The following is a 268,813-nucleotide window of genomic DNA, read 5'->3' on the forward strand; positions in this document are numbered from 1 at the left end:
GCAGTGCTCACTGCAACTCATATTCTGAATAGAAGCCCCACGAAGAGGCTTGAGGAATTAACACCTGAGGAAGCATGGAGTGGTGTCAAGCCTAGTGTTAAGCATTTCAAAGTCTTCGGCTCACTGTGCTATAGGCATGTGCCTGAGCAAAATAGAAGGAAGTTGGATTCAAGAGCTCAAGCTATGATACTTGTAGGATATCATAGTACTGGAGCATATAAACTGTTTGACCCCTTGAACAAAAGAATTGTGATAAGCAATGATGTTACAGTGGATGAAGCTAACGAGTGGGACTGGAATAACAGTGTTGCAATACAAACTAGTGATACAGTGGAAGTTGAACTTGATGATAGTCAAATAGAAGAAGAGGATATGCAAGCTAATAATGAGCCACAGGAGATTGTTGAAGGCAACATAGCTGCACCCTTAAGAAGATCTTTAAGACAAACAACAATGCCAGCTAGATATCAGGACTATGATGTATTTCCTGACAGTGCAATTAATATTGATGGTGATCTGCAAAATCTAGTGTTATTAGCAGAAGCTGAACCTGTATCTCTTGAGGAAGCACTGGCTCACCCTCACTGGAAGGATGCTATGGATGAGGAATTGAGATCAATTCACAAGAACAAGACCTGGGAAATGGTAAATTTGCCAAGAAATAAGAAAGCTATAGAAGTGAAGTGGGTGTTCAAGACAAAGATTAAACCATCTGGTGAGATTGCAAAATACAAGGCAAGGCTAGTAGCAAAAGGATTTCTACAGAAACCTGGCCTCGATTTCAATGAAGTTTATGCACCTGTAGCCAGAATAGAAACTGTAAGAATAATAGTTGCTATTGCTAGTAGAAAGAAATGGACATTGAGCCAGCTAGATGTAAAATCTGCTTTCCTCAATGGTCCATTAGAAGAAGAAGTATACACCAAGCAACCACCTGGCTTTGTCAAGAAGGGCATGGAAGACAAGGTGATGAAGCTGAACAAAGCCTTATATGGCTTGAAACAGGCTCCACAAGCCTGGAACAGAAGGATTGATGGTTTCCTACAGAAGCTACAGTTTGTAAAATGTACTACAGAACATGGTGTATACATCAAACACTGTGGTACAGCTGGTGTGATAATACTTTGCCTATATGTAGATGATCTTCTGGTTACTGGTGATAGTGAACAAGAGATCAAAAGTTTTAAAATGAAGATGATGGAAGAGTTTGAGATGTCTGATATTGGCAGGCTTGGTTACTTCCTAGGTATGGAATTTGTGACATTTGAGATAGGCATATTTCTTCATCAAAAGAAATATGCAACAGACCTATTAAAGAGATTTAATATGCTTAATTGCAACCCTGCTGCCACCCCTTGTGAACCAGGGATTAAACTGACTGCTGGTACAGATACAGAGTTTGTTGACTCCACTTTATACAGACAACTCATTGGCTCTCTAAGGTATCTCTGCAACTCCAGACCAGACATTACCTTCAGTGTTGGTCTGGTAAGTAGATTTATGGAGAAACCTTGCAAAGATCACTTGCTGGCAGCAAAGAGAGTCCTCAGATATGTGAAAGGTACACTGGAATGTGGCATATTATTTCCTACTGCAACAGAAAACTCTGAAATTGAAGTCACTGGTTACACAGATGCAGATTGGAGTGGAGACATTGTGGATAGAAAGAGCACTTCAGGGTATATTTTCATGCTTGGTGATGCTCCCATATCTTGGTGTTCTAAGAAGCAAGAGGTGGTAGCATTGTCTAGTTGTGAAGCTGAGTATATCTCAGCTGCATTTGGTGCTAGTCAGGCTCTTTGGTTAAGCATGCTGCTCAAAGAATTGAATGTCAAGTGCTGTGAAATAATGAAGCTAAGAGTTGATAATAGATCTGCTATTGACTTGGCTAAACATCCAATAGCTCATGGACGTAGCAAGCACATAGAAGTCAAATATCACTTCCTTCGTGATCAAGTCAATAAAGGCAACTTAGCACTGGAATATTGCAGAAGTGAAGATCAGTTTGCTGATATATTAACCAAAGCAGTGAAGCTTAGAAGACTTGAAGAGATGAAGAACAAGACAGGAATGCTCATGTTAAGTAATTTGAATTAGGTGGTGTATTGTAGTGTAATTCAAATTAGGCATTTTACTTGTTTTAGTTAACTAATGTGTGGTTAATAATTGAAGTTAGCTACATAAATACCCATGTAAACCACGGTTAATAATAAGAGAGAGAGAAATCCAATTTCTGTTACAAAAACAGAATTCCAACAGTCCTAACCTTTGTGCAGCATTAACACTTTGCTTTCATATCTCTTTCTATTATAGCTATCTTCATGATGAATTTGAGCCACGCCTGGTGGTTCTGCATGCCAAGACAAGGTTTTGGAGGAGAGGCAGATCAAGGCTCGCTCCAATAACAACAACTACTTCAACTATGACCCTTTTAGCTAGAGGCCAGAGGCTCACTTCACTGCATAGAACCAATCTAGTTAGTCTTACCATGGTTTGTTTAGTCTTCTTAAAGAAACTTGCTAATTGAACCCCGATTTTGATAAGTACGCTTCAATCTTAAATACCCATTATATTCTTTCATTCATCTCTCTCGCATGTTCTTTTTTTAACTCATAGGTAGCAGTATTACCCCATGTGTATACATGGGTATCGTACTAGTAAATCAGTAAAAATATGTCAAATAAAAAAAATGATCTAACTATAACAATAGTCAAAGTGAGTCTAACTTTAAATATAATTGTTTTGATTATACTGATTATCTTAAATGATTTGTTTAACCTCATTTTTACCTTCCACAAGGACAACAACCATAAAATAAAACCGTACATAAAAAAATCACGTATTAAGTCATTCATTAATTTTTTCCTTCTCAGCATGATGACATGTTTGTAATAGTGTACTTTGGTCTCAAATATAAAAAATCTACTTTACACTAATTCAAAATTTTATTTAGTAGTATTTAAAGCATACCTACATTTAAAAAATAAGTAATTTTCTTAAATTATCATTTCTTGGACACATGATATAAAAACAAAAGAATTATTAAAAATAATTTCTCAATTAAATGAAGGATATAAAATTAGTTAAAATTTACTTATATTTAAGATCAAGATATAAAATATTGTTTTTACTTATGTTAGAAACAGAAGAAGAGAGTAATATTTTTAAGTAACACGAGCTTTCAATTTAAGGATTTTTGTTACTTTACGGGTACAAATGGGCAAGTCACTGTTAAAAAAGACAAAATTTTATGGATTTCATGTTATATTTAATAATTTTTTCTGATTATATAATTTTATAATTAGGAAAAATGTGTTGTATTCACTTCTCTCGTACTGTTTGGCAGCTTCAATGTGTAGAGGCAAGAAAACAGCATTAGAGGTGAGGCCCGAGTAAAATGGCCCAATGTAATGTGGGGTATTTGAAAAAAAAAGAATGAATGGGCCCAATTTAACTTAAGTAGCTTGACCTTACAAAAAAAAACTGATACGATGGAGTAAAATGGAAATGAAAAGGGAAAAAGGCGCGGTCATTGGCGCTAAAACAAAAAACATGGCTATTCGATTTTCCCTCCTTTCATTTCATATTATATAATTGTAATTCGCATTCAAACCCAGCGAGTGAGTGAGGGCATTGTTGTTTAGGTACAGAAAAATGGCTTCATCTCAGTCGAAGAAGAGAGTTGACGCTGTCGATTCTCGCGCTGCTTCCGTTCTCCTTCGCGCCAAAGATGGAAGTGCTTTTGCTCGATGGTTCGTTACTCCCTCTCAACTCTTTTATTCGATTAGTTTCAATTCATAAGTATTCTCCTATTAGGTTTTATATTTCCGATTGATTGATTGCGCTATGCTGTTTATGTTTTTTTTTTTTTTTTTATTTGCGATTCGATGACACTGAGAAGGGTATCTCACTTCAGCTTTGGTTATTTGTGTTTGCTGATGTGATTCTGTCGTTGCGTGTGTTTTCTTTGCAGCGACGACTGCAAGAAGAATGTGCCGGTTGCACTCATCGACATGCACAGTTGCAGCCTTGAAGCTAAAATTAAAATGAACCTAGGTATGTATAGATAATCGATTCTTCCATTTCTTCGGTTGCTTTGTCACTTCTTCTGATTTTGATTTCGTTTGATTGTTCAGATGCTCAAGTTGTGGAACAGGCTTCTGAAGCTAAGAAGCCAGAGAGGTGATTCCCCCCCGCTTCTACCTAATTTCCTCAATCTGTGTTTATAAACGTTTGGATTTGCTCTTGTTGACTTGTTTCTTTTTCAAAATCTGTAGGAAGAAGCCCAAATCCAAAGAGCCTATGGCAAAAAGGGCTAAAGTTGAGAAGGGAAAGAAAGTCAAGGATCCTAACATGCCTAAGCGTCCTCCCACAGCCTTCTTTGCCTTCTTGTAAGGATTATTTTGTTTGTTAATGATGCTGTGGTTTTGCTGGAGTGTCTGATTCAGGTAATAATCTGTTGCAGGGATGATTTTAGAAAATCTTTCAAGGAAGCTAATCCTGATTCTAAGGATGTTAAAAGGGTAAGCAAAACTTGTTGAAGTTTGTTTTTGCCCTTTTCGGTTTTCACAAGTGAATTTGAGTTTGTTGATTGGCTTATTTGTTATGGAATATAGGTTGGTAAAGAGGCTGGTGAGAAGTGGAGGTCTATGACTGATGAAGTAAGTTCACATTGTTGTGTTTTGGTTCAAGTGTTTCCTTAATTTATTAATTGTGTGATCTTGATCAACTGTCATGATGTCTTGATTCTTCAGGAGAAGAAGCCTTATTTGGATAAAGTTGCTGAACTTAAGGCAGAGTATGAGAAGGCTATGGAAAGCTATGAAGCTGGTCAAGATGAAGAAGTATGCTTATAGATATTATTTTTATTCTAAATGTGCTTTATAATGATGGTAATTCTTCCCTCGTTCTAAAGATGTTGCTTTTGGTTTAGGATCAAGCTGGGTCTGACAAGGAAGCTGCTGCAAAAGAAGTTGAAGAAGAGCTAACTGACGAGGAGTAATGGTGGCATTTTGGCACTCCTTAAACCCGATGACTACTATTTTAAGGGCCACATATTGCTTAGACAGACTAGGGTTGTAAATTTTGGAACATGTTCTAGTTGGAGTTAAATGCCGTTAAAATCCATGCGCAATATTTTATTTTTTTTGTAATGTACATGAATGGTAGTCACTTTGTTTTCTACAAGAGGCTTGTTGACCGGTGTGTTTCTGTGTTGATTATTGCTTGCATATATTTGAGCCTTTGAGGCAATTGGTAAATAGTCTGATGGCTACAGCGATGTTCATGAGATTGACATGTGCGTTGCATTCAGTACTAGGAGTTGCTCTGCTATGTTGGCTTGATTCACGCCACTCTTTTTTTGTTTTTTTGGATAAGATTCTTTTAAGGGTAGGGTGTACTCTCGGCACTGTGGTCAACCTTTGAAAGCAAGGTCCATGTGCTGGGGTTTTGCAGTGACATTTTTTTAGTGTGCCCACACAATAATATATAAAGCCGTTGAGACTATTCTAATATAGAATCTAAAGCACGTTATAAAATGAGTGCATATTTTATTAAAAACAATATTGAATTATAAAATTGAACTTAAGCATTGTGGTCGACCTTGAAAAGAAATATTCAAATGTGGTAGTGCGCCCCTATTCTATTTTGCTCATGTAACAATGGTCACAAGGCATGAGCATATCTAGTACTATGATAGGGTCAGCATCTCACTGACCCATACTCCCTTGTTTCTTGCATGGTTCTAAAGGTTTGCCACATAAGCACAAGTTGTGGGCGTAAGCAACCGGTCGAAAGATGTTGAATGGTCTAGTTTGTGGTATTTCACCACACAGCCTGTTTGCCCTGAAGTTTGCATGCTTTAGACCAGTTATCTGTGACAGGCTACTTGGTATTTGCCCTGTTAATCCGTTTATAGATACATCAAGCCATAGTAGTTTCAGCAACTGACCTAGACTTGAAGGGATGGTACCCAGTATGTGATTTCTTGAAATGTCCAGTCTCTCAAGATCTATCAAGTTTGAGATAGAAACTGGGATTGGACCTGATATGTTGTTGCTCCCCAAGTTTAGCACCTTCAAGCTTGAGCCTTCCACAAATTCAGGAATGTGACCTGAAATAAAATTGTTTGACACGTCTATAACCTCCAAAGAGCTGCTAGTCCTGTTATTTATGATTGTTGATAGTGAACCCACCAGCAGATTAGCATGCAAATCTATGGAAGACAGTTCTGTTGGCAATTTGATTTCAGAAATGTCAAACCTCAACTGGTTGTTTGAGAGCTTGACCTTTTGCAAGCTGGACATATTTGTGAAGAAATTTGAAATACCTTCAACCAGATAGTTATCTGATAGGTCAATGGAGCTCAAAGAGTCAGGTCTTGTGAAGTGTGGAAGATCTCCCTTCAATTTGCACCCAGCTAGATGGACATCTTTGAGTTGCTTGCTTCTGATCCAATCGGGTACAATTCCAAGGCTGAGATTATTATAAGACATGTCTATGCTCAAAAGGGCAGGGATACCCTTGGAAGGGATCACTGGTAAGGGATCTGAAAGACAATTCCTTGATACATTAAGGTACCAAAGGTTCTGTAATCTTGATATGGACAGTGGAATATTCCCTGTGAGCAGATTGCCACTGAGTTGAAGACTAGTCAGGGATTTCAGATTTCCAACCTGATCTGGAATGTTCCCTGTGAGCTTGTTATAGCTCAATGACAAGTCTAAAAGATTGACAAGGCCGAACAAGGAAACTGGAATTTTTCCGGTTAGAAGGTTAGAGGATAGGTCTAAATAAGTCAAATTTTTGAATTCCCCAAGAAAATCCGGGATGGTAGATGATAACAAATTGTAGCTGAGATCAAAGTATTGCAAATTAATAAGGGTTTTGAAACTAAGAGGGATAGGACCTGTGAGAGAATTCTTTGCTAAATTAAGTTGGGCAAGGTTTCTCAGAGCCCCAAGTGTTGGTGGGATCTGTCCTTTCAGATGGTTCCCACTCAATGAAAGGCTCTGAAGCAAAGGCAAACGACCTAAACTTGGAGGAATGCACCCTCCAAGGGAATTGTCTTCCAGAATTAGCTGGGTGAGGTGAGTTAAGTTTGAGAAACTATTAGGAATAGGTCCTGTGATATGCTTCATACCACTTATGACCATTACCTCCAAGAAATGCAAGTTGCCCAGAGAAGGAGAAAGAGTACCCTTCATGTAAGTTTCATCATCATCATCTCTCCCTGGCCTTTGAATCTGCAACACGTTTACACGTCCAGTGGATGGATTGCACTGAACCCCTTCCCACCCACCATCGCAGCAGTCTCTGCTAGTCCACGTGGACAGTGTTTCTGTTGTGTCCTGTGAAATGCTTGCTTTGAATCTGAGAAGAGAAGCTCTGTCTTCTTCTGAACAGATTGGTGTTGAAGAGGATGTTGTCTCTGCCACACTTCCGGAGAACTGAGGACTGAGAAGTGAAAATATGAGAACAAGATCCACAACCCATTTCCCAAGTTGCATTTTTGGAAGGTGGGTCTTGATCAGATTCACGGTGTTGCTGTGTGTGAAGTTGGGATCTGGCAAGACAAGAGGACTTTGTTAGGGTAAGCAAAGCAAAAGAAAATTTGAAAAGAAGATGAATTTAGGGAGAAAAAGGAAAAGGGTAGAAAAAGTACCACTCCGACATTGGTTTGGTTTAGTCTATTATTATTGATATTTCACGTAGACAGGAAGGTATAATGATGATGAAAAATGAGAGCAAGTGGTGTCTGAGAATTATAAGTGATAATTGGAGATCTGCATGCAGAATTGAGCAGTCTCTTATTTATAGTTAGAGAAGAAAAAAGCTTGTGAATGAAATGAAATGAAAGGGGATTTTATTTTAGGAGCCTTGGATCAATTTAAAGGACTTCACATGGAAAATTGTGACCGTTTGATGGATCACGAGGTTCCTTGGTGTATTTGAACGTTGGAGCGCACTAGATTCAAATTCTTTCCACTGTCGTCGTCCTTTTTATAAAATAATAATAAAAATTCACTTTCAACCTCAACCTCAACCTAGGCTTTGTAACACCTCCACAAGCTACATTATCATTTCCTCTTCTCTGTCTTGCAGAATTTAAACCACTTGATTTCACAAAACATACTACCCAACAATCTTTGTTTTTTTTTATAAAAAAAAATACTCTAAATTTAATAATAAAACTCTTGTCAACAATTTTTTATAATAATTTTAATTTTCAATAAATTTTAAGTAATAACAAAATATATTAAAAAATGTTTAACAGAAATTGAATGCGTTCCATAAAAAAAAAGAAAAAGAAATAGAATGCGTTAATCGTTTTTATCACTCATCTACTACACCGCTTTACTTGGATGATGAATGAGGCATGCACTAATGTTTTCATTACGACTGAGCCTTGATGTCATTTTCATCCAATCCAACAACACATTCGATTTGTTTTACGGCCTCTTTTAAGTCTTAACAAGGGATTGGTTCTTTTATTCTTTACTTGGAGTTTGTTTTTTCTTTGGATTTTTCTGGACTTTTATTTTTGTTGTACTTGAAGAAATTCAAAAAAAAGGATTTGAATTTTTTTAAATGAGAAAACATAACAGATAAAATACAATTATAACTTTTAATTAAAATAATAATAATAATAATAATTAAGCTTTTAATAATTCTGTAATTTATTATCTATATTGTTATACTTTAAATAATTTATTTTAATCAATAGTTATAATTAAATTAGAATTTATTGATAACATCGTCTAATCACATATTCACAAGTTTTTTTTTTAGAGGACACATATTCACAAGTTAAAAGTTTATTGATTTTTATAATGAATATTTTAAAAATCATAATCTTTTTATTGATTGATATTATATTTTTTTATCTTTCTAATATATAAAGATTAAACTCTTGTCTCATTTTTTTTATTGTGTTTATTATCACTCTTATTTTAAGAAAAAATAGTGGAAAAGTATAATAACTCTTATAAGAAGAAAGAGATAAATAAATAGTCAAATATATTATAAAATTAAACTCTAATATTTATAATTCATGTTTCACTTCTTAATTCATTTAGACTAAAGACACCTTACAATGATATCAATATTAAATTTATTAGAGTAAAACTTCTTGATCCTTGGATTGGCTTACATATAGCATATTCATGTTGCTATTGTAAAGCTTCAAAAATTAGTTCAAAGTAAAAGTTAAAAAAAATATTTTTTCTAAAAGTACGCTTGACATGTAAGAAATGGTAACCAAACATGTTAGTGGTAAGGTTATATAATTTGTAACTTACTAATATTAATAAAAATTAATAATCTCATCGTTGCTAATTTTGTTTTTCAATAATTTTCTGCAGTAGAAGTACTACTAATAGACTCTTTAATACACATTTATTATTAATTAAAAATCATTAAAAACTATGAGTAAAACTTAACTAATAAAAAAATATAATTCATAAAATTTTATAACTTTTAATAAATTTCAACTCATACTAAATAGTATTCCAAACAGTGTATTAAAAATATATATTACTGTCATTTATATCATGATGTGACAGAAAAAGGAATTATGTATACTATTTGGTGTGGATTCCTTTTCAATAAATAGTAATAGATGGAGCAACTATCACTATTTATTTTTCTGGAAGTAGGATGAATATTGAGTTTTCCCTATCAGTGAGCATGCTTAGCTTGCTTTCTTTACAGCAATGCAATCACCACTGTTTAGCATTTTAAAAAGCATTAAAATGGTCTATTTTTTTGTGGTTCCACATTTGGTCTTTCAATCCGGAATTTGTCACGCATTGACTATTATGTTTTTAATTATTATTATTAGTTTGGCTAATGCTCTCGCCGAGCAGCTTAGTGTATTTTTAGTTTTATTTTGTATAGTAAAAATTAATGGATGTTAGTTCAACTTGTATGATTAATCATGTTCAGATAATATGTATCTTTTACTAAAGATAATAACTTAAACAATAATTAAGATGAATTCATGTTTGAATATATTCGAAACTTGTAATTATGCAAAATCTTTACAAGTATCATTAGTCACGACTCGTTGTTAAAGATTTTAGCTTGCATATGAATACTTTTACCCACTACCTTTGGTGATTAAGAACTTTTTCTTTTTCCTTTTTTAAACATGTTAATGTTAATTTTTTTAGCCATTTATTTTCGGGATCTTAATTAGCATTCATCTCCTCTCATAGATATATTCATACTCACCACCGTAATGTTGAAGATGATATTCGTTCCGTGACGAGCTTTTAATATATTTTTGTTGTCAAGAGGGTTGTATGTGTGTCTTTTAATATAATTTTCATTTTCTTTAAAATATGCATTTTTTTTAATACCACTCTTCCCGAGTGTTGTTAGCACTTAACAGAGTCCCCACCTCTTGTTGAATTTTTAGTAAAGTTTGAAATCTAAATATCAATAATTGAATATAGAAGTAGTAAGTAACTATTAGAAATGAAGACAAATACTTGGATAGTGTTCTTTTTCTTTTCTTTTCCCGTCTTTTGATGCAGAGTATGTGCACGAATCATCTACCAAACCTTAATTACCCTGTCACTACACAAATATGAGTTATAATGATATAAATTATTTATACCCATGAAATAGGATTTTGCATGATCTAACAATCTCTTTCATTTTGTCAAACAAAAAAATTATCTTCCATTATGAAACAAACCTTAAGATGATATGTACGTAACATGTGGGATTGAGAGACTAAATTTAAACAACAACTCAGGTAACTTAGGGCGTTGTTTAGTTTCATGGTGGGAACAATTAAATTTAGATGTTTAGTTATTATTAAATAAATTTGATTTTTGTTTCAAAATCTCAATTTCATCAAAAGTGATAAAAAAATAACTATTTTGTTGGATTGATTTTTTTAAATTTTTTTATAGTAAACATGCTTTTAATATATAAACATCTAAATATAAGTAACTTTATTTGAAAACCAATTTTTATCGAAATCAATTTTACATGCGGTTTGACATCTTTCAAAATTGGATTCACAATGTTTGGTTTAACTGGTGCGGGTATTTTTTTTACCAACATAAGTAAACAGAAACAAAGATAGCAAATGAAATGATACAAATATTCTCCAGTAAAACAAAAAAAGAAGCAAAGATACTGAAAATCAAATTCATTAAAAATGTAAATGCTGATCTAAGCACGCACTTAATAATATAGACCCTCCATTTTGCGTAAAGCCATGTCTTGCGTTGCAACCATATACTAATTAACTTGCGTTTCCGAAAATGGATGAAGCACCTTTTACAGCCAAAATTGCCAGACAAGAGCAATTAGAGATACGATTCTTTGTCCACTTTCCTGTGCATTTAGTAAAACCAATTCCATGTTCAAAATGAGCAAGTGGTGGTTGGTTATGGTTAGGGTGGGGATGATTAATATATGAAATTGAAAACTAAAATCCGTATCTAATTTCAGCTAATGACTGCTTAATCACAATATTGAATTGTCTTATTAACCGTCTAATCACAAACACCATGGAGGCACTCAGTCACGTAGGTCCCCTCTGGCCAGTGGGAGTGATGTTTGATTTGGTGAATGAATGGTCAAGTTGTAGGCTAAAGCTTCACCAATTACCGATTGTTGTGTTTTTTTAAACATCCTAATTAAGACATTTTGTTATTCAATTAAACTTCGAGGTATTTCAACAAATTTCAATTAATTGAGTTATTTGACACTAATCTTTTATCTAAGTTTAGTCATATTAATTTAAAGATTTTCACTCCTCTCTCTCTAATGATGTATTTTTTTAATCAAATTCATATTTTTTTCACTAACTCAATATGTCTTGATAACTAAATTATACCAAATGAATAAATTTTAGATTTGATTTAGATTTTTTTTTACAAATAGTTATAAAAATTTATTTAAAAGAAACATTTTTTTTTCTGAATGAAAGCAACATTTTATTATTTTTACCAATTTTTGAACAAGTGTTTAAAAAAAACAATATCATTAAGAATAAATAATCATGTGGGTTACGGCTAGATTTGAGTGTGCGGGAGGTCAAGGTAACCTGCAGTATTATACATAGCTGATATTGTAATATTATATCATGTTTATTTTATATATCTTGATATAACCCTATTTACCTATTCGATAATAAAAACAAATGTTTCAATCTCAAAGACATAAATACATTTATTGAATCTCAATAAATCAATGTTTTTGAAAGCATAATATGATTAAATAATGATAGTATTAATACCATCGAAAGCATGAATGAACTTGCATACAATTATTTTAGTTTAATTAGTGATTTTAAATCTTTGTACTTTTTGTATATAAAAAAAATTACACTTTACGTACATTATAATTAAATTCATGTTAATTATCCACTTGGTGATGAGAGAGGCGAAAAGGCGTTATGGCATTAACAAGTGGCAGTGGATATGTTCATGTGCTGTAGTCTCTTCAAGTCTTGGGTGCGATATGTGACAATGAATGATATAGTTAGTAATAGCAGTGTTTGTTTTTTGTTTTGGGTTGGGTTATGTTTTTCCCGTAACTGATTGAAAATGGTGTTAGATTGCGCTGATTGCGCCATCAAAGACATTGGTCCATATGGGATGATTGTTGTTGAACTGAAATTTGGATTTTGGAGACTTTAAAGACAGACACCGTCCCAAATTTCTTAAAAGCTAAAATTATAGTCCAAACGGGTAAGGGGTCCTACACGTCATTCTCATCCACTCATTTACGTCGTTGGTTATAAAATGATGTTTGGAAATCTTGTCTAGAACAGACAGATTAGCTGCAGGTAGGGAACATGGGAAATAAGTTTAAGAACAAAAATATGATTTCTTATATTTCTGAGTTGTTTCAATTTCAAATGGTACTTGATAATGCCGTTGGTTTAGGTGTGTCTCCAGGTTCATTGATTTTATTTATTTGAATCTTTGACTCACTTCTTAAAACAGGTATTTTCATTTTTTAATAAATAATATTATATGAATCGATTTTATATTGTTATCCAATATGATTTTTTCATCTATAATAAGTTATTTGACTTTCATTATAATTATATTAAGTAAGGATAATTTTTAAGGAATTTAGTTTTGGAAATACGAAAATAATAATGTTAGATTTGGATAGCCAAGTTGTTTCTTGTTCAATGAATAGTAAATGTTTTATCTTTTGTTTTGTCTAAAATTCATGTATGAAAATCTTGTCTAAAACACGCACAAATGCATCAACCTTAATTGCCACATCCTCCATTAGTAGGTATATTATAATTGCACCAATAACATGCTTTCTGAATTGCAAAGGTAATTTCAGATTTTACTCTGAAATTGTTGGCAATGTAATTCCAAAGATGATGATGGTATTTACGCAGATGATCTGAGTCAACCTGACTTGTCACGTTTAGAGTCTTCATGATGAATGCATAAGTGAAGGCTTCTTCCTGGAGCTACTCAAATCTACATTCACATACAGCACATGAACAAAATAACGAACAAGAAATTACAGTACTCTGATTATATTTGAGAAAAAACTTTTTTTTTTCTCTTTAGTAAGATTATCTTTTTAAGTGAGCAAGAGTATAATCATTCTTAAGTTTTAACGAGTTAAGATTACTATACATTTTAAATTGAGCAAACAGTGAATATCCTCATATTCCTCACTGTAGAGATAAAATTGAAGAAAACTCAACTTGGCTAAATGTCTCGATGATTACTTATTAAAAAAAATAAAATGAATCAATTTTTTATATAAATTAAAATCAATTTATGTACTTTAATAATTTTAGAAGTTTTCTCGTTTACTTTCTTCAAAAGTTAAAGGGCAGTTTGGATTTAGAAAATATTTTATGTTTTCTTTTTTATTTAAAAATGTCATCCTATATTTTCACTTTATTTCTTGTTTTCAAAATTTTGTTCAATATATAATGAAACAGCTTTTTATTGTTTTTATTACTGCCTGTTTATATTTTCAATTTTCAGTTTTTCTTATGAAATTTTTTTAAAATAGGAAATAAAGTGAACAGAAGATGATGTTTTTGTCATTAAAAATGGAAATATAAAACATTTTTGAACAAAATGGCCCTTGTGGTTCACAAGTTGATTCATTTTTACTTTCTGTATACAAATGTTTATTGAACAGTTTATTATTATTTAATGATGATGAACTGATGATGATACTTTATATATATATATATATATATATATATATATATTATTCTTGCTATTTATATTTTAAAATTTGACTTACATTTAACAATACCGATAAAATACACCAGAAACTTGAGAGAAATTACCTTTCCGACTTAGAAGAATGCCCAGCACCAAACTCGCATTTAAACAGCAGTATGTTATCATCAATCTTCGATTTCCTGAGTTTTGCCACAAACTTGGCAGGTTCAGAATACAAAACCCGTGTGTCTACAAGCACATAATAAGAGATGCACATGCATGGATGATAGATTTGTGAACGCTACACATTTTTAAGATAAAACTAATCATTTACCCTTAAAAATTAATATCAAATCCAAACACGCAGAAATGCAACATCCTTAATTGCCGCATTCTCCATTAGTCAGATATATTACTATTGAATTAAAAAAAATATATATTACCAATAGAATTGCAGCAATGACATGCTTTCTGAATTCCAAAGATAATTTCAGATTTTCTTCTGAAGTTGTTTGCAATGTAATTCCTAATTAAGAGGACCCAAACGTCTGACAATATAAGCTCTCACTCAAAACCATGATGGTATTTACGCAGTTGATCTCACTCAAGCCATGGATGATAATAGATTTAGAGCCTTCATGATGAAGGCAAAAGTGAAGGCATCTTCCCGGAGCTTCTCAAATCTACATCCACAATGCATACAACATATGAAAGAAAAATTACAGTAGGCTTATATACTTGAGTTTTTTCTTTCTTTTAACTAAGAATATCTTTAAAGTTAGGAAGAGTATAATCATTCTTAAATAATCACACAAATTTAAACTATTACAAACCACATCAAATTTTAAAACAACGTTAAATTATCAAATTTTATATATTAAATTTAAGATCATGTTTTTTTGAGAGTAACCTCTTAATTCACACATAAACACAATGCTTCACATAATTTACCTTTATAATTTTCTTACTAATTTTAAAAGCTTTATTTTTATATTTTATCTTTAAATTTAATAAATATTTAATATAACCTTTAAGTAATTATTATCAAAGTGAATAAATTAACTATCCATGATAGTTTAGTTTAAAAACACAATATACCCTCCGTACATATCATATTTACACAATAAAATCATGTATCTTAAAAAAATATATAATAAAAGATTCCATTGTTAATAATATTTTTACACAACCATTTTAACTTATCACATTTTTTCTCTCCAAAGGGTGTCTTATTTTTTATTTATTTCAAACTACATTTTTTATAAAAAAAAAATGCTCATAATCCATATAAGAGAAACGTATTAATTTTTTAATTCAGAATACTATTTTAATTGATAAAAAAATATTGTGACATAGAACAATGTTTATCCAAGTCATAAACAAAAAGTTAAACTCTTCTTAGGATTTCTAATTTTTTTGGGTCTCCAGATTTCTAAATTTAATATTGTTAATAAAAAATGAGCAATGAAAAGTTGTCCTCTTAAACGGATTCACCCAATTCAACATGAATTAGTTTAAGATCTAATGTGACTCCAAATACCAAGGATCTAAGATAAAACGAAAATACTGTGGCGTATAGAAAATCATATTGCTAACCCGAATCCAGTTTAACACTAATTCAGACATTTTTTTGAAAGATAAGCAATTATACCAAATCCAAACACGCACAAATTCAACATCCTTAATTGTCACATCTTTCATTAGTAATTGCACCAATGACATGCTGAGATTTTATTCTGAAGTTGTTGGCAATGTAATTCCTGAGATGATGGTTTTTACGCAGTTGATCTGACTCAAGCCATGGATGCAACAATCGGTCTAAAGCCGACTAGTCATGTTTAGAGTCTTCATGATGTATGCATAAGTGAAGGCATCTTCCTGGGGCTTCTCAAATCTGCATCCACATACAACACATGAACATAAAAAATAAATTACAGTAGTCTGATTATATTTGAGAAAAAAAAATCTTTTACGTAACATTATCTTTTAAGTTATGCAAACACACACTTAATCATTTTGAATTTTGCCAGATCATATTAAATTAATAAAAATTGTTTTGATTCACATAATTTATCTTTATAATTTTCTTTTTCTTAGTTTTAAAAGTTTTATCTCTATAATTTATTTTTACCTTATAAAATAATTTTAACATTATTAACAATGAAATCTTCTATTATATTTTCTTTCTTTTAGGAAAAGTGATTTTAGCATTGTTCAATAACAATGATACTTTTTATTAATGTATATATATATATATATTTTAAAATTTGACTTCAATTTTAAAATACCGCAGAAAATACGAGAAATCTGAGGGTGAAAAATGTCCAGCACCAAGCTCGCATTTAAACAGCAGTATGTCTTCATATCCCTCAGTTTTGCCACAAACTTCGCAGGTTCAGAATAGAAAACCCGAGGGTCTACAGCATGCGCAAGCAGATAACATCATAATAATTAAGGTGCACATGTCACGTGTAAAATCAAAGTATATCTTTCCAACTAAATTATCAGTAATCACCACACAGAAAGAATGCCTTGGCTTTAAATATAAAGTTCAAAACAGGAACAGTTTCGTTACATGAATCACATGTGCCTACCATTTAATCCTTCTGTAACAAGAATGTTTGGATAATTCTGTGCCTTCGCCTGCATAAAATGAGGATTTAAAAAATTGATTCCTAAAACTCATTTCATACAGAAGAAAATAAAAAAATAATAGCCAATGAAAGAATACAAGGCATCAAGCACAGCAGCCATAAGGTTCTCACGTTATCAACGGGGGAATATGATTTCATGTAGAAGTAGAATTCCTCCTTTCTAGGATCATCCCATTCCTGCAGTAACACAAGAAAACAATCTCATGTAAAAATGAAAAACAAGAGAAATCATATCATAGACATTCTGTGGACTAGCTTGGATAATGAAATTCAAGAATTTTGATAGCACATATGAAGCCAAGACCTGCAGAATTATAATAATCTTTGAAGAATATTGATGGCTATATAATGCCTCTTATTACTATCAGTTTAAAAGGCAAATGAATGGTATGAGAATTAAAAAAAAAAAAGAAAAAGAACCTTCTTATTCATAATCTGAGACATTTTATGACAAATAATATGAAAAAGAAAGTTAAAACAATTTCCCTGGCTTAAGGTACCAGAAAAAAAAAAAAGTTAAAAACAGAAAAAACACACAGGGACTGAGGGACATCATGCAATGACCATGCATAAATCAAATTAGGAACACAGTATTTCAAAGATAAAAGTAAAAGCCAGGGTCCGGTTAAAGCCACAAAAAAATGGAAAAACGATAGGGTGCACAACATGGTTGAACAAGATTAGAGTATACTATTAAAAACAAATATGTAGAAGTAATTTCTCTAAACACATGGCTTGGCCAGACAAATTCATCCATTTTAGCAAGGAAACATTTCCAGCTAAAACACATTTCCAGAATCCAATTAACCTGTATTCAAACGTTTTCAGATATCCATATGGAAAGAGAGAATAAATGAAATAAAATTACCTCCCATTCTGAGGTAGTGAGAGGAATAGTTGGATCAAGCATTGTTGTCACAACATCCACAAAAGGTACCCCAGCAACAGCAGCCTTGCATAAATCTGGTCTCATATTAAGAACTGCACCAATTAGCAAACCACCAGCACTTCTTCCTTCGATGCAGTCTTTCCTTAGAACAGAATTTTTTTCAATCAAATACTCAGCACATGCAATAAAATCAGTGAAAGTGTTCTTTTTCTTCAACAGCTTTCCATTTTCATACCACTGCCTCCCCATTTCACCACCACCACTTATGAGCTATTGCATACATAAAACCCCAATCTAACAATGAAAGCCTTGCTGATTTGAAACTGGGATCTATGCATATCTGTTGACAATGTGAGGTCCACTAAATTATAAATTCTAGAAGAAATAGAAGAAGTTCAAAGGTGTAAAGACCAAAGGAACAAACAGGATAACAAATAGTGCCCACTGCTCATATACAAGGGGGAACATAAAAAGTAAACAGATAACTATATGCAATTCAGTACAAGTAGTAAGCATTAAATACTGATTGAGAAACAGCAGCAACTTTCATCCATCATCCAATACAAATCAAAGCATTGGATTCAGCATTGTTATTGTTGTATGCAATTCAATTTATATAAATTTCTATTCTTTTACCTCATACAATCCATATCCATAGAGTAATAATGGGTCTGATCCATCAAGTTTCACAAGATCTTTTCGGTAAACAATCAATATGGGAATCAAATAGTGCCCACTGCCTTTCAGTGACATAACGCGTTACAACAACAACAACAACAATAGAGGCATGATTACCTTAACTATTCCCATTAGTACCAAACACCTTTTCAGACCTAGATTTACATGTTCACCCGACTTATCACATGATTCATTTTATTAACAAATAAATATTATGATAAACATCAGATCCCTCTTACATCAGATGGAATTTGGAACTAGTTTGCACATTCCTAATACCATGAAATGAATATTACATCAGATCCGTCTTAAAAATGTTGAGTTAAACATCAATTTTGCCCCTTAAATTGACACTGAATTAATATGATCCCTAATATTATAGAAAAATAAATTTAGTTTCCAACTTTTGCAATTATCTATCTATTTGATCCGGGGAATTGGTGTTACTGGTCAATTTGGCTTCTTAAGTCTTAACATTACCAAATCAATCAATCAATTTAGTCCCCGAATTTGGCAACTTTAGTCCTTGAGAGTGAACCCTAGTGCAATGGTAAAATTGCACCTTGGTGAACCAGTTAGTCATGGATTCGAATCCAGAAATAGCATCTTTGCATACAAGGGTAAGGTTACGTACAGTGACCATCCCCCATACCCTCGCATACCGAGGAGCCTTTTTGCTCCAGGATACGTTAGTTTTGTTACTTTAATCCTTATTTCACAGTCATTAGGCAATTTGGTCCTTAACATTGTGGACCAATTTGACTTACGTATACCAAGTTAGGAACCAAATTGACTAATATGCACCAAAGTCAGAAACCAAAATGACTGATAGATGCCAACGTTAAGGATTAAAAGGATGGAATCTAATGTTAGGGACTGAAACGAATGATCATTGCCAATTTAAAGGACTGGAATTTCTTTTTTGTAATTTTAGTGTTTAGGGACTAGAATAAATGTTGATCATAATTTTAGGAACTAATTTGATGTATTATTCCAAAATATTGGTAGGTCAACCCTCATCATAGCTTTCTCCAAGACTTTCATTCCATTTTTCAAAACTTAAATTTTATGTCAAAATTCAAATTCTTTCTCCAAAACTTAGAATTTCATATGCTGTCTTTCAAAATCCGTCAAAGATCAGTAAATTCTTTGAGAAAAAACCAGAAGACAATAACAACTAAATATGAAATAGAATAGTCGCTTGTGAAATTATGGATGCCAGTCAGCAGAAAAAAATGAAGGAATTAATCCAGACAACATAAAACATTTTAGAAGCATGGGTCATGCATAGCATAGCAAAGGTAAAATTTATATGATACCATAAAGAAGCACTTCAAAAAAAGAGAATAGTAAGGCTTGCATATAAAACCAAGAAATTTCCGTCACAAATTATTAAGACAGAAGAAAGACCAGATGCAAAATTGAGACATTGTGGAAGTTTAACTGTCCATTTAACTTACTGAGTCAATCTTCTTCAAAACAGAAATGCCTGCCTTCATATTATCATCATATACTGAGGAAGGAGTCCTCAATGAGCTATACAAAAACCCTAAAATACTTGATGGAAACTCTGAACCTGAGGATTCTGCTGAGTATACAGGATCAACAAAACTAACTGCCTGACCACTTTCAAGGCTCCTTAGTGGTTCACTAATTGGTGGAAGGTGATAAACTATTATTTTTGGTAGACCATTTTCTCTCTCATATACTACTAGATGATCACTAAAAAGTTGTATCTCCTGAATTTTAACACTAAAGAAAATTCTATGTAAGTTTTGATGAAATAGAAAGACACAAGCTTCGAGAATTTCTCTTGTTTACATTTTATTCATTAATAATTTTAAATGTTGAGAGATGATAAGAATCATCACATAAATATATTGTGAGAGCAAATTAGTTCAATATAAACAGCAATGGAATCTAATATCGTGTCAATGAACAGCTCATCAAAGTTTATTTGAAAGGTGGCCTAAGACAGGTTTTTACATATCAAATAGTAATTAAGAGAACAAAGACCAGAGAGGCAGAGAAAGAAAATTGCATGAGCAGCAAACGATTACATACAAAGCATCTTAGAAAATATGCCTTCTATTAGAAATTTAGAATGCAGTCTTGACTATAACTAATATATGGCTTTTATTTAAAAATGAAACACTATACCTAGCATAAGAACAATTCATCGTGTTCTAGTAACCAAACCAAAAAGCTGGAAATCAGCGATAAATGACCGCATTGTTCAGAAAGCTTTTCACTGATATTTAATATACACTACCCAGTAGCTGACACATTCACAAGCCAAGTCATTATATAATTTATTCAAGATTATGGCCCAAAATAAACAAAACAACTGAGCAATGATACAGAGATTGTGTTACCTTTCCCTGTGAGGAATAAGAACTGTAGTTGAAGAGGTGTTATTGACAGCACAAGCTACAGCCTCAGAATTAAAAAACTGATCACTTCTCCTCTAAATAAAGAACTGACCTCCAATATGGCTGACAGTTGTGTCAATACCATCAACACTTGGTGTCAGAACTTTAAGACCCTCTTCAAGCTTAGAAACATCCAGATAGAAATTGAACCTTGTATTTTTACTCTCTGATGCAACAAACAAATATTTCTTACTCTCAAAAGCTTCAAGATCAAGAGAAAACATATCATCTTTTTCCACATAAAGACAAGTATCCTTTGATTGTTCTGTTCCCAGCACATGAAACCATGCCTGTATTACTTGAGATGTTAGCATAACAAGTAGACAATTAACAAGTGTAATAATGATTTAGAGATGTGACCAACAAAAAAAGGAAATTGATTATGGCACAAAATGTCAAAGTAAACATTGTAAATATATTCAAATACCATCTTGGAGCAAGGATTGGACAAACTTGTTTCAGATTTGAAAAAAACAACGATTTTGTGGTATGGTTCTTCTGATTTGTTGAGTTTTTAGCTCTGTTTTCTAAACTTATCTAGTTACTATAACTATTATTATTTTTATTTATTTTTTAAAACATTTTTTCCCTATTAAAGCACAAACAATTGAGCCCTTAATCAATCAGAACTTAGCGTCTAGCTATGAATTTAGCAGAAAACATTCAGTAACACTGCCAATTGAATCACAATGTCACACAGTAAACCATAAATCTCATATTCCTGTTTTCAGCATCTTTATCTGGCTAAACTTCAAATTCAATTTGGTCAATTTCGCTCCTAGTCAGATTGAAATTCAAAATGCCCATCCAATGGGAATGAGTTTGGAATTTGGTTGAGTTGGAGCTAAGATGGTCTAAATATGTGAGAATAAGACCAATAGAGGCTCCAGTTATAAGTGTCGATAAGATGTAGGATTGCTTAACAATTAAAGGTAAAGGTAGACCAAGAAAGATTGAGTGAAATCATTAACAGCTATCATGACTTAAATGGTCTTGCTGAAGAAGTGGGGGAAAGGTTTTGGTTGTTGCTGCCGCTGTTGAAAAAAGAAGTATCATTAGAACCAAATAGGTCAATAATGAGTCCAGAGGAGTATTTCCCACCTTGTCAGGCCTGAGAATCTCATCCATCATGACGTAAACTAGAGCATTGTCACCAGCCCATTCAAAGTATGATGTTACACCAACAAGAGGCTCTCCAATAGTAGCTTGAGTCTCAGCATCAATGACATACAGTATATATTTCATCTCCTTTGGTGTCTTCGGCGTATGCTACCAACTTGTTATTTGGGCTGACCTGAAAAGAAGTGAAGTTTGGAATAAAATAAAAGCAGGTCAGAACTTGGAAGTCAGGAAACAAGCCAGAAAAAAGTGAGAAAAAAATGCCATAATAATGATATGATCTAACCTTAAAGCCACCAATACTGTAGTATTGGTGCAGTATTGGTGATGTTGTGCCTTAACATTCACATCCAAAATAACATGCTCCGGAGGAGCTTCAGGTCCTGTGGGCATGATGTCATGCACATATGGCACCTTTTGGTTATCAGATATAAGGCGCCTGCAATATTGAACATACTCCTTCCCTTCCAAAGTTCTCTTATAATAGTAACAAGGCCCTTTGCGTAAAGGTGCAGAGACATCCTCCTCCTTAATCCTTCCTCTTATCTCAGCAAAAAGCTTTTATTCAAATTCCTTAGTTCCTAGAATTTTCAAAAAAAAAAATGAGTATAATTTTCGCTGATAATCTAAAGAGTGGGGGGTGGGTGTGGGGGGCTGGGGGTGGGTGTATATATATACAACAATAGTCTTTTGAATACAGTCGCTAGTCTCTACTATTAGTATAAATTTATTAGAAATAAAAAAACTCACAATGGGTCTTAAGGAGACCTACTGTGATTTTGTAGTTGTCAATCAATAGTAGCTCGCCTGTTGTTAGCACTCCTCAAGTTACCCTACACATCAACCTCCAGCTTGACAAGAAAGTAGAAACTATAGAAGGCCTGGGTGCATCTGATGGTGACGTAGTTTCTATAGCCATTAGGATCTACTGTCTGGGAGGCGTTTTGTCTTGTGCACGAATAAATTTAAGAAAACGTTTATAAATTTGCTACAAACTTAGAGCAAAGTAAGTACATTAGTTGTAATTAGTAATAGATAATCGCTAGGTCAGACTTGGTAATCATGTAGATGAGTGCATGCATTCAATTACTCAAATTAAGCCAACAATGCATTTTTTTTGCCACTGTAAGTTGTAGCCAAGGCTCTTAAGTAAATTAACACTTCCACAGTCTTTCTTACGGTGCGCTATACTTACATGCTCATGCGGATAGTATTTTCATAAGAACAAATAAAATTCAAAAGTGAGAAGAAAGAAAAATGGCGGTGAAAGCGAAAGAGGATAAGAAAAATAGGATTCGCACCGGACATAATGGAATCGGTGTACGCATTCTCCTCGTGGAGGTACGAGAGCACTTCGGGATCGGTGCGGGAATCGTCACGGAGCCAATAGTAGTTGCCGATTCTCACGTCGCCGAACATTTCCATCGCATGCTCTACCTTCTTCGCCACCGGAGGAGGCGGAGACTGAGACTGCGTTGACGGGTCCATCGGTGATGCGGAGGCGACGAGACGGCGGCGGCAGAAGGAAAGGGGACAGCGGAAGAGAGAAGACGGTAACGGTTAGGGGAATGCAGAAAATGCGAGCAAAGTTTAAGCGAAGATTTTGAAGTACCATTTGTTGTATTTTTCTTTATCGATCTTTATCTGTATTTATTTTTCTTGTACTTTTCTTTTTTAGTATTTTACTATTGTCTTGGAATCTGGAACGAGTGAAGTGTTGAGTTGAGTGTTTTCATACTTGTTTCTTTCTGTTCTTCTTTCTTCCTATATATGGATGGATAATTAATTGGATATGCTTCTTTGGGTGTTTTTTCAGTGCCGATGGAGTTGTAACACGTGCGTCCTCAATTACAAGTGCAATTTGTTCATTGAAATGAAATGTATAATTGTATATGGCTAGTAGAGGAAGCTCAACGGTATCTCTATCTTTCCAACTAAATATTTAATACGAAATGACATTTAGAACTCTCATTGTGCAAGATATTTTTTAAGTGATGCATTGGAATATGACTTCAACGGATTTTAAAACATATATAAATTGATTATAGATTTATATATGTTTTTATCTCTTAAGTTTAAAATGATCCTTTTTAGTCTCTCAAATTTAAATTTGTAATTTTATATTCCTTTCAAATTATTAAATATTTTTTTAGTCAATCTTGACTCTTTTCGGATGTTTTAATACACAATTTGTCACAATTTTTTTATGGCAAGAGGAAATAAAAATATATTTCACAAACTTAAAAGACTAAAAATACAAATTTAAATACGTATACTAAAAAAATAACCCACAAATTCAAGAGATTAAAAACATATTAAGTCTTGATTATTTACCAACATTTGTCTTGTTGCATCTTTTTTCCATGCCTTTTATTTGTATGAATTAATTAAAAAGTGTTTTTCTTAGAGAAAAATACTAGGCTTAATTTTATTTTTTGCTTCCAAAGTTTCATAATGTTGCGAATTTTATACTCCAAATTTTTTCCCGTGAATTTCGCTCTCTCGTAAAAAAATTCCATAATGGTTTATCTGTTTGAGAAAAAAAAAATACAAGTGATGAAGAAGAGTAAAATAAAAGTGTCTAATATTCTGATAAAAAAAAATATTTAATTATAAAGACAAATGAAGTAAATAGAAACAAAATTTTATCAAAATTCCGGCAATTTAAAAAAAAAAAACAGACGAAGTAAACAACAGGTTACATCACTATTTCATTAATAGAATTTGGATTTTTTTTTGTCCGTAAAAGAATTGGGACTTAAATTAAAAAGAAGACATTAACCAGGAATAAATTATGCAAATTCAAGGATTAATCGGTCAATAAAAGAGTAATCAATAGGATAGTTTTAAAACTCTAACTCACTCTGTGGGATTGAATGTGAATTTGTGATATAATTGGATTGGGTTAGATATTAAATTGAATATGCAGTTAATCTAACCTGATTCTCTTACCTAGTGAGTTTGGATGAGTGACCTGTTGACCCGAATCAAATTATACGATTTTTAAAATTATTCAAAATGATGTCATTTTGACATTAATTATAGAAACAAAGAAAGAAAAGTGAGACTTGAGTATGATTGTATGACTTCTTCACAAATCATAAAGGTCCTCGATTCTCAATTTTTGTCGATAACAATATTTCCTCCCACCACCATCACCTCTATCACATTGTTCATCCTTTGTTATTTTCATCTCTTTTTGTTTACGAGCTTATGAACTATGATGTTTTCTTATAAATATGTTGTTAACCATATATTTTTTTCTTTGAGTTCTCTTTTCGGTTGCACATTTCGCTTTATTTTTACAATGTAATTATTGATTTGATTATGATATTACTTGTTCAATGTATTGTATTTAAGGAGCATCCATGTTTAATTATTTGGATAAATAATCATTTTTTCGTTAAATGTGTAATTCGTCGACAAATTCATCTTGCAAGATAAAAATATAAAATTTAGTCTCCAAAAATGTAAAAAGTGCGACAAATATATCCGACCGTTAACTTTTATCTATCACCACTAATAAAATAGTTTACGTGATACAGAAGGACGAATTTGTCACTAAAATGATTGTCAACATGACTATGCTTACTAGATTGAATGAAAATGTCAATAAAATATTTTTTAACGTAAATGTCAATAATTTTTTGTTAGACAAAAAATGTCAATATTTTTTATTGGGAAAAAACGTCAGTGATTTGTTTTGGACCTAAATGTCAATACGTTTCATTTGATCAAAATGTCAATAAGTTATTATTATTTGACGAAAATATCAATATTTTTTTATTGGACCTAAATATTAATATGCTTTTATTGAAATTTCGTTTCATTTAAGGATAAATATATAATTTTAGGGTAAATTTTCATCATTTTTTATCATCACAGACATAAGATTATAATAATCACTTAAAAATATATTGGCAAACATAATTTAAAACAAACATAATAATAACAATAATATTAATTATCAATCATGATTTGTCTGTCGCAATAGAAATGATCCAAAATAAGCATTGTAATAGTGTATCAATTATTATAAAATTTTCTAAATTATAATAATTAGTCACAATTTACTATAAATAAAAACTAAATATATCTCATATTTCATTTATTCGAATCTTAACTATTTTATTAACGGAAAAAGTTAACGTCTGGATATATTTGTCACACTTTTTACACTTTTGAAAACTAATTTTATATTTTTATCTTTTGGGACGCATTTGTCAGCTGGGAAGATGAAAAACCAAGAAAATATTATATAATAAATATGTTCCTAGGTTGACAATTAGATAGGATCACGTTGACAATCATTCCAGTAACAAATTTGTCTCTATGTGCCACTATTTTATCAATGGTAAGAGATGGAAGTTAATGATTTGTTATATTTTTTCCATTTTCGGGGAGTAAATTTTATAGTATTTATCAATGAATTATATATTAAGAGACAAAAATGACTATTTATCATAATTATTTTAGGTACTTAAAATTATACTTTTGTTTATGAGTAATATTTTTTTTGAAGATTTTTTTTCAAGATAATATAAAATTTTAATATTTTTTTAATACATATCAAATTACACGGCTCAATTAATAATTTATTGGTTCGATAGTGACCCAATTTCTTCACCAAATCGGGTGAAGGGAATGATTTTTAAAACTTTGATCTGTACCAAAATCCCTATACTAATAAAGCAAAAGGCAGGTTCATACATGTATTTGTTAGTTTGTTGACTCCTTTCAACCTAACCCATCATCGTTCACACCCGTGGTTCTGGCTCTGTCCTATTTTCGGTTCCTCTCGTTACCCAAACAGAAACCATTTGTGGTGAACATGGATTTGGACCAGTGGATCTCGAAGGTCAAAGATGGCCAGCATCTTCTCGAAGACGAGCTTCAACTTCTCTGCGAATATGTACTCTTCTTTCTTCGATTCCTCGCTGTTACTCCAAAACCCTCTCTTGCCCAGCCTTTGTTTATTTTACCCCTTTTTTTGTTTATTAAATAGGAATCTGATTATGCATTTTGTTCCCATCGCATTTTCGATCCAAGCCTTTTGTTCTTCTCACGGTTTTCTCCCTTTTTCTTGGGATTTTATTGAGGAAACAAAATTCTTAATGCTCTCTTTGCTTCTTAACTTCGTATTGTGTCTAGAGATTTTTTTTTCTTTCACAGTTTTGCCCTTTGTCTTCCTTCATTCGGGATGGTGTTTTCTAAATTCAATTGCAACCTGTGCTCACTGAACAAATCATTATCTCATTATTAATTATTAAACATGAAGTAATTCAGTTACTTTTGTTTTAGTTCTAGTGATAGGTTCGTGTTTGTCATTTGTGCACCTTGGTGTTATTAAAATGTTTTATGCTAACTTGCATATTCTTTTATTTTAATTGAATCCGTAACAAACGTTTTATTTTTGAATTTTGCAATACCTCAGGTAAAAGAGATCCTTATTGAGGAGTCCAATGTGCAGCCTGTCAATAGTCCAGTGACTGTTTGTGGTGATATTCATGGTCAATTCCATGATCTAATGAAACTTTTCCAGACTGGGGGTCATGTGCCTGAAACAAATTATATTTTTATGGTATTTGCTACCCTTTTTTTTTCCTATTAACTTTGATGATTTAATATCTGTTTGGGAGTTCTATATTTTCCTAAATGCATTGCAGGGAGACTTTGTTGATCGAGGTTACAATAGTCTTGAAGTTTTCACCATCCTTTTACTTCTAAAAGCTAGGTATGCTCTTTTAATTCATGCTTGCATCTGTCTTGACTCTCGACTTGTTGTTGTTGTCTTTGCATGTATTATTAATAAGACTATCACTTGGAATTTGTCCTAGCTTTGCAGGAATTTAAGAAGAGTTTTGAGATTAATTTGGTTTATTCCCCACAGTCAGTGTGAAGGATTTTTACACTGTCAGCCAATTAGAAATTGTGCTTGATATGATTTTTTAAAACAATTATTATAAAAGTCAACTATCTCACCATAAATGACAATCCATGATTTGATGACAGGATAAAAAACATTTACACTGTCAGCGTATTCTAATTAACTTCTAAGTTTTAATATCAAAATGCTTATGATAATGATACTTTCAAACAGTCTTTCATTGCTAGCATATTTGACTTTGGACAACATCCATTTGCAAATGGTGCAATTTTGTGAATTATCACATCATTCATTCAGCATTAGTTTTAAATTGTTTACTTCTATTTAGTTTTTTCTATGGAGCCTGTCCTTCCCATACGAACTACAAATTCATTTATTCTTCACTTCTTGTACTCAACTTCAGCATAGGAGCAATGATTGTGGTGCAAAGTAGGAAGAAAAGAAGGGTAACAGTGGATTAGTGTCATTTAGGAAAGGATGAAAGGTATGAAATACGGATGACTCATGTTGGGAATCTGAATTGTAACCAACCAGCCGTCCAGCACACATGTTAAGTGGCATGGGGAGTACTAGGCTAGGGGTCAGTTATAAAGGAGGTTATAAATGAGGGAGAGGCAGGAAAATTTCAAGTAAGGGGTTTTGGAACGAAGGAAGCAAACCCTTGAAGTGCTAGCAGTGTTTCTACATTTATTTTATGCTTTCTGTTTTGTGAGTGCCATTTAAGTATCTAATAAGATTTTGCAATGGACATGCAATTTTTTATTTCTTCTCCTTGGAAGGAATAAAATTGATTTTTGAGACTTCCAAATATGTGCCAAGGCATTGTTTAAAGATATCCTAAGTCTCAACACCATCCACTCCCCCGAAAATGATTTGGCCTTGTGAAATTTGTCAAAAGCTCTTCATAGATGGCCAAACATTAACATATTAATTAATTGGCTATTCTCTAAACATTTCGTTTACAGCTTAGCATGGCACCCAAAAACTGGTTGTTTTCAACCTCCTAGTGGTTGTAAACTTGTATATTTCATTGATCATGTTTGAAGCTCAAATGCTAGATCTGATGCAATGATAGTATTTTTCTGCACTTCATCTGTTTCACCTCTGTCTTTCATTTGCTCTATAATTTTTGGCTTTTGCTGAAAACAACTACTGGTGTGATTCTTATAGTTTTTTTTTTTCCTTTGAAAATTTACATATCCTTTTATTTTTCTGTAATTTCTTAGATACCCAGCTAATATTACCCTTTTACGTGGAAATCATGAAAGTAGACAATTAACCCAGGTACGCTTATTGAATGGAATCATCACATGAATCATTCTGAACTTGTAGAATTTTATATTTTTTTATTCAAACAGATTGTGCAACTGAGGAGTGGTCTAAAAAATATTTCTAATCCTGTCAGTCTAGCATGCTAGTTATAATCTTATGAAATGTTAGTAGTGCAATTATGTGCCTCACTTTATTTCTTGCTAATTAGTAATTGCAGTGATGCCACCTTAAGTAATTTTTCAATATTGCTAGTATTGTTGAGTTCACTGAGGCAGGTTTATTTTCAGGGTCTAATAATTTCAGATGTCCAAAGAAAAGTTAACCAAGTCATTGACAATTTTAAATTTGGCCCTTTTGAAATTTTTAAGCATGAATTGGCTAAGCTAGAGGAGTTTCGTTGCTTTGAATTTTTTGAAGCTGTAATCAATGTTTCGGGATGGTTGTTTAGGTTGAAATTTTGAAATGGCTAGGAAAACTAATGTAGTTTTTGACTCATTAGGGATCTCATCTACCATGGATGTGAGACTGAAAAGTAAGGTCAGTAGTAGTCAGGTTGTGGTGCGGAATGCTAGATTTCATAATTCATAATGGAGATATGAATTGTGGTAATACTAAAACTAGAAATGCCCAAGTATCATACTGATTTATGTTAATTTTGTAATTTACTGTTTTGCTAGGTCTATGGATTTTATGATGAATGCCAGAGGAAGTATGGCAATGCCAATGCTTGGCGGTATTGTACAGATGTGTTTGACTACCTAACTCTTTCTGCAATTATTGATGGAACTGTAAATATCTTTCACTCCCTCCTCTTCAAGTATCTATCCCCCATGTGCCTCTGTGCATCTTGGTGGGTAGCTTACTGGATTTATTTTGACTTTTTATAGTTCTGTTTGAATGGTTCTTGTTCATAATTAAGTTTTATATATGTTATGTTTGACCCAGGTGCTTTGTGTTCATGGTGGCCTATCTCCTGACATTCGAACAATTGATCAGGTCCTCTAGCCTCCTTCTTAGTTGTTGGCCAAAAACAATATTTTTATAGCTTAGACTATCTTCTCGTACATGTGTATTTTGTTCAGGTGTCTGATTATATCTTCTCAATTAAGATTGTGTAATTTTCAACATTCACATTGCACCATGGTGTCATCCTTATAAATGCCCATCCATGCCCTGTCTGTTTGTGGATACATCATATGAACAGTCAAGTTATATATTTGTTTCCATGATGTGAAATGTCTCTTTAAATTAAGATTGATGGTTCCCCATGATTTTCCCCATGATTCTCATGCTATTTAGACTTTAGACAGAAAAATGAACAGCTGGACATGGACACTTGCATATTTCCTTTTCTTTATTTTTTACTGGTAACTTAATAATGTGGCCCTTTTTGTTCGACTTCAGAAAGCCTTCAATGCTTGCCATTTTGATATTTTGGGTAAATTACTTCTTAAATTTGTCAAACATGTTTGGAGCACAGAAATTACCTTTATCTTTTAATAATTACAGTAAACAAACACTTTGTTCTTAATTATTTGGATCATTTTTAAGTTAAATGAATTATTGTTTTCAGAGAGAGAATTATTTTCTATCTTGGTTATGGTTAAAAGTTAGAAATGAATTTTTTATTGCAGATAAGGGTCATTGATCGGAACTGTGAAATTCCTCATGAGGGTCCTTTCTGTGATCTAATGTGGAGTGATCCTGAAGATATTGAAACATGGGCAGTCAGTCCCCGTGGAGCAGGTTGGCTTTTTGGATCCAGGGTTACTTCAGAGGTAATATAATTTATTTGTTAATTGCTTTTAGATTTGAATATTATGCTTTAATCTTACCGGTGCATTCTTTTCATGCAGTTCAATCACATAAATAATCTGGATCTTGTTTGTCGAGCACACCAACTCGTTCAAGAAGGCCTTAAGTATATGTTCCAAGATAAAGGCCTTGTAACTGTATGTTTCTTATATGAATTACATAATTTTTCTGTTCCCTAAATTTTTAAAATATAATTTTGGGCTCTTGGATATTAAGTGATCGCCTTTGGAAATTTGCAGGTATGGTCTGCACCTAATTACTGTTACCGATGTGGAAATGTAGCTTCTATTCTGAGTTTCAATGAAAATATGGTGAGTCATCTGAAGCTTTTTGCTGTGTTTTAATCTATTTCCATGATAATGATGGTTTCTTCATTATTTGGTCTTGTGATATCATGGTGCTTTTCTTTTCCCTTGATGCATCAAATGGTACTTATTTCTTTAATGATTCTGTATGTGATGAGATGGAGAGCGCCTTGATGTCATGAGTGTTTTATACTGTGTTTGCCTCACTGTTTTATATGCTATCCAGTGCTAACTACTGAATTTACAGTATATCATGATGAAATTTCATCTTTTATCTTACCTGGCATTAAATTTTCAATCGAGTATTTTGCTAAATTAGATTTGATTTGATGGATGTGCCCAGGGATAGATTGTAAATGCAATCTTGGATGTCTCTCAATTTCACTCCAATTTAGCTAATTTTTGAATTAGCAAATGGATGGGGACTATTACAATATGCCTATTTGTTCTTAATGGGAGTTGCTTATGGGGCTCTTATGCAGGTTTACTAATAAGCAATTGACCTGATAATTGATATAAGAATTGTTGCTTATGTAAGCAATTGTTCCTAATAGTTTTGAAGATTTGTGAGACAGTTGTAGGATCTATTTTAAGTTTTTAAGGATTGCATCAGCAGAGCGAAAATTTGTTGTACTAGTAGTTCTTAAATCTCGTTATATATTGTGCCTTGGTGACTTGTTGGTCATGGGTTCGAATCCGGAAACAGCCTCTTTGCATATGCAAGGGCAAGGCTGCGTACAATATCCCTCCTCCATACCTTCGCATAGCGAAGAGTCTCTGGGCAATGGGGTACGAAGTTTTTTATATAGACAGAAAGTGACTTAAGCAACTTTGCCATGGTTGTACTGGTGAAGTTGTACTATCGGAGATGATCTTAGTAAATAACTTATAATTTCTCTGTGACAGGAAAGAGAAGTTAAATTTTTCACCGAAACAGAGGAGAACAATCAGATGAGAGGACCCAGGACAGGCGTTCCATATTTCTTATAAGTTGGTGCAAATTTTTGTTTGAATTTATTGTAAAATTATAGCAATACAGTAAATGCATTTATGAATTGGGCATTGATAATCGTGTATTGGTGCTTTACCTTTTAAAGGTTGATTTTATTGATCATAAGATTAGCAACCCAGTTAAAATTTTCACGGATAATTTAGTAGTTAAATTTTGATTGAAAAATATATATATTTTGCTTAATTATTACTACAAATTATCTTTATTTGAATAGAATTGTTAAAATTTCTTGGCATATTGTAAAAGTAATTTGAAATGTACTAATTGTGGGAATCAAACAAAATTTGATAATTGAAATAAATTTAAATGACACTTTACTCCAATATTTTAATGCATCTTTAGCTTATTTTCTAAATTACCAAAGAATTTTAGTTCAGTTGATTGGGTACGATATTATAAGTATTGTAAATTTTATGGTATTATGTTCAATTTTTATGAATTAAAAAAAAACTTATTTTGTAAACTTTTGTGCCCGACAAATTTTCTACTGCCGAGTTTTTTTTAATTTCTACGTGACGTCTGAAAAAAAAATTTGTAGGGAAGTGGTTCATTAACAACAATTAAAGGCTGATTCTGAATTCGAACTAATGATCAATCAGTAATCAAGACACAACTTTACTATCATGCTATTAGGGTTTGCCCTCATTTAACCACAATATGATTTATTTATTTTAATGTAACATTTGTATTGTCAATCTTGAGAGTAACATTTTGCTCGAATTAAGGTTTCTTTCTTTTTAAAGTTAGGAGTGTGCTTTAGAAGATAGAATACTTTTATTGATTAAAAAATTAACTGTTAAAATTTCAATAATTTCATGATTTAATATATATATATATATATTGTCTTTTATCCTTTGTTTGAAATGATTATTGAATACCAAAATCATATTTTGTTTGGAGCACAGAAATATAAATTAAAAATTATAGATTACCAATATTAAAATAAATATAAATTGTAAATATACTAAAAAACAGAAAAAGTTAAATATCATTGTAATCATTAAAAAATTATAAAAGAATTTATCAAAATCAAAAAATGCAATTATAACTAATAAAAATTAATAACCATAAAGCATAAATAAAATAATATTATAAAATGAAAACAAAAAGTTAAACAATATTTTATAGTTTTATAATATTAAATAAGTTTTTAAATACAATTTTTTAAAAAGGCTTATTTCATATTTAATAAATCTTCAAAAGATAAAATTGATGTGAAATGAATTATAAAAAAAAGTGATAATCAAGTTTTTGTTAAAATATTTTCATTAATTTCATTTTATGATATAATTATACAAATAACATATTTTTCCGATGTTCTTTTAAAAAATTTGAAACATTTTACTTTCTGTGAAATCAATATTCAGATTTCATTTTCTTATAACTACAACAATATAATTTATAAATTTTAAATCAAATACAAATTTTTATAATTTTTTTTATTAATAATCTTTATATAATTATACAACTATTTTATTCTGATTTTATAAATTTAATCATACTTAAAAAAAAAACCCTCAAATAACTTTTGTGACAATTATCACGTGTATGGCACGGACACTCCTTTTAGTTAGTAGCAAAAGCAAAAGGCAGTTTGATATGTAGTATGTGTTAGTTTGTTGACTCCTTTGAACCTAACGTAACCTGATCCGTGGCTCTGGCTCTGGCTCTGGCTCTGGCTCTGGCTCTGCCCTTTTTGGTTTTCTCTCGTTACCGAAACCAGAAGAACCATTTGTGGTGGACATGGATCTGGACCAGTGGATCTCCAAGGTCAAAGATGGCCAGCATCTTCTTGAAGACGAGCTTCAACTTCTCTGCGAATTTGTATCCTTCTCCTATTCCTCCAAAACCCTCTCATGCCCAGCCTTTTCTTTCTTTCTTTCTTTTAATTTTATTATAAAATCGGAATCTGATTATGCATTTTATTCCCATCGCCTTTTCGATCCCAGTCTGAATGCTCTCTTTGCTTCTTAACTTCGTATTGTGTCTACATATTTTTTTCTTTCACAGTTTTTTGCCCTTTGTCTTCATCCAGGATCGTAGTTTTTAAATTCAATTGCAACCTGTGCTCACTGAACAAATATTATCTCATTATTAATTATTAAATATGAAGTAATAATTCAGTTACTTTTGTTTTAGTTCTAGTGATAGCTTTGTCATTTGTGCATCTTGGTGTTATCAAAATATGTTTTATGCTGACTTGCATATTCTTTTATTTCTATTGAACCAATAACAAACGTTTTAGATTTTTGAAATATCTCAGGTAAAAGAGATCCTTATTGAGGAGTCCAATGTGCAGCCTGTCAATAGTCCAGTGACTGTTTGTGGTGATATTCATGGTCAATTCCATGATCTAATGAAACTTTTCCAGACTGGGGGTCATGTGCCTGAGACAAATTATATTTTTATGGTATTTGCTACACTTTTTTTTTCTCTATTAACTTCGATGATTTAATATCTGTTTTGGAGTTCTATATTTTCCTAAATGCATGGCAGGGAGACTTCGTTGATCGAGGTTACAATAGTCTTGAAGTTTTCACCATCCTTTTACTTCTTAAAGCTAGGTATGTTCTTTTAATGCATGCTTGCGTTGCATCTGTCTTGATTCTTGACTTGTTGGCTTTACATGTATTGTTAATAAGATTATCACTTGGAATTTGTCCTAGCTTTGGAGGCATTTAAGAAGAGTTTTAAGATTAATTTGGTTTGTATCCCATGGTATCAAAGTGTATAAGTTTGGTACACGGTCAGTGTGAAGATTTTTACACTGTCAGCCCATTAGAAATTGTGCTTGATATAACTTTAAAAGTAAGTATTATAAAAGTCAACAATCTTACAATAAATGCTTATGATACTTCCAAACAGTCTTTCATTGCTAGCATATTTGACTTTGGAAAGTTTACACCCATTTGCAGTGGTGCTTTTCTTTTTTTTCTTTTGAAAACTTACATATCCTTTTATTTTTCTGTAATTTCACAGATACCCAGCCAATATTACCCTTTTACGTGGAAATCATGAAAGCAGGCAATTAACTCAGGTAAGCTTTGTGAATGAAATCATTACATGAATCATTCTAAACTTGCAGAATTTTATATTTTTTTTATTCACACAGATTGTGCAACTGAGGAGGGGTCCAAAAATATTTCTAATCCTGTCAGTCTAGCATGCTAGTTATAATCTTATAAAGTGTTGGTAGTGTAATTATGTGCATGACTTTATTTTTTGCTTATGGCAGTGATGCCACCTTAAGTAATTTTTCAATATTGCTAGTATTGTTGAGTTCACTGAGGCAGGTTTATTTGCAGGGTCCTATAATTTCTGATGTCCAAAGAAAATTTGAACCAAGTCATTGGCAATTTTAAATATGGTCCTTTTGAAATTTTTAAGCATGAATTGGCTAAGGTAGAGGAGTTTAGTTGCTTTGAATTTTTGAAGTTGTAATCAATGTTTGGAGATGGTTGTTTAGGTTGAAATTTTGAAATGGCTAGGAAAACTAATGTAGTTTTTGACTCATTAGGGATCTCATCTTCCATGGATGTGAGATTCAAAAGTAAGGTAATATTAATTGTGGAAATACTAAAACCAGAAATGCAAAAGTATCATGCTGATTTATGTTAATTTTGTAATTTACTGTTTTGCTAGGTCTATGGATTTTATGATGAATGCCAGAGGAAGTATGGCAATGCCAATGCTTGGCGCTATTGTACAGATGTGTTTGACTATCTAACACTTTCTGCAATTATTGATGGAACTGTAAATATCTTTCACTCTCTCCTCTTCAAGTATCTATCCCCCATGTGCCTCTGTGCATCTTGGCGGGTAGCTTACTGGATTTATTTTGACTTTATATAGTTCTGTTTGAATGGTTCTTGTTCAAAATTAAGTTTTATATATGTTATGTTTGATCCAGGTGCTTTGTGTTCATGGTGGCCTTTCTCCTGACATTCGAACAATTGATCAGGTCCTCTAGCCTCCTTCTTAATTGTTGACCAAAAACAATATTTCTATAGCTTAGACTATCTCCTCGCACGTGTATTTTGTTCAGGTGTATAATTATATCTTCTCAATTAAGATTGTGCAGTTTTCAACATTCACATTGCACCATGGTGTCATCCTTATAAATGCCCATCCATGCCCTGTCTGTTTGTAGATACACCATATGAACAGTCAAGTTATATATTTGTTTCCATGATGTGAAATGTCTCTTTAAGTTACGATTGATTGTCCTTCTTCCCCATGATTCTCATGCTATTTAGACTTTAGACACAAAAATGAACAGCTGGAGGTGGACACTTGCATATTTCCTTTTCTTTATTTTTTACTGGTAACTTAATAATGTGGCCCTTTTTGTTTGACTTCAGAAAGCCTTCAATGCTTGCTGTTTTGATATTTTGTTTGAATTAGTTCTTAAATTTGTCAAACATGTTTGGAGCACAGAAATTACCTTTGTTTTTTAATAATCACAGTAAACAAACACTTTGTTCTTAATTTTTTGGATCATTTTTAAGTTAAATGAACTATTGTTTTTGTTAGTCTTCAGAGAGAGAATTATTTTCTATCTTGGTTATGGTTAAAAGTTGGAAATGAACTTTTTATTGCAGATAAGGGTCATTGATCGAAACTGTGAAATTCCTCATGAGGGTCCTTTCTGTGATCTTATGTGGAGTGATCCTGAAGATATTGAAACATGGGCAGTCAGTCCCCGAGGAGCAGGTTGGCTTTTTGGATCCAGGGTCACTTCGGAGGTAATGTAATTTATTTGTTAATTGCTTTTAGAATTCAATATGTTTTAATCTTACCATTGCATTCTTTTCATGCAGTTCAATCACATAAATAACCTTGATCTTGTTTGTCGAGCGCACCAACTCGTTCAGGAAGGCCTTAAGTATATGTTCCAAGATAAAGGCCTTGTAACTGTATGTTTTTTATATGAATTACAATAATCATTTTGTACCCTAAAGTTTTAAAATATAATTTTGGGCTTGTATAGATATGAAGTTGTCAATTCCCCTTTGGAAATTTGCAGGTATGGTCTGCACCTAATTACTGTTACCGATGTGGAAATGTAGCTTCTATTCTGAGTTTCAATGAAAATATGGTGAGTCAACTGAAACTTTTTGCTGTGTTTAAATCTATATCGATGATAATGATGATTTCTTCATCATTTGGTCTTGTGATATCATGGTGCTTTTCTTTTCCCTTGATGCATCAAATAGTACTTATTCTTTAACGATTCTGTATGTGATGAGATGGAGAGCGCAGTGATGGCATAAGTGTTGTATGCTTTGTGTTTGCTTCGCTGTTTTATATGCTATCCAGTGGTAACCACTGAATTCACAGTGAAATCATGATGAAATTTCATCTGCTATTTTACCTGGCACGAAATTTTCAATTGAGTATTTTGCCAAGTTTGCTCTGATTTGATGGGTGTGCTCAGGGATAAATAGTAAATGCAATCTTGTATGTCTCTCAATTGGACTCGAATGTAGCTAAGTTTGGAATTAGTAAATGGATGGGGCTATTAGCCTATTACAATATGCCTATTTATATTCATTTTTTTTCATTTAACTTTTCAATTATACTCTTATTACGTTTTACTTTTAAAAAAAAATCAAAGTCAATAAGCATATTCTGATATTCACATTTCTGTGTTTTCTCCCTTTGTGTATATGTTAAATAAATACTATTAACTTTTGTTTTAATAAGTGTTTGTTGGTTATACTTGACAATATAATGATATTCATAAAAGTCATGAATTATGTTATACTTATTTCTATGTAGTTAGAAAACGAGAATAAATTATTTCAATTTTATTAATATACATAAAAAACAAATTATTTTGCAATATACCAACTTCATTTGTTGTACTGTTGGAGATGATCTTAGTAAATAACTTATAATTTCTGTGACAGGAAAGAGAAGTTAAATTTTTCACCGAAACAGAGGAGAACAATCAGATGAGAGGACCCAGGACAGGCGTTCCATATTTCTTATAAGTTGGTGCAAATTTTTGTTTGAATTTATTGTAAAATTATAGCAATACAGTCATGTATTTATGCTTTGCCTTTTAAAGGTGGATTTTATGGTCACAAGATTATCAATCCAACGATATCTTAGCACTGGGTCGCACGGATAATTTTATATTTAAATTTTATTGAAAAAGATTTTTTTGTGCTGAATTATTACTACAAAATATCCTTATTTGAATAGAATGGTTGGAATGTCTTGGTATGTTTTTAAAATAATTTGCAATGTGTTAATAGTATGGGAATCATACAATTTTGATAATTAAAATTAATTTAAATTATACTTTACTCCAATAAAATGCGAATTCCGTTTTAGTGTGTTTTCTAAAACTTTTGTGCTGCCAAATTTTCTACTGTTGAGATAAAGTACAAATATACAAATTTGATCATTTCAACGTGACGTCTGAAAAGAAAATTTGTTGGAGGGTAGCTCATTAACGACACTTGAAATTGTGATTATTTAACATTTTTTGTATCCTCAAATTAAGTTTTTTTAGGAATGTAAAATATAATTTTCTATAGTTGTCGATTAATAAATAAACAGTTAAAATTTTAAGAATTTATTTATTTAATATACATCTGTATATATTTTACCACAATAATAGTTATATATTTTCTAAGGATAGTGGCTCATTAACGACCACCAACACGAATGAAAGGTAAAACCATATTTCTGTCGCACATTCTATTGATTTTGGGTATATTAAACTTGTATTTGTTTTCAAGAACCATAGTTCTCAAGCTCTACTCTAATCCCATTACATTGAAAATAGCCAAATTAAAATTTCACAGAAAATGAATTATGAAAACAAACACGTACGATTGACTTCTTACCTCGATCTATTGTCTTGTCTATAACAGTCTCTGACTATCAACCTGTCAGAGCCTTCTTAATCTATGCAAATGTATTATCAATCTCACATAGTAATGTATGCCAATACTACTTCATACGCATAGCACGATCTAATGACTATTACAAAATAATCTTTTATTTCTACAAAAAAGTGACTCAATGTACCTTCTAAGTTCTAAATATACACATGGCCCCAAGGATACATTAAGTGGAGTTTTGACTTCTAGTAGCTAACTAGCAATCTGGTCACAAGCTTCATCTTCCACGTTCAATTTTTCTTTCATCCCAACAGCCAAGTCTGATGCCCATTTCCTCTGATGGCTTCCACGGGCACAAATCAAACAAGCCAACTCTAGCAATTTTCTTGCATCTTTTATGCAAGCTATTTTATCATATTATATGCAGTCAATAGAGCTATACATTCCCCTTGCATTTATTATACAATGGCAGAATGTGAGAGGCATCTTTATATGGAAATATTTCAGCAGCATGGATGGATTCAAAATTTGGACCCTTAATTTTTCAGGACACTGGATTATCAGTAGTGACAATAGAAGGAATATTTTCTTGGGAATATGTCATACTATTCAAACAGGATGGTTTTGCTGCACCATAGTAAAAGTAAGCCATGACTTTTGACCATTCTTCTGCACTGCGAATGACTGAGAGACCACCAAATGGAAGTTAAGTAAAGTCAGAAGGAAAGGGACTAAGAAATGGAATATATATACATATATATATATATATATTTTTTTTTTGGGGGCGGGGGGGGGGGGGGGGGGAAGATAGACCAATCGCAGAATAAAATCTTGCCAGCTTTAGTAAAGATAATTTCTGGGAATACAGATACTTGAAGTGCAGCAACCAGTTCAGTCTCAACAACAGCATCAATTGCAACACTTTTTCACATGATATGCAGAAGGATGTGAAACAAAACAAAAAATTATCTCATGTTAAAGTAGCAGGAACCAAAGGCAATCTCTAATTCATCCCGAATTTTTTCATTCTCCTTTGGCCTAAAAATAAAAAATAAAATAAAAAACTTGTACTTTTATTTGATTGCTAATATATGCAGCACTACAACTTCATAAATATAATATTAAATGAGACCTAGCAGGATGAATAAATTAAATTAACTTAAAGTACTTTAGCCACATTCTGAGGTTATTTGAACAAAAAGGTTGAAAGTTTGAGAAAGCCCCCATCAGAGGCCCATTCCCAAAGATAAAAAGGAAAATGGTCCTGCTATTGAGTGTCTTGAAAACACTGACTAAAGAACTGATAAGTAGAAGGATTATATTAGAAATCACAGTGGGGATATATTGGACAACTTTCCTTCAAGCTACTTAAGAATACTCAAGCAACTGTGTACTTATGTAAAGATTACATGATATAGAAAATTTATAAGAGAGATTAAATGTAGAAGTAGAACAAACCTTTTATATCGATTGTGCACAAGAATAATCAAGGAGCTTATGTCTTTGAATACAGTCTCCTCCCATTCCGCAGTCTTGATGTCTTTGATAGGACGAATATAATTATCGCCCTGCCACACTATCAGTCAGGATCATACTCCTCCATGCAACAAGAGGGTAATGCTCTGGAAGCTTCTGCAGTTTTTTCTTCTTTTCCAGAGTCATAAGGTAAGGGTCATTTATATCAAACCGAGGTGGTGCCATCAGATTTGAGTATTCTTATTGATCTGCTGCTATCACCATCCTGTTTAAGGGAAATAGAAGAGTGTTGTCGAACTGTATCAGAAAGAATTCTAAACTTAGGCCTTAATTGAATAAATTTCTCTATAAGCACTTTATAAGAGAGAGAAGAAGGAAAGGGAAAATGAATTGACCTTCTGTCCTTCTCTCATAAGTTAACTATTATAGAAAATCTATCTACTAACTTGTTCAAAAGCTAAGGACTAAGGTACATAGGTTGATATTAGCTTATGGGAGAAGTCTTGCTATTTTGTTCTCCTATTAGTGGTTGTAAGAAAGTTGATATACTTGCCAGCTTTAAGGGAAGACACCATGGATTAGAGATGCTGGGTGAAATGATAGACAACATGGAATGTGGCAGCGCCATTTCTTCCTTCAAAAGAATGGAGAATGTTATAAAATATGATTATGAGGTAAGTTAAGCAATTTAAAAAATAGTAATTTTGGGGTTGTGAAAAACAAGGCCCAAGTTTCTTTCCCAGTGGAATTTCCGGGCCCATGTCGGTGCTTTTTAATATAACTCAATACTAAAAATAAAATAAAAAAGATCAAAACAAAAATTGAGAGAACGGAAAAAATAAGAGAAAAACCAAAACGCAACGATTTTTTTTCTCCGAAATTCTTACCAATTCGAGGTAGGTAGCAGCTGCAGCGTGTTCCAAATTCATACTCTATCCTTTCGTTGTTTAGTTTTGTTGGTGTTTATCTACTGAGGATGCGATTTTCTTGAGGCTTATAAAGTCGTGATTGAAACGGGCAAAAATTGGGGTTTCGGAATGAAATGACCAAAAGAATTTTTGGAATTTTAAATGCTTTGATTTGATTATGTTTTTACAGTATATGAATGTTGGTTGGTTTAATTGCGCATGCAGATTAAGGGGGAAAAGCCATGGAAGAGATGTCGGGTTTAGCAACAGCAATAAACTCTTCCAACATAGGATTTCAGGTACTATTTACTATGATTTTATTTTATTGTCTTATCAATCCTTTTCTTCTGGTTTTCATTCATGTAAATATAATTTGGGATGCTGTTTTCTGCAGCTATTGAAGAAGCATGGGTGGAAAGAAGGGACTGGTCTTGGAGTCTCTGAGCAGGTTTTCTTTTTTACTCCCTCTTTTTTCTCCTCCACTGAATGACGTATCTGCACTCAAAAACATTTTTTTAAATAGACCATTTTCATAGTCAAGGTAAAAAATGACATACTTTGTGTTAAAGAATAAACCTTAAAGTATGGAATATCCATCAATTTAATCTCTAATTTGATATATTGAACTAACGTTCAGGGACCGAGTTGAAGGGTTTTTTTTCTTCAGTTTTTGGGATACTTAGCAAAGTTAGCACGATTTCTAATACCTGGGCGATTACTTTTATATATTCTTTTACTTTAGGGATCATTAGAGAGAGAGTAATACTTCAAGAATGAAATTGAGGATCTTATTTGGGCATTAAACGATCTTAATTGGAAAGTTATGCTTGGTGGACAATTCTTTACTTAACACCTCATCACACTTTCATTGTTATGTTAGAGATTGTGACTTGTGAGGTTTATTTGCTTTACATTTTAAATTACTATGTTATACTTAAAACAGGATTCAAGATATAATAAATGATGGAATACTTGAGCATAATTGATGTTAGGATCAATTTAGGCTTGTTTTCTCATCCCAATTCCCAAAATAACTGTTAACCTCCTCTTTCAGTGCTACTCTCATCTGCATAATTGTAGTTTATTTTGATTTTGATTATAAAGTATGGGTATTTCGATCTTGTAATAATTCTGATGAATAAATTTGTTTTGGAAACAGGGTAGGTTAGAACCTGTGGAGACTCATGTAAAGAATAATAAACGAGGTTTGGGAGCAGATAAAGCGAAGAAAAAGGTTGTCAAAGCAAAACCTGATCAAAGCGATTCCTCTAAAGGGAACAATCAGCAGGTAATATTTTCTTTTGGATTTACTCTATTTCTTTGTTTCCATCGATGTAAAAATCAAATCATCTAAACAACTTTACAATGGTAGAAAGGACTTTGGCTTAAAGACATATCTAGAAGCATAACATAACCATGCAAATTGGTACCTTTTTTTCCTGTTTTGGAGTTGGAAGGTTATGATGGTCAGCGAAGGTTTTCTTATTTAAGGAATGCTGTTTGCCAAGTTTAATTGGTTGAAATAGATTGATTCTTCAAGTTCCTTGTTTTATTTTATTTTTTGAAAATTTGTTGGGGGAGTTTAAGAAAAAAACATGAAGGAATGCTAATGAAATGAGATTTATTCGAACAGGGTGGCAAGATTCGTGTAATACAGTGTAGAGAGTTGAGTCAGTGAAGCAAGATCATTTTGAACAGTTTTTTTTTGCTTTTTTTTTTTTTTTTTACCTTTTTGACATCAATACAAGTTACTGTGGAATCTTTACATTTTTATGTAACTCACCATTCTCTCTCCTTTTTTTTTTTACTGTAAATGATTTGCTGCTTATCATTAACTTCAAATAATTTCAGGATCATTTACCTCAAAAGAAAAGCAAAACACTTTCTAAACGGATGAGAAAGATGCAGGAATTTGAAAAGAAGATGCGAGAGAAGGAATTTGAGCGTGCTTTCTTCAGAGAGTTCTGGCCAGAAAATGTGTAAACGAGAATCAAATGATCCATATTGTGTCAGCATTTCCTCTTGCATTACTTTCGTAGTACTGGTGATGATTTCAGAAATTGTGCAAGGTGGATCTTCAGGGATATAGGAAATTGTGAAAGGCGTTTTGCAAACAGAAGGAATTCGAACACCTTTATGTGCAAATTTTCTTCACCTACTATTTCGTTTAGTGGGGGAAAACCTCGTTAACCTGGGTTCCCTAAACAATATATTATTTTTGGGCACCTTGGTAGAAATACTGTAGCTCTGCCGTACACATGTAAAGCCATGAACATTTTTTTAAGGAAGTGTCCAATTTGTTCCTGAAAAAAGCACTCAAGCTTATTTGATTCTTAAAGAAATAAAAATCACCAAATAATTTTTCAAGATTATAAATATGAAATACTTAAATCCGTCAGTTATTTTCTTTGTAATTTTAGTATAACATCAGTTCTTAAAAAATGGGTGTTAAATTATTCTCTTAAAAAAAGCATTAACGACCTCAATTGATCCTTGAAAATATTAAAAATTGTACAAGAAAGGTTAAAATGTCTCATTTATATTTTTGAGAAATATTTGTTGTTTTTTCATGAACTAAATGGGATACTTTTTTAGGATCAAATTATGGGTATTTACTCATTTTGTTTTTCATGAAGTAAATGGATGGAGTACCATTTAAGCAGAAATATCCTACTCTTTTCTCAATCTCGAAGCAGCAAAATTAGGTTATCTAGTGTATGGGCAGATCTTCATACGTAGGGTGGGAATAGGATTTCAAATGGAGATGTCAATTTTTTGACATGAGTTGGATTTGGCTGTGAGGTTTCTAGAAGGTACCATCATTCATCCGGAATGACCAAACAAGTGGATTTGGAAGGAGAATGTCTCGGGATTATATACGGCTGGAAACGGGTATAGGCTGCTCCTGTCAGACTAGATTAATGACAATCAGGATGGTGCATTTACAAAGTTGTGGAAGGTCAAGGTCCCCAGTAAAGTCACATTCTTTGCGTGGAGACTAATCAAGGATAAATTACCAACTAAAAGCAATTTGCACAAGAGGAATGTGAAAATACATGATCCTACTTGTCCATTTTGCAAAAATAAAGAGGATGCCGCACATCTCTTCTTTAGCTGCAGCAAAATCATACCGCTCTGGTGGGAATCATTAATGTGGACAAATACTTCAAAATCACTTCCAGCGAATCCTCGCATACACTTCCTCCAGTATGTGGTTGGAAATGGAAATCATACTAGTTCTCAAAATTGACAGTGCTGGTGGATTTCTCTGACATGGAGTATTTGGCAACATAGGAATAAGATTGTTTTTGTAGAGGAAAGGTTTAATGGTACTAAGATCTTGGAGGATGCCATATTCCTATGCTGGACTTGGCTAAAAAATTTGGTTAAAGGTTTTGATATGCCTTTTTATCATTGGTCCAGCAATATGAAAGAGGCCTTCATGGGATGAGGGGGGATATAAATAGGAGTGGGGGTAATAGTGTATTTAGCATACTGTAGGTACTATGGTATCTTAATTCACGTTGCTACATATGTATTAGGACTCCATAGTCTACCTAAAATGGACCCTCTGTAATCATTCAGTACAACTTATGCTGTTATATATATAATACAATTCAACTTTTGCTGATTAAAAAAAAAAAAGCTATTTGGACATGCCTAGAGTGAATTCTATTACATAAAAGATCATATTTACTAAATTTTGAAGAGTCGCTGTATAGTTCAAGGAAATGACATTGAAAATAAGCTTGTTTTGTTGGAATTCTCTTTAATCTTGTCAAAATTCACCGGTCATATTCCCATAACATAACTCATAAGGATTTTCTACACAGTAATTCCTTCTATTACATTAGATTTAGAAATCGGTACATGTTAATATGAAACCGCATGATGCCGTACAAAACTTCCAATCTAACTCGAGTTTAATATAAGGAGGAAGCATAGAAGAGGTAAGAGAATATACAAGTTTGCTGCCAAATACGAAAAGGATTCATACTTGAAGAATAGACAAAAGAAAGAATAACGAATGAATAATGTCAACCTTTGCCGGTATGAAATTATAATTGACTCGCGTAAGGCAATATCATTTTTTTTTCTTGGACTCATTTTTCTTGGATTCATGAACAGGCTTAACGAGCTGGACAGGAGCAGCTGGAATTCTGTCCCACCATTCTCTAATCCTCCTTATCCATCTATCACTGCTCTCTTTCCTATATGGCATCTCCCTTGTGTAAAACTCAACGAATACCACCAAAAATATGTATTTTGGAGGAACAAAAGCAAACACTGCTGCTAGGAATACAAGTAATAGTGCAACCTTCTCTGTAGCCTGCAGGCAAAATGTTAAACTTCAGAAAAACATTATTGAAGAAACTTGAAGTGACAAAATCCAAGGCTCCAACTATGCTTTAGTCATCATTTGGACAATGGCACTCAATAAGATTAAGATTAATAACTCAGAACCCACAAAGTCTTCTCTCTTGATATGTGGATTTCGTATGTTTATATTTTGGGAACTGTTTTCTATTTACATTTACCTTGTAACGTGGACCTATAGGAATAGATTTATGGAGTTTAAGGTGATGAATGACCATGAAGTTTGGGGTGGAAGGAGTTTTGATTTGTTAGCTCCGATGTTGGCACCAGTAATGCAGTAAAAAGCTGTGGCAATGTGTTTGTTATGCTGTTATTTGTGTTTTTGGAATTTGGTGTAGCAGAATACCATATCTCAAGGCAACTTGTGGTTGCCTTTCAATTTTTCAAAGATTGTTTCTTTAGCTTCTCTTTGGTACCCGGCCCACGGATTTTTAAGAAACTTTGCTGTGCAGAGGAATTGTAGTGCTATTTTGTCCTCACGAGCTGTTTAATTTTTCAGTGTTTATTTGCATTTGTTCAAATCAAAGCATTCCTTATCCTCCTACTCAGTGTCTTCCTAGAACTCCATTCCTCTATAAATTTTGTAGAATGAAAAAATTCCAACAGATAATCAAGTGCTTTTCATTTATGTTTAATAACATATCTACTTCATTCACAGTGAATTAATGAAATGCAGCACAAACCTCATTATATTACCCCACTGGTCCCCACAAGTTAATGTATGCATAGTAAAAGATGTTTTTGACCAACAACATGCACAACATTTTATTTTTTCTTTGTAGAAATAGAGCATGACTTGGATACTCACCTGTGGTAATATAGCAAGTAGAAGAGCTCTCAATTTTAGGAGAATAATATTTGCAGCTTGAATAAGCGATTCAAACTGTGTAATGGCCTCTTGTAATGTCAGCAGTTGTTCTACAGCATTTCGATTTGGGGGAGGAGTTACTATAAAGGCTTCTAATGGTCTTCCCTTTCTGAAATGCCTTCGCCAGAGCATGAGAATTGCCATAAACATAAAAATGGATGGCAGAAAGTACTGGATCCACCCCCTGTACATCAGTGTTAATCAACTGCTTTATTCATCCAATCCATGGAAGCCAGTTTTTAAACAATAATATCATTTATTAACAGTCATCAGTGTCTGATCCTGGTGGCAATCATTTTGTTCAATAAAACAAAAGTAACACAGCTTATTAAACCATTAATTCTAGCTTTTAGAATTGACATCCTCAACTTGTTGAAGTACAGATTGACAAAAGTATGAACTATGCAGAATGGTGCCAAAAACATGATGGATCTTTGAATGAAATGAGCTTAGAAACAAAAAAAAAACAAATAGTAAAGACAGGATCGGTGGTGATTTGATGTACACGAGCCTTGACAAAGAGTATCTCAAGCATTGTAGAGAAGGACGTGCAATACATGTCAAACAATATAAAAACTACTTTTTGGTCTTTTGTTTCTTTCCTTTTCTTTTTCTTGAATCTCTTAGACTGTGATCTTGTGTAATTTACAGTTATTTCTCAATAATCAATACATGTTGAAATTCAACACCGAGTACTGATGAACTTGAGTTTTGTCCATTTATATGTGTGGGGAAAATGCTAAGAAACTAAGGAAATCATTTTTGGGCACTTGGGCCTTACACGATATCTTAGGGATTGAGATTATAAGTGTATACTGTACCTCAAGTATTTTTACTTACTACAGTTAGGTGTTGTTAGTTTGTTAACTGTTGTTAGTTGTCAGATAGTCGGTTATGTTTATTAAATTTATACAAAATTGAGACTATAAGTGTATACTGTAGTATAAGAGATCAATTGGTTATGATTATTAAATTTATACAAAATTAGTGGGACAAGAGTAAGAACTAAGAACCAATATAAAAGCCTTTTAAATGTTCAACAACAACAACAACAACAACAACGCCTTATCCCACTAGGTGGGGTCGGCTACATGGATCAACTTCCTCCATAATGTTCTATCAAGTACCATACATGGATCAACGCCTTTTAAATGTTCAAAATTAAAGAAATTCATGTATAAATCAGAATGTGATAGGGTTGAGAATCAAAGACACCTATTAATGTGGAAAGTTTCTCAACAGCATAAAGTTTTGCTAAATGAGAGTGACACCAACATTTATGTGGAAAGCAACCAATTTGAAACAGCAGATATAAAATGAACCAACAGATATTAATGTGGGTCACCTAGATATCTGCTGATTTTACAATAAAACAATTACCTTACAATCATATAACAGGAGAGTAGCAAAAAGGCTGCTGATTTGTAAAAGTCTTTCCATGAGGCCAAAAGCTGTAGTTGGTTAGCAGATACAATGACTGGGAATAGTAGTTCCTACAAGGAGTTAAAAGAATTATCCATACCATATATATTAAAAATATATAGTCCTTTTATTTTTTTCCTCATCCTCTTGGGAAACCTTATAATTCATGTTTGAGAGGCCAAGTCATTCAATGGATATCCTAACCCAGCTTTCAGGTTCAAAATTGAAATGCATTTCAAGTATGAAGCAAAATATTTAGTGAGCAGAAGGAGCATTTGAAATATTATTAGTCACAGCATATTAGAACAATTTATTTTTTTACTTTCCTTTTTAATTAATACTCTTCCCCCATTTACTATAATTTCCATGATCAAAATGAATTAAGATTTAATCTTTCAAGAAAAAAGAGATTATGGAATGTAAATAATAGTGAACCTTCATTACTGCAACATTCGTATCAATTCCTTCAACCTTCACTTGGTCCACGGTTGCCTGCGCAGCTTCCGCTTTTCCAGTGTCCAGAAGGGACTTTTTCACTGCCACTTCCAAGGGATGTATCTCACCAACTCGGATATCACTGACAAAAGTTGCTTCCTCACAAATATCAGTCACCTTTTTTGATTTGTATCCAAGATAGAAAAGTGCCATAACTGCTACCGGAGACACTGCCGGTTGCCTTTTTGTATCTACAGTCGCAGGAATATCATGTTTACCAGAAACAACAGTCAAATTTGTTAAGCTATTTGACATGGTTTGCAAGATTATGTCTCCCCGCGGAAGAGTTTCAGCTAGGTTAAACGAAAGTAAAGTTTTATAGTGGGATGAAAAAAACTGGAAAGCTTCTCTGACTGCACGGTAGCGGAAAATGCCCAGAATAGCCCTGGCAAGCACTTCTGTTTTTTGTACCTCCTTAAGGTAGTATTTCCTGATAAACTTGTGTGCACGCAAGATCTCCAGACTAATGTCCAACCAATAGTCACGACGCAAGTTTGCTTTAAATTCAGGGAATTCAAAATAAACAGGCTCTGCTCTGTCAATACATTTTGAAAAATTCATAAAACTCGAAAGGGAAAGCAAGTGCAATATATATACAAGTCAGATAATATTTGTCAACAGATAACATACACAGAAGTTGACTTATACATCACAGCTTTATCAAAAAGGCGAGCACCGAGGGGTCCAGTTAGATCAGGCTTTATGACCTGTTTCATGTCTGTGCCCAGATCATATCGAACAGCTTTCTCATATACACCAACTCCCAGTGACTCAAAGTACAGAGCATAATTGGTGAGGGTCAACCGCCCTATAAAGGTCAGAAAATTGACATACTACTGAGTAAAGTGGAAAATATGTATGCATCATTAGTCAGCCTCCTGAAAATGGGTTCCTAGGCTGTTTGTTACTACATTGCTCAGGTGATCCACAACACTTTATTTCATTCCACATAATCCAATTTGCTGTATGCATTAACTTAGCTTCTAATTAGGGTCCTAAAAACACTTAACTAAGTTCCTAGACTTCCCTTGAGCAACAAATGCAGGAGATTATTTCATGCATTTTTTATGCAAACAAAATTTCTTTATAACTAACCAGCATAAAGGTTGCCCTTTAATTACAGCAAAGAAGCAACTAAAAAGGAATGTTCAAGAAATAACAAATATTTGAGTGCAGCCCTTGATGACCAATTGGGCTCCCAGTTGCTCAACGATTCCAGAAGGATAGTGTTAAATAGTGAGTACTCCATCTACAACCAAAAGCTTAATGTGATATTTAGCTTGCATGTGCATTTGTAGTGCAGCAAAAGGCTTGGTGAAACAGAAATTTAAGTTATACTCTGTAAATAACAATAAAAATAACAAAAAGAAAAGAACAATTGTGCAGCAGAGCAAATTAATTTCATGACTTTATCCTACCCGAGAAATAGAAAAACGGGAGCTGCTAACCACCTATGCAAGCTATTGGAATCCGGCATCATCCTAGTAGTATCTCAGCCACTCAATGTGCAACTATAATCAACAGGGACAACTAGACCTTTTCAATGTACACAATCTGTTTTGGGCATTAGAATGAACGACTCACCAGGCCATGCAGTGATTCCAATATGTTGAAGAACTGGTTGAGTAGGAATTGTCCCGTCAACATCAAGGACGATCTCTCCTTCTGCAAGCTGAAGATTTCCAGCAGATGTGGCCATTACATTCTTAGAATTCTTGATAACCCTGGCATGCAACTCAGTGTCAGGAAGTACACAAACAACAACAACAACAACAACAACAACAACAGCAACAACAAAAAAATCTTATTCCACCAAGTAAAGTCAGCTACATGAATTACACAACACCATTAAACTCAGTTAAAGACTAAAGTTTCAGCAATATAGGAAGTACAAAAACAATGCAACTATGTAAGTAAGTAACAACGTGGAAGGAAAAGAAACAAGAATCGTACTTGTCAAGGAATCTTAGGTATTTGTCAAAAACAAGAAAATGAAGGCGGTGCGCGGAGGTACTAGTGAGTGCATGGAAGATATTGTGGACAGTTACAACATCGGCAATGGGAATACACACAGGAGCAATCCGCGAGAAAGCCTCTAAACCAACCGTCTTCTTGTCATCGACCTAAATAAAATCCATTGCAATTGCATCATCAACACTAACATTGATTCGAACAGTTATTCAAGTTTAATTGCATAGGATCATGGGATAGGTGGAGGTGGAACCTGAAGAGCCATATTGGTGGAACTCGAATAGAACAAGGAGGCCTCATCCTCGTCCCCTGCGGTTTCCTCTTTACTTGAACTTGAAGTAGGGGTATCCTGCAATGCAATAATGCAGCAAAGAGATACATTACATGATGATGATGAATGAAAGTGGAAAAGATAGAATGGACTGAACTGGGAGGGTGTGGACGCTGGGAGCCTCCCAAGCGAGCATCATGTCGAAGGTTAAACGATGAAAATCCTTGTCGTTTAAGAAATCGGAGATTTGAATGAGTTTGTGAAGCGCTTTGTAGGAACAGAACTCGAGGAGGTGTCTGGCGTAGGTGAGAAGCTCTTTGACGCCCATGGGGAGTTCCGAATCGAAGCAGTGTTGCAATTCCTGTGTCGACATTCCAAGGATCCTATATATATATATATATGTAAATGTAAATGTAAATGAAAGTGAGAAACGGAAATGAAGAAGAAAGTGAGAAATTGACTTGGAACAGCGAGAGACGACGGAGTTGGCGAGAGGAGAGAGCTGAGGGATGGGTTTGGGGGAATTGGCATAGTCATCGGCGGCGTCGGCGTTGGGGGAAGAAGGCTTGCTTCGGAGGAATAGGGATTTCAGCGACTGCTGATGCTTTCCAAGAATGTTCTCCCACATTCCCTCCATTTCGCCAGATTTGCTCAGCCAAATTTATTAATATAGAATTAAAATTAAACTATATTAGTGGGACAAAAAGGATTATAAACACTCACTAGTCCCATTATTTTTCTTGCTTAACAACCATTCAAATTAAAGTACTATAAGATAATTATCCCATTTCATCTACACATTTTACTCTTAAATTACTTCTTAAATTTTAAAATTTTCTTTTAACTTACATTAAATTTCCATTACTTTTATATTATTAGTTTTATTTATTCCATCATTTTTTTATTAACTGTATTTAACTTCTATTTGTACTTGTTATTTTTAAAAAATTAGAAAGGCACCAAGTGTCTCTCTTCCCGTAATAATTAAGAATGATAATAACAAAAGCATTTATATCAATTTTTTGTTCTCTCCCTGTGTAAAGGGAATCACATGCGCTGTTGTAACTTGTGACTACAGTATGCCAAAATTGCCTTCATTTTCACGATATTCTACAAAATCAATAATCCCACTAACGAACAATAACAACCTCAAGGATCTGTGATATAAGCACGAGCCTGAGCTCCCATTAATTTGGTTTTCACCTTAACAAAAAAAGTATAGGTTCTAATTATATGACTAAATCAATTAATGTAGACACATTTTAATATAATTCTGTCTTGTGATTAAAATTAACTCTACTGAATTTTACAACACAGGCTCAAAGACAGACCAGTTTCCTCTAACAAAATAAAATTACAAAAAAACAGAACTATTTCTAATTCTGGGTATGTACATGTACATGTACATGATGAGAAAACAAAAAGGACCTACAAAGTGGGCATGAGAATTGATTGCGTAGTATCCATTGCTCAATGCAATTGAGATGGAACACGTGCCCACACCTTCCCAGCTTGCTCACTGCATCTTCTCCCTCATACTCTACCAAGCAAATGGAACAAATCTCTTCTTTCTCTTCATCACAGTTATGACCCTTCAAATCCTCGAACCTTGCCACAGGCAGGGAAGGAATTTCTGGGAACTCCATCTCCTTGGCCATGCCTTTGGTCTCACAAGAGAACAAAACCATGCTTGCAAGTGCCTTCTTTAGTTGCATCAATGGGATCAAAATGCAAGTGTAGAACACAATGCTCACTACCCACAAACGAGACTGACACACCACAAAGCGGTTCATCCTGCAATTAATCCAATACCTCAAATGAAACCTTCTCTCTCTAATGATTTTGGTGTGTAGATATATGTTCTTATCAATGACAATGATGCTTAACAGAAGGTGTGTGTCCATATATATATATACTAACACTATTTATGTTGACACCGGCCCTCTAAATAAAATAATATATATCCTAAGCCTAGATTCTTGATTTATAAGAATAACTTGTTGTATTAATTCTGACTTTGGAGGCTGCCAATGTGTATAATTACTTGTTTATTACATAGGTTAGCAGCAACTATTCAAGTTTTTTTTTTTTTTTGGTATAGCATAGGTTTGGGGCTGCGCTTATTCTATTAACAATATAAAGTCGTCTCAAGATTAAATAAGTAGTCTCTGTTAAGGAAGTTGCTAACTAAGTTATTTTATTAAGAAAACAATAATAAATCCATATTGGAATGATGAGCCGGCTAAATCTCCGTTTGATTAATGCACACTGGTAGTAATAGATATGCTCTTCCTTAACCTGGAGATTATCCTAATTAATTAAAGTATATAAGTATAAATAGCCGGTGTGGTGCGGTGCTTTTGCTTCACTTACATTTTATAATAATGACCGACCGCGTGTTGTACGCACAACGAGTGCAGCGGTTAGCGGAGGGGTAAAGGAAAACCATCCATCTTTCTTTGTTAGTTTTGGGTTAAGAGTTTGCAAGATTTGGATTATAAAATAACATTTTAAAGCATCTTTACCCGATGTTACTTTGACTTCTTCTTTTTTTAATTTAATTTAAACATACCGATAGTATAACACTTTCATTTAATTAAAGACTGTCAAATTTTTTTTCAGTATTAAAGATTGTCATATACTACCATATGAAAAAATTGTTAGTAACTTATAATTACTATCTTCAAAGACATACTTTTTTTTTAAAAAAAAAAAAAAAACACCTTCAAAGACATATTTAGAGTGATTTTTATTATCACAATTTTCACTATATAGGGCCAAAGAACCCCACATCATATTATTATTTATCACATTTTTCTGTTTCTCTCTTTCTCTTGCTTTTATTTATTTTATCTCCTGTTTTCCTTCTACATGTTTATAGGATCACAAATATTATTATTTGAAAATTTAGATTGACTTTCCTCCCAATATTGAATACCTTATAAAATTATCTCAATTTTTTGGTCTTTGCTTTTGATTCCCATACCACTGTCTGGTTATGTAATTATATTATTTTTGTTCCCTGCATTACTAAATTAGTCCTATAATGCAGTGCTTCCAATAAGTAACATAATGGTTTAGAATAGAATGCCAAAGCTGTCACTCTTTTTTTCTTTTCTTCTTTTAACCAAGTTGTCTTAAAAATTATTTTGGAATCATTCATCTGCCAGGCCCACATGGTGGGTCCTTAGCCTTGCTGAAAATACAGAGTACATGATAAAAACTTTAAGACAACCTCGGATGATTTGTTTAAATATTACCTGCACAGTGGGCGTTTCAAGTATATTAATCTTTATATTATAAATTTGAATTTAAATTATATTAATTTTTTATATAATCACGTTTCTTTCCATTTTATGACACGTCTTGTAATTTTCTAGAGATAAAAGGTTTAATTTGTATAGATGAGATCATAAATTTAAAATCAGCAATATTTAATTATTTATTTGATTAAAGATTATTTTTATTATGCTTAGTTATTCCAACTCTCGTAATTATTATTCAATATTGAGTATAATAAAATATTTATCTAATATAATTAAAATAATATTCTATCAATTAAATAAAATTTGAAGTTTTTTCAAAGTTTAAAAATTTAATACATAATTTTTTTTACCATTAGTGAAACATATATATGAATTATGTATTTACAAATGCCTATATAAAGTACAAGCATTCATTAGTTTTATTAAATTATTTAGACCAATATGTTCACAAAAACACGTGTACCGAACTTGCGATCAAGACAGATTTCACTATGCTGGTTATTTACACATGCTGATTATTATTCGGGCCCTTCACAGTAAGACTGTAAATGAAATGAGAAATTAATTTGCAAATCACTCAAACTCAAGTTATTAAAAGCTTGTGAATACTGTGCGTACATGACGATAAAAAAATGATAATTTTATACAAAGAGAAGAGATATGTTTCAATATTTGGTATTTATAAAATAAAATAAAAAAGAGATATATTTGGTAAATTGCAATTTTATAAATTATTTAATAAATTTAAGTTTAAAACTTTAAATATTTTGTCTCTCAAGTTGAAGACCATAGCAGTCGGTGAATAACTGTGTCCATGGACGATGGTGAAGGCCAGGCTGGGTTCATACTTGGATTTGTGGTTCGAATGTAGACTTGTGAATTTTGTACAAATGTACTTTCATAATTCGTTTGTATAAAAAACATTTATAAAATATAGCATCAATAATTTTATCAAGCAACTGTTATTGAAGCAAGCAAGCATTCACGTTATATTGTTATATTATTTGCTCCAACGGTGCAACTGACTATGATACTGTTTCTACTTAGCTAAAATAGAATAAAAAAACTACGATTGAAGTTGCTCTTGTCACACCTAATTAAGATGGAGTGGCTTCATCTGAAGATTTATTGCCAGAGTATTATTTATTTATTTGAACGAAGAGTATGATGTTTATAAACATAAATAAAAGACGTAATAAAATAATAAAAAAGATAATTATTTTACAAAAATTATACATAAAAGACGTAGTTTTTATAATTTGTTAATTATAAATTATATTCACTAATAAGGTTTAATATAATTAAAAGTTTACGTTATTCCTTAGTATTAATTTGATTCTTTAAACATGTTAACTCTGAAGAGATTTTTTTGGTACATTAACTATGAAGAGATTATATCTATTTTGATAATTTATCCATTTCAAATAAAAAACAGTCTCTTTTTTTATGGAGAATAAAAAAAAAAAATTTAGTACATAATTTACAAATGCATATTTCTATTTGTTGACATGTTACCAAAAGTCAAAGCAGATTGTTTTGTTCGGAATAGAAAATGACGTCTGGATACCAGTTAGGGTCAATGGGAATGGGACAGAACTCAGAAGGGTCGAAATAATCGACATATTAGAAAATTAATGGTAAGAAATAGGAATTTGGACAGGCTGTCTCCTCTTCAATGATAGAAACACCTTAAATCTATTCATAACAGAATAAAAATTAAATGTTTTTTTTTTCTCAAAGTAAACAAGTAAAATTACATTTTATAATAAGTAATAATATATTTTACAAAATTAAAAACCACTCTACATTTCAATTAATTGGCACAATGTTATTCTTGCTTAATCATGGAGTGTTTAGTAATCTCAAAAGTTCAAATTCTAAATTTACAACTTTAATCAATTTTATGGATGATTCCTTTGACAATCTTAAGTTAGATCTTCACTTCCAATAACATTTAACACCCGGTCCATTCATACGAATATTTTTGTGAAAAATATCGTGGTAAAAAAACATTATATTTATTAAGCATAAAAATATTATTGAAAAAGTTAGTTAGGAGGAAAAGTGCTTGTGAAACAATTGGCAGAAGTAGCCCAATCCCAGAGTTTCACGTGTTAAGGTATATATAGATTATTCCAATTGGCAACCCCACTGAAATGAGCATAGACTCAATAATGATTCTTTACGAGAAGATAAGGATGCCAACAGGAAGAAGTAATGAGATTTAGCATTTCACAATTTGGTGTGACATAACTCTAGAAAAACAATAAATATATAAATAAATAAAGCTCACATGTTGTGTTAGTAAATTTATGTAAAATCACTTTATCATTATTATAATTCTAGAAAAAGAAAAAAAGAAGGAAGAAGAAGAAAATGAAAGGAGAGTAGATTAGGAGCGACCACACCTTTGTCACGGCCATGCTTGCTGTTAGCACGCTTTCTGTCTCGAACAACTTTTATCGAACACATTCCACGCAGTTTCTTTTCTAACCAAAAGTTAAATTAAAAGTAACACACACACAAATCTCTCTCTCTCTCTCTCTCTCTCTCTCTCTCTCTCCCGTGACTCCTTCCTCCTTCTTCGCCATAATAATAAACAAAATGAAAATCAAAACAAGGAAATAGTGCGTTCGAACTTCGAAGCTTAGTAATTGAAGCATGAGATCACCCCAGCCTCTTCGCAACGGCGGCGATAACAGTTGTTCGCCGTCGCATAACCCCCGTTTCCACTCCACGGTGGCGGAACACAAACTACGGCGTTTCAACTTGCTTATTCTCGTGTTCCGCCTCAGCTCCTTCTCCTTCTCCCTCGCCTCCTCCGTTTTCATGCTCACCAACACTCGTGGCTCCTATTCTCCTCACTGGTACCACTACGATACCTTCAGGTACTCTTACTAGTTACTATTTCAGACCTAATTTATGAATTCGTGTTGAAATTAGAAAGTAAGTCAGCGAAATCGGTTCAGATTCTTTCTGGCGGCTAATGCGATAGTGGCGGTGTACTCTGTGTTCGAAATGGGCGCGTCGGTGTGGGAAATTTCACGAGGCGTAACACTGTTTCCCGAAGTGTTGCAAATATGGTTCGACTTCGGGCATGACCAGGTCAGAAACTAAGAATTGATGAGTAATAATTGTTTGATGAGTGGCTGATGTGTGTGAGGGTGGTGGTGCAGGTATTCGCGTACCTGCTGTTGTCGGCGAGCGCGGCGGGGACGTCGATGGCGAGGACGCTGAAGGAGATGGAGACGTGTAGGGCGAGCAATGCGTTCTGCGTGCAAACGGACATAGCCATAGCTTTGGGATACGCGGCGTTTCTGTTCCTAGGCTTCACCTCGCTCCTAACGGGCTTCCGCGTCGTCTCTTTCATAATCAACGGTTCCCGTTTTCATCTCTGAGGTTTCGCGTGGGAACGACACACACACAAACGAATGTTTTGGGTGGGGTCGGGCTTTTCCTTTTTTCACTGTACTCCAAACACCTCTCGCTCAAATCAAAATTATTTGTCTAAACCTAATTAGAACGGAGTATCTACAAAGCTGCTAACTCCCCTATTATGTGGTCAACAGATAAGATCTTGTTTGCATTTTTATTCAATTTTAAGAAATCCTAATAAGATTTTGATTATGACTTATTTTAAATAGGTTAATTTTTTTAACCACCTAAATAGCATTATTGAATTTTATGATATTTTTACAAGTTTGATTATGAAACTCGTCGTATATTGCTAGTTGAGTTACATTTGTCGGCTAAATAGATTAATTTTAAGCATTAACGCGAACACAAATTTGGTTATTTTATATTTATACAGTATAAAATGTTAAATTTTGTTTAAAAATTTGAGTAAATGACTTTCATTAGTGTTGGTATAAAGTGAGATAGAAAATTACAAAACTATAGAAAAGTTATGTAGCATTTGAATCCAAGTTATACAAATTACAAGAAAAGAAAATTAACTAAGTATCTTTGGGCCGCATAATTTTAATCAGAGGAATTAATTTTTTAAGAATAATTAATATTTATATTGTGAGCAGTGTAAAATATTTTGCAGTATACATTATTATTTATTCATAAATTTATTGAGTTTAATTATAATTATTTAAAAATCATACAGAAAATAATTTCTGATTGATTAACCCTATAATAACTCCCATACTAACTCTATGTTATAAATTAGAGACTAAAATTTATTCCTTCAAGCGTATCTTATGATCAGACATGTTTTTCGGTTAAAACAAGTAAACTAAAACAACTAAAGATTTTGATTACAACATCCTAAAAAACAAATAAACTTGACCATATACATTTCTTCTGTAGGTCATTTCATCCACATTTGTTTTCCATTTGACTAAAGAACTGTACAAATTTAGTCTGTGATATTTCCATATTTTATTTTCCATGATTATTAAAGACTTTTGAGATATTATTTAGTCTGTTATAGATTTTAAAAAAAAGTTACTCGTTAATTTTGTATAAATGACTTTTATCTTTCATTTCATTTTTATTAGATCTTTTATTGAGTTTTATTTTATGCTCATGCGACAATTAAAAAAAAAAAAAACAAATATGCTCATGCGGTTAAAACAAAACAAGGGATATTTCATATTCAAGGAAATATTTAACAACAGTCGGATTTCAATTTAAAAAACATCAGCCGTTCATATCAAACTTAGGAAGCCTGTACAAATTTCGAATTCAATTTGTGAATGGTATCTCTGAATGTGCTTTTGAGTGAATTGACATTTTTGCCCTTAATTAAAAAAATGTTTTGTATTTTTTAATTCATCCTCACCAACACCAGTATGCTCATCACTCACCGTTAAACACCAGACACAAAAAATACACAAACAAAGAAGGATGAAATAACAAGTTTGTAGAGATTAACAATTTTCTTAGTTTTTATTTAATTTCATCAATTTATCCCCACCAACACCACGGCATTCACCCAAGTTTTTATTTATTTTCAATCTCATTTCAAATTCTAAATCTCAATTCATTCCAAATATTAAACCAACAAAATAAATACAACAAATTAAAAAAAAAGGAAAAAAAAGAACATCAAGCGTTGCAGTTGATGAAGATTTGGGTCATAGAGAGGAGGAAGGATCACTCAGTGCCAATGAGCTCCTCATTGACCGCCTTTTCTCCCTTTCCTTCGTCTATCTCTCCTTTCTTGTTGACGTCTCGTTGGCACCAGTCAACCAGGGATTTGCACCAAAGGCAACTCCAGTTATGTGGCCTTGAACGGAAAGTCAAGTTGAGCCTTTCACGAATCAAGAAACACAGAACACACTATCTCATTATTTTTGCCCCTTTCACATGTCGATGCAATGAGGCTAGAACTCTGTTTGGGTCGGATTAGGATGCGGATGAGGTGGAGGAAGGGACAGTAGTGGCAGATGGTAGGCGTGTTCATCAGGCTTGTTTCATCCAGATTCGAGCCCAAAAGGCTCAAACCATTAGCTTGCAATACAGGTCCGTTTCTGCCCTAATGGACTGTCAGCTTGAGCGGATATGGCAAGTTTGAGCCGTTCAGTAAAAGTAGAGATCTTTTAAGTAACAAGTAGAAGAAGTAGAAAGAAGGAAATGGAGTAGCTCAATCATATTTAAAGACATCCTCTATGGTTTGGATCTAACGCTAGTAGTGATCGTCTCGTGTTTTCATGGATGAGTTGTGGCTACAGGAGAAAATCACCCATGAAGACATGCTTCGTTATTCTGAAACCGCATAGCTTCGTGTTAATGAAAATAACAAACTAAATAAGCTAATACAACACAACAGACGAAAAAACATATCCTCCTCCGGTGCCTCTTTTTGTGTCAACAACAGTTCCATCCTTCAATGTAAAAGTAAGACTTCCTTTTCAAATATATTATTAGTTTATAAAACATGGGAGTTGCATTGCATCGATTGGTATTATAATAGTACAAAAATGGAGACATGAGGGGACGGGACTGCTACAACTCACTTTCTGAAATTCTGACGTTCACTTGAACTTTTTAATATTTTATTACAGGCGGGTTTGGTTTTCGACGGAAACAAATGTCCAAACCGAGCCCGCCCAATGTAACCCGATCAACCGACCGAACTCACCCGATTGTTATTTTGCTCAGCCATAGCGGATGGTGTGTTTTAGCAAAGGGAAGTCAAGGCGACAGATTTGAAAAGATGAAAGAGCAAGATCTATAAAAATAAACAGAAAAGAAGTCATCATAATCGGGAATTGGATCTGTACAAAACCCTAAAGAAGGAGGAAGAGAATTACAGATTAAAAACAAATTAAAACTTTTAATAAAAAGAGTTTCCTGCAATTGGGGTATTATAGATATTTTATTGTTTTCAATTGACCTGTTCAAAGGCTAAATTGTGTCTACTTGTGGACAACCTATTCAATTTGTCCACCCTAGAATCGTCCATGATGGATACCAAACAAATACAATTAGGGGGGAAAAGACATCGTATCTTACAATTAATTGTCAACATAGCATAGTTACAATCACTATACCGAACAAATTATTGACTTGGATTGCATCATATTCTCCCACTAACTCATTAGTGGTTGTACATTAATATGCCAATAGACGAGGTTAAAGTTGTTAATTCTCATATTATACTCCCTCGATGAAGTACAGGTAGGCATTAAAACGAAACTCCTCTTAATATTATTTTCTTACAGATAAATTTTGAAATCAACCAAAAGTCATAAAAGTTCAAACCCCTTCCACTTGAGTATTATGCAAGGCATACCGAATCTTTTTCAAAGATTGTGATCAAAGCTGACACAAAATTAACATAATGTAAAAATGAATAAAAACTCAAATCTTGCCTAACATGTAATAATGACAAACAACATATCATGAAAAATTATACGTAAAATTATGTTAAATTACAAATGGATTGAAGTTCTTTACAGCAAGGAAAGGTGAGAATTATCGATGGCATGCAAATATATCCATGCCATGAGATGGGCGTGCGCATTTTTCCCAAAAAGCATGTTGAGTACTTCAACAGTGCAAACTTCACTTCACAATGATATCCAAAACAGGACAAGAACCCTGTTTAATGCATTTATAATCATATATATTATAATTAAAGCTAGGAGAAGACAGCAACTTTAGTTTCACATCACGGCAAATTACTAAGGATCCACATAAACACCACCTGTTTCTTTCACGCCAGAGTAGACATGGCAAAATGGTTCCAAGAAGATAACACATGATGAAATAGCCCAAATCAGAAGATAACAACAAGGTCTGTAAGCACCGGAACTCACAAAAGTGAAGGAGCATTTTCAACCATTCATTCTAGTTCTCTAAAACTACAATTTCATTAAAACAACTCTGCTCATGTTCCAACATTAGAAAACATCTGACTAATAAGCCATGGTTGTTGCTCACTTCTGACATTCTTTGAATCTTATCTATCACAATGCAAATGCACGAATGAGCAACTGTCATTGCAACTGAGTTACCTCATATAAGAGCAACTTTACAAAAAGACAAGAAGGGTCTAGAAGATAGGCAGACAGTGGACAGAAAAGAGTATCACACCTATGCCTTTAGCTAAACTATATACCAAACTTCACAACCTAAAGTTTTTATCATATGCCAACGAGGACACACATGATCATGAAGACATCAACTAGCTGTATATTCCCACCATTTTCGTATTTTAGCATGTTTGGTACAAGCTTAAATCTAGATAAATAATAGAATATTTTTAGAAGACTCAACATTTAACAAAAATAAACGATTATTGCTTCAAAATAAATTAAGCCAAACACACACAAACTATAACTTTAAGGGCAACATCATCAAGTGAAGCACAAAAACATTTCCTTACATTACATGTTATTAAAAGTGCAAATCTTGAGGTCAGTTTGAATAAACAAACTTATCAAAACAAAAAGTACTCTGTAGAAGAAAATAAAAACAAAATGAATGAAACTTCTTTTATTTGTAAGTTAAAATCAACTTACGTACCTCAATTTTTAGAGAAGTTAAATAAGAAAGTTTCTACAAAAGTTAAAGTGTATAAATTGATTTTAACTTATAAGAGAAGTTTAATTCATTTCATTTTGCAACTCCGCAATGCATAGGGGCGAATATAGAAGATTTATAAACCAGCCAAATAATAAGCTGACATTTAAAAGAGGGTAAACCTGCCAACACAAATAAACCATTGCTCAAATTCAACAAGTCCGATCGGCTCCAATTAGATTATTGATCAATTAACTTTACTGCTTCAATTTGACAGAAGGCAAAAACATCAGTTGTGAGAAAAGATTTGGACATCAAAACCACGCAATTCCAAATAAATAAGGTGAATCATTTCAGAATTAATGGGAACAAATCAAATACAGACGGAAGAAGAAGAAAAAAGGCAAAAAAAATGAAAAATCAGCATTTTAGAAAAGAAAGAAAGAAAGAAGCGATCGCAGTGGGATTCGAACCCACGACCTTTAGATCCGGAGTCTAACGCGATATCCACTCCGCTATGCGATCATTATATTAATAGCTATCAGATAAAAATATCATGAACATGTTGGAACGGAACCCGGAAATTCACCTTGCATTAGCATAGGGGTATGTATGGGTATCGTCGTGTAGATCCAAAAACTGAAAGCGAAAGGAAATCCTTCGAGTACTTCCATTCTTCTAATGAAATTAAAAGAAAAACTAGATAGTATCTGAAACCCACACTCGGGATCGTGAAGATCAACAACATATACACTTACAAATTGATGTAACCAGAAATCTACAATAAGTAGCGCGCGCGAGAAAGAGAGAGAGAGAGTTACCTGTCAGTTTTCTCCGACGGAGAGAGAGAGTTGCCTGCTTGATCTAGTTCTGATTTGAGTGCTTCTTGTAGCTTTGTGTTTATGGCGTGGGCCTAACAATGCATCCATGCGGCCCACTTCAGCACGCTCTTAATTCTTTTGTCCACGCACACGTCACATTCGCCGGGTCTACTACATTGGTCATTGTATAGACAAAACAAATAAATTGAACGTTTTATATTGGCTTTTTATAAAAAAAAATAGCTAAGCAGTGTTGTATCAAATTTATTTTTTTACTATTTTGGTCAATGATTAACATGTGTTCCTCAATATATGTATGCAAAATTGAAGATTGGACAAAAATTATAATTTTTTTTAAAATAGAGATAAAAAAAAATATGAGAAAAATAAATAAAATCAAAATCACATATTAAAAATTATCAAGGAATCAAAATTGTAATTTAACCAAAATATAATTATTGACCCTACTTGCTAGGTCAGAGCATATTTATGAAATTTAAAAATAAAATAAAAATGAGTTTACATTATTGACTTGTTTGATTACTAGATATTCCAAGCATTTTATATTCCAAAAGTAAATTGTTCTCAAACTTCCCGAGAAGTTTAAGTACATAAAAAAGCACCCGGTATCAATTTATTTCATTACAAATTGGATGACATTTGAATTTAGAAAAGAAAAAATATTTTAGGGTTAATGATGTTTTTAGTCTCTAAATTTTTGTAAAATTTAATTTTTTGTTCTGAACAAAAATTTGATTGATTTTAGTTCATCAATTTTTGTCTCATTTTAGTCTTTGTTGCTAACTATCATAGTTAAGTGATGGTGTGGAATTAATTTAATTATTATTTTATTATATTTTGTGACAACTTTAAACCACCTTAAATTGCTTAACAGTAATGTTTAATACGTAACAACCCTTTTCTGGGGGGTTTGAACTCTCAGAAACCGCCAAGTCAAATCCTAGATTAAATTTATTCGACCTCGTGTTCTCAAATACTCTTTATGACTTTACGTATTTCTCCTTTCTTTTTTACTTACATAGTAGTAATAATTTTCATATTGGCTTATTAACTTGAACAAAATTCGATAAAATATTAGTCACTAATGGAAATGGAATGTTGCGCGTGGTGCTTTGGGCACTAACTTGGCGAGGTGGAACAGAAAAATTACAAGTGATTTTATGTCCATTATGTAAGTAAGGACCAGAGATGGTGAAGATGTGAGGAGCATGGGGAGAGGGGTCATACCAGTTTTCAATAACGGTTTCTTTTTTGCAGGTACTCTAGAGGATTGGCTCACTCTTAATCTAAGTGAGTCTTCAATACTAAATCATAAATGGCATAGGAGGTTTGGGATTCTGCTGGATTTAATTTGGCAAAGGCGAAACATGCTCATTTTTCACAATATCTTGTGGAATGAGCATGATCTGCTGCTCCAAGCTTGAGAGGATGGGTGCCTCCTCCATTTAAATGTTGACGCTGCATGAAGGACATTTTCATGCAGATTGGAAGCAATCTGAATTATGGGCCATTTTTCATGGGATTATTTTGGCAAGGGACGTGGGTTTTCATCCTTGGAAATCCACTCGGAGCGGTTTGAATGATTCAAGGCCAAAAGGTAGTGTATGTTAATGATAAATGATTGTAGATGCGATTGTGCCAACTATGAGTGTCCATTTATTCTTGTTTCTAGAGATTGCAATAAGGTAGGTGACCAATTTGCTAAGTATAGTCTGTCTTTAGATCGAACAATGAGACCATTAACGTGTTGAAACTCAAGCATTTAGATCGATCAACCTTTACTCAACTTATCTGCTCCACCGAGTCCATAAATGAATCTGAAGATGCCTAGCTTGAAGCGGTTTCGAATATGAAAAAGGGATCATTGTGAAACGAGATAAATTTAAAAGGAATTAAATACAAACTTTCCTGATCCTCACAAACAGAAAATACGAAACAAAAACAACAGCAGATTCCTGCATCAGGATCTGGCTCCAACGTCAGTGAGATTAAGGGAGATTGATGCAGATCTCCAAGGCCGAGATGCACTAGATCAACGAGAAGTCGCTGAAGGTGGACCCGCCTTCGATGGATCGGGTGCGGGCAGATCAAAAGGAGCATTTGGCGGAAGAGGAAGAGGAGAATGATGGCAGCGACGGATGGAGGTTTAGGATGTGTGACTTTACCCAGAAATAGATAAAGAGCATTTGAGAACATTAGGTTGAATAAGTTTAACTTTAGATCTAACTTAGCAATTCTAGCGGATAAAACCCCCCAGCAAATGGTTGTTACTTATTAAACACTATTTCTTAGCAATTACTAGCACTTTTAAAACTCCCGAAAAATAAACCCCCACAAAATATAATAAAATAATAATTAAATTATTATCACATCAACGCTTAACAATTATATTCAACAACAAAAACTAAAAGTGTTAATGAAACAAAAGTTCAAAAACTATGACCAATCAAATTTTTATTCAAGAACTATTAATCAAATATTGCAAAAATTCATGGAGTAAAAACATAGTCAACTCAGTATTTTATGTTAACTCGACACTAGACAGTTAACAGCGTCATTGATTTACTTTAGCACAGTGAAGTAAAGGATCAGTTGTTGACCACCCTAATCTGCGCCAAGGATTGAGCGTGGAAGGTAAATTGATGATGCACATCGAGTAATTAAGCCCCTAACTTTATTTCCAAAATAAGAAATACAATTTTTCCATTCAAAATTCATATACACATATGCCTCGTGCTCATAAATACCTTCTTGCGCATGTATGTATCAAAATATTCGTGTACATAAATTAACAAAAGAATTAGTTTTACATGAAGCTGAACTTGGTGAAAACATTAACAATTCAGAAAAGGGGAAAATGTCAAAAATGGGTATCTAGGCTCCGACGACTTCTTGAGGCTGTTTCGGCTTCGCTTTGCTTTTCTTAGTCTTTCCAACTGCGACTCCTTTGTCTTCCACTTCAGTTTGGTTTTCAATCCTGGCAAAGACTGGTTTAGGTTGAGCCATGACTTGGCCACCCTTAAGCCCACCCCACTCGGTGTCTCTCTACAATGTAAAACAGCTTAAATAAGACACGCAGCAGAACAGAATAGTTCAAAATTATGTGTAAGTCATGTATATGTAAAAATTTATGTGTATGTGAGCATATGTGTGTGTGAGAGAAAGGACAGACCCAGGTTGCTGCATCAAATTGGTCCCTGGAATAGCCAAGTTGGGCATATATTCTCCAACTCAAGCTTGGTGTAACAGGAAATAGTGCAATTGCAATAATCCTCACTGTCTCTAATATAATTACAAGGTCCTGCTCCAACATCATATTATACTTGATTAAGAAGGAACTTAATGACAATTGACAATTAATGAAAAGCAAATTGACTATGTTCACTCCATGCATGAAAAGAAACAATTGTTTGGTTTTTTTGATCCAATGTCAGTTAAAGAGTTTGAATGTCAACGAACAATATATGATGTTAAAATGATGCTAAAAACAATTATTGAATATGAAATACCCTAAATATTCTAATGATGTAAAATTTCTTTTTTTAACTGATAGTATATGAAGTTTTATACTGATAGAAAACAATATATCATGTTTAAACTTTTACTAGTCCCAGATGTTATTCAAGATAATTTCATTTTCATACAATATAGGGCTGAGCTAATTACCTTAGCAGCTGCTTCAGCAGCAGTACCCCCTTGCTTAAAGAGAGACCATGGTGCACGTTGATCCATATACAAATTCCCAACATTACCAATCTCCAGAGCAGCCTCACAAGCTGATGACAGGGAGAGATTTTCATAGTGAATGCGAACTTTATCAACCTACAGACAACAAAAACATTGGTCAAACTTTGAGTCACAGGCAACTCCCACCACAACTTATGAACAAGGGCAAAAAGAATAGCTTTAAAATATGTCAAGTTAGCGACTATGGAACCAAAATTTGGAACATTAACTAAGGGTCAGACTGTTTCTATTTTGATATTTGAAATAGAATATAAAACAAAAGTTCTAATGATATAGCCTATAAACAAGTAATTACTTCATTTTTTGTTTGGTATATAACAAAATAATGAAAATATTATAACAATTTTTAATAGTGTTCTGGGCAGGATCTTTAGATATGCAGAGTTGTATCTAGCTAGCCTCTAACAGCCCATCAAATTTAAATACCAACCCACCCCCATCTATCTGGATTATTTAAATCCAGTTGCTGATGGGTTATTTCATTATGTCCAAATACCTAGAACACAGGATAAAATCGAAGTAGTAGTTAGCATCCACTCTCAAATCAAAAGATGTCTCCTCCTGATGTGGAAACAAAATATTTCAACTTGAAATTCCTAGCATTCTGAACATTGATTACAAGTTACAATAAAAGCTACCGTGCACCAAGCAGCATTCAACACCAGTTATAAATCACCAGACAAAAAATGTGCTATAGAGGGTTTCCATAGTTATAAAATTCACAGGAAGCATAACCCCAGACTGCTGCAAAATGACAAACTTTAAAATTTAAATTTAATATATAGTTATAGAAATATAGATCCTAGAGGCTTCACCAGCTTCTCTACATTGTCCTTGAATTCATTTCCTTCAGCAGCTGTAGTGGAATCCACCACCAGAATTGATTGGCAGTTCTTTTTCAGAAGTCCCAGTGTCCGATTAAGAAGATTTCCTGCCAAAATATTGGAGGGAATACAAATCAATACGTTGTTACTGAATGCTACAAGTAATGAAAGCAAGGTTGAAGGTACCAATTGTATTGGCAAGATGTGCATTCACAATATTGATGAAGCGTTCCTCTGAATAGTCTCCATCATTGCCGAATTCCACCTCTCTGACAAAGAAGTATCTAACTGCATCTGTCCCAAATTTATTAACCAAATCGTTTGGTTCAAGTGTATTCCCTAGTGACTTGCCCATCTTCATGCCATCCTAACATTTTCAAAATAAAAAGCATTGCTGCATGAAATGAAATTAAATATAAGAAACAGGTTTATAAAACTTTGCTAAGTCACAAATTGCCAAATTTAGTTTCCTAGCTTTTCCTAAGACCCATATTTTATTGAACTATGTTTGTAAATTTTACTATTTATACACTAGATTTGAATAACAGTACATAAATTGCACAAGGTTTCCCCCTAATTTCCCCCTAACAAGGAGTTTCCTTCTGCAAAACACCATGAACAACAAACTGACTACCTCCAATGGATCTGTCACAAAAAATATACAACACTATAACTGCCACACAAATCATAACTTACTAAAGACACAAAAACAATAATAATTCAGATCCATAACTACCTAAAGACACAAATACTGCACAAACACTAATAGTTCAGGCCTACTGAATGTCCAAGTCTTGAGCTGGTTTGTATCCCTTCTCACATAAACTTCCCAAGGTGTCTATCAACACTTCTCAGGAAATGAATAGCCTTGACCTCAAGGCCGTATCATTACAGCTACCTCAAGAAGAAACTTAAGATAGTAAATAGGCTCAACTACAAATACCTTTGTCAAGAATCCATGGCCAAATACCATTTTAGGAAGGCTTAGTCCAGCAGACATTAGCATAGCTGGCCAGTAAACAGCATGGAAGCGTAGAATATCCTATAGAGTAACAAAATCATTAAAGAAATATACAAAATCAATGTTTTAGCTATTCTTTCATATCATAAAAAATTCATTAACTAACATATATCATGGGTTGCAAAAAAACCATCACCAAAAACAAATGCTTCGGTAGCAACTACAATGTTTAAGATGAAAATATTAGTGTTGCATTTTTTGGCAAAAATTTAAAACAGATAAAGAGAAAAAAAAAAAAACAAATCAAAAGTTTCCATGTTTATGATTCTATTTGATTCCAAAGAGATAAACCATGCAGAAAAGTGGCATCTCATCGTACGACAACCCAGTGTAAGTTGGAACAAGTTGTGCAGCCTCTCTCACACACAGACAAACAAATTAGTGAAGGATGCATAGAAGGAAAGCTTAGGGTGAAAACAATGAAACATTGGGCCTTTTATGTAAAGGATCCTCACAAATTGTAACATAATGAATTTGTTATAAGTAGATAAAAAATGGTTTTCAGTAAATTAAGTTTACTAAAAAAAATAGGAACACTGGTGACATACCTTACCAATCAAGTGCAGTGAAGCTGGCCAACCTGAAGAAACAGTTTTTAGTAAATCAGGTTGTTCCTGATCATCAGATAGTGCTGATATATAGCTGCAAATATGAAAAGATATTCAATAAAAGTTTAGGAAGGTAATTAGCAACTCATTTAATTAAAGATATTCAGCAGAATAGCAGAAATCCAAACTTTTCTTTATCATTTTTCAGTACAAATGGTCATGCATAATTTGAACTTTCATGCATTTAGCAATGTATTTCAAACGATAAACAAACTGATAGTCATTGATTATGATAGACAGGAACTATAAGATTATAGAATAGAGTCAAGGGAAATTAGAGAAGCACGCACAAGCCATAAAATGCATTCCTTACCCTAGTAAAGCATCAAACCATACATATATAGTCTGGGTCTTGTCATCAGGAACAGGAATGCCCCAATCAACTGATGCTCGGGAAATGGAAAAGTCCCTCAAGCCACTGTTGATCCAACTTTGAACCTTGAAGGTTATAGAAGAAGTTAATTTTGAAGCACGATACATTAAGAAAATCCATTTTAAGTTCTCCCAACAGAGATAATATGCAGTTCATTAGACACCTATATCTCATAGATGAACCTGCTATAAAGCACTATACCACTATCTATGGGGAAGCATGTAGGCCAGCATGAAGGGTAGGGTTGAAACAAGACAAATCAAACATCTTGGTATTTGCATTTTCTTTAACAATATGTCATCAAATTTATATCCAATTAACATATCAATTATCAAATATCTGGATCAGAGTTTAATTGTGTGTGTGTGTGTGTGTACAAGTGATAAAGGTAGGGTACTATAGTACCCACTACCGAAAGCCATGCTCATGGCAAATTTTTGTGGGTTCCTTAGGCCTGAACCCACAAACCATTTTATGGGTAAAAACCATGTAGGTAATTTTGGCAAGTATCCATTGGATATAGATCCAACCGTCATTCCTAACCATAATTAATAGTATTTGTTATAATCTTTTACATCCAATAAGATTCATGACCACAAAATCACTTAATTGAACTATATAGTCACATGATCTTATAAACATATAAGATATAAAGTCATGTCAAAGTGTTGTAGATTATAGAAATAGAAATATAATTTGAAATGGTTGTAGAATATTAAGATTCTAATTGTTTGGACACATTACGTTAGGATTTCAGAGTGTTAATGGGCTGGGCATGTTAACAACTCAAGCTCCAAGACTAGAGAAATGTAATAATAGTTCAAGTACGTCATGACTGGTCCTTTCTATCAATGTGAATCTTAAAATCATATAAGTTTTCATTCTGAATCTTCTCAGATGATTCTAGTAAATATTTTCTGAAAATAAAATTGAATACAGCCAGCACAAAGTGCAGCATACTAAAATAGTAACAGACAGACAGGGAGTTTATATTTTACATATAATAGAAAGAGAAAAGGGAACTCCCTATTGCCTTACCTCATTTAAACGGAAAGATGGCTGCACAAAATTCGGATTTTTATTCAGAGTATCCTCCAATGCCTTCTGATATTTTGACAGTGCAAAAAAGTAATTGTCCTCTTTCCTTGAAACACAAGGCTTTAGGTGAACTGGACAACAATTATTATCAAGAAGTTCCTTCTCATCCTGCATCAGAGAGCAATATATTCTTAAAGTAAAATCACGAAACTAGGATGGTAAATCTTAGTAAGGCAGCAATCTCAATCAAAAGTTTCAAATGATCAGAGAAAGTTCTCTATTTCCTTCCTATTATTAAAGGATGCTAAACAGACAGATTGCTTGCAGTTCACAGGACACACTCGGACCCTTCAAAATAAAGAGCTTATATAAATTAAACATAAAATATTGCCAGTGCCAGAGCTACAACTTCTCAAACAATCACCTTATATTCCTCACAGTTTACACAATAAAGTCCGTCATAATCAGCTCGGTAGATGTCACCATTGGCAAGCACTCTTGAGTAAAATTCCTTCACAATTGCTTCATGCTTGCTATCAGTTGTTCTAATGAACTTGTCATAAGAAATATCTAACTGCAATCAAGCAATAACAAAAGAATATCACGAAAAATGTAAACCAAAATACATTAATATGAATATCCAACACATTAAACAAAAACAAAAACGTGACTAAATTTGAGGGAAAACTAGGGATTGAATTACATCTTTCCAAAGCGTCATGTAAGATTGAGATATGAGATTGCAATGGTCAGGAGGGGTGGAACCCTGAGCCATGGCAGCAGTTGCAATTTTCTCCCCGTGTTCATCCGTGCCAGTAATAAATATAACTTTCTTCCCCAATAGCCGCTGTCAAATTCAACTATGCAAACCTTATATTATTATGTACTAATAGGAGAAAATAAACAGTTAAAACACCAACATTTCTGGAATTGGACCAAAGTTACATAATTTAAACTAAAATCAATGAGGGTAGAGATAGATAAGTTAACCTGGAAGCGAGCAATGGCATCGGCGGCGATGGTGGTGTAAGCACTACCCATGTGAGGAGGGGCATTGACGTAATAGAGAGGAGTAGTGAGGACAAAGGGTTCGGTATTATGTGGAGTGATATCGGTGGTGGCGCAGGTGCAAAACAAAGCTCCTCGAGAGGGGTTTTGACGAAAATGCAGTTGAGGTTTCAGCTTCAGGGGAGAAGCTCTGTAACGAAGAGAAAACAAGGGAGGGTTAAGGAGACAGAGGGTGTTTTGAATGGAGCAGTTTATTCTCACTGCCATGGCTTCTTCTCAATTCAGAAGATTCTCAGGTTTCACTGCTTTGCAGTTTTCTTCACGAGTGTCCTTTTGCAGTGGCCATCCTTTTCAACGGATAGCATTAACATCTCATCTCAGTGTTATATTAACCCCTAAATACTGAACTATCCCCTCTCGGGACCTCGAGTAGAATTTCGATTTTTCTTTTCACCTGATAAAAAAAATTCCATATTGGTTATAAGAAAAAATGTGTCTTTTAATATGAATAGGAAAAAAAAACTATTACGAGACAGTTTAAATTTTTAACTTTTTAAGTTTAAATATATGTTTAGTAAACAAAAAGAAGTTTAAATATATGTTTATACTTGCAATTGATCTCAATTTTAAATTCTAATTTATATTTTAAGAGTAAATTTATATTTTACATGAATAAATCCAGAGATATACTTGAAGTGAAATATGTTTAATTATAAAGTTTTTAAATATTTAAAAGTAAATTTATCTTTTAGGTTATCCTTAATTACATAGAATTATTGATGTTTATCTATGTTATCCTCTTACAATGACGATCATTCTTCGCTTTGAGGGTGTCATGTTACATGCCCACTAATTTTTGTCTGGTTTGTCTTTGAACCATTGTACGCATGTTTTATCCGCTCACTTCCTCTTAAACTTTTAAGGAGGACACATTCAAGTTTGTTGTGAGTTAAACATGCTTAGTTATAAAGTTCTTAAGTAATGAATTATCAAAAGTAAATGCAACTTGCAACATCTGAAATGCTAACAAGAACAAAAAGTGATCATTAGTGCCAAAGAGATGGGACACCGATAAGGAAAAACTCTTGACGGGCTTCCAAAGAGATGTTAGGATAGCTTTCTCCAATCATATAAGAAATATAACATGATATTGTTTGATTGTTTATGCCTATCATGTTTCTCTTCTCTTGTAAGATGTGCCTCATGAAATCATCTTAGTATCATTCCCATTAACACCACATGTCCTTGGATTGTTATAAAAAATTTCAATGAAGATATTATTCATAGGAACGTTTAAAGGTCTCAGTCAACATGTGACTTGAGCCAACCTAATTATATCGGATTGAGTTGTAAATTGTTTGAGTCAAATCCAATCCAACTCGATTAAAACTTGATCATATGCAAATCGAGTAATGGATTTTATTTTTTTGAAACCTAATCCGATCCAACTCATATCATAAAATTAACTTTATTATCATATATAAATTAATTATTAAATACAAAACATATTAATTTTTTAGCTCACATTCTTTATGAAGTTACCGAATTAAATCACCATGATTTTTCTTTTTTAAGTTATTGTTCTTATCTCTCTTGGTTTTGTTTATCTTTTCTCTTTCTAATATAATACTTAATTTTATATAAAATAAAAATATCATATTATCATTAAAATCATCAATTCTACTAGTCAAATATTGTCACAATTTAATTTTTTTAGTACATTTAGTCATTATATGCTTATAGAGTTTTAGACAAAAATAAATTATTATTCTAAAATATTTTAATTTTTTTAAAATACAAAAATAATTTTTAAATATCAAGATCCGAACTAACCCATTTTTTATGAGGGTTGGGTTAGATGTGCGAAAAAGTTTGCACAAACCCAACCTAATTTTCTCACCAAGATTATAAAGTTTTAGACAAAAATAAGTTATTATTCTAAAATAATTGAATTTTTTAAAAAATAAAAATTAATTTTCAAATATCAAGATCCGATTAGTCCATTTCCATCAAATCTATTTTTGATCGGTTGTGTTGCACATGAAAAAAAAACAAAAATCCAATCCAACTTAATTTTTTTAGGATAATTAATTTAGTTAAATCTGATCCAACCCATTATGTAAACATTCTTAATTGTTTTTTCATAGTTTCTGCTCCATTAATTCTGTAACAACAATATTTTTTAAGTTTTTTTCTTCACGAAGAGTATTTTTAGAGATTTCTTAATATTTTATATTTTTTTACTACAACGTTTTATTTCTTAATATTTATTATAAATTTTACTTATATATAAAATAAACAAGTATTCTAATATCAAAGGGAGACATATATGCTGAAAAAAAGGGAGAGATAAATATTAAGAGAAAGAGAAATATTTTTTATATAAGTTTTACATCATACAATCGTATATAAATAATTAAATGATATAATTACTAAGAGATTTGAAAATAAATAATAAAATATCTGAATTAAAAAAAATAGAAAGAATAAAATGAAGAAGGAAATTGCATTTTAGGCTTTATTTCTACTACTAGTATAATTTTTCTCCATGGCTGAGAAGGGGGCATATGGTGTTTCAATTTTGAAAACCTGTGTGTGTATAGTCAACCTTGGCAGCACATGCCAGCTCATAATACCACCAGGTCAGTCTCCCTCGCACTCCTTTGCTTTATCAGTTCCCCAATTCCATTTCCATTATAAATCTCATCTTCAAATGCAATTCCAGCGAAAAACTAACTAACTAAATGTTAATTTCAATGGAAACATCGAATCGAGTGTCTATGTCTTCAACCACCTTCAGTCTCTCTCAGATGCAGCAACTTCCCGCCATATCCAGGTTGAGATCTTCTTTCCTCAAGAAGCTTCCCGAGCCTCTCCGTCGCGCCGTCGCCGATTGCCTCTCCTCTCCCCTCACCTCCGTCCTCGAACCTTCCAGAACCCTTCGGGTTAGCTCTTCATTCATTCTTATTTTTTCTCTCTGCTTTTACCGTGCAATCCATATTACGTGTGCTCAGCTACACCAGAGAGAGAGAGATGACAATTTCAGTTTAAACGCTATCGGTTATTTTAACTCGTTCAATGTTCTGATCTGGAGCTTGTCTCAATTCTCTATACTTGCTTTTCTCCTTTAATTTCCTGAAAATTTGAACTAACTTCTCTATTAATCATGATTTTTTGGAATATGATCTGTAATTTATTGTAGAATATAATTCTAAGTTCTCTTTCTAAGATTCCTGCTTTATTTTAATGATAATTATTAGATGTGTTTTTATATTTTCAAGACATGCATTTACTTTTTCATTTAATAATGTTTTTATAGTAGTAACTTTTAATGCAAATGGCATTCCTTTTTTTTTTTTTTTGGTAGTTTCATGAAGTTTAAGATAGTATACCACCTGTACCGAGAAATTGAGAATGATAACATGTACTGTATGCGACAAATTTTTTTTTTGTAGCTATGAGTCTTTGCGAGTATCTGTACATGGCTATTTCATGTTTTAAGGCATATACCGTTTCTTGTATTTTCAATCGTTTCATGTTTCATTGAGTTCATTGTACTTTCTTCACATCGCATGTATCCACTTTACTAGCTGTAATATAATTCTGTATCTCATAGCCAGCTTTTATTTAGTGTCATCATTCATGGTATACCACCATGACTACAGACCATTATACTTAATATTCAATGCACAAGGTCTTACCTTCACACTAATTCTGGCAGGACTATCTGGCAGACCCTGCAACCACGGACTTGGCTTACAGTGCAATTTTGGGACATACTATTGCAGAGAGGGAGCGGAGGTAATTATCCGTTGTAACATTTTTTGTTGATAAAGGGTAGTCATGAGATTGTCCAGACTGCATCAAACCATTGCTCTTATGATGCATCATTTTGTTCACATGGATGGTCTTCTATATTTTAGACTTATCACACAACCATGTTGTTTCTTGCAATTTAGATTTACATTGACAACTATTTCTTTTTCTTTATAAGTTTTTCTGTTTAGAATTACGTAAATCACTTTGAGTTTCAATTTTCTGCTGCTAACATTTAAAATTATTTTCACCAGTCCTGCAGTAGTCTCAAGGTGTGTGACACTTTTCAAACGCTATCTTCTAAGGTATGTTATTTGAATGAGTGGGTATTCTATTCTATGGTAACATTATCTGAGACATCGTCTCTGTGTCATCCTAATTTCTTGAAACTGCTTGTCGCTATAATGTTGGTTTATTTTAATAAAAGGAAAAAGAGTACTCAACCTCCCTAAACACTACCTCTTTTACAAATGGACACCCTAAACTTTAGCTTTGATTCAATTGATCCACATTACTCACTTTGCAAATAAATATCTTAAACATTAATTTCATCCCAATGAATCCTTAAACTTTACTCTCTTTCTAAACAACCATCTTAAACATTAATTTTGTACCAATGGATCCTAAAACTTTACCTCTTTTTACATATAGACACCTAAATTTTAATTTTATCTTAGTTAATCCTTAAAATTTATCCATTTTTAAATAAACTCTTATATTCAATATGGGTTAAATTACTAACAGAGAAGAAGTCTATACCGGTTATTTATTTCAAATTTCAATAATTTATTAGTTTTATTTTCATAAATCACTTTTCCAAACATTAAAAATCAAAAGGATTTTTTAAAAATTCATATATATTTTTATTCTATTTTAATATATGGAAAAATGGAATGTAACAAAAAAAAAAAAGATTAATGAATGATTGACATTTTTGTTGGTCTTAACCTTCCGGTTCATCAAGGGAAAGGGATCCTGACTAATTCAGAGTTTGGCCGGGAGGTAAATAAAGTCTGACCAAGAATTGTTTCTGTCAAGAATCGAACTTGGGTAGTACCCGAACGATTCAACCTTAATTTCAGCACATTAACCACTTGTGCCCAACCACTTAGCTGAATGATTGACATTTAAGATAAGTAAACTATTGATATTTCTTTTTCGTTAGTAATTTAACTCTAACATGATAGGAATTAGTAAGAACTATTTTGTAAAAAGGAGAGTTTAAGGATCAATTGGAATGATCATAAAGTTCAAGGTGTCTATTTTCAAAAAATGTGTAAAGTTTAAATATTAGTTTGGAACGAAATTAAAGTACATGATATTTTTTTGCAGAAGAGTTTAGAGTGTCTATTTGCAAAAGGAATAAACTTTTTTTTTTTTGGGGGGGGGGGGGGTGTATTCTTTTCCTTCAATTAAAAACTTCATTTATCTAACCCTCTCTCACCCCTACCTCTGAATCATTAAATGGATAAAAAAAAAAGAAAATAGGATCCCTGAATAAAGCCCAACAGGTCATGGTCATGGAATATGGATTGTGATTTAGTAAATAGCCTAATCTATCTTGACTTTGATTCTCTCTTTCTTCCCTCTGTTTGTTTTGTGGGGAGGGGGTTGGTAGATGCGGTGCATATTTTGTCATTTAGTTTAACACTCTTTAATCAATAACTTGAATGCATTTTCTTTAGCTTTGTGTTACAGTGTTACACAAGAAAGCATTATTTGTTACTTGCTACTTATGCTATTAAGACTTAAGAGTTCTCAACTAGTTAATTTATACAGATACAAACCAAGTGAGGAGACTTTAATTCAGATAGATCTTTTTTGTTCAACCATTATTGCTCAATGTGATATTAATCTGAATCGACCATGGTCAAGATCTTTGAATCAACAAACTGGTGCTTTAGCAACATCCACAAATACATCTCCTTTGCCTGTATCTAGTTTTACTTCTGGGGCAATTCTCAAATCACTGAGTTATGTGCGTTCCCTTGTGGCTCAACACATTCCGAAGCGGCATTTTCTACCAGCTTCATTAGCCGGACCACCTTCTGCGTCGGGACAATCACTGCCAACATTGTCATCGTTGTTGAGTAAATCCTTCAATTCCCAACTATGTCCAGCAAGTGTCACCGAATCAGTGGAGAAGGATTCAGTCACTTCATCTATTTCTAAGTTATCAAAAATTGAAAAAATTGATGAAAAAGACGAACTTGGGTTCATTGCCCATGATATTTTACAATGGCGTTGGCTTGATAAACAGCAGTCATCATCAATGAAAGCTGACAGGTAATTAATATTTTATATTTGGTTTTGATCTACAGGTCTAGGTGTTGTGTTAATGGCCACTGTTGTTTATATTTCTGTTATTTGTTTTAATTTATCTCTTCTAAAATTGCTTCAGAAATTTATATTGGTTTTTCAAACATATTTTAATACAGTGATCATGCTGTAAATTCACAAGGCATGAGAGCATATAATTTCTTAGAAGTTGGTGCTGCAGCTCTACTTGAAGGAGACATTGGAGCTAAGATGAAGGGGCAACCATGGAAATATTTTGGGACGGATGATATGCCTTATCTGGATCAACTATTGCAGGCTTCTCCAGTAACATCATTTACTAATTCTGCATCTGCTTGTCCCCACCTGAGAGCAATAACAGCATCTAAACGCACAAAAGCAGGCCCTCGTCAAGTTTGGCATGTTCTTCTATCAGATAACTTTCTGTTCTGATATTTTTTATTCTCAGATTTTTTTCTGTTTCATCTCTGTTTTAATGAATTTAAATTTTGGAGTAGTTTAGGTCTTGTTGCATTAGTTGTATGCAAGGAAATTCCTTACCTGCAAGGGATATTCATGTTAGGAGTGTTACTATTTGGGTTTGCTCTAGTTGTACTATAGTATTTCATCTAGAATATTAGTATAAATATAGGAGTATTAGTCTCTAATATGATTTCTATGGACAGGTTTGACTGTTTGAGGGCTATGCAGTAATTTTAAGTTTTGTTTGGCAGTGACTTTGTTCACCATAAATATAAATATACACAAAACCTTAAATGCTATTTATATAACAAGTAATTGAATTGCTTTGGTACGATATAATATTCTCTTTTTACTTAGACAAAAGGCAAATTATAATGTCTTTTTTTTTCTCCACTACTTTTGACTTGCTAAATGCTTTTGATGATGTAATTTGCTAATCTGAACATAGTGATTCCTATAGGGAGGATTCTCCCGTGAGTACATTCCGTCCTCGAGCTCGACAACTCTTTCAGTACCGATATTACAGGTACAAATAGAGAAATTTTTGTATATACATTCCGTGATTTAAAAATATTTTTTAAGTATTTTGGTATATATTCCCTCCATCTCAAAATGGACGGGGTATAACACAACTTTTCCATTGAGTATGGCTTTAGGGACAAGTCTAATTGCTGTAACTGTTCTCCTGTTTAGATTCAGAATATTTTTCTTTCTTCGATTAGAGCTAACAACAATAAGATATATATATATATATATATATTTAATGGTTAGCATTTCTATTGAAAAATCTGCAATCCTGAAAAACTTTTTAGGTTATGTAAAGAGATTCTCAATATAATGCTATAATTTGCTTTGGAATGCATGGTTCATATTTATTTGTAATGCTCCTTTTTTAATCTTTGATTGTGGTATATGCTTTCATCTCAAATTGTCTTTCTAATTTATGTATAATAAACAATCAGTGTTTAAATCGGTGCTCTATATTTGTAATTGAATTCCAGAGGAAGTCGTGGAATCTACTAAAGTCATAGGGCCATAGGGGTGATCATGGATATACCCAACCTGACCAACCCACAAAATAAAAGGTTGGGTTAGACTCATGGGTTTGACCAGGTTGAATTTGTATTTAACCTGATTGAGTTCGGTTGGGTCTTGGCTTTAACAATTCCTATACTCGACCTGACCTGATTATATGAAAAAAATTAAGAAACACTTAATGTAACACTTAGTATAACAAATAAAATAGAAATTTAATGTGATTTAGAGCATGTTTGGGATAGTATATTATTGGGATTTCAGCTGTTTGAGTAAAAACTTTCAGCATGTTTGAGTGGATGTACTTCATAGAATAGTTCTGGTTTTTGAGACAGGATAACAATTTTCTTTCAATTTTTATAATTTTGTATTTTTCCCTTTATGATAATAAACTTGATGAGCCAACCTGATCCAAATACAATTGGGTTAGGTTAGGCTAGCACCTAGAAACCTGACCCAGAAATTGTCGATAGGGTTTGATCCAAAATTTCCCCAATCCCAATCAATGATCACCCCCCTCAAGATGATGAAAGTGTGTGACCATATTTAACATACATATTAAGTTATTAACCAATTTAACCTTTTTGACTTGTAAAAACTTAGCTTATAAAAAGAAAAAACAATTTAACCTTTCTGCTTTATCATCTTCCTTCCTTTGCCTCCTTCTCCTCTTCCTTTCTAATTCTTGATAGCTGTTTTCATTATTTTTCTTACTCTCACAAATTATTAATTATTTTTATAAACAAATTAATATATAATTATGTTTCTTGAATAGAAAATTGCATATTGCTTGTTTTCATTGAAAAAAATTTACATTTGTTGATGATACACTGATTATTTATAGTTGTTATATTCTCTTTTTATCTTTCACTAAAGATAATCTTATGCTGACCAGTGAGCAACAACCTTTGCGATTGAATCCTGCTGAGGTATGTGAAGTCCTTGCTGCTGTTTGCTCAGAGCCTTCCCAAAATACCAATGTTATGATGTCAACTAGGCTAAGAAATAACAGTGGAAAAGCATCAATGGATGTGGCTGTTAGCGTCCTTATTAAACTTGTTATTGACACGTATGTTTCAATCCACTTATTATCTGTTTATATTTTCTTTCATTCTTGGCTATAGGGATACAGTTGGTATGGGATTATTGTTTACATTCTGATAGTGGGTGGGCTGTTCTGAGTTGATAGTGTGTGGGTGGACTGTTTTGTAGGTATATTTTGGATTATCGGATTGCTACTCCACTCACGCTTTCTTTGCTTGAGGTGATGAATAGACAAAGTACTTGTTTCCTATTAGCATTACGACAATATTTTAAAATGTTTTTATTGTTAGTTGTTACTAACTGGATTTTCAAATACATCTTTCAGGAGATGCTTAGTTCTTCTAAAACAGCTTACAGGGTTCAAACATTTGATTTAATTCTAAATTTTGGGGTTCATGCTCATCTCCTAGAGCCAATCATAGTGGATGATGCTTCCACAATTGAAGAAGAATATTCTCAAGAATCTTATTGTGATAGTGACACTCAACTTATGGCCCAAGGGAGCAGAAAAGGAAATTATCCGGACAAATTGGACACTTCCTCTGCAATTGATGATTTTGAGTCTTGGATTTTAAATATTTTGTATGAGATCCTACTTCTTCTTGTGCAGGTATTATTGATCCTCCTTTCCTATTGACCAACTTCGAGCTGAAAAAGAATTCCTAGGAGAATATTAATGTTTTTGTTTCTTCGTAAATTTTCTTGGCTAGAATCATTTTATTAGTAGGTTCATACTGGTTAATTTATTTAGTCTATTCACTTGACATTATGACTTATGTTATACATGCAATGATGTCAAGAGATGCTATAGATATGAATGCTTGCCTTTTAAATGCTGTGCCAATTTAGAAAAATAACCATCGATGCAATAGAAAGTCCTCGTTCTTGAACATGTACATTATTTGCATGTCACATTATGCTTTATAAAATAACATTATATACAAATGGGATTATAGGATAGGTGGGTTGAAGAATTAGGAGGAAGCCAAATAAGGTTTTAGACCTTTAAAGATTAGGTCACTGATTTTGCTTTGGTGGATTACCAATTTTTTTTATTATATCTTTAGTGTAGAAATTCTTACAACAATGGTCTAATCATGATGTTCTCAACCTAACATTTTATGCTGATTAATTGTTTTAAACAGACTGAAGAAAAGGAGGAATCTGTCTGGGCATCTGCACTCAGTTGTTTACTTTATTTTCTCTGTGATAACGGAAAGATCCACAGAAATCGATTGCAAGTTCTTGACATAAGGGTGAGACATGATATTTCTCTTTCATATTTTCATTTTACCAGGATATCATGGAAATCCCATTTTTGTTTTATTCTGCTTTCGATTGAGTTTGTTCCTCCCCTTTAATAGACAGTAACTAGTAAGTAGTAATGCACTAATGCATACCCTTTGCATTCATAGTTTCATGCTATTTCCTTTTTTTTTTCCCATTCATTCTTTGTTTTTCTGCATAGCCACTCATTGAAGACAAGTGATTGGAACCATATCACAACGATTTCCATATTTGTCCTTCCCTTTCTGACTTCAATTTTCTCTCAAAATTTTTGTCATTTTATTTCATTTCTATCTCCCCCTCTTTCTCTTATTTTCTTATCACAGCACAGTAAAGAGAAAACCCATCATTGGAGTTCACTCCAGTCACTTGTCGAAGGCAAAAGATTGGAACCATCTCTTTCACAATTGCTATCCCTGACTTTATCTGCATTTTGTCCCTATGATTTTCCCTATTTGCCTTTCTCAATTTTCTCTCTACTTGAATCTTTGGCAAGTTTTTTTTTTTCTCTGTCCCCATTTTTTCACTTCTTTTCTTATCACAGTAAAGAGAAAACCCATGCTGAAGTTAACTTCAATCTATTTGGTTATTCATACTGATATAAGAGCTGCTCATGGCTTCTTACCTTTGAAGACTTCCAGAATGATTGAGCATTTGAATGAAATTTAATGTTTAGACATGCACATAGCATTCAACTCAATTCCATTTTCTTGGAATCAGAGAATGTCCTGCAACTTATTAATGGGATAGTGTGGGGAAGAGAACGACAAAGGGGCCATTGGCTTGTGTTCTCTCACTACTTAAACCGATGTTTAGAATTTTAGATATACATGTACAACCAGCATTAAACTAATTATTTTTGGTCAATTTTTTCCTTTGAAATTTTCTTCTTACTTATGTTTCTCAAAACAGTTTTTAAGAATAAATGGCACAAAGAGATTGTACTTCCAGTCCCAAACCCTAGGTGTTCTTTGGTCAGTCCATAGCCATGGTTTGTCTCCCTTTTCTAGGACATATGGCTATATGTAAATTGTATTGCTTAATGAAATTAAACCAAGAAGCAATTTTTAGACTAAAGTTTGTGAATTGGGTCTTTTTTTTTGTCTTGAGTCTTTTTGTAGCCATTCATTTCTTTGTTTTGATAGTTAGTGTGTGGTTCATGTCAATAGAGTTATAAATATATAATCATTAATTGTGATTACTCCATTTGGAAGTGATCAAGAGGGATTTCATGGTAAGTAACATCTTTGAAACTTCGGTCTTTAATTGAGCCAAATGGTGTCGTGTGATCCATGTAGCTGACTTAACCTAGTGGAATAAGGTTTTTTATTATAGTTGTTGTAATTGTGATTACCCCGATTAATTTACTTACACATTCTGCCTTTAGGTTATCAAAGCACTTATAGAAACCAGCAGAAAGAATTCCTGGGCAGAATTAGTTCATTGTAAGCTCATTTCCATGTTAGCTAACATGTTGTATGAGGTTCCTGATGAAGTTGTTGAGCTCCTACCTAGCACACCAAAGTTTCTCGTGAATCAACTTGATCTGATTGGAGGAGTTCAATTTCTTTTACGTGAGGTATGCTTATTTTCAACCACAAGCTTGATATATAAGGAGAGGACATAAAATGTAGGATTTATTATTTCTATACTGTTATAAATTTAAAATTTAAAATCTATAAATACTGTTTATATTGCCTACTTAACCAATAGTGTTAAGCATTGAACATTTTTGTGTTATTTATAATAGGATTGTACTGTCAAAGTAAAAGTGATTCTATCTATCCATCTACCAATCCATCTATATATAATCTGATTTTTGATTTTCAAGTACAACAAGCATTTAATCTTTTCCTCATAGGACAGTGCTTAATTCAGATCATACACACAACTAAGACTTATATATTTTCAATGCTTATGCTTTTTGTTTTTTTCCGGTAAGAGTGGGGGGGAGAGGGGGGGGGAGGGGGGTCAACTTTGGTTCAATTGCAATGCTACAACTCACAATTCTCAAATCGAGAAGTCAAGTGTAATACTAACCTTCTTAAGGTATACAAATCATAATGGACCTTGACTATATAAGAAAGAAAATACTCTGAGATCATTCTTTTCCTTAAGTTGGAGATTTAAGGTGATGAATATGTAAAACTTTTTGGTATATAAATTTTCCATATTGTTTGATTTATAAGATAGTCTCTGCTTTCACAAGAGTGCAAGTGTAGAATGAAGACATGATCTAAAGTCCTTGTTATACCAGTATTTTTAAATTTGCAATATTTGAAGGATTTCCTCCCATTTTTTTCTTTGTTGGATGCAGTATGCCCTTGTAAACTCGAGAGAGGAGAGGAAAAATCTGTATTCGGTGCTTTTTGACTATGTTCTGCATCAAGTTAATGAAAATTGCATAGCTACTGGAATCAATGAATATAGTGATGATGAGATCCAACCACTTGCAAGTCTACTTGCTCAAACAAATGCAGCTGAGGCATTTCATATTTCTGTTAAACTTGGGGTAGAAGGAATTGGGGAGCTTTTGAGGAGATCAATTGCATCTGCACTTTCGAGATATCCCAACAGTGAACGTCTAAATATGGTATTTCCATCTTTTTCTTTTTAGTTTGTAGGCAGAATAGTTTAATCTAAGTTGTTGACTGTTGAAAAATATGTATGCATATTCTTTGTTTAGATAGAAACTATACTAAATAGTATATGGAGGGTTAATGAATGTGACATATTGATACATTAAGAATTTTATTGAAAGCCTTGTTTCCTTTCCAATCTCAACCAGGAGCAAGGGCTATATTTTTTCTTGAAATTATGGGATTTTATGTATAGAGAGGAAGGGAGATTGAAATGCTGAATTGATATTAACTGAAATGTATTACAATGCAATGTATTGATGTGTTCAATATGTTCATAAAACCTAGAGTACTAATTTTGACTTAAACTAGCTAATAATAATCCTAACTAATAAGGGAAACAAATCTTGGGGGATAATCTATGATATGATAAGATATTTCTGCATATTCTAACACAGACAAACACACAATATAAGCCTCTAACGAGCATTTAATTTTTTATTCAATGAATGATAGAACTTAGTGCTGAGACATCTTTTTGGCAATGCTAAATTGTTGTCTGGTGTTTGTAATTTTTAAATTCAAATTTATTATGTACATCTATGAGAATCAAAGACATGCTTTGTTTTTCAGTTCAAGAAACTTTATCAGCGTGTTCCCTCTTCTTTCATCTCACCAATAATCAATTGCAAGCTTGAATAACTGTCTTGAAGAAAGACTGAATGTTTCTGCATCTTCCTTGTCCCTAATGTTTGCTCTAATTTGCTGAATAATGTTAGGATGAATGTTACATGTGTTTAGGTTTATTTTCTAATTGCTATTAATCGTACATTTGTAGCTATTTAAATTTTACCTAGCTGTTGCCACTTTCATTGTGTTGTGACTTATGATTTGCAAATCATATATTGGCTTAACATACTCTTCTTTAGGCTGTCGGTATATTCTTTTTTGTCTCACTTGTTTCTCTTTAAATCTGTGCAGCTCTTGGATTTTGTGACAGAGAAATTTGATTCATTAATAAGTTCATTCACTCATTTGGATGAAGAGTTCTCTCATATGATTCAGATAACCAAAACTCACAAGTCTCTTGAAAATGTGGAAATTATTGCTCTAAGAAATGACATTGATCTGCAGGCAAAGCACTCGTGGGCCACTTTACATTCCCTTCTTCATTCTGAAAGAATTGCTTACCGTCAGAATGGGTATATCTGGTTAGGTGATCTGCTTATTTCTGAAATCAGTGGGGAAAGCAATGGTACCATATGGTCAAATATAGAATACTTCCAGCAGAAATTTGCTCAAGTAGGAAAACAGGATTCTTCAGATATGTCAGATATTCCTTTGCCCATTTCACTTATGTGTGGGCTTTTAAAATCAAATCATAACTATATTAGATGGGGATTTTTATTTGTTCTTGAAAGGCTGCTTATGAGATGCAAATTTTTGTTAGATGAATATGAAATGCAACAATCAAGGAGGAGTGATCTTGCGAGTGGGCTGAAAGATTGGCATCTTGAGAAAGCCCATGCATTGATTGACATAATGAGCAGTGCTTTGTTGTTTCAGATAAATGAAAAAGATTGCACCAATAAGTATGAAACAGATCGCACCAATATTCTGAAAGTAATTATTTCTGAACTCAGAATGCATTTTTTTTTCCTCTCCAAATATCCTCATGTCATAGCAATAAATACTTAAAAAAATGTTGAGTCACACTAAGTTTGAAAAACCTGTTGTAAGTTAATATGCATGTTCTTTATGCTATCAAGGAAAGAGAAGAACCACTCAACCACACAATTTTCAATTTGGATGTAATTGGGGACCTATTTTTTTAGGAACCTCACGTTGTCCTTGTGTCATTAGTGAACTGATTGAGCATGGTCTTTTTATGATAATTATATAATCATGGAAGTGGGTTTATTTGTTAGGTCAAGAAGCATTTCAAGATAAATTAAATTACTATCTACAAAATCTGAAATCACATAGGTGGCTAAATAGCTAACAGACACGTTAATGTTCATATTCATTATAATTTTCTGAATAGTAAACTTCAAATACTGTTTTGTTAATACTTAATAATATGACTCCTAGGGAACTACATTGGGAAAATTGTCTCTTTGAATATTTATGGTCTACCTGTTTTGCTCAACTCTTTGTTGTTTCTTAACAGATGTGTGACATATTATTATCCCAATTATGCCTAAGAGTTCCCCCTGCTATGGCCCTACCCAATGGAGATGATATGCAACATGACAGGATTTTAAATTGCTTCAGTTCAAACAAAATGTTTGATAGTGATAACCGTGCCCTTAAACAAGATACTTATCTCGTGGATGAACATATTGAGGAAGAAGCTGATGGAACTTCAAACTACCCTAAGAACTATCATCTTGTTCGTGAGACTGCAGCAATGGCAGCACTTCTTCTCCAAGGACAAGCCATTGCCTCAATGCAATTAATTGCGCGCATTCCTCTTGATTTGCTATTTTGGCCACTAATGCAATTGGCTGGAGCAGCAACAGATGATATTGCATTGGGTGTTGCTGTTGGAAGTAAGGGAAGAGGAAACCTGCCTGGTGCTGCATCTGATATCCGGGCCACTCTTCTCCTACTTCTTATTGGTAAATGCACAGCAGATCCTGTTGCTTTCGAGGATGTTGGTGAAGAACGTTTTTTTATGTGAGTGCAAACTTTATGCTCTTTGCTAATTAGTTGGCATTTTTATTTATCACCTTTATACATACTTATAAAGCATCGGTCTTCTTCCATCTGGCAGGGAACTTTTGAATGACAGAGATTCAAGGGTGGCATATTATTCTTCTGCATTTCTTCTGAAGGCATGAATTTGATTTCATTTTTTTGTGTTGATCATGTGTATTAGGTTCATAAATTTCGTCCTTTGTAACGATTTCCCTTTACTGCAGCGAATGATGACTGAGAGTCCAGAAAAATATCAACACATGCTTCAGAATCTTCTTTTTAAAGCTCAGCAGGTACTTCCTTTTGTAATGATTTATGGACCTATTCTACTGTTAATACATTTGAGATTGGCATTTTTAATTTTGCATTTAAGGTCGTATGCATCATATTCAAATTCTTGTTTAATATCCTAGGCAGTTCTATCCTTAAACAGAATTCTCAATTCTGCTTCTTTGTATTGTGTCTTTAAAAATAGAAACAACCTTATTTTAAATTTCTCTTTGTTTGTTTGCTTAATAATTTAGTGTTCTTGGTGATTAATTATAAATGTTTCATGTTTGTGCTTTTTATTGGCACTGCACAGACCAACAATGAAAAACTGTTAGAGAATCCTTACCTTCAAATGTGTGGCATACTTCAATTGGCAAATGATCTTGGATTTGACTTGTGATGTTAAACTCTTGGCTTTTCGGGGTGCGATATTGGTTTGGAGTAGATTCATGTTGGTCTAAGGTGTCATTGCAACTGATTCTGAGGATCATTCATCATCTATCCTTCAAATGACTAAGATTGCCACATTAGCTGGGACATATTCTTTGAAAGCTTCCTTACAGGAACAAAGTTGTGATTTATTTCCAACATGGTGGCCAGAGGGTCCAGGTGGACTCCATGAGCTCTTCCGTGATGATAGTCTTTGTGGGCCATGTTGCTATCTGCAATCATGTCACCATCTTCAGCATGTCTTTCAACGACTGAAAGACATTTTACTTGGGAAAATTTATTAAAATGTGTTCATTTGCTAAAGGTGTTTGGCTACAAGGTGAGTGAAAACAAGTGTTCTGTTCAGGAATAATTTGAATATCCTTGGTTTTGGTTCAGCTGCTGTTCTATGCCTCAAAATGTCCTCAGGTGCCTTTTTCTCCCTCTCATTTTCTCTTGCTTTGGTGGTGTTTGATAGGCAACCAGTAGTATAGAACGTGTATGTAAAGGGCAAGGGGTGAAAAAATGGATATAAGTACAAAGCTCTAAACTTTTAGAAAGCACCGATATGACACAAACCCAAGGACACGACGTGTTTTAAAAATCACAGGACATGACACGACTATAATACAGTATATAAAATTAATATAAAGGATTAATTTGGAATTAAAAGAGAGAAGTAATAAAATTTTATAGCTTATCTAATTATTGCAATAATTCCATCTGTATTGGTACAAAAGTTCATTAAATGATTGTAAAAAAAATTGTAAAATGCAGATACGAGTATTCATAGTGTTTGAAGTGTTTTCTGGTTAATCTTTCTGGACATAGGCTGAATTGCTGTTCACTCGTTTGATTTCACATTATGGAAGAAATGCCTTGAAATTTCATTACATGTGTCTGGCTGATTATTTTGTATACATGCAGTAGCTGGCTGGTCATTACATTCAAAATCTCTGCGTAATCTGTACTGAATCAGATCAGATATCCACCGAGCCCTTGTTCAGGTTTGTCATTAATGAAGGGTCCGTATGCTTGCTTTTTTACGTGGCGTTCGGAGCCTGTTATTATTATTATTATTAGTTTTTTTTTTGGGTGTGATTCAGTGTGTACATTGTAAGTATAATCACTTCACAATAAGGGCATCACGCGATGCCTACTTTTAGAGGCATCCAAGTTATTCTCCTTCGATTCTGTAATTATGTGCTCTTTAACTTTTTTCTTTATGATTTATTTTATTGCGAAAAATTGTAGCATATATATACAGGGTTTTATGGTGGAATAGTGGAGGGCAGTTCGTTGTGTAATTTGATCATATAATTTCTTTTAACATAATTGCTGTTAAAAATTGCAAAATTTCCCACCTTCATGGGAATCTTAAACTTACAATCTTTCTCGTGCAAATGTTTTTTTTTTTTATAAACATTGTTTTAAAAAAAATAATTCCTAAGAATGGTAGTTTTCTGAGAATATTTTTTAAAAGATTATATCAAACATGCCAATATATTTCTAACTTGAGATTACCCGGAAAGAGCAGTTTTAGTCCCTTAAAATTACTTATGGATAGTTAGTTTAATCTCTAAAACTATAACAATAAAAATTAAAATGAGTTATATTTCATAATTTTCTGAACTAAAATTATTTTTTTGTAACTTTTAAGACTAAATCTCATATAGTTTTTGTTGCTCTATTAGTAACAAATATTATATTAATTTAACAATTTATAAACTCCTCTGTGTTTTATAATTCAGGGGCTTAACTTACTTTTTTTAACTCAACTTACATGTTGTACCAGTGTCTTTTATATATATATATATATATATATATATATAAAGTTTTAAGTGTGTTGAATTTTAGGGGATTAATAGTTATGACAATCCTCAAAGCTGAAAGAGTATTGTTAAATAACATGTGATGTGGGGATAATTATATTGTTTGTATTAGTTCAGAATCAACTACTCGACATACAGGAAAAGACCTTGAAGGACTTGTTCGGATCTATCCCCCGTTTTTTTTTTTGGAAACAGCCGAATAGGAATTTATATATAAAGTAGGGTATAAGTTATACAGCTACCAAGCAAGGTATATAATAGTTGATACATACCATGCACTTCTAACACAAAACAGTTACTGGTTATGTTATATTTTAGCAGAATTCGAGAACAAAATACTGTAACTAAGCCTATGTTTGATCTCATCATATCATAAATGGACCCACCTACCCCATTTAGTATTTACAAAAGCCGCTTGAAAACATATTTTGCCCTCATAAGCAAAGTAGAGGTTGAGAATACCATTCAAAAAATGATATGGAACATCTCTTCCCCAATACTTTTAATCCATTTCCAAGATGTAAGTTTTATGGATTCCAACAAGTGTTCCAATTCCGCCTTACCATCCTTGAAAACAGTCACATTCCGCATCTTCCAATTCTATCAAATCGTAGCTATCCAAACAATCCACCAATTTTGTCTACGTTTTGAACCAGAGATCATAGCACAGTGTTGCCACCAATTTACCGACGGATCCGCAAGAAGCACCATTGAATAGCCAATCTAGTTATATAGACCCATCCAAACCTGATAAGCGAACCCACATGTGAACAAAGCATGAGAGGATGTTTTGACTTCTAGATCACGTATTGGGCACCCAATCCCTGTTGAGTTGCAACTTATATTCCTTTGATTCTTATTGGATCATGATTGAATCCTATATAGGATGACTTTCCAAACAAAAACTAGATGCTTTGATGGAACTCTGATCTTCCATAAACACTTTAAAACCTTTGAATCCAGGTTCCCCGAGGAGCCAAGTTGATGAAGAGCTAGTAGGCCATATATCTCTCGAACCAAATATGTTTGTTGGGATCCATTCCTCCAAGACCATCTATCCACATCATAGATATTGCGAGTTGGATCATAGTAAGTAATCTGTACAAAATATTATGTTCCCACACAAAGAGTTTCCTCCTCCACTTAAGGTTCCAAATCCAAACATTCCCTTCAATGACAGGTTCTTGTTGTAGGAGCAGCTCGAACTACCCACTTACTGACGACAAGTTTAAGCTTTGGGCATACAATTGTCTTGATACTTAGAATGAGAGTTTTTCCACTCGTAATGAATTAACCTGCCCAAATAAGATTGTCTCGTGGATATTTATGGTTTCTTCAAAAAAAAAAAAAAAAATAACAAGTTGTACATAATTTACTTGCATGTTGTAGAAAAAACTCATCAATATTATTAATGTATTGTTTTTTAACATGTTTGATTTCAATTTTTGACGTAATTATTCATGTCAAATTAAAAGTGGTCTCTCAAAACTTTTGCACATAAAAAATAAAATTTATTAAACTGATTTGATTTAGATTTTAATTACATTTAAATCAAATCAAAGTGCACCATGAAAATATTTATCATAACCTAACATGCTAGTGTGTTTAATTGAAAGGAAAACAAATAAGAGAGCATTTTTTTTATAAAATTTTTGTTATTCTTCTTTGTTTAAGAATTTAGAGAGAAAAAAATAATAGAAAAAATCCTTCTCCTATAAATTTGAAGGAAAGACAGATGATTTATAACGAAGGATATTGTTATGAACATATTTTCTAATATGTTTTTAAATGTATATTTTTATTGATCTATAAAATTATGAAGTGAACTTATTAAATAAAAAGAAGTGAGACTATTTTTTAAAATAAAATTTAGCTAATACTAGTAATGAATAATGTCTTAAAAGAAATATTAGAAATTGTGTTAACTGTTGATGCTAAATAGCATTTCTCATTAAAAAAATATATATATTAAAGTATCTTGTAAAGGTATAAATAGTGTGGCCAGAGGAGAAATAAACCCTAATTAGTCTGAGAAGAGAAGAGGTGAGGCTGAGGATGAAGAACTTGAAGGTGTTTGGGGAGGTTCCCTTGGGACTCTCCCTTGACTCTAACGAGGAAACTATAGGGTTTTGCAGCTTCGACATCGAACGCAACCGCATCTTCTTCCTCTCTTCCCACAATCTCATTTACACTTCCCATCTCTCCTCTTTCCACGTCCGTCTCAACTTTCCATTAATCTTCATTCACTAATTACGCCATTATTATTATTCTGACATCTCTTGTGTGGCAGGAGAACGCCGTTTGGAGCCCTAACGCCTCGCTCTCCTCCTCCGATGCTGTTACCGTCGATCTCGAACCCGGAGACGCCGTTACCTCCTTCGACTACCTCATGGAGAAAGAAGCGCTTCTTCTCGGAACCTCCAACGGCCTTCTCTTGCTCCACAACGTCGACGACGCCTCCGACGCGACGCAAGTCGTTGGCAAGCTCGACGGCGGCGTCAATGCAGTTTCCCTCAGCCCTGACGGAGAACTCGTCGCCGTAACCACCGGTTTCGGGCAGCTTTTGGTGATGACTCACGATTGGGACGTGTTGTACGAAACATCACTCCACGATGATGATGTTCCCGTAAGTAAGGACCACCGCAGCCCTAATTTCAATGCCTTTTATACTCATTTGTTGTCTACTATAACTATTGTTAGGGAAATGTTCAATTTGGGGATATAATGGTGGAGAGAGAGAGAGAGAGAGAGAGAGAGAGAGAGAAAGTGATAGATGTAATAGAAACAAGAGAGTTAGGAAGAAAAATGAGGCGAAAGTGAGATGAAAGAGAAAGCGAATTTATGAATATAATTGCGCTGTATCATTATTTGGTTGGTTGTTTAAGTTGTGTTTCTATGTAGAGTTTGGTTTAGGATTGTGAGTGTTCTGTGTTTTCAGGTGAAGGGGAGTTTCTTCCCGTGTCTTGGCGAGGAGATGGGAAATACTTTGCTACGATGAGTGATGCGTGTGGTTCTGGTTCGTTGCTTAAGAAAATTAAGGTTTGGGATCGAGATTCAGGGGATTTGCTTGCTTCTTCGGAGCTGAGAAGTTTTGCTGGGGCAGTTTTGGAGTGGATGCCCAGTGGTGCTAAAATTGCAGCTGTTTGTGATGGGAAAGATGGAAATGAATCTCCCTCTGTTGTTTTCTTTGAGAGGAATGGATTAGAGAGAAGCAGGTTTAGTGTCGATTCGAAAGTTAAACTTCTCAAGTGGAATTGCAGTTCTGATCTTCTCGCAGGTGTTGTTGAATGTGAAAATTATGATGCTGTAAGGATATGGTGTTTTAGTAATAACCACTGGTACCTGAAGCATGAAATTAGATACTTGAAGCGAGATGAAGTTAGCTTCATTTGGAATCCGACGAAGCAGCTGCAGTTAATTTGTTGGACTGTTGGTGGTCAGGTCACAGTTTCTAACTTTATTTGGATCACGGCTGTTATGGAGAATTCTGTTGCACTGGTTGTCGATGGCTCCAATATTCATGTAACGCCACTGTCCTTGTCCTTAATGCCACCTCCTATGTATTTATTTAGCTTGAAATTTTCTTCTCATGTCCGGGGTATGGCAGTGTATTGCAAACACTCTAAGAACCAGTTAGCTGCGTTTCTTTCAAATGGTAGCTTATGTGTTGTGGAGCTTCCATCAATTGAAACCTGGGAAGAACTAGAGGGGAAAGAATTCAGTGTTGAAGACTCTCATACAGAAATGGCATTTGGATCCATTTTACATCTTGAATGGTTGGATTCCCATAAGCTATTAGCCATTTCACATTATGGTTTTAGTCATAGTAATGACTTATTTCAAACCTCATTGACTGAGGGTGGACTTCGAGGCTTCTATTTGCAGGAAGTGGAACTTGAATGTTCTGAGGATCTTGTTCCAGGATTGCTGACATGCTCAGGCTGGCATGCAGCAGTTTCAAATCGAAATACCCTTGAAGAGCTGGTTATTGGCATCGCTTCCAATCCTGCTAGTAAACACTCTGCATATATTCAGTTTTCTAGGGGGGAAATCCAAGAGTATGTATCAAAAATTGGGATTAGTAGAGGATCTCTAGAACAAGAACATCAAGGTTTTTCTGCAGCTTGCCCTTGGATGAGTGTAGCGTTAGTTGGCAGTGCTGGCCTATCAAAATCAGTGCTTTTTGGACTGGATGAGATTGGCAGACTGCATGCTAATGCGGGGATACTTTGCAACAACTGCAGCAGCTTCTCATTTTACTCAAATTTGGCTGACCAAGTGATCACACATCTAATCCTTGCAACTAAACAAGATTTGCTTTTTATTGTTGACATTGCAGATGTATTTAATGGGGAGTTAGACTCAAAGTACAGTAACTTTGTCCGCATTAACAGTAGAAAAAAAGAAGAAAATGAAAGCTTCATAAATATATGGGAGAGAGGTGCTAAAATTGTTGGAGTTTTACATGGAGATGAAGCTGCCATTATACTGCAAACTACTCGGGGAAACCTAGAATGTATATGCCCTAGAAAGTTGGTTTTGGTTTCCATCATTAATGCATTAGTTCAAAAGCGCTTTAAAGATGCATTACTTATGGTTAGAAGGCATAGGATAAATTTCAATGTAATTGTTGATTACTGTGGCTGGCAAGCATTTTCACAATTAGCTTCTGAATTTGTCAGGCAGGTTAACAATCTGGGTTACATAACCGAGTTTGTTTGTTCCATAAAGAATGAAAATATTATAGAGAAACTCTATAAAAATCACATTTCTGTTCCCTGTCCAAAGGTTGCTGATGTTATGCTAGTTGGGGGCATCCAGAATTCTCTTGCTGGTAACAAGGTTTCTTCCGTTTTGATGGCTGTAAGAAAAGCACTTGAGGATCACATAACAGAAAGTCCTGCAAGGGAGCTTTGCATTTTGACCACTCTAGCTCAGAGTGATCCTCCATTACTTGAAGATGCTTTAAAGAGAATAAAAGTTATTCGTGAAAAGGAATTGTCTCATGCTGATGACCAGGGGAGAATGTCTTACCCTTCTGCTGAAGAAGCTTTGAAGCATCTTTTGTGGTTAGCTGACTCTGATGCTGTATATGAAGCTGCTTTGGGTCTTTATGATTTAAATCTTGCAGCTATTGTGGCATTGAATGCTCAGAAAGATCCAAAAGAGTTTCTTCCTTTCTTACAGGAATTGGAGCGTATGCCAACTCTATTAATGCAATATAATATTGACCTTAGGCTGAAAAGGTTTGAAAAGGCTCTCAGACACATTGCTTCTGCTGGAGATTCTTATTATGATGATTGTATGACACTCGTTAAAAAAAACCCTCTACTTTTTCCTTTGGCTCTTCAACTTTTTACTGGCCCTACCAAGCAGAAGCCATTCCTTGAGGCATGGGGGGATTATCTTAGTGATGAAAAATGCTTTGAAGATGCTGCGGCAATTTATATGTCCTGTTTCAATCTGGATAAGGCTCTGAAGTCTTATCGTGCTATTAATAACTGGAGTGGGGTGCTTACGGTTGCTGGGTTCCTTAATTTGGGAAAGGATGAGCTACTACATCTTGCCAGTGAGCTCTGTGAAGAACTTCAAGCACTAGGTAAACCTGGGGAGGCTGCCAAAATTGCCCTGGAGTACTGTGGAGATGTTAACACCGGTGTGAATTTGTTGATTACTGCAAGGGACTGGGAGGAGGCTTTGAGGGTTGTTTTTATGCATAGAAGAGAGGACTTAATTAAAACAGTGAAGAGTGCATCTTTGGAATGTGCAAGCACACTTACCAGTGAATATGAGGAAGGCTTAGAGAAAGTGGGGAAATACTTGGCACGTTACCTGGCTGTTCGACAGAGAAGATTACTTCTTGCAGCAAAGCTCCAGTCAGAGGAACGTGCAGCAAGTGATCTTGATGATGATGCTGCTTCAGAAACTAGCAGTAATTTTAGTGGAATGAGTGCATACACCACAGGGTATGTATTTTTCCTTGATACCCTATATCTGTCTATACTATTTGGCAGTTGGAGAACATCAATTTTTAATGTGCTTTTCCATTCTGGCCTTTCATGCATTAAATGAATATACTGTTTTCAATGCTGCTGCAAAAGTCTAGCAGTGAGATACTGAGCCAGTTTGTATAAACTTATTTGTTAAAAAAAAGTACTTATTTTAATAAAATAAGCAGCTTTATGGTTTTTTTAGTGTATTTGTCTAAACTGGTTTTGCTTAAATAAAATCAGTTTTCTGCTTATTTTGAGAAGCAGATCTTATCTGCTTGTTAAATAAGCGCTTTTTTAAAAAACACTTATTTTAAAATTGCTTATTTTAAGTTTAAACAAACTCGCTCGCTATTTTGGTTTTTACAACTATAGTCTCTGTACTTTATAATATTTGTGATAAATGAATTTATTGTCGGGTAAAGGACATAGAGTTGAAACTCAGTTGTTTGAGTGAAGTTTGACACTCCTTTTCCCACCCCCTCCTCCTTTGGGGTTAAAGAATCATTTGTCACATTCAAACACTTTTTATCTATCATACCCCATTTATGGTTCTGATCTCTCTCTTTTTGTAATGTTCCATATTATTTGACCTTGACAGCTATTGTGTCCCTAATTGAGTTACTCTTATGACTCATTTTCTTAAAACTGAATTGTAAAAAATAGCTAAGCCTTGCTATTTCATTAACTATATGATAAAATTGAATCATGCTTATTTTTCTTTTCATACAAAAAGAATAACAAAGGTTAATTCTTTTCACATTATTGTTATATTTATTTCTTATGTTATACTTCTGCCGTTGGAAGCTTCATTTGTTTTCCTCATTTCATCAACAGGACCAAGAAAAGTTCTGCTGCTTCAATGAGCTCAACTGCGACTAGCAAGGCAAGAGAAACTAGGCGTCTGAAGAAGAGAGGAAAAATCCGTCCTGGGAGGTATCTTGACAATTGAATTTTTTGTTTCCCTCTGCCCCTCGTCCTGTATTATTGTTTTTCATTAATCATTAGTCACTACTTTTGAAGTAATAGTTTTCTATTTCTTATTGTAGTCCTGATGAGGAGATTGCCTTGGTGGAGCATTTGAAAGGCATGTCCCTGACAGTGGAAGCTAAACGTGAGCTGAAATCTTTGTTGGTCTCCCTTATGATGTTTGGTGAGGGAGAAACATGTAAGAAGCTACAACAAACGGGGGAAAACTTTCAATTGTCTCAGATGGCAGCAGTCAAATTAGCTGAAGATACAATATCTAATGATACCATAAATGAGTATGCACATACGTTGGAGCAATATACCCAAAAAGTAAGGAATGAAATTCACAATTCAGAGGCTTTCTCGTGGCGGCTTAAAGTTTTTTTGTCCTATGAGTGAGCGTAGCAAATTAACATAAATTTTTGTTAGATGTATCTGCATGCAGTTTGATGTTATTAGCATCGTTTCTTTTGAGCTTGTCCCATAACTATGATTGTATAATCACTCTGAATTGATTGTGTTGCACTGAACATCTATATTAACAATGAAAGCCGATTAGTGCTCGATGAGAGTGGATTGATCAGACTTTATGAATCATTTAACGGAAACATTTAAGGTTGTGATCAAATGGTTCCCAAATACTAATATTGTTTCATCCTACCCTTTCACGTACTTGTGCTTCTGAAAATGCAATACAAACAAAAATGCAATGACGGTTCATGCTTGTGTTAAAAGCTAACCTTTCATCGAAATAATTAAACGTGAAAATTAACGGAAAGCCTGTTCATCTTTAGAATTTAAACGAATGACTGAATTAAAATGAGATAATCGATCCCTTTATATATTTTATTGATCAATGTTTTATTTCAACTAAGATGTTTTATTGATCATTGTCACAAATGTTTCAATATCGACGTCCTCTGTACACTTACAGGATATGAAATATTCAACCTAACAATATGGTTGAGTACTCTTCTTAAGATCTCACCGATAAAAGTAGATATCAGAATCGTTATTTTAAAGTAATCACTAAACCAGATGTTTCCCCCTTGAATAGCCTTCTCCTGTTTTTCTGATTTTAGTTTCGTAGTATCCTCTATTTCTTCTAAAGTTATTTGTGTAAGGTTTTTATTTATTTATTATTATTATGATTTTGATATGGTAGTTGTGGACTTTTGTTCTTATGATTCTGATTATATTTGTGTTGCTTGATCCACTAAGACATTCGTATAATTATTAACATTTTACACAGGAATTAGAATGGGAGCTAGGGTGGAGATTGGGGAATGTAGGACTGTAGGAGAATCTCGCGTAATTATGAAAAATTCACAAGTACGAAGCAAATGAATATGTAAAAACAAAAATGATCGTTACACATAATGAAAAATAAGCAAATATAGAAGTAAAAGATGTAATGTGATGTAAAAAAAAAAAAAAGTCGATATTGTGAAAGTAGTTTACAAGTGTTTGAATGCCACCCTTTTTATGATAAATATATATTAAGAAGAAAAATAAAATTAAATATATATTAAGAAGAAAAAATAAAATTAAAAAGGGCCCAACTGTGTTCAAATCGATGACCTCTTGAACCTCTTGATTACCATAAAAGTATATTCAGTTAAAAAAACATAAAAATATTATAAATTCATTGATATGTCCACTTTTGCACCGTAAACTCGGCACGAATTATTTTAAATTAAAATGGTAATAGAGTAATAAATAATAATACACGTTATAAATTTATCATTCAACAGACTACAACTAATGATGGAGATTAAAAATATATATTTCCATAAAACTAAAAAATTAATATTGTTTAGTAAATAAAAATATTAATGAGTAAATAATATATGATGTAAAGAATAAAAATCATACCGATAATTATTTGGATATTTTACTTCCTAATTTTTATTCTTCTAAACTTTTAAAAATTTCAGTTTTTAATCCTAAAATCTCATTAAATAAATAAAAATAATGATTCAAACTTTTGTTTAAGATTAAAAACTAAAATTTATAAAATTTTAGAGAACTTGATTGCTGAAACAAAAGTTTAAAAATCAAATTTTAACTTTTATTAATGGACTAAAAATCAAATTTTAAAAAAAAGTTAAGAAACAAACTTGGTTAACCCTAATTATTTGATTTATTTCTAGTTGATTAACAATGTAATTTGTTACATTGATAGTATATTAAAATTAAAGTCAATCTTAATTAACTAATCTTTTATAAACAGAAAACATGATTTACCTTTCGTTTTATCATAGCCATCCCTTTCTTTTCTTTTTGTTTTTTTAATCAGAAGAATAAACGAATGATGAGATGGGCAGGTAGTTGAGATGGTGGGTCTCAACAGACATTAACAAGTTATCGACTACCACTCAAACGTAAGAGTGAATTAGACGATATAACTTTAGACAACGACTTTAACATATTAATTTAATTAGAATGCATGTAAAACTCTTTATGTCGTAATTTAATTAGAGAAAATAAATTATGTATATTACTAGTGTAAAATTTTACAGTGTGATAAGTTTTATTATAAATAACTTAAAAATCATATTAACAACATTTTTTTATTGATTGAGAATGTTAGTATTTTCACACTGATAGTAAATAATCGTTAGTCTCACTGAAGTATAGATTACTATTAGATATGATACGTTTATTCATTTTTTATAATAATTATTTTAAAGTCATATTAATAATAATTTTTTATTGGTTGATTATAAAATTTTAAATGTTAAAAAATAAAAATACATGTTAATTAAACTTTTAAAATATTTAGGTTGAGTGTTATGATTTTTTTTTATTAATTTTTTAATTTATTTCAGTTAATCAAATAAAATAGTTTTGTGAGAATATTTTTTAATTTAGTTCAATAAAATTTACAGTCAAATCTATAAATAAACTCTTATTAAATAGATATTTAATTAAATTATACACCTAATCACGTCCAAAACCTAAAATAGTTTTGGGATAACGTTGGAGTATGAAGTTAAATGAAACCATCCAAGACAACCAAAAGATTAAAAAAAACAGACCATTCAACAAAAGTAAGCAATTATTGTAGGGCCAACGTTAACGATGGTAAAAAAAAAATGTTACGCAACACGTAAATTGCGAAATGCCGTATACTATTTTTTTGTCATGTAATCATTATTATATTATCAAAAGAAAACAACACAGTCAAACATCAATTAGTCATTCTTTTACTGGATCAGTTAGGCATTTTTAAGCATTCAAGACTTTTCATTTTTTTTCTTCTAATTTTTTAATCAAAATGTATTCAGTTAAAATAAAACAAAATTAATTTTAGACAAAGTTGATAGTTCATGCGAGGTTTCCAAAATAATTTAAATTTGATTTTTAGAATATAATATCTCATTAATAATTAAGCATAATTATTTGATCGAGTTAATATAAAATTTTATTTAAATAATAAAACACACAGACAGTCTAGTTTATAAAAAAACTACTGTACATAATAAAATTTAAGAAACCCTTAAGATAATCTTTTTTCATGTAAAGAATTTTAGTTCTCTACGTGGTTTTTAATTTGAGTAATGTTGTTTCGATAATATATATATTAATCTCATTTCATATATTTTTCTATTTATTAAAAAATGTTATAAGTCCAGTGAAAAAAAGAAAAGAAAAGATGTTATAAGTAGGCACCGCAGAAATAATAATAGTATAATTAATAAGGAAGGAGTCACATGTGGCACAGCGTGAAAGAGGATCTAAGGTTCTCGTTTAAAATGTTTGTGTTTTTTGTCTGTTTCTCGCACTTTGTGCTTTTATTTTCTGACAACCTTTGCTGACATCTCTCTTTCTCTCTCTCATCATTATAATTCACAATCATCAAAGAGAGAGATGGTGAACGTGGTGGAATTGCAGAAACAGTTGCAGAGTGGGAATGTGAATGTTGATGCCAACGGGGAACTCATGTATGTCAAGGTCATGACCGATGAACAGTTGGAAACTCTGAGGAAGCAAATAGCAGTTTATGGCACCATTTGTGAGCAACTTATTGAGATGCACAGAACACTCTCAGCTCAACAGGATCTTGCAGGTACTTTCTTTTTATTGTTTGATTATGAGCCTCAATAAGTTTGTTCTCAGTACCATTTATCTCCACCAAGAGCTCTAAAGCTCAATTGGCTGAGCAGCAAGACGCGGTTATTATAAATTCTTTTATATCTGTGTTCGATTTCTACCATTTCTACGGATAAAGAAAAAGCACCATTTATCTCCTCTCCACTATATTCCCATTGGTATCTTGTCCTGTTGGTTGTTAAATCAAAGCCTTCACTTATAAGGTTTTGAACTCTCTTTACCATTTTTCTCAGTAAGATCCATCTAAATCATGTTTCCTGGCATTCAAACTATATACCTACCTATTAATTTCTTTATTTTTGTCTTTGTGTGTTTCAACTATTTAAACCAGTCTGTTTCTACAAATCAGAAAATGACAGCGCAAAAATATCAACAACAACCTTTCCCTGATATACAAGGCACATTGGATTTCAAATTTGTAATCATAACCAATAAGTATCTTAATGATTTATTTCATAAAATATTTGAATAATTTTATAATTAAGAAGATATAGTATTACTTATATCCTTCATTTTAAAGAATTAATTACAATTTCATTTGATTTCAATAATATTATCTCAATACATAGAGATATTCATAGTGACAATTATTTTAAAATAGAGGAAATTTCTGAATAAGTAAAGATACCAAGCTGGTCATTTACAATGAAAAATCAAACCTAGTTGATTTTTTCCTTGCATTTTTGCTTTGACAGCTTTTGTGTGCCACATAAGCATAGCCTTCAAGTTGTGCAGTAAACTTTCAACTATTTTGTTGGTTTGTTTTATTTTCAACCAAGAGAGACAGATAAATATTTATGGACTGAATATATAGCAAACATTTCTGAAGCTCATACAATTAAATGCACTCTTGAGATTGACATATTAAAAATTTGCATTTGTCTCTTAAGATCAAGCATTCTCTGAAGAAAATATTGATGTTTTGATTTTGTTTTCTTCATTAGGGGTTAGATTGGGAAACATATACTGTGACCCATTGATGACATCTGGTGGGCACAAAATAACATCAAGACAAAGGTGGACACCTACACCTGTGCAGCTTCAAATTCTTGAACGTATATTTGATCAAGGGAATGGAACTCCAAGCAAGGAAAAAATCAAGGAAATCACTGCTGAACTGGGCCAGCATGGCCAAATTTCTGAAACAAATGTGTATAATTGGTTTCAGAATAGGCGTGCTCGATCCAAAAGAAAGCTGCAAAATGTGGCTGCTTATAGCAACACTGAATCAGAAGTGGAGACTGAGGTTGATTCTAAGGATAAGAAGACAAAAGCTGAGGAAGAGTTTCAGTCCCAACATAATAATAACATAAGTACAACTTCTGGAGGGGCTGAAAAGTTGTGCTTCCAGAACCCTCAAGTACACTCTGATTACTTGCAGTACTTGAACCCTGCAGATTCCAACAAACCATATTCCATGTTCCAAACAGAAGACAATCTGAAATCCACAAGAAATTTGAGTCATGTGTCTGTTTTCAATGAGGTGCTGTCAAACTCAAGTATGTAACATCTATTCTTCCTTCACTTTCTTCGCTTCTTTAGCAATCTTTTTCTTTTGGTATGATTCTGGTTAGATAAACTTCTTCCTAAGTATTTAGAGAAAATAAAAAATGATTAATTAAACTTATCAGGAAAATTAAAATTAACTTATATACTTTATTTTTTTTTTAGAGAATCTAAGATTAATTCATTTTATCTTCTTATTTTTGCAGGGAGTGAGCATGTAGGTGGGAAAATGGAAGTTGGTGGGAGTGTGAGCTACAATTTATTCCACCAAACAGGACACTTCAATCTAGCGGGTTAAGATCTTACTTTTAGTGTGAGCTGTAAAGAATCGTGAGTGTGCTGGTTGGCTTGTGTTAATGTTTATGATAGATTATACTGAAACAATATAATCAGAACTTAATGTAATATTTACTGGAAAAACTATCAATAGAATAGCACAAAAATGTTACTTCATACTGTGAAGTTGGCTTCTTGGTAACAAGTTCACTATTTTCTACCGTCACAACTTTTTTGCAACCCTATTTTAAAGGGAGTATTAGTTTATTACCTCCCTATATTATGTATACTCATTGTCTTGTCTGTATCACGCTATTCAGTATTTATAATTTACTATATGATCACGTTGAGCTTTAATTACTTGTAAGTTGAATTGGGTGTATCAGATTAATGGACAAATATCTCCTCATAATGTTCTCTTATTTTCTTTCATTGGTACTCGAACCCAAAATCATGCATAAAGAAAACCGATTCCTTTATCACTAACCAACAAAATTGATATATGACTTTGATTATAGAGCAATGTAATTAAGTTGCTAATAACATTATTATTGGTTTTATTATTTTAAAAAATAATTTAGTTGTCTAATAAATATGTCATGCTTTAAAGAAGCTATTATGCTTTTAAAGAATGAATCAATATTAAATAACATGTAAAAAATAGTTTAATAAGCATGTATGTAAAAAAATTTACATTGTCAACCAATAAATAATATGAAAAAATTTAAATACAGCTTTAATTTATAGGTCTTTTCATATCATTTTCGAATAAAATTAAAGTTTTGCCTTGCTAATATATATTAACATTTAACGCAAATCTCTATTATGCAAATTACTAAGATGGGACTCTAACTTTGAGTAACAATATCAAGGATATTTAAGAAAGTCCATCCAAGTTGTGTCCTAAAAAATATCAATAACATAATTTTGGAAAATTAAAAATAAAATTACTCAAAATTTAATTTCACTAAAAACATATTTAAGTATTTCATAGGTTAAGTCATTGACGTAGTTAACACAATTAATCATCAAGGGATGTAAGTTTCAATAAGTAAATAAAAAATTAGATTTAAATATGTTTTTTAGTTTTTATGATATATATTTTATTATAGCTTTTATAAATTATTTTGAAATATATTTATAAAATTCATTTTTTTCTATTTTCATTCCTTATTATTTTCTTTTAATCCATGTATTTTAGTTTTCATTTTTATCCTTGTAATAGATAAATAGTTTGCTTTTAACATTTTCAAAAGGACTAATTCAAAATGAATTGAATCTTATATGTACTACAAATAAATATATTATAATGACTAAAACAAAATATATATATATATATATATATATATTACCTAGATTAAAAACAAAAATAATTTTTTAGCAAATTAAAAACCTATTAAGAAAAGATAAAAACATGTTTTTAATTAAACAAATCAATCCACGTACTCCGTCTGTTCTAAATATAAGAAATTATTTTAAAATTTATTTATCTTTTTTTATACGTTTTTTTTCTAACTTTTTATTGCCTTAATTATATTTTTATCAAATTAATTTTAATTATTTTAGTTCATAAATAACAAATACTATGATTGTTTCTTTTACTTTCGTACGGATTGAATATTTGAAGAAAATAGTTTTAAAATTTAAAACTTTACTACTATTATTCTCTTTTCATACATTAATTATTCAAGGAAAAAAAGTGTTATAGTTAGTCTCGATAATCTTAAGAATTAATAATCTTAAAAAATTATACTATCAAATCCGAATGTTCAAAACTTATCTGTTCGTTTGGAATAAAATGTTAACGTTCTCTCCTCAAAAACATTAAAAAATTTATACTATTTTTTCCAATTAAAAATAATTATTTTTTTGTTTGACAATAATTAAAAACCATTATTGCTATGAATTCATAGATAGTTAATGTATATTTAACATACTTGCCCTTCATGATTTATGATTAGAAAATATGTAAATTCTTTTTCACTGTGTAGCTTACGGGGCATTAGACAAAAAGTGAGACCCTTGAAATGTATTAAATAATTCTTGTGTTTTTCGATAAATTTAACAATAATACAAAAATATAGAAAAAGTTGTGTCATAAAATGTATTACTGTCATTTCTCAAGATTTCTATACGGGTTAAAGCATCTCAATTAAATTAAAAAATAAATTGGATTTAATAAAAGGTAATTAAAATACATTTACACTATATTTTATTTATTAATAGTCTATTATATAATTAAAAATGATAAAATTTTATAATAAACTTAAATATGTCTTTGATTGTTGATAATTTTTTTTAGTTTGGGCTGAAAACATTTACAACTTAAATACTTTTATATAATTAGCGTTTTTTTTAAGTTCTTAATATTTTTTTTTAGTCTCTGATGAAATAATTTTTTTATTTGTGATCCTTGTTATTTTATGGTAGTCATTCTGATGTATTATCTACATTAATCCTTATTTTTATTACCAAAACTTAAATATGTTTTAGATATTTTATAATATTTTTATTTTATTTATTTTGTATTAATTCTTTTGAAAAAACTCATAATAAATTATCTACATATTTTATGAATAAAAATAAAAAAATAAATATATTAAAAGAACTAAAACAAAAATAAAAAGGAAAAAAAAACTTTTGTTTTATTATGAACTCAAGACAAATATTTTTTTTAGGAATCTAAAATAGTATTCACTAATTTATTTATCGGATATCTACAATACATTTAAACATTTTTAAATATTTATTGTAAGATAATATTTGATGGGAAGTGTTTTTTTTTTAAGTTACATTTAAATTTATTTTAAGTAATTAATAATATAGAAATTTTAAACTAATTAAGGGGCATGTGTTTCAGGGATATATCTTTTAGTCTTGGAAATATAATAAGGGAAAAATAATCACACATTTGTTATGAAGTAATAAATTAATTAATCTTGTATAAAATTTTTATTTGAATAAATAATAATATCATTTTTAACCAATATTTAATCTTAACACTGGGGTAGAGAATATTTATTCTCATAATACAAAGATGACCTTTATGAGTAAAATTACACATATATTCTTTTCTTATTCACTATCACACTCTTCTTTTAATGATCCATTCTTTTATGTTTTTTTATTTTATTATTCTCAATTTTTTTGTTCAACTACAAATTTTTATTTGACGTCAATCTCATAAATTTTACTTGCAATGATTATTGGTTTTTCCTCCATGTATTGGTTGTTATGTCAATAAATATAACTATATTTTAGATCATGCTCTAATGAATAGTAAAGAAATGGTAAAAGAGATTTTGTGAAGAGAATGTAAGATATATAACATTTTGAGTATAATTTGTTTATTCATTATTAATCTTATAATAAAGTTATTTGTATTATGAAAAAATATCATCTTTAACATAATAAAAGACATTTTAGTAATTATAATGTATTTTAAGGAAAAATAATGTTTCTTAATTATTCTTGAAAATATAAAAAATATTCCTAACTAACCAAATACATTTTTTTTATTAAATAACATAGTATTTTGAATATATTGAGTAGTTAATGTGATGGAGGGGAGAATAGAGTGTGCGCAGGAGTATGGAAGAAGAAGTGTGGTGGCAATGATATGATAGGCGCAGAGCAGAGAGAGAGAGAAGGCAAAGGCATTTGGATCCGACGACCTCGTTGGTTTTCCTTTGTAAGTTGTAAGCATTTGGCACCAGCAAGCCCTGTCTTCTTCTTCGATCAGATTAGGGCATTTCATTTCTGCGATGGCCGCAGCACCCGCTAGAGCTCGTGCCGATTACGATTACCTCATCAAGCTTCTTCTTATCGGCGACAGCGGTCAGTTCCTTTTTCCTAGATTCAATTCAATTCATTGCTTTATGTATGGACCTTTGATCGTTAATTATTCTAGGTGTCGGGAAGAGTTGTCTGCTTTTGAGATTTTCTGATGGCTCATTCACAACCAGTTTTATCACCACCATTGGGTTAGTATAATTATTATCTCTAGACGCCTCTTTTTTTTTTTAATCGCTTGTGAAAAATGCTGTAGCTGTTTCTTGTCTTGTTTCAAAATGCTTACATCTCTGTTTCCTCTTTCCACTCGCTATTTTTGTGTTTTTTTGGAAGCATAGCAAGTTTGGACTTAATATCTAGAGCTCATTTAGTGGAGAGAAATGTTATTTATGCAACAAATTATACAAATTTTTTTACAACTATTAGAGAAATATGAGATGTAATGGAGAAAGATAAATACACAAAAAATGTTGTTGTATAAATTATTGTATGAGTTGTTGTATGAATAACAATTTCTTTAGTGAATAGTGTTTTTAATATGGACATTTTCTCATTGTTAGGGTAGCATATTGTCTTGTATGTTTTTAGTGTGTGTACAGTACACAAATATTTGTACACAATCGGAGTACCAGATCTATATCCTTTTGTTTATGAAAATAAAATCTTATTATAATAATGTTGTATGGCAGTATCGATTTTAAGATAAGAACCATTGAACTAGACGGCAAACGGATTAAGTTACAAATCTGGGATACTGCTGGTCAGGAACGGTTTCGAACTATTACCACAGGTATGTGTTTTATCTTGTGCAACCTTGCTGTGAATTCACAATTGGCAGCTTTCCTCTTGGTAGGTAATTATATCATATGTTTCCATGTATTCTTGTACAAGTCAATTGAAGTAATTATAGTTGTGATTGAGAAAAATAAACATTGAAAGGGAATTAGTTTTTATAACTATTGTCGGTTAGTCAATTAAGTTTTGAGAAGTTCGTTTTCATAGAAAATAATTCTTTTTGGGCAGAAGTTATAATTTTCTAAGGATTAGTGATTTAATTCATTCATTATGGTGACTCATAAATCTAATTTACACACTGGCATGTTTTATACTTACATTGAAGGACACAATGCTTTAATTTAACAGGTTCAATTATTGATTTTAAATACTATGGATAAACCAACTTTTATTGCAGCTTATTACTGTGGAGCCCTGTGATTTTAAATCTAATTACTGTGGAGCCATGCATAAACCAACTCAAAGTTTTATTGCAGCTTAATCTAATTACACTAGTGATTTTAAATACTGGCATGTTTAATACTTACATAGAAGGACACAATGCTTTAATCTACCATTTCTTTGATGAAAGGAAAACTTGTCTTACAATGTTACATGCTGTTGCAGCTTATTACCGTGGAGCCATGGGTATCTTGCTGGTTTATGATGTTACTGATGAAGCATCTTTCAATAGTAATCTCCTTTCCTTGGTTTTGTTGGAAGTTTAAAGATATTTCAGTGAATGACATTCTTTTGATGTATTTTTATGCACTAATTGTCTTAGAATTGTAGACTTCATTTCAGCTTTAGCTGACCTGATAAATTGTATTTCCTTCATATTTTGCCTATTTCTTATTTTCCTCATTCTTCTCTGATTTACATTTAACTGGTAGACAAAAGAATCTGTCTTTTATGGTTAAGTTTACTTCATCTGTTCTGTCCATCTTTTGTTTTTCAATGTAGCTTGGTTTTTGCTATCCAGATATTAGGAATTGGATTCGCAATATTGAACAACATGCTTCTGACAATGTAAACAAGATACTTGTTGGCAACAAGGCTGATATGGATGAAAGTAAAAGGGTATGTACATTTTGGGGTACTTTGTAATTTACATTTTATATCTTAGTTGGCTAAGGTTGGAAATTAGTTGATTAAGAAGATATTGCATTATTGGCTCCATGCTCCTTAAGCCACATTTGTTTACTGATATCAGATTAAGCTATCTCTTTGTCTGCATTGATAGAAACAAAAGTTTTTCCTTTTTCTTCTCTAGGCTGTACCTACCTCCAAAGGGCAAGCACTTGCTGATGAGTATGGTATCAAGTTCTTTGAAACTGTGAGTGGCAATAACATTTTCATTAAAATTATTTGTGATTTCGTTATATTTATATTGAAGAACACATGCAGAGTGCAAAAACCAACATGAATGTGGAAGAGGTTTTCTTTTCAATAGCAAGAGATATCAAGCAAAGGCTTGCAGACACAGATTCAAGAGCTGAGGTAATTTGCAAACTTTTTTCTCAATGTCCTTTGTTTTTCTTTTTTTCCTGAGAAATGCAAGTGCTCTCTTCTTCTGAAAGACTAAAATTTTGCCACCGTGTATCAAGTACTTAAAAGAAAAATAATTGTTAGGAATTAATGCTAACTTTCAAAATAAGTGCATAGATTTGTTTGTATTGCTGAACACTGATATTCTCTTCTCTGTTGATTCAGCCTCAGACTATCAAGATTAACCAACCAGACCAGGCAGCCAGTGGTGGTCAACCTGCACAAAAGTCGGCTTGCTGCGGTTCATGAAAAGAATCAGTATCTGTAGCAAGAGGTGCAGGTTTCTGCAATAGCACTCTTCTGGGTGCTAATGTTATTCTGATGACATTAGAAAGTGGGAGCATGTATTTGTCCCTCTGTATCTCCCAACTGCAGATGTCGTGTTTTAAAGTTAATATTTTAAATTCTTTGCTCATTGAGTTGGTGGAATTTGTTGTGACTAGTTAATTTGCTTCACTTTCCTATTTCATTTGTAGTGTGACACTTAAAAAGGATATCTTGATTAGATGCGGATAGATTATCACAACAGCTTGATCATTTGCAGAATATCGGTCCAAATGTTTATTTTGATGGAATAGGAATCTAGAGGCAAACCCAAGAATTTTTTACGAAGAAGGAAAATGGAAGCCTTGCCATTTAACCGGCAATGTGAAATGCCGTGTTTACTAAAATGGTCCACGGGTACTAATATTGCATGATAAAATGGTTTGGTTCGGAAGGTGGAACCAAGTTTCTTTGAAAAAGTAAAAATGTTTTTGCATGTTTTCTAATCCGCCTGTTTTGTTATAAATATATTAATCTAGTTGAGATGTTTGGCAACAACAGTCAGTAAATTTGAGAGAAGCTTTTCGAATATTTTTTTGACAGAAACTTGTCATTTTCTTTGTATTCTGGATTCACTTAATACCTGTTTTGAGCATTGACTAACAAGGGATACTTAACCAAATAAGTACGAACTTGGGCTGGAGTTCATGACTCTCGTATAGCACTATAGCGTGTTTGTTTACACGAAATTTCCCGCTTGCATTGTATGGAAAGACTCACAGAACTCCACATTAGTACACTGCAATGCTTCAGCCACGATATGAATTAGAAAGATGGTTGTGCATTACTTGTGTCAAGTTAGACAACAGACATGGTTTGACACTCACTGCAGAATGGATTGTATCAAGTTCACACTCACATAATTGTTGTTTCTAAAAATAAATAAATAAATAAATGTAGGGGAAGGGGTTTCACTGAGTCTCGAATAATTTGAGAATTGAGTGTTTGCTCTTTGAGAAAAGAGAAATCATTTGTGAAAAGGAGAGAGATCTCTCTTTTTATTCTGTCAATTCATTCAATTCAATAATTTTTTTCTTTTCTTTTACTCCTTTCTGATGTAAGTAAGTAATATGGACGCACTAAAAAGTACACACAACTTACCTGGAAAGTGTAATTTTAAAAGCACCGTGAAGTTCAGATGGTCAAGGATAAGGATTAAAATGGGAACTGCTTAATTTATGTTCCTCTCCTTTTTACAGAAAGAGTGTGTCATTGTTCAGAGGAAATACTAATTTGACTTGTTTGGTTCTTTTATAATATACATTTACCTAGGGCTCCTTTTTTATGCACCTCTTTTTTCCTTTTTATTTAACATGCACTATTGGTATTCTTCTCAATGGACTGAGTTCCATCGTATTTCAATTTGATCTAAGAGCTGAAATCCTCTACCTTAAAATCCATTTGATTGGAATAGGGGAGGCTTTTCAATTATAATGAATGAAATGAAAATGCAAAGTTCATTTCATTTCCTTTCCTTTAAAAAGAACCGAACGCTATAAACCTCTCGAGGAGATATCAGTTCTGTGAACATTAGAAATCTGAGAGTAGCTGAAGCACAATGGAAAAGATCTAACTTGTTTAGTCCAAGGCAACCACAAAGTGACATGGGAGTTCATATATTTTTCTTTTTATCAAACCCAAGTTGATTGTATTAAGGTAACAAAGCAAAGATGACCAAAATATTGGTCATTTACTCATACACAAAACACATTATACATAAGACAATCACAACAACAGAATGTATGCAATACTACATCTAACCTCATATGGTGAATGATAATCATCAGATGTCATACAGTACAAACAAAACTCCAAATACTCTCACAAAAAACACTGTAACTCTCAGATGAAACTTTGTAAGACGTCTAATTCATTAGGTGCCATGGTAAAAGAAGACATATCCAGAGGCTGGTGAAAGCTGTTGGATGTACTCCAACATGTTTATCAGCTGTGCGGTTATAGGGGTGGCTTGGAATGCTCCCTCCTTGAGAATCCTGGTTGGATGAAGTCCCACATGGACGAGAACAAGAGATGGAACTGAGAGCAGCTAATATAAAATGAGAGATTATACTCAGAAGGAAAGCATCTTTGCGCTTGGGGCAATGACGCAGCTAGTGAGGTTCTAACCGAGGCGCGTCTATTGCTGGTTGAAAACTATTTCCAAACCCCCTCTTAGGCCTGGGTTTACCCCTGGCCTTCGAGAATTTCTGGAAGGGCTCCCTACGGGGTTAAGCCCTAAAATTTTTAGTTCAATTTATTTTTTGTCTGTTAGTGGGGCCTAAATGGCTCTGCTTTTGCTGACTGTGTTTTGAAGTTTCTAAATTGTGAACCATAGCTAAGTTTATTGGTTTGTTCCTGTTGAAATTATAGGGGAGCAATAAAAGGAAGTGCGTTGAATGCGCAATCCGTGTATTTTATACATTGCCAGCACGTACTTTGACGTTGTCAAGAATTACTACTTTTATTATTCAAGCCAACTTATTTTTTATGTTAAGATTTTCACTTCTGAAGATAAATGATTAAACATTATAAAAAGGGTCATCTCTTTTCTAAAATCCTTTTCATGAATTTTAGACAACATATTACTTTTTTTAATGTATCTTTGGTTTGAGTATCCTTATATACATATGCTTGAATAGATTTTAGATAACATCGTGGTTATACAGTAAACCAGTATGCAGTAATTTAGACCTAGGTAGCATTTACTAGACAAGGAACCGGGTAATTTGTATCATTAAAAACCGAAGATGCAAAAACATGTGTCAAGAGCTTTTGTTGCCAAACTAAGAATCATCCCTAAAAAAACCAAGTTTTTTTTAATGTTTCTGCAACCAGGTTTAGCAGATTGAGGATGGTTTATGCTATAAAAAATGAGTAAGATTTCACTGTTAGAATTTGCATAATTTCTGTAGTATTTCATTCCCTTTATGTTATGTAGTGTTAATTTTGCCTCCTTTGGCTGTTATGAGTGGGTTTCATTAAGTCCTAACATTCCTGCTTCAGACTGTCTCCCGTATGGTAGACTCATTGGATATAACACGGACATACTAGAATCTTCTTTAATTTCTTGTGTTAATATATAAGACATGTTAAGTTGAATAAATATTACACAACTTTACTAGTCATCACAGGGTTATTCTTGAAGCTGTTGTAGCAAAAGTTGATGAAACAGTAGCTCCTAATAATTCTGATTGTCGTGTCAATTATCCCAAGCAACTTCTCTTAATGACCAACAAAAGGAAATTCTAGAAGTTGAGATTGTCTATAACTTTTTTCTGCAAAATCTTAAAAAGTATCACAAATAAAATGCCATTAGTGCGTCACAATTGTTACCAATGAAACAATACTAACGGAGCACACCTATTTTTGGAAGCAAACCCTCCTAGTTTTAGATTTAGTACCACCGGTTGTTTTACCATGGAACAAAACGAGCTGCAACTTTGAGACCATTGGTATAAGTACTCAAAACATTATATTTAAATGAATCCCACATCGGAAAGTTGGAAGAAGTAATTTGGAGGACGAGCTATAAAATTGAAGCATATGTTACTGAACAACATACTTACCTGGATGGGGTCAATGGGTGGTCAAGATGGCCCATGGCCTAGGATAGTAATCTCCATTGCACTTTGGAGGGGTATTATTCTAAGGTCTGCCCAAGAGGCAGAGCCTACATCATAATTTGTGATAGTGGGGGCCTGCGTCCGCGCGGTCCCTTTCAATTCTAAGTTTCAGGTTTGATTGAGTTGTTTTTTATTTGTTGGAATAAAAAAAATATTATTTCAAACTTACAATGATTCACTTATTAAGATTTAATCAATAAGATTAAATGATTAGATATATTTTGGGTCTGGAAGATGAAGAGAGAAAAGGCATCTGTGTGTTCCGTGTTATGAATGTTAGATCATATAGGTAGTAATCTAAAAATTGTTTATATTTTAGATATAAAAATCTTCATTAAGCCTAAGTTTTATAATGCAATATTCCTTTGCACAGTTTGCGGCCACTTCCAATTCTAAGTCCCAAAGTTTTATAATGTAATGTTCATTTCCACAGTTTTATTTACACTAAAGCCTTGATAAGGCATAAAGAGTAGAGTAGATTATGCCTAGGGTACGTTAGATGCATCGGCGTCTTTTGGAAACAAACAGAGCAGTTTATTTTCCTTTAAATTAAATTAAAAGGAAAACTATGAATGATTCACTGTTAATCTCTGTCTATCTGGTGTCTATCCTTCTCTTCTCTTGCAATCGCTCATTCACTTCATTCTCTGCATTTTAATTTTCATTTCTCTGTCATAAATTTGGTTTCCTGTGAACGTGCATTCTTCAATCTCACTGTCTTTATCCTGCGTTATTATTTTGCTGCCAGACTTATAGAATATCCGTTTTGCTTTATTAGCTCTTTTTCGTAAGTATTTTACTTATTTAAGTTAGTCACAGTAGAGTGATATTTGATTAATTAAACTTAAGTTTGGTTGAAGTTACTGATCTCACATTCTCACTGGATCCAACTTATAAATTAGGATTGCTCTGTGGTACTGATCATCATATGGTTTTGTTTTGTGACTGAATTGTGACAACGTAACACCTGGACTTTTTCACAACTATTGTATAGATCCAGTATATCTAATGTGAATATGAAAGTAGCATGCTTAACATATATTAATGTATGATGTATTTAATCATCAGTTTCCATATCTATGAAAACAGCACTGTTGAAGATTGTGTAAGGTTAACATAAATGTATTCTACAGTACGAAAAATGAGCAGGATCTTATCTGTGCTCCATAATTCAGTAGAGATCAGGTTCTTTGCCTGGTTCTGAAGAGTACAGACTACTATATCCCTGTTAGTTGCATGCTTTGGAGTTTGGACTATGCAGTGAGCATTGTAATCCACTACTTCTAGAGTGAGGTAGAGTCTCCGAGGAGGATGAAGAGTGTGCTCAGCTCCCAGTTACTAATCTCACCGTTAATTTAATTTAAGGAATCAATTAATCAGTTATAGGGGTTTAGCATTAATCCAGATGGGTTGTGAAATATGCAAGTGTAAGTGTAATCTAATTAGGATACGTTATAGACACAAAGGTCACTTGATGTTCAATGTGGAACCACCCATGAGTGAGTCCCACATCGCTGAGTTAAGATAAGAATCACCTGAAGTTTTATTATAAAACAAACGTTTCAACAGTTCAAAATTCATACCTTTCTCGGCCTTTTGGCTAAGATCAAGTGTAGTATCTGTTCTTATCAGTTTAATATCTGATATGTGGGCCATTGGCCCGCACGATATTAAATTTATTTTTTGAAGGGGAGATCCCAATGCAGTAGCTTGCTACTGGGGTTCTCAAGCGTCGTCCTTGTTTTGCACTATAGCATGGGCCTGGCGCACCCTATAACATAAGTTTAAATATCTTTAATGTTTTAGTTTCTGGTAATTTTGTTGCTTGAATCTTTTCTGTTGGTTTCATAAATGCTGAAATCTATGGTCTATACTGTGCAGTGTGAAACCAGAGATCTTAAAAATTGTTGGGATCATCAGGTGCTCTGTTATGAAACCTGTGTTCTAATTCCTTGAAACTTCTTTGAAAGCTTTTATTCCTTCTGCATGAATCTGCTTGCCAGCCTTTGTCTACTTTGTGGTTGACATACCACCACAAACTAAAGGGCTCTATCATGTTCAATTTACGTTGTTGATGTTGTGTTGTGCATGGTTGTTTTAAATCGTAAGCTTCTTTTTATTACTGGGTGACACTTGTTAGTAGTCTGTATTTATCATTTATAACGGGATTAGTTTGGGGAATACCAAGGGTATAGGTTAGTGGAACAATGCTGAAAATGAAATATGACTCTTTGAATTTAGCCACCTTTAAGTGTGGAAACTTAGAAGTTCATAGAAGGGGGAAGGACAATAAAGAAACAGAACTTTTTGTTTAATTTAGATTGGTTGTTGGGATCTCGTGTTTTTATTGCAAACATATAATTTGAATAATTGTCTCTTGGTTCTTGCTTTTGAAGATCTTTTTTTTATTTGCATATGTCCTTTCATCTTTCATTGTTACTGTTAATAGTATTTATACAATGTTTTCATTAATTTATTCGCAGATGGCTGATGACCATCCTTATGTTATTCCTGAAATGGATCCTATTCTAAGGAAACAAATTCAGGAGTGTAACTGGCAGATTGTTAATGTTACAACTCCTGCAAATTTTTTCCATGTTTTACTGTGGCATTTTTGTAGTTGGTACAGTGATTTGATTGATGTTGGCTTTGTCACTTAAATTTGTGTTGATTTATTTTCTCATTGTTTCTTTTTGTTTTCTTGCAGATACATAGAGAATTCCGTAAGCCTCTCATTGTGATGCCAGCTAAGAACCTGCTTCGTAGTAAGACTTGTAGATCAAATTTATCAGAGTTCGATGATGTTCAAGGACACCCGGGTTTTGACAAACAGGGAACTTGATTTAAGCGCCTCATTAAAGACCAAAATAAGCACTCAGATGTTGAGGAGGGTATCAGACGTTTAGTACTCTGCTCTGGAAAGGTGTGTGGTACTGATTGGGACTACCTGTTCTCATGTCTTTGGTTTTTATGCTCTGACATCTGCTGGATTTAGTGTTAACTGTATTTATGAATTTTAGCTGGTGCTTTGATTACGGTTTATGTTTTACATCTACGATTTATCATTGTTTTCTAAATATGCTTTTTATAACTATTAATGTCTTATATTCCTTGCAGGTTTACTATGAACTTGATGAACAACGAACAAAGGAAGATGCAAAGGATGTTGCAGTATGTAGGGTGGAAAAGCTTTGTCCTTTCCCTTATGATTGTCCAACGAGAGCTCAAAAGATATCCAAGTATGTCTTTTCAATATGCTCTTTAGAAATGGAATCCGTTTTTTTTTTTTTTTTTTTTTCATGTTGAAGCTTGAATATGTCTGTTACCGTTATTAGCGTGGGAACTAATTCTTGTTTGTGATTTCTATGCTTGATATTCATTTTCTTTATCTCATGACTGTTGCATCTTTTACCTTAGCAAAAGACCAGCCATATGGGGGCAGTTGTTTTCCTATTGGTGTCAAAGCAGACTAACAATATGGAGTGCTTATTTCTGCTTGTTAGTTGGAAGGATTGGAAAGCATCTAGATTTTCCTTCTATACAATTTTTTAGATCCTACCAGACAAGGCCTGATTGAAATTGCACTGCATGCTGCTGCTAATTGCTTTCTAGATGTCATAAAAGTGTGGTTAAAAGCCAAAGGAATCAATTTATTAGAGCATTATTCAATTGTAGTTGATGTTTATCATGATATGTGAAGTGTTTGAACTTAGATGTGCCATTGTGTCAACTAATTAGTAGAACATTTTGTTTTTGTCTTCGTTGACATTTAGGGTTAAGCATTATACATTTAAAATGGTAGGATTTTAATAACATATAGTCTGTTGAGGTTAGTTGTTTTACGTTATAGTTTGTTGTGTTTTTGCTAGATGCGGAGGTTGTTTGGTGTCAAGAAGAGCCAATGAACATGGGTGGATACACTTATATTTTACCCCGACTCATAACTTCCATGAAGGCTGTAGGTAGGGGAGGTTATGAAGATGTCAAATATGCTGGTCGTGCTCCCTCTGCAGCCACAGCTACTGGTTTCCTCAAGGTTCACCTTAACGAGCAGGCTGAGCTAGTTCAGAAAGCCATTCAACGTGAGCCAATCAATTTCCCTTTACTGAGGCATAGCATATACATTGTTTCTCCAGAGTGATGAAGGCAATAATTGGAGGTAGCTTATTTTGCTTTTCACTTTTATGTGTTCTGCCTTTGACAAGATGTCAGGTAAGCCGAAATTCAAGGTGTATACTGTTTACTTCCGCTGAGGTAATTTTTTCCTATGTTACTAAGAGGCGAAACTTGATTATCCTCCAATAAAAATTGTTTAGTTTGTGATTATTACTGTTATTGCTTATATTAGTATTATTTAATAGTTTCAATATATGACAACTGTGGCATAGGTTTTATTTAAAAAATGAATTCCCTTCAAGATAGAACAGCAATAGTAATGCATAATACATGTAAAAAACAGAACATCTTAGAATCTCCTACGAACTCGAAGAAGTATACTTCTTACCACTCTGAGATTCAATTCACCTCCGCTTACTGCCTCATGCAGTGAACAAACTGACCAAGGGATGTTACAGTGTGAGTATCAAGACTCATGTTATATGCACCGCACAAATATTATTTGAGCTGTGATCACTCTTTTTCATAACAGCAGCATTGCAAATAATATATGAATAAAGGTAATAAAAATAAAATTCTATAATAGCAGACACTTAATGTGAACTTGGTCTTAATATCTGATATATTGCGCTTAAAGAAGAGCAACTGAACCACCACCATTGTTTAGGCATGTCCTCTCAACGTGGTGGTGACACTTTTACAACTCAACAGTCAGCAGCAGACGTGGTTGCCTTAATCTTTTGTCAAAAGAATGTTAACAATGGCAAAAGGATTTGCTCGTAAGAATTTAATGGAAGATTATACTGGAAGTTAAAAAGGAAAATACTTGCGGTGAAATTTGTTCTGGTCATTGGAAGAACAAGAAAGAAAAAAAACGTGGTTATTAAAACCTTTTTTTTTACAATAAACGTGAATTCACATACCCATAGACTTGTAGAGCTAAGTTCTGCCGTGAATGAAAGGCAGAGTTGCAGATTAATCATGGAATCCTTGGCACAAGTGTTCAAGTTGGCAATGTGCCATATTTTGGTACAATTTTGATACAATTTGGCTTTGCAGGAATGTCCATAATTTGTAAATTCACCGAGGATCAAGGGCTTAGCCAACATGTTTTAGCAGTATATTGCCATCCTGTTGCTACTATTGTCATTTCTCCCTTTGCACTCGTCCTTCTTGATAGGTCTTCTAGACTCTTATTTATGCATCAGAGTCTTCTATTTTACCTGAGGTGCATATGCATTTAATTTGGACGCGAAGAAAATAAGTGCAATATCCTATTTTTGACAGGAATAGAAGGCCTACGATGACTTTGTCTATCTTAGCAAAAATTGTGCTATGATGTCATGTGCACCAACCTAACCAAGCTCCATGTAACTGGCCAGTTATTGATCAGAACTTGAACTAACAATGATGAAGTATATTTCTGCAACATTTACTAGTGCTACTGGGGTTCTCAAGTGTCGCTCTTGTGCTGCACTATAACATGGGCCTGGCAGGCCCTATAATTTTATACAAACTTTGTAATCAGTTGGGGTAGGAATAAGTATAAAGTTTCTGTTAGTGTAATGGATATGTGAGATACGAAAATAAGAAATTTTAAGGGAACATTTTTTTATTGGTAAATATTAATTTTATTAGTCTAAGATATAGGTTGACAAGCAATACAAATTGTAAGCTTACATGTGGTCAGCTTAAAACCAAACCAGCTGCACCCCGAAACACAATTAGCCTTAAACAAACATAGTATAATAGAATCAGGAAAAAATCCCACGTCAAGTGGTAGTACACCATAAGGAAAAATCTCCCTTTGCTTGGCACAATAAAATCCCACATCGGATGCTAAAAAGAGTAGAAATCCCGCATGGGTAAACGACGTTAACTTTATAATGCACCTTGGCAATCCCACATCGGGCCAAGGGAGGTGAGAATTCACGTCTAGAAAAGAGGTTGCTTCTTGCTTTCTGATTACGCTCATAGTTGGATTTTACACTCAGTTGTTTATTTTCTCTGACTAACTAATCGGTTTTCACTCATAGTTGTTGAAATATTTTTTTTATTATAAAATTTGTTATAGAAAATAAGCATTTATTTTATATAATAAGGACTAAAATACTAATTACATATCTAGTTTGTATAACATTTACTTTAATGTTGTTTATTTTTTAATTATTAATAACAAAATAATACTTTAATTGAAAGTATTTTTAGTTATTTATTTTTGGGTAAAATATGTTTGAATAAAAAATAATGGAGTTATATCGCTGACTTGGCCCAGTTAATTATATGACATTAACCATCATCACATTGAATATGTAATAAGCTTATTAATTTATTAACGACTTATTTAAAAGTGATTGTGTCACTTAGACAAACAACAGACCCTATAATAGGCATTAATGCTCAGCTATATTAAATATCTTTTTATATGCAAATAATAATTTAATGGAAACATCATTGATAATTTAATGCGTGAACGTTCTTGAGCAAGACATATGCTGCACGTTTGACTAATATTCCATTTTCCTTGGTCAGACAAAGTCTAGAAGAGAAGTAGTTTTCCAAGTAAACAGCGCAGTCCAATACATGAACGCTTAAAATTTTATCTTATGGTGGCTGCCATCCAGAAGCCTTTTTATTTTATGCCACTTAATATTGTTTCAAAATTCCAGTAGAAGAATTTTTGCTAAAATGTATTTTTTTCTACTTTTTAAAATTTGTAATTTTACTCTTTTTATTTTTTAATTGAGACATTTTATCTTCATTTTATAAAATTTCACGATTTTAATTCTCCTAATTTTTACTTGAGATATTTTATTCTTTACTTTTAAAAAATTTATAATTTTAATTCTTTTTATTAATTTTAGACTTGACTATATATTTTTAAATTTTTTAATAAATTAAGCGTGTTGAAAATCATATAATTTTTAAAAAATATTTATGGTGTGAATAATAAATAATCTCATGTTATTCAATATTTATGGAGTACATATATTAACATTTGAAATCAGTCAAATGAATTAAAATTATGAATTTTTAAAAAAATGAAAGATAAAATGTTTCAACTAAATGGGAGACTTAAATCCCAAACTTTTTAAAAATGAAAATGAAATGTTTCAATTAAAAAAATAAGAAAATTAAAATAATGAATTTAAGAAAATAAAGAGAAAAAAATTAGATTTTAACCGAGAACTTTCATTATAAAATTGTTTATAAGCTTGAATTAATATTAGCATCGATCATCAATCAACTAACCAATCACGCTTACCTTCACCCCAAGCCTACTAGTCAAAGGAAAAACCCTAGTTCAATGCATATATCCAATGGATTGCTTTTTAATGGCTCCATTACTCGTACTTGCTTACGTAAGAGTAATTGAGAATTCAAATCATCAAAAAAGGTTGTTGTAGTCGGTAAAAAAATCAACTTATTTCCCCAAAAGATATAGGTTTGTCAATATATGAGAATTTTAGATAATTTATATACTTCTAAATATTTTTTAATCTTAAAGTATGTCCTCTTCAGATCCAACACACTTAAAACTTTTTTATATATATATATAAAAAAATCAATTCAAAGTCACAGGTTTAGTATGTTCACACATTACACATACATACTACATTCAGAAAAGTCACCTATATTAATTAGAAGTGTCAAACTCTCAGGCTAACAAACAAAGCCAACCTTATAAATATCTATCACACATGCATCATACTCAAAAGTCTCATACACCAGTTAATCCATTAATTCCACACCTTTCTATTCTTTTTAAACCCTTGATCATATCCATTTTCGATCACGCCTTTCAAACCAAAACACCAATATTATATCAAGTACTATTGATAGCATATAGTGATGAAGAGAGAAAGAGAAGTTGATAGCATAACCATGGCAAACTACTTGATGTTGCTTTCTCGAACCACCACCAACTTGAACACTTCCGACAACCGTGTGTTTGAGTGCAAGACATGTAATCGGAGGTTCACGTCGTTTCAGGCATTGGGTGGCCACTGTGCGAGTCATAAGAAGCCAAGGTTGATGGGAGAGAGTGATGGCCAAGTGCTAATTCATGGTTCACCACCAAAGCCTAAAACGCACGAGTGTTCCATTTGTGGATTGGAGTTTGCAATAGGACAAGCTTTGGGAGGACACATGAGGCGTCATAGAGCTGCAGCAGCAGCAGCATCAAATAGAAACATGCACACTACTATTAATTCTTTGATGAGTTCTGGCAGCAGTAGTGGTGGTAGCACTGTTGATAATACTTTACCACCAAACATGAACCACAAGGTTAACGACACCAAGAGGATTTTGTTTCCTGATTTGAATTTGACGCCTCTAGAGAATGACTTGGAGTTTTTGAAGATTGGACGACAAGCAACTCCTTTGGTTCACTGCTTTAATTGAATTAATTCTTGGCACATAGTTTGTAGAGTACAATATAGTTAGGTAGATCTTACTACTTTTTGCTCATTTTGTATTTTACTTTACTGTATGCAAATTATTTTGTTCAGTTCTTGGATATATATAAGAAATCCGTGTTAATTACTTAAACCAAGAAAAAGTGCCCGCTTAATTTGTAAATCAAATCCGTTAAAATAGTTTGACTGGAAATGTGTTCACTTCAAATTGCTTGCCATTAACCTGATTGATTGTAGTGTTAATTTTGGGCATAATCTGTATCATGGATATTTGTATCAAGACTATCTTAACTAAACTCTTACAGTGGTAAGTTTGATTCTCAAATTATTAATACATTCTTTTGACTTTTAAAAAAAGAACTAGCTATATATTCAGATTTTAACTAATTAAATCAAGAATATGCATGTCCTTGTACCCTTGAGATTGTTGTCCTCATGATCCTCCTTTCAATTACGAACGCTTGAACTTAAATTTCACGAACTAAGAAAAAACATAAACAAAATTTAATTCGAGATGTGTGAATTTATATTGTCCTTGGAGACTTATCCATGTTCTGCACAGGTCTCTAAGGATATAATAGGTTCTTTCCTATCATCTCAATCATAATTGAGATACCAGAAATAGCAGAACTAGCAGTAAGACATATAAACCAGGAACTGATGAGAAGAAAATGATGTGGGAGAGAGAACGGGTCTATGCAAACCTGAAGTATAGATATTTATCACGAAAAAGATAAAGATTTTAAAACAATTTGAAATATACAAAAGTTAATTCTTGTTATTCTCAAACCCAAAAAAAAAAAAAAGAAGCTATATTCCTTGTTATTCTCAATCCAAACAACCCTGAAATATTTGAAAATTTTCAACCTTCTTTAATTTGAATCTTTACTTTAACGTTTCTTTTAATCAAGCATTTTTTTTATTATAAGCATATTTGTACAAGTCACAGTTTCTTTAATTTGTAGCTAAAATATTTTTCTGCCATTAAATGAGATTGGGATTTGTGATTTTTTTTGTTTGTTTGAAAGGAGATTGGGATTTGTGTTAGAATAAATTCAATCCGTTAATTTCGTTTCTGAACGTGGATCATAGTGGAAAGAAAATTGTCCAGCCAACATTTAATATTTTAGTTAAATACCAATTTAATTAAACTTTGATTTCTCGTTTTCTTTAAGTCAAAGGTTCAGACATGCATGGTCCACGTTCTCAAGGAAAAGAAACACAAAACGGGTTTCCTAACAGGGAATAGAAAGCGATCTGCTTCTGGTTAATCTAAATAAATGGTTTTTTGTAAATGCTTTTTTTATATGTAAAAAATTTATATAACGTAATACTATGAATTAATATATAGTGAAGAGCACTGAATTACATACAAACATGTACACAACTTCTCCATGTGTGATGAAAATAAACAAAACTGATTTGAATAAGCTTTTTATATGTGGTAGTATGTATCTTAGTTCTACTTGTCTTACTAGCTATATGATATTAAACTTCTTATTTGATATTGTAATCATCAGCTGCTAGTAACTAATTCACTTCTTTAACTTAATGATTCTGTCACTTCATACAGAGCAGATATTTGTATCACAATCACGAGTTTAATTTCTTTTTATAAAATATAAATAACAATACATTGGAATATTGTAGAATAAATTTTCCAAATTAAATACCAGTGCCGTGCAGTCGGGTCCAATAAAATCTTATCCTACACGTGTGTAGGATAATTGAAGGGAGTAAATACAAAAAGAGATACTCAAATTTATGAGTTTTTTTTCCTATTTATATGATATTTAATTTTTTTTATTATTATTCGATGTGAAATTTGACTTTGTATTCCAACAAAAAGAACTTGCATACCATCTAGAAAGTCGTTTCATTATAATAAAGTTTACTATTGGCACTCTTGTTTCAAACTTTGTGTTCAACAATTTTAGCGATTATAATGTCGGTAGCAACTAGCTAGAGTAAGTTAAATTTGAGCAAATGGATTGCAGGTTAGAATTTTAAGTTCAAAGTGAATATGCGACTGAGAAAAATCTCATATTAGAAAGGAATTAGTTCAATAGACAACACATTGATTTTATAAGGCGGCCCAAACTTTTGTTTTAGTTTTCAGAAAATAAAATATTTAGCATTAATATTTACGCAATTTTTTTATAACAATATTTATGCAATTTTTATTATTAGTTAGTCTAACACTGTGATAGTTTAGGCGTGTTTTTCCTTGGAGAATGTGGTTCAAACCTTGCTCGAGAAAAAGAAAACACTTTTTTTTTGTAAGGCTTTGAATATTTCTATTACTCTCTAATTTGACTTTCTTAATAACTTATTTAAATGTGTATTTTCAATAAGTCTTCTAAATAGGGCATAATTTATCCATCAACAAACTTATAAAGTACTTGGTTCTTAATTTATATAAGTCAACATACTTAATATTGAGTGTAAAATACTTATAAAATCATCTATTAAATGTGTTATTATAATTATTAATACTTTTGCACTCTAATTACTTAAATAATTTATATCTATTTATAGATAAATTATATTTCCATCTTAATTTTTTAGATTTGTATATGTATATATTAACAATATAAATAATTTGTACACTATTACAAAGATACAAACCAGCATGTATAATAAATTTATTGATTTTTATTATAATTATTTTAAAAATCATTCCAACAAAAGTTTTAATTAGTTAACGATATAATTATTTACATTGACCGTAGATAGAAATTAATCTCATATCATATTTATTAAATGTAAGAAGTATTGTAAATAAAACACTCCCATACCACACCCATAAAAATTATAATTTGACATATTTTATATTTTAAATTGATTTTATTGTACATGACATAATTAAGTGATATACTAATTAATTAATTTCGATAACACTACAAGTTACGTAAGGTAGCTAGCTATACGAAGTTATATATCTAGAAAATGTATTATTTATTTTTTAATCTTAAACATGGAAACATGACATATTATACGCAATGATGGGATTATGCTTACGTACAGCATACTGATTACAAATTTACAATAGACTTTAGCTTACAGTCATCATCCACCTTAATTTTAGTTCCTGTCGAAGCTTCTCAGTAGCAATTTCCTTCATTTTGCTTAGTCAGGTCACATTAGAGACTTTGGAGCGACACGACAATTTTTGTCCTGTAACTGTAACTAAGAGAGGTTTCATAATAATAATAAATGAAGTTGTTGATATATTAGGACACGAAATTTACAACTTTTTAAGATGGAAATTCATCGTTTATTTTGTCATAGAGACGCTGGTTTTTGGCATGACACGGATAATATTTGACAAAGAAGCATTAACAAAAAGTAAAATGACCTGAACAGTTTTCTCACTATCGATCTTGGGGGTTACGAGCGGTTATTTGTTTGCACGTCACTGAAACACATTTGAGGTATTCAGGTAAAGGTTTCTAGTTTCCACACATGATAGTATAAGTGACAAATGTGTACAAAATGGTGCAACTTTGCAAGCCTGTACTTTGGTTGATACAGTTGGGTTATGAATAGTTTGGTCTTATTTTTAAATGTTGCATTTTGGACGTTTCTTGGTCAAAACTGAAAATTTACAAGTTAATCCTTTTCACATGAGCAATTTTTTGTTTGGTAAGACTCCAAATTGGATTTGGATATGACCAGCTTTAAGAATAATAATGCCACTTCTATATCCATGTTTCAGTATGCTTTTCCCACACCTAGTCCAGGCTTACCCATGTTCCGTACCATGTCAATTGTCAACGAGATTGTTATTTTTTACAGATATGGTTCATTTTTAAAAAAAAATTACAAGAAACGGATAAATTTTTTAAAATATTATATGCATGGATAAGTCGTATTTTAAAACACGACTTCATACAAAGGAAGTTATATTTTAAAATACGACTTTAAAAAATTATTAAAAGAAAAACTACTGAAATTGTGTTTTAAATCACAATTTCAAGTATTTTATATTTTCTTTTTATAAAATTCATTATAAAAATCGACTTTAGTTTTATTTTATTTTAAAAAAAAATTAGTGAAGTCATAGATGTAAGTACAACTTTAGTCTTATTTTTGTTTTTTTTTTAAAACATTGAAGTCGTTTGCTACCAGACGAATTTAACTTTTTTCTTTTTAATTTGCAGTTAGCGGTAAAGGAAAGTATGAAACAAGAGTTACTCTTTTGAGAGAGAAAATTCTGGATTCTTGGATGACAGGTAACAGGCAAGCGATATACTTTTGTGGCTGCTGCACTTATAGAAATATCCCCACAGAAAATGGCAGTAGCTATTTCTGAAGGAAGTTCTTGGTAATATGTGCCACTCATCAGCCCAACTAAGTGTTCCCTCTCATCTCATATTTCAAATTAAAAAAATAAATAAAAATTAAAGTCGTCAGTTAACAAACGACTTCAATGTTTTTTTTTTTAAAACAACTAAAATCATAATTATATCTATGACTTCATTAATTTTTTAAATAAAATAAAATAAAACTAAAGTCATTTTATATAATACAATTTTTATAAAAAAATATAAAATACTTGAAATAATATTTTAAAATATGACTTACTCATACTCGTGATATTTTCAAAATTTACTTATTTCTATAACTTTTTAAATAAATTAACCCATATCTGTAAAAAAAAGGTCCTAAATTTGTCTATTCTAAATATTCAATACTAGCTTTGTTATACCTACCTCGCTTCTTGTATATTCTAAATATCTAACTATGCCAATTGGCCATATATATATATATATATATATAATATAAAAAAATACACTATTAATGTATTTAAATTCTTAATTATTATAAAAGTTAATAATTTTATCATATATCAATTTATGATTAGATAATATTATAAAAAAAATTACACCATTAATACTTTCTAATTGTATTCATCTTTAAATCCCTTCCTCGTACTTATATATATTTTATTATTCTTTGGTTTGCTTATCACCCTTGAATACGTTTAATTATTTCTTTTCTGATTTGTATAGACTAACTTAATCCATTGCCTAAAAATAAAATACAAAAGTTGCGTAATCCATGAGTAAAATGTATACCCACTTGATGAGAGTAACTAGAAACTTGGAACCGTTCAGCTACCAATTGCTTTATTTGTGACTGGTAGAACCGTACAAGATAGTACTACTACAGTACTTTTTATTTTATTCACGAGTTATTCCTAAATTGAATTGAGTTTTTTGCAACAATTCAAATAATGAAAGATAGAAAGGTAGTCGGAAGTTGAAAAATAAGTTACTAATTGGTAGTTAAAATTTTTTAAGTTAGTTTTTTTGTAACAGTTTAATTAATTTATTAAATCATAACTGTTTAATAAAATTAATTATTGAAGTAATTAAAAAATATAAAATACCATAAAAGATATAGTTAAAAAGAATAATAGGAAAATTAAATATTTCAAAGATAAAAATAAAAAAATATTAAAAAAATTAAAAATTATTGTTTTAAAAAAATTACTTCAAGTATCATTTATAAAAACATTAAAAAATTATTTATCAAACGGTAAAACAAATTTTTCAACTTCTAAAAAAAGTTTATAAATATTTTTATAAGAAAATGTAATTATTTGAAACTTCTTTAAATTCAACATATAATATAATTCTATAAATATAAGTAAATGTTAGACAATAAAATTACACAATTACAAATGTCCAATTTATCTAAAATTTAGTGTGCATAATCGTTGAGTTATTATCAACACATTTGGTATAAAATGTCCAAATTATCTAATATACCTTTCCTCATTTTATCTAATATGCCTTTCATCGTTTTATGTTATTGCATAGTAATATAGACTTTCATGCCTCTTGTTTGATTTAGAGTAAAATACGTGCATGCAACTTTTAGGCTATATTTAAATTGGAAGAAGAGAATAGAAAAGAAGGAAATGAAATATAATGATACTACTATTATGTTTCATTGTTTAGATCAGTAAAAAGAGGACTAAGTACAATAATACTATTAAAACCTGTTTCATCCTATTTCATTGTTCATGTTTACTTAATCTCATTGTATCATTACAACAAAATAAAGAATTTATTCCATTTCATCTCATCTCATCAATCCAAACATAACCTGGAAAGTAGTCCACATTCCCTCCCTTGTTCCTCAGTTCTCCACGGGAAGTCACTAGACTAATGTCCTAAGAGAGGAATGAAGATGATGCTTAAGTAATATTGGGGAACAAATTGGTCACATGGAAGAGGAGGGTTTTCATGGCAAGCTCGACCGGGATGCTTAAGTAATCTATTAATAGGGTTGGACACAAAACTGGTTTGAACCGATCAACATATATATGACTAAATGAAATGAAATTGCAATTAATAAAGAGGACATGTGAAGTAATAATTGGGGATTCATTTTAATCTTCTGGAGTGGCCAATGGAAGTAGTGGCAGTGGCCTAAGTTATAGATTTCATTGATTTTTAAATTTGAACGAGGGAGATAATTTGGGTACAAAATTGTGCTATCTAGCAGTTAGAATTTTAGAAATTTGGGTGAAAAAAGAAGTGGGGATCAGAGCCTGATGAGAGAAAATAATAAAACAATGAGATATTATAATAATTCAGAAGCACCACAACAAAAGATGAACATATAAGAAATAGAATAAAAGGGGAAGAGAAGGGAGTAGCGAGTAGTCAGTTAGAGTTTTGAGGATGGTGGTCATGGAGGTTAGCGAATTTATGTTTGAAGGAATCCTGGCGCTGTAACCACATCATGTGACCCTGCAACAGAATTTATTATTTGCCACCAAAGTATTTCATCGTTCTTCCTTGAACTGCTGTGACATGTTGGCATAGCATAAGACATAAGACTTGGGATAAAATTCATCAAAAAACAATAATAAGAATAAAATTTGTCAAAAAGTGAAAAATTTGCCAAAAAATTAAAATGTTGGGGGCAAAAAATGTTATTATTTTAGCACGTCACACCAGCTCAACAACAATAGAAGGTAAAATTTATAAGTTTTTTAAAAAAATTTGAGTAAAATGAGCCAAATTAGTTTTTCCAAAAAAGATAAACTAAGGAGATAATATTTTATTTAATTAAAATGTAGAGTATGAACGTTAAGATTGCAATATATCCAGATCTGGTATTAATAAAGTAGGAAATAAAATACCAGATAAATAAGGTAATGCAAAAAGCACAAGAAAACATAAAAAATACATCATTCTCCATGAATGGATGGTTCATGCTTAGCAAATGCATCTACAACTTGGTTTACTTCTTTATAGATGTGAGACCAAGAGATCATCTCACTCATTCTTTAAATATCCTATTTAGTCTATTTCGATTGACATATACGACGATTATTTATTTTTTTATCCGAAAAAATTAAAGACATACTAGAAGGCTTATAACATTTACATATTCTTCTTAACAAATTAAGTTGGACTCCTCGTAGAAGGGCTGATAAAACAACTTAATTAAAATCTTATTTAATAAGTTATTTGCATTTGGATACATGTTAAAAGTTACTTATACAATTTTGAAATGTTTACATACATAAGTACTTATAAATGTTGTCTTATTTAACAAATTAAAAATAAAATAAAAAATTAAAAAGTAACCAAATAATTTAAAAAATGGCATTATATATACACACACATATGACAGGATAGAAAATAGGCTTGGAAAGAGGGGATGCACCGCGGCACTAAATAATGCCTCACATAATAAAGTCATTATTATTTAATTAAAAGAGGAACAAAAGAAAATTTCAAATAATTTGTTCATAAGTTCTTCTAAACGTTAAGTAGTGATACTAAACATTTGATGCTATATTCATACTGCATTGTCCAAATTGAGGTATTTTCTATCACGTTTAATAAGAATAAATAATTATTAAGTTTTTCATTTACTCCACAAATTGCAATTGCAAGAAGAAAATTTTCATCATTTATGTTATGTCATTAAAGTACTAGTCAACGCATCTAAATCCCCAGCAAAGAAGAGGTAGGAAGACTAATTTGCCCTCCCCAAATAAACAAATTAGCGTCTATGACCGAAAAAATGAAATAAGGAGTAATCAAAGACATAACTAACTCAACTAACTACCAAGCAAATAGCTCATGCAACCAGAAGTAGAATAAGTATCCTCCTCCTTGAGCAGACATTGAAGCAGAGGCAACTAAAATTTATTTGTGTTCAAGTTAGTTGTCAACCACTAACATGAACATGGTAGAGTAAAAATCTATTTTTATATAACTCCAATTCAATTGTAACAATCAGAAGAAATGATATTTCAAGTTGGCATTTTGCCTGATAAGTAGAGAGATAGCTTCTCTCTCATAATGTTGGCAGTATTGTCAGCAAATTCACTAGTTTGGTCTTGATATCTCGAATCATGCTGGTGGCAAGAGAGCATATCATTATGTACTTCATCCTCCATATCCATAACTATATTATGCAGTATGCAGCAAACAAGAATAATTCTTGGTAACTTGTGCTTATCAGGCTTCCACATAACACCTTGGATTATCTTCCACATATCCTTCAGCCTAGCCAATGCTTTCTTGGCCACCATTTGGGTTTCAACAATCCTTTTATTAAACTCAACTTGAATATCTGACAGTCCTTTACCTTCATAAGGTGTAAGAAGCCATGGCAAAAGGGGAAAGCCTGTATCCCCTATAATATATTCCCTTAACACTGATCCATCTGGAAGTGTTTTCTTACCCCCATTCAACCTCTTCCCTTCTTCAGCAAGTTTGAAAAGAGAAGAGCTTCGAAGCACTTGCTCATCACTCATACTTCCTGGCCATCCAGTAACTATGTCATGGAATCTCAAATCCGGATCCACAACAGCTTGCAACACCATGCTGCAATTCTTCTCACGATCAATCCACACGCTATTCAAGGCATCTACAGAGGGCAAAGTCATCATTATGTGTGTACTGTCAATGGCACCACAACAATTAGAAAGGCCCCTTATGTTCTCAAACTTGGACTTTATCTCTTCCATTTCCATTTCAGTTGAAGGCCAACTAAGATGGTGGAGCCCTCTTTCTTCCATTGTTTCCACAAATTTCCATGTTACCTGGGAAACAGTTGACTGGTTCATCCGAAATGAGTCACCAATGGTTGACAATGACTCACCAGAGCTAAGCCTTCTGAGAGCTACAGCTACTTGATCATTCAAAGACAAGCGATTTCCATTTAAATCAACAAAATTTGAGGCTCTGGCCACCATGTCTTCTTCCACAAGAGAACATATATAGTTGAACGTCTTCCTTGAGATCTTGAAAACAGACTCAAATTTCTCTATATTTTTAGATCGAGCTAAAGGTCCAAAAATTAGCAAAATCAAACATTAGCATATCATGTAAATGGGAAATTGAGTTTCACAATAATATATTATGAATAAGTGTAGCACATCATGAACCATCATAAATAAAATGAAAGGAAGGTAGTCCACATGCCAGAAGAAGCAATAGCAGATTATGTGCAAATTCTTTGTAATCTAGAGGTCAGTTTCTCTGAAAGCTATATTAGAAAAATCTGTCTCTTCTTATACAAAGCAATCTACTTAAGTCACAATGCATAAATATCTAAAAATATGCACAACCTGATGGCTATATATGAGAGTTTTAATTAAGAAAATTAGTATAGTAATGAATTGACTGAAGGGTTTCAACTTCAAAAACAGAAGAAGGGTTCATACCTATGCATTTCTGATTTTATTTTTCTTTCAAAACCTCTTCAGCTGTCAATCAGATTAGAAGGCTTTCAACTCATAACAATTCAATGTTTTATTGTATCTATCGACCATACCAGTCTCACATTTAATCCCATCTAAGCACATTCTCACATTTAATCTGTATACTTTTTCTATCATCAATCAATTCAATAAGCCACATGGAAAAAATTTATTTCACAAGTAGTTTAATTAGTTAGAATGTGTGTTAACCACAAGTTTGAGTAATCTCACTGCTCATGTATTTGGTAATTAGTCAGTATAAAGATGAGAGTGCAAATTATGTGACTCCTCAAAGCAGACATTGGGAAGAGACAAAAAAGCTGGAGTAAAGGAAGAAAGATCATTTGAGATGGGTTGAAACAATGGAGATAGAAAGTCAAAATGAGTATTGACTGACATGAATGCATAACAAGAGAAAGAAGCTGCACAATTCACGTGAAAACAAAGCATAAGATACCCAATTTGTTACGTACAGTGAATTACTGTAACAAGTGAAGATCATAAAAATAATGCAGGTATTTATACCTATAATCAGGATACCACCAATGTTCTAATTAAGGTACAGAATAACAACTAGCCTAGCAGCGATATGCGAACCAAAACAAGAGTAATTGAAGAAAATTGAAACCAAAGTCTACGACAATTCCTAAGTAAAACAAATTCCAAATACAACACAAATGGGTCAAAGGTATGAGGTTACTTTATTTATCAAGTAACTGGGCAAGAAGTATGCCCAATAAGAGCAACATGAGTATGAAAGTCAAGCAAAGTGAGTAAATTAGTAAGCTTGAAGAAACAAATCTGGAATCCTACAACCCATTACAAGAAAGCACGTAACTTCTTTGCCCTACATTAAAAACTCATGATATACAATAACAAGCAAGCAACACACAATTATCAGAATAAAAAGAAAGGATATTTATTAATTGTAGTGTACCTGAGATTCTGAGGGAGAAGTGATGCCACCAATCGAATGAGGTTGCAGAGGCATCTTGGCCATCTTTGTTGTCAGCCTTCTTCCTCTTCTTGATCCCTCTGATGGAACCCATTCAGTATTATTCAGAAAACCACAATCACAATCACAAAAGCCATTAATCAGCAACGAGAAGAAGAAACAGAAGTGTGAGGTGTGTGTGCCAATTCCCGAGTATTTATTATAATGAATGAATGGAAGGGCAAGTTGGAAAGCATAAACAAGCAAGGGTGAGAGAAAGAAAGAAGCAGAATACGTGAGTAACTAACGCGTGGTGTAATATATATTGGTCAAGTGAAGGGAATCAAAGAATATTAGCCAGCCCAGGCCAGGCCAAGTTCAATGAGACCGCTAGTTTCTCTCCTAATGGACATCAACAATTGCATTCAATTCATTATTATTTTCAACTCAGTTTGCAATCAAATATATTCCGCCTGAATTTAAACTATAGTTTATTTTTTATTATAAGATTTAATCGTACTAACTTTTTTTTAAAAAAAAATGTCTTTAATTAAAATCTCTTATAATGAGGTGACAGTGAGTGAGTGAGAAAAACATAATTCATTAATATATATTTGTTAGTTTTGTTTATGGAAGTATTTTTTAAAAAAAATATTAATTTAGGATGAATTTAATGTTCTTAACTTTTTATTTTTATTTTCATGAATTAGTTAATTTAACCATTAATAAAAATTAGAATTAATAGTATTTGAGAATAAACGTTTTTGAACACTTAATGCTCTAACTTGTTATTGATATTCATTCTTTTTTACCATGCCTTATTTCATCTTTTTTTTTTTACCGCATCTCTTTTATTTATTTCTCTCGTCATTTTCCCATGTTTTTGTTACATTGCATTTTTCGCTCCACTCGTCTCATCTACGTTCCTGTCTCGACAATAATATTCATTCAAAATATCATTTTCATTTACTACCCGTCGTTGTTAGACCATCTCTGTTTTCACATTATCATCATTGTCTCTTGAGCTTAAATACGTGTAGAAATTCATTTTTAAACCATACACTAGGGAAAAAAAAACTCGAAATGTTGTTTTATCAATAGATTATATCTTCTCTTAGGATAAATGCTTAAATTATAATCTTTATTTATTTTTGAAGTTATATTTTTTTAAGAATATTACATTTTAATTAAACAAAAATTTCTCAATTAATCAGTGCACTTATGACACTAATCACATTTGTCATAAATAAATTATTAAAATTTGTTTCCTGTGCCCACTTAAGAAATAATATTAAAAAAATGTTTTATCTTTTCGATGTTAATCTTAACTATAATTTTATTTGATATTTTTTTTTTAAATTACCCCACCATATAATAACTATACTAATGTTGTAATCTTCCATCAAGTAAAATTAATGTATCTAAGGATATATGGAGCGGAGTTTACCTTTTTATTAGAATGGAATGGAATTTACGCCAAATAAGCTAAAAGGATTATGTTTTTCTTTGTTTAGGAATTTAAGAAAATCTTTGTTCTACCTAAATAGGTCTAGGTCGTGTCAAGACTAGTGCAAATAACCCATTTTTAAAAACACAAGTAGGAATGACACCTACTTACAATCGAATATATATATTGGCTATTTGTACAAGTCAAGGTTAAAAATTATTAGCAGTAATGTAGATGAGATATGTGTATAAGGATTTTTATACTCTAAATTTTACACTAATCTGAATTTAATTAGGCAAGACTTTATAAGTCACAAAAATTTTCCAGTTTTAAAATTTTGTTCTTCTATTTTTAATACAGTTGTAATTTTAAGATATAAATATTAGGTATTAATTGAATTAATTTATTATAAAAACAATAATATATTTTCTTGCTAACATCTCAATAGAATTTTTGAATTATTTCTTTCAGTCACGAACGAGATATTCGCGTTATTGACTACAAGAAGTTTTTTTTTTTTTTGTTTCAATTACCCCTCACAACACGCTTTTTTAAAATGATATAGGATGAGTTTGTTAAAATTTTAAAAAATAATTTTAAAATAAGTGTTTTTGATATAAGTATTTTTTTATGAAGTTATATTTGTTTCTTAAAATAAGTAGGAATCTATTTTTTTAAAATATAAGCAGTTTAGACAAACACATTAAAAATAAAAAGTGATTTATTTTTTTATTAAAATAAACATTTATTTCAATAAATAAGTTTAAACAGACTTATTCAACTTTTCTATCAATTTTTTTACATGCAGTTTGTTGTTTGTTATACACCGAATGGAGTCTACTAGGTAAAAAGTATGTACAAAGTGATAATGAATGAATTAGTGAATAATGAACACCTAACATTACATGAAGGTTGACATGGAAATTGAATGTTTTACCATGAGTAAGAATTTTGATGTGAAAAATATGTAGAGGTTGCATTCCAATAAAGCAACTTTAAATTCTAGATGAGCAGAATATTTCATTTTTTGTTCATTATGTGAAGTTGAGACAATTATTCACATGTTTTTTATGTGCACAAAAAATGAAGATTGTTGATCGAAACTCAATCTAAGTCATTGTAGAGGTCTTGTTCCAAACCTCATGTAAGGAATTGTTCGTCTTGTTTTTGAAACTGCAAGAAGAAAGGCAAGATCAAATGACTATCTTGCTATGAAGTTTATGGAAGAAGAGGAATGACAATTAGGGGTGGAAATAGGTCAGGCCGGCCCACAAGGGCCTACGACCTGGCCCACATAAAGTCTCGCCTGAACTGACCTATTTAATTAAAAAGTTAGGCTCGGACTTTTTTAAAAGCCTATTAAATTAAATAGATCAGGCTTAGACTTATTAAAAAGCCTAATAGGTCGGCCTATATATATATATATATATATATATATTATTTTTTGGGTATTAATATATAATATTATTTTTTGGATACAATTAATTTTTTTTTAAACTATTAGACTTTGATTACATATTACTGCTCCATAACTTATATTCCTATAATTAAGGATTTTAATTACAATTTAGGTGTGAGTCATGTGCCATTTTATATTCCTCGTTATTTTGATTTGACTTTCTTTTTTCTTTAACTTACGTTCCTACTCCATAAAATATTAAACTCCATAAAACATTAAATATTTATTATGAAGAAGGCTTTTAAAAAGGTCAAACCGAGTCAAAATAAAAGTCTTTGATAAGCTATAGGTCAAGCTCAGGCCTCAAAGATTCATCGTAGGCTAGGCTCAGGCCTTTCAAAGCCTGACCTGGTCTGGTCTATTCCCACCCCTAATGACAAGGTCCAAGAAAACACGAATGTCCCAAGTGAGTTTGTGGTTAGAAAAAGGGAGGAGTTTTATCAAAGTTGGAAGTATGCAAAGACAAAAAAATTAATTACGAAAAATTGACACTCGAAACTGTGTCATTGAAAATTGGTGAAAACTAGAACATAAATGACTCAAATGCATCATAGTTTATAGTTTCCATATGATTCATAATATCACTTGAACTAGTTTGTGTGTTCATGATGGTCAAGAGAGTTTTATTTTAATAATGACATCATAGAGACAACCATGCATGGATGGTTAAGAAAGTGAAACATGGGTCTATAAACAACTCTTTGTTTTGTAACTACAATAAATTTTAATTATGTAATGTTTAAATTAGACTCTAAAATGGTAGTTGACAAAATAAATATTGCATATGAGGACCTAACAAAATTGGAAAATATTACTTCTGAGTGTAGAAAGATTTTAATTACTCATTCATCTTATATAATAAGATTTATTAAGAGACAAAGAATGAAGTTGCTCATGAATTAACAAGAGTGACTCCATTGTTCTCTAGTCTCTACTCTATTGATCATGTAATACTTTATATTGAGCATTTGATTCATAAAAAATGAGATAAATACTATTCAGTAAAAAAAATTATTGTTTGCTAAGAAAAAAATTATTGATCAGGAATTTTGTAGTGAGTACAAAAAAAAAGTCGCTCGTTTTGGTTGCTAATGATCCAAGATTGAATAATTTGGCGAAGCAATGAGGATTAGCAATTTTTAAAAGAGGACTTGTTGAGTATATTTCTTAATTCTACATTGATAAAAAAAAAAAAAAAATACTCCAAACTGATATTCTGTGCAGCCTGTTTCAGAACATAGAAAATGTTACATAATCAGCATAATGAAATACTATTTAATTTGTGCTTCTTGTTTGCAGTTGCAGCTCTCTGGTGCTTAATTTTGACAGAACAAGAATTCGACTGAAAGCTCCAATAATGTTTTAGGGTTTCACCAACCAAGGCTGTTGTTTGATCACATAAGATGCCAATAAAAAATGTATGATAAAAAGAAATAAAGAATGTCTATCAATGACCGAAAAAATGCAATTATCGGTAGGAAATTTTTTAGCCATTTTATGAAAAGAAAACAATACAGACGTTAATTGATTAATAACATAAGATGCCAATAAAATAAAATAAAACGTATGATGATTGATGAAAATATGTGGCTATGAACGTCTAAAATGCGATTACCGTTTAAAATTGAAGTGTGTAATTGTTGGGTAAATTCCGACAGCACCCACGTGATAGCAAGATTTTCAGACGTTAATGAAAAAATCAAAATTTCGCCCACCGTGGGGCTCGAACCCACGACCACAAGGTTAAGAGCCTTGCGCTCTACCAACTGAGCTAGACGGGCAACTATTGAAACTTGAAATTTTAAATAATATGTAGTAACCTGTTTTTATTGAATATAGAATAAATATATGTAGAACGTGTAAAAACTAAAAATATATATGTGCCATTAAGTTCAATATCTTTCTCACTTTGCAGATTCGATGATTTCAAATGAATTAAGTCTTAAATTATACATGACGTATGCGTATCTATATATAGTGTACCATTTGACATGTTAGCAATAATTTTTTGATAGCTTTGCGAAATGCGAAGTCTTCAATATAAGATATCATTGGAACGGTTGCATATTGCAGTGTTTATAGAGCACAGTTAAGAGATTCTTGTAGTATCTAATTCCAATATTTGAACCACATGGGGCATGTGCCTGATATTTAGAACAAGGAAAGATTAGGTGTTTCTCCAAGGTTAGGTGTTTACAACAAAATAAAAAGAAAAATGTTCAATGAAAGATATAGTCTCGGACAGAACTCTGAAAATAAAGCCCAAAATCAGATGACTAAAGCACTTACATTTGGAAAGAATTTGAAGTACAAAATAATTCAATTGAAGCAATCAAATTCCATTCAATTGTGAAATGACTTGTTTGGATTATTAAACTTGTGTAAGTATTTCCATTGGGGTATCGGGTTTAACGAAATACAACAAGGAAGTTAGTTTTGCTCCAGACAAATCATGATGCACTAGTATTGGATTATTGGGTACCAACAAAGATATAAGGAGCAATAATTCATTTCATGTTAATTTGATTAAAAGGACACAACACAAAGATAGATGTACTAGCAACAAATCACTCAATTTATTGTGTTCCATTTCTAACTCAAGTTAAAAACTGCATAATGACACCAATTTGAGTGATTCATAGTTCCTCTCTCGCACTCACAAAGATCATCCACACCTGATGAACTGCATCAAAACTTCTGAAGCCTTGATCCTCCCACTTGGACGTTCATTCTCCACCCTCTGGCTTCTGATATCTGCTGATTCAAAACCCTCCAAAGACCCTTCCAACGTTCCAAAACTTGATCTAGAAAATGGCAAAGACCCTTCATTCTCACCCAACTCCCTTGCATCACCATTTCCTTCACACTCTTCAACTTGCTCCTCCCTTTTTATCCTTTCCCTATGCTTCTCCTCGGTCTGAGTCGACGCATTAGTAGCTTTCCCTGCAAACTCTTCGCATGTCTTTGCCGAGTAAAACTTGTAATCACTCGAGTTCAATGATTGGCTTCTCCCCTTTATGGTGGCAGGGGAGTCTGCACCCGTGCTAGAATTGATTGCTTCAGTGGAACTTTTGGAGCTTGATGTTGATATTGTTTCGCAGGATCGAAAACTCAAAGAAGCTTCTATCATTTGTGTTCCTTTGAGGACATACTCATGGCCACTACTTGGGTAAATGAAATCATTCTCGGACAAATCTTGCCACACATAACCGTTTTTGTAACTCCTAGAATAAAATTCCTCATTAGCATTCTTTGATAAACATTGTTAGTTGCAACAAGTTTGAGCCTGTGAACTAAATAAATGTGTGTTTGGATTTGCGTTTATAGCATCCAAAATTATGTTGAAACATCAGCAATTTTAGGTAAATGTTTTATGTATCTAATTCCACAATAAAAAAAATTAATTTACATTCAGAATTGATCATGAGCTGGAGTAACTTTAAATAATACTAAGTTCTACTACTAATGTATTTTTAGAAATTAGAATAAAACCATCCAAACATAAATGATTTCATCTCAAAGTCAATTTTGCAAAAGCTCATTCAACACACGTGAAGACAATTAAGGGAGTCTGTGTTCCAAGATTCTGAAGAGCCTATAATAGAATTTACCTTTTTGCAGACCAAGAATACATGTTGGCCATTCCTTGTCCCCGGAGAAAACTCAATCTATCTATCACATCTGAGAACGACAGGGTAAACATAAAAAAAATAAAAAATAAAATAGTGAAATTATATCTGAGCATAAATCAAATTTAGTAACTAGCAATTCTATTTCCCATTACTGTATTGTAGCATTTACCTTTGAGACATAGCACTCCCTGTAGAGAAGAGATTGGAACCTCCATGAGATGTGGATGTTCAAGCTGGCCATTTCGGGAAAGGTAGTATATTACTGGAACTTTAACCTCAGTTGCTTGATGCTTTGGGTCAATCCAGATTTTGGTGCTCTCAAGACTTGCTTCTCTTTCTAACATTTTCCTTGATAAAATAGAAATAAAAAGCAGCAAATTTGAAGGTAATGAAGGCAAAGTTTCTGAGTGCAGAATGAGAAGCTATTGTGTGATTCAGGTAGTGAACTGAGGGAGATTCTTGGCATTTATAACGATAGGGGCCACCAAGAGGGAAAGTGACCCTTGTTTGCATTTGGCAAATAATGAGCTTATATGTACGAATACCAACAAGTGGAATGGCATGCAATTGCATATATTTCACGGCAATATGTCAATCCTGTTGTTGAGCTTATAATATTAACTCACGAGGCAGGTGCTACTACTAGTTGCAAGTTAATGGTCAAATGATGTTTCATCAATTATCAATATCATTCATAGTACCCCCCGCTCACGGACCAAAGTGAGCTCAGGACAAAATTTTCATTTTCTTCATTTAAAGTCAAAAGTAGTCCCGTGAAACCATCGCACTGCTTTCAGGGAAAAAAAATGGACGAGTTTCCCGGCAACCAAGCAGAATGTGCGGAAACTAGTGATTGAAGGGCTTTATAACGAGAAGACAAATGTTAAATAGTATTCTAAGTGTGTTATCTAAGGAACTAAAAGAAAAAACATGTTTCATTAGAATGAGCAAAAATATGTTATCTTATGATTTTTAAATACATTTCAATATTATTTTCCTTTTAGCCTTTTAATTAGGGCACTGATTAGTGAGACTTAGTGAGAATGGAATTTCGTGAAAAGAAAAAAAGAAGGCCTATCTTACTATTCCTTCACATAGAAAAATTAAAACAACACGAGTGGCTAAATGTGAAGAAAATCTTGAAACTTCAAACATCTAGTACTAACTAATCAAACGGCTTTTCCTCTTGATCCATGATTTCGAGGAATTCTCGTATCAAGAAAAGCAAGTGAAAATTGTCTAACTTGTTCAATTATAGATACTACCCTCTCTCTATATAAATTAGAAACAAAAACTAGTGTCACACCGGCTACAAGAAGAAGAAAAACAATAAAATATTTGGAATATTTCCACTATCAATGCCGTGCTTTTTCTCTTGCCACATCGACATACAGGTAAACGAAAGGCTTATAATCGGAGTGGTTCTTAAGCAAACTTCGTTGTTGGCGGAGAATATGTCGTAACGAGGGGTTCATCATACGTGACAAAACCCTTTAACCAAGTTTGAAGGCAATTTCTCATTTTGTTTTCGCTGTTTATGTGGGTTCAAGTATCGCACGTGTGTGGATTGTGAGTTTGTCGTTTTGGGGGAGAAGTGGCGTGTGAGTGAAAAGAGTACAGTGGCAGAAAGTAAATGAGAAAGCAGGTGCTGGTGAGTGATAATTGATTACGTGTGACAGCGAATAAATTGGAAACAAATGAAGAAACTGTATTGCATTGAGCCCTTCAATGCACAGAACAGGCTAGCAGGCCACTCCACTGTTTGGAATTGGAACCACTACGTTCCAATATCACTGCAGACTGTGTTATTTCTTCAGCACTTCACCATTTCTAAAACAACAGTAAGATATTAGTCAACAAATAACACTTTGTTACTTTAGTCGGGTATGTACTAATGATCCGAATTTATAGTTTATTATACTTTCTCTCTATTATTGTACATTTTTCTCAAGTAGATTAGCTGCTTGGTCCATAAAAATATTTCCACACATAGTTTAGTCCTTAAATTTGATTATTGAAAGAGTTTTTTTTTTGTCATTGAAAGAGTCGGTTCCAAATTTTTAAACTTGTATAATGTAATCCTTTTATTGGTATAAAATTCATAAATTCAAGGACAGATTTAAGCTATATTTATATTCGGAAATTAAATTGCAAGTAGAAAACAGTCATGGGAGTAAAGTTGTTAACTAATTTACTCTCTTTTTCTTTTCTTTTTTCCTCTGTATGCATGCATACAATACAAGTGATGACTTTTGAATCCATCCATCTTCCTGACAGTCTGAGACCACTTCCTTCTAAGATTTTATTTTCAGTTTGCAGGTAACAAATTGATTCTAAGGACTTCAGTCAAAATTTTATTATTCATTTGAATTTTGAAGTCTTTGAATTCTTATTGTTACTTTTCTATTGGCCTTGATAAAGAAACTGTGATGGAGTGATGTGGCATTAGCATTCCAGAGTTTGAATTCTGTGACTGCATGAAATCCTAGAGATCAAACTAAACTCAAAATTTTGGACAATTAGACGGTGGGTGTAGGAGTAGGACCCGGCAGTTTGCTTTTTTAAATGCAGAGAATCTTGGTCTGGCCATTTCAGCAGTAGAAGCAATTGCTTTGGTAAGTTTCTTTTCAGGTACTATGTTGTATTGCCATAAGATTGGAACAAGGTCCCTCACTCGTATCTGTCAGGTGATAGTGGCACCCATAAGAAAGTATCACGTTGAAGTACCTGATGACAAGTCTCTTTTAGTTAGGTTATAATTTCTGAAATGCTAGGAGCAGATTCTTCTACTCAAGAGGAGTATGATAATGTGTAATTCATTTTAAGAATGCACGATTTGTCATCAGCATCACATTCACCATTGTATGGTCGGTTGAGCACCATATTTGTGTTTCTGGGCCAAACAATGGATACTCGAGGTGGCAACAAACATACTTTAAGATACCACCAGAAGGGAATGAAGGCCGACGTTGATCTCTTCCCATATGTTCAAATGAGTGACATCTTCTGGTTTCCTTCTAAGACTTCGTTTCAACTTCGTATTAGACTTCAATCTGTGTGAAATCATTTAACCTTTCGAAATGTAGAAAGTGCAGTTTTTGATATTTCTGCTTTTGAACAATGCAAGTTGCAACATTCAGCAAACATTGGAATGCAGTTGATGATGCAGTACAGTAACATAAACTAACTAATGCTAGCAGAGTTTCACGTAATATTCCAATTACACAGTTTTATCTCAGTTAAATTTTCAAGAGAGCTCTCTCTGGTTGCCTCAAACATTTACCTAGTTGCAATAGGCAAGTTGACCATGCAGAAAAGAGGGAAACAATCCGTATATTTACGTACTAGTACTACTATTTGTTTACAGTTTTTAGTTTTAGGAGTCACTAATGAAAAAATCGTGTCATGAACTGAATTCTTATTAATGCTGCATATTACATTATTACCTAGAAGCTTTCCAAAAAAAAAAAAACATTATTACCTAGAAAAACATCAATAAAGTCTTTCCAAGTTTGTTTTTCTCCCGTTTCATTTCCACTCGGTCAATTTTCTTTCAATGAGAATGGTTTATCACTTCCATGCTCTTGAGTTTCAGTTTTCACATCAATTTATAAAATTCTCATTTTCCTTACAAATACAAAGCTAAAAAATGCTCCCGTGTAATCAACGCCAAACAGAATGTGCAAAAGCCAGTCAAGGATAGGATCAACACACAAATGGAGTCAAATCAGGGTCAGAAGAATACAACAGGGATAAGGAGCAACCAAAAGAAAGTTTGGATTTACTATTAATTTGCATCAAATTGTCTATCTATCTGTGAACAAAATCTCAAACTAGTAGTAACTTTTTAATCTCTTCCTACTTTTCTTTGCTTATAACAAAGACAAAGAATTTTCATTTCAAGAGGAAAAAATGATAACAATAACAAGGGAAGTAGGAAACTGTAAATCCGATCAGTTATGGATGCCTCACTATTGTATTTTATAAACTACAATCAAACTGTTTGCTAGAAGAAACAAGAACAGTGACCTGTTTGAGTTTTCCTACACGCTTTAGGTTGTAGTTGCAGCAACTGTTTGTTTCGTTGGGCATGCCGCAAATGTATGTCCTTTCTCACCACACTCATAGCATGTCCTCCTCCTCATCTTGCCACTTCCTGTGGAACTTGATTTATCACCATCAGCTCCATTTATCTTGTCACTTCCTGTGGAACTTGATTTATCACCATTAGCTTCATTAACTGTGGAGCTTGCATGAGTTCCAGTTTTTTTCTTCAAAGGAACCGCACAACTTATCCTGACAGGTCTCCCAAACAAAACATTTTGGTCCAATGCAAGTGCTTTTTTTAGTGACTGACTATCACCAAAATCCACATGGGCATACCCTCGAAACTCTCCTGTCTCCTTGTCCATACCGAATCGTAGCGATGTTATCTCAGAATTATTGAAGAATTTCCTCAGTTCTTCCTCTGTTATATCCCACGACAAATTTCCAACATATATTCTATTGTACCCCTCCAAAATTTCTGGAGCAAAATCTGAGGCTTTATTGGCTCGAGTTGCTTTATATGGTTGGATTTTAAGAAAGAGTCCTCCCCTGTTATACATTAAATGTTTCATGAGAAATGTGCAAAAAACAGTAAATCATGTTTCTAAGAAAGAAAATTGCGAGCTTTACTAACATGTCAGCTCCATCAAGAGCCAATGCTCTTTTGGCTGCTGCTTCAGTCTGCAGGAAGAATGCCACAAAAATGTCAGCATGTTATGAGCATGCTTATTACCAAAGTGAAATACAAACTTAAGATAGTGATGTAAGGAGAATTACCATGCATTGCTAATAGAGTGTGCTGATAAATCTCAAGGGCTCAACTGAGATAGATAGTAATAAAATAAAAAAGGCTCTATTGCAATAAAAAAAAAATAAAGGAAAAATGAAGAAAAGAATAGTGCAATAGTCCTGACCTTGAAAGTAATAATGGCAATCCCTCTAAACTTGCCAGTTTCAGGAAAAGTCATGCAATCAACTTCAGTTATGGTGCCACAGCTTTCAAAATAACTTCGAATATCATCCTCAGTTGAATAATAGGGAATTCCTCCAACATAAATCTTTGTATTTGTATTAGGAGCATCACCATTGTCTTGACTGAATATATATCACGGAACACATAAACAATTAAAACAAAAATCTCGCACTCACATTAAACAGTAGCTATTTACAATGTAATATTATTATTACCTGGTAGTTGTATTGGTCTTGGTTAACTCTGTAGCCTCTGGCATTTCCCCTCCACCATTAGATTCGTTTTCCTTAGCCGTCCTGGGGTTTTTCTTCTTCTTTGGTGCGTCGGAAACTCCAGTTGCTGCCACGTCATCGTCCTCTAGCTTCTTCCTCTTTGTCTTCTTATTGGGCGAACCCTGTGTTTCAGTTTCATTTTCCTTGTTGGGTTGTTGTGGAGGTTGGTGGGATCGAAGCTTTCTTCGCTTCTCTCTCTTGAAGAATCTGGGTGTGGGCGTGGCAGAGTCCAGAAGAGTTTTGAGAGAGTTATTATTATTAATAGAAAATGAAGGGGGTTCAGCGGCGGCGTTGGAGTTGCTTTGGGCTAATTCAGCTCTCAGCTTAAGCTTCAGTTTCTTGTTTGATAGAACCATTCTGCTCTCTCAAACCCTCGACAGACACAGTCACAAAACCAAAGAAAGTGTTTTGGGGAAGACGCAAACAAACGACGCCGTACATTCGGAGGGTATAACTAACAAGGTATTTCTTCTTTTGGGCTTTGAAAAGCCCATGAGACATGTCCTTCGGCCTTTAGCAAAGCCATTCCACTTTTGGGCTCAAAGTTCAACCTGTTTTTTTGGAAATACCTCTCACCTTATATCTCCCAGATATGATAACTATTAAAAAGTTAAAGTAATACTGCATAATGTTAAAAATCTAGCTTAAATTACTCATTTATTTCTATAATTTCACTATTTGTATCCTTTAATTTTTATATTTTAAAAATGATATTTTTATTTCATATAATTTCCACGTTAAATCTATATTTTACTGAATAACGTTGTTAGTTTACAGTTAGTTGTTGCACACAAATATAGTCATGCCCAATTTCGAAACTATTATATGATCAATGAATTGAATTTTACTTGTTAGTAAAGTCTCAACTACAACTACTACTATTATTGAAGACTCTACATTTTTTGTCAATCACGTGTATTTTTTTGTTCGAACCAAATATTTAAAACAATCTTTGCATCTGATATTAGTTATTAACTAGAACAATCAAACGGCAATTAATCCATGTGCCTGAATTTTTCAACTAGCTGCTTTGAAATCATTATGATAATTATAAAAAATAGGAACACTATTGAGTTCTTTTTTATAATGAAAAGTATGTCTTAAATGTGTTACACAGTCCTATGCAATGCAATGAGACGCATCAAAAGTGTCAAAACACTTGTGTTCCATCGGTTTTCTTGGCATTCCCACATCACATTGTTTGTATTCTATCGATTATCCCCATTCTCACTGTCACTGCTCTGATGTCAGCTGATACCAAGTGAAGCCACGTTCACATACTTATTATGTGGCATCACACTCGCATTCCATGTGTCATTTAGCCTTCCCAATTTCTTTTAAAAAATGCCTGCTACTTATTTTTAATTATTTAATGTTAACAAATTAAACTTTTTGTGGTAACCCATTTTCACCCGTCGTGTATGGTTTAGAAATAAAGGGAATGAACGTCAATCTTGTCCACAAATTTCTCCTTTTTCTCCCTTTCTTTCTTTCAATCAATTGTTACACTAAATATTTTTATGATTGGTTAAGGGTGACGAGAAATCATTAAGTTTTTCTTCTTTTATATAGATATCAGGCAAATTGATCACACTGAGTTTCATTTACAAACTATTTTTTAATAAAGATTCATTTTGAAAGATATTACGCAAGAGATCTATTTTGGTAAGCATCCCACCAGCACGATCAGTAAATTCATCCACGTGACAGCCTGGAGTACATTTCATCAATGGGGTTGACGAAACAGACTTGGAGTGCATTCACACGATCATCCTGTGCATGTTTCGCTAACACCGTTAGCGAAACAAATTTGGAAAAATTAAAAAATCGTTCATAATTATAAGATAATTGATGCTAATAAATATATTTATTTTATAGCATAATTGATGCTAAAATCGTTTAATCAAATCTCTTAATTGATGCTAATAAATACATTTACTTTTTTTAGCATCAATTAATATTTTATTTTATAATTGAAAATGATTTTTAATCAAATATCTTAATTGATGCTAATAAATACAAACGATTTCAGCATCAATTTCATCAATGAGAAAGACGAAATCCACTATCACTATCATGATAAAAAAAATTCAATTATGATAACAAATTTGAAAAGATAAAAAATCGTTTATAATTATAAGATAATTGATGCTAATAAATGTATTTATTTTATAGCATAATTAATGCTAAAATCGTTTAATCAAATCTCTTAATTGATGTTAATAAATACATTTACTTTTTTTAGCATCAATTAATATTTTATTTTATAATTGAAAAATGATTTTTAATCAAATCTCTACTAATAAATACGATTTAAGTACCAATTTTGCTAATAAAGATGACGAAATCCACTTTCTGCACTTATTTTGTCAACGAAGATGACAAAATCCACTCTGCCAAGCCTGTTTCGCCAACTCCAATGACGAAATACACTCCAAAACAAATTCCTCACGCAATATATTTTAAAATGGACCCTTATTGAAGAATAGTTTGTAAATGAAATCTAATGGTTAATTTTCCTACATATCATAAAAATAATTCAATCAAAATCACTCTTTGCCGTAAAATGAATCATACCATATTTAAAGATGTGCTGTCCCCTACAAGATTACATTGCAGAAAAGGATATATAGAAACAAAGGCTCCAAAAGTGACATATTTTATCTCTTCTGAATTATAACGCTATGCCAGCCCCAGCCTGAAAGAGCATGGGAAATGACTTGTTCATATAATTTTCCTTTCTACATAAAAAAAAAATCACTGCACGATCACTACATTCAAGCAACTCTCATCCGATGTCTCTATCTTTGGAGGCTCTCCCTTGACTAATTCAATCAATTTCTTTGCCACTGAGATTTCATCCACTCGATTTGTAAATCCCATAAACTTTATCCGTTTTAGATGCTCCAATTTTGTACTATATTTAGTTTCTTGCGTTAAACAATATGAATTGGACCGTGGAGCCGAATAACTTGTAGAATCATTCTGCATCCATTCGGTGATAGAAAATAAAAAAAAAGTTAGAAATTAAAGTTTAGAAAAGAAACTATATCAAAACAAGAGCATCAATTACTTTTAAGTTCCGAGCATGAAACCTACCGTCACAAAAAGTTGCTCCAAGGCAGGACATAATTTCAAAAAGGAGACTAAGGTGTCCATGCTATTTTCACCCCTATGGTTGTGAATCCACCATAGCTCTCTTATTTTATAGAATATAAAGTTCCCACTTGGAGAAATCGATGGCCATATCAATTCCTGCAACAAAACGCTTCTGGAGTTAGTTAAATTGTGTATAACTAAAAACGAGACATCCTAAATTCAAGTCACTACCAAAAAAATATAGAGAGGTGCAAGCATTCCCATTTCCATTATAATTTTTCATGTATGATAAGTTATTGTAATTTCTTTCTATTAGCGCCTAAAAATTAAGCTCAAGTTGTAAATTGGCCAGATATATAATTGCATTAAATGAGCAATAGTAGACGAGAAATAATAGAAATTAAGAACATACCTGAAAAGTCCACTCACATAAAGTGAGAGCTTCACAATTCTTTATTGTCAACAGTGTTTGGTTGAAATATTGAGCCTTGAAGTCAGCACAGCTTGGTCCAAGTCTGAAATTAAGCATGGCATGGCTAAGGTTGAAATGGGATTCTGGCCAAATCGTTGGAAGAGGTCCATCAAGTCTGAAACTTTTAAGCTTAGAAGTTCTAAGATGGAGAGACTTCAACTGGGGGCAATCTAATATGGTTAACTCGTGAAGCTTTGATTCAGACTCAATGAACAAAGATTGCAACCCGGTGCACTCAACAATCACCAACTTCTCAAGATGCTCTAAATTTGAAACGATGGAGGAAATCAACTCACTAGTCAAATGACTCACTGATTTCAAATAAAGAGTTTTGACTAAGAAAGTGGGGGGGACAGTGTTGTGTGTGATGTGATGCTTGTTGAGTATAAACTTGAGCTCATACTGCTTTTTGAGGTCTTTGATCCCAGCAGGGAAATCAAGAAGAAGCTTACTGTTGGTTGCAATGGATGCAAAGAGTGCAGTGTCTTGATCAGAAAAGTGAAAATGAAGTTTGCGAGGATGTTTTAATGGATCAAGCTCTTCAAAACGAGACAGAAAACCAGCAACAACACTAGCTACGTCGTCTTGTGTGCTTCCATGTCTAACAAGGGCTTGGTTCCACAGGTCTCTCCACCTAGTAGATATGAGGCTGGTTTCTAGTGGCAGAAAAGAAACTATGCAGCTTAGAATTTCATCTGGCAAATTGCTAAACGGATCCTCCATTGGAGTCTCTAAGATAGTGGATGAGAATGGATACCTGAAACAAAAGGGTAAGTGGTTTTATGAGATTAGAAGACTGTATTTATATATTCAAAAATTCCACCTTCCACTTTAATGACTATCTGTTTGTCTTGTCTTGGTGTTTATTTTTCCCATTGAATTCAATTCTAAGGACCAACGCTATGTTTGACTTATTTGTTTGAATAAGATATTATAATAGGGATGTGTGGATGTGCGTATTCCACAACCTGAGATAATATGCTTAATTTATTTTCAAAGTCAATGATTTTGGTGAACTTTAAACTTAAGTGAAACTAAGTTTAGTTTTTGCACCGGTTTTAGTTACACGGGAATGTTAATTTTAAGCTTTTTTTTTTTTTTCCTTCTAAAGTGAATTTTGCTTCACAAATTAAAGTGAATTATGTACATTAAATATTATTGATCGAACAGAAAACTAATGATAAATATCTTAATATATACTATTTGTTATAATATTATGCATATACACATTAATTTTTTTATTAACGATAATTATTAGTTATTTTGTTCACTTTAGAGAAAACTGATCCTTTAACTTTTCGCCGGTACAACCAATTAAAAAAGCCTCAAAACTCACCCCATACGATAAAAGTCAACTTCTATTGTAATATTTTTATGCAATATTTAGTGTAATTTATAATGCAAGGATACTAAATTATAATAAGAATTTATTTACTAATTTTTAACAGTTTAATGTTAATACATTATTGGTGTGAATTTTAACACTATAAATAATTTAAAATCATCATAAATATAATTTATAAAATAAATATTATAAAATTTAAAAATTAAAATTAGTTTTAAGGCATTGTATCATTTTATTGTCTAGTATTCTAGTCGAATAGGATCAGTATAAATGACAAGTATTTATTTAAAATTTGAACTCCAAATATACAGTTAAGATAGAATATTATCACCACATCAGGTGATCCACGCAAATATATATTATTAACTAATTAAATTTAGTTTAAATGTAATTTTTAAAATAATCAAACAGAAGTTAATGATTTTATAATATATGATAATTCATAATTAATATTTTTAATTATATGATAGTGTAAATTGGATGGGAATCTAAAACATGAGTATATTCTAATTAAATTTTTTTTACCAGAACACCCAATTAAAATAACAAATATCTGTGTAAAACTTTTGTGTATATCGACATTGTATATTAATTAAACGCAAGTTTAAAACTACATACCTCTTTCTTTATTTTTTTTATAAAGAATTTAAACCTCTAGTACTGGTACTACGACGTTAAAAGAGCATTAGTATAAATTTATAAATACATCTTGCATATAAGTGTTGGAAACTATAAATGCCATTTGAAATGACTTTAATGATGACATGCATGGTCAAATGAGACCAATTCCAGTGAATTCAGGTGGCTTTTAATTAAGTACTAGCTTGTATGCTTGACAAAATCGTTATATTTATAATAATTTTTAATAACTAATTCGCCTAAAAAGTAGACTTTTCAACCGGCGAGGCACTCTTAATATTAACCTAAAATGACTAAATTTTCGGTGCAAGCTTGTAGATATATCATGGACCAATCAAATTATATGCTTTCAATATCATATATGATATGAAGGATTCTTCTTAAGTAAATATTAACAAAAAATAATTTTCTTGTAAAATTTAGTGGAAATTTTCCTACCAAATCACCAGTTCTTGATGGCAAGAATTGGGAAAGAGATACACCCAAATGAAGGTGTTATTTGTTTTTCAAGATGAGTTTGATGTAGTGACAAGCAGGTATCAACCATCGAGTGAAGGTTCTAATGAAGTCCAAAGGACAACTTACAAAAAGAATTAGGCTTTAGTAACAGTTCGCTTTACCTTTCATGGCTGTTGCCATTGTCAATCCTTTTAAGTTCTATTGCACAAACATGTCCATATTGATAAAGGGAATTCTAAAAAATTAAAAAAAATAAAATGTTTCATTCATTCAGTTTTTCACTTCTCAAAATGGAGAGCACCAGATTACATCCATAAATACGGGGGGGAATTCTAGAAATCACTATTTGAAAGGGGTTCATGACCATCATCACCAATGAAGATATTATCATAGAGAATGGCAGCAGTAGCTGAACCAATGAATGGGCCAAGCCAATAGACCCAGTGATGAGTCCATGACCAGTTAATCAATGCTGGCCCAAAACACACAGCTGGGTTCATGGATGCTCCATCAAAAGCCCCACCAACCAAGATGTTGGCACCCACTATGGATCCAATTGCTATTGGGCCAATAACACCCACATTCCCCTTCTTTGGGTCCACTGTAGTAGCATAAACTGTGTGTACCAAGCCAAAAGTCATCACAATCTCAAAAACCAGTGCATTCCACACTGACACACCAGAAGACAAAGAGAAAGCTGATGTTTCCTGCACAACACAACTAAAATTAGAGAAAATATGAGGTTGATCTAGTGGTGAAGGAAGAGAGTTTCAATTCTCCGCTAATAAAAAAAACTAACAATTGGAGATCTTGGGATGAAACTTGGAAATCATTGCTTTCAACCATGATATGATATGAGTGTTTAAATTAAAGCTTAAGAATGGGTGGTTACCATTCCACCAGTAGCAACCTTGAGAAGAATGCAAGCAACAACTGAACCCAACAACTGTGCAATCCAATACAAAATACTTCTCAAGAGGGTTATGTTTCCTCCTATGAAAGCACCAAATGTGACTGCAGGGTTGACATGACCACCAGAAATGTTCGCCCCCACAGCAACCGCCACAAAAAGCCCAAATGTATGAGACAATGATGCAACTACGAGACCGCCAGGAGTTGCCGGTCCATTGCCGGTAAGTTTGCCTGCCACAATACTCAACAACTAGTCACCAAACAGGCCATAGCATCCTATAATTCTCACAGTGCTGGGCATCCTATATCAACAACAATAGAGTCTAACAGGAAAATCATCGTTAGGACGACTTTTAAGGTGATTTTTTTTATTGGAAAAAGTCTTAGATGAGTTGAATCTCGGAAACTTAATCAAGACAAATCTGAGATTCAATAATCGTTTACAGAAATATTACTTTGAGATTATTCTTTAATAAGATTCTGATATCGATAGTGAAAATCAAAAACACATCCTTGTGAGTTTGTTCCTTACCACTTAAACTAGCATTTATTAGTATTAAAGTAATTAATATAGAAGTAAAAAAAAATATATCATGTATTATTTATACATATAACAATATAAAAGTTATTTGCATTGTTAGTGCGTGTATTACTTATTCATAACAATAGCAATATGGAAAGAGAGGACAAAACACGTTAGGCTCATGTTGAAAATGGGAAGTTCTATTGTTAATTGTGCTAACTGCATTTTTAACTTGTATTGGGACAAAAACAAGTCTCTAAATTCTTAAAAATGAGTGAATGGAAATATGTACAGGGTACTCACTATAGGCCATGCCAGAGCCTTGTCCTGCAAAGACAAAAATGAGCATAGAGAAAAACTCTGCAAATGCTGCTCTGATTGCAGCAGGATTGCTAGCCTCTCTAGGCGACCCAATTGCAATTCTATAGACTGCCATTATTAGCTAAGAAATCAGAACCTACAGAAACATAAGACTGTGTGCTTCTTTCTTGGTTTTCTAGTTTGGTTAAGAGTGAACATAAAATTGTGAGAGCTTTGTTTTCTCTTAAAATAACAAAATTAACGGCTAAGGAAACGGTCCAACTGTTACCCGGTAATACTGTGTACATGTGCTTGCATGCAATCTAGGAGTACGGAAAGAAGGGATCTTCATGCATGGCAATGGATTCCTAATTTTGACACATTTGTGGCTGTGATTTGATGCTGATCTAACTGCATGGTAGATCAAATCAAAGGATTAAGATGGCCACCCTTCTTCATAATACTTTGACTAAGATTTAATTATGTGGTGACACCTAGATAGAGGGGTGTGTTAAAAGTCCCACATCGAATCAAGATAATGCGGAGATAAATTATATAAGTGGGGAGCAATTCTCACCTTACAAGTCAGTTTTGTAAGGTTTAAATTAAAGTCCAAACTTATTTTATATAACTAAGGAGTAATTTTCACCTTACAAGAATCATGAAATAAATTGCACGGATAAAAAATTTAAATAACAAGCAACAAATAAAATATTGTTCAATTAATGAATTCTGTAGAACTTATTCAAACTAATAAGTTAGATTTTCTTCTTTGTTTTCATTTTATTGCAGTTGTTTTCAATAATCAAACTCTTAAAAAAATAATCATATTTAAAATGAAGGACCAATGTCGCCATGTATATTTGTTATCGGTCTTTCAAGTCGCCACTTAAACCTATGGTCAATATTTGAATTCAACCCACTATAATAACTGATTTAGTATGACTGCCATCCCTATTGCACATGTCCACGTAGGAACGTAGTTTCAAGCACCAAGCTGCCATTAAGTTATCCAAAAGTTGATACAGTAATTTTTCTACCATTATTATTTACTATTACTCTATTAATTTTCTGGTATCTATGTTTTTGAAAAACTAATCCAGCCCAATTTGTTTTTTTAAAGAACTCGGGCCAGAATTCTTTTGAAAACCTTGTTCAGAACCACTTCTGGGCCAGCCCACTCGTCACTCCACCTCAACTCTCACTGTGGCATTATCCAATGACAAATATTGAAAGAAAAAAGAAAGAGAAAAAACATGTTTCATTGTCATATGACCACATGCTCCTAGCCACATCAAAGGCCTAAATTCTATCATCATCCAGTAAACACTATCTCAATAGTGAAGCTCTAAACCATTGTCAAGTATGGCAGTTTCTTCGTGCTCTTTGAGCTGGATTTCACCCTGTTTATCCCATAAGGTGTGTGTGTTGAACATTTTTTTCAATTTCATTCGAACAATGTTCTTTATACACACACAGCTCATGCTCAAATACTCTACTTTGCACTATTTCAGCTAAACTTACCACATACAAATTGTTTGCCACGCAACACTGCAACTTCCTCTTCCAACACTGTCTTTTGTGCATTGGAGACAAACCCCAGAGGAGAAAGTAAGAACTTATACTGATTTTACTTGTGCAAAACTGCTTGAAAATGTGTTCATTTGAAACACAGCAAAATTAATTATAACCAAGATTCAGGGACATCCCAATCAATTTCACTTTAGAATGAGTATTTCAATGTCTGTGCTAGTCATAGTTAATGATCTTTAATTCTTTACTGAATTTTGATAAGAAATTCCTCTTCGAATTCACTGTGACATCTAGAAAATTCAATCATTTCCTAGTTATGATTTTGGTAAAAAAAAATAAGAGAGAGAGAATTGGATGATAAACAAATTTATCCTACCTAATACTGGATTTTGAAAGAACCTATCTCATCTCCTTTATGATTTTCAGTCTTCTGCCAGAGAAGACCGCTACTGTTGGGCGTTGGAGCATTAACTGCAAATTTACAACCAATAAATTTGGTCTTTGCTCAAGGTATTCATGCCAGCTGATATGATCATATTTTTTTGTTATCAGGTTTCACTTCACTAAATGGATCCTTGTTCATATATAAAACTGAGAGACTAGTCATAATCTTCTGAAATTTTGAAATTCTATTACTCTTTGTCGTGTAGAAAAACCAGACAGATACCGAGCTTTTGTGGACTATGAAGATGGATATTCTTACGTATATCCCATTGATTGGAAGGTAAGAAATAACAATCATATTAATGTCACAGAAAGTATAGTTACAGCCATAAAATTTCCTACAAGTTTGAATGTATCTCCCCCTAGGAATTTGACTTCAGGGCTCATGATTCTGCATTCAAAGACAGATATCTACAGTTACAGAATGTAAGGGTGAGATTTATACCAACTGAGAAGAAAGACATCCGAGAATTGGGTCCCATGGAAGAGGTGATGCTGCAAAATTGTGTCCTAAATTCCTAATGTTCTATAAGTCTAATTTATACTTAACCAGTTTGTATCTTAAGCAGGTTGTATACGATTTGGTGAAACATAGATACGCTGCACCAAACCAAAGACCAACAATAAATGACATGCAGGAGGTTTCTTCTCACTTTAATTCTTCCTCAATGTTTTTTAATTCTGAATATATACTTACAACTATTTTTGAATTCTGAATGCAGAAAACCATAGATGGAAAACATTACTATACCTTTGAATATATACTTACATCACCAAATTACTCTAGTGCCTCCTTTGCAACAATTGCTATAGGAAATGGTATTTAACCAACTATCTCCTATCTCAATGTCTCACAGGCCTTCATAAAATGTTCCCTCATGGACATGGTCCAATGCTACCTAACAACGAGTGTTTTTTTTACAGGAAGGTACTACACATTAATTGTTGGAGCCAATGAAAGGCGATGGAAAAGATTTCGAGATCAGCTTAAAGTGGTAGCAGACTCCTTTAGGCTTCTTGACATCTGAAATGTCACATGACAATGCAAGACATGTTTTAATTTGCATACAGATCAAGTTTGAAATATCTGTATATCAGAGCAAAATAAGTTTTTACAAGTGAATGATATGATATCTTCTACCATACCAATAGAAATTCTCTTTCCGTACGTTACATGCAAAGGTCGTCAATTATAGCTAGTCTAAAATTTCACTATTTTGCGGTGCAAACTCAAAATTTGTTCCTCGTCTATTTTTGCATTGTTCCGCTGCTATGATTTATGGAATTCTAGGCCCGACAATTTGTAGAATGATGGGTGTCACATATCCTTGGACCACTAGACTAGTTTTCCAGGTTTTGATGGAAGCCAAGAAGCCAAACTTTTTTATGCATTTGGTTTAAATTTGCCCTTTTACAGTTTTATACTATATTTTCTTTTAAGATAAGATTAGGCGCTCGTCAGAATGACAATTTTCTGTTATCCGGTAATCTGTGGGGGACTGTTCCATCTGTGGTCTAAAGTTTGGGAACTCTTTCCTCGTGGGACGGGGATGAAAAATCTCCCCAAGTAGATATGGAATGAAAGATCATAAGATAAATGAAATAAAAACATCATATCATTGTCAGGGAAACCAATTACATTATATATTTATTAGAAGAAAACGAAACAAATCTAAAATGATATAAAAGAACATCAATACATTGATCAAAGAATCATGAGACTTCCTACGAAATGTGGAACCGAATATTGGATGTGAAGCAGGTCATTAAAAGATGTGAATCTCACATTTGCAGGTTGAATAATGTAGTGTAATTCTCCACAGTCCACAATCGTCTGTTTATAACTTTATATAAGTAGAAAAGTCAACAAAAATAGCAAACTAGTTTTTTATTTAAAAAACTATAAGAATATCTCAAACTACTTGACAAAATACACGTGGAAATTTGCATCTATTATCCAAGGACAAAAAACTCGTGAATTCGGGTAATTCAAAAACTAAAGGAATTGCTTCTAGACTATCGCTGTGTATATACAGAGATTTTATAACACTTGAGACTGTATTTTCTACAATTTTCACAAATGAAGAGAAAATAAATACAGTAGTGAACAAGTCGTCATCCACGCTTGAGAGACAGGAAGAGTGAAAAGAAAGTCTTATAGAAGAGTAACTCAGCTGAAATAGTGTTGATTCCGCCGCCTTCCTCTATCAAAATATACCGTGGAAACAACACCGTCAGTCTAAACTGCTTGCCTCCAAAAGAATATGCATCCACAGCTTCAATACTCGAGTCTCAAACCAACCAAATTCCAAATTCCAAATTCCAAATTCCTATCTTTAATTCCTACACTACCCCTGCCAGAGTACCCTCTTCTTATGCCTACCAATGTCGAGTGCTGATCCAATACTCCCATTCTTGCTACATGCAAGCCTCCACCTGACAATGGAAAATTCCATCAGGAGCAGCAATCACCAGTCATTCAACTCATTCAGTATATGAAACGATTCTCATGAACCAACATTAGTTGCGCCTGCTCACATTATATACTCCCATTCTATACAAGCCGATGCTGGCGCAAAGCCTTACCAAAATGAGGTTGCATCAATCGGACATACAGACCATTTTTTGCCACTAATGAATCCTGGGTCCCCTCCTCCACTATCCTTCCTCCGTTTAGAACTACTATGTTATCCACATGCCTCATCATCGCAGCCCTGTGTGCTATTAAAATCGTGGTTTTGTTTCCCATTATTAGGGTGTCTAGAGCCTCTTGCACCACTCGGCTTGACTCAGATTCAATTGATGAACTAGCTTCATCCAACAACAAAATAGGAGCATTTTTAAGCACTACCCTTGCAATTGCAATTCTCTGTTTTTGTCCTGGAGTTAAGTCAACACCTCTCATTCCAACATGAGTGTCATAGCCATGAGGCAAGCTACTAATGAAATGATGAGCATTTGCTATTCTTGCAGCCTCCTTCATTTCAGCTTCACTGGCATTATGCCTGGCATATATGATGTTTTCCCTTATGGTTGTTGAGAAGATAATTGGTTCCTGCTGAACCAAACCAAGGTGGCTCCTCAACCATCTTAAATTATATTGTTTCAAATCCCTCCCATCTAGCAAAACTTGGCCAGCAACTGGATCATAGAATCTCTCAATCAAAGATATTATTGTGCTCTTCCCTGATCCCGAAACTCCCACTACAGCAATTGTTTGTCCTCCATTGACTTTGAGACTAAAATTGCTTAACACCAACACTTCTGGTCGAGAAGGATAACAAAAATCAATATTTTTCAACTCAATGCTTCCATATACATTGGGTGGCTTCAGTGCTGAGCTATCATCGGGATCAATCTTAGGCACACGATCTATAATTTCAAACACTGACATGAGAGATTTACGTCGCTTAAGTATGTAAGGAGCCAACCCAAAAGGCTCCACAAGGGCAAATGTAGCAAATGAGAAAACAATGTACTCCTTGAGAGCAGTAGGTAGATCCACATAACTCTTATTTACACATATTGCAGTGTACCAAAGTAGAAGGGCATTACAAGCAAAGAGCAGAAACTGCGAAAAGCCAAATGCAAAACCAATGGCCACTCCATGAAAAAAGCTTTGCTTAAATATTTTATTTAACTGCAACTGGTAGAGTTCCATCACCTTATTACCAGCACAAAATGCAACAACAGTGTAAATATTCCTAACTGCATCTTCAAGAACCAAAGAAGCCTTTCTATGCATTTCCTGTATGCCCTTTGAAAATCCAGCAAGCCACAATTTCTGCAAGATCAAGACAGATGCATTATGCAAACCATCAAAGCAAATTAATAAAAAAAAAATCATTATGCCTAACCAGCATTATTAGTCATTCACATAGTTAGCAAAAGCAGGTCCATTAGTTTTAGTAATTGAAATTAAACATAAATTGACATAAATAAGAATTTCCATCAATGAAAATGAAACCCCCCATAAAGAGGTAAATTCAATCACAGTATCCTTGATCCTGCAAGGAAATAAAATGCAACAAAACTTTGATTTCCAAAGGAGAAATATTAAATCTGTTGAAGAATAAAATTAGCAAAGACACTGCCAAATTACACTTATTACAGACTATTGATAACTTAAACATGAAAAGATATATTACAAATTATAATTGTTATTTATCACAATGCCACAGGTAATTTCAAATATCAAATTTGTTAAAACAACCACACCTGAATGTGCATTTAGTTTTCATCATTCAAGACGCATGCATTATTTTTTTAATTTGGAAAAAGATAACTGGACACCCAAGAGGTGCTGACACCTAGAGAGAGATAGGAACAGAGCAGACAAGTGAATGGATATGATTGATGATGTGATGTAACGTGAAAAGAGAGATGGAGAGAAATAAGAGGTGTCAATAGGGTGTTTGTATTATTTGGGTGTCCAAATATCATGACTCTTTTAACTTCACAGTTAAATAGATGCAATCACGCAAATGAATTATATGAAATAGAGTGATAAAAAGATACACTGATACACATGAGTGAAACAGTGCCTTTTTTTTTTCCTTTTCAGCCTTTCCTTTTTAAACATTAGCAAGCCTCACACAAACCCAGACCCTAACACACTTCAAGACTTATGGATTTGGTATCATTCATGAGGCAAAGGAGACACATTGTACTAATAGGTCATACTAACTAGCAATTTACCTTAATTGGCTTCTAATGAATGCAATAAAAAAAATAAAGATGATAGGCCATATGTTTAGAAAATAGTGCAAGTAAGGAAAAACATCCACATTTCATTTTCATTCATGACTTGAAAAGATCCCCACCTGATGGGAAAAGGCTTGGCTGTTGTTGATAAGAAAAGACGTGGGAAATTGGAAATATATGTTTCAAAAACATTGAATTTTGAACAGGCATAATTTTTTACAGACTGTGTTGACATGAAAAAGAAATACAAGCACAACCCATCCACCTGCAAAATTACATTGCAAAATCAGGAGAGCGGGTGCAAACCTGGGCAAGAGCAGAAACACAAAGGACTGGAAGTGTTGCTAAGGCCACAAGTGCTAATCGCCAGTGCAGCAAAACACCAATGAGAAAAGCAACAATAACAGCAGCACTGTCCTGAATAAATATGGAAAGTCGGTTACTGAATGCCGCTCGCACAAATGTAGCATCATTGGCCAAGCGCATGGATAAATTGTCAGCACTATTTTCCTCTTCATCAAACCATCCAGTTTCATTGCGAAGCATGGCTGTGATGTTATGAAAACAGGTTAAGTAGAGTTCAGAAGTCCAATTTTTTTTAAAAATAATGTTTAAATCTACGCACCTGAGAACATCATTCTCCTAACTCTTTCTGTCATTTTCTCCCCCATAATACCAAAATAGAAATGCTGTAAAAAGTTGGCAACAACTGTCACAATACCCATGCAGGCAATGATCAAACACCATTTGTTTATCTCCCCTTGTAAGTGCTGAGCTTCATCAATTCTATAGTAATCTGTCACCACCAGGCCAATAACATAAGCAAGAAGGGGATTGAAAGAACCAAAGATAGCAGCACCTATGCTTCCTAACACAGCATAAAGCCACTCTGCAAAACTAAGCTCTGCTAGCCTCCAAACTGAGGGTTGTTTTCGATGCCTTGCATCCTTTGTTTCACTCATTTTCACTGAAAGATCATCAGAATGACTATCAGGTCTGCTAAAAGTCTGTGAATGGGAGCGTTCATTTTTAGGATCAGACATTAAAAGAGGTGAAACGGGGGATTCTGGGTCAGAACCATTTGATGTTTGTCGATGCACACATTGAACATCAATCTTGGGTAACTCTGGTAGTCTCATTTCAAAACTATCCTGCCTTTTTATTGATGGCTCCTTATCTGATGAATCTAAAGACTGGCCATTTTCTATTAACTTCTCAGATGGTGGGCTCCGGACTTTTGGTGATTCTTGTGAGTTAAAGAAGCCATCTGAAGGCCGAAATATGGCAGAAACTCTCTGAAGAGAGGGTGACTTTATCATTTTAGGAGATGAAGGTTCTTTGAAGCTATTACTTTCTGAAGAATCTTTCTCAATTTGGAAAGTTGCAGTCTCCTTGTAGTTTCGAACAGGCATCCTGGATGATGAACAAAGTGATTTTCTACATGCAAATGGTGAAATCTTGCAAATATAAAAGCATTAAACATTGCCACTTCAACCATAGCGTAACGATTATTAGTTTATTACTATATAAAATCATTTTCTTAACAGACTATTGCCACTTCAACCATCACAATATCTGTTTTTTTTTTTTTAAAAGAGCCATGTTATATTCTCCATAAACAAACAAAGTTGCATAGAAAAAGTAGAAGCATGATTTGAGGCAGTATCAGACCTCTTGGGAAGTTTTGTGGCCTCTTCACATCGAAGAAGCTCTGCATATAAGCCATCCAGGGTGAGTAACTCATCATGAGTACCCATCTCAACAAGTTGACCATCTTCCATAACAGCTATATAATCAGCCTTCTTTATAAGACTAAGCCTTCGAGCAATTATGATTGTTGATCGTCCCAACATGAGGAGATCCAGAGCCTCCTGAACAGACCTCTCAGCCTCAAAATCAAGTCCACCAGTAACCTCATCAAGCAGAAGAATGGATGGATTTAAAAGCACGGCTCTTGCAATAGAAAGTTTTATTTTCTGCTCTTCTGTCAAAGCTAGACCAGCCCTGCCAACCTGAAAGACGGAAGCCCCAGTTTACGAGGTGAAAAGAGACTCCCACCAAAAAGGATATAATTGAACATACAAACCAAAAAAAGAACAATAGGCTTCATATGATCATGTCAATCAAGCTTCACCTGTGTGTCATAACCTTTATCTAATGAGCTGATAAAGGTATGTGCATGAGCTATTTTAGCAGCCTCTTCAATTTGATCCATGGTGGTATCTCTCCCATAAGCAATGTTGTCTCTTATACTCAAACTGAGTAAAGCAGGTTCCTGGGTGACCAGTCCTATTTGGCTTCTTAACCATTCCAGTTTCATATTCTTTATATTTTCACCATCTAAAAGAACTTCCCCTGAACCACAGATTGGTATATTAATCTAAATCTGAAATGACCTATAAAGTGCTTTAGATGAAATATAGAATAAATATGCACCATCGAGGGGAAATCAATTACCTAATGTTGGATCATAGAACCGCTCCATGAGGGGAATAATACTACTTTTTCCAGAGCCATTTCTGCCAACAAGTGCCACAGTTTTTTTAGCAGGGACAGTGAGATAAAACCCACTCAAGATAGGGATTTCGGGGCGAGAAAGATAACTGAAGTAAACATTCCGAAACTCTATATTTCCTTGCACAGAAGCTGGAGCACTGCCATCATGATTAAAAGATGAGGATGACCGGCTTATCATCTCAAACAGTCTATAGGCAGCTATTCGCCCTTGATCAAATGAGTAGAAATTTGTTGCTGCTTGATTCAATCCCCTTAATCAAATTATAAAAAATTGTAAGCAAAATGTAACACAAATAAAGAAGAAGAAAAATAGAAGTTGGGAATGATGCTCACAAGCCACTTAGAATCACAGCAAATAGAGCTGTTATAATTTCACCACCATGAGCTTTTCCATGTATAATCAAGAGCCTTCCAACCCAGAGTTGTAATGCACAAGAACAAATTGCAAGCCCATATGTAAAACCAAGGCCAAGTCCTTGAACAAGACTTATTAATATACCATATCTAAGAGTAGCTTGCAGTGATGTTGCATATGAATATTTAGCCAATGTTTCATTTGTAAATGCATACAAGGTCCTTACATATGAAACTGCCTGCATCACAAGAAATTATACACATTCAGAACCGATGGCACAAAAAATGATTCATCAAATAATGAGAACTTTACCATTCTTTCCACTTCACGAAATTCAAACCATTAATAAAGAAATCAAGGCAATTGTATTCATTCCCTTCCAACCATAAGTAAACCTCAAAACTGTTCCATGTATAGTCAAATCAACTAAATATGGATCCAATGAACCAGGAACACAAATAGAAGCATGGACCAAAGCTATAAATATCTCTTATATGTGCATAATCTTAGAATCTGTGATAACTTATCCATGATTACAAACAGAAAGTATTAGTAGAATCTAGAAGCATTATATTTCACAGATACCATTTCATAAATTGTGACTTAGTTTTCAATTCCTATTTAAAGGAAAAAAGATCATGATGATCTACCCTCAACATGCAATCAGCAAAATAGAGCTTCCAGCCTTCCACTATTGAGTTGCAGCATAATGCTGGCTTTTTAAGGGTGTCTGTGTGCCTTCAAATGGGTTAAAGTATGTTCATGACCTCTCTTTCGCATTATGCTCATGTCTGCTAGAAGGAAGTTGCTAATATTCAGAAAGGTAAGTGTAACCTTGCTGCAATAGAAATTTCTTTTTAAAAAACATCTTATCCTCACCCTAGTAATATTTTTTTTCTCTTCTTTAACAAAATTCTCTTTCTATAAAAAAAATAGATACCATCTAACTAACAGACATCTCAAGCAAGTCTTATTCCATAACATGGTAAAGAAAAACAAAAAATTTGATTCTATCAAAGACATTCTCCAGAACTTTCCTCTGCATGCCCCAAATTTTACTACACTTACTGGATGAATAATATTACAAGGAAAGATAGAGAATCACATACATGATATCATGATATGAAAGACTTCCAAACTGATTTAAATCCTTTCTTTCTTTTGGTGTTTAGTAAAATTAAAATCAATTGAAATCTACAATAGAATTGAATCTATGTATAAAGCACTCATCGGTTCAATGCAAGGATGAATAAAATTTAACAATTAATAACCTGTTCAGCAATGCTGGCTGCTTCAGCATATGCATCTTGAATATTCTCGGCAAGCCTATGGAGGAATATATTTGATATTCCTCCTGCAGCAACGATAAATGGACCTGTAGCTAATGTTATCAATGCAATTTGCCAACAATTGATGAAAGCAATAACAAGACCACTGAAGAATGTTGCCATATTATGAATATAATTCCCAACCTGTATCATCAAAAGTCAATACACACTGTATGAAATGTGTGTTGAGATATTATCTGGAAAGAATAACAAATTTACAAAGGAGTGAATATACACAAAAGAGCACAACAAACCTTTTCACTGAGAGCAGACTGAATGAGCAGCACATCACTCAATACCTGACTCACAATGTCTCCGTTATTTCCATAAGTATCAAAAAAGCTCATATCTTGGTTAAGTAATACTTGGACATAATTTGATCTGATGACAGCAGTCTGCCGTTCTCCAGTAAGAATCCAACATGAAACCTCTATTAAACAAGAAAAATTAGTGTTGCAGGAAACTTAAATTCAGCATCTAATAAGGAACGTTACTTGTAATTAATTTACCAATCCAACCAGCAGCAAAAACTCCCCCAGCAATATAAACAATGGTTAATGCAAGCTGCAGAAGAAACAAGGGTAAATAAGCATATAAGTCCATTTTTCACCTCTGGTTCATAAAATTAAGTGCCTTGCAAAATAATTAAATACGTAGTTATGATATCATATGGTTCAACCACTGAATTAACCAGTTGAAAAATGAACAGCCATACTGTTCAGTTCCCTGGTTGAAGCAAGTTTAAAACACAAACCTATTATTCATTACTTGTGGGTTGAAGCATGCTAAATGATGTAACTACTTTTCTTCTACATAATTATTATTTGCACACCTGCTCACAACAGTAATGTATTTGTAAAAAGTTGAGTGCTAGGGTATGCAAGACACACTAGCATCAAGAAAGCCTAAGTTTAAAGGTCAGATTGCCTCAATTTAATATTATTTACTTAATTTACTTAACATTGCAATGATGATCGTAACATTTCAAATATCATACCTAGTCGTAATTGTTAAATTTTGAATTTTTCTATGCAAGGTCTATTTTGGTAATTTTCTTAGGTTGAATTCAGGCTTAGCTTGTTTTCCCACCATCATAGGAAGTCTAAATCCTTATAATATAAGGACTGTATTCCTTATTCTTGGAGGATAAGTCATAGGCATCCTATTGAATAACTGCTAATGTTTTTCTCCTTATATGCGCCCAAAAAGAGAAATGAAATGAATAATCAATTTTATGAATAACCCCTAGGTGAAATGCCTAGGTTTATTTTCTTCTGCTTCTTAGCTATTGTTCAACTTTTTCAAGTTTTGCACTCTACCCAAGACTTACTTTCCTTGGCATATAGCAACAAAATTCATCCATCAATACCTTAATTAATCCTTTGTTTGAATTTCCCCCAAAACCCTTTAAACGTCCGTATACCAGCAATTGCTGTTGACAGCACACAAATATCCAGTGAACTGACCCTAAAATCCCTTCCTGTGCACAAAAATTGCCCTGCCTTAAATGGTAGCTCAAGGTCTCACACCCAACCATCACGTAGCATGCTCCTGCTCAAACTCATCAGACAGCAGGTGGAGAAACCAGGCTCTAACTACCCACTCATAAAAGCCAGGTTTGATGAAAGGGGCAAGTTCTTTGAATAGGGTTTTCAGCCTTCCATTCCATGTCTCACATCCTCACCCCTAGTCCTTCTCTCTGGATTCCCACTCTTCCCATTTTCTTAACACTTAACACTTCACTTCACTCTCCAAATGTTCAAGTAATAAAATCATCAATGAGTAATGACTAACCCAATAAACAGTAAATTTATAACAACAAAATAACAGGCCAAAAATATAACAGGAACAGGCATCATAAGGTGTCAGGTTAAGTCCCACGGGCAAGTTTGGTTTCTCATCCAACCCCTTGACGCATGATCTTTTGAAGCAATACATACACTGTAGCTTTAACGTTTTTGATGTAGAAATTGACATGAATGTGGTAATCAGCAAGGAACCAAACACACACGAAGTTGCCAATGTTTAGTTTGAAAACCCGAACAAAGTATCAGAAGGGCCCTAACGACTAAGAAGATCCATATGATACACAGACCAGGAAAAAAAAACCCTTACAAAAAGGAAAATAGGGGAAGGACTATGCTATGCTTAGTGTAGTCAGGTCAGTTTTCAATGGAAGTTTAATTGCTGAATCACCTCAAGCTACACGGCAACCAAGTCACTAAAAACTAGAAAAACTAAAAGCACGGTACACAACAAGACTTAATTTCACTGCCTAAGGTAAGCGAAATCAAATTACTAAGAGCAAATTAAAATCTAGAAGCTGTGCACAACAAAAACTAGGGTTTTGAAACGAAAACGAACCTCCTTAAACCTGTGAAACTGCTCTTCCGGCGAACCCTGCTGAGGAACCCGGAGAACCTTGGCGAAGTAGTGCAAGTAAACTACGAGAGCGGTGCCGTGCAAGGCGGCGGCGAGGGAGCCGACAAGCATGAGAAACCAGTCGAGGCGGTCGGCGCAGGCGAAGAGGCGGGAGAAAGGAACGGCGGCGGGCGGAGGCTCAATCTCGTCGGCCTCCTCCATCTCCTCCTCGACCTCCATGGGCTGAGACGTGGAGGTCTCGGCACCGAGGTCGAGGTACGGCGAAGGCGATTCCGGCGGCTCGGACACCTCGGAGACCGGCGTGAGAGGCTGTATATGCGGCGGGGACCACCCGAACAGTCCCCGAGAAACCATCATCTCCGATCACACAAACTAACTCGGCGCGAAGAAGAAATGGAAAACAGATCGCACGCGAATTCAGAGCTTTCTTTCTTCTGTTGAGGACTTGTGAGGTGGCGGCGCGTGGGTTGACTCGGTCAAAAAAGTTCCTTTTAAGTTTGGGACTCTTCTTCAGCTTTGCTTTCTGTTTTCTTAAAAAAAATTGAAATTGAAATACAGCCAGTGTGTGCTGTGAAATTGTGATGGCATGCATCAAGAGCTGGAAAAATGGAGGAGGGGGCCTTATGGTAATTTTAAAAAGGCTAAATGTCTTCACAGCTGGACCATGTGTTCAGGCCCCTAGTCAGAGTCCATGGACTCACACGTGCTGTTTTTTTATTTGAAGAGGGAAGAGCTTTTTTAAAATTATGTGAAGGATTACATATTTTGCTAACTTGCGGAAATGATTAAATTAATCACATTTGGAGCTCGATGACGCAGTTTCAAATGTGAATAATACTATGCTGCTATATATTATACTAGTTTAATAACTCTCTTATACAAGAATATTGATTTGTATATGTGAAATGAATAATTATAATTTTCATGTATTTCTTATTTTATAAATATATATTTGTAAAAATAATAATTGTGAATATTCATATAAAAAAAATAAAATTATTGTGAATATTAAATATTTTTATTTCATTTGTATAAATTTGATTTTTAAGAAATTTTATTATATTCAATAAAATTAATTGAAAAATTGTTAGAAGTTGCAGAGTTAACTGATATATGAAAAATTAACTTATTAAATTAATAAAAAAATGATTTACTTTAAAAAAAATAATAAGAAAAATGAATAAATATATCAAAGATAAAAGTGAAAAAAGATATAAAAAAACTATAAAAACTAATATTTTAAAAAATAATAATTAAAGTAACATTAAATAAATGGTAAAAACTATCAAGAAACAATTAAAAAACTTATTTATCAAACAATTAAATCAATTTTCAACTAACAAAAAAATAAAAAACTAAGTACTTTATCGAATATATATTCATTTATGGGTCTTATATGCTACTAATGTGGGGTCACAACGTTAGCCTTTAAGTGAGGGAATTAATTTTAAAAATATGTATGATATCTTTAATGGATGAAATGATAATTTAATTTATCTTTTACTTTCTACTTTTTTTTTCAGTTTTTCAATTTCTACTTTAGAAAATTGATACGTGAGATTCACATAAGCAAAACAAATCAGTAACTAAAGAAAATAAGTGACATGTAAAATGGTTGTCATATCACTTGTATCTATTAGAATACTACTAATAGACCGAAAAATCTAGAATCATTCATGAGACAACATTAAAAAAAAGGAAAACAAACGATCTTGGGCAAATGTCAATTTTGAAACAAAATGCTAAAAAAGATGAGAAAAGTTTATGTTATATTAACAGCTTTCTTATAGAACAAGCGCAAGCATTCACAAGTCCATTAAAGTTGCATTTAGAAACAGATCATAAACAAGCGAACAAGTATTATTTATTGAATTCAACAATAACTTACAATGTGATTGTTGTGAATTCACCACAAAGCTCTAACGTTGACTAACCCCTAGCCAGATAAACATGAGTTACATTCACAACAGTCTAGACATACACAGATGAAGCATATGATAAGTTTATTGTTCAAAGCATGAGCCTGGACCAACAGGAGCAGTTCTTGCAATAAAATTCTTGACAGGAGCAGCTGGAATCCCTCGTCTATTCAAGAGACATCTGAAGTAATGCAACCGCGGCAATGCAATTATGTTAACATTTCCTGAGGTAGAATCTCTCCGACTCCACAAGCGTTCTGTGGAAAACAAGTAATTGTTAATTTTGCATGATCAAATCCAGCACCCTACATTTCCCAATTCCAACATCCTTTCCAGTTTTCCCAAAATTATGTTTAACAATGGATAAATGATAAAGTTAAGGAAGCACCCTTTCATAAGTCAAAAGATTGACATATTTTTAAGCCTTCATACTCATGTATCAAGCAAGAGAGACAGAAGGAAACTTGTTTTTGCTTCAGATAGTGGTGCATCAAGCAAGCAATAGCGAATACATGAACCCTTCAGATGGCTTGCATATTTTACCTTCTATTTGAGTGAGAGTCTGAGAGACAGAAGGAAACTTGTTTTGGCTTTTCTCTTTTTTTTTTTTTTAATTAAATAGAAGAGTGAAATGACACTCAACTTTACATGAACAATTGTACTCAAGGTAGGTTGGCCATTCCCAGTTAAGGAAGAAGCAATTAGTTATGGTTTATAAATATGCCTTCACATATTTCAAAACAAAGTATAGCTGTGTCAATTCCCTCGTCCATCCTCAGAACTAGCAATTGCAATTAGGAAAACAGATATTGCATATTCAATAGGCAAGGAATAGGCTTAAACAGTAAAACTAAGAAAATAATACAAGAATGGTGAACAACTTCGCATTAGTAATGTAGCTAACCTGCTGCTGCTGCTGCTCGAGGCCATATTGTTTGCTGAACATCTGATGTATCAGCTGTCTCACCCCACATACAGACTTCTCCTCCAAGTACAAGTTTTTGTTCCGAAGCTTTACGTATTCCTTCTAGTGGCTCGGCAGTATAGACATCATCCCAAGGTACATCTAGATGGTCAAGATACCATACACCTTGGTTACTGAAAATACACCTGAAACCTTTTGCAACAGCCTTTGGACAAACCCCAGGGCCCAACCTACAGTATTTACTTGGAGTACTTTATTCTGAAACTGAGATCTTTGAGTTTCATACAAAAAATAAAACTACTTAGACAGAAATTCACCAGTTATGCACTACAGTCCGTGGATGGAGCTTAGTTGGAAAAGTATTGAAGGTTTCTTCCCTGAGAAGTTACATAAAAAAGTCAAATCTAAAAAAGATGTCAGCATTTTAAGAACACGGTATAGTAAATAGAAGTAATGTTTCATAATTACTGTAGTTTTTCACAGTCGGAATAATATAGATATTGTCATGTTTGTGAGCATGCAAGATATTACTGGCATTTGAAATACTATAGGAGATATCATCAAAGGATGGTATAAATGAGTTTTTTATGTTATGATGCTATTTTTTTTTTTTTTGTTACAATGATGATGCTATATATACATTGATCATACCAGTTTACTGGACTCCAATTTTTTGTAAGAGCTATGTTTTGAGCCTTCAGTACAAAATATTGATAGGCATCTTTAGCAGTCATGTTGTGATTCCGAAGCCTGCATCAGAGATATAATCACATCTGAACATTGCTTGATAGATTGACAATCAATCGAATTCATGGATCACGATGGTTAATTTCTGGAAATTTGACCACCATCTTAATGCTCAAAACTAAAAATTTAGTGGCTGAAAAAAAAAGGGAGGATAAATTCCTCTACATGCTTCACAAGCAAATAATCCCAAAATTTCAGTTGATTCTGAAGTATGACAACTGATGTTGACTTTTTTTTTTGAAGATCACAACTAATGTTGACTTGAATACAGCAATCGCAATCCCTTCCGAATTATTTTTCTCTCACCCTTGGATTCGAATAGTTAAATAAAAAACAACTACTTGCTAAGTCGAATTTCATATTTTGAGTTTCCATAGCATGATAACTCAATGCCTTTACCGCCCTAGGCAACAAAAATCATCATATAATGTAATGAATTAGTATAACAGGTTAAGATTGGTACCATTTATTCACTGTGGAAGTATTAGTCCAGCAATCTGTCAAAATAAATTGCAATTCCTCATCAGTTAGCATTGATACAAAATAGCTTAAAAATTACACTAAACTAAAAATTACTTTTAATTATAATAATTATTATAAATGTTGTGAAGTCAGTAGTCACTCACATGGGCATTGATACACATTTTAACAATATAATGGACAAAACTTAAGTGCAGTATCTTGTGTGCTTTTAGTGTTTTTCTCCAATTAAAATTAAAATTTTGCCTCAGTAGCCTATGCACACTAAAACTCAATATTAAAGGTCGGTGCCAGTTATCGACATAAAACATCAATTTTAATTAGAGAATAGCACTATAAGCACCTAAGGTGCTATATTTAAGCTCCCCTATAATCATTAATCTGAAGTTGTGCTAACAATAAAAATGTTTCTCAGGCAATTGGATGATAACTTAAGCTTTTAGATCAAGCAGCAAGAAGAGAGCCATGCATACTGACCTGTATTCACTTCATCACCTCCCAAGTGAAATAGTTCAAATGGAAATATTTTTCTCATATCTGTAAAATTTAGAAAAGGAGAATGAAAGTTAATTTTTGAGATCACTGCATACAATAATAGAGAAAGATATGGGCATAACTAGGGATGTTCAATGGGTGATTTTGACAAACTGCATAATACTGATAATTTTGCAAGGTAGAGCAACGGACAAGGTGGAGCGGAACAAGAAATAAGTTAAATATATATTGATGCATGTTTTATAGGAACTTAACCTGTTAGAATACCAGAAAGGACATCAAAAGTAAACTTCTTCGAAACATCTAGTGGCTCCTTACAGGAGGGTGATGGCCAAAGATCAGGATATCCAATACCCCTAAACAGAATCGAAGAAAAGAGAAACCTTAATACATTTTTTATGTTTTACTTTGTGGTTTTCATGTAGCACCATTTTCAAGACATTATAATAACTTTATAAATCTACCAGACTATCATCTTAAGAAAAAATATGCCCATGATATAAACTTTACCATGATGCTGCATGACCAGGGACATCCACTTCCGCCATCACATTTATGCCTGTGATAAACCACGCAGTTAATGAGAAAGATGGAAGGCATAAAAGGAACAGAAAAACCCAGAAAATTATAAAATCATGGCCTGAAATGCAAAATGCTTCCAATAATATGAAACAAAAACTTCAAAAGGATTTTAAGATACCTCACCTCTCATTTTGGAAAAGCTTTATATCGAGGCAAAGTAAAACATGAAAAGAGAACACAGTATTAGTCCAGGTTAGATTCAAAAAGTCAACTCAACGATGGTAATTGGAGAGTAACAATTTAATAAAAAGCATGGATCAATTCATCACCATTCTATAATATTATTTTGGAATTACAACAATATATTTTCCACTCTCCTCCCCTTAACCAAGTTTCTTATACAATTACTTTTGTCTAAATTTTCCGGATCAAAACTTTTAAAGATTACAAAATTAGTGACAGATATATAAATAGTTGCAATTTTCTTCGCAACTAGATAGTTTGAGGCGTAGATGATCATATCAAAGACTTGACAAGTATGTTTTACTCTTTTCAACTTGTTTCCGTTGGTAAATCCCCCTTGCCCATTATGAAGAAGTAGCCAATAAAGTTGTTATGATTTAAAAAAAAAAAAAGCTAATATATTGGTAGGAGATGGAATGAGGTGAGACTTACTTGACAATTTCGTATGCATCCTCTACTGTGTAACGTTCCCACTTTGTGTATGAACCTTTCCACAAATTTGGATAAGTAGGTACTTCAAGAGGAAATGACTGCTCGTCTATGATGTGCCAATGTAAAACATTCTACCGTGTATAATTTTTTTACATAAGCATTACATGAAACAGAGTAGCATGGTATGCTAGTTAGGAATTAGGATACACTTCTTTGGTTTCCAACTGTCATAAACAGCCAAGTGGTAAGGAAAATAAACTTAATTGACATTTATCTTACAAGTTTAGCGTAGGACATAGATTCAATTATCTGCTTAATTACATCAACTGGTAAATAGTGCCTTGACGTATCTGCAAAAAAAGAAAAAGAAAAAAAAAACATAAGTATCAACAGAGCCTCAGAACATAGCACATGAACACTTGCAGAATGTAAATTTGTCTCATTTATAAAATTTAGACTCACCCAACATAAGCCCACGGTATGGAAATCTAGGTTTATCAAGGATGGACCAAGGTGCCTTGTATATTTGTACTGTTTTAGTTGTATAATCAAAAGAACACAACTGGCTGAATGTCTGGTGCATCACAAAAGAGGAAAAGAAATGAAGGAAATAGGTCATGCACAACATAACAAGTTTGCCAATCTTTCAGAAGGTAGTGATTCCTATGTCCACAATGCATATTGAGAAACACAATAACAATGATAGTTCAGTTTTCATTTTCAAGGGTGAAAAAATATATAATAAAATTAAGTTTAAGCAAATTACTGTCTATATACCAATAGTTATGTACGTTAATGTTAGTTCATAATTTCACCGATTAAGAGTGACAAGAACTGCATTGTTTCCAACTGCTGACATCTTGCCCAATAGACATGAACAGAACATATTACAGATTTTGCCAATCATTTGGAGAGAAAAAAAACTAAATTATGAAAAATGAAGATTGCACACAAAATTTGAAAGTTATCTAAAAGAGTAAAAATAATAATTTAAGCAGAAATATCTTAGTATGTACAGCACCTTTTATCCCTCCATTTCATGCTAAACAGCGAAGAGAACAAAGAAGAAAATTTTGAGCTGATTGAGATGCAAATTCCATACATACCTCTAATCCACGCAATGCACCAAAAACAGTATTTGCCTACAATAAATAAAATCACAAAAACTTGGATGATTAATGGTCAATTAAAAATGACAATTATTAAAGAAATAAATAGATAAACCGCATATAGCAATTTATTTATTTCTGTCCATTAACCGTAAGAAGGGAAGCACAACACCGTAAAGAGTCATTATCAATCAGTTTGTGACCCTAAAAACAAAACTCTTCAATCAACAAGTGTTTCACAAAATTCCAATTGCTAGTATGTGGCCTTTTAGAATGGTGTTGACGGATTGGTTGACTAGTTCATGGCACAAATAATTACGGCATTAAACTAAGAAATACATATATAAAAGGAAACTAGTTCTAACTTAGGAAGGGAAAGGGGCAGCATAACCTTCGGAGTTTAAGTATTCATTACCCTACAGACAACATAATCTCATTGAATATTCATATAAAAACAAACCACACCTCAATTGTGACTTGCCCAGCACCAGAAAGCGCTTGGGCTCTTGAGACGAACAAATTGTAGCTTTCATCCACTCCAAGTTGAAGCTGAAACACAAGTTCCCAACCTCAAAATCAAAACTTGATGAAAACCCAGGAAAGGAAAAACAAAACAAAATTTAAAAAGAAAAGAGCCCACCTCCTCACTGTGGGAATGAACATTGATGCTCAATCTGGTAACATCATAGACAGGCCTCGGTGTTCTGAGAAAACTGAACCTGTCACCATGCTTGAAGAGGATCCCTTTGTATCTATGAAAAGCATCTCGAACAATGGCAGAAGCAGCACCGTTGCCAGAGAGAGAGAGTGCAGGGTCAACAGAAAGAGAGTCATTGCCGAAGCTGAATTTTGCAGGCAGAGGCCAAATGAACGGAAGAGGCTTATGTGGTTGTGGGATTCTGGCCCCAAGAGCTTGAGAAACAAAGAATGCAGAGCAAAAGAGGAACAATGTTTGAAGAACACTAGATGATGTTGGTATGCACAACAACCCCATGGCTCTGTGAAGACTTTGAGTTTGAGGAATGGTTGGCGTTTGAAGCGCTGAGATGATGCATTAAAGAGAACGTGAATGTAACAAACATGATTATTATTGGAGCAGTTAATGTTAAGGGAAAAAAATTGAGGAATCTGATGCTGTAAGAAACAACCATAGTGTAAGAATCATTAGCCAGGTAAAGTAATGTAAGAATAATTAAATGTACACAACAGACAGGAAAATAATATAAAGATTATTTGATCGTTTTACTGCATCTGTGCTGTGTGTGAGATTCCTTTACGTTACATAATGGCAAAGAAGATTTCTCTTTTAGTGCATAAATAAAATATAATTAATTGTGAACGTTACTTCAATGTCATGTTATTATCGTTGGTGTCCCGTGTGTTTATTTATGACCGAACCACTTTTTGTTTATCTTCTTGTTCCTGGCCATATCAAATAAAGTTATAGTTGAACAAGGAGGCATGATGATAATATTATATGTGAAGGAGCATACCATAATCTTTTTGAATGCATTATCTAAACCTCTCTTTGAAACAATTGAAAATGGGAGCACGGAAAAAATGGTAAGATGCATATGTTTCTCCATTCGCTTGGATTTCTGGAGAGAAGAAAGGATGCAAAAACACACAAAGGTTCACAGGTTTTTAATCCATCCAAAATGGATGGTAAGAAGAGGGAAAGTTGCTTCTACAAAATAAAATAACTAAATTATCCTTATTTTTGTATATTTTTCATTGCAAACATTTTATGGTATCTTGTATGTGTATTTCTTTCATCTTGTACATAATTAAATAAAAATAATTAACTTTTTATTTTTATTTTCTTTCCTCCTAAACAATTTACAAAATCATTTCACCTTTCTTTTTTTTTTTCCTTCTTTCATTTTTTTTACTTACTAAAAATAATCCAACATACTATAAGTTATTACTTACTAAATATTATTAGACCATGTCCTGCATTTATCTAGAAACTATTTGAAAAATAAGAAAAATTAGAACGTAACTAAATGATAAAAATACCTCCAAAAAAAGTATATTAGGAACATGTTTGAATAAATGTATTGGTATCGTTCATGATGCAATCATCACTAATCTATAATATGAAGGACAATGCGTAATATTTAAATAAGGCATAAAATAATTTATATTAATATCAACACATGTTTAGTTTAAGTGATAAGAAATTTGTTGTTTTTTTTTTAGTAATTTCTTATATTTGAGTTTTTGGCATGGAGAGATTTCAATTGCATTTGTAATTCTCGTACCTTACTTTAGTTTTCATGTAACTTTAGTCGCCTTAATTTAATTGTCTAATATTTAGTTTTCACACTTTTTTAGTTATTTAAAAACTTAAAAATATTGAGTTCTCTAATATATGTTTGATTTTCATTTTGAATTCCTGATTAAAAAAATATTTTAAAATTTTTATATATTAAAAGTTTTATTTTAAATCTTAAGTAATAATGTGACATTATCTCAATTGTTCTTTCAATATATATTAATAATTGGAATGATATCACTTATCTTGAAATAAATTTTTTAACATATCAAAAATTGGACACAACAAAAAAATTTATTATATACTCAATAAAAATCAAATATATATTAGAGACCTAAAAAGTATTTAATCCTTATTCAAATTATTAATTCTCTCACCCCAAAATTATATCAAATAACTAACATAAATATAATAAATGTGAGATATATTATGGATTTGTATAGATTCACAAAGGAAAACTTCCATGATATTCAAAGTTTTCTTTATTTATAAGTCTTTGTGATAATTTATTTATTTATTTTAGGGTGATATTCACTCAAATTTAGACTTATTTAATGAATAAAAATCTAATTTATTACTGAAGAGTTTTAAGACATCTAATTTTAATAAAAATGAGTGTATTTCAGTTAAACTACATCTATTAAATCTAAATACAGTCTTTGAGCTCGGGTACATAGCTTTCTTCAATTTTCATTTTAGAATGTAAATTGAATTAGTTCCTAAGTTTGTATGGGTTATTAACTATTAAATATTTTTTATTTCAAAACAAGGGATGCGTAATTTTTTATATTTGAATATTAATTGATAAATATATTTATTTTAATTCATACTTTTAAATTTGTATCCACGTTTAAAAAATGGATATAATACATGGAATATATAGTAATTGGAAACAATTTTATATCAAGTTGCAAGAAGTAAGAATATGAATTGGATGTGTGATTCACTGATTCCCCTGAACTGTCACTTTCAAACTTGCAAGTATGCAAGTACAGTATAAAAATCACGCTAACTAACATCTTATGCTCACATAAGTGAGAAGAAAAAGAAACTCCTTTAACGAGTTTTTTAAAATAGTTTTATACTCGTACGATTATAAATAAATAAAAATTTTTATTATTAATTTTTTGGTTCATTAGAAAAAAAAAGATTCGGATTAATTCTGAGTTTGATTAAAAAATAAATAAAATTTCATTAAAAATTATTTTTATAAAAGATCAAATTTAGATAATATTCAAATGATTTAATTTTAATTTCATCATATTAATCAATTGTATCTAATCACTTGATTATAAACAAATAAAATTGAAAACACAAAAAACATTATTATTATTTTATAAGGCATATTCAATCTTTTATGTTATGATCATATAAATATCATTTATTAATTGAAGTTATATAATAATGAATTAAAAATCAAATAAAAATGAAACACAAAAAAATGTTTAGATTTAATATTAGATTCAAACTTTGAATTATAATTAATTATAGATGATTTTTATTTTCAATTTGGTTTTCCCCCTCCAAAAACCGAATTAAACTTAACCACAAATAACTCGGTTTCGTACAAGCAAAGACCGAGATATTTATGTAGATCATTTTTCAATGTTAAATTTGAACATTTGAAAACCATGTGAAAGCTGAGCTAAGGAGAGGAAATATCTACAAAAAGTGTATCATGTTATTGCAAGTAATAATTAAATTGGTTAAGTTCTAGTAAGAACACAAAGCAAAATGAGAAAAGTGTTGAGAATAGTGTTGACATGGTGACATCAAAGACATCTTTTTCCTCAAGTGGTAGCTCAATTACTTCCATACTCGTGGTTGCTACAAATTACAATATTCATTACCTTATGTCTTTGATATCTGCTTCAAATGTTGTCTTACCCCTACCTAAGTTTCTAGATTTCCAATCCCGTTACCTACCTGCATATACGCATAACACTAGACTAGTGGCAATTTTTTTTTACATATCGAAAAATGTTTTTTTTAAAATGTTAATTTTATTAACAGATCAAAATTGTGTCTTTTTATGTTTTGTCTTTACTTCTCTCTTAATCATCTACCCGTCTTATATCTTTTAGATCAGTGGCAATTAGTAAAGCAAAGTTGACAATGATACATTGTGATGACATAATTTAAGCTTTTTACTTCGTTCACAAACTTCAGCACAGCAATTGTCAGAGAAATAGAATAAAAAACGCTCAACAAAAAACATAATTTAGTAGTAGTCATTTATTATATTAAATAAATGTTTTTCTCACAATTTTTTATGGAGAAAAATAAAGGCATAATCACACACGTTATCTAAATTAACATTTCCACATGTGACGACTAAGAAATTGAGAAAAACAAAGTACATGACCCCCACTCTAGTATCCCCTACCTACACCTACATGAGACCAAGTGGGATTTCAAACTAAAAGAAAAGGGCCATGCATGTGAGATGTGACTCATTTAGCATTTTTCTCGAATCAAGTTAAATCTCTTTCAGTGGCTGAATCTCAGCCGTCCATCAATGTCCCATGCTCCCATTGTTTCTCTTCCATCCACTCATACCAATCATGCATCCAATATATTTTTCACTTGTGTTAATAACGTTAGTATGTAAACCACTGGGATTGGTCTAATACCGAAACTTGAAATAATAATATCCAAAAGATCATAAGTTTTATGCTCAATACAGTCATTATATATTAAAAAGTAACGTTGGTATGCAATACTATAGTTTCTTTTCTAACCGTAAAATTAAAATATTAATTAATTAATAAAATATCGATGTATTACAAAAAAATGACACATATTAACAAAAAATAAATAGACGTTACAATTAATTTCTCTAATGTCTCACTACTAGAAAAATGGTTTTTTACGACGGTTATTAAGTGCTTTTAATGATGATTGTAAACCATCGTTGTATATAACATCGTTGAAATGTAACTGCTTTTTATGACGATTATTCTAATAACCGTCTTTGAAAATTAGAACAATTCAAAGACGATTATTATGTAATAACCGCCTTTGAATGCAGTGTCTGGTTCAACATTCAAAGACAGTTATTATGTAATAACCGTCTTTGAATGTAGTGTCTGATTCGACACTCAAAGACGATTATTATGTAATAATCGTCTTTAAATGTTACATTTGGGGAACTTACCGAAGTCCATGTGAAAAATGCTAGTTGAAAGAAATTTTGCATGATGCAAAATACTCTAATAATGAGTTTATATACATGTTTTCCAAGTATAAGAATCAAGAATTGTACGGTGTTAAAGAATAACCTGAAACAATATGAAGCTAATAAGATGAAGTAGCGGCTTGGGACATCCAATTATCCAAACCAGAAAAAGTGGTCACTAGGCCTCACAAGCAAAGTTCCTTTGATCATATGGGATTTGTCATGACTATCCAAACACATATCTGTTTTTATGCCTTGTAGCTTTGTTCCCACAAATTAAAGCACCTGCATGCACAACATAAAACCAAATATCACCTATTAAAATTATATCCCATGTATGACAAAAGTACCATGACTAAAAAAAAGATTACATACTAAGCTATTCTGACCATTAGCGGAATAAAAGGCTGCTAGAAATGGCTGTAGAATGTTGAAGAACAAAAACGAAGAGGCAAATAAATCTGTAAGGACCGTGGAGAAAGCCTTGCTCTTCACGAACTCCCTAATTCAAAGGAACTTTGAGCCGTAAGAAGAGTCATCCACGTGCATCGTCGGGTTGATCGAATGGAAGAACAGCGAAGAGGTCTACGTTGCTTCTGTCAATGTGCTCACTCACAGAACAGGAAAGAGGGGCTAGGGTTCAATGTAACGAAGAGGGGAAGGTTTTTAACGGGCTTTGTTTTTTTTTAACTCAACTACGACGATTTTTTACTAAAACTTGTCGTAAAGTTTATTACATATAACATTCTAAGGCGGTTTTTAATAACCGCCTTAGGATGTATGTCGTAAAATGCAATTTTTTATAGCATAATTGTAAAAATGCCACCGCGTCACTATTTAAATCAATTATCTAAATAACCGTCGTAGCACAAGTGACGTAAAAGACAATATTTGTAGTGGTGTCTTATCTTTAATTTCACCATTTCTCTCTTTTTTACTGTCATTTAAGTAAAAAATAGTCTGCGTAAAAAAAAATAATTCAAATACATATGAAAGAAATTTATGTATAGATTAAGACATGACTTTCTCAATCTTTCCATTTTATTTCTTCCGTACCTACTCCTATCAAATACCAATTAGGTCTTATCTTAAAAGAAGTACATTACCAAATATAATCACCAAGTGCATGTGAAGCATAAGTGTTAAAGTATGTTTTCTTTATTGCGTCACGTATTATGAGTCTTCTCCAAAGCGACAAATTTTGTTAATGATTTGTGTTTATTATTGGTTTAAAGAAATTTTATATATGACAAAAATTGAACATAAATCTTCTGTCAATATATCTTTCTCATTCATTTGAATATAATATAGAGTCTTATATCGCTAAACTAACTTTTTGAGTTGGATGTGTTAGTGTGTTTGTGATTTTGTGTCACTTTATGTACAAATAAATCTATTTTTGATATTTATAAAAAGGTAGAGTTATTTAAAATTAGTTCGATATAAAAAATTATGTTAGATTATAAGTGTGTTAGATTTGTTGTGAGTTATTATAAATTTTTTCGTATTTGTCTTTGATTCACAAATATTTTAGATTTTTTATCATTTTGAATTTTTTTTTAAACAAAACATCAAAATAAGTGGTTAAACAAATTATCTATCAAAATGAGTTTTTTTTTCTGGGTAAGATGCAAGAGGTGTCATCATGTGTGATATAATGATCTTTACATTGATTATGTTTAAAAAAAAGTGTGCTTTTTTTATATTTGTAGTAAATGACTGATGTAGAAAAATAATCCTATACATGGATTGCAAATAAAAAAATAAAAAAAAAAATACTCTTTTAAGTCGGTTGTAAAATAATTGACGTAAAGGCGTCTCCCATGTTTAAGTGGCAAAAATAAAGTATGATAGATAAATAATTTGTTTCACCACTTATTTTGGTATTTTGATTGGGAGAAAAATCCAAAATGGTAAAAAGTCCATATTTAAAAAAAAAAAACCGACGTTGTGAAGAATTGAACGCATATTTAAAGAACAACTTCAGAATAATATACGTTATCAACGGTTGTTTATATTTATTAACACATAATACGAGGACAAAGATGACCATAGTGAAGGGAATATTTGGAAAATGTCCATACAACTACTAGTTCTTCAAAGAGGTTGTTGCTAGGACCACTGTTTTACTTCCAAGTGGGCCGGGATACACAAAGACAAAGTTATCACTATTTTACTTCCTTTATTATATATTTTTTGAAATTTTACACTTAAAGTGAGACACTTTCTTATATAAATACACGATTTTAATACAGTGACACCACATTGCCCTTTTCAATTCAAAATTACTGCATATATATAGATTAGTGAAGAGAATTAGCTATATGATATATTCATTTCTTATCAATATGCTCTATCTTATATTTTCTCAAAGTCAATCTGCACCCTCTCAACACAACACAGATCCGCCATGCGTATGGTTAAGAATTGAAATCCTAACAAATTAGAAATTCAATTGTCTACCAATTATGTTAGACTTTTCTCAATGCCAAACATAATGTTTATAACCATGAAAAGAGTTAAAAGCAAAGAAAACAGAAAATAAAATTATGAAGCTAAAAGTGGATCACAAATTTCAGCACTAAGCTAATCTGGTTTGCTAGTCATACGTAATTAAATTAAGCGCAACCTATTTGTTTCGTAAGTATGATATAACATGGTTTGTCTGTAAAACCACCCAGCAAGAGAAGTTCAAAAAAGAAGTTGTGAGAAGAAGAAATACGGCCGAGTTTAATAAAAAAAAAAAAAAGATAAGATTTAACTATTATAATTACAATTAATTAAAAAAAACCAGATGTTCCATCCCATACGCCTCAATTTGTGGGGTGGGGTTGGGGAAAAGGACACTGATGAGGAAATTGAATGGACTAAAGTAAATCACATTGACTTTCATTAAATTTCATCCTTTATGTAAAAGGAAAATATTTGATGGATATTCAATATGCTATCCAACTCTTAAAAGAGAGTAAAAAAGAGAAAAAAAATATAGGATATGATAAAATTTATAATGGGAAAGAAAAGACAGTTAAAGAGAAATGAAAAATATTGATGTAATATATAAAATCATGAGTGATTCATGTATCACTATTTTATGTAAAGGTTTATCACAATCCATTTTTTTTTTATGTTACTCCTTTTCATAATCAAAACACAACCTAAAATGAGAGAAGAAGAAACCTAATTGTGTTATTTTCATTATTATCGACTTTTGAGTAATTTGTATGGTTGCCTATCATAAATTATAAAGTTAAAGATATTTTTCATTCCTAAAAATATAATTACATTTATTTTTAAAATTTAAAAATAGTTTTTTATTATTTAAAATAAATTACATAAACACTCTTTGAGGTTGTTTTGAATTACACGTAGTATTTCTTCTTCTTGTTTAATATTTACAACAACATCATCTTACACGTGTTAGTGTAATGGTTTCAAAATCATGTTTATGCATATTTATCTAACTTTTTTTGTTTTTTGTTTTGTACAGTAACTTTTTTGGTTTGACATAGCATATTTACCTTTTTTTATTATTTCTATTTATCAAATTAATAAATCTTTGAAATTAATTAATATATTTTCAAATATCTCTTGAAAGTTGAAACTTTTATGATCGTAAAAGATAAAATAAAATTTAAAAAATAAGGTGATTAAATAAAAAAAATAGTAAATCTATAAAAAGCAATTTGAAAATAAGTAGCTAGGTTACTAATTATTGATGTAGATTATAAATAGCGTACGTATACAGGTTCTCCAAGAAACTGGTAAGGCAAGTATGGGAGCAAGTTCTAGAGATGGAAGTTCTGGGTTGAGGTAAATTGTTGCTTCGCCTAAGTCAATTCCGGTTCAGTTACGTGACGTGATTCATTACACTTGGTGATGGAAGTGCTTTTCACGTATAAGTCTCTGTCTTTCGCCCAATGAAACAGTTCAACATTGGCATAGGGTGAAGCACTTCTATCAACTGTTAGATATGTTTCGAGGATGGTGTTCTTTTCTGCAATAGCCCAATTGAAATTTACTTTGAGAATTTTGGTGGATTATTGTGCATCCAAGTTTTGAGCCAACAAGATGGAGATCCAATTAAATGGGAACCGTGAAGTAGAAGGAATCAGGTTAAAATCTGATGTGATAAGGGCATTATAGGGTAGGGTATGATGATGTGGGATATAAGTATTTCATATGTTGTTTTCTGTGATTCTTTAAGTTTGTGTGTGAGTGAGTGAGTTCTTATACTACAATAAAACAAATAGATAATTTTCATTCCCACTATTGTCCTCTAATTTTGCTTGATCTAAGGGTTAAACTCTTTTATTATTATATTTCTCCTAGTAATCCTAGCTTGTACTACTATGCTTTGCTTTGCTTATGAGATCCGTACAAGTAAACTGGCATTTAACAGTCTCTTCTCTGTACAGCTTTTTTTTTTTTTTTGGTCTGCAATGATGTGTATAACAGAAGGGTAACAAGTCTCTATTTCTATTTGTCCATATTCCCGTTTTAAAAAATTGATGAAGAAACCCAACCCAGATGCGATTCCCCTATTTGGGTCTGCGTGTTAATTGTTAATGCAATATTGATGTAATTTTTTGCAAGGATTGCCGTGCAATGTCTAATCACTAATACTGTAGAGTAAGATCTGATGGCTCTCCTCTCAAAATAAGATTACCATATGGCAGAACTCAAGAGTGGTTGTGCTAGATTCACAGATTGCTAGGAATATTGATGTTTGGAGACTTTTTTTTTTATATTTTCAAAGAACAATGAAAAATGCAAGTTGAGTTCAGGGAGCTGTATAATTTATAAGATGCACCATTACAATTTAGTACTATATCATATATAATCTGAGAAATTAATTAAATTACATTACATCAATTAGAATTAATTAATTACTTAAAATAAAATTTATTTCATATAACGAAACAATTTTTTAGTAATTTTTCAAAAACAAAAAGGTGCCAATTGAGACGGATAAATTTGGCACCATATGCATTTTTATAATAAAAACTAATTTTTAATTTCAAAAAGCATAACTAGTGTGGCTACAGTGATGGAATAATGAACAGTTAATCTAAAAGAGCAATGACGGTAGACATTGTAGGCCCAGTCACCTTAACCCACGGCAAGCCCACCATTCTTTTTGTCACGCCCATGGCAATGTAGATGTGGAAAAGATGAAAATTGATTGCTGATAAAATTTTGAAAATATATGTGTGTGTGTGTGTGAAAATCTATAAATCTTGAAAGGAAAATAAAAGTGATACTAGTTAGTTGAAATATAACCGTTACCATATTAAAAACCTTGCTAAATAGTAAGATTATAGTTTACTTTAATATATTCTTTTATCTCGTGTAACAAAAAAAAAATCAGAATAGGAACCTGAATCATGTAACAGAGAGTTAAAAAACTTGAATAGATACCATCATTCATTAATACGGCAACATGCTATGTATTTTGTATTTTTGGAGGACTCCGAAAGAGTGCCTTTGATTAATGCTCTAAACGAATCTAGTTTTGAATGAAATCAATAAGGAATGGTATATAATTATTTGTATTTACTAAAATGTTTAGCATTGAGCACTCAAGTTTTTCGAAAGATTGGTAGGTGCATGTCCTCTGATAATTTCTGGAAAAAAATGAGGCGTGTTTATTTAAACTCTTTTTTTTTATATAAAAGTGATGATGGTAAATTATTTTTGAAGTTTTATATATTGTAAAAATTGTTTTTATTGTAAATACAAAATTACCTTTATTTTAAAAGGCATAGTTATAATTATACTTTTTTTCTCAAAAATCATTAAAAACAACTTCTCAAAATAAATAGAAATTTTTCCTTTAAAAATTAAATAAACAAAAACAATTTCTTTAAAATTGTTTTGAGTAATTTGTTTCAAAGTAAAATAAATAAATTGAAAAAAAGTGAAAGAAATACTTACTATTTTAAGAAGTCCAAACCTGTTGTGTTATATGTTATGTCCCATCAAATTAGTTGAAAAGTTACATGAAACTAGAAGTAGAAAAATTATTATATTAAATTATAAGTGATTAATAAAAATTGAAAAGCGAAATAAAATAAATCTATTGTTCATTTAAGAAGGATAAGAAAAAATTTGATAAATATATTAAGAATAAAAAGAAAAAAATATATAAAAGATTAGAAAGTCACGGTTATCCATACAACCAATCCAAAAAATCAGCTACAGACACTTATATACATAATTGATATAGAAAGTTACACACACATACTAAGATGGATTCAAAACCAATGTTGGTTTAAGATGGGTCAAAATCGTCATAAAATGATCCCATGACCCACTTAAGAAGGCTTATTTGTAATAATGAGTTTTAAAAAATATTATTTCAAAAAGTGTTAACAAAACATTAGAAATAACTAAGAAATTACTAAAACAAATTATTTATCAAATAATCAAATAAAATTTTTAATGAATAAAAAAATTAAAAATAACTAAAATGTGTTTCTAAAACATAGGATATAACTTTCAGACCATTCTCCTGAAAAAAAAATGCTTCCCGACCATTCAGATCAACAAAGACTTATTAGTGACGATCGTGTGCAATAAATAAAAATAAGTTCAAAAATGCTCCAGTAGTACTTGAGCTTTTCATATCATGCTCCAGTTCTTTGGAGTTTGGAAGCAAACAAAAAATACTAGTGGGACTTTGAATAACCAAAAAGCATATTCTGGGAAGACCTCTGTATTTATTTAAGCATATTTTTAGGAAATATTTTTTTTTATTTTCTAACTTTTTGTAAGAATTTAAAAATATATGATTTTTTTTAATAAAGATAAAAACAAATGCATTTAGTTATGCAATTTTCCGAAACATGTATTTTGTGTCCCTCCGGCTCTTGACCGTCTCTGTTATTGCTGCTTAATTTCAATAAACAAATTTAATTCCAAAAAGAATTTTACTAATATACATATATTTTTTTTGACGGAATATACATATATAATATAATGTAGTATATGATATTTTTATATTCAATTTCTTAGAGAGAATACGTTGATGTGCTAGACATTGATATAGAAAGCGAAGAAAAATAAACCTGTCCAAAAATTATTGGAAAAGGACAGAAAACAAGATTGATGTTACATTATTTATTATGTGAAAATATGCCTTCTTTAATTAATTAATAGCGCTTAGATAATACCAGTTTTATGACAAAAGGCATGGAAATTTACCATAACGGCTTAAGCCTTCAAATATAAAAGTCATGGTCTCAGTCTAGCATTGTCTTCCCATTTACCCTATCTTTCTCTCTCAAATTAAAGTCCATTATGTCAACACACCAACTTTTTTCCATTGAGCTTGAAAATGTGTTCAATTATTTGTTTCTAACTTGTGCCTTTCTAATTTATTTCTATATAAATATTCAAGTTTTAGAATTCATAATTTTTGGCTTATGTTTAATTGTATCGAGATGCTTATCAGATTTTGTTTATTTGATTTGGAACATATTATTGCACCGTTTTGCTGTTGATCACAATCCCTTTTGCACACTATGTAGATGCTATATCATTTCTAGGTGTAAGCTATTATGGTACATTATATTAATAAATAATTATTAATAAATAAGAATTATTAATAAATAATTATATTAGAAGTGTTCTATCCTCGTGACCATTATGAAAAACTGCTATATATTTTAATTTGCCACACCTTCTCATGAGTAAGAATTGTCATCTTTTTAGAAACTGTAGTGCAGCTGCTTTATTCTTCTCGGATTTCATGCCACCTTTTTTATCATGCACAAACTTTGTGGAAATACCATTATTACGTTGCGAATAATATAAACCCAAACATTCGATATATCAAATTTCCTCTTGATTAAAAAAAGATAAAATTTTAAAATTTACAACAGTGAGAAATGATCCATTTGTGCACATATCAGAAGAGTTGTTATTTGTTACTAAGGGGCTGGAAGAGTTGTTACACGAAATTAATTACAAAACACGTACGCACAAGCTTTTAAAGAAATGGAAAGTAGTCAATTAAGTCAACCTTTAACAGTACAAGAGTGGTTGGAAATTTGGAATTTAAAATCAACTAACTAATCATCAGATTTCTTTCCTTCTTTGTGCAGTTACTTTTTCGTAATTTTGACCTAAAAAAGTGAGCATTTTTTTAATTATCAATAAAGTTTAATTTTTATTTATTGTGAATATAACTTTTTTTACACTATCAACTAATTAAAAACTACTTTAAATATAATTGATAAAATAATTATTAGAAAAATCAAAACAATCTTATTCTAATAATGATATATAAATAGATGCTAGTATAAAAATCTTTTACATTTAATTTAATTATTTTTTATTAGCTAGTTTACATTTAAGTATTTAATCAATCTATACTCTTTTACTGTCTCAATTGCTGTCAAGGAACTCACTCTCTTATCTTCTCATTTTGCCATATTAATTAATTAATTTAAATATTTTTGGAAAAGTTCTATTCCTTCAAAAGTGCTTAATTAATAATTACATTGTTTTAGAGAATATTATAGATAGATTCCTACTCAAGTTAATTTATGCAAAAGAGGGGTATTATCTTACGTGCAATTTATATCTTATACTATGTGTTTTACTAATTCCTTGAGAAAGATAATCATCACATGTTTTTATGTGTCATGTTTGTCATTTTTTTTTTGCATGCTATAGTATATTTATTTGAAAGATGTGTAATAATATTGTATTTCAAAATATATTTTTTTAAAATTTTATAGACTTGATAAAAGTTAAATCATAGATATTATTTAAAGCCAAAGTTGGACAGAGCTCATTATATATACCTTTTTTTAAATGATGTATTGACACTTTAATTAATTTATTTATTATTCTTGGAAATCAAAGTTTACAACCACTAACATACCCTACTTAACTAATTAACTAATTGAGTTAAAAAAATTGGGTGCCATTTATTCGTATATGTTTATTTCTCAAATTTAATATTGCAAGATTTTTGTATACAAGTTAGAATGTATATATTCCTATTATACTTTGTCACTTAACGATACTTTCCTTATAAAACATTGAAGATGAATAGAAAATGAAGAAAGAAAGGAATCTAAGAAGCCGCTGGACCAATGAGTGAATGGCATATAAAGGCATGGGCAGTTTTTGGATTCTGGTAAGGTGAATAATTATGAAGGAGGGTAATAGTGAGGCTAAAAATGCATTAATAATTAAAGAGAAAGGGTTTGTGTTATGCATATATAGAAAGTGTGTGCCATCAAATATATATCGATCAATTGATGATGCGGGTTTGTCGAATTGAAGGGGATGTCCCACAAATCACGTGAAGGGGGCAGCTCTAATGGCAATTGTACAAGACAAAGAATGGTCATTTGCAATCTCCTCTAATCTTCTCCCAGCCAATTATAATTTATCTCTCACGTGGGACTCTTGGTCCCACAACCCACCACCCCTAGCTCTCTTCTCTTATTTCTTTCGTCTTCATACGGTCGATAGATTTGTTGCATATAAATATTTATTTTGTTAACTTGCACTACTAACCACTTAATGCTAGCTATGGGAGACTCTTCTAAATCCTCTTCTTCTTCTTCATCTTCTTCTCCTGCTACATACATTCGTATGGTATATATATATAGCTTTAAATTCTTTGTTATTGTTATAAAGATCATCGTGTTGTTTTGACAAGTTTTCTACGAATTAATTAATATAGGTGCAGCATCTGATCGAGAAGTGTTTGATCTTTCACATGACCAAGGAAGAATGCATGGAAGCGCTCTCTAAACATGCAAATATTAATCCTATTATAACATCCACTGGTATGATCTTTACTCTCTATAAAGAGCTTAAACCAAAGAGCATGCACACATGCAAGATCACAGTGTTCCTTGGCGTGCAATATTCAATTCGGGAGATTTGCGATATCATCAATATAATTAGTATATATGTGAATAATATATACGCGCACACACACACCAAGTCATGTCTACCTGAAGTCTTATATACTAGCTTTTGTTTTACAAACCCTATTTTAATTTATGAATTAATTTGATCAATTGGAATTCTATTGAGAACTACCAAATAATGTCAGGTGCCAAGCTTCTTTGCTTGTGACTCACTTTGAAATTTTTTAAAACAAATCAATATTTGGAAGATATATGACTGATTGTTGTGACTTTCCCTTCGCAGCTGGTCCATGTTAGTAAAGTTAATTTTTCATATGGAATATTAGAGAGCCAAGGTTTCAATTTGAAAATCATTAGTCGATCGAGTTATAATTAGTTTAATTTAGAGAACTTATATTTTTCAATTCCGTGCTTCAAATACGAAGGAATTTTTCATGAAGATATGTTAGATATATGAATCAGTTGACGGATAAAATACAATGGCTAGTAAAGATTTTAAAATAACTATTATATATATATATGTGTGTGTTACCCTGTATATAAACACAGTGACTACTTGCATGCTATATTAATGAGATATCCCACGAATTAATCAAAATTCTTAGGGCTAATTTGATACAAACAGAAAATCACCACACTACATAAACAATTAACATCAATGACAAAACAATTTACATATGATTTTTAAAAAATTGTCACTATTTTTTTGTGACACCAGTATTAATGATTAAAAAAATAATTTTTTTACTAATTTTTGTTACTAATCCATTAATTTCTCGTAGTGTCGGCATTTGTCTACTATTATATAGAAACCATACTCAGTTTTTTTTTTTAAAAAGGAAACTATATACCATTTACACTTAACTTAAGATCAGGAACGCCGAGGATTCAGATAGAGAAACCATCCAACTTGAGAAAATAACCTTTCAGTGTATCGATAATGTATTAAATAGTATATTTCTTATCTATGTTTGTTTTGTATGTTATTAAACTATTTAAGAATGTAACAACAAAAATATTTAAGAAGCTTTTTAATTTGTGCTGTTTTTTAACGCTTCAAATTAGAGATTCGAAATAATGGTTTAGGGCAATTAAGTTTTAAACTAACATCTGGGTACACCAAAAAGAAAGAAGAAAAAAAAAAGAAATAATGAGATGCCAGCAAGCTTACCTTAGATGATAACTTATTATTTAAATGATTTCTTTTGAATATCTCGTAAGTAAATCTCACATTATATTTTAATCCAAATCTTAAAACTCATAATTATAAATCTTTATTTTGTTTAACTTTTTTTATTTTTATTTAAGATGAACTTTCTATCATATTTATACTCCAACAATTTTGTGTGAAACAAAAAAAGATAAACAAATTAAAGAGATAATATGTAAATGTTAAAATATAAATTTGAGATAAAATCCCCACATCTGATTTAAAATATAGTGTCGGACTCATTTATATAATTCTTCGTCAACCATTGATTGTAAATCTACCTTATTATGCTTCATATGGGATATATAGTTTCCACTACCAACCAACCAAAAGACAAGCATGCACGTGCATATGTTGAAAGTATATGATTTTATGAAGCATGGATATAATACGTATGGATACGTGCTTCAGTGTGGAAGGAGCTAGAGAAGGAAAACAAGGAATTCTTCGAGCCTTACATGAAGTCGAAAGCTAAAGACGACAGAATGTCTCAGGAAGAGACAAACCAGATAATACAGAAGATGATGTCAGAGTTAGATTCCTCTAAAGATGACTAAACAGCCATTGAAAACGATATGACCTTTGTGTTTTGGTACTTTAGTCCTTCAAAGTCTCATGCAACAACTGGCCCAAAGGCACTGATATCCCTACGCTATACTACTATATATCTCTACTCTCTTGTCACTCGTCACTCCTCACTGTACAACTATCGTACATGGTGTCTCTACTTACATGGATGGATGTGTTATATATATATATGCTATGCTTTTCTAATTACCTATATATACCTAACTAGAGTTCTTGTGCATATGCTATATGGCTAGGTTATCCACGACCTAGCAAATAACACAATGCCATGTCAGCCATGTAATTTCATCTCAGATAGTATATGTATCAGTATATATGCATGTATATTATCACATGTATATGTTTGTATGGGATTAGCTAGATTGGTTGTATCCAAGAACAGAAATATAAATTGTCTCCTTTTAAATATTTACATGCATATGTGGCTACATATTTAATTTGTGAAAGGAGATGTAGATACAAAGACTATTTTTCTCAAGGGCACCTATTTCATATTTTTGTACCAATTTAGATCTCAACTCTATCTTAACTTTTTTTTAAAAGGCTATCTTAACTTTTGTTATATCAGGACTTGTTTACGTCGGATTTCAACATTAATTTAACATTTGCAATGACCATTAACATAATTTATGCATGAATGTGGAGAGAAAATAGTATATAAACATTCCACAGTACACCTCTAAATATCAAATATACTGACAATACGGATCACTTCACTCCTTTTTTTTTTAATTACATTATGTCGTATGTTATACAGTTATACTAAGTTTTTATTTTCTCTTTTTTTCTCTTTAGTGTTAAATAAAAAAGGCAACGCTAGCTGCGGTTGAAACATGTTAACATGATTTTGCGAGCTCTACTTGTACATTTGAAATCCTTCCGTCTTCATTCCAGAGACGTCTCTGTTTCCTTCATTGCACCACCCGCTTACTAGTTGCTACTATTCATCGCAATATCGCATTGTTCACAAATCACAATTGCTGCTCATTGATCACGATTGTTCGCGTAAGTGTACAAAAAGTTGTTCGCATCACTGTTTGATTTTATTGTTCATCACCACGTCATCTAAATGGTTGAATACAAATCTTAAACATTTGTTTTCATTTATTTCAAACTTTTAATTTATATTAACGAAATATGGACTATGGGATTGATGAAGCTCCATCCTATTTTCCAAATTAAAAGCCTGTTCAGTAGAGAGAAGAAAATTAAAAAAAAAATTAAGATAGAAAATTTAATTAAAATAAACAATAAAAATGTGTATCTCACATCATGTTATTTTTCATTTCTCTTTATTTTCACTCTATTTTTGCACAAACGATTACATCCCAAGAGAATTATGTTACGATGATGCATCTTTTGCAATTTCTCTTAAATTAAAAGTATAAGTATATTGACAATCTTTGGCAATTAAAAAGCTAAATTACTCCTCCCCTCAAACCAAGAAATAGGAATTTTTTAGTGGCTAAGCATGCAGAGCAGAATTCTTACATAGTTTCCAAAGTGTCATATGTTGTAATCAACAAATTGTTTGTGGTTACTATATCATATTCGAACCACTTCTAACATCAGCTATATCATGGACTAAAACAGGACAGATTCTTGACCTTACCTGTTCTGGGCTACAGAAAATTGAGGTTTGTCTTCACAGGATGAGACTTCTAGACCGTAGGAGCCAGTTTTTAGTGATGAGAAAGCATGGCAAGTTCTGTTTGCTCTTCATATATATACAAATATCGATTATTTTATTCAAATTACCCTGATATAAACCTTTCTGGAGATCTAAAATTGCAATATTAGATGACCTGATATAATTTGACCTAATAGCCTAAGATCCGTTACGTGTAGACTTTCAGGTGATAATTTGAGTGGCGATATTCTGCTTCTTACAGAAAGCAGAAATTTTTTCTCAATAGATAATTGTGAAGGTGTACTGTTCCTTATGAAAATAGGAGGTGTATTTCCTATTTCATAACTGTCAATCACCAAAATCGTCAATTTTTTAGGTGGTAAGACTTGTTGGAAGACATTTGAAGAGGCTGGCTGCGATCCTAGTTCTTCTGCATGCTGTGGCCCAAAAGACACATATGGACGCTTGAATGAAACCCAGGTATCAAACATACCCTTACTTGTGAGAGTACTAACAACACACTACTACATATACAATTACACACTCTTTTATTGATTAAAATGTTAAAAATTATAAAATCAAGAAAGATAATCAATTAAATTTTATGATTTTTAATAAATGAAATAGTGCATTTAAAAAAATTGTGTCAGAAAATGTGACCTTTCTCATTGCTCAAAATGAAAATCTTAGTTTTTAGTTAAAATATTTGGAACTCAAAACATCATGTAAAGATCATTTATTGTTTTAGAGCCAATCATGAAACCTAGAATGCTGTTGGGACTTGGGAATTAACCGGTAGGCGAGTTCTACTGTGCACCAGTGTGCTAGGTTGTTGGGGAGATTCGAGGGGTATATCTATGGACCATGAACCACTACATAAGGAGACCCTACACCACACTCTAACCCAAAACCTTAAGGCTCAGGTTTATGGGTCTTCTCCTCACTTATATAGTGCTCACCTTTCCACTTCTACCTGAAGTGAGACTTCACCTCACACTTGTAACCCAACATAGGTTTGATATTTTAAATCCTTGGATATAATAATAAAATAGTGAAGGGTGCATATCTTGAGCCACTAATTGATAATTATTTTTTATTGCAAAGCTCTCTCCCTATCTCTTTCAGATCCATGGTGGTTTCAGTTTGGGAAGAGGACACCATTTATGAATCATCTTCTCCCCGAGTGAGAGATAAAGAATAGGTTATTTACATACTGTTGTGGTGATTTTCTTTCTAGCAGATGGTGGCAACAAGGATGAGTTCATTTTTTCTTTTACATTTGCAAAGCTATAAATAATTTGACGCAAAACAAAAACACTGAACATTAAAAAAATTAGCGATGGTGAGAAGTGGGAAGAGTGGGGAGCGAGTTGAAGCCACACAAACTCAGAAACCCTGCCAAAAGGTGTTTGTTGGGGCCACGCGACATTTCCCGCGCGTGTCGGTGCTCAAATCAATAATGAATTTTGATTATTTAAATTAGACAAAACTATAATGAAATCAAAACAATCCAAAATGAAATTAATAGTCAACATAAAATATTTTAATCTATAGTAAAATTATATTTAAAAAATAATATAATACGTGAAATTATAGTGGTACACAAGCTTCATAATCTTTTTTTAATTTATAAATTTTATATAAAATAAATACTTTCCATTTATTTTAAATATTAAAATAATATATTTATTGTTAAATTAAATCAAAATATTTCTTAAATTTCAAATCAAAATTAAGATATCATTACTTTTTCATTTTAGAAGAGAAAAATTAGGCAAATTTATTATTTTAAAGGCAATCTGAGCTTGATGAAAATGATTATTAGCGTGTTGTTTTTATTGAATTTTTTGTGAATGTTGAATATGAGTTCTTTCATTCTCTGTGAATATAAAAGTATATTTTTATTGAATATGAAGTCTGTGTGAGAATTGAATTCCCGTTCTACGTGCATGGGAAAATGAAAAACGCATAAAACAAATAAGCTCTATGTTAGTATGATTTGGTATAATTTAATTATATTTTTCAAACATAGAAAAATCATAAGAAGTTCAAGAAAGAAACATCACTTGAGGAGACCACATCTATCCGTAGTTCTTAATTTCTACTTACCATGGTCTAAAACGTTGGAGACTCCATATTGTATTCTCTTGGAACCATCAGATTTAATGCTTGCATGTTATCCAGACACAAGTCACTTGGGAGATGAAGACAGAACCGGTGGAGTTTAGTAACATTGTAGGGACTGAGCATTCTTGATGCTTAAGTACACGTTAAATTTGAGCATTATGTTTGTTGGGTTTCGAATCGCAAAATCCTCACTTCATTCTGCAACAATGAAGATGTCACATCTAAAGCTTTTTCAATAGTTACAAATTTATTCATGTCTCAGCCAGACAATTCGATAGAACAAACACGAATTCTCTCCAGTTGGAAAAAACTTGAGTGTCCAGTTTGAGATCCTTACCATTAATACATTTTTTTAATTCTTTATAAGTTAAATTTATCAAGTAAGCAACAACTGACATTTTATCCAGTTTTTTTTTTTTTTTTTAATTTGGGAGGATCTTTTTCCGACATTAAAATCTAAAACACTACTACTAGTGACAACTATTGTTACATCACCAATAAACACACCAACAAACTACATGTTTATTATTAAAAGGGGAACAATACTCTTGAAAAACATCATGAGTTCGCCATCCTATTCTTAACAAGGTTCAGTCACAGTACATTACATATCTGATGTTCAGATATCTCAATTTAGAATTACTTCAAGCATTCACCTTAGGCGCCCATCCACTAATAACATATTCTACCTTTGGAGGCTTTGTTTTCTCAAATGACTCCCGGGAGAAGAGCAGCTGTAACAGAAAATAATTGTTCATTAACCAACTAAATCGTCGACAGCCATACTACTCAACTTTCAAACCAGCAATTAGATCCTTTTCCTTATCAATTGCAAAAAGATTTCAGTTGTAGGAATTGAAAATTCACAAAGCACCCAAGAAGTTGATGATATGGAATTAGAATTCATAATTTTCAGCTCCATTCAACCAGAAAAAACTAACCAACCAGAGAAACAGCTAGTGGAAAACCATTAGAATTGGTCCAAAGCCATTCAAAACTACAATTCAACCAAGTAGACATATAATATGATAATTTTACATTAATTTTAGTTTAACCTAACTTGATTTCTTATGATTTTATAAGAGTCTATTACTTAATCTATTTATGATATCAAACATATTTATCTAACACTGGTTTAACCATGGTTGGACTAGAGAATAATGAACAAATGACTTCATTAGTTCAACAATCAATTTAGTTTTTAATACATTGGCAGCATCAAACCAATACAATATCACAATGACTATGTGATAACCAAGGATGATGAACTATTAAACCTAAAGTAAAAGGAACAGAGCTAATAATAACCCAAGAGAACTTTGAAATATAAAGAGGAATATGACCAAAACATGGAACTTATTAATGTATTCTGAATGCTTTGTCTTGTAAAATAGTCAAATAAATACTACATTGAAATTAGTTCGATAGCCTCTCCAAGTTGATGACAATATACATACAGCTATATACAATCACCATCTCAGAACAGAAGAGGAATTAATCTCAAATTAAGGCAATAATGAGAGGACATGCATGAATATTTATTAATAGCAGCATATTAAGAATAATATACATAAAACATACTCTAATTGTCAGCAAGGGAAGAAAAAAAAAAACTCCATGCAAGATGATATTTCCATTTACATGATTAGAAGGACAATTAAGAGAAGAACCATGTGAACAGTAGAAGCAATTTTCTTTGTTCACAAGACTGACAAGAGAATGATGATGGACAGACTACATAGTTCTCCAAAAATAGCCACACAGAACACCCAAATGACATAAATGATAAAATTCAGGAAAATAATTGATTTAGGTTATCATCAATTGACAACATTTTATTGTGCAAGAACTCCCTGATTGACCAAGGAAATCAGGTGAACTCACATGGCTTTAGTCACTTATTAGAGATTTATTCACAATGCAGGGTTAATTCACAATAGATAAATAGATTGCTTTTTAAGCACAGTAGGCTGTCGCATAGTATTTATGTCCACGAAAACCCTTTCTGTTTAGAATTACTATGCACAATCAGGAGTTGACTGGTTTTCAAGTAAACAAGTAAAAAATTTCTTAAATCAAAGACCAGTCTTTTCCAATTGCATTTACTTCTTTTACTTTAGTCTCTCTTTTCAGACACTTTATTATTGAGACTACAAGACATATTAAATAATAGATACTTCAGTCATTTTGAAGAAATTTTATGCATATTGGCATGACAAGTTTGACCACAGAATTTTCTCATCACCAAATACTAATCAATGGCAATACAAAAGACACAACTAAATAGTTTCAAAAGAATACATGCATTGCAGAAAACAACCGCATACCTTAGTGTAGTTGTGGACATGTGTCAAACTTTCTGGAATATTCCAATTCTTGAAGTGACTCAGTGCTACCACAAGATGGTACAGTTTGGGTGCCAAACTCAGATCAACAGCAGTGACTTTCTCCCCAGCAATGTATGGACCCTGACCATGCCTCCAGCATATTAGCATTGACAATTTAACCATTACAAATAGGTAACGAATTAACAAATAAAAAAGATTGTTTTATATACATGGGCCTTGAGATGTTCATCCAAGGCACTCAATTCAGCAACCAACGTTTGCTCAGTTCCATCGTTTGTATCCTTGCTCTTCAAAAAACTCACAAAAGACCCAAATATCTTTGATCCCCTGCAAATGTAAACATATTGAGTATACTCAAATTCAGTGCTTAAGAACAACTTAGTTCAAATAATATTTTATAAGAAAAAATTGAGACAGCAATGTATAAGTTAAGTACCCTTTTTCTTCTCAATTATTCAGGTAACCACAAATCATAATCCACTCACCGCCAAAAAAAGACAAAAAACTCAAAAAGGATTATGGGTAATATAAATAGTGCATCAAATAAAACTGAGTATATGAATCAACATTCTCTTGAAAAACATATTTCCTAAAGTGAACAATAGTGACAACACTGGGAGCCCCTACCGGTTCAAGTGTCAAAATCAGTTCTATGTAACATTGAAACAGACACACACACTAAAGTCAAACACAAAAGAAACACCATAAAAAATGTTCCAGGCAGCAAAAAAAGTAAAGCTTGAAATAAGAAAAAGAAAGGCTGATGGATGAAACATACACGGAGGCAAATTCAGAAGGAGTGACGAGAGAGGGTTCTGGGTACTTTTCCTCGAGTATCCCCACAATCACATCAGAATCAGCCACCCATTTGCCATCAAAAAGAACCAGTGGCACCTTCCCTTCGGGATTCACACCCAAAAACCTACCAATAACCAAAAACAAAAATTGATGTTACACTGAGCAGTGAGGAAGAAGAGACACACAATGGCACATTAAAGTTCAACCATAATATACCATTCGGGTTTACTACTGAGATCGATGAGGTGGAGTTTGTAAGGGATTTTCTTCTCCTCTAAAGTTAAGAGGACCCTTTGGGAAAATGGACCTAAAAACAAAATCAAAACCGAAAACAATCAAAATCCAGAAACATTTTTTTACGACAGAAAAAAGAGGAAGTAAAAAACATACAATCTCCGAGAACATTTGGAGCACCAACAGCAGCCTTAACAGCAACCTCGAGAGCCATTTTTCCGATGAATGATGAAATGTAGAGAGCCACAGAGCGGACAACAACGTGGAACGAACTGCGCTTATGATCTGCGGTCGTCGGAGCTTATTATTATAGAAGTTCGTGCCTTGACATCTTCCAATAATTAAATTAAATGCGTTACGTGATTTTAATATTTTTTTTAAAACATATTATTGGTACATTTATTTATCGATTTTTTATAATTATTTTTCTTTAAAAAATTCATTAAAAAAATCTGACAGACTATTTAGTCAGAATCCCATTAGGACATCCACAACAAATTTCTTTTAATTTTAGTAGCTGTAAAATTTAATGTTTTTTGTTTTAGTTTTTTTTGTAAAATAGTAATGTTTGATATTAACCGATGACATAAATTCACAACCCAAATATTTGTCGCCTCATTAAAAAGTGCTATCACAGTATGTGTAATTTTTTTTCAGTAATTGTGTTTTTAAATTTTTATATATTTAAAATAGTTAATGAATTTGTTTATGAGAAATTTAAAAATACAGTTTATTACAAAATTGTTTATTTATAAGACTCTCAATTAATTTATTTATGACCCTTAGAAAAAAATACGTAATTAATTTATTTATGACCCTTAGAAAAAAATAAGTAATCTGATTAATCACATTAAATATGTTAATTAATTATATTATAATTTTAATATTATTCTTTTCTTCTTTCTTTAATTATTTAATTGTTTTTTATTAATATTTAAAGAGATAATAATTGTGTAAAAATATGTAAAAAATAATAATTAATGTATATAAAAATTAAAAAATAATTTTTTAAAAATGAACAAACAAATGTCTAAAAATAAACTTATAATTAAAAACAGAAATATTACATGTGACTGTCCACTTCTAAACCGCATGACAAGTCATTAGACAGCAAAAGTTACGGTCATGTCATTAGTATAGTATTACTTGATAATAGAAACTAAAAAATTAAAAATATTAAATTTTATAAAGACTAAAATAAAAAAAATAAGAGACTAAAATAAAAATAATTCTATTTTTTCAAATACATGTTTATATTTAAGTCATTATTTAATATAAAATTTTAGGATACTAAAACATTATTCTAAAAGTATGTAATCTTTATTTTTTTTAATTTATGGTTTTAGTTTCTTTTTTAAATTAAGACATTTTATCTTTTATTAAAAAAAAATGTAATTTTAATCCTCGTGACTAATTTTAAATATTGATTGTCTTCTCGTTAATATTAACTTATATGTGTTTATTTATTAGTTATGTGACAAATGTTTTTTTTTTACAATATACTTTTTTTATTATTTAATTGTTGATAAATTTAATTTGTAAAAAATGTAATTAAAAAACATACAAATAATGTTTGAAATTTATCACAATAAATAAAATCATAGGGGACATCTGTTTCACATACTATTTAGTTATTTCCAAAAATAAAAAACCAGAAAAATCAATTATTTTACTTTTGTTATGAGGTCATAAAAATTAATCATGAATATATTTTATTCTTGAAAAAAAAAAACATAATCTCACGTTCTACCAATGCTTAGTCCGGATAAAGGAGGTGAAAAAAAATTATTCACATGAAATAAAAATACCTCTTCATGAGTAAAAAATCATATATAATCTCTTACTAACAACTACCCCACTACTCTCATTATTTTTGCATGATCCCACAAATTTTATTACTGTCCAATTAATGTTCTCGCAATTTAATTTATTGTTAGTTTCATTCCTACATTTTATGATAATTTTTATTTTTCCTCCCATGCTCATCTTTTAACAAACAATTGTTGCTTTTTTTTCCAATTATAATAATCATTGAACACATGGGGAAGAAATAATGAGTGTAAGAGATTTTTTGTAATAAAGATGTTTTAGTAATTATAATATATATTCCCACGAAAAAAATAACTCGACTATGCATATGTATTAATCATTTATTTATGGAAATATAAAAAATAATCTGAATCTATTCTAATAGTTAACCAAACACATTTTTTAATAATATTCGGGAATAATATTCTCATTTTATATTCACAAATAAAAAACGATTCCTGTGACCAGAAAAATTAGTCGTGAAACAAGCTTTTCCATATTTTTTTAAAAATTTAAAGACATAATATTTCAATTAAAAAATAAAATAAAAACTAAATATTCAATTTAAAAAATATGAAGAACAAAATTGTATTTTAGATATTGATTTATGTTGAGTAAAAAAAAGTGAGAAGGTATTTTAAATTAATCAATTTAAAAAATATGTTGAGTGACATCAATTAATTATTAATAGTAATAGTATCTTTTTATTCTTCCCAACAAAAAGAATGAATATGGTCGTAAATTTGGCCACATTCATATTATAGGTCACATTTGCATTTTTTTAGGAGAGTCACATTTGCATTTATTATATTAGTACTGTAACTGGTATTTATGTGGGAAAAAGAGTGAGAAGGTATTTTAATTTAATCAATCTTTTTGAAAAGTTTAAAATTTTTAAATGAAATTTTTTATTACTTATCTTATTTGACTAATGTAACGCATAAGTATTAATGTTTAAAGAATCTTAATAACAATAACCATGAGGATTGGTGATATACTTATATTCTTTTCACGAAGAAAGCAATGTGAAAATTCTATCAAGAAAATATTTTGTAAAGTCTATATAAAATATGAATACCTCAGAACGAGACACAAGAAAATAGATTTTTTATTTCTTGAATGACTTTTTTTAAAAAAAAATATCATATGCCCATTATAATTCATTAATTCCCAGCATTTTTATAAGTAACGTAAAGATGGGATCATGGGAGCCCAAACTTGAAACACTTATGTAACAGAAAAAAAAAATGAGAGACTAAATTTGGGGTAGATTTTTTCCCCCTACCAAAGCATAGATATATTCCATTTAACTAATACAAGTACTAACAAAATTCTCCTTGATCGATTAGAATTTTTCATAGTAATTTTTTTATGAGATCTCGAAAGTTATTTATGTTCATTTTCAAAATTAATGATTGATCTAACAAATTAACATGAATTTTTTTATGTGTTTTGTCTTTATTTAAATATTTTTTGGGAAATTTTCGAAAAAGTCATTCATTTTATAACTATCTCAAGTCAAACACATTTAACTATAGAGTGTTGGAGTTCTTATGTGATAGATAGATTATCTACTCAAAAATATATGTATCTTATTGATATAAGTAATACCAATTAATTTTTTTTAAGTCATTTTCAATTGTGTAATCTCATATATGCATAACCTACCTCCGGATCTCTTATATTTTTTTGTGTGACAAGACATTTTAATTAGTTTTTAATTATTAGTTGAAAAATTCATTTAACTGTTCGGTAACAAGTTTCTTTAGTAGATTCTCAGTAACTTCTAGCATTTTTTTTACTCTATTTTTTTAGTTTTTTATATTTTTTTCACTCTTATCCTCAATATATTTGTTGATTTTCTTGTTACTTTTTTTTAAATAAATGATGATTTTTTTTTACATTTTATACTTTTAAGTTACTTCACCAATTAATTTTATTAAACATTTTTAATTTAATAAACTAGGTTTTTTAACTTTCAATTATTAGTCAAATTTTACCTTTCAACTATTTCTTCAGTTAAATTTTACTGAACATAAACTAAACTGAAATAACTCACTTTAGTTAATTCACACACTCCATGGTTGGTGAAGGTTTAATTAATTAATTCTTATACATGCCCCATTTTTTTCATTTTAGTTCATATATCTAGCTAAAAACTATATATTTTAGTTTCTATATGAGTATTTTTCATGTTTTAATTCTTGTTGTTTGTTTTTTTATGGTATAAAAATGTTACAAAATAGAGACATAAGGGCACAAATATAAAAGAATTGCTTGTATGAAGACAAGAATGCAGAGTTTTTAGGGACGATAACTAAAACAAAAAAGTTGACACTAATATAAAGTGTATTTAATTTTCACATATTATCACTATTTTTCTACTGTAACAAAAAAGTGCATTTTTTTAACATTCAACTAATTAAAATTGCTCTTAAATATTATTTAAATAACTAATACAAAAGTCAATGATTTCAATATATATGATAATTTATTATTGAGTCACTGTATAAAAAATATATATTATTTATATATTTGAATTAATTTAAATAAATATTTGCTAATTAGATTTCTCCCATTAACATAATCATGATGTAATTGTTACTTTGAGATTCCACAAATTCCATGAGACGCCTGATTAGCCACATAGCATGAGTTTCACATATATGATGCGGGGCCACTATAAGTTAAAATACTGACACAAAAAAGGAAAAATCCTTCGTTCTTTTAAAGATAAAGGTCCTCAGTATTAATGTAAAAAGATGCGTCCTAAGCTCCACCACACGTTGGGAAATTATGACAATTATTTCATTTTTTGGATATTCATATTCATATATTCCCTTTAAATTGCATTTAAGTGAATACCTACCCCTACCAGATAGACAAAGCGGACCCCACACATTACTCTGCATATAGTATACCTACAAAAAAGCATTAAATGAGTAGAAAGGGGGGCTTACTTAGCACACAAGAGGTGTATTTAGCAAGAGCCGAATCTTGTTCCATGGTTTTTGTTTTAAGCCCAATACGCATAGTAGAATCCGATAAAAATCTAAACCCTGTCTGTGACTCCTTTTCATCTTCATCTTCAACTTGCTATCTTCACTAACATGTCCTCTTTAACGTTCACAACGGAGGTAGCATCCAGCTTCCTCGGCCTCGCTTATCACAATCCCAAACCCTTCACTCTCTCACTCCAAACCACTCTTCTCCCTCTTCTACGCAGAACAACCACTCATTCCCGATCGCTAACATTTCCTCTCCGACCCTCTCGCCGCTTCTTCGTTACCTCCGCCACCACTGCACCTCCTCAATCCGAGGATTCCGACGTTTCCACCGTCATTCCTCCCGACAATCGCATACCGGCAACCATCATCACCGGCTTTCTCGGCTCCGGCAAGGTATCCATTTCTATTTCCCCTTTTTTTCTCATTCAAAGAAAGTTCGCGGCTGAAATGTTTTTTTCGTTGCACTGAATTGATTAACTGCCCAGACGACACTGCTGAACCATATTCTGACCGCGGAACATGGAAAGAAAATTGCGGTTATTGAGAATGAGGTATGTATGTATGTTGTGGAATTCGCGCAATTGCGTGGTTATGTGAATTTGAATGTCAATGTGTTGCTTAGTGCTTACTCCCTGTATTGTTTGTAGTTTGGTGAAATTGATATAGATGGTTCTTTGGTTGCTGCGAAAACTGCTGGTGCCGAAGATATTATGATGTTGAACAATGGCTGCCTTTGCTGCACTGTCAGGGGTGACCTTGTCAGAATGATTTCCGAATTAGTCGCAAAGAAGAAAGGAAAATTTGACCATATTGTTATTGAGACTACAGGTAACTGCCAGACTTTATTCTTGTTTAATATAGATATGATAGACCTCCCTGTAAGTTGTTATGGTTGTGCTTAGTGTGACCGACTTGTTTTGTTGTTTGTACTTAACAGGTTTGGCAAATCCTGCACCAATAATCCAGACCTTTTATGCAGAGGAAAATATTTTTAATGATGTCAAATTGGATGGTGTTGTTACTCTGGTTGATGCGAAGCATGCTGGTTTTCATCTTGATGAGGTTAAGCCAAAAGGTGTGGTCAATGAGGCTGTGGAACAGATTGCATATGCGGATCGTATAATTGTAAATAAGGTATTCAGTGATTCATCCTTGTGGTAGAATGAATTTAGTTCTGCTGTGGAAATGAAACATTTGGATTATTTACAAGGCATATCAGTTATGACTTGGTAACTAGTCAGCCAACTGATGGATATATTATTTTTATTGTAGTATGGTCAGCCTTGTCTTTCCATATATTCGATGTTGACTTATTCATAAAATGAATACTTTCTTTCTTTATACCTGAAACAGTAGGCTAATATTCTTTTGTCTATCTTGCACCAGACTGACCTAGTTGGTGAATCAGACATTGCTTCTTTGGTCCAGCGGATAAGGGTTGGTGTCTTTCTCTTCCTATTCTATCTAAGAGTTTAATTTTTATTTCATTATTTTGAGCTCCATATGAACCTGGCAGTGTTTTAATTCAGAAAATAAACAGCTTGGCTAACTTAAAGCGGACAGAGTATGGAAAAGTTAACTTGGATTATGTTCTTGGCATTGGGGGCTTTGATTTGGAGAGGTAGCTTTTTGTTCTTGTTTCCTATTTCCTGGATTTGAATTGTTTAAGAAAAAGGCAATCTAACTTCAGGCTTTCTTCTTCGCCGCACAAGTAGTTTCTTATTGATCATATGGTTCCTGCATGACTATACCCTTTCATATATAAACTGCTCTAATATATCTTGGTCTTTTATAATGATATTATCCTCATTTTTGTAGTTGACCATTTATACTGAAATTATTTTTATTTGTCTACTATTCATAGTCCATAGAAATATATCTTTGAGAACTGTTGGTATTAATTCTTGTCCTCTATGGTGACAATGCTCATAGTAGTAGTACTCACATTCCTTTACCCTCCTCAAATTTCTTGCTTCAGTGCTTTGTAATCCAATAACCTTGCATGGATATTTCAAATTTTCTGCTTCAATATTATCATTATCTTTCCAAATCTTCATACATAAATGATGTGTTTTATTGATCTTCTACAAGGATTGAGAATGCCATTAATGATGAAGGTGCAAAAGAAGATCATGACCACAGCCATGACCATGAGCATGAGCACCATGACCATGATCATCACCACCATGACCATGATCATTCCCATGACCACAAGCATGGTACCTATTATTTTGCCTCGAGTCAGAGCTGTTTGAATGCCATTTTGTTCTTGTTTGTAGCACGAGTCACAATGCACTGGTTGCTTCTCAATTCATTCTGTTGTTGGGAATAAAAATTATTGTTTTGTGTACAGAACACCATGATCATCACTCTCATGATCATAGTCACGATCCTGGTGTTTCATCTGTCAGCATAGTTTGTGAAGGAAGCTTAGACCTTGAGAAGGTTAGACATTGACATATACTTAATGCTAAGTGTATCAATTTCTCTTTTCCATTTGGATGCTTCGGGAATGCCTTTTATTCCAGATGTTTATGTACATGTAAAAACTAAAAAGTCAATGTTGGCATTTGCATACTTAAAGGCTACCTTTTTCAGGCTAACATGTGGCTTGGCACCTTGTTGCTTGATCGTAGTGAAGACATTTATAGGATGAAGGGCCTTCTGTCTGTTCAAGGAATGAACGAGAGATTTGTCTTTCAGGTAAGTTTAAATTCCTTAAAAATTTCCACGTCTCGTCTATTTATTGTTTGTTATTATCCATCAATCAGGTGAACATTTTCTCTCCTTTGCCCACATCGATTCTGACTATCATTGTTTATGTTCAGTTTCGTAGAATTAAACATAGTTTTTTCTGTAACAGGGAGTTCATGACATATTTCAAGGTTCACCTGAAAGGTTGTGGGGGCCAGATGAACCAAGGGTAAACAAAATTGTATTCATAGGGAAAAACTTGGATGCTAAGGAATTGGAAAAGGGATTCAAGGCCTGTTTACTATGATACTAAGAAGTTCACTACAGTGCTTTAATTATATCTCTTTCGGCCAATGATACACGTTGAAGATATACGAGTGTGCCTATATTCCATGTAGAACTCTATACTGATCGACTGCATATTTAGTGGAAAAAATGTTCCATTTCTAGAATACCTTCAGTCTTTCATGTGGCTTCAAATGTGATTGCGTTAGTTTTAACGATTTTTTGTGGTGGTTTCGAATAGTCAAGTTTTGTTTTTAAGAGCTTTAACTTTGTTAAGAAAATTCAATCGAGAACATCGAACATGTACAAATCAAGGACCTTAATCAAAATTAATGACAGCATGAATAAATTCAAGCTATTAATATTATATTCACTTTTCGATGTCATGACTATAAAAGTTCCCTTCTAATTATTTATTTTTATACTTTTAAACACCATACAGAATTTCATACACCAATCAATCACAAGCAAACTAACACTACAGTGAAATGTATGGTGTCGAGTTCATCTGGGGTGTGCTGGTCCTCCTTCAGAAGTACATCGTATCCCATAACATTCTCGTACTTATCAGTCCCACCAATGACGGCAACTTGGGAGTGTGGTGACACAGTCCATCACAATGCTCTGGCTAAAACCAAGGAGCTAGCTATGTAGAACCCTTGTGCCCTACCAAGTTCCAATTACCACAACAGAACCCAGTTCATGTACTTCACTTAACTGGTCATTGATCACCGTGGGGGAGCCAAACATGAGCTTCTGCAGTGTAAAACCCTGCAAGCAGATTTTACTGTATATTAATAACTCTTGAACATGGAAATTTATTGATAAAAGGGAGCATAAAGTTTTGGATCATTCTTTACAATTGGCGCATTTTCAATTTCTTATCTAGCCTGCAGTAGCTCTATATCTGGCTTGCATTTTCAATTTCAATTTCACAATTTAGTCACATACCATAGAACTATATGAGGCATGGCTTTGAAGGAATAAATTGTTGATTTCAGATACTGATGTAGCTTCTGGAATTGGTGTATGAGAATCTTGATTCTCATTAGGCACACTGGTCTTAGCATCATTTTGTTTTCACCCAACACTCTTCGTTTATGGAGTTAGTTATGTTGTCTTTCTGAAATAATGATATTGCGGAATCATTTGATAACGCCGCAGTTATATTTGTGCTCACATTTGTCATAGATCTGAAAGATGGGGATAAACATGTGGGTGCTTTCTCAGAAGAAAGGGAAGAAGAATAAGCATATGGACTTCTAGATATTTGTTCAGTTCTTGGTAAAATGTTGTCTTATTGGGAGTGGTTTGTGGAGAAACTCAAATCAATAGTATTGTTAAAACTGCTAGGTCCATTTATCTGATCTCTTGATACCTTTCCTTTTTTTCTTCTTTGTTTTAGATATATAAAAATGAACAATTATACGTGCGGGATGCTGTCGTTAACCCCTCTTTGGTGATCTGGTTTTTCATACCACTAATCGTGAAGTGTGTCCTAATCCTGAAAATTTTCAAATTGTGATGTGCTACATAGATGCATCCATGAAGAAATTTTGTGAGGGCTATCAATGTTAGAAGCAACTTTTAAACTTAAGTTACCTCTAAGTCAATTATGCCACTTCATTTTAAATTTTAATAAATTATGCATTGTTTCAGTGTTAATGTTTTGGACTTCAGACATTGTACATTATGGTGAAATGTGAATGAATGCTGAGTGTTCTTTTCTTGTTTTCTTCTACTATGGACAGTGAGGATATAGACTAAATGGTTATGTATTTGACTATTTTATTGTGTTGTTAATTCATTATGGATTGAATGGTTTCCTTTCCTAGTTCCCACAAATCCTCCATCACAGTCTGATTTTATAAATTAGGGTTTACAACTGATGAAATTTGGGGTTTTTGGTTTTTATGATCAGAAGATAAGAGAGGAAAAGTTGGGCTTCATCATGAAATTTGCAGAGAACTTGGTATTGAAGTTGATGGAAGACCCAAAAGAAAGGGATCGGAGGTTCAGGGAGCTTGTTTATAGAGTGAAGGACAGGTGTGAGAAGACGAAGGAGATGTGGAGCTACCCTATGTGACCCTATGGTTTCTGGACATTTGAGCGCCACAATTCTCAGCTTGCACGGGATGCCCAGATTAACCAAGTGGCTGGTCGGAGGGACCCTTATGATGATGTTCTCCAACATTACTCTTCCCCACCTAAATGAGGTATTGCTGTTGAAAACCCTAACTTTCATTCATGCATCCAAATATCTCTCAAATTTTAATGTAAAAGTGAATTTTCTTTTTCTTTTTTATATTCTTTTCATTTTGTTTGATTTGATTTTTCTTTGTTTCTTTGGTGGTCAAGTACTGTGTAGAGGGGGTGATATACAATTTCAGTAGTATGCTAGTCCTCCGATTCTGATGTTTTACTTTGTCTAAATGCTCATGTGAAATACATTGTATTGTCAGTGTTGGTGTACAACTTCAATTAGGGGTAAAATGTTTTTTTTCAACCTTTGGGTTGAGATTTTGAAGTTGGTAAGGATGAGAGTTGGAGAAATTCTGCACCTGTGACTGCTATGGTGCAATCTGTGATTCACAATATAAGAATCTTTGGTTTTTAGTAACTGAAACAAAACAAGTCTGAGCTGCAATGATCTGTGTGACAGGAAAAAATGCTGAAAATTTGGAAGGCGGACTTGGGAAGGGAAGCGAGAGGTAGAGCACATGAGGGTTTTGCCAATTCTTAGGCTGCAAAGATGGAAAAAGAAGTATCTACAGGCTTGCTAAGGGTAGAGAAAGAAAGACAAGAGGCTTGAAGATGAACTGATGAAGAGGGTAAAGTCTTAGTCACTAAACAAGATATTAAGGAAAGGAGGAAGAGTCACCTTCAAACTGTATTTAATGGAGGACATGGGATTTAATTGCACTCTGATAGGCTAATCAGTAGAGAGGAGTGTTGGAATGTATATGTAATTTAGCAAAAATATCTCCTATTAATTATTTTGTGTATAAGTAGTATTTGGTTTTATTTTGATCCTTATTTTACTAGTTGGCTTATTTTCTTAGTTTCCTAATATTAGAAGAGATTGTAAATTCTACTTCCATTATTTTCTCAGTTTCCTATTGTTGGAGATTGCAAACCATCTGATTACAATCAATCACGGTAAGGATTTCCAAAAGGGGGTGTGTGGTACTAGAGAAATTTTTAGTTTTCCAGGAATCTAAAGTTAAAAATGTTTGTTTCCCATGTTTGGTTTGTTTATAAAAAAACAACATTTTGTATCTATTTTTAGTGAGAATTGCAGCTTCTATAGTTCTATACTCATAATTTTGTATTTTCTTTTTTAATGCAGTGTTGCTGAACTTGCCACAAGAACATTATAGGTGAAAAGGGACGAGTTTGTCAATTTCACCATTTAATCTCCTGTCATGTTTCATATTGCAGAGATTACAACTGATTTGTCCTGTTATTTCAAATAAAGTGGCCATATAACTATGGTGCTACGCAAGATTTGTTTTTCCCCTCGAGAATTTAATTTACGTCTACATCGTTGTACAATTGCCCTTCCTGGCTATTTTTCTCTTCTATTCATGTTTCATCGCACTACTTAGTATTTACAATCATTGTCCATGGATGATTCAGTTATTTTCTGTTAACTGATCTGTCATCCTGGTATTCTCGGATTTATATTTGCATATTCACTGATGACTCAAGTAGCCTTCTCTCTTTACAATTAAACAGCTAATGACTTAACAACACTAGGTATGTAATTTTAGTTGCATATCTAATTATTATCTATTATACATTCTTCCATATTTCCCTAGTTTATTTTGTGGAAGCTACAACCAGCGGAAGGTGAGGGACGATACTGAACCAGATGGAATTTTGTCTGACTACATGTTATATTAAGAATCAAAATACTTAGTTCTCAATTTCAATGAATGAGTTTTAATTATTTATTACTATGTGGTTGAACTTAAAAAAAAGTGAAATTTAGGGCTAACAAAATTCTAAAATAGATTTTTTTTTTCTTTTTTCTCTTCCCAATTGTACCTATAAAATTGGAAATAAGTAAGTCGAATTTAGTTTGACTCAATTAAACTAAAGATGATTGTTTAAAGTTTTATTAAAGTTTGATGTGATTTTTTTTTCTAATTCAAACTTAATTTGATTTGATTTAATAAATGATATTTGTGTAATAAATTTTACAATCAAGAGAGAGAAGAAAAAGGAGAGGGGAGGAAGAAAAATTTGAAATATAACAAATTATTTGATAAAAAGATAAACACAAGATTATATGATATAAATTATTGTATATATATAAGTATCACATTATTTGATTTATACTCCCAAATAACTTTATTTAGATCAATGGTTTGTTGCTAAATTTAATCATATTACATATTTTATTTATTTATAAAAAAATGTACAATTAATCACTTGAATTTGATATAACACATCAAATTGGTTTATAAATCAAACAAGTTAAATATTTCAAGTTTAACTCTTTTTATTTAACTATCTCGGTCTTTACTCAAATTAAATTTAACAAATAATTTTAATTATTGAATTGAGTTTTAAAAAAATATACAATTAATTACTTGTTGTGTTTTGATATTTGGATTCATTCGGCCATTTCTCTTTCCATCTTGTCCATTTCTTTCTAATTCTTCTTTCTCTCTTCATCATTAACCCTTTTTTTTAAAAAAATTCTTCTGCTTTAATTAATTCGTCTTTTATGTTGTATAGGGTTGTGTACGGTGGAGAAAATGTAGTTTGTTAATCTTTAAGGATACAGCCGCTGAAATTTTTTCCTAACAGGGATTAAATTAGGATATTTTAATTTAACTTCATATAAATAATAAAGTTAAATAAATTTAGTTTAAACAATAAAACACACTAAATGATAAAACTTATTTATGGTGTATAATGTATGTACTTTTCAGTTTAGTATATTAATTTTTTATTTTAATATCTGACAATAGAATAATTTTATTAAATAGTGCGTGATTAACAGAAAGTAAAAAATAACTTTAATATTTCATAATTAACAGAGACAAAATTAAAATTTGTCCAATATAGAAAAATCTATATTTTATAAATTCTAAAATAATAAGGCAAATAAATTGAATGATACATCAGAATGTAAAATTAAAAATAAAAATTTAATAGGGACAAAAAGAAATAAGAAAATTTTAACAAGACTAAAAAAAAATACTTTGTCTTATTTAAGCCGAAATATTAGTGACATATAATTGAAGAGAAGGGAAACCCAAATCAAACGAAACCCCAGGTAGGGTTTTTAATTCCCGCTTTGCTCACTCACACTGATAACGAGTCGAGTGAGTCTCTCTTCAATTTTCACACCATCCGCGACTCTGTTCAATTGAAACCACAAAACCCTAACCTAAACCCTAACGAACCTACCGCACCGTCATGTATCTCTACAGTCTCACTCTGCAGCGTCCCACCGGCATCATCTGCGCCATCAACGGCAACTTCTCCGGCGGCAAGAGTCAGGAAATCGTGGTGGCCCGTGGCAAGGTCCTCGATCTCCTCCGCCCCGACGACAACGGCCGGATCCAAACCATCCTCTCCGTTGAAATCTTCGGCGCCATCCGCTCCCTCGCCCAGTTCCGCCTCATGGGTGCCCAGAAGGACTACATCGTCGTCGGCTCCGATTCCGGTCGCATCATCATCCTCGAATATAACAAGGAGAAGAACGTCTTCGACAAAATCCACCAAGAAACCTTCGGCAAATCCGGTTGCCGACGAATTGTCCCCGGCCAGTACCTCGCCATCGATCCCAAGGGTAGGGCCGTTATGATTGGCGCCTGCGAGAAGCAGAAACTTGTTTATGTTTTGAATAGAGACACCGCTGCTAGGTTAACCATTTCTTCCCCTTTAGAGGCTCATAAATCCCACACTTTAGTTTACTCAATTTGTGGCGTTGATTGTGGCTTTGAGAACCCTATTTTTGCTGCTATTGAATTGGATTACTCCGAGGCTGACCAGGATTCCACTGGCCAGGCTGCTTCTGAGGCTCAGAAGCATTTGACCTTTTATGAGCTTGATCTTGGCCTTAACCATGTCTCTAGGAAGTGGTCTGAGCAGGTTGATAATGGGGCGAATTTGCTTGTTACTGTTCCTGGAGGTGGTGATGGCCCCAGTGGTGTGCTTGTTTGTGCTGAGAATTTTGTTATTTATAAGAATCAGGGACATCCGGAGGTTAGGGCTGTGATTCCTCGGCGGGCCGACTTGCCGGCTGAGCGTGGCGTGCTTATTGTGTCGGCTGCTATGCATAAATTGAAGAACATGTTCTTCTTCCTCCTGCAGACGGAGTATGGGGATATTTTTAAGGTCACCTTGGAACACAATAATGATCGCGTCTCGGAGTTGAAGATTAAGTATTTTGATACGATTCCTGTTACAGCTTCAATGTGTGTGCTGAAGTCGGGGTTCTTGTTTGCAGCGTCGGAGTTTGGGAACCATGCTCTGTATCAGTTTAAGTCTATAGGGGATGATGATGATGTGGAGGCATCGTCTGCCACGTTGATGGAAACTGAGGAAGGTTTTCAGCCTGTGTTTTTCCAGCCCAGGAGGCTGAAGAACCTTGTTAGGATTGACCAGGTTGAGAGTTTGATGCCGATCATGGATATGAAGGTCAGTAATCTCTTTGAAGAGGAAACTCCTCAGATTTACACTCTCTGTGGGCGTGGTCCTCGATCCTCTTTGAGGATCCTGAGAACTGGTTTAGCAGTTAGTGAGATGGCTGTGTCCAAGCTTCCTGGTATACCTAGCGCTGTTTGGACAGTGAAGAAGAATGTTATTGATGAGTTTGATGCATACATTGTTGTGTCATTCACAAACGCTACACTTGTGCTGTCCATTGGTGAGACTGTTGAAGAAGTCAGTGACAGTGGGTTTCTTGACACTACTCCCTCCCTTGCTGTTTCTTTGATAGGAGATGATTCTCTCATGCAGGTTCACCCAAATGGTATTAGGCATATTAGGGAGGATGGCCGTATTAATGAATGGAGAACTCCTGGAAAGAGGAGTATTTCAAAAGTTGGATCAAATACACTTCAAGTGGTTATTGCACTCAGTGGAGGGGAGCTTATATATTTTGAAATGGATGTAACGGGTCAGTTGATGGAGGTGGAGAAGCATGAAATGTCTGGTGATGTTGCTTGTTTGGACATTGCTCCAGTACCTGAAGGCAGACAAAGATCTCGATTTCTTGCAGTTGGGTCATATGACAAGACCATCCGCATCTTATCACTTGATCCTGATGATTGTATGCAGGCTCTAAGTGTACAAAGCGTTTCTTCAGCTCCAGAGTCTCTTCTTTTTCTTGAAGTTCAAGCATCTGTTGGCGGTGAGGATGGTGCAGATCATCCTGCTAGCCTTTTCTTGAACGCAGGCTTACAGAATGGTGTCATGTTTAGAACTGTGGTGGATATGGTTACAGGTCAGCTTTCTGATTCTCGTTCCCGATTCTTAGGATTGAGAGCTCCAAAGCTGTTTCCTATTATTGTGAGAGGCAAGCGTGCTATGCTTTGCTTGTCAAGTCGACCTTGGCTTGGTTATATTCACCAAGGACATTTCCTTTTAACGCCCCTGTCATATGAAACCCTTGAATATGCTGCCTCATTTTCATCTGACCAATGTGTGGAAGGTGTAGTTGCTGTTGCTGGTGAGGCCTTGAGGATTTTTACCATTGAAAGATTAGGAGAGACATTTAATGAAACTGTAATTCCATTAAGGTACACACCAAGGAAATTTGTGCTGCAACCCAAACGAAAGCTTCTTGTGATGATCGAGAGTGATCAAGGAGCATTAACTGCGGAAGAGCGTGAAGCTGCAAGGAAAGAGTGTTTTGAGGCTGCTCAAGCTGGGGAAAATGGTACTGGAAGTGCAGACCAAATGGAGAATGGTGGCGACGATGAAGATAAAGATGATCCACTTTCGGATGAGCATTATGGTTATCCAAAAGCTGAATCTGATAAATGGGCTTCCTGCATCAGAGTTCTTGATCCAAGGACATCAAATACTACTTGTCTTTTGGAGCTTCAGGAGAATGAGGCTGCTTTCAGCATTTGCACCGTAAATTTCCACGATAAGGAATACGGAACTCTTTTAGCTGTTGGCACAGCGAAGGGACTGCAATTTTTGCCCAAAAGGACTGTAACTGCTGGATTTATTCATATTTATAGGTTCGTAGAGGATGGAAGATCTCTTGAACTTCTACACAAAACTCAAGTTGAAGGTGTTCCTCTTGCTCTATGTCAATTTCAAGGAAGATTACTTGCAGGGATAGGACCTGTGCTCAGGCTGTATGATTTGGGGAAAAAACGATTGTTAAGAAAATGTGAGAATAAGCTATTCCCTAACACAATCATCTCCATTCATGCGTATCGTGATCGGATTTATGTTGGTGACGTCCAAGAGGTATGTTTCTATTTTATATCTATACCTGTTGAATATCCAGGTATTTGAGTTGAGCATTCTGGCAATGACATTTTGTCATGACTTCTGATTTTTATTGGTAGCATTTGATTGATATCACAGTGGCTTCTCACTTTAATTTGTCTGTGTCCTGAAAATTTTCATGTTCTAATTTTACTGATTTGGTTTTTATTACAAAGATTCAGGGGATTGGAATTGTTCTTTTTCTTAAAGACTTGACTGATGCCTTTTTGTTGTCTGAATTTATATTAGTTTAATTTTGCAAATAGACAGCTTGCTTTTTTCTCCGATTCAATTTGCCGCTGCTCTACATGTGTTCTTTGAATAAATCTTTGCTAATTGTGTTCTTTCCCTTCTCTCCAGTCTTTCCATTATTGCAAGTATAGGCGTGATGAAAACCAACTTTACATATTTGCTGATGATTGCGTTCCAAGGTGGCTTACTGCATCATACCACATAGATTTTGACACCATGGCAGGTACAGACAAGTTTGGAAATATCTATTTTGTGCGGTTGCCACAGGATGTTTCAGATGAGATAGAAGAAGATCCTACTGGTGGGAGGATCAAGTGGGAGCAGGGAAAGCTGAATGGAGCTCCCAATAAGGTGGAAGAAATTGTACAGTTTCATGTTGGTGATGTGGTCACATGCTTGCAAAAGGCATCTCTTATACCAGGTGGTGGAGAGTGCATTGTATTTGGAACAGTTATGGGAAGTGTTGGGGCATTACATGCCTTTACTTCACGAGATGATGTTGATTTCTTTTCTCATTTGGAGATGCATATGAGGCAGGATCACCCACCTTTGTGTGGAAGAGACCACATGGCATATAGATCTGCCTATTTTCCTGTTAAGGTATACCTAATCAATGTTATGTTTGTTCTTTCTATTCTGTTATTGGAAAGCATTATTTGCTATCTGTATGATAAGAGCATCCTCCCTGTTATATTTTCATTTCTGTTTTCTGACAAGTGCCTTTTATCTTCTGTCTCTGATAAAATAACCTGGACATTTTTGTTTATTGTGTTTTTTTAGCCATAGCATTAAATTTTGATCATTTTCTAAGAGTCCTGCATTATTTTGTAGGATGTTATTGATGGGGATCTATGTGAGCAATACCCAACATTGCCAATGGATTTGCAGAGAAAAATTGCTGATGAATTGGACAGAACCCCTGGAGAGATACTGAAAAAACTTGAGGAAGTGCGAAATAAGATTATTTAAGAAATGGTAGCCTGAGAGGTATGATTCCCTATTTCTGTTTTTTTTATTTTTTATTTGGGCCTGATTGTTTATTCTACTGTTGTCATTGTAGGACTACAAGCAATACTTGAGATGTAATTTTATGTCTAGAAGAACTTCATTAACTAATATTACATACCAACAGGCAACAGATGATATATGCATAAATAAGGGGAAGGGGAAAATTCTTCGCTTGTCTAAAATTATATGGTCTGATATTTTCAAAGCAGTTGCAAAACATGGTATAAATAAAATGGGTGGTTTACCCTTTTCTCCACTTTAGAGTGGATCTGGAATTCTAGGGTAGCTAAGGAGAAATAGAAACCCACACTTAGTAGTTAGTTGATAAGAGGGAAGAAGATAGAGGACAGCACATAATTTGTTCCTTAGATTAAAATATATGTTGCAGCAATGCCATCACTGTTCCACTTAAACTAGTCATCTGTTGTTATGTAGGTCACGAGATGATGACAAATTGACAATGATAGTAAATAATTAATCTTGAATAAATTTGTAGTTGCTTTACTGTGTTATTGGGAATTTTGATTTGATGAATGTTTTAGTGTGTTTTGGTGTTGCGTGCAGGTCATAGTGGAAATGTGTTTTTTCTGGTAGGCCATTTGCCCGCAGTTAGGTCACTACTAACAAAGTGAAGCCAACTTGCGTATCTCTCATTCATACGGGAACGGTGATTTCTTGTCCTATTTAATTCAAGCGGGGAGAAGGACCATACGGTCGGTGACTTTGTACTCTAGTGAAGTGAGACCCATAAGCCCCAGTTGGCAATTTATGTTGTAATTACTATTTAGTTGCAATTAGCTGTAATCACCCTTTTTCTTGTACTCAATGAGATGTTTGATTTAACTTGATTTGAAATTTATAGTCTAGAATATCACCGTTTTACCATTTCAACGAAAAGTAGGTTCTAGTTCTACTGAGTTATAATAGAGCAGTTTTTCAAAATTTAACACATGTATTGTACCTATCAAAATACATCCGCATTATGCATGAAAGCGTTGTTTGAGGACAAATATTTATTTTATTGTTATGCAAATGTAGTGTTAACCGATTGATTATTGGGGTTTTGGTATTGAAATGAATCTCGAAGCAGACTTTCCTTTTCTGATTAGCTAGTTCTTACGGGTCACACTTTTTTTTTTTTTTTTAATTTTCATTTTGTTTAAGATCTGCAAAAGTAACTGAAAGGTGCAAGCAAGTCTTGTAATGATTTCTTGCTGATAAGGGTTACGAAAAATTCTTGCTGATAAAGGTGAGTTCTCGAAGTGACGACTCAAGCATTGGATGTACGACCATAAATTATCTGTAAAAATTATTGTATGGCCTTTATTTTGATGATGGTCAATCCTTTTGTAAATCACAGTCGAATTTTTTTTCTTATAAATAAAATAAGTTGGCTGTTTTGCAGCAATTCTTCTATTACAACATATTAGGTGTAATTACAAGTCAAATAAGGAATTGAGCCAATAATATAACCAAACCAGGTGTTCCTTTATAAATTAAATTCATCTGTACACGGGCATAGAAAAAAATACATAAAAATTATTTGTTCAGAACTTGGAGAGTAGACCAAATTGAGTTTCGGGATATACACGAGACGAGATTATATTATAACAATTCTTCTCACCTTAGCAGTCGATGTCGTGCACACTTGTTTTCCAAAGACCTCCAAGAAAGACAAATTTCTTTGGCTAGAGATCAGACTTGAACAAATGTTCGTGTTCTTCTTTTAGCTCTCTCTCCAATCGTGTATTTCCATAGCGAGATTTCTGGTCTATCCAACCAATAATATCGGAGAATACAATCTGCAAATTTTGTGGTGGCTCTCCATACAATAGACCGTGCCACATTTCTGGATACGACTTTAGTGTCTTATCTGAGCTTGCCGCCTCATCATATAGTTGTTTGCTAACTGCTTTATCAGTCACTTGATCTTCCTCACCATGTAAAACTATAAAAGGAAGTGAAACCTCATGCAGACTTTGCTCAATTTCTGTACTGACCCTCAGAAGTTCGTAGGCTGTTCTCAAACGAGGATTTCCTTTGTAGCAATACCGGTTGGCTCTAATCTGCACTACCACATTTGTTAGTTACTTAAATATCTTCTCTGTGCTATACTAATATACATATTTTAATGATCAATTCTTTCAAATAGTTGATAGTTAAATAATATGACATTTGTCATTAGGAGTTACCCTTTACTCGACTAAGGAAATTACTTCGCATTCTTTTTTTTTTATTATAGGAATCGAAATAAACAAGTATACTTAAACTTGAACAAATAAATGTAACTACATATGTCTCCACGTGTATTTCAAAGTGATCCAGAATTAGCTATTATTAGTTTGTGGAATTAAAATCTGCTCAAATACCTCTTCTCTGACTTTAGGCACTTTAAAGGCGAGATCAATGATATCTGGGGTCGGAACTATTCTCCACGAGGGAAAAACTCTGCTAAGTGCACTCAATACACTAATCACCATTGTGTTGGGTTTCATTTCTTCTGCAATCTGCATAACATTTACAAATACTTTAATTACAAATTATTATGTATAACAATATGCTAATGGTCTTGAAAACCAATCAAAACATTATTTTTAATTGATTAACAGTATATAAACTTTTATACTGAGGATACATGTCATTCAACTATAAAATAAACATTAAGAATAATTATTCATTAAATTTAGGTAAAAGAGGGGAAAAAAATCATTCACTGTGGCAGTTGTATGGACACAATTAAATAAATTCAGCATTGACAAAAAGTAATATAAAATGAGTTTAGAGGACGCAAGTATTCTTGATTGAGAGAGATTTTTTCTAAATGTGGGTGTATTTTCAAAGTAAAAGTGCCTTAAGTAGTAATCATTTTTATAAAAAATAAATAAATTTTAAAGTTTATTATTTGTAAGGCTTGATGTTTTTATACCCATCAATTTTTATTTTTATTTTTGTAATTTTTTACGTCATTATGTTGACTCTGTTAAGTGGTTCTTAATAGAGAATGTAAAACCAAATAAAAAATACAAAATAAAAAAAAATACAGGAACCAAAAGCTAAATTTTTTTATTAGAAACGAAATGTAAAATTAAAAAAAAGGAATAATATATATATATATATATATATATAAGTTTGCTTATAATTATATTTTATTTAAATTAAAATAACTTCTAATTATTTTTTTCAAATTATATAGTTTATGTTTAAAAAAAATATTCTTTTTTAACATATTTTTCATTATTGATTGAAATTTATGGAAAATCACATTTTTAATGAATGGGTATAACTTTTTATTTAAAGACTCTGTATTCTGATTTTGTAGTTTTCATGAAATTTAATGAATAAAAAATTATGTGTTAAAATTGATAAGCCACTTTGCTTTAGAGATAAGTCACTTTCAGGCCATGGCATTCTACATGTGACTATTATAACGGTTTAACTTTAGAAAATTCAACACCTAAATGGTCAGACGCCTTCCATGTCAAACGGATCCACTGATTTTTTTATGCACTGAATTATTTTGCTTTAACGAATCAACCAAGATATAATATATAAAAACAGCTCTACTTCATATATAAGCATGACGTAAGATTACGGTTTAAGAATAATTTCTAATATATATTTTTATATTGTCTAATAATTAAGTAAACAACTTTAAAATATTCAGTTATCAAAAGTTAAAACAAAAACTATATCATATATTTCTTGAGATAATTTTACGGTTCTATATTAATTATAGAGAAAAAGTAATGATTGTTGATAATAAAATATTCATGCACTCAATTCAATAAAAAAAAGGATTTTGATGCCTCATCTAGATAGAGTAATACACAACATAAGCACTTCATAAATCGTGACCCACGATAGTTTTCTTCATAAATCGTGATTGTCTCGCCAATAATTCTGTAAAACAAAAGGGTTTTGATGCCTATATTTTTTTATCTTTCTGTATCTCTTACGTGATTGAGTCGCAAACAATCAATATAGAATATCTCCTGATTACTTAAAAAAACATTGTGATGTAAGATAAACTTGAATATGTGTTTAAATTTAGCCAATTTTGAAGCAGTAAATGCAGTTGCAGATATGTACGTATATGACACGTTTGATTATGGTATTGCCAACTAAACCACAGCTTCATATGCCATTAGAAAAAGATTATCAACAATCACCGATAATTTATAAAAATATAAATTATGATTTGTTTCTTTTTTTAAAAAGATATATGCAGTTTAAAATAGACACGTTAGATTGTTAATAATATTATCACAAGATGGAAATAGACATTTTTAGATAACATGTTCAAAGACATGAATTTTATTGTTTGGGGGGAAGATAAAGACATGGATATAGAAGATGTGCACATGCCGAAGAAGAAAGAATATATTCTCTGAAACCATGTCAAAGAGATAAATAAAAAGAAAAGGAAAAAAAAACTACACGTCAATAATATCTACTTCATTTTCTCCAAACAAAAACATCTACTTAATTTGATTGGATCCAATTTTCTGGTACTGTGCATCACGGAACGCACCAATGATCAAACGTGTCTAGCTCACACCTTGAATGGCCCAATAGAAGAAAAAAAACGCGCCCAAAAAGGAGAAATAGAAAAGAGTGACGATGCAAGACTTTGATTTTCTTATGTAAAAAATATTTTAATAACTATGCAAAAATAAATCATGCTGTTAACCCGTCAAAAAATAAAATAAAAAACATACTATATATAAGTTTGTGATTGAATAATTATATTAAATTGTTTTTATAATCATTTATGATTGATTATGAAGAGTGCGTAACGTATGAAGCACGTGTGTTAATTTTTGTAGAAAGTAAAGTAGAGAAAGGAATGGAACCTTGCACATGGGTGCGACCAAAATTGCCCCATCCCAGTATTCTGGCTTTTTCCTATGCAAAAGTAAAGCCACAGCTCCTCCCATGGATTCCCCCATCAAGTACCTCATCTTTTTCTTGTTCTCTGCTTTTTCTGCAATTTTAATTATTGACAAATTCATCAAAATAATTTATCATATCAAACACTCACCAATAGACAAATAGGCAACGTCATGGGTTGGAAAATGTGTCCTTAGTGGCAAGCAACAAATTGAAATAAAATAGAGAGAGAAAGAAAAGAAGATGCTGACCACAAATTCTAGTGAAATGTTGGGAGCAATCGTCGATGACAAAATCAAAATTCATAACAAGGCCAGGAACCCCTTCTGATTTTCCATGCCCTTCATAATCAATCCCATACACTGCAAAACCCGCTTTTGCGAGCCTTGTTCCTGTGCCTGTTTCAATATTTCATATTCATATCACTTATCATCACAGTGAAAAATCTATTATATGCAATAATTTAATTAATTAACTACTTTTCAAAAGGTTAATTAATTAACTACTTTTCATTGTGATGCTGCATTCCATGGCGTAGCCATGGCACAGGAAGATTAACGCTTTTGGACTTCCATTCGCCGGAAGCCATCGGCATGCAAAAAGCTTCAAGCCTCGAGAATTCTGTACGTATTCCTTCAAAATTGTAGAAAATACGATGATTAATATATATTATAACCAAGTTAAGATTTTATTAGTTTTTCTTTACCCTTTGAATTAAGATAAGATATTGATGTTAATTGTTACCTCATCATATTTGATCTCAGCTTCACTCGCCTGCACACCATAACACAAAGAAAAACCAAAACAAAATTAATCACGAATCAAGATATATGATATTTATATTTATAGATAGATACACAGAGAGAGAGAGAGAGAGAGAGAGAGAGAGACAGAGACCATGAAGACTTGTTAAGGTTGAACTCCGAAGTTTGTTTCGGATGGGAGTATTTTTCTTATGAGAGGAGAGATGAGAAAAACAGAGTTGTTTGAAGAGTGAAGTGTGAGAGAGATTTTATTGCATGAAAAATATAGGAAATGAAAACACACAGAGAAAGGCGTGTGTGATTCAATTCAATCAAACAACATTTCTACCTCTAGGCTGGTCCACTCACAAGTTCTTCTAGTCACATTGTTCACGTATTTTGATAATTAATACTTAGTTAAAAGTTAACACATACTAATTATCATAATTATATACCAATATTTTTATTTTCTTTTCTTTTCCTTTGAATTTGATTGAATAAGATAAGATATTGATGTTAGTTGTTACCTCTTCATATTCGAACTCAGCTTCAGTCGCCTGCACAGGGAAAAGCAAAAGAAAATTAATTACAAATTAGGATGTGATAATGATAATCATAAATATATAGATACATAGAGAAAGAGAGAGACCATGTAGAAGGGTGTATTTTGTGTTGAGAAGGATGAGAAAGGGAGAGGAAAAACAGAGTGTGAAAGGTGGGAGAGAGAGATATTAGAAAATGAAAACACTTTAAGAGTGGGGATAAGGATGGCATTAGCTTCTCTTAATTTATATACTAGCGAGCCAGCGAGAGCCAGAGAGAGAGAGAGAGATTCAATGAAGCAACGTTTCTCCCTCCCTCTAGGCTTGGTCCACTCACGAATGCTTCTAAGATTGTTGACGTATTGATAATTAATATTCAGTTAATATATAACAATTACCATAATTGTTTTTGTTGATTATCGAGTTGGAAGAGAAGTACGTGTTAGGAATTGGTTTAATTTTTAATTCACAATTCATAGAAGATTTGGTAAACCCAAAGAAAAGTGGTTGAATGGATGAATAGAACAGGCAAAGAAGGTTGCATAGATTATATATTGTTGATCGACGTGCCTTTTTCTTGACTTGAATCTTGGCATGAGCTCAGGTTTTTGCGTATTGACAATCACAAGCAACTTGCCATTAGTTTATTCAACTTTTGTTCGCGGGGGCGTTTCTTTTGACTCCTCTGTGGCTACTATCAATTAAACACCCTCTAGAGAGTGGACTTTGAGACACCACTGATTAAAGACTTTATCAATTTAATTTTTTTTGCAATATACTTAAAATAATTTTGAAGGATCCGGATTGAATGAGAGTGGACTTTATAATTTTGAAAGAGTTTACCAAATAATTTTGAAATTTTGTTACTTTATTTTTAAAATATACTTATATTGCTATTCAGTTATGAGTTGAATTAATATATGCGACACTTTTTTTTAATTTTTATAATAACTATAATGAAAAACCAAAAAAGAAAATTTACAGGAATAAAAATGAAAAAAGTCATAAACTGTAAGGATGTAAAATGTATTTGAATCTATTTTTTTATACCAACATTACATAAAAATTAAACTCTTTTTTGTGTAAGAATAAATAACTATAATATTAATTATCATATTTTTAATTTTATTGTTAATCTATTTTTAAAATAATTTTATATATTTATCATAAATAAGATAGTATCATAATAATAAAAATAAAAAATATTTTTATTATAAATGTATACTATATTAATTCGTTACCTGATTCATATTTTTCCTTTTAAGTTATTTCCCTTTTTGGGTTCTGTTTTAACTTTTAATAGTTAGACTTTTAAAAAAATAATAAATGTTATTTTAAAAATTAAACACAAATAAATTTAATGTAAAAAAATAATTTTATATAATAATATATCAAAAATTTAATTCTAAATTATAATATGTACCAAAAACAGCTCTATATTGCAGTTAAATATTTAAATTATACTTCTTAATTTATATGTTGTCTTTTTAAGAGGACAAATAAAAGGAAAAGAATAAAATAAAATTCAAATTGTTCCTTTTTTAGGTTCATTTTAAACTTAAAAGTTAAAGCCGTGTATGAGAAGGATAAGAACGAGGAAAAGGTAAAGGGTAAGGGGCGTAGAGAAAAAAAAAATATCTTGTTGAGGTGTTCCGATAAGAATAGATTTAAAACGACTACTGAAAAAGTGAGAACTTTTTTTTTAAGACATCCGAAAAAGTGAGAACTATTCTCATTTGTTCCCGTTTGTTTTGACATTAATTCCAATCAGTTTTACAGATGAAAACATTGGTCACTACCATAGTACCACCAACTAACCAACCAGGTGTTGATGTTAAAAAATAAAAGTATACACTCTTTAACTAAAAAATAATTAACATTTTTCACTACCGAGTATTGGATTAATTAGAATTAAAAACACCACACCATTCCTTTAAATTTTTGTTCCACCGAAAAAAGATTATTTCTTGAAGTAACCCATAGCCATGCATTAATTAAAATGGTTCATGTTCCGTTCACACTAAACATTTTTTTTTTTGAAGCTCGTTCACACTAGACATGTACATCACAGTCACGGTTTGCAATGAAGTAATGAACGTTCTCACGTTGCAATTATAAAAAAAGAAACCGGCAGCCATGTTAAATGTGTAAATAACTTTTTTATGCATTTAACACTTGCTGTACAGATACGATGATCACTTTTTATAAAAAAAAGAAAAATACGCGGATCAATTATTATTATTATTATTTGTACAATTTTTGTATTCATATACGCGTATCAGTTTTTATGAAGCTGAGTCAATTTTTTTAAAACAAATAGTTTTAAAATTAATTTGATTTTAAGTGTTTTCTATAAAGATTTTAAGTTATTAACAAACAAATCCTTAAATTGCAATATATTAAGAATGTATTTTGATATGTAGTAATTTAATCAAACACTTATGCAATAAAAAATTATCACGTATAAATCAACTTTGACAATTTTTTTTCTGCCAAATTTATTAAAATAAATAAATAAGTCATAAACAATTCTTAAATGAAAATATTTTTTTAAAGGTTCAATATTCTCTTCTTCATAAGAAGTAAGAACTTATCAATACATGTACATTGAGAGAAGTATTTGGTGGGTATATATTTATACAAAAGTAAAATTAACTAATGAGAAATTGTATATTGTGACAAACTATCAAGTGTCATGCAATAAAAGAAAATGTTATATAATATAATTTTATTGATTTTTACAATAATTATTTTAAAAATATTTTTAACATATTTGTAATTATTTGGTAATTGGTAATTAGTTGGCAATTAGTGTATAGAAATTAAATTTTAAATAAATGTAAATGATTAAGGTCAAAATATAAAAGAGATAGAAAAAATGTGACACAAAATAATAAAGGTAGATTTCTTTTAATCTCATACCTAATTAAAGCGTATAATACTAATAAAAAAAAAAGTAGAACCATTAGTAGTTGACTAAAAAAATATTTATTTAACTGTTTGATAAATAATTTTTTATTAGTTTCTAATGTTTTTAAAACCTTATTTGAAGTAACATTTTTACTTCTAATTTCAAATTTTTATATTTAATATATTTGTCCATTTTCTTGATTATCATTTTTAAACAAATCATCATTTTATTTTTTCTATCATTTTATACTTTTAAGTTACTTCAAGAGTTAATTTTACTCAGGATTTACAATTTCATAAACTAGTTTTATGCTAGTTTTCTTTGGCAAACATTTTAGCTAATTTTTAACTTTTTTTACTAGCTGAAAGATTTATTTGATTGTTCGATAAACAATTTTTTTAGTAATTCCTTAGTAGCTTTTAGCGGTTATTGAAATATTACTTCAAATAATATTTTTTAAAACACTAACTTATAATGTTTTTATATTTTTTATCTTTAATATATTTTTCAAATTTTCTACCTATCCTTTTTAAATAAATTATAATTTTATTATTTCACGGTCATTTTACACTTTTCAGTTACTTTCGATGGTTAATTTTTATCAAATACTTATAATTTAAAAATAAGTTAATTTTTTAGTTTTTAATATAATTTTTAGATAATTTTATTAAATATAGCCTAAGCCACAAATCTCACAGCACTAAATCAAAGTGCACAAAAAAATTAATGTGTGCATAAAGTGGTAAAAAAATCAACAAAAAAATTATATAATGTTGACTTGAGTTTTTTTTGCCATAAAATAAATTACACACTATTTCATAGTGAGGATTCGCAATACATGTGATGGTTATAATTGACCACACTGAGACTGAGAATGAGTGATAAACAGTTAAAATATGTACAGTTTTCCTTGTAAGGGACGGCAGCATTGACCAAAGACATTGTTGTTGTCTATCAATGTGTCTTTATCTTTGAATTTGAATGGCTGAGTAAGTAGCCAGGCACGGATGATTCATATATGTCATGCTGCTTTTGCAATTTGCGTGACTACTTGTTCCATCTTCTTTGGACTGTTCTTTTTACAGCTTAGAACCACCACATGTATGATATCATTGTCATCAACTTTCACCATCTAATATAATCTCATAATGGGGGCAAGAGAGAAAAGTCACAATTTGCAATGAGGACAAATTTTGGAAAATGGAAATGTCAGGGATAATATCCTAAATAGTATTAGTCTTTTAATTACATCACCACACAAACGAAATTTCGTGTATATATATCTAAAAAAATGACAATAGAGTTTTAGTTATATCACGGCACAAATGACAATTTATGCTTATTTTAAGTGAAATTACATTATGCTGGTTCAAGTGAAATTATGCTTTATGGTTGCATCTTTTGAGCAAGGCTCCATTTGGATTTTTTGAATGAAATAAATATAGGTATAGTGAGAAATCTCATTAAAAACAGTTAGTAAAGATTAATTATTGATGAAGTTATTTAACACACTCATGATAAAAATATACATTTGAAAAAGTTAGATCGAGTTTAGGTTTCCGGTCTTCTAATAGTTCCTTTGGTTTGCAGTTTGAAAATATCTCAAACGAAAAGTTACAAATTATTATTTCTTATTTTTGTGCTTTGAAATGTGAGAATGCGAACCGGTTTTCAAACCCAGCTTGTAGTACTTTATATTTTAGTTACCCTCCAATTACAACACCACACAATGCAAAATATGATCCAGTTTCCTCTCACAGCCAATAAAAACATTTGAGTCAGATTTAGAAGACACATAAAAATCCCAAAAATTAAAATATATGATATGATGCCGATTCGTGTTCCTCGAAGCCGTCGAGTTCGTTCTGTAGCTACTGTACTCTTCCTTCTATCCATAAATCACACTGTCACAGTAAAAAAAAGAAAACACATGCTACTTGTAAGATATCTGCTTTTTTTTTATTCAAACTTATTTCATAGTTATTAATTTGAGATTTTTTTAAAATTATTTCTTCTAAAATAAATATTAACCAACCCGTATTAAATGTTGCCATGTACTTCTTGCATTCATTTTAAAATTAAGAAAAATTCTAAACAGATTTTTCTTTAAAAATCAGTTTTAAACAAATTTGATTATTTTTTCTTAATTATTCAAAGTACTATTTCCACGTTATTCATTGTTTTGTAAAAATATCAAAATACAATAAATTGAAAAATCTTAACTATTATATTTATAATGTTTTAAAGTACCAGGTAAATTTTATTTATTAAAAAGGAAAGATATTTTGAGCACGAGGAATTATTATGCAATATACTATTGTCATTATGTTCCTCTCTCAAATGTCTATGCATACAACTCAATATGTGACATGTCAAACAAAATCCAAGGAACTGAAACCCATAAAAACAAGGGAAAGAGATCATCACATTTGGTTGACTTTTATTTCAAGCCTGCTTCCTATTTGATTTTATTATTAGTTTACTTTTATTTTTTGACTGAATTATTAGTTTACTTTTCCCAGCCTTAAGCCTTAACTATTCATAGGAAAAAAAAAACTGTATGTTTAGAAACAGGTTAATGACACCTAAAAAAAAAGAAGTTTAATGGATCTCAATTTGATTGTTATTTCATGAGCCCCATAATAATGGCCTTCATCAATATCAATTCTAAATCCAAGCAAAATATATATGTATTATTGTTCCTATGAAACCATTTGTATCCGTGTGTATTAGGAATTTAGGATCCGGATTCACGCATCTCTCCATTCAAAAAGTAAAAATAAAATAATTGTATCATTTTTTCTGATTTTTCTTAAATTGGTTAAATGTTAACTAATCATGTATTTCATTATAATTTGATGATTTGGAGTATGGTTTCCTATTTGATACATTTAAATTTCATATTCGAGTTGCAATTAAATCAATTTAATATGTTTGTTATGTAAAACAATTTACACTTTTAATCAATAAAAAATAATTGTCAATATAAAGATTATAGAAGTCGTTGTAAAAGTAAAAAAAGAGAACATTGGGTTGAATGATATTTTTTTATTAGGAAAAGTTTAAGTGAGTTGAGTTTGAGAGTCTCATTAAGTAAAACCATACATCAAAATTCAAAGAGTGATTACAAAAGTATTTATAAATTATTCATCAACAATGTCCTCACATTGACAGCTGGAATTGAACTCACGTCCTTAACAACCTTTGTTGGTTTTGATTAAATGATACTGTAAAGTTGTTTCAAACTATTAGTACATAACCTATTTTTTCAATGAAAAAAGTATTAAAAAAAAAACGAAATAAGATGAGTATAAATAAAAAGAGAGGATACAAAAATGAATTCCCTTGGCAATTTGAAGTCGGCCCGAATTACTTGAAGTGGGCCTTTTCCCTAAGGTGATTTCCTAAATCCAACCCAAGGAAAAAAAAACCTAGGCGCTGTTCAAACCTGGCCGAACCCGAAACATCACTCTATATAAATAAAAAAAACCTAAAACAGAGGTTCGTCCCTCTTACTAACACTAGGGTTTACAGAGAAGCGAAGAGGCGCAGCTGTAGCAGTAACTCGTGGAATTGCTAGCAATGGGTAATTTCCCGAACCATTATTATTGTTTCTGTGTTCGTTGGTTCGTTTTTGGTTTGGATTGGTTGTTTGATTGTTTGTGTTTGTGTTGTGCAGCGAGGATCAAGGTTTACGAGCTGAGGCAGAAGACGAAGGCTGATCTGTTGAATCAGCTGAAGGACCTCAAGGCCGAGCTTGCCTTGCTTCGTGTTGCTAAGGTCACCGGCGGTGCACCTAACAAGCTCTCTAAGATGTAATAATCTTAATCTAATAATTCCTCGTTTCTCTTTTGCCTTTGAGGTTTGTGTTTATGTGTTATTTTGAAATTGGGGTTTGCAGCAAGGTGGTGAGGTTGAACATTGCCCAGGTTTTGACGGTGATTTCTCAGAAGCAGAAGGCCGCGTTGAGGGATGCCTACAAGAACAAGAAGTACTTGCCTCTCGATCTCCGCCCTAAGAAGACCAGGGCTATTCGCAGGAGGCTTACTAAGCACCAGGTTTATATGTGCTACCCTTCTTGTTATTCCTTTTAAATATATGTTTTTCATTCATTTTATCATTATTTTCATTGCTGTTATTCCTCTTTATTTTAGTGTAATGCCTTGAATGTGTGATCTTTTGCTGCTCCAGACCAACTTCTATTGGTTTTTTAAGTTATCTATTATGCTAGTACCGTTTTCTATGCTTGTGTTTGTGTTTTAAGTTATGCTTATTTCTTGTTCAAATTCCAATTTAATATCCCCGAGTGCCCTTTTCCCCTGTTTGGTTAGAGGGGAGGGGGTGGGATGGGACTAAAATACCTTCCATCTAATATTTCGTGGGGTTTGTTTTGCATCCTTCCCCTCATTTGACGCAAATAGTAATTATTATGTACCTTGGCAGTTTCTAAATACTAATTTCATTGCAATTATACCCCTAGTCTTGTTCCAGGAATACCATTTAGTTTACCTGGACATGTTTGAATGACCTTAGTTAATATTGTCTTTTCTTTGTTAAATTCAATACGATCTTCATAAACTTGTCTTCCATTTAGATTGGTATGATTGTAGGATGCCTTACTCTTTTGTAATTGTTTTGCTTCTATATTTGTTGCTCATGAGATTTTTCATTTCTTGTTCATGCAGGCATCATTGAAGACAGAGAGGGAGAAGAAGAAAGAGTTATATTTCCCACTGAGGAAATATGCTATCAAGGTGTAACTTTAGAGCAATCTTATCTGTTAATTGGACATTTACCTCCTTTATACTCGCCAAGTTTTGATAAATCTCGTTTTGTAGTTTCATGTTGGAGTTATTGCTTATTGGCTGTGTTAAATTTCATGTCTTTTATATACCTGGGGTTTCTTGAAGCTACCAGGATTTATTTATGGGTATCGTTAGTTTCCGTTCAATATTGATGAATGCGTTACATTTTTGCCATTTGTTTTTTTTATCAACATTTCCATCTGCATATATTTTGGTACAATGTCTCCACATGTGTCCTTTTACAATACTAACAAATCGTGCCGTACCAGGCAGCTTCATATACTTATTTTCAGGAATCTTTATTCGGTTAATTGAAGCAAAAATGGCGTTCGAAGTAGGAAGTCTCCTTTTCCTATTTTTCTTTAATACGCCTATTCTCTTTAGTATTTACTGTCTACGAGTCTGTTGATGATTAACTAACGCAATAGTTCAGGTAAATGACGTCAACTAATGATATTCAACTTTTATGCCTTTTATATGCGTTAATGTGCAACAATCTACAATTTAATGACTTGTACGGTTGATTTTAACAAAATTCTTTCTTGATGGTGAAGAGAAAACTGTCAGATGTCAATATAGCCAAAGTTTGTTTCTTTTTCAAAGAGTTATTGAATTTTTTTTGTCAAAAGGAATTGTAACCTTAGTAAAGAGAAAAAGAAACAATGAAACAGGAAGTTTCATCTTATTTAAAACATTTTTGCACAATTCGTAGTGGTGAAAATGAGCTAATGTCTAAGCCTGACTTGATTACCCAAGTTTTTAAAATAATTTGATCATTTTAAGAGCTTGACCTGACTTGAAATTAATTGAAAATGTTTGAGGTATAGTTTATTAAACAAAGTTGGCACGTGACTTTTGGTCTTTAACATTTTAATTTTATTTTTGTACATTAAGTTAAAAAAAGTATTTTGATTTTTTATGTTTTAAAAATTATCATTTTTGTATTTCCTTTTTCTTTTTGGTTTAAAATGTGTAAGGTATAATCAGATCCTCCCCCTGTGCCCGTCGTCCGCATGTAAGGTACAACCAGATCTGTTTTGCTTGCGCCGCGAAGGTCGATGGCAAGGACGCTCTCATCGCGCGCGTTTGCAACCAGCAGCAGACCTACAAACAGAATTGAAAGCCAGGCATTTGAAAATTGAGCCATTGGATCTTAGTTGGAGAAAAAGCACCCAATCTAGGAGGGTGTGGGGTGATTCGGCTTTGTGTTTTGTGTAATAAAATGAAACTAAAATAAAATTTAATGGATAAAAAATGACATTAAGTCAACAAAGTTAGAATCATACCTCTAAATATGTTGATAAGTTTTTAAACTGATTAGTAAAAAAAAAATACTATAGTAAAGTCTTTAAACTGATTAATAAGTATATATCAAAATACTAATAAAATTATCATCTTTGCTATATTATTTGTATTTTTTTTTCTTGTTAAGGTTACAGTTCCTTTAAAATGTTCTTAAGCCTTGTTTTTTGTTCCTTTTCTTAACTAAATAAAATATGTTTAAGCTGACTTGTGCTTGATTTAGTTAAAGTTATAAGCTTCAAATGAGTAACTCATGTAGTTAAAGTGTATAAGTTAACATTGAGAAGTCTCAAATGACAGTTGAACTTAATGGCACAACTTATGAATTAGTCCTATACCAAACATACACATACACTAAGAATGTTAAGTTGTTTAGTATTTTTTGTTTCAAAGTTCACTTAGTCTCGTTCATATCAAGAATGAGCCAGATATCCTTATTAGCATGGCATGATGGATTTCTTTTCACCATTCTTGCTGGTAACATATTACCCAAGAATTCACCTTGACCAGGATCCTACTTCCATAATCCATATTCTACTGATCCATTGTTAGGCTGCTCGCCCTTGTATTCGAGATCAAGGGAATCTCCGTTAAGCAAAGAAAGCAAGAAAGAGAGAATACTGAATATATTTTTGCCTGCTTTATTCAATACAAAGGGAATTATTTATAGCCAATAATTGCACTACATGATAACTACTACTATCCACTACACGATAACTACTTCTATCCACTACATTAACTACTTCTAGTATGATAACTACCCCTATGACAGGTTTCCATGACAGAGCATCTTCTTCCTAACATTCCTTAGCCCATAAAAACACCTTGTCCTCAAGGTTTTAGGTACAGAAAACAGAACCTGAATCCCAAATGAAAGTAGGTGTAGGAATTAGTGCTCGAAGATGGGCGGAGACAGAGCCCTTTGGCAGCAACGAGAATGGTGAAGAGGAGGAGGAAAGGGTGGTGGAGATTTGTGTCCCTGACCGTGGTGGCACACACAACAGAAAGGGAGAAGCAGATGTCGAAGGGAAGGATGTCGCGGGGCTTTGTGTGGGACCAGTTATTAGCGGTCGGGAGAGGGTCGGAGGAGAGTGCGTGGTGCTTGCTTGTTAACGGGAAGGTGGGAAGTTGCCATGGGAAGGGGAGGCAACAGTGTTTCTGCTGTTGGTTGAGGCGACGTGGTTTCTGCTGTTGGTGGATGCGGCGTGGTTTCTGCTGTTGGTGGTGGCTTAGCAGAGGAAGAAGATAGGTTGGTTACCTTGGGAAGTAGAGGCGGCATGGGTGGTGACTTCGCAGAGGCAGAAGATAGAGAGGGTTGTTTGGGTACCATGGTATGCAATATCCAGAGAATGGCATCAAGTTTGGAAGCCATGGAAGTTTGGGTTGCAGCGAGTTTGGTCGTGGCAGCCTCGAGGTGGTCCACCTAGGCGGCGAAAAGTTCGATGTATGCCATTGAAGAGCGGCAGGTCGGACCAATTGTTAGGTTGCTCGCCCTTGTATTCGAGATCAAGGGAATCTTCGTTAAGCAAAGAAAGCAAGAAAGAGAGAATACTGAATATATTTTTGCGTGCTTTATTTAATACAAAAGGAATTATTTATAGCCAATGATTGCATTACATGATAACTACTACTATCCACTACATGATAACTACTTCTATTCACTACATTAACTACTTTTAGAATGATAACTACCTCTATGACAGGTTTCTATGGCAAAGCATCTTCTTCCTAACATCGGCACTGTTCAGTTCACCTAGCATGGTTCATATTGGTTCTTTTATGCAAGCTTGATAGCAAAGCTGGGCTCTACAAAGATGTGTCAGTGGCATATCCATTCTTTGACAACAATCTTCGTTTCATTGTTGAGTGTTCCTACAACCAATTTAATATGCTTCATGGATAAGAATTAGTTAATCAGACGTGTTGAGTGTAAACTTATGTGATTCAAACTGAATGCGTGACTTGGACAAAGGTTCTCTCAGTTTTACCAGAGGAAATCCCTAGAAAATATTGAGAGAACTTTCCATCAATTCCATGGACACTCAAAATTGAAAAACTTAAATTGACAAATAAAAATAAAAATATATCTTACATGGATTAAAATTAAAAAAATATAAATTTATAAAAATTGAAAATTAAAAAAATAAGCTTGCAGGAACCAAAAGTAAAAAAATATTAACTTATAAAGTCTAAAAACATATCTAAGTCTAAAATAAATTGAATTTTTTATGTAAATTAAAATTAACTTATTCACTTAACAATTTTTATTTAACTTTTTTTAAAAGTTGAGGTATATAGATTAATTTTAGTTTATGTAGAAACTCGTATTTTTTTTCTATTATAAGTATTTAAGGAGAAGTTTATCCCATAAGCTTTGTAAAAGTAAATAACAATATATGTTCATCTCATTAACTTAGTAAAATAAAATGTCAATTTATGTAATCTAACAAGCGGGCCTAAAGTCCAGTAGGAAACTTAATGCTACTTTAGCCGTAGTCCAAGCATGATGACACTTTAGCCGTAGTCGATACATAATCAATCAGTATGACTCATATGAATTACGTAATTTATATGATTTTTTCGAATTACATAATTCATATGAGTTAATCCGTATGACTCATATGGATCACATAGTCCGTATTAATTATACAGATTATGTAATCCGTAAAAATAAAAAATACTTAAAGATATTTTTGAAATTTTATTTTAATGATGGGTGCACAAACAATATGACTTGATGCATCTAGCAAAGCCTTTGCACTGGTAGTCTTTCTAAATCGTGTTCTTGTCCATTTGCATGTGAACTCCATGGGGAACTCTCGTTCTTGATCCAAATTCTTTCTATGCGAACTTGATGAGGAACATTTTTTACTAACTAAAAGTATATTTGACCAATATAAAGTGTTTGGTAGCTACTATTATTTCAGGCTTAAATATATACTCCCTCAAATTTGGGGTAAGTTTATTTTTAGTCTAAATTAAAAATAAATATTTTTAGTCCTGTAATTTTAAAAAAGTTTGTTTTAGTCCATTTGCTTAAATGTCGTTAGAAATTTTGCTTATGTGACTTGACTAACAAATTACAAGTCACTTACATGCTGACTCACTTTGATTTCACATTCTTATTATCAAACACTTTATCACATGTACATACTTTTCTTTCAAAGTATTCATTTTAACGACCTATGAAACAACTTTTTTTTTAGATTACAGGACTAAAAAAAGTTAATTTTAAATTTAAAGGATGAAAAAAAAATATTCTAGCCGGTATTTAACGAGCTTATGGCATCTTAAAATCACTTTTCATATAACATTTGATCTTATAAATTTTCAACTTTTTTATTCTTAATATCTTATTACAGTTTATTCTCTCCTATTCTAGCGTTTAAAAACTTTTAATGCTCACTCTTATTAAATATTATTTCTTTATAATTTAAAATTAATATAAGTTTACATGAACTCATTTCATTTCATAAAAATATTTTAAAATGAGAATAAAATTAAAATACTCATTATCCTGATTTTTAAGATGTTACTTATTTGAATAGGCACCCCCAAATTTCAAGTCATGACCTCGTAATTTATTTTACAATCAATTAGTTAGCTAGAGTTTCAATTTCTAACTAATTTTGTGTGCTTTCAACTAGACAAACACGCTTTTAATGTATCGTTTTCAAATCATCAACTCAGATAAAGTGACCTTATTGCTAAAATAAAAGTATTAAAAAAAGGCTTGGCAGACCTCAGAAGTTAGCTACATATTTCAAACTTGAATAACCTCTGACAATGGAAATTATGATTGGGGACAGATATAAATACGAAAATGGAAAAGTGTCAGAACCAAAAAATTGACTATGTTTACAGAATACAATGAATATGCTGCTAGTGCAACTCGAATTAAAATAGCGGACAAAGTTTCTTAAATGTGCTTGATGTAATGTCAATGGTTCCCACATAAACCAGAAGGTGTAGTCCTGCAATGCAATGAACCTTATTGAGGGACCATATGATCTACTGGTCTACAAATGGATTGCCAACCTGTACATAACTTGAGGACCTCTCTGAGAGAATGTGCAGCTACTTCCATAGTCCATGTTTGGTAATATTCGCTGGGATGAAACATGACATTTCTCTGTTTTCTGTTAGCAAGCATGGCTCAGCACCATTCAGAAACATGTCTCCTGATATTATGAAGCCAGAATTCTGCTCTTCCTTATCTGCCGCCTATGGAAACATTTTTATAACAACCATTAGTAGCCATTGGTGGAGGATAGAGTAAAAACTAATTTGAATATTTGAGATATAGCCTTATCACTTAACTCTGTATTTGCCAAAACAAATATATATAACCAAATTGAAGATTTCAAGAAGCACGTCTAGTTATTTACATATCCGGACTTGAGCCATAACTAAGAAGCATATTCATGACTCAAAAACTGAGATGTGTAAGTTGTAACAACAACAATAATCTTATCATCACTAGGGTGAGGTTCATTGTATGAAACACACAGCGCCATTGAGTTCGATTTGTAGATAAAAAAATGTGATTGGAAGGGAAGAATCCTACTAAAAGTGACTAATCAGATTTTTCGACAGAAATTAGTTATAAAAAAATCGGTGAATACTCTGTATCAATAAATGTTAACAAAAAAGAAAATAGAGTTTCACCTCTCATATATAATGCTAACTTTAAATGTCAACCTTTATTGCGTTACTCATTGAGATGAAACTCTAATCTGAATTGAAGAACTCTGAAAACAGTAACACCTAAGGAATTGCATTTTAGTATTGTTCTCAGATTAAATTTTAGAACAAGATAGGCCATGAGCTGATGAACCTAATCAATTACAATAAAAAGAAGAAAATTATTTTGCCTTTTCAGTTTAAAATTCAAAAGTCTTTTTCTTAGTTTCCGCTTCATATACGTTACACTGAGAGTATATCTGTAAAATGATTTTCAAGAAATCAATTACTCTCTCAAATCTTGCACATCAGTTAGAATGTAAAGAAAAATTAAAAAGTCAAAGGATGATAGCAGCACACGCACCTGAGATTCCACACTAGCACAGACAGCATATATCCCCCAGTTTCTGGTGTAATTGTTGTACAGATGAACTTTTCCAAATCTCACGCAAGGTTGTCGTTGCCTTGTTCCATCAAAGAAACAATGGTGAATGGTCACCCGGATGCATCTATCACCAATGTGACTATGTGTGAGTTGGGTCAGGTCCAATGAGCATGGTCTTGTCATGCTGCCCAAAGCAACACCTGGTGATAAAGTAAGTAATCTCAATATGCGTTTGGGAATCCACCAGTGATCCACATTTCACTAAATTATCACGTCAAAACACACTAAAAGCAAATAATTGCATCAGAGTTGTGTGGATGGGGGATCCAAACATACCGTAAGTCATTGATGAAAATTGAAAAAATGAATTATTGATATAGTATAACAAATTATGAATGTAATGGAAAATCAAGCAATAATTTTGTCATCAAGAACTGAGATTGCATACTTTACCCTTGCTCACCTAATAGGAATGGAATATGTGAGAAACCACAATTGTAATTCAATTGAAAATGGAGAAAATAAGGCGACCTAGATACAGTGATATCGGTGCTTTGTCTTGTAATGTCTATGAGGCCATCATCCTAATCACGAAGGGTGCATCGATCAATCCATATATGCCTAGAATTAGGTTTGATTTGAATGCCATCGACATCATGAGCCCTACCACCCTCAAACTCAGGGTTGCATACGATTATGTGTTCACATTCCTTCAGCCTTGGTTTGTAGTTTTTTTGGTACATCTTCTCGACAATGGAGCTGAGGAGCTAGTTGGTGATGGAGCCAAATAAAGGAAGGTGATGTTAACGCTGATGAAAGGATGTTAAAATCTATGTGATTAATAGCATGTTTGGATTTGCGTTCATTCTTCATATATAAGCACGTCCAGGCTAATGCTCCAAAGTGTAACTTTCTTCAAAGACTTGAAATGACATGATTTTTCTTTGAGGGGCATTATGTGATTTAGAATTCAATCCTTGTACAGTATATTTCATTTGCAACTTGCGTGACAAAATGATCCAGCTAGGAATACTAAGATTTAAGATAATTGGTTTATGGCATATTTTATAAAATTATCAAGTCGATGTATATTATTGTTATTAGAGTTTAATAATATTAATCAATTAATTATTATAAAATTAAGTATATTTTTAATTAGACATGTCATTGCAAAATATATTTATGCTTTCAAGTGCATATATTATTAATTGTTGTTGTTATATCTTATATCAAATGGATGTAATTCAGATAGTTGAAATGATATATGTTTAGTTCATATATATCAAGAAGACAAAAGTTTGAGTTGTTTTATACCAAGTGGATATATTATTAATTGCTGTTATCAATATATCTTATAATATTAATTCCAGTAATAATGAGCTTAGGCCAATATAGATTTTGCTCGGTAAGCCTTTCACATTAATCAGCTGACTAATTCTTTTGATGAAGAGACGTACGGACTTAAATAAAGAAGAGAGTAAATAGACTGATAACTATAATACTACATAAGTAAATAACCACTATAGTAATTTAGCAGCTTGTTCCTTTACGGCAAAATCATTTTTCAGGTTTAATTGGTAATTGGTGATTAGTTATATATGTTCGTTTCAACCGTAGAATTTTTATAGAAAAAAAAAACAACAAATATCATATTAAGGCACGCTCTCGTACTGTGTGTATATACATAACAAAAATAATGATTAAATTATAAACAAAGATATTTAGGCTTGCACCTACTCCCTGTGGGCGGTTAAGTCAAGGCATTAATTTCTTGAATATTTTTTTAAATAAAAATGAAGAACCAAAATCTTACAATAATATATTTATTTATACCTAGCTAGCTAATCGGTTGGCATATATAACAGAGAAAATTAATATACGGTTCTGCTTGTTTCTTTCTTTTCAATAATAAATTGACAGTTGGGAATTATATCCATGCAGATATGTCCCTTTGAATCCATACCTTTACGTGTCCCACCTGAATTTTAAATATCGACTGTTCATAACTCAATTGTTATGGGTAATGAATTGACTGATATATAATACAGAAATTGACATCTTGATTCAGAGAGATATAAGTGTATATGTATAATATTGTAAAAATGCCTAAGAGGAGAGACTTCTCCCAAATAGTAAATTAAACGAGCTTAAAATATACTAGTATATTATTTAATTACTTTGGGAGTACATCTTTACCTACCTTCATTGTTAAAAACAATACTATTAACTATCATTCTGTCAAGAATGCCTAACATACCGCTCATAAATATCAACCAATTGTCAAAACAAGTAATCTAACTTTACACACATGAGATCATGAGATCAATAGTAAATTATATTTTTAACCATCCTAAAGGATCGATCTTGTACAACAGTATTATAATAAATATATCTTTATCACTAAAAGAGTTATTCTCCATCTCATCATATTACATTTCAAGACTGATACTAGTTATGCTTTAAAAAAACTTTTTTTTTTCATGCAAGTAATATGTGTTTTATTTATATAATTTTATTTTGATTTGAAATACTGCTTCATCATGACAAAAAGTTGCATACTCAACCATCTCGTAAAATACCAAAGACTAAGATTTACGTGACAAAAATGTCACATGAGAAGGTCCTCTTAAAGCTACGTACGCATAAAACATGGCTATAAGTTCTTACCCACAATATAAATACACAAAATATTTAAATATGTCTCGATTGCTATACCCAAGTATATTTAATAATCTGTTACCTCTTATTCTTGCTTTTTAGTTAAAATATGATTAACTGAGTTATTTATGAAAAATGTAACAAGAGTTAAAAATAACAAGAAAAAATAGTCAATAACATCATAATCAACTACATATAATCACAATTTTATTTTTTATTCTTAACAAATACTTAATTTTTATTTCACTTTCTAATAAATTTTAGTTTAGTATTGAGTTTATAAAAAATAATTTTTTATTTTTGGTCCTTAATATTTTATTTTAAACCATGATAAATTAATAAATTTGTGTTTATTTTCTGATAAATTAATGAATTTCATGTTAGAAAAAAAATTCTTTAATTTATTAGAACTAAAGAAAATATTAATGACCAAAACTAAAATTATTGTTTTATTTAGAATTAACCCAAAACAGAAATTAATTAGGAAACAAAAGTAAAAATTTGTAAATATATTTAAGTCATTTAAGTAAAATTATTTCCCATAAAAAAATATACGTGTTCTGTAAAAAAAATATATAAAATCCGACCATACTAGTGAAATGCATAAAGATATTATACTATTACGTATTATACATGTATAATTAATTCAGCAAAGGCAAGTTCTTTTACAAAACAAATGGTCATCATAATGTCACTTGTTCTTGATTCTTGATACTTGATACGTACCCCGCATGCAAACGTAAGTTTGATGTTATATGTGACTCCGTATTTTTCTCTTTCGTAAAGGCTAGTTTTTACATTCAAAGTTCAAAATTCAGGATGATCTTCTATCATTCTTATATAGAAACCTTTGCAGGACAAAATTCATGATCTTCAACCACACATTTAGATCGAAGACAACAACTGTGCGGATACGTTAGCTAAGGAAGGAACCTCATAATCTTAAACAGCTTCTATATTTGTTGGAGAACACGGATTATTACTTTTTGTTCTTTCATATTCCTCATTGAAAAAAATCAAATTTAAAATAAGAGCTTTAAAAATAAACTTAGAAGTCATTGTTTCATTTTTTTTAATTTTAAAGCTTCTTAAGATAATTTTTTATATGAAAAAAAATTAAAGTTTATTTAAAAAAAATTTTCTTACTGAATGAAATAATATATTGATAAAAATATTATATAAAATTAATTTAGTCAACATAAATTTATTTTAATGATATAACAAAAATATATCAAAATATTAAAATATATACATTTTATTTTTTTAATTATAAGAATGTCAAAAATGATTTAAACTAATAAAATTAATTTTAAAGATAACTTACAAATATTTTACTATATATAATATTAACTAAATAAATTTAATTGTTAACTATAAAATGTAAAATATTTTAAAAGTTCTATATTATTTTTTAATAAAATTTTTTAGAAGAAAAAAATATAAAAATACTTAATAAATATATTATTGTAATTAAGAATTTTAAAATTGAGTATCAATTTTTCTTAACTATATTATTTAGTTAGTTCAGATAAAATTCTTTTATCTTGTGCAATAAATATATTTAAAAAAATTTCATTTTAAAAATGTCATGACAATGGTTTGTTAGGATGATGTACAACAGGTGTGACCTATGAGCACCAACACTGGACACGACACGAACATGGACACGTGGATATCTTTAATGTCCAAAATATAGAACGTAGTACGAGAGTCGTGTTGTACACTAACACGAACGCGTGTCGAACACCAGACACGACAAGAGACTGAAATGTCCGTGCTTCATAGGGTGTGACGACCACAAAACAGACCCAACTTTATCACGACAAAAGATTCACATGATATTTCATCACAAAAATGGCTAAAGAGACAAGCCTTTGCAATCAAATTTTTATATGAATTCATTCAGGGAACCCAACATTAATGAAAAAACAACACACCAACGAAGGGAAAAACATATCCCTGCAAAGTGATTTACAGCACATGAAAGTTTCAGCCGCCATTAAGGATCGATGAATGATGAACCTCCACACAAAAAACAGTATTATAAACAAGTTTGAAAATTTTATGTCTACTACATCACTTATTATATCTATCATTTTTCTCTATTTTTTTTCCACATTGCTTCACTCTAATTTTGGGGTGTATGAATATTTTTTGGTAACCACCATAAGTGGAATCTTTAGATTTCCGGTGAAATTTTAAAGTATTTTTACAAATTTTAATCATTTGAACCAATTATAAAATTAATTATCGGTATGTAGTTTAATTAAACTTAAAGTTTATCATTTTTCTAAAAAAAATATATTTTGTAAGGATTGAATCCTAATTTTTTCCTACAAACTCACTACTCTTGCTGGCAAAAAAGAAAACTACATTATTGAAGGAACCTCAGCTTTTATTCATCACCATCATTATCTAGTACACTTATCAATGGGACTTCAACCAAAAATGAAAACGTATACAATAAATGAAGTGCAAAGTGATTTCAAAATCCATAATTAATTTTCAAGAAAAATATGAAACTATTAATACAACCTATTTTATAAAGTCAAACCCACTAGTAATAGATACTCAATCCTAAGAAAATCTAATAAATTTAAAATAATATTTGTGTCTTTTTTATAAGACACATGTATAATGCTCCTTACATTAATTATTTTTTAGATTAAAAATATCTCTTGGTTAAAAAAAGAAAAAAATGTATTAATAAATCATTAGAAGAAAAAGTACTAATAACAAAGATATTTTAAGAAAAAAATTATAAATTTAAGATTAATTTATAATTTTTAATTAAAGTAATCCCTTTCTTTCATCTTGATAAATTAAAACCATTTGTTATGTATGAACACAATGTAGCTTCGAAACTAGAAAATTAATAATGGTGGCGACTGCAGATCGAGTTAGTGAAATCTATATCTATATAAGACAGAAAGCTAAGTTAGTGCAAATTCGCAATGAATGATGACAGAATATATATGCAAATAGTGATGATGATGCATCAATGCCCAGTTTATGAGGGAAAATAAAAAATCATATAATACAGCTCCAAAACATTTCTTGTCACTAGTTTGCTCAATTATAATGTACAAAAAATGTTAAATGCGCATGCATATAATTTCAACGAATTAGCTGCATGTTGCTATCCCCTGGGCTTTTTCTTGATTCCATCCATTTCTCAATCGATCAGTAGATAGGCGACAGAGTACTCTTCTCATTTCCCTGTGGATTTTTAGTACATATAAACACTCATATAACATCTTTCATTTCTCTTTATATGTCTGTTTTTATTACATCATATATCATCCATTAATCACATTAATTAGCATTCATCCATATGAGTCTTTTTCTATCATGGTGTAAACTTATCAAACAATATTCACTTCAAAATCAATAATGTTGTACAGTATTTTTGCTGTCCCGTTCTCATTACGGTTGCGACACATGCAAAATATATTCTGCATGAAAAATATATATGAAACAAAATGCATGTATTTCACATCAGTTAACAATTAAATAAAAAAGAACAGATAAAAAATATATTTGAGGGGAAATCATGGAATAATCGTTAATTTATGTTTTCATACTTTTGTACATTATATTATTGAGGATTTTTTTTACCAATAAAATCTAATAGAATTGGTAAATGAGTTTTGTAAACATGCTATTTCAATTCCTGATCATATGTATAAAAAAATATATATATTAAGAAAGAAAAAACTTATTTCGATAATTTGTATATATGTGTTGAAAGAAATTATTGTTGACTAATGAACTATCGATTGGAAATATTTTTTGTTTAAAAAAAATTAAGCAAATTCCATTCAAAATTGTTGCTTATGATATTTTACTGAGCTTAACTTGTTTTTAATTGGATTACATATATGAACGATATTTTGTTAAATTTCGTCACTAAATCGCAACAAAATATAATGACAAAAAGTTGACTGCTTACAAATTTCACCGCTAGTTATATTATAGCATGAATTTCAAAAAATTAGAGACAGAAGAATTATTTTAAATTGGATCACGTGCGTATATATGCACGATATTTTGTTAAAATTTATAAAATGTTTTTTTTAGAATATACAGGCCCAGGGCCCAGCGAGAGAAAGTATATATGAGTCTTAATAAATGTGATGATATATCTGGAACAAAGTCGATTTCACATGCGGCATAGCACAATTTTCAATTGAAATTGTTAACATGTGTTTCAAAGACTTAATTTGTCTCTAATTTGATCACACATGCACGTTATTTTGATGACATATGCACGAAATTTAAAAACATTTTTTATCATTATTTTTTTTTAAAAAAAAGTAGGTGCGCCTATCTTTATACAATTAGATACAAAATTAGCCATTTTTAAAACAGAAATAAAAGTAGTAGATCTTTTAGCTCCTTATTGTAGAAAAATAAGACTTTTTCGTGGAGCTGGAAGGGTAAAATGGTATTGATTATAGAATGGATCAATAACGTTGCCAAAACTCATGGAGGTGAACCTAATCGTGAGGGAAATAAACATGTTAATTATGTTTAATTCTAAGTTTGGTTGTATTTAAGTGCAGAGTACCAGAGTCTACTGCAGGGATAAAAAAAGTTTTATACAAATTTTTAAATATTTAACTTCTAATAAATAATTATTTAATAAATGATGTATTAACAAAATAAATTATTATTGATTTTACGTGTAAGACTAGAGATATGATCTATTATTAAAAGAAAATTAAGCAAATATTAACTAAATAACTTATTTTTCTTATACATTTTTCTTTACTAATATTTTTTTAATAGTGTGTGTGAGTTTTATAAATTTCCTAATATTATATTCAATTCGTACGATAAAAAAATATCAACATGAGAATTAAGTATTTAATAATTTAAGTTTGAGTAAACATATAAGAATAAATGTTAAATAATAATGAAACAATGTTTTATAAAAAAGTATATTAAGAGAATTACTCATCATATTTTAAAATATGATATTGTTAATCAGTGTCCTAAGAAACTAAATTAAATGAAAAATTGCTTATTATAAAAATCTGATGAGAGTATAAAAAAGTTATGAATAATACAATTTTATATATCCCAATAAAAATATTTTTCTTTTTAGTTTTTTTAACAAATTTTCTAAGAACACTCGTTAGCACTTGCGTTAAAAATAAAGACTTGATTTCTCAAAATAAAAACAAAGACTCAACTGTAGGCTGAGTAAACGAGTTTTAGTTGTAATTAATATGGTTGAAAAATTTTAAAACACAGATATTAATATCAGCTCTTCCTTTTTTTTAAAAAAAAAAGAAAAAAAGAAAACCCAGCTCTTACCTCTCCTTGAGGGCATCATCCGAGTCAGGCTCAATTAAGATTAATTAAACCAATGATTCTTCACACACTCGAAAAGAATTGGTTTAATTATTGGTTTGGTTGGACTTGATCAATCCAACAATCTGAATCAAATTAATTAAGTTGATTTAGTTAATTTTTCTTTCATCCAATTTGATTCGAAAAAAATCAATATATTCTCTGATTTAAAATATAAAAAAAAATTGATTCACACTACTTAAAAAAATTAATTAATCAAACTTATCATTCTTTGAAACTTAATATCAAAAATAAAAAAATTAAAACTAAAACCTAAATTAAATAAAAAATATTTTAAAAATAATAATATTAAATGAGATAAAATTAGATGATTTTTTTTATATATGATATTAAGAAAAAATAATATTTTTCTTATATTTTAGACCAAAAAAAATAAGACCCAAGCTTCATTTTTGAGTATTAAATTTATATTATATAACTAACCTGATCAAGATTCAAACTTTATTTTATTTTTATCATTCTCTGTGTTGATTCGATTTGTGATTTATGAAAATATTTGTCAAAATTACTAAATCAAACCAACCAATTTTGGTTGATTTAGTTTTTATTTATCCAAAATTAAATCAAACCAGCCCGTGGACACCTTTATTAATTAAGAGGTTAGGTGACCAAAGCATGGCCCTAAGTTTCCACATTTTGGCATGGCTAATGGTTGCCCTACTTCATCAAGAGCATTAGGCATCATCCATATGTTGACAATTGACATTAATTAATAAAATTTCATAATTTTTGTGAGACGCTAAGAGTACTCATGATTTTCTTGAAGGAAGACCATCCCATTATAGCTCATATATCAAGGTGTATAAAAAAAATATTGAGAATGACTTTTATCGTTAGATTTAGGGTTATCTCTTCACTTTTCTCTATATATGGAGTTTTTTCCCTATATGAGATACCTATAATTCAAAGTTAGAATTACTAGTTAAAGTGAAAGAATTTCATATTAATTAATTTACTTGTTTAATATAATATCGATATATTTTTAACAAGTATCCAGCCTTCCCACTCATTCTTGAAATTGAGAGAAAAATTTAATTGTCTATGAAATTTTTTAGAGTTTCATTTAAGTCCTTGAAATCATTTTTTTAAACAAATTGGTCCCTAAACTTATATTACTATTTTCACTTAAGTTGAACAAGGACTGAAATGAGGGGGGAAAATATAATTTTAGGAACTTAAATGAAACCCTAAAATATTTTAATGATTATTTTTTAGTTTTCCTTAATTTTAAGAGCTAAAATGGTAACGAAGTGCAATTTCAAAATTTAAATTGATCATTTACTCTAAATTATTTGGATTAGGACACAAAGGAAAGCACACTTAATTCGATTCTCATGTTTTGATAATTTTTAAAAGAGGTAAAAAAAAAAAACTTTTTAATATGCTGGTTGAAGATGATGAGTACCTATATTGACACTAATTAGACTAAAAGAGCATATTTTGCGATCTACCATACTAGAAAAGTATTTTGTTTGAAAAACAACTTTGATATGATGCGTATAGAAAAACTTTCTTTAATGATATACTTAATATTATTATATAAGAAAGTACTGTGTGTAGGAGGAAACTGGAGTTGGTTTAAGGCAATGATGAAAAGTTTTTCTAAAAATCAAAAGTCAATTACAAATACAATGTTTTCTTTTTCAGATCGATTCATCTTCAGTTTACCTCATACATCTATAAGTTTATGAGTGAAGACAAAAAGTAAATATAAGGCTCAAATGAAAGGATTAATATTTGCATCATGAAACAAAATATTTTTTTATTTATTTAACTAATTAGTTATGTTGTCTTGCTAGGAAAATATCAAATCAGTCAGTAGTTGTTGACTGATTCAATTCATAATGAAATTCAGCATATGTTAATTAATTACAAAGAGGTTAAATTATATTTGAACTAAGTATTTGTTTTTATGAATGATGATAATGCTAACTAATTACATAAATATCAATGCAAGTATTTTATTAGAAAAAGGATAATCAGTAACCTTATGGTATTGTTTAAAAAACTAAAAGAATAAATATGTTTATTGGAATGTGCAAAATTATGTTATCCATAATTTGTTGTGTTTTTCTATAATTTTTAGACTGAATATTTTGTCATTTTAGTTCTTTAATTATTATATTAAAGACAATGGTTTTGCAAAATCTTTTTATAATTGGTAAAATTGTATTTTTGGTCCCCTAATTATCTCTAATTTCAATTTTGATTCTCCTTTAAAATTATAGACGCATTTAGTCATTCAATTATGTTAAATCCTGTAAGTGTGATTCTCAAGTTTAGATTTAGTCGTTGACTGTTACAAAGGAACGTTGATTGTCACGTGTCATTCTGATTAGACGATGACTGTCACATGTCAATTTTTTATTGGAGGTTGATTCTATAGACGATGAAAATGTAGTGTTGTTATCAATGTTCATACAGAACGTTGACAGTCATCGTCCAATCAAAATATGACACATGACCGTTAACATTACTTTGTAACAGTGAACGTCTAAATCTGAATTAGGGGACTACATTTACGAAATTAAACATAATTGAAGTACTAAATTTGGACTAGGGGACTACATTTACGAAATTAAACATAATTGAAGTACTAAATAAGTCAATAATTTTAAAAGGAGATCAAAATCAAAATTAAAGACAACTAAGGAGACTAAAAATATAATTTTATCTTTATAATATACGGAATATTCTTATAATAATGCTAAGTAAGTATTGTTTTTAATGGAATATTTTTAATAACATACATAATTGAGTGAGGATGTGAAAAGAATTATGCCGACAATGTCATAGGATAGCCGACGCAATAGGATAGAATAGCTCTTGATTATCAATATTGGAATTTTGAGTAATAAACGTAGGCAATTTTATATGGAATATTCTTTTTTCTTTCGCGTTAATACATGAGGCAATTTCTTTGAGAGCACCCATATATCCAAATTGGCAAGTTGTATGTGATCTATTTCATTTTGATTATTTTTACTGTTATAACAATATTCCTCTTTGCTAGTTGTTTGGGTTATAATCCTATAAGCATACATGCTCTCAAGTTTTATATTTGAATTAATTAAAGTTGTTCATATTTTCAAAGGAAAATAAATATCACGTACGTAATATATTAGACACATTTGCGATGGTAAAAGTATGAATTTAATTTATATTTGTAAGCTACACGTACCTTTAGATAAAAATTATAAATAAATAAATGTAAAAAGTAGTAACTATTTTCATTGTTAATAATAAATATTTTACTTTATTAGATAAGAAAAAAATTAAAGATGGTATTTGTCAATTGGATGTGCCAAAATTTAAATTTAAAATCAAATTCAAATTAAAATATAAATCAGATTTCAATTAGAAATTAAATAACATTAAAACAAGAATAGCTTTTAAAAGGATTAAAAAGGCTAGGTGCTCAATGCCTCAATCTAAAAAACAAGTCGCATAACTCAATAAGAAAAAAACATAACTTTTGTTTTTTTTATAGGCAAAATGATATTATTCAAGAAATCCAATTGCATGCAAGATGTGGAAAAAAACATAACTTCTAAATAATACGCCTAAAATAAACTTCTAAATAATAAATTTATCAAACGATGTGCCAAAACTAGCAATGCATCAAAATTTAATTCTAAAATCATTCCTACTTTCGTCTTTAATTTCTTTCTCTTTATTAAATGCATGGTACTTAGAAGGGAAAAAAGAAGGATGAAAGGACTAATAAGGAGCGAGGTGTAGAGGGAGGAGCGGATGCTAGCCTTGGTTAAAAGGGATAAAGGTAGTATTAGGTAGATGATATTTTTGTTTTCAATTCTTTTTGGTATTTTAGATGTCATGCGCATGTCATATGATATATACGATCAATATTCACAAATCCATGGCCATTAAAAATAAATATTTAAATAAAATAATTACAAAACCGTGACCGTGATTCATACATGATCTTAAAAGTTTAAGGTGAGTATAGCAAATTAAACATTGAAAACAATTAATTAAGCCACTGCTTTAGATTAAAAATATTGAATGTATGAATGTACTACCACGGTACCACCATATATTAAAGTATCTAGCTAGTAGAACTTAATTAACCTATGCTAATGCTATGCATCTGCAGGCTAGCTAGTTAATCTAGAGACCGTAACCGTAACTTGAGAACCATTAAAGTTTCTCAGCTCCAATGCTCTATGTTAGTTGAGTTCTGAATCTAAACTAAACTGGCTGCAAAGAACGAAGATGAAGTTAGCAAATTGAGTTCTAGCTAGCTTGAGTGGCTGGCTGGTTGGTCCACAAGGAATTAATAACTTTGACCTACTCCAACGAGAATTCTGTTTATGCAGCATAAATCATAACTGACCGAAAAAGGGTTGGAAATTTCTTGGTGTCGATTGATGAATCAAAAGTAAATAGAAAATACCAGAGATTTTCAGTCACAACAACTCACACACTATAATATTTATTAATTTTCCCAAAGCAATGAACCAAGCTTTCATTTTACTCCTATTTTACTTTTAAGAATGAGAGGGCACTAATATAATATTCACAGTCAATACCGACTGGTTAAGATCGAGTTATCTGGCTGTAGGGCACACCCACACCCTCCTCACGCAACTTGTAAAAGTGAGTGACGCACAACTTGCATATATATTACACAAAACACACAAGACACTGGGTGTGTATATATATATATATAGATAGATAGATGCATTTGCACTTTAAGCAATCACAATATTACAAACATTTCTTCTCTTCCCATATATATCCCTTCTTAATTTCTTATAGCCAGCGATGGATCTTTTGTTCTTATGCCTCCTTCCCTTCTTATTTTACTCTTTCTTTACCCTCTACAAGTTGATTCTTGAACGTAGAGGCCAACCATGCTACATGTTGGCCTACGAGTGCTTCATGCCCCCGGAAGACACGAAACTCGACACGGACTCCGCAGCAAAAATCGTGCTACGAAACAAAAAACTGAGGTTGGAGGAGTTAAGGTTTCTCCTGAAAACCATCGTGAGTTCTGGTATTGGAGAGAACACTTACTGCCCCAGAACCGTTCTCGAAGGGAGAGAAGAGTGTCCAACTCTCAAGGACACGTACGAGGAGATAGACGAGATCATGTTCGACACACTCGACAACCTCTTCAAGAAGACAGGAATTTCACCCTCCGAGATAGACTTCCTTGTGGTGAACGTGTCCTTGTTCTCCCCAGCACCTTCTCTCACAGCACGCATCATAAACAGGTACAAGATGAGGGAAAACATCAAGGCCTTCAACCTTGCCGGAATGGGGTGCAGTGCAAGTGTTGTTGCCATCGATGTGGTGCAACAGCTTTTCAAGACTTACAAGAACTCCGTTGGGATTGTTGTGAGCACCGAGGATCTCGGTGCGCATTGGTACTGTGGAAGGGACAAGAAGATGATGCTCTCTAACTGTCTCTTTCGCTCTGGTGGCTGCTCCATGATGTTTACAAACAAGGCTTCTCTCAAGAGCCGTGCGATATTGAAGCTCAAGCACATGGAGAGGACTCAGTATGGTGCTGATGACGAGGCTTACAACTGCTGCATACAGGTGGAGGATGAGTTAGGGTATTCAGGTTTTCGACTCACCAAGAGTCTTGTGAAGAGTGCTGCTCAAGCCTTGACGGTGAATCTTCAAACTATGGCGCCCAAGATTCTGCCACTGTGGGAAATGGTGAGGTTCTTTTTTGCATCTATAAGGTATAGTGGGATGAAGAAGAGGGAGCTGCTACCCTTTCTCACTGGGATGGTTCTTGGAAAGGGTAATAAGAAGAAGACAAAGTTTAATGTGTTGGGAGGGGGTTTGAATTTCAAGGCTGGGATAGAGCACTTTTGTGTGCACCCTGGTGGGAGGGCAGTTATTGATGGGGTTGGTAAGGGTTTAAGGCTGAATGAATATGACCTTGAGCCTGCAAGGATGGCACTTCACCGTTGGGGTAACACTTCTGCTGGTGGCCTTTGGTATGTTTTGGGGTACATGGAGGCCAAGAAGAGGCTCAAGAAGGGTGATAGGATCCTCATGATTAGTCTTGGAGCCGGCTTCAAGTGCAACAACTGTGTTTGGGAGGTGATGAGGGACTTGTCTGATACTAATGTGTGGAAGGACTGCATAGAAAGTTACCCTCCAAACACACTAAACAACCCTTTTAAGGAAAAGTATGACTGGATCAATGATGAATATCTTAGCTTTGTGAGGTTGGATTTTAGCAGGATGGTCCTTTAATTAGGAGCAATACAGAGAGGGGGGTATAGTTCAGTAAAATAAGAGGAAAAAGGAAAAAAATATAAACTCTCGATCAAACTATACATGTTATTTAAATTAGGAAGATGTGGATGTCATGATGATGCTAATTTCCAGCTTAATTTAAAAATATTTGTTCGATCTCGTTCATGTTTAAGCACATAGTTCTATATATTTGGTCAGAGGAGGAAAAACAAGTGTAGAGTTGATTTGTTGAGGAAAGCTACTTCAAAATCATCTAATATTGTGCAATTGATGAAATAAAGTTTCAGGTCATTCATTAATGTGGGTGTGATATTGTTCTCAATTAGGGTTGCTGACTTGCTGGTAGAACCTAAATTTCTGCATGGCTGTCGCTTAATTACCATTTTTCCAATGAGTTTCTTGCTTTAATTTTTTTTTGGTTGGAGGTGTTATATATATTCCCTCTCGGTCTTTAATAATAATGAGATTCTTTTTAAAATTGTTTATTTTTTCTATAAGGTTGTTTTTAAAATTTTAAATGTATTAATTATTATTTTTATATATTTTGTTTAATTTTTTTAAAACATTAATAAATAAGAAAAAATTAAGTGGATAGAGATAAGAAAAAAATAAATTTTAAAATAATAATATAAATAATTGATAAATTTAATGTGATTGATTAAATTAATTAATTTTTTCAAGGAATGTAAATTTAGTTAATGCTCCTGTTAAGGTGTGTGTATATTTTCTTGTTTGGAATTCTAGAATATATCTTTATCCTTACTTTAAGGAAACAAACAAAATCTAAGAAAAACCGAACTAAATGATTTAATAAGGAGGTTAGTGAGCCAGTTTTTGTCACGTTTATCGAGAAAGAGAATGGGAAAATGATTTTTGAACATTTTTTTAAACACCTAACACTAACACCCATCATTATAGAAAATTGATTCATTGATCGACACCTGTGCAAATATAAACGATTCATAGTAGTATAAAATTAATCATCAGCAACCGTCCATGTATTATTGTTTAGACATTTTTAAATTGTTGTTGACTTATTTCATTCTGCTCCATACCCAATTATTAAACTGAGAACAATTAATCATCAGTTAGCTTTTGTATTTTAGTTTTGGCACTGTTTGAAACATGAAACACGGAGACTTGCATGCAAATGCAAATAATGGCTAATTAGTAACACGATGTGCATAGTGCACTCGAACTTCCTCATTTACTGCCTTACCAAAAGATGGTAGAAGCATTAATTGGTTCCGTCCTTATTATTACCCACTAGCCAGAAAGAAAGTATTGAATTAATATTTTGTGTGGCTCAGCTGGGTAAAACAAACCTAACCAAACCACCAATCAAGATTGCATGATCCTTCTGGCACATTTATTGCCCTGTACACCTTTCTCTTTCCTCTTGATCTCTAGTAGATCGTTGTAATATTGACATGGATTCCTTAGAACGACCATTTGAGCATATAAAGTTTGAATCTGTTTAGAACTTCACATGTGTCATGACTTGAAATGGAGGAACAATCATAGACAATATAATAATGGATAAGGTATTGCTTTGCTTTGCGTAATTAAAAGAAAACAGCTATGGGCAATTTGGTCATTGAGTTGGTTCGCAAGGACTATGTGGGGTGGACACTGATCGATCTCGTGTAGAATTTGTGGGGCTCCGAGGAACTATTGGATCGTATATGGGAGACCCTTTAATTTTCCTACCGGTGGCCACTTTAATGCGTTTTGAATAGATTAACTAATCCTTGTGGTTAGACTCCAATGTGCGATTAAATTCTTATGTCCGGATATCTTGTTGATGTAACTCGAATGGACTTTAACTTAATCAATTATAACACATTATGTGTATGTTTGAATTAAAATTTATAAATTGAGTCTGTAAAAGTATTCTGAGTTTTATTTTTTTTAAATTGAGTTTTCAAGAAAAAATTTACTCTCAAACATACTTTTGGATCCTTTCACTTGAAATCCAAACAAACCTTATATGCTTTAACCTTCAACTGACTAAGAATGTGTAGAAAACATGCAATAAATCACACGCTTAATTTCCAATAGTAAATTAGGAGTGGGTTTTTAAAGAAGATATTGCAGTACTTAAGTCGACAAAAGGTCTAACATGGGAGTCTATTGCAATGTTTGTGCATGTGAAAATGTTGGTCACTGTCTTATAAGGGCATTCCTAATTGTCTTTATCCTTACTTGACGAGACAATTCTTAGTGCAAGGCATTTTTTATGGTAGAAACACTTGGAGATTTTGTCCTTCTCTCAAATGTTCGTGCGTGGCATTATATTCGAACAAAAAACCAGACCACACCAAAGCCGATGAATACGGATCAAGTCCAACAAAATTTTTTCCTAAAACATGTATATACCATGAGCACTGTAAGTGTTAAGAATAGTTTCACATCGGGTAATTCATGAACATGATAAGTGCTTATATAGCTGGATAGACCACCCCCTTATGAACCGGTTTTTAAGGGGACCTTTCGGATGTCTTGGCTGCACTATAAATTTAATATGGTATTAGAGCCATATTATGCTTCTGTCCGGTGGGTGCCGCCAGCCCTCGCTTTGTGGTGACGAGCCCTGCCTCAAGGGGGCGTGTTAAAAATAGTCTCGCATCGGGTAATTCATGAACATGATAAGTGCTTATATAGCTTGGGTAAACCACCCCCTTATGAACCCCTTTTTAAGGGGACCTTTCGGATACCTTGGTTGCACTATAAATTTAATAGTAAGAAAGAAAATTACATATGTACTTATAAAATACATAATCAAAATATAAATTGTTATATATAAGAGTAGGGTGGGAATATATAAAAATGATTATTTTTCACATTGATAATTTCATGCCTATTTTCATTTTCATTGTTTATATAAAAGTTGAGTTTTAAGTAAAGAAGGAAATAATAAATCTTAATTGATCTTATAATTAGGATGACTGAAGTTGCCGCTAAATTTGAAAGGGGGTCACCACCCAAGTAAGAAGGGTTCTTACTTAAAGAATTTTTCAGGCATTAAAATCAAATAATTTCTTTTATTATGATCATAATTAAAATGAGTTTATATTATATGAATTAAAAATATATTTAAGATTAAATTAAAAGGAGATGAAAAAATAATCACCCTGCTAATTTACTTTTCATTTTTTAACCTAACTCAAGACTCGAGTACCCAACCTACTCAAGTCTTACTAATTAATCACAATATCAAATATAAGGACCGGGTTGCAGTAAAAAATAATAATAAGACCAGGCTCAAACCCAGCAGCAGTGCCAGTGACGGTAAAAATATACTTGGGCTTATAGAGAAAGAATAGAAGAAGGCTGTTGGTACGGCCAATACAATTGCTGGTACACTCAGTAATTGTCCGTGATTCTTATTTTATCCTTCCCTAAAGATTGATACGGATTATCTAACTTATTTTATCCTTCCCTAAAGATTGATACGGATTATTTAATTCATAAGTGGTTCAAGTATTTTTTTTATAAAAAAAATAAAAAATATATTTTATGAATTAATTTAAAATTAATGGTTCAAGCAGAATCCAACATGTGACTTTTAAGTTATTAACACAATGCTCTAATCAGAATTAATAGGTAAATTATGTTATAAAATAATTAATGTATATTTAATGCACATGTAAATTTAGATAATAAATTTTGTAATAATTAATTTTGATCTAATAATTAATTTGTTTATATATATAAATATTAAATAAAAATCATATGTTTATTAACATAAATATACTAATGTATTTTTTAACCCTGTTACAATTGATTTTGATCCAATAATGTATATTTTAAATAAAAATCATAGGTTTCATAAAAATTATTATATGTAAACATATTAATTATTATATCAAAATTAATTGTTACAAAATTTATTATTTAAATTTACATGTGCATTAAATATACATTATAAATTTTAGTGTTATATATAACAACATTAATTATTGTATAAGATAATTGATCTATTAACTCAGTTGATTAGAGTATCGTGAGGCTTACAGATTAGCTTCATATGGATTGACCAATCTATATGAGTTTTTCAGATGTCTAATATGTATCGATTTTATGAAAAAACAAAATGAAAATTTTGCAAATTATGTTGGATGTACCAACAATTTGTATGGTGCGTGTAGCAACACCCATAGAAGAAAGAAGAAAGCTTTGGATGTTTTCTTTACCTGTTGGGATAAGGGTGTTCTTATCTAATTTGATATTTGTTGAAAAATCAATCCAAAAAATCAGAAATTGAATAAACTGAAAATTGAACGAATAAAAAGTCGGAACACCGAAATTTCTATCGGATAAGATTTCAGATTTCAAATTTGATTTTAGAAATTGATCCAAATCGAACTTATATAGATGTTTTTATTCGTAAATTTATAACATCACTAATTTTTATTTTATTTCTTATATATTTATAAAATTATATATATATAACTTATATCCATTTATGAAAAAATATTTAATTAAAGATATTTTTACTAATTATTTGAGTTAAAAGTAAATATTATAATATTAGTTATATAATGACATATAAATAAAATATTTTAAATTTTAAATTCGTTTATTACATTTATCATATATCTTACCTTTTATTCAATATTTTATAATAAAAAAAAAATAAAAGTAGAACTAAAAATTAAAATCGATCCAATCCAAATCACTTTAAATGGGATTAAATCAAATTAAAAGTTTAATCTAAAACTAATATCCAAATCACTTTAAATGGGATTAAATCAAATTAAAAGTTTAATCTAAAACTAATTACATGATAAATTAACTAAATTAAAATAATTGAATTGAATAAATTTTCTCTTCCAAACCGAATCTAATCCAATCCACTAACACCCCTAAATTTAGATTAAAGAAAGACTTTTGTTTCTGCATCTCATAAAATTTCTTTAACATTCTATTTTAAACACACTCTTTTCTATTAGTTGAAATTTATTGATAATGACAAATTTTATGGGACACGTATCATATTTAATGATTCTCTCTTGATTTTGTACTTTTTTAATAAATTTTAACTAGCACTTGAGTGTAAAATTACTCTTTCCGTGATAAAAGAGAGTGTTAGCAGCAATTTTTTGGGTTTTGAATATTTTAGCCTTCATAGCATTTTCCCCTGGATTTGTATTGTAGATCAACCTTGTCTTGGGTTTTTGGTCTCATGGCCTTGTAATGTGGGTCTTTCCTGCTTACTTTGTGAATATGTGGACCAAAAAAGAGAAAATAGCGAAATAAACGACGTAGAAAGTAGATAACGAGTGAGAGAGAGGGATAAAGGAATAAAGAAATAAAAATAAAAGTAAAATAGAGGGAGAAATGAGAAGTGTGAAGATGGTAAAATGATCTCAAACTCGGACCCCGTAGAACCAGTCACGGCAACCGCCACCGCCACCGCCGGCGCCGACGACGCCACCGTCTCAACAACCGCCTCTTCTTCCAATGAAGATCAGCCTGCACCGCCGGCGGCACCAAACATTGTGATGTCCTCCAAGGATCACGATTCTCTCTTCAGCGGTGGCGGCATCAGGTGCATATTTCGATTTATTGAGAGAATTTCCATTTCGTACAGGCTGTTCTTCTTTGTTTACCCAGCTTTCCAATCCTCTGCTGGTTTGAATTGAAGTTTTTAATCGACAAATTCTTCATCGAGATTAACGGCATCGTTATGCGGAAAATTTGTGCTAAAAAATTCATTAATTAACACGAATTCATAAAATGAAATAATTAATTCTTAACATGACCAGAAAATTAAGATGCTAACATGTTTGTAAATTGCGACCGTAATTTGATTGCATTGTATATTGTAATGTCATTGGTTGATGATCATGCATTTATATGATAGGATTGATATACCACAGGCAAATTCATCATAAGACTATTCGGGTTTGATCCTTCTTCATATTCAAGCTTCTGAATTAAGCGGGGAGGGGAATTTTAGTGTCTATATCTATGTTACTGTTAGTTAGATATGGCCGTTATTGCTATATCTCTATGTACCCTTCTATTATGTTTATGTTTAGTTGCTTACTATAATGAAAGGATTCCACATGGTACCTTTTTGACTTTTCATGAATTGCAAGGTTCTGTTTTACAAAATTGCCATTAACTAACCACCTGCACCTACTGCCACTTTTAAGCAATTTTTCTTTTAGATTATTATTTAAATGTTACAGTTTATAGTCAGATGCTAAGTTATAAAGTTGGGCAGTGTTGGGGTTGTAAACGGTGGTTCTTGTTATACTTTTAGTACATAATTTAGGGTGATACACTGATACTAGTCTTTACTTCAATAGCATTTGTGCTCATTAAGGAAGGCCTTTCAAATCTGTATGGGTTTATTTGCCTGTACCTACATGGAAACTTCGGTTTCTTACCACATTAGCTGAAGAATTTAGAGAAATATGGAATATAGGATTTTTTATTTTTTATTTTCATTTTGTCTCTTCCCCCACCTCACCCCGACCCAAAATCCTATAGTTCCTTTTAACTAAACTATTTTTTTAAAGGTAATATCAATGTTAATAAATTTTATGTATTTGTTAATGTTCCATCTATTCGTGTTCACGATTGACTGGGCTCACCCAAATCTTGTGTTGACCCTTCGTTTTATGTAATAAAAATTTCTCAAAAGTTCTTTGAAATATAACCTAATTCCTGTAGGTCTAGGTTCCTCTTGTCCATAGAGATGGAAAAAAGGAAATAAATGAAGAATGGGGTTCACACCAAGGGGTATTACAACATTATTTTTTGCAAGACCTTATTATGTTGTTGTGTAATATAATTTCACGAGACTCCAAGACTCTATTGAACAATGGTTTCTCCCTTCCATCTACTAAACGCCATGTTATATCATTATGGTGATGCTATAACAATTATTTAACAACATTAACCATTGAACTAAAAAATAAAGGATAAGAAAACAAAATTCCTACTTTCTTTGCTTATATAATGAAATATGTAGTTTTGGAATTCAAAAATAGGGAAGTGAGATTTAAAATGTGAAAAGATATGATTTAGTAAGTGCTTAGGTGAAGAAAAATACTAAGTAATTTTGGGAAATGTTTACTCTGTTAAATGCTATTTGATCTGTAACTGATATAATCTTGTCTGAACAGAGCAGATATCATGGTAGTGTGCTAAATGACATAATTTGTTTGTTTATTTACTGCCAATAGCAATTGTTTTACTAAACTTCATTAAAAGAGAATCCCAGGGTTTAATGAAATATAGTTGAAATTTGTTTCAGGCATCCTTTTTATTTTTTTAATAATGGCATTCCAACTCTCAAATATTCAAAATTTTAAAATGAAGTGCTCTTATTTCTGTCTAGCTTTCTCTCTGGAAGCCGAAATGGAAGGTTCAGCTATGGATATTCCAGTTTCAAGGGTAAAAGGTCATCAATGGAGGATTTCTTTGAGACCAAAATATCAGAGGTTGATGGTCAGACAGTTGCGTTTTTTGGTGTTTTCGATGGTAAGTCTAAAGTTTTTGTTTTGCATTCCCTAAAATCAATTCCTTATCTTTTTCCCCTTCCCTCTATTTTCTTTTTATTGATTTTACTGATTTGGTGTGCGATATAGCCAATTTACAGTGCAAGTATATGATGTTTGCTATCAGGCATAGCATTTAGAAACTGGTGGTTCTGTTTCCTTTTATAACTTGTATGCTCTACACTATTGGGTCTATCCTATTTAGTTAGGATTATAACCTAGTATTAGCATAAATAGGGTTAACCCTCTATAGTGCTCATTTTCTCTTCTGTCCTGCACTCCAGCCCTTTTTTACCCATGGCTGTTTCTGACCCTCTGAAGGCTGAACCAACATTGTCTTGCTCTTTGTCACTGCTCTCTGGCTCCTCCCTATTCTGTTTTGGCCTCTTCTCTTCTTTGAAGGATCCTCTTATAGTTTGGCTCCTGTCCCAGTTTCTGCTTGTTGCACCCTTGTTTTTGATGCCTGTGCTTGGCTTCTAGATTGGTCTTGCACTAACCTCTGTTTTTATAGCTCTTTTGTTTTGTACAGCAGCTGTTGTTCTGTTTCTCCTTTACGGTCTGCTCTAGTCTGACTTGTCTATAATGTTGGTTTCTCTTCTTTGGTTCTTGATGTCTAAGGCACACTCTGACCCTGCTAGTTGTCAGTTGTAGATGCTCTGGCCATGTAGATATTCTGTCGTAGGATGATAATTGTTGAAATACCAAACTAGAATTCCACTTATTTTCTATCTACTTTCTATCTATATTCTTTATTTTTATTTTCTCTCTTTTTTTCTTTCTTAAACCAAACATAGGGTATATTTGTTTCTTTTTATTCTTTTAGGTCACGGAGGTTCCCGGACTGCAGAATATCTGAAAAACAATCTGTTTAAGAATTTGAGTAGCCACCCTAACTTTATCAAAGACACAAAGACTGCTATAGGTATGTACTTCATTTTTGTTAAATTATAGGATGCAGTAAAATTTTCATCTCACATTACAGTTGTTTGGTTTGCAACCTGGATGGTGTAAATATTAACATATTTTTCTTCTAATTATTTGTTTGATTGCAGTTGAAGCATTTAAACAGACAGATGTTGACTACCTCAATGAGGAAAAGAGGCATCAAAGGGATGCTGGGTCAACTGCATCAACAGCTATGTTGTTGGGGGACCGGATTGTTGTTGCAAATGTTGGTGATTCCAGAGTGGTTGCATCTAGAGCTGGTTCAGGTTGATGTCATGTCAATTATGTGTAGTGAGAATTAGGTTTACATTGGGCAGAATCTGCATATTTTTAATATGGTGATGAATGGAGGGAATATGCACTATAGTACATTATGTTTTTGGTCACTTCAATTTTACTAAGTTTTCAGTGCTATGCTTTTTTGTAAAATTTCATTGTGAATTGCTTATACTAGTCTGATAGGCAAAATGGGCTCAAGAAGCAATATAAATTCCTATTCCTGTCTTTTCTTTTTTCTTCTTTTCACTGATATGAATTTTTGTTTTAATGTAGCTATTCCTTTGTCTATCGATCACAAACCTGATAGATCTGATGAACGTCGAAGGATTGAACAGGCTGGGGGATTCATAATTTGGGCTGGTAATTTTCTTCCTGTATAGGTGTATGCCATTTTTTTTGGAGTTCATACTTCATAATAAATTTTGAGGGCGAGCCCTGGTGCAGCGGTAAAGTTGTGCCTTGGTGACTTGTTGGTCATGGGTTCGAATCCGGAAACAGCCTCTTTGCATATGCAAGGGTAAGGCTGCGTACAATATCCCTCCCCCATACCTTCGCATAGCGAAGAGCCTCTGGGCAATGGGGTACGAAGTTTTATACTTCATAATAAATTTTCATATTAAATTGATGATAAATAAATTTCTTGCACTGCTGCCGGTTGATCCAGGAACATGGAGAGTTGGTGGTGTTCTTGCTGTTTCCCGTGCGTTTGGAGACAAATTTCTTAAGCCCTATGTTGTTGCTGACCCAGAAATTCAGGTTGCCAAAATCATAAGCTTGATCACCCACTTGGTATATCTGTGTCATTATATTTCTTATGCCTGCGCTAAATTGCTCCTTTTTTGGTACTGTTATGGCTTAGGAGGAAGAAATTAACGGAGTTGATTTTATTATAATTGCTAGTGATGGCCTCTGGAATGTCATATCAAACAAGGTGAGACTATCTTACTTGTTAAAGTTGGCCCTAAACAACATAGATTTCTTTTTCTTTTTCTAGATTTTTAGTAGCTATTCATTATTTTGCTTAGTACGTTGTACCAAAGCTGATAACTTTGCTGGAATGAATGATCTTAAACCCCATACCTTTTTTATTATTGGTGAAAGTATAAAACCATTACTCATTAATTTAATAGCAAGCTTTTTTCCTTTATATATTCATAATCACATGTTTCATCTGTTGTCATTTTCACGTTACTTATTTACATGGATCTATAGTATTATTTTTTTATTTTGCATCAAACCTTAGTTGTAAAGAAAAAAACCTGTGATTTAAGAGCCTTGGTTTTCTTTCTGGCTTTCTGTAAGTGACAACCGAACCAAAGTTTTTTAGTATTTTCATTTTGAGCAAAATTAGTTACATGATGAACCTTTTCCTACATACCCACTCCAAACAGCTATTGGTAGAAGCAGCCTTCAAGGGCATTACTTCTTTTGAGTGGGGATGAACAGTGTATTTTTCTATTTTTTCACTCATTGGGTGTCAATCGCTTAAGAGTTGAACTTGAGTTAGTTTTGGACTTTCCCTAAACAACTAAATGTGCAGCTTAGTTTTTGAACTTCCCTAAACAACTAAATATGCAACGTAGCACTGTAGATTCTTCATCTGGAACATGGAATTGTAATAATTTAAACTTGACTGTTTGATTTTATTAGTTATTTTTCAGCTCTGAATTCTAACATTTTATGTCCACATTCACATGCAATGTCATGTTGGCAACAAATCTTTGATGGAACCTGAGCATCTGATTGTGGCGTCCCTGCCTTTTCAGGAGGCCGTGTCTTTAGTACAAAATATCACAGATGCAGAAGTGGCGTCCAGAGAACTTATAAAAGAAGCTTATGCACGAGGAAGCTCAGATAACATCACCTGTGTTGTTGTTCGATTTGATCTATCCTGATGTGGCTATATGCTTTAGGTATTTGTTATTTCTAACAACTGAAAAATCCAGAGCTTAACAATCACAAGTTGGGGTGAATGCTTACCTTATTTTCTAATGAATTGCTTCTATTAATTACTTTCGTCATTCTCTATTTGCCACTTGCTAATTTATTCTAGTGTTCTAGATCCTAGACAGAAAAGGAAAAATGAAATACTTGTAGGTGCATTTTATTTTACCCGTGGAGATCCAGCTAGTTAATGTTGAAAAAACATTTTTTTTTTGTTTCTTGATTTTAAGGGTTTGTATAAAAAATAGTGAACAGAAAAATATTTTATACTATTTTTTTAAACATGAAAATATAAACATTTTTTCACATCAATTAAGTCATTATTGATTTCCATGATCTTTTATTTGTTTTGTATGTTATTACATTGCAGTCTTAAACACCCCGATTGGCCAACGAACCCCAACCACCCAAACTGGAAGGTATTGTTGACGTCTGCATGCTCAAACCTAAGAATTTGTTGTAAGTCTGACAACATATCTTATCAAAATATACTATAATACTCGTGGTCTTTGATGGAAATTCTGCCTGCCTCATATTCATTATACGAAGATCCAATGTACAGTTTTAGGAGTTTTTTTTATATTTTTTAAACAGTTTTAGGAGTATTGGACTGTAGTGAACTTGTTAAAATCTTAAAAATGTTGAATTCAAGTGTTTGATTACTTCTCAATCTTGATTTTTTTTTTTTTATCTTAAGTTTTAGGTGTTACGACACTAGCATACAAATATGACATTATACCTAGACACAATAACATATCTCATGTCTGGTATTGTCATCAATTTATCCATAGATACCTGATAAAGAATGAAGTCAGTAAGCATAATTACGTAAAATTTAACGCATACAAATAACACCCTTATAGGAGGCTTCATCCAGGCCCCCTCCCAATATAGACCCACATCAGTCTATGCCATTAGATTCCAAGCAGCAAAAATAAATCACACCCTTATAATTTGTTCTTTCTTCGTTGAAGCCAGTATAACCATTGCAGAAATTATAATATTCTTTACAAAATTTCAAATTGAATCAATAGACAAATCTTTATTTTCATTATTACCAATTTTGAACCTATTATTAAATTTCAAACTCAAGAGTAATGAAGTTAGAATCAATTAATTATTAAAAGATTGAAAAAATTATATTAATTTTGTTTTTCTTTATCCAAACTTTATCATCTATTTGTTATCTTTTTAATAGACTCTTGTCATTTTAAATATTTTCTAAAATTTGACGAAATCCTTTAAAATTTTGTAAATCCAAAATGTTTTTTAAAATTTTATGAATTTATATATTATAAATTTATTAAAATTCAAATTATAAAATCTTAATCACAAAAAATTTTCAAAACGAATCTTAAGAATTATTATATTTCTACAAAATCTTTTATTAAAATTCACTAGATTTTTTCATAAAAAAATCTTTTAAAAATCCTAAATATAAAATGTGTACATCCTCATTTAAGCATGTGTCAAAAGAATATTCCGAGTTTGGTCGTGAATTCGTGATGGCAGCTGACAAACCCGTATAATGGTCACTTTTTTTTTATTAACTTTAATTTTAACGCCTTAATTTACATTTTACATGTTTTGATTATTAATTTTTTATTTTTAAAATTACTTATATATTTCACTTTTTTAATTTATGATACTTAAATTTTTTTATTATTTTAATTGTAATTCATGATTTCATTTTTTAATATTTTTGAAATCTATACTATTAATAAAAAAAATATGATGTTTTGATATACACATTATTTTTCTCATTTTATTTCTAAAACCACTTTTCTTACAAAAAATTATCCATATAATTATTCTCTTCAACCAACCTACACCTCACTCACATTTTAAAAATGATCCAATTTTATTTTTATTTTTCAAAAATTTTAGAGAGACACTGAGTGCCTTTCCTCTAGTATATATAATGTTAATATATTAATTATTTCGTTAGTTATTTTTAAAAAATTCAATTTATTTTATAATTTTTTAAAATGAAACAACATCTTATACGTACCTATGCATTTAATTGATTTAAATACTTCAAGTAACTGACTGAGTTTTTTTCTGACAGAAGTATAAAGTAACAGTAACAGAGTTAAAACTTTCAAAATAAATACAGTAAATTTAATCCGTGACATGATTGCAAAAAAAGAAAAGGAAAAGGAAAAATCCAAAATATATTCTTCCTAATGACTCATGCGGTGTTCTCTGAACTTTCCTCTTTCTTTGTCTGTTTCCTCTTTCCTTCCACCCATCTTCCTTTTCTAATTCTGCATCTCTCAGTCTCATAATAATAAATCATCTCTCTCCAAAACCAACTCTTCTTCTTCTTACTCCACTCTTCTCACTTCCACTATCGCCATGGCCTCCCACTCAAACCAACCAGGTTCTTTTTCAGTCTCTCCTTCTATCTAAATTTTTCATTTTTCGATGACCCTTTTGCTTGCTTGTATCAGGTCCCGGAGCTGAAGGGCTAGGAGAGAAGGACCCCCCAACAAGTTTCCAGAACCCGCTTTCTGAGATATCCCCGTCGCCGTCTCCGTCGTCGGCGCCGGCGCCGGCGCTGGTGCTGTCGAACTCGGGGAAGCGAATCGACCAGGCGGGGAAGAAGAAGTACGTGAAGCAGGTGACGGGGCGCCACAACGACACCGAGCTCCACCTGGCGGCGCAGAGGGGCGACGTGGGCGCCGTGAGGCAGATCCTTGAGGATGTTGATTCTCAGATTATGGGAACTCTGAGTGGCGATGGCGATGAGGATGATCTGAACGCGGAGATTGCGGAGGTGCGTGCTTGTCTTGCCAACGAAGAGAACGAGCTCGGTGAGACCCCTCTGTTCACAGCTGCTGAAAAGGGTCACCTTGATGTGGTGAAGGAGTTGCTTAACTATTCCACCGCTCAGACTGTTTCCAAGAAGAACCGATCCGGATTTGATCCATTGCATATTGCAGCTAGTCAAGGCCACCACCGTATGTCTCTCTCTTTCTCCTCTTCTCTTTCTCTTTCTAGTACTTGTGTTGTTGTGCATTAATTGGTTAGTTATATGAGGAGTTATGTTATTGTGACTTAAGTATAGGACTGATCGAGTCATTACCCAGGAGGGTACAGTCGTTGATCAGAAATTTAACACTTGGTATTTCACGTATATGTATAACAAATTATGAATGAGCAGTTGATTTGCTCATCAGTGGCTGAGATTATTTACTTTCTTTTTACTTACTTTAGAAGAGCTAGATTCGTAGGAAAGTTATAAAGTGGGATAATGATCTTTGTTACTCTCTTAATTGAATGCCTGGCTTGTTTGGGTTTTGATTGTTAGACCTTGATATTTTTTGGGTAATTCATTGTGATGAGTGGCTTGAATTTGTTGGTGTGTGATGTTCTTACGTGTTGATGTAATTTAATGTGATTGTTGGTTTTTCTGTTCTTCCGTGTGATTCATGGTGGATTTTGGTTTGCAGCCATTGTTCAGGTTTTGCTAGATTATGACTCAGGATTGAGCAAAACTATTGGTCCCTCCAACTCCACTCCGCTTATAACCGCAGCAACAAGAGGGCACACGGAAGTGGTGAATGAGCTGCTGTCAAAGGATTGTAGCTTGTTAGAGATTGCTAGATCCAATGGCAAAAATGCGTTGCATTTAGCAGCTCGTCAGGGTCATGTGGAGATTGTGAAAGCCTTGCTCAGTAAAGATCCACAGTTGGCTCGGAGGACTGACAAGAAAGGGCAAACTGCATTGCATATGGCTGTAAAAGGGCAGAGTTGTGATGTGGTGAAATTGCTTCTTGAGGCAGATGCTGCTATTGTTATGCTTCCAGACAAATTTGGTAACACGGCGTTACATGTGGCAACCAGGAAAAAGCGAGTAGAGGTATGCCAACAGTTGCACAGCATTACAAACACCATACATATATTGATGAGGCCATATAAATTAAGTTACTTGAACTAATGGGGCTAACACTGCATAGCTAAATATGCCTTATCTCTACCGTAGTAGTAGGATAACCCAGGTCTTGGTGTTGTACCTGGGGTACTAATAATAATAATAATAATAATAATACAGTTTTGTTAAGATCCCGTGAGGCTGATTTTAAACATCTAAAGGTGGTAAGTTTTTTTCAAAAAGAAAACACTTATTACACTTTTATGTTTCCAATGTAATAATGCTTTCTTTCCTAATATAAGCTTACCACTTTTAAGCATACATCTTAATATACATACATGCAAACCCCCTATATATTTTTAAGCATCCATTTTCCATTATAGTTCTCTGTCAAATGAAAATCTAATATTATGGTTTCTCAACTTCCTGTGCAGATAGTGAATGAGTTATTACATCTGCCAGACACCAATGTGAATGCATTAACTAGAGACCACAAAACAGCTCTTGACATTGCTGAAGATCTTCCCCTCTCCGAAGAGGCATCAGATATAAAGGACTGTCTTTCTCGATATGGAGCACTTAGAGCTAACGAGCTCAACCAACCAAGGGACGAACTGAGGAAAACTGTTACTCAAATCAAGAAAGATGTTCACACCCAACTTGAACAAACCAAGAGAACCAACAAAAATGTTCACAATATTTCCAAAGAGCTAAGGAAACTCCACAGGGAAGGAATTAACAATGCCACAAACTCAGTGACAGTGGTGGCTGTGCTGTTTGCTACAGTTGCTTTTGCTGCTATATTCACTGTGCCTGGTGGGGATCACAATGACGGCTCTGCAGTGGTAGCAGCTTATGCTGCTTTTAAAATCTTCTTTGTCTTTAATGCTATCGCACTTTTTACATCTTTGGCTGTTGTGGTTGTTCAAATCACTTTGGTTAGAGGTGAAACTAAAGCAGAGAAAAGGGTGGTAGTGGTGATCAACAAGCTCATGTGGTTGGCTTCTGTCTGTACTTCAGTGACGTTTATTGCTGCTTCTTACATAGTTGTGGGTAAGAAGAATGAGTGGGCTGCAATTTTGGTTACATTAGTTGGAGGGGTGATAATATCTGGAGTTATTGGCACTATGACTTACTATGTAGTGAGGTCTAAGAGAAGCAGATCAATGAGGAAGAAGGAGAAGCAAGCTGCCAGGAGGAGTGGATCTAACTCATGGCATCATTCTGAATTCTCCAATTCCGAGGTTGATCCGATTTATGCGCTTTGAGTTTGAACTTGCAACCTTCAGGGGATCATGAAGAACAAATTGTTGTGAAAAAGATGACAGGTTTTTAGGTTTGCTACTTGCTCCATGTTACCACTTTAAGAGTTCTTCACTGTACAGGAAATTGTTCTCTTCGGCTTAGCTGCTGCTTTTCTAGGATCTTATATACAAATTGGAATGAAGCATGCATCATCATTGTAACTGTTAAATGGTGCACTGCCTGTATCTTTATCCCGGTCTGTGATTTTTAAGAACAAAATCCAACATTGCTTTAATTCTCAATTATGTATTGATGTATTAGCAAAATGTCTCCCTTCCCTGTTCGTTACTGTTTTTTTTCTATCACTAGAATTGTCTTCGGGGCCTAATCTACACAATTGACCCTTGATAATGCTGCATGCTGAGTTCTGATAGAGAATGAAATAGTAATACGTGTTAATTGTATTTTTTTTATTTGTTGATATATTTTGTGTTGTGAAAACTAAGGCTTGCAATTTGCAGATAAGGGTACAAATTGAAATTTTGATAAATGTTTTATTTTAGTTCTCTGATTGACCCTCAGTTCTTAAAAATTGTGCTGTCAACTCTAATTAATACATGCCATAGTTATCCATTTCGAATAGCGACGTGTAGCAGTCAACTTTGAAAATATTATAGTGGGATAGCAAGATTCCCATTGCTTTAATTTTTATAATAAAACTAAATTAAATCATCTATTAATACATATATAAATACCTAAAAAAAGAATTTCAGAATCATAGAAATCTATTTATGATAAAATAATAAATCAGTTTACACGTACAATCACTATCAATTTAGGAATAATAAATATATATAAGTATGTAGAAATCTATATATCCAGTATTTGGTTTAGGTCAAACACAAAGTCTGACTTGGAACCAGCTCGGATTTGTAACTTGTATCTCTTAGTACATTTAGGAATAATAAGAATATTGAAGTCAAAAACATGGAAAGTGACTATGAAATAAATAGAAAAGGAACTTAAAAAATTAATAAAATTTAGCAGAATGTGAACATAAAAAAATAAATCAAAACAATGTTGTTTCAGGTATAAAAAGAGATTTTTGAAATGTATCATGATAACGCGGTTATTTTGACAACAATGACTGCTATTGAAAAAATGAAAACCGCTGCGCTACTAGTTTGAGCTATAGCGCACTGTTGACTATGTTATTTCAATGAAAGGGAAGTCCCAGTACAATAATTAGATTAGAGATGATAATACTAATTAATGTGTAACTAAAATGTGGTAAGTTTGAGTTCTGGAATTAGCTCAATGCCCCTATTAGGGGATGGAGTACTTGAATGGATATATAGAAAAACCAAGAGCTTACACATCGCCAATCGGATGGAATGTAATGTCACAAGGTGATTATGTAATCATATGCTCTATTTGCAGAATAAACACATACTGTACACAAAATCAGACACATATGAAAGAAAAAATGGCAATTATGATGTATTATACATTGTATACTCCCTGTCAAGTTTTTTTCTTTACCAACCAACTAATCTCTCAAGGTACCTCTCTCAACGGATGTTATTCACTTATTTCATACACAAACTTGAAGACCCATTTCCTATCCACATGCATCTACCAACTATACACACCATGTTGATTGTAATAGCTTTTTGTGCTTAGTAAATTCAATGACCTTTTGATACACAACAAACTTCTCATTTAAAATAGCGTAAATTATGAGGACCCCTCCTTGAGTAGAAAATCAAAGTTCAAAGCAGTTGTCATATTAAAATTCAAAACAATAGAGGTTCTTGTGATGTGCCATTCGGAGAAGGCATTCATATCATATATCAAATATATTTAACAATTTTTCTTTTGTCAAACATCTGATAACTTAAAGAAATCAGAATAGAACCACCTTAAAAAGCTGTTTGTCACTTTGTCCGCACTGATACTTTTCTTTATATTTCAAGTGTGATTATTGTAACGTACTCTTTCACGTATGAAGCTTACTTCCTCCCAACTCTTCTTTTATCTCCCTTTTTTTCTTTATTTTTTCTTTCTTAGTTGCTCTGACAAGCTTTTTGCAATATTATAGAATAAGCTTACTTTAATGATCAAGAAATTTTTTTCATACAGGAGTTAAAAGGCATATAAATGTCTTATAGGGACGAAGACAGGTGGGCTTCTACAATCATGATGATTGTTACCCTCGATATTTGATAATTAGAAGGGACCTAAAATACATGTATTTTAAAATACACTTATTTATTCAAAAAAATTGGTGTATTGCAATCACACTTATTTATTCATTAAATAAAGCTCATTAAGTTAATGACAAATTAGATTATGAAACTTTACAGGTATGCAATTACAATTCATCGGCACATGACATGAAAAGATTGGTGTTCTTTATTTCTTGCCATCATTTGAACACAAAACTGAAATTAGTACTCTTTGACAGTTAGCCTGGGATTGCATTAGTAGATAGCTACAACTTTCTCATTTGTTTTCTACATTGAATTTTTCTGTTTCTGAAGATCTTGTAATGTTCCTGTTCTCAATTTAATACTTGTACATATTATTATGCTTTCCACTTCAACAATTGGGTTCTGATGTCCACATTACTCTTACACTCATTATGTTTGTACTGTGCTTGCACTAATAATTTCTTTCTCATGATTGATAAAAGAAATTATGCAAAACAGAATCAAATTATTAGTATCAAGTATCAGACATTTATAGTGCGTGTTGCATTGTCACCATTCTAGTTGACATTGTTTAGAAGCAATGAGATTTCTATAGAAGTTATACTTTTAATCTACTCTTCTCTTCACTGTTCCTTATATTTTAAGATCCATGTGAAAATGCTTGGTATATGCATACTGATGCCTATCATAGTATAATAATTGATTGTTACAGTTGATTTACAAGGAGGAGGTAAAACCAAAACAGTTTTTAAGTTGATAGAGTTCAAAAAAATTAAAATGAAAATGAAATTTTCAGTGTTTTGGCTAATCCCCATTTGATTCTTGAAATATTGGAGGAAAGGTTTTGGCTTGGAAAGTGGATAATAAAATGTTGGATTTTTATTTTCAGAAGAATGTCATTTTCTACTCATCATAATTTGATCAAGGACCAGATGCAAATATCTTTTGTGGACAAAATTCTGCCAAATTTTGAAGCTTTGGTCTAAATATCAATGACAAGTTGACAACCATGAGTGTTTCTAAAATTAGTACTGGTGAATTGAGCTATCTTTCACCAAAGTTACTTTTGAATTGGAAAGACAATGTGTGAAGAATACAGCAAATGACCAGAAGCTACTTTTCAATTCCCTATCAGCCCCTCCAAAGCTCTACTCTCTCATGATCCTCACAAACTGAGGTTCTAGATGCAGACATTGAGTAGATTCCTACTTCACTTGCAGTCTTCTTTGAAGAGAACATTTGCTGAGACTTCTTGCAGTGTGCAATTGCTCCCTGGATTGAATTTTCTATCTCTGAATTTGCACTGCTGCACCTTTTCAATAGCTGTCGCGCTTGGCATCCATATGATTTGTTTGAAAATGAAAATGAAAATGAAGTTGAGCCAGACACAGATGAAGTTGATGATGATGACTTGTTCCCTGAAAGTAGTTTGATGCCGACTGAGAATGATCTTCTGTGCTGGTTACTTCCATCCTCACCTGTCTTGTCTTTGTAGCTTCTCATGACAGAATTGGAGGGCTGATGATATCTGTCCCTATGAATTTGGCCATATGAATGTTTCTTTGCCACTTGAACATGCTTGTTTAAATTTTCCCTGGCCTTGGAAACCGATCCTTCATCCGCAACTTTTGTTGAGGTTGCATAGGTTTCATATGAGCAACCAGATTTTCCAAACCAAGACTTGAGATAAGCCCTTGAAGCCTTCAACTTTGAACCTAGTGAAGACTGCTTCAGTTTCTTGGTCCATGACTTCTTCTGGTTTTCAGCAGCAAATCCACTTGTATCTGTTGGGCAGTCAAAGTTGTAATACTCTTCAGGGTTTAGTTCCCTACTTACTTGACAAGAATCAGATGGAGAGATGTTGCAGGATTCAAATGGGGTGCCTGCAGTAGGTGTTGTGTAGGTAGTGGCTAGAGGAGTGCTATAGAACTCTTCAAAGATATCATTTTCCTTGTCATAAGGGGAGGGGGAGTTTTGAAGGAGTTTTTCAACCATTTGTAACCGAGGAGGAAGGTGAAGAGGGAGGAGCTTTCCTTTGTAGAAAAGCTCATCGGCTGGTAAGGTGGTTGTATCTTTCTCTTGAAGAATGGAGGACATTTGGAATTCAAATTCTCTAGGCTGTGGATGAGATTGAGAATGGCAGAAGAAGTTGGAGTATGAGTTGACTTCCATGTCAATGTAATCATCTTCTGCAGGGTCACATGCAAAGAGTGTAGTGGCCATTTAAGCCTCTCAGGTACACAAACTCAGGTATTTTGGACTTCTTCCTATGAGGGGATAACAGCTAATGGTAGATGAGCTTTTATTATGGAAAAATGAAGAGTAGTACTAGTACAGCTGCTTTTGGAAGTGCATAAAATCATATATTCAAAAAGCATTATCCTGGAATTAGTGGTATTCTAATCTTATTGCTTTTTTATTTTTTATTTCATGTCTTGTCATTATTGAAGGAGTTTGTCTGCAAGCATCCAAATGTAAAATTAAAATCTGGTTGATTTTCTTATGGGGGGAAGCACTGACCCACCCAACATAAACTTTGTTTGTGGCTTATTTCTCATTGGGATTGCTACTTTTATAATTTACTTGCTGCTAATGGTAACTAGCATGACACGGTTTCCATTATTTTGTTTCCTCAAGGAACTAATAATGTAGAGAAATTGACCAAAAACTGCAGTGTGGCTCAGGTTAGTTACTTGGTTAGTGCAGTTGGCATGAAGAAGTCTTGTACAATGGCAAGCTAGAATCAAGATATTACATGATGATTGTAGCAATTGATTTGATTACTTTCTAACAAGATATAATGGGGTGGTCGAATCTTAAAAGAAAGTAAACATCTTAATTCAAAAACCTTCATTTAATAGTGAACTACAATTTTCTGTATGGGTTATTTCAAGAAGAAGGGGATGGATGGTTGAATGATATTTATATTTATCTTGTCAATTATTTCTTGAAAAGCTGTTTTGGAATCTTGTGTAACACACAACAATTTTCCATGCAATCAAATTGGGTTTATGAACAAGATATGTCCCACGGCATGCACTTTGGCATTCATGTTAGTACTTATGATTGTGCTGTGCACCAAAATGAACATATGATTAGGAAAGGGGAGTACGTGGTACACATGATTAAGTAACAGTTGAGGTTACATTCTTCCACTTTCAACTGGGTTCCTTTCTGCCTTTGTTTTTAACGCACTTTAGTATAATTTGCACACGGGAAAAGAAAAGCACTGCCAAACCTTTTGG

The 268,813-nt window shown here is 32.4% G+C and overlaps 32 protein-coding genes, 3 long non-coding RNA genes, 5 other non-coding genes and 1 pseudogene across 49 annotated transcripts; 23 read left to right on the forward strand and 18 right to left on the reverse strand.

Moving 5' to 3' along the window:
* Nucleotides 1-3,593: 3,593 nt before the first annotated feature.
* LOC114372195 (high mobility group B protein 7-like) lies at nt 3,594-5,263 on the forward strand. The gene is made up of 8 exons (XM_028329646.1): nt 3,594-3,752; nt 3,974-4,056; nt 4,137-4,182; nt 4,278-4,391; nt 4,466-4,523; nt 4,617-4,661; nt 4,755-4,844; nt 4,934-5,263. Exons 1-8 carry the CDS (start codon nt 3,655-3,657, stop codon nt 5,000-5,002), a joined length of 603 nt encoding a protein of 200 aa, XP_028185447.1. The 5' UTR covers nt 3,594-3,654; the 3' UTR covers nt 5,003-5,263.
* Nucleotides 5,264-5,532: 269 nt separating this feature from the next.
* On the reverse strand, nt 5,533-7,857 carry LOC114372194 (DNA damage-repair/toleration protein DRT100-like). Its single transcript, XM_028329645.1, has 2 exons — nt 7,667-7,857; nt 5,533-7,567 (listed from the first exon to the last, which is right to left on the reverse strand). The coding sequence occupies exon 2, from the start codon at nt 7,509-7,511 to the stop codon at nt 5,712-5,714; it is 1,800 nt and encodes a 599-aa protein (XP_028185446.1). The 5' UTR covers nt 7,512-7,567; nt 7,667-7,857; the 3' UTR covers nt 5,533-5,711.
* A 7,856-nt stretch (nt 7,858-15,713) lies between these two features.
* On the reverse strand, nt 15,714-23,775 carry LOC114369778 (annotated as a pseudogene).
* A 2,834-nt stretch (nt 23,776-26,609) lies between these two features.
* LOC114369777 (phytochrome-associated serine/threonine-protein phosphatase) lies at nt 26,610-32,416 on the forward strand. Its single transcript, XM_028327034.1, has 10 exons — nt 26,610-26,870; nt 27,393-27,539; nt 27,625-27,692; nt 29,072-29,129; nt 29,795-29,905; nt 30,063-30,113; nt 30,752-30,895; nt 30,974-31,069; nt 31,172-31,243; nt 32,144-32,416. The coding sequence occupies exons 1-10, from the start codon at nt 26,790-26,792 to the stop codon at nt 32,225-32,227; spliced, it is 912 nt and encodes a 303-aa protein (XP_028182835.1). The 5' UTR covers nt 26,610-26,789; the 3' UTR covers nt 32,228-32,416.
* A 1,429-nt stretch (nt 32,417-33,845) lies between these two features.
* LOC114369779 (phytochrome-associated serine/threonine-protein phosphatase-like) lies at nt 33,846-38,428 on the forward strand. 2 transcript variants are annotated; one of them, XR_003657697.1, is made up of 10 exons: nt 33,846-34,073; nt 34,513-34,659; nt 34,746-34,813; nt 35,229-35,286; nt 35,892-36,002; nt 36,160-36,294; nt 36,851-36,994; nt 37,070-37,165; nt 37,276-37,347; nt 38,162-38,428. XR_003657697.1 is itself a non-coding variant. In XM_028327035.1 (10 exons), exons 1-10 carry the CDS (start codon nt 33,993-33,995, stop codon nt 38,243-38,245), a joined length of 912 nt encoding a protein of 303 aa, XP_028182836.1. In that variant the 5' UTR covers nt 33,846-33,992; the 3' UTR covers nt 38,246-38,428. The 2 variants fall into 2 exon arrangements, 1 of the variants encoding a protein (XP_028182836.1); XM_028327035.1 differs by having other exon boundaries at nt 36,160-36,210.
* Nucleotides 38,429-41,354: 2,926 nt separating this feature from the next.
* LOC114369923 (G patch domain and ankyrin repeat-containing protein 1 homolog) lies at nt 41,355-43,816 on the forward strand. The gene is made up of 5 exons (XM_028327204.1): nt 41,355-41,478; nt 41,716-41,789; nt 41,885-41,938; nt 42,650-42,778; nt 43,342-43,816. The coding sequence occupies exons 2-5, from the start codon at nt 41,733-41,735 to the stop codon at nt 43,471-43,473; spliced, it is 372 nt and encodes a 123-aa protein (XP_028183005.1). The 5' UTR covers nt 41,355-41,478; nt 41,716-41,732; the 3' UTR covers nt 43,474-43,816.
* Nucleotides 43,817-45,265: 1,449 nt separating this feature from the next.
* LOC114369318 lies at nt 45,266-51,564 on the reverse strand. The gene is made up of 10 exons (XM_028326529.1): nt 51,356-51,564; nt 51,052-51,277; nt 50,877-50,972; nt 50,606-50,775; nt 50,237-50,376; nt 49,283-49,460; nt 48,593-49,187; nt 48,116-48,228; nt 46,676-46,919; nt 45,266-45,820 (listed from the first exon to the last, which is right to left on the reverse strand). The coding sequence occupies exons 1-10, from the start codon at nt 51,529-51,531 to the stop codon at nt 45,575-45,577; spliced, it is 2,184 nt and encodes a 727-aa protein (XP_028182330.1). The 5' UTR covers nt 51,532-51,564; the 3' UTR covers nt 45,266-45,574.
* Nucleotides 51,565-56,540: 4,976 nt separating this feature from the next.
* Nucleotides 56,541-57,801, forward strand: LOC114371148 (CASP-like protein 4C1). Its single transcript, XM_028328579.1, has 3 exons — nt 56,541-57,048; nt 57,130-57,265; nt 57,337-57,801. Exons 1-3 carry the CDS (start codon nt 56,822-56,824, stop codon nt 57,556-57,558), a joined length of 585 nt encoding a protein of 194 aa, XP_028184380.1. The 5' UTR covers nt 56,541-56,821; the 3' UTR covers nt 57,559-57,801.
* Nucleotides 57,802-60,866: 3,065 nt separating this feature from the next.
* On the reverse strand, nt 60,867-63,123 carry LOC114371149. Its single transcript, XR_003658018.1, has 2 exons — nt 62,962-63,123; nt 60,867-62,818 (listed from the first exon to the last, which is right to left on the reverse strand). It is a non-coding gene; the product is annotated as an uncharacterized LOC114371149 (long non-coding RNA).
* TRNAR-CCG lies at nt 62,593-62,665 on the reverse strand. Its single transcript has one exon. It is a non-coding gene; the product is annotated as a tRNA-Arg (tRNA).
* Nucleotides 63,124-65,636: 2,513 nt separating the features above from the next.
* Nucleotides 65,637-71,972, reverse strand: LOC114372592 (methionine--tRNA ligase, chloroplastic/mitochondrial-like). The gene is made up of 12 exons (XM_028330239.1): nt 71,584-71,972; nt 71,297-71,440; nt 71,018-71,167; nt 70,594-70,761; nt 69,496-69,620; nt 69,123-69,216; nt 68,497-68,595; nt 67,740-67,920; nt 67,545-67,660; nt 66,649-66,804; nt 66,155-66,283; nt 65,637-66,027 (listed from the first exon to the last, which is right to left on the reverse strand). Exons 1-12 carry the CDS (start codon nt 71,866-71,868, stop codon nt 65,857-65,859), a joined length of 1,818 nt encoding a protein of 605 aa, XP_028186040.1. The 5' UTR covers nt 71,869-71,972; the 3' UTR covers nt 65,637-65,856.
* Nucleotides 71,973-74,159: 2,187 nt separating this feature from the next.
* Nucleotides 74,160-88,858, forward strand: LOC114369792. Of its 2 annotated transcripts, none has more exons than XM_028327046.1 (18): nt 74,160-74,546; nt 75,323-75,402; nt 75,672-75,722; nt 77,197-77,703; nt 77,856-78,113; nt 78,638-78,703; nt 80,108-80,281; nt 80,425-80,476; nt 80,582-80,866; nt 81,402-81,512; nt 82,931-83,122; nt 83,861-84,136; nt 85,104-85,745; nt 86,293-86,801; nt 86,899-86,959; nt 87,047-87,115; nt 87,406-87,950; nt 88,449-88,858. In XM_028327046.1, the coding sequence occupies exons 1-17, from the start codon at nt 74,346-74,348 to the stop codon at nt 87,490-87,492; spliced, it is 3,621 nt and encodes a 1,206-aa protein (XP_028182847.1). In that variant the 5' UTR covers nt 74,160-74,345; the 3' UTR covers nt 87,493-87,950; nt 88,449-88,858. The 2 variants fall into 2 exon arrangements, with proteins under 2 accessions (XP_028182847.1, XP_028182848.1); XM_028327047.1 differs by having other exon boundaries at nt 88,452-88,858.
* Nucleotides 88,859-91,353: 2,495 nt separating this feature from the next.
* LOC114369791 (elongator complex protein 1) lies at nt 91,354-96,897 on the forward strand. Of its 2 annotated transcripts, XM_028327044.1 has the most exons (5): nt 91,354-91,567; nt 91,644-91,983; nt 92,292-95,319; nt 96,181-96,279; nt 96,393-96,897. In XM_028327044.1, the coding sequence occupies exons 1-5, from the start codon at nt 91,409-91,411 to the stop codon at nt 96,709-96,711; spliced, it is 3,945 nt and encodes a 1,314-aa protein (XP_028182845.1). In that variant the 5' UTR covers nt 91,354-91,408; the 3' UTR covers nt 96,712-96,897. The 2 variants fall into 2 exon arrangements, with proteins under 2 accessions (XP_028182845.1, XP_028182846.1); XM_028327045.1 differs by lacking the exon at nt 91,354-91,567 and having other exon boundaries at nt 91,861-91,979.
* A 3,220-nt stretch (nt 96,898-100,117) lies between these two features.
* Nucleotides 100,118-102,567, forward strand: LOC114369764 (WUSCHEL-related homeobox 13-like). The gene is made up of 3 exons (XM_028327018.1): nt 100,118-100,384; nt 101,373-101,927; nt 102,141-102,567. The coding sequence occupies exons 1-3, from the start codon at nt 100,186-100,188 to the stop codon at nt 102,230-102,232; spliced, it is 846 nt and encodes a 281-aa protein (XP_028182819.1). The 5' UTR covers nt 100,118-100,185; the 3' UTR covers nt 102,233-102,567.
* A 3,207-nt stretch (nt 102,568-105,774) lies between these two features.
* LOC114369222 (ras-related protein RABE1c-like) lies at nt 105,775-108,870 on the forward strand. Its single transcript, XM_028326416.1, has 8 exons — nt 105,775-106,047; nt 106,121-106,193; nt 106,692-106,792; nt 107,404-107,469; nt 107,759-107,856; nt 108,050-108,112; nt 108,184-108,276; nt 108,490-108,870. Exons 1-8 carry the CDS (start codon nt 105,975-105,977, stop codon nt 108,571-108,573), a joined length of 651 nt encoding a protein of 216 aa, XP_028182217.1. The 5' UTR covers nt 105,775-105,974; the 3' UTR covers nt 108,574-108,870.
* A 1,862-nt stretch (nt 108,871-110,732) lies between these two features.
* On the forward strand, nt 110,733-110,883 carry LOC114372741. Its single transcript, XR_003658308.1, has one exon. It is a non-coding gene; the product is annotated as a U4 spliceosomal RNA (small nuclear RNA).
* Nucleotides 110,884-112,206: 1,323 nt separating this feature from the next.
* Nucleotides 112,207-112,367, forward strand: LOC114372770. The gene has a single exon (XR_003658334.1). It is a non-coding gene; the product is annotated as a U1 spliceosomal RNA (small nuclear RNA).
* A 1,465-nt stretch (nt 112,368-113,832) lies between these two features.
* LOC114369816 (2-oxoglutarate dehydrogenase, mitochondrial-like) lies at nt 113,833-116,597 on the forward strand. 4 transcript variants are annotated; one of them, XR_003657721.1, is made up of 4 exons: nt 113,833-114,894; nt 114,979-115,194; nt 115,389-115,510; nt 116,141-116,597. XR_003657721.1 is itself a non-coding variant. In XM_028327073.1 (3 exons), exons 2-3 carry the CDS (start codon nt 115,396-115,398, stop codon nt 116,410-116,412), a joined length of 387 nt encoding a protein of 128 aa, XP_028182874.1. In that variant the 5' UTR covers nt 113,833-115,194; nt 115,389-115,395; the 3' UTR covers nt 116,413-116,597. The 4 variants fall into 4 exon arrangements, 1 of the variants encoding a protein (XP_028182874.1); XR_003657722.1 differs by having other exon boundaries at nt 113,833-114,375; XR_003657723.1 differs by having other exon boundaries at nt 113,833-114,191.
* LOC114372792 lies at nt 113,851-114,046 on the forward strand. Its single transcript, XR_003658355.1, has one exon. It is a non-coding gene; the product is annotated as a U2 spliceosomal RNA (small nuclear RNA).
* A 3,476-nt stretch (nt 116,598-120,073) lies between the features above and the next one.
* Nucleotides 120,074-120,938, forward strand: LOC114370759 (zinc finger protein ZAT11-like). Its single transcript, XM_028328153.1, has one exon. It carries the CDS (start codon nt 120,240-120,242, stop codon nt 120,789-120,791), a length of 552 nt encoding a protein of 183 aa, XP_028183954.1. The 5' UTR covers nt 120,074-120,239; the 3' UTR covers nt 120,792-120,938.
* A 7,928-nt stretch (nt 120,939-128,866) lies between these two features.
* On the reverse strand, nt 128,867-131,919 carry LOC114370380 (protein ALP1-like). Of its 2 annotated transcripts, none has more exons than XM_028327704.1 (2): nt 131,485-131,893; nt 128,867-130,138 (listed from the first exon to the last, which is right to left on the reverse strand). In XM_028327704.1, the coding sequence occupies exons 1-2, from the start codon at nt 131,594-131,596 to the stop codon at nt 129,093-129,095; spliced, it is 1,158 nt and encodes a 385-aa protein (XP_028183505.1). In that variant the 5' UTR covers nt 131,597-131,893; the 3' UTR covers nt 128,867-129,092. The 2 variants fall into 2 exon arrangements, with proteins under 2 accessions (XP_028183505.1, XP_028183506.1); XM_028327705.1 differs by having other exon boundaries at nt 128,882-130,129; nt 131,485-131,919.
* Nucleotides 131,920-136,095: 4,176 nt separating this feature from the next.
* On the reverse strand, nt 136,096-136,168 carry TRNAK-CUU. Its single transcript has one exon. It is a non-coding gene; the product is annotated as a tRNA-Lys (tRNA).
* A 712-nt stretch (nt 136,169-136,880) lies between these two features.
* On the reverse strand, nt 136,881-138,839 carry LOC114372439 (protein UPSTREAM OF FLC-like). The gene is made up of 3 exons (XM_028329991.1): nt 138,189-138,839; nt 137,999-138,068; nt 136,881-137,611 (listed from the first exon to the last, which is right to left on the reverse strand). The coding sequence occupies exons 1-3, from the start codon at nt 138,361-138,363 to the stop codon at nt 137,053-137,055; spliced, it is 804 nt and encodes a 267-aa protein (XP_028185792.1). The 5' UTR covers nt 138,364-138,839; the 3' UTR covers nt 136,881-137,052.
* A 2,933-nt stretch (nt 138,840-141,772) lies between these two features.
* LOC114372438 (28 kDa ribonucleoprotein, chloroplastic-like) lies at nt 141,773-143,748 on the reverse strand. Its single transcript, XM_028329990.1, has 4 exons — nt 143,255-143,748; nt 142,981-143,161; nt 142,701-142,747; nt 141,773-142,615 (listed from the first exon to the last, which is right to left on the reverse strand). The coding sequence occupies exons 1-4, from the start codon at nt 143,665-143,667 to the stop codon at nt 142,072-142,074; spliced, it is 1,185 nt and encodes a 394-aa protein (XP_028185791.1). The 5' UTR covers nt 143,668-143,748; the 3' UTR covers nt 141,773-142,071.
* A 2,101-nt stretch (nt 143,749-145,849) lies between these two features.
* On the reverse strand, nt 145,850-147,670 carry LOC114370382 (F-box protein At2g39490-like). Of its 2 annotated transcripts, XM_028327707.1 has the most exons (4): nt 147,335-147,670; nt 146,823-147,145; nt 146,411-146,566; nt 145,850-146,296 (listed from the first exon to the last, which is right to left on the reverse strand). In XM_028327707.1, the coding sequence occupies exons 1-4, from the start codon at nt 147,603-147,605 to the stop codon at nt 146,069-146,071; spliced, it is 978 nt and encodes a 325-aa protein (XP_028183508.1). In that variant the 5' UTR covers nt 147,606-147,670; the 3' UTR covers nt 145,850-146,068. The 2 variants fall into 2 exon arrangements, with proteins under 2 accessions (XP_028183508.1, XP_028183507.1); XM_028327706.1 differs by having other exon boundaries at nt 146,823-147,669.
* A 1,898-nt stretch (nt 147,671-149,568) lies between these two features.
* On the reverse strand, nt 149,569-151,196 carry LOC114369537 (aquaporin TIP1-3-like). Its single transcript, XM_028326765.1, has 3 exons — nt 151,064-151,196; nt 150,218-150,468; nt 149,569-150,032 (listed from the first exon to the last, which is right to left on the reverse strand). The coding sequence occupies exons 1-3, from the start codon at nt 151,194-151,196 to the stop codon at nt 149,658-149,660; spliced, it is 759 nt and encodes a 252-aa protein (XP_028182566.1). The 3' UTR covers nt 149,569-149,657.
* A 1,132-nt stretch (nt 151,197-152,328) lies between these two features.
* On the forward strand, nt 152,329-154,235 carry LOC114369811 (photosynthetic NDH subunit of lumenal location 1, chloroplastic-like). Its single transcript, XM_028327068.1, has 8 exons — nt 152,329-152,479; nt 152,575-152,671; nt 153,020-153,103; nt 153,244-153,317; nt 153,404-153,526; nt 153,607-153,678; nt 153,760-153,856; nt 153,962-154,235. Exons 1-8 carry the CDS (start codon nt 152,426-152,428, stop codon nt 154,063-154,065), a joined length of 705 nt encoding a protein of 234 aa, XP_028182869.1. The 5' UTR covers nt 152,329-152,425; the 3' UTR covers nt 154,066-154,235.
* Nucleotides 154,236-154,902: 667 nt separating this feature from the next.
* Nucleotides 154,903-164,924, reverse strand: LOC114369810 (ABC transporter B family member 20). Its single transcript, XM_028327067.1, has 11 exons — nt 164,306-164,924; nt 162,451-162,505; nt 162,196-162,371; nt 161,885-162,085; nt 160,592-160,851; nt 160,199-160,509; nt 159,876-160,096; nt 159,413-159,753; nt 158,367-159,154; nt 158,048-158,289; nt 154,903-156,821 (listed from the first exon to the last, which is right to left on the reverse strand). Exons 1-11 carry the CDS (start codon nt 164,678-164,680, stop codon nt 155,592-155,594), a joined length of 4,200 nt encoding a protein of 1,399 aa, XP_028182868.1. The 5' UTR covers nt 164,681-164,924; the 3' UTR covers nt 154,903-155,591.
* A 1,241-nt stretch (nt 164,925-166,165) lies between these two features.
* LOC114369320 (beta-hexosaminidase 1-like) lies at nt 166,166-172,343 on the reverse strand. The gene is made up of 15 exons (XM_028326531.1): nt 171,836-172,343; nt 171,661-171,744; nt 171,193-171,228; nt 170,549-170,660; nt 170,366-170,436; nt 170,087-170,217; nt 169,595-169,611; nt 169,400-169,448; nt 169,145-169,245; nt 168,872-168,931; nt 168,378-168,411; nt 167,819-167,917; nt 167,485-167,544; nt 167,147-167,397; nt 166,166-166,499 (listed from the first exon to the last, which is right to left on the reverse strand). The coding sequence occupies exons 1-15, from the start codon at nt 172,187-172,189 to the stop codon at nt 166,327-166,329; spliced, it is 1,632 nt and encodes a 543-aa protein (XP_028182332.1). The 5' UTR covers nt 172,190-172,343; the 3' UTR covers nt 166,166-166,326.
* A 13,823-nt stretch (nt 172,344-186,166) lies between these two features.
* Nucleotides 186,167-188,823, forward strand: LOC114370763. The gene is made up of 3 exons (XM_028328156.1): nt 186,167-186,266; nt 186,355-186,460; nt 188,169-188,823. The coding sequence occupies exons 1-3, from the start codon at nt 186,192-186,194 to the stop codon at nt 188,312-188,314; spliced, it is 327 nt and encodes a 108-aa protein (XP_028183957.1). The 5' UTR covers nt 186,167-186,191; the 3' UTR covers nt 188,315-188,823.
* A 3,777-nt stretch (nt 188,824-192,600) lies between these two features.
* LOC114370026 (glutathione S-transferase DHAR2-like) lies at nt 192,601-195,799 on the reverse strand. The gene is made up of 6 exons (XM_028327317.1): nt 195,639-195,799; nt 195,465-195,555; nt 195,229-195,372; nt 194,660-194,777; nt 194,430-194,570; nt 192,601-192,836 (listed from the first exon to the last, which is right to left on the reverse strand). Exons 1-6 carry the CDS (start codon nt 195,694-195,696, stop codon nt 192,747-192,749), a joined length of 642 nt encoding a protein of 213 aa, XP_028183118.1. The 5' UTR covers nt 195,697-195,799; the 3' UTR covers nt 192,601-192,746.
* A 4,602-nt stretch (nt 195,800-200,401) lies between these two features.
* LOC114372209 (COBW domain-containing protein 1-like) lies at nt 200,402-203,518 on the forward strand. The gene is made up of 10 exons (XM_028329666.1): nt 200,402-200,692; nt 200,785-200,850; nt 200,947-201,127; nt 201,237-201,433; nt 201,686-201,736; nt 201,829-201,920; nt 202,391-202,518; nt 202,653-202,744; nt 202,898-203,002; nt 203,163-203,518. The coding sequence occupies exons 1-10, from the start codon at nt 200,402-200,404 to the stop codon at nt 203,298-203,300; spliced, it is 1,341 nt and encodes a 446-aa protein (XP_028185467.1). The 3' UTR covers nt 203,301-203,518.
* Nucleotides 203,519-205,530: 2,012 nt separating this feature from the next.
* On the forward strand, nt 205,531-206,962 carry LOC114372210. Its single transcript, XR_003658174.1, has 2 exons — nt 205,531-206,437; nt 206,628-206,962. It is a non-coding gene; the product is annotated as an uncharacterized LOC114372210 (long non-coding RNA).
* Nucleotides 206,963-208,526: 1,564 nt separating this feature from the next.
* On the forward strand, nt 208,527-214,062 carry LOC114369826 (spliceosome-associated protein 130 A). The gene is made up of 4 exons (XM_028327082.1): nt 208,527-211,726; nt 212,108-212,599; nt 212,831-212,986; nt 213,572-214,062. The coding sequence occupies exons 1-3, from the start codon at nt 208,712-208,714 to the stop codon at nt 212,966-212,968; spliced, it is 3,645 nt and encodes a 1,214-aa protein (XP_028182883.1). The 5' UTR covers nt 208,527-208,711; the 3' UTR covers nt 212,969-212,986; nt 213,572-214,062.
* A 290-nt stretch (nt 214,063-214,352) lies between these two features.
* LOC114369828 (caffeoylshikimate esterase-like) lies at nt 214,353-219,556 on the reverse strand. Of its 2 annotated transcripts, XM_028327084.1 has the most exons (8): nt 219,290-219,556; nt 219,168-219,197; nt 218,642-218,671; nt 218,404-218,530; nt 218,149-218,295; nt 217,861-217,991; nt 215,377-215,514; nt 214,353-215,073 (listed from the first exon to the last, which is right to left on the reverse strand). In XM_028327084.1, exons 1-8 carry the CDS (start codon nt 219,290-219,292, stop codon nt 214,696-214,698), a joined length of 984 nt encoding a protein of 327 aa, XP_028182885.1. In that variant the 5' UTR covers nt 219,293-219,556; the 3' UTR covers nt 214,353-214,695. The 2 variants fall into 2 exon arrangements, with proteins under 2 accessions (XP_028182885.1, XP_028182884.1); XM_028327083.1 differs by lacking the exons at nt 219,168-219,197; nt 219,290-219,556 and adding an exon at nt 218,795-219,037.
* Nucleotides 219,557-225,528: 5,972 nt separating this feature from the next.
* On the forward strand, nt 225,529-227,068 carry LOC114369284 (60S ribosomal protein L35-like). Its single transcript, XM_028326483.1, has 4 exons — nt 225,529-225,679; nt 225,773-225,908; nt 225,995-226,151; nt 226,779-227,068. The coding sequence occupies exons 1-4, from the start codon at nt 225,676-225,678 to the stop codon at nt 226,851-226,853; spliced, it is 372 nt and encodes a 123-aa protein (XP_028182284.1). The 5' UTR covers nt 225,529-225,675; the 3' UTR covers nt 226,854-227,068.
* Nucleotides 227,069-231,961: 4,893 nt separating this feature from the next.
* Nucleotides 231,962-234,123, reverse strand: LOC114369493. The gene is made up of 3 exons (XR_003657644.1): nt 233,800-234,123; nt 233,248-233,468; nt 231,962-232,424 (listed from the first exon to the last, which is right to left on the reverse strand). It is a non-coding gene; the product is annotated as an uncharacterized LOC114369493 (long non-coding RNA).
* An 11,792-nt stretch (nt 234,124-245,915) lies between these two features.
* On the forward strand, nt 245,916-247,847 carry LOC114370513 (3-ketoacyl-CoA synthase 19-like). Its single transcript, XM_028327874.1, has one exon. The coding sequence runs from the start codon at nt 246,094-246,096 to the stop codon at nt 247,543-247,545; it is 1,452 nt and encodes a 483-aa protein (XP_028183675.1). The 5' UTR covers nt 245,916-246,093; the 3' UTR covers nt 247,546-247,847.
* Nucleotides 247,848-252,744: 4,897 nt separating this feature from the next.
* On the forward strand, nt 252,745-258,903 carry LOC114369835 (probable protein phosphatase 2C 11). The gene is made up of 9 exons (XM_028327091.1): nt 252,745-253,102; nt 254,906-255,048; nt 255,889-255,987; nt 256,118-256,276; nt 256,563-256,649; nt 256,954-257,045; nt 257,149-257,220; nt 258,056-258,202; nt 258,604-258,903. Exons 1-8 carry the CDS (start codon nt 252,915-252,917, stop codon nt 258,182-258,184), a joined length of 969 nt encoding a protein of 322 aa, XP_028182892.1. The 5' UTR covers nt 252,745-252,914; the 3' UTR covers nt 258,185-258,202; nt 258,604-258,903.
* A 1,530-nt stretch (nt 258,904-260,433) lies between these two features.
* On the forward strand, nt 260,434-263,838 carry LOC114369834 (ankyrin repeat-containing protein ITN1-like). The gene is made up of 4 exons (XM_028327090.1): nt 260,434-260,616; nt 260,687-261,196; nt 261,689-262,098; nt 262,545-263,838. Exons 1-4 carry the CDS (start codon nt 260,592-260,594, stop codon nt 263,376-263,378), a joined length of 1,779 nt encoding a protein of 592 aa, XP_028182891.1. The 5' UTR covers nt 260,434-260,591; the 3' UTR covers nt 263,379-263,838.
* Nucleotides 263,839-266,582: 2,744 nt separating this feature from the next.
* LOC114370899 (probable membrane-associated kinase regulator 4) lies at nt 266,583-268,097 on the reverse strand. Its single transcript, XM_028328302.1, has one exon. It carries the CDS (start codon nt 267,789-267,791, stop codon nt 266,700-266,702), a length of 1,092 nt encoding a protein of 363 aa, XP_028184103.1. The 5' UTR covers nt 267,792-268,097; the 3' UTR covers nt 266,583-266,699.
* Nucleotides 268,098-268,813: the final 716 nt, after the last annotated feature.

The sequence above is a fragment of the Glycine soja genome, chromosome 10, assembly GCF_004193775.1.
Source record: "Glycine soja cultivar W05 chromosome 10, ASM419377v2, whole genome shotgun sequence".
Taxonomy (NCBI): Eukaryota; Viridiplantae; Streptophyta; class Magnoliopsida; order Fabales; family Fabaceae; genus Glycine; species Glycine soja.

What these genes read in the sequence shown, in the direction of transcription:
- LOC114372195 (XM_028329646.1), top strand. Translation starts at nt 3,655, where the DNA reads ATGGCTTCATCTCAGTCGAAGAAGAGAGTTGACGCTGTCGATTCTCGC. An exon ending in GGAAGTGCTTTTGCTCGATG is followed by an intron (nt 3,753 to 3,973) that starts GTTCGTTACTCC and finishes TTTTCTTTGCAG; the next exon opens with CGACGACTGCAAGAAGAATG. An exon ending in GGAGGTCTATGACTGATGAA is followed by an intron (nt 4,662 to 4,754) that starts GTAAGTTCACAT and finishes TTGATTCTTCAG; the next exon opens with GAGAAGAAGCCTTATTTGGA.
- LOC114372194 (XM_028329645.1), bottom strand. Translation starts at nt 7,511, where the DNA reads ATGCAACTTGGGAAATGGGTTGTGGATCTTGTTCTCATATTTTCACTT.
- LOC114369777 (XM_028327034.1), top strand. Translation starts at nt 26,790, where the DNA reads ATGGATTTGGACCAGTGGATCTCGAAGGTCAAAGATGGCCAGCATCTT. An exon ending in CTTTTACTTCTAAAAGCTAG is followed by an intron (nt 27,693 to 29,071) that starts GTATGCTCTTTT and finishes GTAATTTCTTAG; the next exon opens with ATACCCAGCTAATATTACCC. An exon ending in TGAGTTTCAATGAAAATATG is followed by an intron (nt 31,244 to 32,143) that starts GTGAGTCATCTG and finishes TCTCTGTGACAG; the next exon opens with GAAAGAGAAGTTAAATTTTT.
- LOC114369779 (XM_028327035.1), top strand. Translation starts at nt 33,993, where the DNA reads ATGGATCTGGACCAGTGGATCTCCAAGGTCAAAGATGGCCAGCATCTT. An exon ending in AGACAAATTATATTTTTATG is followed by an intron (nt 34,660 to 34,745) that starts GTATTTGCTACA and finishes AATGCATGGCAG; the next exon opens with GGAGACTTCGTTGATCGAGG. An exon ending in CTGCAATTATTGATGGAACT is followed by an intron (nt 36,003 to 36,159) that starts GTAAATATCTTT and finishes TGTTTGATCCAG; the next exon opens with GTGCTTTGTGTTCATGGTGG.
- LOC114369923 (XM_028327204.1), top strand. Translation starts at nt 41,733, where the DNA reads ATGGAAGAGATGTCGGGTTTAGCAACAGCAATAAACTCTTCCAACATA. An exon ending in CTTCCAACATAGGATTTCAG is followed by an intron (nt 41,790 to 41,884) that starts GTACTATTTACT and finishes TGTTTTCTGCAG; the next exon opens with CTATTGAAGAAGCATGGGTG. An exon ending in GTCTTGGAGTCTCTGAGCAG is followed by an intron (nt 41,939 to 42,649) that starts GTTTTCTTTTTT and finishes TTTTGGAAACAG; the next exon opens with GGTAGGTTAGAACCTGTGGA.
- LOC114369318 (XM_028326529.1), bottom strand. Translation starts at nt 51,531, where the DNA reads ATGGAGGGAATGTGGGAGAACATTCTTGGAAAGCATCAGCAGTCGCTG. An exon ending in CCAGCGTCCACACCCTCCCA is followed by an intron (nt 50,973 to 51,051) that starts GTTCAGTCCATT and finishes ATTGCATTGCAG; the next exon opens with GATACCCCTACTTCAAGTTC. An exon ending in CCACCAATATGGCTCTTCAG is followed by an intron (nt 50,776 to 50,876) that starts GTTCCACCTCCA and finishes GATTTTATTTAG; the next exon opens with GTCGATGACAAGAAGACGGT.
- LOC114371148 (XM_028328579.1), top strand. Translation starts at nt 56,822, where the DNA reads ATGAGATCACCCCAGCCTCTTCGCAACGGCGGCGATAACAGTTGTTCG. An exon ending in TACCACTACGATACCTTCAG is followed by an intron (nt 57,049 to 57,129) that starts GTACTCTTACTA and finishes AAATCGGTTCAG; the next exon opens with ATTCTTTCTGGCGGCTAATG. An exon ending in TCGACTTCGGGCATGACCAG is followed by an intron (nt 57,266 to 57,336) that starts GTCAGAAACTAA and finishes GTGGTGGTGCAG; the next exon opens with GTATTCGCGTACCTGCTGTT.
- LOC114372592 (XM_028330239.1), bottom strand. Translation starts at nt 71,868, where the DNA reads ATGGCAGTGAGAATAAACTGCTCCATTCAAAACACCCTCTGTCTCCTT. An exon ending in TAAACTGTGAGGAATATAAG is followed by an intron (nt 70,762 to 71,017) that starts GTGATTGTTTGA and finishes TCTCTGATGCAG; the next exon opens with GATGAGAAGGAACTTCTTGA. An exon ending in AATTTGATGCAGCAACCTGG is followed by an intron (nt 66,028 to 66,154) that starts GTCTGTCCTTTC and finishes TTTACATTGTAG; the next exon opens with AGAGACACCGAGTGGGGTGG.
- LOC114369792 (XM_028327046.1), top strand. Translation starts at nt 74,346, where the DNA reads ATGTTAATTTCAATGGAAACATCGAATCGAGTGTCTATGTCTTCAACC. An exon ending in TCATCAATGAAAGCTGACAG is followed by an intron (nt 77,704 to 77,855) that starts GTAATTAATATT and finishes ATTTTAATACAG; the next exon opens with TGATCATGCTGTAAATTCAC. An exon ending in GCAGGCCCTCGTCAAGTTTG is followed by an intron (nt 78,114 to 78,637) that starts GCATGTTCTTCT and finishes TGATTCCTATAG; the next exon opens with GGAGGATTCTCCCGTGAGTA.
- LOC114369791 (XM_028327044.1), top strand. Translation starts at nt 91,409, where the DNA reads ATGAAGAACTTGAAGGTGTTTGGGGAGGTTCCCTTGGGACTCTCCCTT. An exon ending in CGATGATGATGTTCCCGTAA is followed by an intron (nt 91,984 to 92,291) that starts GTAAGGACCACC and finishes CTGTGTTTTCAG; the next exon opens with GTGAAGGGGAGTTTCTTCCC. An exon ending in GGAAAAATCCGTCCTGGGAG is followed by an intron (nt 96,280 to 96,392) that starts GTATCTTGACAA and finishes TTCTTATTGTAG; the next exon opens with TCCTGATGAGGAGATTGCCT.
- LOC114369764 (XM_028327018.1), top strand. Translation starts at nt 100,186, where the DNA reads ATGGTGAACGTGGTGGAATTGCAGAAACAGTTGCAGAGTGGGAATGTG. An exon ending in AGCTCAACAGGATCTTGCAG is followed by an intron (nt 100,385 to 101,372) that starts GTACTTTCTTTT and finishes TTTCTTCATTAG; the next exon opens with GGGTTAGATTGGGAAACATA. An exon ending in TGAGGTGCTGTCAAACTCAA is followed by an intron (nt 101,928 to 102,140) that starts GTATGTAACATC and finishes TTATTTTTGCAG; the next exon opens with GGAGTGAGCATGTAGGTGGG.
- LOC114369222 (XM_028326416.1), top strand. Translation starts at nt 105,975, where the DNA reads ATGGCCGCAGCACCCGCTAGAGCTCGTGCCGATTACGATTACCTCATC. An exon ending in TCTTCTTATCGGCGACAGCG is followed by an intron (nt 106,048 to 106,120) that starts GTCAGTTCCTTT and finishes TAATTATTCTAG; the next exon opens with GTGTCGGGAAGAGTTGTCTG. An exon ending in AGTTTTATCACCACCATTGG is followed by an intron (nt 106,194 to 106,691) that starts GTTAGTATAATT and finishes GTTGTATGGCAG; the next exon opens with TATCGATTTTAAGATAAGAA.
- LOC114369816 (XM_028327073.1), top strand. Translation starts at nt 115,396, where the DNA reads ATGAACTTGATGAACAACGAACAAAGGAAGATGCAAAGGATGTTGCAG. An exon ending in AGAGCTCAAAAGATATCCAA is followed by an intron (nt 115,511 to 116,140) that starts GTATGTCTTTTC and finishes TGTTTTTGCTAG; the next exon opens with ATGCGGAGGTTGTTTGGTGT.
- LOC114370759 (XM_028328153.1), top strand. Translation starts at nt 120,240, where the DNA reads ATGAAGAGAGAAAGAGAAGTTGATAGCATAACCATGGCAAACTACTTG.
- LOC114370380 (XM_028327704.1), bottom strand. Translation starts at nt 131,596, where the DNA reads ATGGGTTCCATCAGAGGGATCAAGAAGAGGAAGAAGGCTGACAACAAA. An exon ending in CTTCTCCCTCAGAATCTCAG is followed by an intron (nt 130,139 to 131,484) that starts GTACACTACAAT and finishes TGCTAATTTTTG; the next exon opens with GACCTTTAGCTCGATCTAAA.
- LOC114372439 (XM_028329991.1), bottom strand. Translation starts at nt 138,363, where the DNA reads ATGTTAGAAAGAGAAGCAAGTCTTGAGAGCACCAAAATCTGGATTGAC. An exon ending in GGGAGTGCTATGTCTCAAAG is followed by an intron (nt 138,069 to 138,188) that starts GTAAATGCTACA and finishes TGTCGTTCTCAG; the next exon opens with ATGTGATAGATAGATTGAGT. An exon ending in TATTCTTGGTCTGCAAAAAG is followed by an intron (nt 137,612 to 137,998) that starts GTAAATTCTATT and finishes ATTTTATTCTAG; the next exon opens with GAGTTACAAAAACGGTTATG.
- LOC114372438 (XM_028329990.1), bottom strand. Translation starts at nt 143,667, where the DNA reads ATGGTTCTATCAAACAAGAAACTGAAGCTTAAGCTGAGAGCTGAATTA. An exon ending in TTGCCATTATTACTTTCAAG is followed by an intron (nt 142,748 to 142,980) that starts GTCAGGACTATT and finishes TTCTTCCTGCAG; the next exon opens with ACTGAAGCAGCAGCCAAAAG. An exon ending in GCTCTTGATGGAGCTGACAT is followed by an intron (nt 142,616 to 142,700) that starts GTTAGTAAAGCT and finishes AATGTATAACAG; the next exon opens with GGGAGGACTCTTTCTTAAAA.
- LOC114370382 (XM_028327706.1), bottom strand. Translation starts at nt 147,605, where the DNA reads ATGGAGGATCCGTTTAGCAATTTGCCAGATGAAATTCTAAGCTGCATA. An exon ending in TATGTGAGTGGACTTTTCAG is followed by an intron (nt 146,567 to 146,822) that starts GTATGTTCTTAA and finishes GTTTTGTTGCAG; the next exon opens with GAATTGATATGGCCATCGAT. An exon ending in TGGAGCAACTTTTTGTGACG is followed by an intron (nt 146,297 to 146,410) that starts GTAGGTTTCATG and finishes GAATGGATGCAG; the next exon opens with AATGATTCTACAAGTTATTC.
- LOC114369537 (XM_028326765.1), bottom strand. Translation starts at nt 151,196, where the DNA reads ATGGCAGTCTATAGAATTGCAATTGGGTCGCCTAGAGAGGCTAGCAAT. An exon ending in AGGCTCTGGCATGGCCTATA is followed by an intron (nt 150,469 to 151,063) that starts GTGAGTACCCTG and finishes GTATTGTGGCAG; the next exon opens with GCAAACTTACCGGCAATGGA. An exon ending in AGGTTGCTACTGGTGGAATG is followed by an intron (nt 150,033 to 150,217) that starts GTAACCACCCAT and finishes TGTGTTGTGCAG; the next exon opens with GAAACATCAGCTTTCTCTTT.
- LOC114369811 (XM_028327068.1), top strand. Translation starts at nt 152,426, where the DNA reads ATGGCAGTTTCTTCGTGCTCTTTGAGCTGGATTTCACCCTGTTTATCC. An exon ending in AATTGGGTCCCATGGAAGAG is followed by an intron (nt 153,527 to 153,606) that starts GTGATGCTGCAA and finishes TATCTTAAGCAG; the next exon opens with GTTGTATACGATTTGGTGAA. An exon ending in AACAATTGCTATAGGAAATG is followed by an intron (nt 153,857 to 153,961) that starts GTATTTAACCAA and finishes TTTTTTTTACAG; the next exon opens with GAAGGTACTACACATTAATT.
- LOC114369810 (XM_028327067.1), bottom strand. Translation starts at nt 164,680, where the DNA reads ATGATGGTTTCTCGGGGACTGTTCGGGTGGTCCCCGCCGCATATACAG. An exon ending in AGTTTCACAGGTTTAAGGAG is followed by an intron (nt 162,506 to 164,305) that starts GTTCGTTTTCGT and finishes TTTCTTCTGCAG; the next exon opens with CTTGCATTAACCATTGTTTA. An exon ending in GTGTTTCTGCTCTTGCCCAG is followed by an intron (nt 156,822 to 158,047) that starts GTTTGCACCCGC and finishes TTGATCTTGCAG; the next exon opens with AAATTGTGGCTTGCTGGATT.
- LOC114369320 (XM_028326531.1), bottom strand. Translation starts at nt 172,189, where the DNA reads ATGGGGTTGTTGTGCATACCAACATCATCTAGTGTTCTTCAAACATTG. An exon ending in GTGCATTGCGTGGATTAGAG is followed by an intron (nt 170,661 to 171,192) that starts GTATGTATGGAA and finishes GTGATGCACCAG; the next exon opens with ACATTCAGCCAGTTGTGTTC. An exon ending in AATTGGAGTCCAGTAAACTG is followed by an intron (nt 167,545 to 167,818) that starts GTATGATCAATG and finishes GTAACTTCTCAG; the next exon opens with GGAAGAAACCTTCAATACTT.
- LOC114370763 (XM_028328156.1), top strand. Translation starts at nt 186,192, where the DNA reads ATGCTAGCTATGGGAGACTCTTCTAAATCCTCTTCTTCTTCTTCATCT. An exon ending in CTGCTACATACATTCGTATG is followed by an intron (nt 186,267 to 186,354) that starts GTATATATATAT and finishes TAATTAATATAG; the next exon opens with GTGCAGCATCTGATCGAGAA. An exon ending in TCCTATTATAACATCCACTG is followed by an intron (nt 186,461 to 188,168) that starts GTATGATCTTTA and finishes TACGTGCTTCAG; the next exon opens with TGTGGAAGGAGCTAGAGAAG.
- LOC114370026 (XM_028327317.1), bottom strand. Translation starts at nt 195,696, where the DNA reads ATGGCTCTCGAGGTTGCTGTTAAGGCTGCTGTTGGTGCTCCAAATGTT. An exon ending in CCTTCTGAATTTGCCTCCGT is followed by an intron (nt 194,778 to 195,228) that starts GTATGTTTCATC and finishes TTACATTTGCAG; the next exon opens with GGGATCAAAGATATTTGGGT. An exon ending in ATGTCCACAACTACACTAAG is followed by an intron (nt 192,837 to 194,429) that starts GTATGCGGTTGT and finishes TTTCTGTTACAG; the next exon opens with CTGCTCTTCTCCCGGGAGTC.
- LOC114372209 (XM_028329666.1), top strand. Translation starts at nt 200,402, where the DNA reads ATGTCCTCTTTAACGTTCACAACGGAGGTAGCATCCAGCTTCCTCGGC. An exon ending in GCTTTCTCGGCTCCGGCAAG is followed by an intron (nt 200,693 to 200,784) that starts GTATCCATTTCT and finishes TTAACTGCCCAG; the next exon opens with ACGACACTGCTGAACCATAT. An exon ending in TATTGTTATTGAGACTACAG is followed by an intron (nt 201,128 to 201,236) that starts GTAACTGCCAGA and finishes TGTACTTAACAG; the next exon opens with GTTTGGCAAATCCTGCACCA.
- LOC114369826 (XM_028327082.1), top strand. Translation starts at nt 208,712, where the DNA reads ATGTATCTCTACAGTCTCACTCTGCAGCGTCCCACCGGCATCATCTGC. An exon ending in ATGTTGGTGACGTCCAAGAG is followed by an intron (nt 211,727 to 212,107) that starts GTATGTTTCTAT and finishes CCTTCTCTCCAG; the next exon opens with TCTTTCCATTATTGCAAGTA. An exon ending in CTGCCTATTTTCCTGTTAAG is followed by an intron (nt 212,600 to 212,830) that starts GTATACCTAATC and finishes ATTATTTTGTAG; the next exon opens with GATGTTATTGATGGGGATCT.
- LOC114369828 (XM_028327084.1), bottom strand. An exon ending in CTGAGTTCGAATATGAAGAG is followed by an intron (nt 218,672 to 219,167) that starts GTAACAACTAAC and finishes TATGGTGTGCAG; the next exon opens with GCGAGTGAAGCTGAGATCAA. An exon ending in ACATTTCACTAGAATTTGTG is followed by an intron (nt 217,992 to 218,148) that starts GTCAGCATCTTC and finishes TTAAAATTGCAG; the next exon opens with AAAAAGCAGAGAACAAGAAA.
- LOC114369284 (XM_028326483.1), top strand. An exon ending in CCTAACAAGCTCTCTAAGAT is followed by an intron (nt 225,909 to 225,994) that starts GTAATAATCTTA and finishes TGGGGTTTGCAG; the next exon opens with CAAGGTGGTGAGGTTGAACA. An exon ending in GGAGGCTTACTAAGCACCAG is followed by an intron (nt 226,152 to 226,778) that starts GTTTATATGTGC and finishes TTGTTCATGCAG; the next exon opens with GCATCATTGAAGACAGAGAG.
- LOC114370513 (XM_028327874.1), top strand. Translation starts at nt 246,094, where the DNA reads ATGGATCTTTTGTTCTTATGCCTCCTTCCCTTCTTATTTTACTCTTTC.
- LOC114369835 (XM_028327091.1), top strand. Translation starts at nt 252,915, where the DNA reads ATGATCTCAAACTCGGACCCCGTAGAACCAGTCACGGCAACCGCCACC. An exon ending in TTCAGCGGTGGCGGCATCAG is followed by an intron (nt 253,103 to 254,905) that starts GTGCATATTTCG and finishes ATTTCTGTCTAG; the next exon opens with CTTTCTCTCTGGAAGCCGAA. An exon ending in TGCATCTAGAGCTGGTTCAG is followed by an intron (nt 256,277 to 256,562) that starts GTTGATGTCATG and finishes GTTTTAATGTAG; the next exon opens with CTATTCCTTTGTCTATCGAT.
- LOC114369834 (XM_028327090.1), top strand. Translation starts at nt 260,592, where the DNA reads ATGGCCTCCCACTCAAACCAACCAG. An exon ending in CTCCCACTCAAACCAACCAG is followed by an intron (nt 260,617 to 260,686) that starts GTTCTTTTTCAG and finishes TGCTTGTATCAG; the next exon opens with GTCCCGGAGCTGAAGGGCTA. An exon ending in AGCTAGTCAAGGCCACCACC is followed by an intron (nt 261,197 to 261,688) that starts GTATGTCTCTCT and finishes TTTGGTTTGCAG; the next exon opens with CCATTGTTCAGGTTTTGCTA.
- LOC114370899 (XM_028328302.1), bottom strand. Translation starts at nt 267,791, where the DNA reads ATGGCCACTACACTCTTTGCATGTGACCCTGCAGAAGATGATTACATT.